The sequence below is a fragment of the Lynx canadensis genome, chromosome X (genome assembly GCF_007474595.2).
Source record: "Lynx canadensis isolate LIC74 chromosome X, mLynCan4.pri.v2, whole genome shotgun sequence".
Lineage (NCBI taxonomy): Eukaryota > Metazoa > Chordata > Mammalia > Carnivora > Felidae > Lynx > Lynx canadensis.
The window spans coordinates 36,670,602-36,958,959 of NC_044321.2; the positions used below are offsets into that span (position 1 = coordinate 36,670,602).

A 288,358-nucleotide genomic window follows, 5' to 3' on the forward strand; every position below is an offset into this window, starting at 1 on the left:
TCACAATGGACACCATCATCATTGAAAACCACACCATCACAGCATTTACTCTTTGAACTCTATCCGCTCTCTCCCTGCCTTTCCAGCTTACTGCTCAAACATACTCACTATAACAGTTTCATAAGTCCCTCACTCCATTGACTTTACCACTTTTCCCCATATGGCACCCTCCTCCCAATCAGTCTCACTTCCTTCTTTATCTGACATAGATTAAGTCATTCTCATCATTTAAATCATTCCCTCATAGGGGCACCTGGTTGGCTCAGTCGGTTAAGCATCCAACTCCTGGTTTTGGCTCAGGTCATGATCTCAGTTCTTGAGATCGAGCCCTGTGTTGGGCTCTGCACTGACAGTGTGGAGCCTGCTTGGGATTCTGTCCTTCTCTCTGTGCCCCTCTTCTACTCACTCTCTCTCTGTCTCTGTCTCTCTTTCTCAAAATAAATAAACTTAAAATAAAATCATTGCCTCGTAAACATTCTTAGCCACCATCTCCCCCTTTCCTTCAGCCCGTATCACTTGGCAAAACTATTTCTTGGGTGAACCTGATCATTTGTCACCTCCATAAGGGTCAGTTGTGAAGTCCACCATTGCAGGAGGAATTTCACAGCTGACTGAATTATTACCATAAACTTATGACCATCATTGCCAACCAGCCTTGAAGCACTGCCCAGCAAGGCTCATCTACCACCTCTGAAATCACTATTTCACACCTGTTCTGACTATCTCTTCCACCCCCACACTCCTCTTGTTCTTACGGGATACCTATTTCACACTTCACAGAGAACATATGAATACCATTGGAAGAGACCTCCTTTAATCTCTGGCCATCGAATTTCAAACTCTACTTGCATCTTAACTCATTGCCCATTTTTCTTCCTTTTACAATGGCCCAAGTGCTCCTCCTTGTACCCAAGGCCAAACCCTCCACTGTCCTCTGGATTCCTGCCTTCCGGGGGAACCTCATTTCATTATTTTTCTTTTCTCTCTCGTGTCTTTAGTCTATCACTTTTGCTGCTGGATTCTTCTTAAACATTGAACTTGATTTAGGCAATGCTATCCAAGCATATACAGACACATAAGGACATCCCCACCCCCACCCCCAACTCCCAGGGCATCCTATCCCTGTCTAGCTCTCATTCTATATTTTTCTTTCCTTTCCTTTCCTTTCCTTTCCTTTCCTTTCCTTTCCTTTCCTTTCCTTTCCTTTCCTTTTTTCTCTTCTCTTCTTTTCCTTTCTTAACTAAGCTTCCTAAAATGGTGGCCTACACTCATTGTCTCTGTTTCATTATTTCTTATTTGTTATTGTTGTTATTGCGATATTACTAGGGCTCACCAGTGTCTGGTTCTCTTTTTCCTTGGCACATGGAAAGCTTTATTTTCTGGCTTCTTTGCAGTATGGGACCATGTGAGTGGTGTAGCCAATGGACCTAAAAATTTAAGAGTGAGTACATACATGAGTCTCCATGCTTTCTTCCCCTACAACAACTACTGAGGCAGATGCGTATTATAGATAGTCCAATTTTAGTATGATGGAACTTCTGTCACCCTTGGTAATCAAGTGACTATTGCAGAAATCCCTGCTGATCTTCACAGTACACATTACATAAGAAATAAAGTCTTATATGCTAAACCAGTGCAATTTTGGAGTGTATTTTTTATAACAGCACTATCTACCTTAGTGACTAATTCACTCTTCAATCCACTCCCCTCTGGCATTTTGCCTGATTACCATCTACCAAAACTGCCTTTGATCAGATCGCCAATGTCTTCCATATTGCTAAACCCAATGAATACTTTTCAACTCTATCTTAATTGACATTTCAGTAGCATGCAATATAATCTATCTTTCTTCCTTCTTGAAATAGTCTACTCTCTTGGCTTCAATGGCACCAGATTCTCTTTGGCCGCTCCTTCATAGTCACTTTTCCTGACTCCTTTTTTTCTTTCTTATCTTTATATTTTGGAGGTCCTCAAAGCTCAACCTTAAAAGTTTCAGCCATACTTTCCTTCTCTTAGTTCTTTGAGAGAACTGTCTCATGACCTTTACACTTTATAGGCCTTAGCCAGGAGCAAAGAAGGGAATGGAAGAGTTAAGGCAGATGGAAGCAAGGGGAGGAGAGTATGTCAGACAAATCTCTACTTATGCTTTAGATTTCAACTTAACTGCCAGCTCCTCAGAGAGTATGTCCATCACCTTTCCAGACTAGGTTGGGTCCCCCTAATTAGTCTCTCCACAGCACTCTTTAAAAAAAATTTTTTTAATGTTTATTTATTTTTGAGACAGAGAGAGAGAGCAGGGGAGGGGCAGAGAGAGAGGGAGACACAGAATCTGAAGTAGGTTCCAGACTCTGAGTGGTCAGCACAGAGCCTGATGCGGGACTCGAACTCATGAACTGAGATCATGACCTGAGCCGAGGTTGGACACTTAGCCACTCAGGTGCCCCTCCACAGTACTCTTTATGTTTCCTTCATAGAATTTACCATATATGATTGTAACCATAATTATTTATGCAATTATCTGCCTCCTTCATTAATACGTAAGCTTCCTAAGACAAAGGTTGTTTCTCTTTTGTCTACCATTGAATTTTTAGTGCCATATTATAGTGATTAGTTCATAGTAGGTGATCAGTAAATTTTTGTTGAATGAACTCATGACTAGTGATTCTCATCTTTGCTATTATGCTTTTATGAAATATAATCCATTTTCAAAAATCATGGGGAGCAAGAGTATGGTCACATCGTCTGAAATTTCAATTTAATCCTGGAAATCATATTCACCTTCAAATTCTAGGGACTGCATATCTTCTTAGGGGGCATAGTTCATGTGCAGCCTAAATAGTTCTTCTTGAAATTGAGGTACTTGTATAGAACAGATGCTTAATAATTCAGATACATTGTGAGGTTGCCTTTCAAAGAAAGCTGTAGACATTTAAAGTATAATTCAATGCATAAAAGTGTATGAATCTCTTCTGAAATTGCATTTTTATTTCTACCTAATAGGTCTATAATTTTTTAAGTCTGCTAAACTACACTGAACTCAATGGAATCCATACAAAATAAATGCAGTCTTAATGTCAACTTGCTCAATCAGTTTGAATGCAAAAACTTGTACTTCCTTGATTAAACAGCCAAATCAGCCTCCCTCCCACCCCCGTAGAACATTCTGAGAAGAAAAAAACTTAATATGTGAAATTAGTTTGGATGCCTGATTATATGTATTTGTTGAAGAGATTTGCTGAGTAGCATATTTTCACTTATCTGTCAAATAGCTTTTCAATAAGGAGGCCGACATGAATAAAATAACAATTTTTTGATGAGTTCCTCTATATTTTATGCAGTGAAACTTATTTGCAAATTTCATGGCATAAATTCCCCTTACAAATATTGTAGTGGAAGTTGTGCATAACTACCTTCTAATTCCACTCAAAAGGAAAAAGACATAAATTTCTAACCACATGATCATCTCAATAGATGCAGAAAAAGTATTTGACAAAATCCAATATCCATTGATGATAAACATTTTCAACAAATTTGAAGTAAAAAGAAACTTCCTCAGCCAGATGAAGAGGATGTATGGGCACCCTACAGCTACCATCATACTTAATGGTGCAAGACTGAATGCTTTCCCCTAAAGATTGGAAACAAGGCAAGTATTTCTTCTCTTATTACTCCTATTCAACATGGACTTGAAGTCTTAGTGCAATAAGGCAAGAAAAAGAAATAAAAGGCATCAAGGTTGAAAAGGGAGAAGTAAAATTGTCCTAATTAGCAGGTGGCTAATGTAGAAAATGTTAAGATATCTACAAAAGTTACTGCTCCCTAACAAACAGCTTCAGCAATGTCACAGGACACACTCTCAATACACAAAAATTAACTGTATTTACCAGCAAGGAACATTACAAAAAATTAAATTAAGGAAACAATCCCATTTTATAATAGCCCGAAAAAGGAAGGAAACACTTTGAAATGAATTCGATTAAAGAGCAAGAATTCTACACAAATAACTATAAAACATTGCTGATAGAAATGAAAGAGGATCTTAATCAATGCAGTGACATTGCATGTTTATGGATTGGAAGACTCAATACTATTAAGATGGCAATTCTCCCCCAAACTGACTTATAAATTCCATGCAATCCCTACCAAAATTCCAGCTTGCTATTTTCTTACAGAAATTGACAAGCTGCTCCTAAAATTCATATGGAAATGCAAGAGACTCAGAATAGCCAAAATAGTCTTGAGAAAGAACATAATTGGAGAATTTATACTTCATGATGTCAAAACTCAGTGCAAAGCTAATCAAGACTGGGTGGTACTGGCATAAGGGCAGACCTATAGATCAAAGGAAGGGTATGGGGACAACGCGAGAACCACATGTGAAAGAATGGATTTAGACCTTTACCTCATCTCATACGCAAAAGTGAACTCAAGATGGATCGTGAACCTAAATGTCAGAGGAAAAACTATAAAACTCTTAAAAGAAAACATAGGAGTAAATCTTTATGATCTGAGGATCAGACTTCTTCAAAGTAAAAACTTTTATGCTCCAAAAGACACCATTAAGAAAATGAAAGACAAGGGATAGGCTGGGAGAATCATATATCTAATACAGGAATTTCATCTAGACTCTATAACGTACTCTTGCAACTCAATAATAACAATAATTTAAAAAAACAATCTAAGCATGAACAATGGATATGAGTAGACATTTTTCCAAAGAAGTTATACAAATAATCAATGAGCATACGAAAAACTGCTCAACATGATTAATCATCAGGGTAACAACCCAAATGTCCATCACCTGGTGAATGGATAAACAAAATGTGGTATATCCATACAATAGAATACTGTGGGGCAATAAAAAGGGATGAAGTTCCAATACATGCTCCATCATGACAAAACATTATACTAAATGAAAGAGGCCAGATGTAAAATATCACATATTGTATGATTCCCTTTATGTGAAATGTCTAGAATAGGCAAATCCGTAGAGACCAAAAGCAGAAGAGTGGTTGCCAGGGGTTGGGAGTGGGGTGGGGTCAGGAATTGGGAATGACTGCTTTTTGGTCCGGGGCTTCTTTTGGGATAACGAAATGTTCTGGAATGAGATAGTGGTGATGGGTGCACAACTCTGTGAATTTACCAAAAACTGTTGAATTGTACACAAAAAATGATTGTATTTTATGTCATGTAAATTCTACTTCAATAAAAGCATTAAAAAAAAATAAAGATAGCATCGTAACAACCCCTTCATTACCAGTGCCATTTCTGTGGCAAGCGAATTCAATTTTCCATATGAGATCAAACTTAAAATTCTTTACTTGTGGAACATTAGTCCGTTGTTTATGTGAGCAAACTAATTAGGCAATAGATTTTTCTTTCTTTCTTTCTTATTTTTTTTCCACTGAAAACTCAGGAGGAATCTTTTCCAGGGTTAACTGGATTGCATTTGTTGTATGATGGTTAAACCCTCAGGCTCTGGGATTTGAGGATCCTGCCTCTATCATTTAGCGGTGTTAATTTGTGACACAATCACTTAAACTCCTCAAATTCTCCTTCATCTTTAAAGTGGAGCTAACAATAGAAAGGACTTCATGTTTACTGAGAAGGATTAAAAGGCTTCTTACAATGTCTGGTACAGAGTAAATGCTCAACCAAAATAAATGCAATCTACTCTATGAGCTGAGTGCTAGACACCCTGATATAAACCAATAAGCCACTTACTAATTACAAGGTTTGCTCAAGTTTCCCTAAGGCTGAGCTAGAACCAAGATCTTTTGTCTCTTTGTTCTATTTCAGATTTCAACATTTAGAGTGGCTTCCCTGTCTGTTCTTTTCCCTTTGCCTGACCTGGTCTTGACTTTGAGTTTCCTGGACTGTTTGTATAACAGTCTCAGTAACAGCGTCTGTAGGCTGGGCACCCCTCAAAGTGACTGTCCTGCATGTGGGAATTGTTCCAAACCCTTGGAAACTCTGGATAAAGCCAGAGTCGCTTTGAGGATGGTCTCAGACCTATGGTGTATATGTAACAGGAAGAGCTTTTGCTCTCTTTTGGAAGTGTCTGTCAAATTTTACTTTCTAGTTCGCCATGATAGGATTTTTCAAAGCTTCAAAATCAGACAGAAACTGTGCCTAAGGAGAAATTTATAGCCTGGATGTAAAATGAAGTGGATATCAAAGGGGGGCCAAGTATCCTCAAAAAAATAACAAAATCAGAGGACAGGGAGTAATGGTCTTAGAAGCGCTACCTCTGAGAGACATTCACAACAGAATCCAGCTCATAGTTAAATTAGCGGCTTGTAGAGTACAAGATCCTGTTCCAGCTACCCAGACTCTCAGCGCTTTATAAGCTAATGTGAACCAGACTCCAAGTCAAATGTTCACACACTGACAATGTGAAGGAGAATTTCTGCTATTTGTACCTCTTTGAGGAAGAGTTGTTTCAAAGGAGCCCTCCACAAAAATGTTATGTTGCCTACTACAATAAAACCTTGGTTTGCGAGCATAATTCGTTCTGGAAACATGCTTGTAATCCAAAGCACTTGTATATCAAAGCGAATTTCCCCATAAGAAATAATGGAAACTCAGATAATTTGTTCTATAATCCAAAAATATTCATATAAAAATGATTATAATACTGTAATATGATACGAAATCATAAAGAAAATACAAAATATAAAGAAAAATAAACAAATTAACCTGTACTTACCTTTGAAAACCTTTGTGGCTGGTGTGAGGGTGACAAGAGAAGAGGGTTATTGTGTAGGACGAGTTTCACTATCACTAACAGAATCACTGCTATCTATTGGCTCAATGGAATCTTTTTCTGCGCGGGACCATTGTATACACTCGCACGGATGTTGACTACAGTACAGTATTAATAAACTCTTGTCATAGACTGGATTTAATGGAACTGGCAATAAGGCAGCAGAGGAAAGGGTCTATATCTACAGGCATCCTAAGCTAGAATGAAGCAAAGCATTCCTAAGCTTACTCTTGTATGGAAAAGCAAGGGACTGTTGTCCATAGTGCTTTGAAGTGACAAAAAATACACTAGTGCTTGTTGTGGGCATCTACCAACGTTTTGAAAATTTACTGATTTCTGCCAAATACCATGGCCTGAGACCAAGCATCCCAGCATGAGAGACAATCACCCAGAATCCTGCAGAGAAAGAGAGAGAGAGAGAGAGAGAGAGAGAGAATCATTGGCTCAGTTGTGATCATGTGATGTTTGGTGTCACGTACTACTCGTATTTGCAAGACATCGCTCATTTATCAAGTTAAAATTTATTAGAAATGCTTGCTTGTTTTGTGGAACACTCATAAAACAAGTTACTTGCAATGCAAGGTTTTACTGTACATTCTTGCTATGTCTTCATTGTCTTTCTTGAGTTTCTCCCCACCTCCCCATCTTTTGCTTTGGTGATTTCTACCTGGCTCCACTGTGTGACAAAATAAGGAGAAGGGGGGATGCAAGTGAATATGGTGTAGCCTGCGTACTGATTTTTCTCCCTCCCAATCTTTCCTTGCTAATTTTAAGAAAAACATCTCCTCCTCAATCCCCCTCCCACACTTTGGATTCTACTTTGAAATAGCAGCTGATGTTGCTAGAAGAGAGTTTGTCTTTTATAACCCCAAATGTAGTGAGTTGAATCTAGCCAGCTCAGGGCATATGTTCTGGTTATTCCTCATTTGCTTCCCTGAACTTTTCTCCCAGCCCCCGCCCCCACTAATAGAGAATATCCTACACTTCTCTGTCTGTCTTGGGATGCCAACCACTGCAGACTCCATTTCCCAAGCTCCTTTGCTGCATGGTTTCTGGTTAGTTTTTCCCGATGAAAGACACTGGCAGGAGAATGGGGGTGGGATGAGAAAGGTTGGGGTATTTTTCCCCCACACACTTGCTCCTGAGAGCAGTATCTGGCAATGGTTGCCTCCCTCCTAACTACAACACCTTTTAGACACTTCCTGGGTTCCAGCTCCCCTGGTGTTCCCTTAAGACTATTTTCTTCCCTTGCCCCTTCTGCCCTAGGGATGCTAATGGATTCCTGCTAGTGCTTTCTGGGATAGGCAGAATAATAGTCTCCCAAATATGCCCACATCCCAGTCCCTGGAACCTGTGAGTTATCTTACACGGTAAACGGAGCTTTACAGATGTGATTGAGGTTATGAACGTTGAGATGGGAGATTATCCTAGATCATCTGGATGGACCCAATCTAATAACATGAGTCCTTAAAAGCAGCCGTGGTCAGAAAATGATGTGACAATGGAAGCCGGGTCAGAGTGAGGTTAGATGTTGCTGGCTTTAAAGAAGGAGAAAGGGGGCTATGAGCCAGGGAATGTGGACAGCTTCCAGAAGCTGGAAGGGGCAAGGAAACAAATTCTTCTTTGATGCTACCAGGAGGAATGCTGCCCCACATTTTAGCCCATTGAGATTCTATGCGAGTCTTCTGACCTACAGAATTGTAAGGTAACAAATTTATGTTGTTTTAAGCCACTAAATTTGTGGTAATTCGTTATAGCAGCAATAGAAAACCAATACATCTTTCCCATCTTTTTTTTATTGAAGAATAATTGACATGCAATATTATATTAGGCTCAGATGTACAACATAGTGATTCAACAATCATATACATTATGAAATGCTCACCACAATAAGTCTAGTTACCATCTGTCACCATACAATGTTATTACAATATTACTGACTACCTCCCCTATGCTGTACTTTTCATCCCTGTGACTTATTTATCTTATAACTGAAAGTTTGTACCACCTAATCCCCTTCATTTATGTGGCCCATACCCCTAACCTCCTCCTCTCTGGCAACCACCAGTTTGTTTTCTGTGTTTATGAGCCTGTTTGTATCTTTTTATTATCCATTTTTCTATCTATTAATTCATTTGCCTGGTTGTTTAGATTCCACATATAAATGAAATCCTACAGTGTTTGTCTTTCTCTCTCTGACTTATTTCACTTAGCATAGTGCCCTCTAGGTCCATCCATGTGGTCACAAATGGCAACATTCCATCCTTTGTTTTTTACCTTTACCTTCCCCACACCACTGTAAGTGGTCCCTTTATTAACACCCCTTCAGTGAAAACACTTGGAGTGAAATCTGTGTTTTGCTCTTACAAATGTGAGCTCTTGTTTTTCTCTTCCTTCCTTCCTTCTACCATTCATCCACCATGAGGACCCTCATTCCCTCTCCCATTAGGCACCGTCTCAAATGTTTAATACGTCTTTATTTTTTTTAAGTTTATTTATTTTGAGAGAGAGAGCACAAGCAGGAGAGGGGCAGAGAGAGAGGGAGAGAGAGAGAAAGAGACAGACAGAGACAGAGAGAATCCCAAGCTGACTCTGCGCTGTCAGCACAGAGCCTGACAAGAGGCTTGGGGCTCAAACTCACCAACTGTGAGACCATGGCCTGAGCCGAAACCAAGAGTCGGACGCTTAACAGGCTGTGCCACCCAGGCGCCCCTAATACATGTCTTTATATATGTGGCTAACCTAAGAAATACATGTGAATGTACACATTTTACATTTCTATAAGCTATCTTCTATTATACATCAAATTTTTTCTTAGTTTTTATTTTTCCTCCAGTGCTTTATTTTTCAGAATGATCCATGTAGTTCTCTGCCATCTAGTTTCTTGCTTTTGATTGCTGCGTCCTTGAAACATAAGATGCAGTCATCAAAGAAGCCAAGTGAAATCAGGAGGGGCCTGAAGGACCTTAAGAAGAGGGCAAGCTCCCCCATCTTAGAGGGTGGGGTGAGAGCAGAAAGCAGGGAAATTGGAAGTGGGAGGAGGTAGAAAGAAGGAGAAGGTGAGGAGATGTGCCTGGAGAGATGTCCTCAAGAATCTTTTACTATAAATTTGTAAAATGAATGTGAGAGAGAGAATTCATCAGTAATAAGCTAGCTTACTGGAATTTCCATTTGATCCAGTCCCCCTAAATTTCTGTGTGTTTTATCGGCTTACCTCAGACATTTTTCTCTGATCCCAGGAAGTAAAGCAAAGCAAGGCACAGTGTGTCTCAGCCAGGTCTTAAATTTTGGTGCTAACCACGACCTTATTTACTGTACTGACACCTGAATATTCATCTCCTTTGTGTAAATTTACAGCCTCCTCAATTTGGAGCTATATGTAGATTTCACTCATGCAAATGACTTCTCATTTGACCCATGGTAGTATTTCTTTCTAAGTAATTGTATTTTCTTCTTGGTGGGAATAGCCTTTTTTTTTTTTGCTTTTATTCCTTATTATAAAAACAATTCATGATTATTACAATTTATAATTATTACAATATAAAAATATTATTAAAATATAGAAAAGAATGAAGATACAAATGTTACCTATTATTCTATGATTTTAACATTTTTTGGTACGTATTATTTCAGCCTTTCTTTCTCATTAATAATATTCAGTAAATATTTATTATGCAATCTGCTGTGCTAGGTTCTGGGATACAGTGGAGAGCAAAAACAGACACAATTGCTGCCCTCTGGACCCTGTAATCTAGCGAGAGAGAATTATATTTAATTATATGATTATTCAACTAATGTCTGCAACAGTTGGGAAGCTTTTGCAGATGCATCAGCTGGCTATTGCCACAGTAATCCTCCATAATAGATCACCCCAAAACTCAATGGCACATGCCAATAAACATTTATTCTTATGATCATAGTTCTGCAGGTCAACTCGGGCAGTGGTGCTTTAGATTGTGGGTCCATAAACTGGCAGAAGGGACTCTGCTTTAGGGTGTGGATTAAGCCTCAATCTATTTTATATACATTGATTCTAGTCCCAGGCTGAAAGGGAAAGCGGCTCCCTGGGGGATGATTTTCTCATGGTGGATCACTGGAGAGAACCAGAAAGCCAACCAAACCGTGAAAGCATATGTTGCTAACATCCCATTGGCCAAAAAAAGTCCTGAACAAGCCCAAAGGCAAGGGGCAGGGAAGATCACCCTTCCTACCATGAGGACATGGCAAGGATGTGGATGTCTGTGACAAAGGAATGAAGAATTGGGATCAGTAATTCAACCTACAATGTAACATACAACCAGAGGTGGTGTTATTTAGATTTTCTTTTCAGGATCTCAAGATGGCTGAAACATTCTTTTTTTTTAATTTTTTTTTTTTTCAACGTTTATTTATTTTTGGGACAGAGAGAGACAGAGCATGAACGGGGGAGGGCCACAGAGAGAGGGAGACACAGAATCGGAAACAGGCTCCAGGCTCCGAGCCATCAGCCCAGAGCCTGACGCGGGGCTCGAACTCACGGACCGCGAGATCGTGACCTGGCTGAAGTCGGACGCTTAACCGACTGCGCCACCCAGGCGCCCCTGGCTGAAACATTCTTAAGCATCTTATCCTCTTATGATGTTATCCAAAGGTAGGAAGGTATGAGTCCTATCTTGTTCTTTCTCTGAAGGCCCATTTCCTTCCCATCTCCATGTTCTTTTACTTCTCATTAGCAAGGGTTGCTTCCCATGCCCATTCCTGATCCAATCATTAGTGGGAGGAATAGAATTGACATGATTGACCCGTATGAGACAACATTCACACCTTGGGGTTGAGGAATGGTTTCTGAAACACAGATGTCCAATATCTGAACAAAAGAGGGATTATGCTGACATGAATGATTAGAAAAAATGACAGTTAGGAAGACAGCCAACAGTATCTGCCTCAGTATCTTACTGAAGATTGTCATAAAGTTTCCAAACTATGAGAGATTACAACAGGAGAGCTTTGGTTCGGAGAGGAAAGCCACAGGAATGAGCATTAACCTGAAATTTGAAGGATGAATAAGAGTTAACTGTGCAAAGAGGACAGACAAAAACATTTCAGGTGGAAAAACATACATGAAAGTTCTGTAGCAGAGTGAGCTTGGGGGGTATGTCTGTCTTAAGAAATGTAGAGTGTGGGAGGGGATAAGAACCATACCATTCAGAGCCCTGCAGATCAAGTTAAAGCTTTTATTCTTTATGCTAAGAGCAATGGAAAGCAACTAAAGAGTTTTAAGCAAGGGAGCGATATAATCAGAATTGAGTTTAAAAGAAAGTCATACTAGCTGCAGTGTGGAGACAAACAGACGAGGTGCAAGAATGGATGTAGGGAGATCAGTTGGGAATTTATTACATGGTTCAGCTGAGAGCAGATAACAGCTTGGCTAGAATGATAATAATAGAGATAAAAAGATGTGACTCAATTTGAGAATATTTAGGAGGCACAGCTCATAAAACTTAAATGATGAATTCAATCTGGGGGTGGTAACAAATGAAGGTATCAAAAACTATTCTTAGACTTCAGAATTTTATAGTTGGATCAATGTTGGTAGCATTCACTGAGGCAGGGACTACAAGAAGAGGCCCATATTTGAGTAGGAAGACCACAAGTACAGATGGTGAGCTTGAGATGCCTTTGAGATACTGAAAAAGAAATGTTGGATTTATGGGTCTGAGATATTATGAGTTATCTGCACATAAATGGTAATCGAAGCAAAAGGCATTACTAAGGGAGAATATAACATGGGAGTATAACATAGGAAGAAGCCTTGAGGAACCTCAGCACTTAGTGGGCTATGAGATGGCAAAGGAAGCTGAGAAGGACCAATCAGAGAGGTAAAAGAAAAACCCAAATGTAGAAAGAAGACCAAAAGCCAAGAGAACAGAGAATTTCAATAAGGAGGTTAGTGGTAAAGAGAACTGAAGAAGTTGAGCTGGATTTGGTAGCACTGAAGTCATAACGCATGAGTAAATTAGCAAATACTGTTTTGGTGAAGTGACGAATGTGGATGGATTGAAGAGTAGGAGTTGAGAAAATGGAGATGTTGGGTAGAAGAGACCTTTCTCAAGAGTTTGGATTTGAAGGGGACAGAATATAGAAGTGGGAAATGCAACTAAGGGAAGGTTGGGACAGAAGTGATTAAGAGAACTCAAAGCTGATGGGAAGTATCCAATTGAGAAGAAGAGGGTTTTATATCCAAGAGAGAGATGGCATAAGAAAGATTAAGAGTCTTCAGAAAACAGGAAGTAGTAGGGTCTACGTATGTATCCTTATGTACTTATGTAGTTAAAAGCTATGTTTGTATATCTTTTTTACACGAACTATTGAAACAACACATATTTGGCTGCAAGGAATAAAATGCCCCATTACCAGAGTATTAAACAATAAAGACATTTAATTAATAATATACATAATACAAAGCATGGAAGTTGGCGGTTCTGGAGTTGTTTCAATGGCTCACGTATATCACCAAACACGTGGACTAGGTTCTTTCTATCTTTTCCATTCCGCCTCTTCAGTGTCAGTGATATGTCTTTTCATGGTCTCCAGATGGCTGCCACAGCTCTAAATACCTAATCCTCATACAACAGCATCCCAAGCAGAAAAGCAAGTGGGGAAGGTGTGAGTAACTAAAGTGCTTTCTGTATCCACCACTCTTTTTATTAGGAAGAAATCTTAACCTGAAGCTGTTGGCAGACTTCTATATTTCATTGGCTAGAACTGGGTCACATGACTACCTCAAGGCCAACTGCTAGCAAAGGGAAATGAGATTTCCATGATTGGCTTAGATACATCATTTTTCATCCCGGTGATTGGACACATTGCTACCCAAAAACATCAGGGCAAGAAAGAATGTGGAATAATTCTGAACTGACCCAAGAGTGGCTACCATCAAGAATTTTGCCTCAGTAGCTATATTAATTGGTTCATATTTGTGTGTGTATGTGTAATTATAAAACTAGTTCTGTGTAATTATAAAATTAGTTCATAACATTAAAAATTTGCAGGGGTGCCTGGGTGACTCTGTCGGTTAAGCCTCCAACTCTTGATTTTGGCTCAGGTCATGATCTCACAGTTTATGAGATCAAGCCCGAGTCAGGCTGTGTGCTGACAGTATGGAGCCTGCTTGGGATTCTCTCTGCCCCTCCCCTGATCTCTAAATAAATAAATAAGTAAGTAAGTAAGTAAATAACCATTTTTTAAAATTGCATAAAATTGAAAGGTGTAATAAAGTTAATGTGTAATCCCAGTAACCCCAAAATAAGCAACTGTAATTAACATTTTAGCATAGAGCTTTCAAGAATTTTTCTATGCTTAAAAAAAGTATTTCTCTCTCTCAAAATTGGGATCATAGTCTGTGTATGATATAATCTGCTTTTTTTTTCATATGAAACAGATTTTTTAAAGTAAGATGTTAAAACTGTAAACTAGATCTTCCTAAATTGTGTGTTTCTTTTATGTTTATGGTTGTTCCATATTCTAGCAGTGTATGAACATGTTCATTTCTTCATATCCTTAAAACGGTATATCAATCAATCCTTGGAATCTTTGATAGCATTATGAGGTAAAAGTGATAGATCAATATAATTTTTACTTTTTGTTTTAGGTGAAAAAAACATTCCATGAATACATTTCCATTTGACTTTTTTGTTCTTTTCTTTTGCTTATTTTTTATTAATTTGTGTGAATCCCTGTATATATTAAGGACACTGATTCTTTGACATACAGGTTTTAAGTTTTTTTTCCAGTTTTTTGATGACTTGGGGCATATGCAGAAATATTTAATTTTTTAGATAAATTCATCACATCTTTCTCTGATGCCTTCTGAGGCAGTAGAGCATAGTATTCAATATCTGGGTCTTAGAGTCAGACATACTTGAACTTGAATCTTGGTTCTTTCCATGATCTGACTACAAAGACTCTTGAGAAAATGACTCAACTTTTCAGGCACTTTGTTTCTCTATCTATAAAATGGAGATAATGCCTTCTTTGAAAGACTGTTATGCAAAGTATATGCAAATAATGTGCAAAAAAGAGTTTAGTCCAGTGACTGGCACATTAATGCTCAATAAATTTTAGTTACTGTTATAATAATTAATATTATGATCATGATTATAAAGGGTCCTCACAGGAAAATTTTATTTAAAAAATATGCATGTATTTTCTTGTCTTTAAATGTAAAAGACAATGTTAAATGTAAAACATAATGTGAACACTGAAAGAGTTTCACATAAATTAAAATTTGAATTTGAGTAATACAAATTCAAAGACTGTTTTGGGGGGATTTTCAAGTCTTATAGAAAGATAATCTAGTGGCTGTTTATTTCTTTGAAGTATAGGCTCTATTTAATGGTTGAAAGTTATTTTGTGAAGTTATTTATCCTTTATACTACCGTTCTACCTCTCTATTTTCAGTGAATCAAATGAGTTATTGATTATGGAAGAAATCAAATAGAGATTTTTCATATTCATGTTTGGTCTGAAAGTGTTAATTAAAAGAAAGGTCATTTAAAAGGGCACCTGGCTGGCTCAGTTGGTAGAGCATGCAACTCTTGATCTCGGGGTTGTGAGTTCGAGCCCCACCTTGGGTGTGGAGATTACTTAAAAATAAAATCTTTAAAAAGAAGAGGTAATTTTATTTTATTTTTATTTTTATTTTTATTTTATTTTTATTATGAAATTTATTGTCAAACTGCTTTCCATACAACAGCCAGTGCACATCCCAACAGGTGCCCTCCTCAATGCCCATCACCCACTTTCCCCTCCCTCCCACCCCCCATCAACCCTCAGTTTATTCTCAGTTTTTAAGAGTCTCTTATGGTATGGCTCCCTCCCTCTCTAACTTTTTTTTTCCTTCTCCTCCCCCATGGTCTTCTGTTAAGTTTGTCAGGATCCACATAAGAGTGAAAACATATGGTATCTGTCTTTCTCTGAATAACTTATTTCACTTAGCATAACACTCTCCAGTTCCATCCACGTTGCTACAAAAGGCCATAGTTCATTCTTTCTTATTGCCAAGTAGTATTCCATTGTGTATATAAACCACAATTTCTTTATCCATTCATCAGTTGATGGACATTTAGGCTTTTTCCATAATTTGGCTATTGTTGAAAGTGTTGCTGTAAACATTGGGGTACAAGTGCCCCTATGCATCAGCACTCCTGTATCCCGTGGGTAAATTCCTAGCAGTGCTATTGCTGGGTCATAAGGTAGATCCATTTTTAATTTTTTGAGGAACCTCCACACTGTTTGGCAGAGCGGCTGCACCAGTTTGCATTCCCACCAACAGTGCAAGAGGGTTCCCGTTTCTCTACATCCTCTCCAGCATCTATAGTCTCCTGATTTGTTCATTTTAGCCACTCTGACTGGCGTGAGGTGATAGCTGAGTGTGGTTTTGATTTGTATTTCCCTGATGAGGAGCAACATTGAGCATCTTTTCATGTGCCTGTTTGCCATCTGGATGTCTTCTTTAGAGAAGTGTCTATTCATGTTTTCTGCCCATTTCTTCACTGGATTATTTGTTTTTCAGGTGTGGAGTTTGGTGAGTTCTTTGTAGATTTTGGATACTAGCCCTTTGTCTGATAGTCATTTGCAAATATCTTTTCCCATTCCGTTGGTTGCCTTTTAATTTTGTTGATTGTTTCCTTTGCAGTGCAGAAGCTTTTTATCTTGATGAGGTTCCAATAGTTCATTTTTGCTTTGAATTCCCTTGCCTTTGGGGATGTGTCAAGTGAGGAATTGCTGCGGCTGAGGTCAGAGAGGCTTTTTCCTGCTTTCTCCTCTAGGGTTTTGATGGTTTCCTGTCTCACATTTAGGTCCTTTATCCATTTTGAGTTTATTTTTGTGAATGATGTAAGAAAGTGGTCTAGTTTCATCCTTCTGCATGTTGCTGTCCAGTTCTCCCAGTACCATTTGTTAAAGAGACTTTTTTCCATTGGATATTCTTTCTTGCCTTGTCAAAGATTTAGTTGACCATACTTTTGTGGGTCCAATTCTGGAGTCTCTATTCTATTCCATTGGCCTATGTGTCTGTTTTTTGTGCCAATACCATGCTGTCTTGATGATTACAGCTTTGTAGTAGAGGCTAAAGTCTGGGACTGTGATGCCTCCCGCTTTAGTCTACTTCTTCAGTAAGAAGAGGTAATTTTAAAGATTGCATGAAAACATTAAGAAACCATAGTGCCCTTTTCAGTGTTTTCCTCCCATTTCAGTTAATATTCAGAAGGGATGGCTGTGTTCTTAAGGTGGATGGCCACAAACAGAGAAGAAGAGATATACATACGTATTTAATTCTAAAGTGCTGACTTGTGCTATGATAGTAACAGGAATCATGGCTTTGAGAGTACTGACTGGGTAATGACTCCTTCTGCTGGATGAAGCTGTGCTTTTGGCTACACAGACAGGGTGGGAAGGTCCCAGAATTCTGTGCTCCTTAGACAGGAAATGTGGCATGGAGGTTAGAGCAGGGCTCCAGACTGCCTGGGTTTGCATTGAGCTGTGCTGCTTAGTGGCTCTGTGACCTTAGGCAAGTTACCTAACTTCTCTGTACCTTGGTTCCTTTGTTCGTACCATTGGGATAAGAGTAGTACTTACCCACCTAAGGGTATTATAAAGATGCAGCGATTTAATAGCTTTAAAGCACTTAGAACAATACCTAACATAGTAAGCAGCCATAAATATTATTCTTATTTTTTTATTTTTTTAATGTTTATTTATCTTTGAAAGAAAGAGAGAGGCAGAGCATGAGTGGGAGAGGGGCAGACAGAGAGGGAGACACAATCCAAGGGAGGCTCTAGGCACTGAGCAGTCAGCACAGAGCCAGAAGCGGGGCTCGAACCCATGAATCTTGAGATCATGACCTGAGCTGAAATCAGACGCTTAACTGACTGAGCCACCCAGGCGCCCCTTCCATAAATATTATTCTTATGATCCTGTCCTCCTCTACACAACTTCTATATTGCCCTGTGGCATTTGCCTTGAAACCATAATGTTGAATACAGCTATAGAAATACCTGGAATTTGTTGATTGTCGTTATGGAGAGGAAATCCCAGGATCTCTTAAGTTTTCATGCTCCAATCTGAGTAGAGAAGCAGGATGCAGATAGAAGGTAAGGAAAGTGGAGAGCATTTGCTGTGCATCAAGATGTCAGGGCTAGTGACTATCTCTCTAATGAAGAAAGGCACTCTTTTATTTAGTATACTAAATACAATCTATTATAGGCATTCATAAGATAGCATTAAAATCCATTTATGATACCCACAGGCTACTGCGTTATGCAGGTATCTGTTCGCATATTGCTTTGTGTAACTGAATAATGAAGCACTCATTCGATTTGCAGACTTGCAGTGCAGTGTATTTAGGGATTAGCTTAATGTTTCATCACTGCTTGTTATGAAAAGGACAGATAATGGAAAGATCGCCCCGCTGTCTCATAGCAGAAACCTCTCCAGTGATAGCTGAATGAGGTACAAGCTCATTTGGAAATCCAGGTAATTTTCTTCTCCTTTCTTACTTCCCCTTTTCCATGAGAATTTCATCCATTTCCTTTGTGCTAGCTGTGGCAGAGAGGTGTGGGAAATTATCATTAAGTGTGAAGTTAAGATTTCTGGCCTCAATTATTGTCTCAGAATTAAACAGCAGCCCTTTAACTAGAGAAGTATCTGCAGAACCAGCCCATGAACATCAAGCACTGACATTGTCCCTGTTTTGAAGGTGCTTTTTGGTAACACAGCAAAGTTGAGACCTAAAAGGTAATACAGAATACTCGCTAATAACCTCAGTATTGAGGTAAGAGGGAAAAATTCAACAGCGGTCTTTCTTTCTTAAGGAAAATGCCAATTTCTTGGTGACTTGAAAAATAATCCTTAGATTTAATAAAGTACAACTTTTTTTTTGCTCAACTCATACTTCAAGCAAATATTTAAAAAAATATGTATTTATTTATTTTTGAGAGAGACAGAGTGCAAGAGGGGAGGGGCAGAGAGAGAGGGAGACACAGAATCCGAAGCAGGCTCCAGGCTCCGATCTGTCAGCACAGAGCCTGTTGCGGGGCTCAAACCCATGAACCGTGAGAGTTGAAGTTGGACGCTTAACTGACTGAGTGACCCAGGTGCCCCAGGGGAAATTATTTTTAAGACTCTAGTTACATAGTGTGTTTAGAACAAGATTTGAAATAATAACATCTTAGATTCGTGTAGATCACCCTGGTGTCTATTAGCTACACCACTGGAGAGAATGTAGCCTTATTGGCAAAGGCAGCACCGAATATTTAAGACATGTAGTTAGGGGTTGAGTGGTACTAAAGTACACCTTCATTCAAAGCCATTGCCAATATGACCTTTTTACTCAGATGCAAGGGGAAAGACGTGGGCTTCTCTCTGTGTTCTGGCTATTCCTTCAAGTGGCCCCTTCAGCAGGTGACCTTTTCCTGAATGGAGAATGAATCAGACCCCAGGATGGTTGTGAGGATAAAAGGGACGGATCCATGTGTGGGCCTATTGTTTGCTGCCACATGTGCTAACTCATCTTATTCAAATTCTTCTTTTATTCTGGTAAAATATACATAACATAAAATTGTACCATTTTAACCATTTTTATGTGTGCAATCCAGTGGTATTAACTACATTCACATTGTTGTGCAACCATCACCTCGACCCATCGTGAGAACTTTCTCATCTTCTTAAACAGAAACTCTGTATCCATTGAACAATAACCCCCCATTCTTCCCTCTCCCCAGCCCCTGGCAGCCACTATTGGATTTTTAGTCCCTGTAAAATTGCCTATTTTAGAAACTTCATATAAATAGATTCATACCATATTTGTCCTTTTATGTCTAACTTCTTTCTTTCTTTCTTTCTTTCTTTCTTTCTTTCTTTCTGACTTTCTTTCTTTCTTATTAAATGTTTTAAATGTTTATTTATTTTTGAGAGAGAGGGGGAAGAAGGGCAGAGAGAGAGGGAGACACAGAATCTGAAGCAGGCTCTAGGCTATAAGCTGTCAGCCCAGAGCCTGACACAGGGCTTAAACCCATGAACTGTGAGATCATGACCTGAACCAAAGCTGGATGCCCAACCGACTGAGCCACCCAGGTGCCCCTAGCTTCTTTAACTTAATATAATATTTTCAAGGATTATCCATGTTGTAACATGTATTAAAATGTCTTTCCTTTTTTAAGGCTGAATAATATTCCATTGCATGTATATACTGTATTTTGTTTACCCATTCATATGTTCATGGATATTTGAGTTATATTCTTAAAAGATTGCATACAGATGACCGGAAAATTTACTTGGGGTCCTCTGGAGTAAAGCCCTCAATCTTGGTAGATTGCATTTGCTTGTAATTCTTCCTTCCCTCCCCACCATTACCATGGTCCACTATGAGTGGAATGTATGTCACCACCCCATTGATGGTGGGCTTTACCGTGACTTGTTTTGGCTAAGGAAAATGTGCAGAAGTTTCAGTGTGCCTTTCTGAACCAAGGTCATAAGAGGTATTGCATGTTTCTGTTGGCCATGTTGGGTTTCTGCCATTGCCATTAAAAAAAAAAAAAACCAAAAACAAAAACAAACATGGCCTGTAAAGCCAGTGGTCCCATAGGTAGGAGACACGTGTAACAGACCTGAACCAACTCACAGCCTGGAGCCAAGGCCAGCCAATCCCAGCAAAGTCTAGCATAGATAATTATCCACAGACTTGTGAGTCAGAAATATATTATTATTATTTGAATCCACTGAGTTTGGATTCTTACATAGATTTATTTCAGCAATAGGTGACTAATTCAGGCCTTGGTGAGAGAAGGGGGAAGCTTTTCCCCCATAATTCCAGGGCTCACTGCAGGTTGTGGGTGGGTAGAATTCTCTCCAAGAAAATGTCTTCCTGATCTTGACTCAGCTTAGGGCAACCTGGCTCTTCTCAGCCCTCAGAAACAAATTGACAGTCTAGGATGAGATGGGTACTGGATCCTCAGGTTGTTTCCTTGCTCTTTTAATAAACGGAGTCCTATCTGGGTTTTTCTCAATTGCAGAGGCTCTGGTGAAGATGGTAACCAGCCTATTTAAGGTGATTAGATTTCAGGGCAGAATTTTTCATTGGCTTGCACTCCTCCAAGCACTCTACTCTTTCACTTATTCTGAGCTGAATATTCATCATATGTGAGGCTCCTTTCAGCTTTCTTCTTCATTCTCCATCCTTTAGCTCATGGTCTTCAAGCTTGTATTTTCTTTAAGGTAGCATTGCCTTTAAGGCCACTTCCCAGTTATATGTTGGTGGACCTAAGCCATCCAAAGTATAAACCAGGGGGCATGCTGGGGTGATGTCTGGCAGAGGATAAGACTGCCTTCTATTGCCCTATGACTACTGCTTACATGTGGCTGTGTCATGATTCCTGATTATGAATTGAACATGGGTGGACCAAACTCATTGCTTAGAAAATATTTCAGATGAAATAAACATAGGTAATTTAAAATATGAGCTTTTATTTTTATTTTTTAAGTTTATTTATTTATTTTGAGAGAGAGAGAATGGGTGGAGGAGGGGTAGAGAGGGAAGGGGACAGAGGAGCTGAAGCAGGCTCTGTGCTAATAGCAGAGAGCTCGATGTGGGGCTCAAACTCAGAAACCATGTGACCATGACCTGAGCCAAAATCAGACGCTCAATTGACTGAGCCACCCAAATATGAACTTTTTAGGCTATAGTTTATTTATTATTATTACTTTGGGGAAAATGAGTTGTTAATACTATTACTTTAAAAATTGCCACACACTTTCCTCATTCTTGCCCCAAGGCCTTTTCCTTCCTCCTCTTGCCATCGCTGCTCACTTTTCTAGTCGCACGGGCATGCAGTTGTATTGTTCCTGAAACATTGGCCACCGGAGATATGAATTATGATTGATTTGAGCAGTTGGTAGTATGTAATTGAAAAACACAGTCCTATATGTTGATAAAATAGACACTGTTTATAACTAAAGAGTTTAGGGGTAAGGTTTGAGTTTTATCATAAACAAAACTTCCTTTGAATTCTTGCCTAAAAATTTTGACTGACTCCCTTTAAATAAAGTAAAGGACTACAGTTTAGTATTTATGTTAAAGATAATCACTATAATATTGTCTAAAAGAGAGTTGAAAATATGCATAATTTTTTGTAGGAGTTAGGAAGCCTGTCCCTGAAAGTTTTGCGTTATCCCAGCTTCTGACTTTATCTCATAACTTGAGGTTGGCCGACATTATGCTTTTAGAGATTTCCTGTCTGTGTGTTAAGGGTGAAATAAGTTCAACATTAGTACCCATTTTTCTTGAGACAAGGGAGAGAAAAGAAAGTGACATCACCTTTGGTGACATCATGCAAAAATCAACCTTCATTTTGCATTGGTTCTTGAAAAAGCCTGTCTTCAGTGAGAAGAATCTTAGAAAAAACTATGAGTAACATCATATAAAAAGCAAGTTGAGAAACTCAGGACCAGAATATGGTGTTACTTAATGTGCAAACATGGTTTGTTTAGAGGACTCTGCTGTTTAGGACACACACACACACACACACACACACACACACACACCACTGAGCTGCAAAGTGTATGTTGCCTTTTGTATTTTGCAGCTTCTGACAGTTGATGCCTCAATTTTGCTAGAACTTCCAAGGGCTTAGTTTGGGGTAAATAATAATCATTTAGTGCATTAATCTTACATTCTCAAAAATGCCATTTTGTTTCCTCAGGACAAGACTGTCAAATCAAATTTACTCATAGACCAATTTCCCCTCATGAAAATCCTGGTGGGCTGAACTAATATTTCATCAAAAAAAAATATGCCAACTGAAGTAAAGCTGTTTACAATGAGGTTGTGTCATTGAATGATGACCTTCTGCAGGCTAAAGCTGGCCCACAGGCTCAATGTTTGACATTTATACTCCAGAATATTTCAGTTTTACTTCTCCTAATAACCAAGGTAACACTGTTTCTAGGCTTTTAGGCATGGAAGGGATTTTGAGAGCCCTTTTATTGATGATGTAGGAGGACTGAATCCTTTTCTCTTCAGTGGGACATTTTGTACATATGTGATATGGATGACAATATGGATCCTGTTTGACAACACTTTTGGAGAAATAGCAAAAGGAAATAAGTTTAAAGCGGAGGATAAGAAATTTAAGTTGAATACAAAGAAGGTGCTGAAAGAACAAGCAAAGGACGTGAGAAATAGCCCTGGCTTGTGAATCTCTCTCTCTCATTTTGTGGTTGCATATGTGTGGATGCAGTTTGTTAGAGCACATGACATAATCATAATGGCTGCATTTTCTTTTTCTTCTTATTCAGATTAACTCAATTCATAGTGATATAGACTAAAGAGGTCATAATAGTGAGTAAAAACTTAAACCTGAGTGAAAGTAACTTGATCCAGTGATTGGGTTTGGCCCTTAGCCTTGACAGACATGGTTCTAATCCAAGGGAGTTGATTAAAAATAAATCACAAGAGACCAAGGTGTAACTGAAATGCCAATGTATTACATTCCAGTGGGAAATAGTCTTCTCTGGTGAGCAGAATGATCCTATCCTCCACCCAAGGTACCCACCTCCTAGAATCTGAACCAAATGTAATGGGAAATGTTGGCTGTCATCTTGGCATCCACCATCTCCTTATCCATTTCTAAACAAATCTCTTTTATCCAAGGGTCATTCACTCCCACACATAGCCCCTGTGCCTCAGGGGAAGCTGGCTGAGACCATATCTTGGGGTTCTGATTAGTCTAATCTAGTCCTTTCTGCCTTAGTTTGCAGACAGTCTGGCCCAAATCAGTTTGGTTCAATGGGAAACAAGAAGAACTTTTCTCAGAGTTTTTGGAAATGCAGCTGTCTTGTTATGAAGCATAGCTACAGGAAGCCAGCCTCTTACTGTATATAAATGAGTAGCCATTTAGCCCGAGTTGCTATAAGGGGCATCCTACAGCCCTGAAGGGAATCGGCCTTTAGGATGAAACTGCCAGTGTTGGTGTCAAAATGGAACGATGGAAACAATCTGTGTCCTTGATGAGATCCTTGGTCAGTTAACCCTAAAGCCTTTTCTACGGCTGGAATTTAGTTTTGGTTGCCAGTATACTTTATTATTGTCACAGATATTTTGGGACAGCTTAAAAACCCTTTCAATTTTATGCAGCTTAAAAACCCTAACAGTTATAGGGTTTGTTACCAGAAGTGGGCTCCATCAAGTAACAAATCTTAAGCTATGGAATTGGCTGAGTGTAGGAGGTAAGACAGAAGGAAGCTTGGGTTTTCTATCATTGACATGCCAGAGTGAAACATTTGTCATTTCCCCATTAAATAACATACCTTCCAGAGCTTTGGGATGAAAGGATTTGGTAGAAAAAAAAATCAAGCTATTGATTACTTCTTGCATCTTCCAATAAGATATTACAAGAACAAAATAAGACCCAGTACTCATCTTGGATGTTGCCATTGGAGGAAAATGGGGTTTCTTTTAGAGAGAAGCATTATGGGGTGCTAGATTGGTTCACTCAGGAAGTCCCTTCACTACCAGAATGAGAACCCAACCCATAGTTAGAGCAACTACCAGCAAATGCCAGCTTATCCCAGCAGAGCCACAGTCAACCCACAGACTGTGAGCAAGAAATAAATCCATGCAGTTTTATTGCAGTTGGGGCTTGTGTGTTACACACAATTATTGTAGCAATAGCTGACTAGTATAGTGAGAATGAGAGATGAAGGAGAGGAAGCAGTTTCTTAGAATCTTAAAAAGTTACAAATTACCCCCACATTAGTTTTAGGAGTAGATGCAGCCTAAATCTATTAGGAATGTGGTGCGGGGGGGGGGAGTAAGGTTTAGTTTGAGGGACCATTTTCCCTTTTCATGAGAAGGAGGAACTATAACTATGTTGGATTCACCTATCAAGTTTTCTACCTATCCATGTGGATGACCAAGCCATGAAATGGAATGCAGTGGAAGGAGGAGAGGAGAAAAACGGGAGGCCCCTCAGCTGTCTCTGTCTTTGCTAACACAGCTAACAACCCGAGCAAGAAAGGGTTGTCTTTAGAAATGACATATGGCTAGGTAGGTTTTGAAAAATTAAAAATGGAAAAGGATTTCTAGTGTTTCCAGCTTATTAAGGCATAAAAACAAGAACCAATTTGCAAAGATGTGGGCAGTAGCAGAATGGATAGTGGAGGCTGATTAGGTATGTCTGCTCAGGGCGACTCATTAAAAGCACCCGACTAGAGTCCTGAAGCCGCTATAATTCCCACTGCCTCCCACCATTACCACTTTATCAGCTTCAGAGGGAAGGTCCATTTATTCTTCAAAAAGGCCCACTCCTGATGTGTGTTGTTCCCTTTTCTTGACTTGTAGAACCACACCAGGATCATTCAGTTGATTTTGGATGGAGGTGCATGGCAATACATCTCCTGAGGCAGGAGATTGAAGCTTGACCTTGCACTTCTGTGCCTGACACTTCTAGGCCTTCATCTTTCTTCGAGGCAACAACATACTGTCTATTACAGATGAGGTAAGACACCACATGCTCAGTCTCCATGTGTATTTAAAATGTGGATTCAGCAAGTTTGTCTCTTCTCTTTGCTTTGACTATGGGGATGGGAAGGCTGCTTTGATCTTCAAAAATTATGACTATAAGTGATGCCTATTCAAATATTGGCTCAAGATTAAAACAGCGATTGCTTTTGAGTTGTTTTTAGAATCTTTCCTTTCCAAAGCCCCCTTTCTGTCTTTGGACGTGTTAGGTGCTGACCAAGTTCAAATTTCCACATGATATCTATGTATCTGAAATGTATGTGACACACAAATGCTGGGTAAATATTTTATGTTTTAGGTTTTTTTTTTTTCTTGCCATGAAAGTAATGCATGCTTATTACAAAAGTGCACTGTATACTGAAAAACTGTAAATAAGGAAAAATTTAAAACCTGTGGGGGCACCTGGGTGACTCAGTCCGTTAAGTGTCCAACTTCGGCTCAGGTCATGATCTCAGGGTTCGTGAGTTTGAGCCCCATGTGGGGCTCAGAGCCCGAATCCTGCTTCGGATTCTGTGTCTCCCTCTTCTCTGCCCCCCGCCCCCACTCATGCTCTGTCTCTCTCTCTCTCTCTCTCTCTCTCTCAAAAATAAATAAACATTAAAATTTTTTTAAAAAAAAACCTGTAAACACACTACTCAGGAATACTGCTTGCATTTATATCTATATATTTTTATAAATATGTGTATATGTAAATCTTATATATGTATATAAATCTTTGATATAAATTATTATATTGGTTATACAGCTTTGAATTTTCCTTTTTAAAATAAGCTGTCACCCTGTGAACTTGATGGTGCTTAATTGAGTGTGCCTGTTGTATTCACGGTGAGATTTATTATTTTTCCTATTGGTGCTTTGTTTAAAGAGCTTTTTGTAGCCTCGTATTTTCAGTCTGGCTTCACAGTGTGTGGAGACATGCTCTCCCATGTGTGTGAATGAGTATCTTTCATTTGCTACTCTTGCCAGAGAGAATGACAAATCCAATTCTGCAGTTTAAGATTTATCTCCAAGATTGATATGTCTTTGGCCATAAACTTAAGTGCTAGGTAGTCAGGCTTCCAACACGTATTAATCCCATGCCACGTGCAGAACTGGATGCTAATTGGTTTAGAGCTTTTGGTGGATATAGAAGGACATGGGTCCTCAAGTGACCAGCAGTTCATGAAACAGCTGCTGAGGGCAGAATGGGTTACCCTGGCTTCTGGCACTGGCTGGTTTTGTGGGGAGATGAACGGAGTAGGGTGGCCGAGCTCTGGGGTTCATCCTTAGAGCAGGGAATGCTATACTCACATGCACAGAGGCAGAAAAATTCTTTACAAGTGTAAGGAATGGCGAGCAGCTCCACTTGGCAACAGCAGAGGAGCCACGCGGGGGAGAACAGACTGGAAGCTGATTTGTTTGGAGGGCCTGGACACAGGGCTGACAAGCCTGCATTCCACAACACAGATGGGAAGGATCCCCAGCAGGTTTCCCAGCTGGGGAGTGACATAAAGACGAGGACATTCAAAGCTGATTATTTTATTGTTTGGGTGTATCTGCAGCTCCCGTTATTTGGTATGATCATTCTAAGAGCATGCTTGCTAGGCTTCTGCCCTGTCAGAGTCTGGCCATTGAAGTTGTGTGCAGCTTGTGCAGCTAGCATCATATCCTGTCCCACCAGGAAGGTCCAAGGTAGGCCAATTCCAGCCCCTTGAAATAATTAGTTCCCACTGCTCTTTGTGTACAGAACCAAAAAGATCAATTTATTGGCATTGTGGGTAATTTTCAGAGACTGCCAATAGAATGTATTAAACTAACTGGATTGTAGGAGGACAAGGGGGATTATTTTCCAACCACAAACCCAACTCAGGAGGGAGTTCTTGTCTTCCTTTGTGCTCGGAAACTAGTACAAATTTTACCATACAACGTGCATGTGCCTGCTCTCATACATTGCTGGTGGGATGCAAAATGGTACCTGTGTAGGAGAATTGGGTCATTTCTAACAAAATTACATATGCATTTACTCTTTGAATTATTAATCCCACTTCTACGAATCTGTCCCAAAGATATAATGGCAAAAACTACAGGAAGACATATGCCAGGTTGGTCGGTACAGTACATTGCAGCAAAAGATTGGAAGCAACCTGAATTCCACCAATGGGAGACTGACAAGTGTTCGCACATCTACACACAGGAGTACTATGTAGCTATAAAGAGGAGTGAATTATAATTCTATATATTGCTAGGAGTGGTTTTCAGCATATATTATGTAAAAAAAGCAAAGTGGAGAAAAGTGTGTATGTTTTTTATTTAAGAAAGGGGGTTATGAATAAATATATGTATTCATATATAATATGTGTATTTACTTTCATTAAAAAGGAAGAATAAGGGGCACCTGGTTGGCTTAGTCGGTTAGGAGTCCGACTTCGGCTCAGATCATGATCTCACAGTTCATGAGTTCAAGGCCTGCATTGGGCTCTATGCTAATATCTCAGAGCCTGAAGCCTGCTTTGGGTTCTGTGTCTCCTTCTCTCTCTGCCCCTCCTCCACTCACTCTGTCTCTCTCTCTCAAAAATAAATAAACATTTAAAAAAAAGGAAAGAATAAGCCTAAAGCTAAAAAATTTTAAAAAAGAGATTACCAGTGGGGAAGGAGTCAGAAACAAGAAAATAAGATGAAAGGGAAGGGATAGAAGTGGGACTTCTCTGAATATACCTTGTTTTGTAGATTTGAATTTGGGAATGTGTAATTATTTTATGTAATTATAATACAAAATTAAGTTTGAAAAGCAATCTCTAACAATAAAAAAAATGATGTGAAACATCTAAAACAAACTATGTGACAAGTTTTTAGATAAACATACAGAGAGGAACTGTTCCATGTGATTTCAATTCAACATAGTAATTTGACTTTACATTCCTAGAAGAATACATGGGAAGGACAGAAAGAACTGTAAGAATATTTTGGTCATGTTGGTGTTGTAATGTTGACATTGTTGTGTGTGAGGGTGGGACAAAGCAAATGTGTACTTATATTGGCAATGTTTGGGATCAGTATTTTCAGCATGGAAAAAAGGAAATACAGACATAATATAGATAAGATTAAGTAAAAATCTTATATTTTTGAATTTGAAATGGAAATATTAGTATACACTTGTATTGTTTTTCATGTTTAAAAAACCCATTTTCTAGTTTTGAACATGAAAAGTTCTAAAAACAATGATCAACCCAGTAGCAATGAACATCCTTGGTGTCCAGGTTTTATGGTCAAGTACCATTTTCCATTAAAAGGAACCTGGGCTCCCTGGGAAAATAGCTGCTGCCAGAACTGGGGCAGAAAATGTACCAGATAAGCCCAAAACATCCTGTTATACTAGGAATCAAGGAAACTTTCAATGACCATTGTGGGCTTCTTAAAAGGACACAAAATCCACTTGAGGAGGGACGATTTGATCATCAATAAGAATTGCAATTGCAATAGATCAAAACATTTATATATGTGTAATCCATGTGCTCATTCTGATTAAAAACCCCACAAAAGTCATTGGTCACCTTTGGATTTCTTTTGGATGTATTAGAGAAGCAACAAGATATTTTGAAAACCAGAATATAATGGGAAAAAATCCTGCTTTTGTCTTGTCTTCTTTACATGAAAGGCACATGGTGATAATCAAATAATTGATAAGAGCAAATTCCTCTTTAGAGAAACATATTAGCTAGTAATTGAAGGAGGAATGATAGAATTATAACACTACTCTTGCAACCTCTAACGAAATACTGACATTGATCATTAATGACTACTAACAATGCGAAAAGAGAGAACACCAGCCTTTTTTGGCCTTCTAATGGGTGATTACAACACCACCTATTAAGGATTATGGCCAAAGAATTGTAACTGAATATCATCAAGACTTTAGCTTTAATTACCAATTTATAAGAAATACAGAGGACAGAGGAACATTTTCAGGAAATATAGGAGACAGGTAAATAACATCATGAGACACAATGAGCAAAATCTAGACTGGAAAATAATATGGGGCACATTACTTAGTAATTCAACAAAAACATTGCAAGAAAAAAAGTTTGGAGAACTAAAAGAAGTAAACCAACTTCTCCATATAGATCTTATTTGGATTCTGATTCCATCAACACACTGCAAATATACAAATATGAGACAGAGAAATTTGAATATTGGCTGATGATATTAAGAAATTGTTGTTAATTTTTACACATGATATTGGTATTATCTTTTTTCTGGTAAACACTGAGATATTTTGCAGGTGGTATGATAGAAAAAAAATCTCAGATTCACTTCAAAATAAGACAGTATCATGCAATGGAGAGGACAATGAGTGAGGCAGGGTATGAAACAAGATAGACTATGCATTATTAGTTGAAGGTTGGTGATATGATGACTACAGGCATCACAAAATCATGATAAGCAGGCTTAATTCTTCCAAATAAATATAAAGAATAGAACACAGAGGAAAAAAAGCAGTGTCTTCATTTCTTCAAAGTTTACCAATCTGCATCAAAGTTCATGAGTAGTCTTTTAGGATTCTAAGACTCTATTATCATGTCGAAAATACAGTTGATTTCACTTTTTGGCTCTATTAAGACAATCAATTAGAACTGAGAACTTCCATAAAATATTTGAATTTTACCTCAGTATTCAGTGATGAATTAGACAATCCCAAATGTATGGGCTTACTAGACAAGGTGACATTTCTGACCGTGATGTTTATACAGAAGTCATCTCTAACATTAGAGTGCACTGTTGATAGTAGTCTAGGCTTTCGGTAAGTGTATTTGCTGCGGACTGTGGGCTTTATTTCTTGCTAAGCCTTGCTGGGTGTCAGCACAAACACTGCTCATTTGTCATCTTTTACTAAGCAAAACTTTTCCGTACAGATGGCACACACATCTACTCTTTTATCCCCGACCTTCCTGGGACCTTTGTTCCCATCAGCAGTCTTTTCCTTGACTGCCTTACTGTCATCTCAGAGAATCTACCAATCCCCTTATTTCTTCTGAAGTGCTTCCCTCTTGACAAAGCCTAGCACTTGATGACCTCAGTCCCAGGAAACATTCTTTGTGTTTGTCTTTCTTTGCCCATGACTGCAGGGCAGTCATCTGGGGAACTGTTTACGGTTTCAGATATCACCAACCACTACTGAAAAGGAAGAAAAATAAAACTCTCTTTCCTTTGAACTCCGCAGAGGTATAGATATTTTAAACTCGGGAAGACAGGAAAGGAGGGCCTCACTGACACCTTTTTACCCTCATTGTCACAGTGGTCTGTCTACTTTTCATTTTTATTTCAAGGTGGCTTCTGAATTGATTTCAATAGTGTCCAATTCAAGTATAATTTTATGGTAAGTAGGGTCTGAGTTCTTTTTAGAATTTTGTTAAATGGATAAGTGAAAATCACCAAAGCTTACTTGGGAGTTAGATAGTTTTGAATTCACTGTGATAATTTATGCAATTAATAGATAAATCTGTGCCGCCCTCCAAACAGAGATTAATTGAATTCATTTTGATAACCTTATTCTTCAGACTTCTTTGTTATGTGCAAGCACATTAATAATAGACATTAATAATACCTTGGATTTGTAAAGCATTGCTATATTCAAACCATCTACATCGATGTTATCTCATTTTAAAAGGTGGGCCCAGCAAATATTTGAGAAATTAAGAAATTTGGATCCAAAGATATTGGAAAACTTACCAAAGCTAGTAACAGAACACAGAGTCAAGGAATGCTCTTTATACATCTCCTTTCCTACTTCTACCCGTCCCCTCAAAAAACCCAGTATGTAGGCTTGATCCCTACTTCTTAAAGAATCAGCTTTTGGTTTTATCGATATTTTTGTAATTCAGAAAACATCCCTTTATTATCTCTCAGTTTTTGTGGAGTTTGGACAAAGCTTAGTTGAATACTTTGTTTAGGCATAGTAGGTGTCAGCTGGGCTTGTGGTCTCATCTGATGCTTGAAAACCTGTTACAAGTTCATTCAGCTTACAGACAGTTCCTCACAGCTGTAGAATTCATGGAAGCTTTCATCTTCTTTGAAGCCAGTAAGAAACTCTCTCTCTGGTGCTTCTTTTTTTTCTTTTTTAGAACTCCCTTAATTAAGTCAGGCCCACCCAAAATAATTTCCCTTTTTATTAACTCAAAATCAACCAATCAGTAATCTAATTACAGGAGTGAAATCCCACTCCCAAAAGGAGGAAGTTATATAGGGCATGTAGACCAGGAGGTGCTAAACTTGAGGCCATCTTAGAACTCTGCCAACTACAGCCTGTGTACTGAAAACTTCAAAAACATTGCTATGAGAAATTTAAAAGGAACTAAATAAATGGAGAGGCATACTATGTTCATAGGTTAAGACTCCATATTGGTAAGATATCAATTCTTTCCAAATTGATTCATAGATTCAACGCGATCCAAATTAAAATCCTAGTGGGATTTTTGTAGATGTTGATAAACTGGTTCCATAATCCAAATAGAAATGTGGACCCAGAATAACCAAAACAGGTTTGAAAAAGATCAAACTTGGAGTACTAATACTACCAAATTTCAAGACTTATCAAAAGGCTACAGTAATCCAGTCAATGTGGTATTGACACCAACATCAACAAATGGAATAGAAGAATGATTCAGGAAATGGACCCGCACATGTATAGACAACTACTTTTTATCTTTACCTTCATTAATCCATTTTCTTTTCTTTTCTTTTTTGCATTAATCCCTTTTCTAATGCTCTTTTTTTCTTCATGCAATGTTTCTGACCTATATAATTTTCCTTCTTTCCAAAGAATTCTTCAACATTTCTTGCAATGGTTTCATTGATTTTTTCTTTTGTTCTTCTGTTTTCAGTTTCATTGATTTATGATATTAAATTTATTGTTTCCTTTCTTCTGTTGCTTTGGATTTAATTTTTTTTTCTTGTTTCTTAAGCTTGAAGCTGGGATCATTAATTTGAGACCCATCTTCTTATAAGCATTTTAATGTAAATTTCCTTCTAAACATTGCTTCAACTACATGCCACACATTTTGATATGTCATATTTTATTTTCTTTCAATTCAAAATGTTTTCTACCCATGAATTATTTTGAAGAATGTCACTTATGAGGTTATTCACTTCTCGTTCAATTCTATTTTGGTCAGATAACGTACTTTGTACAATTTCACTCGATCATATTTTGTTAGGCTTTGTTTTTTGATCCAAGATGTGATCTGTGTTGATGAATACTCCACGTGCACTTGAAAAGAATGTGCCAGGGCACCTGGGTGGCTCAGGCGGTTGAGCATCCCACTTCGGCTCAGGTCATTATCCCACAGTTTGTGAGTTCCAGCCCCACATCAGGCTCGCTGCTATTAGCCTGTCAGTGCACAGCCTGCTTTGGATCCTCTGTCCTGGTCTCTCTGCCCTTTCCCCACTTGAGCTTTCCCCCAAATAAATAAATATTTGAAAAGAAAAGAAAAAAAAGGAAAGGAAAGAAAAGAAAAGAATGTGTATTTTACTGTTGTTGGGTGAAGTGTGCTATAAATGTCAACTATGTCATATTGAATGACAGCACAGTTCAGGTCTTCTGTATCTGTATTAAACAGCTTGGGCTGCTATAACAAAATATCATGGACCAGGTGGCTTAAACAACAGAAATTTATTTCTCCCAGTTCTGCAGGCTGGAAAGTCCAAGAACAAGGTGCCAGCCGGGTGAAGAAGGGCTCTATTCCTGGCTTGTAGGTGTCCCCCCTTCTCACTGTGTGGCCACATGGCCTTTCCTTAGTGTATTTGGAGAGAACTTTCTCTCTTCCTCTTTTATAGGACCTTTCCTCTTTTATAGGACCTATAGTCCTTGTTAGGAGTCCATCCTTATGAACTCATCTAACCTTAATTACCACCTGAAAGCTCTATGTCCAAATATGGTCACAATGGGAATCAGGGCTTCAACATATAGATTTTGGAGGTATACAATTCAGTCCCTAGCAATATCCTTGCTAATTTTCTAATGATTCTATCCATTACCGAGAGAAGTGTTGAAATCTCTGAGTATAACTGTGAATTTGTTTATTTCCCCTTTCAGATCTATTTTTGTTTCAGATATTTGAAACTGTATTAACAGTGCATTCATTTTGGGGCAGCTGGGTGGCTCAGTCGGTTGAGCATCTGACTCTTCATCTCAGCTCAGGTCATGATCTCAAAGTTTCATGAGTTCGAGCCCCATATCAGGCTCTGTGCTGACAGGGCAGAGCCTGCTTGGGATTCTCTCTTTCCCTCTTTCTGCCCCTCCCTCACTCACGCTGTCTCTCTCTCTCTCTCTCTCTCTCTCTCTCAAAATAAATAAATAAACACTTAGAAAAACAGTGCATTAATTTTTAGGATTGTTATGTCCTGTCGGTGAACTGACTCTCGTGTAATAAACTAATGTCCCTCTTTACCCTGGGTAATTAACCTTGTTCTGGGGTCTTTTTCTAAATATGAATGCAATTACTTCAACTTTCCTTTGATTAGTTTGCATCATCTATCTGGTACTCTGTTCCTTCTGTTTTTCCGTTCCTCTGTGTCCCCTTTCCTGCCTGCCTTCTTTTGAATTTTTTGAATTCCTTTAATATTCTATTTTAAATTATGTCTTTTATGGCATAATGTTTGCATTAATTTTTATGGTTGTTCTAGGGTATAGAACCTTTCAATTTAGAGCTTATATATCACTACTTCAAGTAAAATGTAGAAGCCTTACAGCCATATATCTCATTAGCCTCCCTTCTTTAAGTTGCCCTTGTCATATGTATTACATCTATACACATTGAAAACTCTACCAGACGTTATTGTAATCTTTGCTCTTCCTTATTTTTGATGTCCTAAGTTTTACCCATGTATCATTTTGCTTCTATAAAACTTCCTTTAACATTTCTTTTAGAGCAGGTCTGCTGGCAATGAATTCTCTTAGTTTTCCTTCATCTGAAAATGTTTTTATTTTGCCTTCATTTTGAAAGATATATTTGCTTCGTATAGAATTCTAGGTTGACATGCTTTTCTTTCAGCACTTTAAAATGTTCCCCTGTGTCTCTGATGAGAAATCTGTGGTAATTCAAATCATCACTGTCCTATATGCAATGCATCATTTTTTTTTTTCGGGCTGCTTTCAAGATTTTTTCCTTTGTTTTGTTTTCCGAAGTGTGATTATTGTGTCTCTGGTGTGATATTCTTTGTATTTTTTTAATCCTGTTTAGGGTTTGATGAACTTCTCAATTCTGTAAATTTATTTATTTATTTATTTAAAAAAATTTTTTTTTTCAACGTTTATTTATTTTTGGGACAGAGAGAGACAGAGCATGAACGGGGGAGGGGCAGAGAGAGAGGGAGACACAGAATCTGAAACAGGCTCCAGGCTCTGAGCCATCAGCCCAGAGCCCGACGCGGGGCTCGAACTCACGGACCGCGAGATCGTGACCTGGCTGAAGTCGGACGCTTAACCGACTGCGCCACCCAGGCACCCCATCAATTCTGTAAATTTATATATTTTATCTAACTTTTAACATTTTAGGAAATTACTTCACCAATTTCCTTCTTATCTTCTGAGACTCATTGACATAGATGTTAGATATTTTGATATTGTCTTATAGGTTCCTAAGTCTGTTCACTTTTTAAAATCTTCTTCTTTAGGGGCGCCTGGGTGGCTCAGTCGGTTGAGCGTCCGACTTCGGCTCAGGTCATGATCTCACGGTCCGTGGGTTTAAGCCCCACATCGGGCTCTGTGCTGACAGCTCAGAGCCTGGAGCCTGTTTCAGATTCTGTGTCTCCTTCTCTCTGTGACCCTCCCCCATTCATGCTCTGTCTCTCTCTGTCTCAAAAATAAATAAACGTTAAAAAAAAATTAAAAAAAATCTTTTTCTTTAGACTGTTCTTTTGATTGGACAGTTTCTATTGACTCTTCAAGTTCTCTTGCCTTTTTCTTCATTTGTCTCTATTCTGTTATTGCACTCCATCAGTGAATTTTTTAAGACATTGTATTCTTTGTTCTAAAGTTTCCATATCTCTGTTGTCAACTTCTGTTTTTCCATTCACATTAAATATGGTTTACCTTTTCATCAGGGAGCATAGTTACAAATAGCTCTTTTAACATCTTTGATGATTTCAACATCTGAATAATCTTGGGGTTGGTTTTCATTGGTTACTGTTTTTCTCGGAAATGGGCCACGTCTTCCTTCTTTTTTATATATTGAGTAATATTGGGATATTGAGTAATTTTCCTGGAAATTTTGATATTATGCTGTGAGGCTCTGAATCTTTTTAAACTCATCTGGAAAATGTTGGTGTGAGTGTGTGTGTGTGTGTGTGTGTATCTTGTGTGAGTTAATACACAGAATTCAGAAATCATCTTCTCCAGATTCCTTTTCTCTGGGATTCTTCTGCCTTGCCCCCCTATCCTTCCCCCCATCAATTTGCATAGATTGCTTTTCTTGGTCTTACAGCTAGGAAGATAGTGTTTTCCTTTGAGATTTTATTGCCTATGAAGCCATTGCCATAGCCCCTAACCAGTGCCAGTATTTGGGTCAAAGCCATGAGAGAAAAGAGGGAAAAAAACTTTAGGAAACTCACCCTCCCCCCCCATATGGGTCACTTCTTTGATTCCTCTCCCCAGTCTGCCTGCTTTTGTTTACTTTTCAGAATCCTCAGATAGTTGCTTTTGTAATATATCCAGAGTTTTTAGTTACAATCAATAGGCTTACTCCATCTTGACGAGGACTAGAAGTCTCTTCCACTTCACTTTTAGGAAGAAATGCAAGCTTCCTATTTGCTCTATAGTCTCTTGCCAGATTCTAGGCCAAATACAAGCCCTTTAAACAAGTCATAATAGCCCTTTGTCCACTAGGAGGCAGCACTAACAAGCCCCACTTGCCCCAGGCCTCTGCAGCCTCAAGATCATGGATGTAATCTTGGTAGCCTGTGGCTTCAAATTTTTGCTCGACACATCTCCAAAGGTAAGGGAATTAAACGCAAAAATGAACTATTGGGACCTCATCAAGATAAAAAGCTTCTGCACTGCAAAGGAAACAATCAACAAAACTAAAAGGCAACCGACGGAATGGGAAAAGATACTTGCAAATGACATATCGGATAAAGGGTTAGTATCCAAAATCTATAAAGAACTTACCAAACTCCGCACCCGAAAAACAAATAATCTAGTGAAGGAATGGGCAGAAGACGTGAATAGACACTTTTCCAAAGAAGGCATCCAGATGGCCAACAGGCATATGAAAAGATGCTCAACATCACTTCTCATCAGGGAAATACAGATCAAAAACACAGTGAGATACCACCTCACATTGGTCAGAGTGGCTAAAATTAACAACTCAGGAAACAACAGATGCTGGGAAGGATGTGGAGAAATGGGAACCCTCTTGCACTGTTGGTGGGAATGCAAACTGGTGCAGCCGCTCTGGAAAACAGTGTAGAGGTTCCTCAAAAAATTAAAAATAGAACTACCCTATGACCCAGCAATAGCACTGCTAGGAATTTATCCAAAGGATACAGGAGTGCTGATTCATAGTGGCACATGTACCCCAATGTTTATAGCAGCACTTTCAACAATAGCCAAATTATGGAAAGAGCCCAAATATCCATCAACTGATAAATGGATAAAGAAGATGTGTTTTGTATATACAATGGAATACTACTTGGCAATGAGAAAGAATGAAATCCTGCCTTTTGCAGCAACGTGGTTGGAACTGGAGGGTATTATGCTAAGTGAAATAAGTCAGGCAGAGAAAGATAGATATCATATGTTTTCACTCATATGTGGAATTTGAGAAACTTAACAGAAGCTCATGGGGGGAGGAAAGGGGGAAAATAGTTATAGAGAGGGAGGGAGGCAAACCATAAGAGACTCTTAAATACAGAGAACAAACTGAGGGTTGATGGGGGGGGTGGGGGAGAGGGGAAAATGGGTGATGGGCATTGAGGAGGGCACTTGTTGGCATGAGCACTGAGTGTTGTATGTAAACGATGAGCCATGGGAATCTACCCCCCCTCCCAAACCAAGAGCATGCTGTACACACTGTATTTTAGCTAGTTTGACAATAAATTATATTTTTAAAAAATTTCCACAAAGGGAAACACTGAGGCCTCAAGCTCCCCTTCTGCACTCTACCCGCTTCCTACTTTTTCCTTGTGGGTTCTGGGTGGCTAGGGTGTTTGCTGATTGCAAGTGAGTTCATTCTAGGTCTGTTGCCAGTGCTCCTGCCTTGTCCACTTGTGGTTGCATCCATAGCAGTTATGACTTCCATTGCTTGCTCAACTCGCCATGGTTGCTTGGGTGGAAGAAGCCTTCTCTCCCTGGTCATGTTTACAATTTGTTCAGTAGACTCCCAAAGCTGACCTTCAATATTTTCAAAGCCTTTCCTCTTCTTTTTTTCTACATATTAGGTTGGAAACTGTGGGAGTTGTTAGTTTCTGCTCATCAAATTATTTCTGGCTCTTCAATTTCTCAGTACTTAGTAGGATTGTTTTCTTGGCCCTCTTGTAGTTGGGTCAGGTCACATGATTAATTATGGCTTATAAACTGAGTTGGAAGCGATAAGTGATACTTACAAGTGATAAGTGGAAGTTCCAGCCTGGAAGTGATTAAAACATTAATTGTGAGACATCCTAGAGTTCTGCTTTCCTCTTTCAAAGTGATTGGTAATGGTCCAGGTTGTATCTCCTTTAACAGTCTAGGTCTCAGAGTGAGAGCTACATGGGATAGAGCCACCTGAACACTGACAATGGCCATGTAACAGGAATGAGCATGAGTGAGGGATAGACTTTTGCTGTTTTAAGCCACTGAGACTTGGGGGTTATTTGTTAATGAAGCATTACCTAACCTAGCTTAACCGATACAGAAACTGCATGAGAAGGACTACCTAACATCATACTAAAAAGCATTCCTTCTTACCCATTTCAAATAAGGGTCTCAGGGCAGAGGCTCTTCATCTTGCCTTGGTCCTGGCTAATTGTAAGTTCTCTGTCTATCCAGACATTCCTCTTGGAACCTGAAGCTGTCTCTGTCTTGCTGGAGTTTAAATCTTGGTTTCCGGAACCTGACTGCCAGTCTTGACATTTGTAATCAACTTTCATTCCATGAGATCAAGGGGATGTTCATGCAACCAGAACAAGTGGCAGCCTGCCATTGAAATCTGGAATTCAAGATATGGGCTGTAATTTAGACTTTCCTCTCTTCCATTCTACACTAAAGTTGTTTACTTTTTTCACCTACCTTTGTTTCAGCTATTTTTCACATTTTTTCTGATTTTTGCACTTTTCTCCTTTATCTCTCTTTTATAACTTCCCACATGGAAGACATCTGGTTACTTATTGTTATATTCCTATATCCTTCTTTCTCTTAGTGGATTACCCTTTTCCTTATTTAGATGACACTTGATGTTATCATTTCAAGACCCTTTAACAATTTTATTAAAGTTAATTCTGTGATCTGTGTGGCCCTTGTCTAATTCCTGCATCCCAGGCCTGAAGAAGCAATATATTAAATCTCATGGAATAAGAGTATATATAGAGAAAGTATACTACATAGTCACAACAGATAACCCTTATATATCACTTATTATGCACCACTTGTTATGTATGTACTTTTATAACCTCATTAGTATCTATGAACTCATTCACAGCTCCATATACATACATGGGTATTATAATCTCTATTTTACAGATGAGGTAACAGGCACAGAGTGTTATATGACTTGCTCAAGCCACACAGCTTATAAGTGACAGAGCCAGAATTAGAAACCAGGTGATCTCACTCCAGAGTCATGTAAGTCTCTTGTTTCCATATATACACAGAAGATTTTAAACCGTGAGTCAGTAAATCATGATCCTCAGGCTATTTATGATTTACTGAATGTTTATGTAAATAAAGTTTTATTGGAACACAGCCATGTCCATTTGTTTAATATCATCCATGACAGCTTTCAAGTGATAAGGGCAGAGTTGAGTATTTGTGACAGAGATTGCATGACCCACAAAGCCTGAAATATTTACTATCTGATCTCTGTTTTAAAGGATGAATAGGGATGTTCTAGACAAAGTGTTCCTGGCAAATGGAATGACATGCAAGAACGCATGGGGCATCAATCGCAGAGTTTTTCTGCACCTGCACCATAAATTTTTAAGAGAAGAGATTCTATCTTCTCATCATGGTAAGAATACCACAAGTGCTCAATATTCTTGTTGAAAATATTTATCCAGTTTACTCACATTGTTACACCACTCATAAATGTATTAATGACTGCTGTACTTATTTTTTATGTTTCCTGGCATTATCGAGTATGGCCTTATGGGGCAGGAACCTGAGAGGGTAATGAGTAGCCCAGTGAACTGAGCATATTATGAATTCACGTTACGGTAATTTAAATTACATTTATTCATCCAAGTATTTGTTGATAGGTTGTATAATTTGAGCTCAAATGCGGCTTATAACAGAAAATAATCCTAGTGAATCTGATGAAATACCAAAATGCCGTATTTGTCTGTGCATTTCTGTTGCTGGTGGTAAGGGAGTTAGAACATGTACACGTGTGTGCAACCATGTGCACACACGCTCACTCACAAAACCTTCCCCTCCCCAACAAACACACCCACAAACACATTTTAATAATTGGTGTTTTGTTTAAGCCCATTTCCAAAATGAGCATTTTACTAAAAATCATTTAAAAGAGAAACAAGATCAAACAGCTCTGTCATAATATCTTTCTTGCCTTGGAACTGAGGTGGATCATTAGAGGGACTCACATTGCTTGTTCACTTCTCACAGTTGTTTATTGTTTGCAACGGTAGAAAGGAAGAGTTTTGTGTCATAATGACTTCACAAGGCTTTGATACTTCATACAAGGGGAAACTTGCTTGGAAGAATGTTTCAGGACAGAAAGAAACGATTGCATGTAATAAAAATTGTTGGAAATTCATGTATATGCTAGATTGAAGTTTATAGGTAGAAACGTGTTTGATCTTTCTGTTTGATAGATCGGGCTTTTGTTTTGCTATATCTGATGAATAAGATAGTATTTTCCTTTGTACCTATTTCTGCTGAACACCTGAGATAGATGAGTCATTACATAAAATCTTATGGCAATAAAACTTAAATAGATAATTCCATAGTTCTTTAATTATTATCTATTTAGAACACTCTTAGACACTAGAATATCTTATTTATATAATGTGTAAAAAGTATTCCATGATATGTATGAGTATACCAATAAATGACTATTTATGAATAGGAAAACAACATACTAATTGAAAAACACTGTTTTTAATAGCCCAAGGATGTGGTAACTTCTCTTTTTGTGTTTCAACACTATTGGATCATTCCTCTCAACAGTGTCATCTAATAATCTGAGATCTTTTGCACAAGCACCTTCATCATTTTCTGAAATATATGCTACCTGAAATTACATTTTGCTTGTCCATACAGGTAATACTTGATGAAAATTTAAATGGGGCTCTATAAGAAACACTATGATCTGTCCCCCAGGTATTGAATTCTTGCTTACTAACTGTAGCTGAATTAATTTAATATGCTACTTTTGTTAATTTTTAAGATAGACTTTTTTTTAGGTTACTATAAAGCAATTTAATGAGATGAATGGTTTTCTTTTTGGCAGAAATTAGAAGCTGGAGAACCTAAAATTGGGTGGAAATTCCTTAGGGAACAATTTACCCAATCACTCACTATTTTATTTTATCAGTCAACATGAATGTATTAAGCACTTACTATTTGCACTGGCATTGTGACAGGCCTAGGATTAGAGCGATAGAAGACAAAGGCCCTATCCTCAAGGAGCTTACCTTCTACTTAGGAGACAGGTAGATACCTGCACAGTGGTAACACAACATGATAAACGCTATCAAAGAGGTGATGTGCTTGTTGTGGGGCTGTGGGGCTTCAGACTAGGAGGTCTACTGTATAATTAAGGTACACTATATAAGATAGAATGAAACAACTAATAAAATTGGAAATTTGAAAACATCTTCCTAAATAATTGATGAGTCAAAGAAAGAAATAAAAAATTTAATTAAAATTTAAACTATTAAAATTTAAATAAAATTAAAAATTAAAATCAGATATTAGAAAAAATTGCTCAAGTTAGAAAAGAAAGACTGAGGATTAATGAGTCATGTATCCAACTCAAGAAGTTTTTCATAAGACAAGCTACTTAAGCCCAGAGAAAATACAAGTAAGGGAATAAAAAGGATGAGAATAAAACTTTTTAAAATAGAAAACAGTGATGTAAGAGTAAATATTATCCACCAATAGCTGGTTTTTTGAAAAGAGAAGAGATGTCTCTGGCAATATGGTCAAGAAAAAAGAGGACACAAGGGAATAACTTGTGTTATTAAAATACATAAAAAATTACAAAAAACTTTATGCCGATGATTTTGAAAACTTAGATGGAGAAATTTCTTTTTTTAATTTCATTGTCTTTTTCTTTTTTCTTTTAGAGAGAGAGAGAGAGAGAGAACACGGGTGAGTGGGTTGAGGGGCAGAGGGAGAGAGAGAATCTTAAGCAGGCTCCATGCTCTGTGCGGAGCCTGATGTGGGGCTCAGTCCCACAATGCTGGGACCATGACCTGAGCTGAAATCAAGATTCATACGCTCAACCAACTGAGTCCCCGACCAGGCGCCCTGAGAAATTTCTAAGTAAATATAACTTACCAAGACTAATTCATTACAAAATTCAACAACCTGATTAAGATTATAAAATTAAAGGAATTGAATAGGTAAAAATCTACCTTTGATCCATACACAAAAATAGTCAACCAAGATTATTTTACAAAGTAATTTCTACAAAATACTCAAAGACCATATAAACCCCATCTTATACAAATGGAACTAGGATATAGAAAAAAAAAGGAACATATTCCACAATTTTTTTTTCATGAGATTAATTTAACCAAACTAAACAAACCCAACTTGACCAAGTTAGCCTCACAAAAGAATGGAATGAAAGGAGAGCTTAACATGAGCATCTCTATTAATGTATTATGTTGAGCCATATGAAATTGCCCTTTTCATCATTACAAAACAGTCATATATGAGCAATTTCTTTTGGCTCAACCTAATAATTCCCCACCTTAGTGGGCTGAAGAAGAAAACAATTTGATCATCTCAGCAGATAAAGAATAAAGGCTTATTCTGAACATCAAACTTAGTGGTGGGGGTGCCTGGGGGGCTCAGTTCACTAAGCATCTGACTTCAGCTCAGGTCATGATCTCGCAGTTTGTGGGTTCAAGCCCCGCGTTGGGCTCTGTGCTGACAGCTCAGAGCCCAGAGCCTGCTTCCAATTCTGTGCCTCATTCTCTCTAGGTGCCTCCCCTACTCACGCTCTGTCTCTCTCTCACAAATAAATAAACATTAAAAAAAACCCCACAATTTCATCTAAAAAACTTAGTGGTAAAGCATCAATAAGCATTTCCTATAAAATCAAGAAAGACACAAACAGCCATCACTACTTTTGTTGGGCACTGTACTAATATACATGGATTGGAAAAAATAAAAGAAACAAATTGTACAATATATATATTTTCTATATAAAAAACCCAAGAGAATCTATGAAGTATGCAAAAATCAATTCAACCGTGTGGCTTGATATCAGATCATCAGGCAAAAACTGAGTTTTTACAAAGCAAAAATAAACAACCTACAAAACAGCAATGACAAACGTAAAAGATCTAGGAAGAAAAAAACTAACAAAAACATGTATTTTTTTTGGAGAAAATTACAAAACCTTTAAGAAAAGCAATTAAGATGGCCAAAATAAATGGAAAGCTATAGATAATACTACTTGGTATTTTAAAGATATTTATTATTTCCAAGATATTTGATAAATTCAATGCCATTCATTTTTTCAGTAATCTCTACACTCCACATGGGAATCAAAGTCACGAGTCTGAGATCAAGAGTCAGATGCTCTACTGAGCCAGCCACGCGCCCCAAATCCAATGCCACTCAAGTAGAATGGAGAATTTTCATGGAAATTTACAGCTTAGTCATCAAATTTATATAGAATTTTAAGAAAGAGGCCAAGAATAGTCAAAACAATGTTAGGAAGAAATAGTTGGAGGACATACTTTATCAGATAACATGGTTTATTAAACGTGAAAGTAATTAAGATAACATGGTATTATCTTGGAAACATACACATAGACCAGTGAAACAAACTCAACAAGTGCAGAAATAGCTCCCCTGTATCTAGGGACTCAATACGTGACAGAAGTGGCAATACAGGTCAGTGGCATTGTATTAGTTTCCTAGGGCTCCTGTAAAAAATTGCCACAAATTTGGTGACTTAAGACAACAGAAGATTCATCTCACAGTTCTGGAGACCAACAGTTTGAAATTGAGGTGTCAGTAGGGAGGGCTGTGCTCCCTCTGGAGGCTCTAAGGGAGAATCCTTCCTTGCCTCTTCCAGCTTCTGGTGGCCCCAGGTCTTTGGCTTGTGGTAGCGTAACTTCAACCTTTGCCTTCATCTTCATATTGCCTTCCCTGATGTGTCTGTGTCTTCTCTTTGTGCAGGAACACTTTGTTGGGGCACCTGGGTGGCTCAGTCAGTTAAGCACCTGCTTCGGTTTCTGTTTCTCTCTCTCTCCCTGCCCCTCCCCTACTTATGCTCTGTTTCTCTCTCTCTCTCAAAAATATATAAACATTAAAAAAATATCCACTTTGTCATTGGATTTAGAGTCTATCAGCTTAATCCAGAATGATCTCATCTCCAGATCCTTCACTTAATTACTTAAGTGCAAAATAAGGTCACATTCACAGGTACTAGAGGTATGGACTTGGACATTTTGGGGGGTGGTGCACAATTTAACCCACTACAGGGAGTAAAGGAGAGATAGTTGAATAAATGTTGCTAAGGCAATTGGTTTTCATGTAGAAAAAAATTTACATTCCTAAATCACACCATATTCACACCAAACCTCCATGTGGATAAAATACCCAAATGTGAAAAGGCAAATTTTAAATTTGGAAGAAAATATGTGGAGTTTCCTTATGATTCATGTAGGAAATGATTTTTCAAACAAGGTCCCAAAAGCACAGGCATAATGGGAAAAAATGGTAAATTAGAATTTGAATTTAGAACTCCTATCTATGTATCAAAGCTACCATAAATAATAAAAACAAGTCATATTAGGAGAATACATATTCAATGCACATAACTGATAGTATGTAAAAACAAAATAAAAAAACAATAAAAAATGGGCAAAGGTATGAACAGGCAGTTCAGAAAACAGGAAACCTGAATGGCCAATAAACCTAAGATGCTCCAATTCATTACCAACTTGAGAAATGAAATTCCAAAGAGAAATGAGATTCCATTTTACAAACATTGGAGTTGTAAAAGTTGAAAAGCCTGAGCTTACCAATACTTGGTAATATAAATTGGTATAACCACTTTGGAGAGCAAATTTGCACTGTCTAGCCCAGCAATTCCACTGGAGACATGTACATTGAAGCTTTGAGCCCTTAGCAAGAGAATGAATAATTTGTAGTATATTCATGCAATGTCATACTCTCTAACAGTTGAAATAAATGACTTAGTGGTATCTCTGTCAGCCTGGATGAGTCTTTTAAATATGTTAAGAAAAAAAGCAAATTTCAGAAATGTAGACACAGTGTGATGCCATTTATACAAAGTTTTAAAACATGAAAATTAATGGTATATATTGTGTAGTGATACCAACATTTGTAGCAGCAGCATGAAGATCTCATGAGAATGCTACTCATACTCTGGAGAGTATTTCCTCTGCTGGAGGTGGCAGAGGGAAGGAAACTTACTAAGGAAAGGTGACATACAGGGTATAAATTTCATTTGCCATGTTTTAATTAGGCTAGCTCATGAGTACGTGAGTATTCATTATATTATATATATTTGCTAGACTTTTTGTATTTGTGAAATCTTTTAAAATCTTTTATAACTTCAACAGAGCAAGGTAAGGGATGATGGAGTTGTTATAAAGAGGGTATTGTGGGGAGCCTGGGTGGCACAGTCGGTTAAGCGTCCGACTTCAGCCAGGTCACGATCTCGCGGTCGGGGAGTTCGAGCCCCGCGTCAGGCTCTGGGCTGATGGCTCCGAGCCTGGAGCCTGTTTCCGATTCTGTGTCTCCCTCTCTCTCTTCCCCTCCCCCGTTCATGCTCTGTCTCTCTCTGTCCCAAAAATAAATAAACGTTGAAAAAAAAAATAAAGAGGGTATTGTTCTAATGATCTGAGTCTTCTCAGATTTAAAATATGAAGAAGATGTAACTAAAATTATAGCAAGGTGGGATTTAGATATAAGGAAGAATGAGTGAAGGAAGAACATGGGGAGTCTGTAGGCCTGGGGCTCAGTTTTGATTCTGTCATCAATTAGCTCTGGTACCATGGACACATCTTTTAAATCATCCAGACCTTTTGAAAGTTGGATAGGATAATGGTCTTGATCGAATATAGGTAAAATGTCTTACGTTTGCAAAATTTACAAAAACGTGGCCATGTGAACTTACAAATTAGAAGGCTGCACTGGAGTAAGTAGGCAAAAACCAGACCTTTGTTGATTAGAGTTCCAGAATACAGTGATTCTTTGGGGCTGAGGCTGTGGAGTGAGGAGGTCGAAAAGGTGGATAACTTTGGGGCTATCTAGTGAAAATGTACATACCCCAGGATCCGGCAATTCCTCTGGAGAGTTGAACAAAAATGTTTACTGCAGCTTTGAAAGAAACTAAAGGAGAAATAGAAATATGGCAGAGATACTCTTCTAGTACAGACATTAAACGATCAAAGACTGGACAAGAGAAATTGGGAAGGATTTTGTGTGTGATATTTCTCATCTTGCCAATCATGTTACATCTCAAATAACACTTGTACTGACACTTTGCAAACTGTAAAACAAGATGCGGTAGAATAAGCATTAACTGCAAACTCCTTTGAAGGATAGAGCTAGGAGGTTGGTCGGGTGGCAGGCTGATTCCTAAGGATCCTCAAAGGGTGACATTTGTCATAGCAGACCAGAGACTGCTTCTCAGTCAGTGAAAACTTCTTCTAATCATTGCATGTGTCAAATTGAAGCTGAGGATTCTTATCAATGCCTAATCATAAATGGAAGTTCTCTCCTTGAAAAAGATTTTCTGTGAACCTAACAGATAATCTTAAAAGTAAATGAAACAAGGGGCACCTGAGTGGCTCAGTTGGTTAAGTGCCTGACTTTGACTCAGGTCCTGATCTCACAGTTCACGAGTTCGAGCCCCACGTCGGGCTCTGTGCTGACAGCTCAGAGCCTGCAGCCTGCTTCAGATTCTGTGTCTCTCTCTCTCTCTGCCCCTCCCCTGCTCATACTCTCTCTCTCTCTCTCTCTCTCTCTCTCAAAAATAAATAAGCATTAAATTTTTTAAAAGGTAAATAAAACAATAAATGACATTATTAAATTATAAGCTAAAGCTTTTCTAAATTATTAATAAAAAAGTTTTGAACAGCCATCTGAAGGAACTGAGTTATCTTTCTATTGTCTGTATTGAAATGATACTACAAAACAATTATCACATGAAAAGGCAATCAAGGCATATGTATGTATCAAAAATGTAAGAAAAAGTATTACAGAGGTGGGTCAGGCTTTCAATTAGTAAAACCATTATTGTTTTACATATTGTTTTACTTATTGTATTTTTCGGCTCTTTAAAATGTGTACTTTATTGTGATTTTTCTCCTTCTAAAGAAACATTTACCTTTATGTGTACCTTTTTATTCTTAATTTTGTATTCTCTTCCTGAAAGGTAGTTCCCCAAATTGCATAAGCCTCAGATGCCACAAAACCTAAGTTCAAGAAATTGTAGGGGCGCCTGGGTGGCGCAGTCGGTTAAGCGTCCGACTTCAGCCAGGTCACGATCTCGCGGTCCGTGAGTTCGAGCCCCGCGTCGGGCTCTGGGCTGATGGCTCGGAGCCTGGAGCCTGTTTCCGATTCTGTGTCTCCCTCTCTCTCTGCCCCTCCCCCATTCATGCTCTGTCTCTCTCTGTCCCAAAAATAAAATAAAAAACGTTGAAAAAAAATTAAAAAAAAAAAGAAATTGTAAAATCCCAAATGCCAATTTACCATGTACATTACAGATCCTAACTGTGTCAGGAATTATGATACTTGGCATCCTTATGCCTAACCTGTTAGATGCCTCATTGTCACACTTACTAGAATTATCATTATTATTTGAAAATGAGCATAATCTGTTTGTAACAAAATCAGAGTAGTTGAAATCCATACAACTTGGTTATGAATCTATGTTGGTAGAGCTGAATAGAAATAATAATTACAAAAATGACAATATATCTAACTTTTGTGGAGCCCATACTATCTGCCAAGCCCATAGTGTGTCCTTCACATCTAGTCTCTGTTCATCCTCGCGTTAACTTTGTTAAAATCGTCACGTAAATAAGGGCAAATGCCCAGGCAACACATGTGCTAAATCCTGCCGGATCAAGGATCATTGGGAAAATCTTGTGGAGCCAGGATCGGTAGCAGATGTGCTGGTCTTCTCTTGTTTATCCATTCTAGGGAAGTCCATGGTGATCTAACAGAGCCAAACATTCACTTCCAGGGAAGGTGTCCTGATTCTTGGCTGTGGGGCTTTTAGGCTTCGTGATTAAATGTGAAGGCTTTATAATGTGTCAACTTGGCTAGGCTAAACTACATTTCCCAGAATTCCTTTCTTGTATATTTCCAGTTAGAGTGAGCACAAGGAAGATTCTGGAGAGACTTGAAGGGTTGAAAGGGAGGCAGCCACCATTTTGTAGCATATACACATTGTTGCTGATCTGCTTACTTACCTCATAGGTGGAAAACATTAGTGGTCTAGGTGTGTTTTTAGCTCTTTGATGAAGGGCCGTTGTCTTCTCCAGGATAACCTGGTGAAGGAGACGAGAAGAACAGATATGAATTTTAGTCCATCCTTGACAGTTTCTAGCTTGTGCTCGTGGGGTTCCGGCCTAATTAATGTTCTTTCCTTCCTGACTGCCTGTGCTGTGGACTTCAAGATCCAGCATCAGATATGAAGACGGTCTTACAGAGGTTGTTTAATGAGTTCCTACAATTGTGTAAGCAAATCGATAACAAATCCATATCTCTATTTCTTCTATCTATCTATCTATCATCTATCCATCCATTATCTATCTATCTATCTATCTATCTATCTATCTATCTATATCATCTGTCTATCTATCTATATCATCTATCTATCTATCTATCTATCTATCATCTATCTATCTGTCATCTGTCTATCTGTCTGTCTATCTATCTAACTATCATCTATCTATCTCCTACTTTTATGCTTTTCTGGTTGAATTCTAACTGATACAATTGAACCACCCCTCTCTCTGACACAGCAAAATAGTGCTAAGATTCACTACTTCACTATTGATGGTTAGGGAAGAATTTATCCTTTACCTGCCATAATTACAGAACTAGAGCCCAGCCTTCAATTGAGCAGAGTTGATTGCGCTCATTACTGGGTCATAGCTGGTTTTCATGGAGCTTTGCTAAAGGCTAGCTTCTTTTCTGAGAAACCAATTTTCAGGGAATTAGTCTTAGACAAATGCGGCAAATTGTATTTTCCAAAGATGGTTGTACTAATATGAATCACATCCCACATACTCTTCTAACCATGTGACACTGCTACTCCTCCATTTAAAGATGAGGCTTAATGTTCCATCCCCTTGAACCTGGGAAAAAGTTTATAATTTCCTTCACTAACAGAATGTAGCAGAAGTGATACTGTGTGACTTCTGAGGCTAGATTATAAAAGGTGGTATGGCTTCCATCTGGTTCTCTCTCTGTCTCTCTCTCAGGACACTTGCTCATGGAACCCAGCCACCATTCTATAAGGAAGCCTAGACTAGCCCATGCAGGGAGACCATATGGAGCAACCCATGTGAAGAGGAGCTTAAGTCCTCAACTGATACCCAGCATTAGCCACCAGACACATACTGAGTGAGGCTTTAGAAATTTCTGGCCTACAGCTTTTGAGTCTTCCAGCTGAGGCCTCAGACGTAATAGTGTAGAATGGAACAGAGATGACCTTTCTGTGAAAACCCCTTGGCAAATTAAATATTTGTGAGCACAATAAATATTGTTTTCTTTGCCACTAAATTTTGGAGTAACTTGTTATTTGGTGCTAACACGTGGAAAAGACAAGTTAGCGTCGTGTAATAGTTATCTGTTGCTGCATAACAAATTACTCTAAAATTTAGTGATTTGAAAGCATAAATATCTAGGATTTCATGCAGTTTCTGAGGGTCAAGAACCCACGAGTGGCATAGATTGGTGGCTCTGGCTCAAGGTTTCCCACGAGGCTGCAGTCAAGATGTTGGTCAGGGCTGTAGTCGTCTGAAGGTCTGACTAGGCTAAAAGATCATCTTCCAAGATGTCGCTCTCACGTGGTTATTGGCAGGAAGCCTGGATGTTGGCAATAGGCCTCAGTTCCTTGCCATGTGGGCCTCTCACAGAGTTGCGTGAATGTCCTCATGATGTGTCAGTTGCTTTCTCCTGGAGCAGAGAGAAAGAGAGCAAAAATGAAATGAAAATGCCTTTTAAGGTCTCATCAGAGAAGTTGCACACAGTCATTTCCACCACATGCTATTTGTTAGAGTCACTAAGTACAGCCCACGTTCAGGAGGAAGACATTTAGGCTCCACTCTTTGAAGGAGGACTGTCAAAAAATTTGTGGATATATTTTAAAACCACTACTCCCTGACCTCAAAGGTAGCCTCAATGCCTCCCTCTCCCACTCTGTGCTCATCCCGTCCTCTTTCAACAAACAGAGGCTGTGGGGCCAGTTATGCCATCTTCCTGGGAAACACTGGAAAACAGTTTGGAAGGGTGCAGATTACATTCACCCGATTCAGTTAGAGAAAGGCCGTTGGTAAGAAGGATCCGGGGTGGGGGTGGGGGGTGGCTGTGTTGTCTAATTTGGAAAGTGTGATAATTCTGGCACCTTTGGCTGCTGTGCAGAGGGGGTTGAGAAAATCTTAACCAGAATTTTCAGTATGGCTGCTGAGTCTCTTCCAATGACTGGGGAACATGTGTCATTCTGGATGAAGAAACTGGCTCCCTGAATTGTTGCACAGCCTTGGATCCGTTGTCCTCATGTTGATCATGTCATTGGTAGGGATTGCGTGTTTTAACTCAGTGGAGTTTGCAAGAGGCCACAAGATACGAGTAGCGAAGTAGTGTTGTTAGAAGAAACTAGAATGGCCTACATTCTCAACTTCCCCATGTCTCCACCACATCTGGGACTGAATAGAAGGGCCATTGACAGATGAAATGAAAAGAACACTTCTTTGAGAGCAGGGTTATGTGGATGGCAGTTCTCCTGGAGAGCAAGATGCTTAATGGGCACTGTCCTCCAGCCCCCCAAGTCTCCTGTAATTTCTGATGTTGTGACAGAGATTCCTTTGAATATCTGGAGTTTAAAAAAAGAGAGAGAGAGGGAGAATATAAGCATCTCACTATCCAGCTTTCCTTTCCAGGTTTTCAGTATGTCTAATGTTTGCTTCAGCTGCAATCTTTTGCCCCAGGCAGCAGTGGGTTGTTATTTGCCTTTTGATGTTTTTAAGTAATACCTTCTGCGTAGCCTCTTTGTAGCCTAAGAAAGCACTGAGTTAGGCTAAACAAAGACAAGCATCTTGTGTCCGTCCTTCAGGTAGTCCACCCAACAGGTCAAAACAGTTCTTGGAAAACAAAGTCTGCTGTCTTCCCCTATAATAAGGGTTCAGAGTTCTTTTTTAAAAAATGTTTAATGTTCATTTATTTTTGAGAGACAGAGCATGAGTGGGGGAAGGGCAGAGAGAGAGGGAGACACAGAATCCAAAGCAGGCTCCAGGCTCTGAGCTGTCAGCGCAGAGCCCGACACAGGGCTCAAACTCATGAACTGTGAGATCATGATCTGAGCAGAAGTCAGACGCTTAACCGACTGAGCCACCCAGGCGCCCCAAGGGTCCAGGGTTCTATACTGGGAATGTGGGCTGATGTCTTCAAGGCTTACCAAGCCAGGTAGCATATGGGGCAAGGGCAAGTAAAAACACTGCAAAGCTCTCCTACCATTTTTAAATTGCTTCTTTCTGGGTTCAGCATTTGCTTGGTTGTTGTAGACCTTTGACTATTTTCCAGAGTTTCCTGACAGTTTTTGCTCATCTTTTAGGTGTTTTTGTGGAGGGGCAGGCCCTTGGAACTACTTGCTTTTCCATTTTTGCTAACCTCACCCCTTCACAATTTGGTTTTGATTCAGCTATTTTTTTTAATTAAACGTTTGCTATTGACCAGACGATGTGTTACATTTTTACTTTTTATTTAGCCCTCACAGTAATTGTAGGAGGACAGCACTATTATCTCCATTTCACAAAAGAAGAAATACAGACTCAGAGAATTGTTCAAGGTGATACAGACAGGAGCAGATACAAATGAGCTTGAACTCAGATCTGTTTGATTTCTAACCCTCGGCTTTCAGCCACTAAGTTAAAACAGTATGTTAACATAGCCAGGCACACATAATCAAAGGTGTTGCCTGACCTGATTCTAAAGACAGTTTTATGCTCAGGGATTAATTGTAATTTGTTTTTATGAAAGGTAGTGTCCATTTTCTATTCTTCACGCTTTGCATCTGAATGGCTTTAACTGTGTGTGAAGAGTCTCAATAGAAGTAAGAGAAAGAAAAATATATCCTAGATGATGCACCAATCGTCATGCAAAGTGGATGAAGAAGCTTTGAGGATGGCCAAAGTCAATGGAAAAGGGGCCAAGAGATGATGCTTGGATACTTGACACATGATTGATTATCCTCTTCTTGCTTCTAATTCTTTAGATGGAGCATTATTATTAGGGAAGTGCAAGGGCTCTGAATCCAGATTCCCTGGCTTCAAATTCTGTCTGTGTTATTGACCATCTCTGTGACCTGTGGCAAATTAATTAATCTGTCTGTGCTTTGGTTTCCTTACTATGAGGTATGGAGATAACAATGGTATACACATCATTGTGTGCCTGAAGATTAGAGAGCTGGCAAGGTAAAAAGCATTAGGAACATTGTCTGACACAGAGTAACCATTTAAAAAGGCTTCCTATTATTAGTAGTATAAATCTAAGTAGAAAAAAAACAAAAAAAACTCCTTTTTCCCCATCAAGATTTTATTTTATTTTATTTTTTATTTGAGAGAGAGAGAGAGCAAGGAAGAGGGGCAGAAGGAGAGAGAGAGAGAGAGAGAGAGAGAGAACCCTAAGCAGGCTACATGCTTAACATGACCCTGGGATTTATGACCTGAGCCAAAACCAGGAGTTGGATGCTTAACCAGCTGAGCCATCCAGGCGCCCCCCACCCCCATCAAGATTTTAATGGTCATACTTCATTATCACCTCCCTTTACCCAGGCTTCTCTTGTTTTGCATTCGACCTTGTTAGGGTGACCATAAATCAAAGGGGGAAAAAGAAAATTGAATGTGTTTCCTATCAGGCCTCTTCCTGACAAATTCTTCAATTCTCCTTCATCTCAAAGAGGATGAAAATGTACAGACAGGCAAATTTTTTTCGTAACTGAAATTGTACAGACAGCCTTTGCACTTCTATCGAAAGTTCCATTTTCATTTAGCATTTATTTCCCTCTTTCTAATTTTAAGTTACAAAAAATCCTAGATAACGTTAATCTCAACAAACTTTTATTAATGGTGTTACCTCTGGCATACCAGGATGATGAAGCAAAAATATAAATAGAAGGAAGAATCTTTTTTTTGAAGATTCCTCTTTGAAAATGATTTTGGGATCCCATGGACATGAAGATTTATATTATTTTTCCACCATGATACATATTAAGAGTTATCTTGATGAGAGTAACACAGTCTCTTGGAGTCACCTTAAAACACAGCACTGAGACTTGCACTGTAGTAAAAATTTTGAAGCAAATCGAAACAAAGGAAGACAATATGCAGATAGATGCAATAACTCTTTGCATTGCTGTGTTTACTATTTTCAATTTTTGAAACCTTAGAATTCCATTAGTTATTAAGAACCAACTAGGTGGGAAGTTGTCAATTTTTAAACTAATTTTGGACTTCTAAGAGGAAAAATAAACCTAATAATTTACAGGAGCTGCAAGCCTCTCTCACACTCTTAAATATAATTATGCCACAACAAACATGGATAACACTGCCCAAAGTGCAACTTTCAGACTAAACAAGAACATTTAAGCCCTAAGGAAAATATTTACGAACAGTGTAAAAGGGGAATAATGGTAATTTATAAGGTAGATTGGGAAATGAGATTCAAAGGAATATTATATTCAAATGCTGCTATATTATAGTTAGAGAGTTAGAGTGTCCCTGAAGCTTGAAAGCAAAAGAAAGAAAGAAAGAAAGAAAGAAAGAAAGAAAGAAAGAAAGAAAGAAGAAATTAGAAAGCTAGTTCTTAGTAGTTGAAAGATATGGCAATTATCCTGGTTGTAGTTAAGGGTACAGGTAATTCATTTTAAGTAACAAACCACTGTATTTCCCTTCCTGAGATCTCAGTGAAAAGCAATTTCAATAAGATAGAAAACACCAAATTGAAAAAGTGGTTGATTTGGCTTTTTTCATCACCTCATGGACCAAATCAAAAAGATTGTAAAACTGATTGCCCCGATTGTAAAGAAATGCACTGGCCGAGAAGAAGGAGTCATCCTGAAGTTAATTCAGAAGCAAATGCTAAAATTGATGAGTGTTTTTCTTAATTCTTTTTTGTTTGAGAATGGAGAGCTGATATTGCTCAGATTTAAAAACAAAAACCAAAAAGAGGGAACTCAGGAGTCACAACTGGATTGCCATGAAACATTACTAGGAGGTCTGATAGACTCAGTGTGGGTCACTGAAGACAGAAGACCTGGTAAAAGATACTAGGGAGGTCTGTGTTCTATGTGTCCCTTTGTTTTGGAGAGTGAGAGATGCCATGTACTCCATAGTGGAAAGGTCTATAGCTTTCCTAACTCTGGCTTGCTGCCTTGTGTTAGCAAAAAGTTACTTTGGGAGTCATGGCTCCAAGATTTGACACTCCTATTAAGAATTTTAGTTTTTTAAGTTTATTTATTTTGAGAGAGTGAGAGAGAGAGAGAGAGAGAGAGAGAGAAGAGGGGAGGCACAGAGAAAGAGGGAGAGAGAGAATTTCAAGCAGGCTTTCCACCATCAGCACAGAACCCAACACGGGGCTCAAACTCACGAGATCACGACCTGAGCTGAGATCAAGAGTCGGATGCTCAACCAACTGAGCCACTCACGTGCCCCGGCACTCCTATTAAGAATTTTAGAAGTTAGAAGTTTCCCATAATGTTAGACTCAAAGGGAGAAAAAAATTACCAATGGGTGGTGAAAGATCTGGCCCTTTTTTGAAGACCTTAACATGTTGTAGGGCTGACTTCTGCAGTTCCCCCTGCCTGCCCTTGCCACCTCTCTGACAGACCCCCTGTGGCTTCCTCCTTCTGTGTTTTCCAAGGGCAGACACTGAGACAAAGTTTGGGGTACACAGCATTTACAGATATACACTATTATCTGGGAAAGGAAAGGAGGAGGAAGTAGGACAGGGAAGAAGAAGAACTCAGAGGTTGATGTAGCCCAAACAAAGCCTCAGCCAAGTCAGGGGGAGGTCCAGAGTGAGTTTTGCTCATCCGTGTTGTCAAGCCTCTGGCCTTTCTATCCCACCTAGCATGATCTTGGGCATGACCCCAGGTGTGAACTCTGGCCAAGTGGGTCTCTGCAGTCCTGGTGGATCATGGAGGAGCTGACAGCCGGGGCAAGTCCTTCCCTGGAGGGGGTTCCAGGTGTCCCCTCTCCATGTCTACCACACCTATACTCCAGCCATATTTGAATTTGCCAATTCCTCAAAACTCACAGAGCACTTTCCTGCCTCTTACCTTTGTGTCTGCTGTTCCTGTTCTCGAAACACTCTCCCTCCCCCCATTATATGCCTAGTTACTTCTCGTAGCATGTCTCATAGTTTGTAACATGTACTATTTTGGGGACTAGATTATTTGACTAATTAGTCTGCATAATTATTTATCTATTGCTTATCTTCCCTATTATGTTATATATACTATAAGCTCCATGACAGCAGGATCGTGTGTAGTTTCTCTTCAGAGACTAGTGGAGTGCCTAGCGTATAGTAAATACTCCGTAACCACTGAATAAATAAATGTACAATGGGAAACGCACCCTGGAGGCCCTGAGGTCCTACTGAGAGAAGTATCAGAGGTGGGAGAAGGGTATTGGTGAAAGGTGGAACCACACTCAGCTAGTACATAGAGCTGGCTCTTCAACAATGAAGCATATGTTTTCCATTCAGAAGTTAAAAATCCAAATCATTCTACTCTTTAAAAAAGTCACCATTCTCCCAATATCATTGAACTGAACACATATTTGGGAGCTGGTAAGCCATTCTTGTGGCAAAAATCCAGGTCGGAATTCTTCCTTCCTAGCACTACACCTCATGGGACGTTTTGTCCCAATGTATGACATGATGACTCTCAGAATACTCGATAATTCTCCTTTCAGGAGCTTCTATAGATAAAAAGGTCTAATTCCCATTGTCTGGCTAGCTCTGAAATAAACCAGATTCAGGTGCTTACATAGCTGGTCCACCCCACTGGGACAGAAGGATCTTACACCTGTTACCCAGATCCTACACCCATGAGGTCCCAGCATGGCAGTTCATTAAGACCTGTCTCATAGGTAGACAGGGTAGGAATAAGTACAGTTACAATGTATGTATAGTTACTATCAGCTATACCTAGGCTGTGCTAGTAGTTTCCATGTGGGATTTCTTTCTCGACATTACCCAAGAAACATGTGTTTCCCAAATCTGGAATCCTCAGAAAAATCAGCTGAGAAATTCAGAAAGTGAGAAAATGTATTGTAATTCCCCTGAAAGAATCAAAATTTAAGAGTCAACAGAGAGACATCACTGTTCCGAAGGAATTCACCAACATCAAATGGAAGGCAAGAGTAAGAAACGCAGACACACTGGGTAGAAGGTATAGGTCAACATTTTCAGGGCAGGACCATGGAGAAAAGTGATCATGATCTTTTCAGTCTTGTTTTCAGCCATTGTCACTTAAAAAGTGTGTTTATGGCCGTATCTGCTGCCAGTGGTGAGTCATGCTTCTTGGGAATAAAATAAGTATTAGTCCGTTCATACGCACAGTATACTTTAGAATGTTTAAAAAAAATTTTTTTAATGTCTACTTATTTCTGAGAGAGAGAGAGAGACAGAGTACAAGGGAGGTAGGGGCAGAGACAGATGGAGGCACAGAATCCAAAGCAGGCTCCAGGCTCCAAGCTGTCAGTACAGAGCCCGACGCGGGGCTCGAACTCTGGACGGGTGAGATCATAACCCGAGCTAAAGTCGGACGCTCAACTGACTGAGCCACTCAGGCACTGCTACACAGTATACTTTAAACAAATCCTATGAGTTGAGGCTCAAGAAATAAGTTTTGGGAGCAAAATAGGTCCTCAATGTGGCAATTTTCACATGTGATTTTATGTAGTACTGTTAAACTTAACCTTGCTAAGAGATACAAATATTATTTGAATACTGCCCAATCATGACAGCTGGCATTTCTAACTTCGAATATCTGTTGTTGGCTACAGTTCTCTGTAAATATTACAAAACTTAATATTTCTTATTTGTTAAATATTTTTTTTTAAGATATCAGTAGTAATGAGTAAAGAGTATGAGCAATGTCAGAAATTTGGGTTAGATTTTTGGCCAGTGGGCCAGATCCCATTCACTGCCTGTTGTAGGTAAAGTTGTATTAAAACACGGCCTTGATCACTCATTTACGTATTGCCTATGGCTATTTTTATGCTGTAGCTGCACAGCTAAATAGTTGCAACACAGACCGTATGGCTTACAAAGCCTAAATTATTTACTACCTGGCCCTCTGCAGAAAATGTTTCCTAACCTCTCTGTTAGGTCAACGGAGGCTCTGGCATCCTACCAGAGCTCAGCTCTGGCACCAGCGGCATCTCTCCTGGCCTTTCGCTCCCACCAGGAGGCTCCTCCAAGCTTCCAGCTCTCCTGAGCTGGAGGTCTAAGGCTGATAATGGCTTCTTGCTAGTGTTAGTGGCAGGGTGACTCGATGTCCCTCGTTTGTTTTCTTAATTCTCACAATTTTGTAAGTAGACCTCAGTTAAAAGTCTTTTCATCTGGGGTGAATTTTTCCTCCCTGGACCTGACCAATGCAACATGACTGCATGCCTCACCTTGGCCACATATGTGAACAGACCCCACTGGCAAGGGACGCCAGTTTACGCTGAGCCAGAGTGCTGCACTGCCATGGCTAAGATGACTCATCTGTTGGCTGAGGAAGCCAACTAGTCTTCACTGTTGAGTTAGTGTCCCCAGTCTAGGCTTTGCCTTTAAGCATAGCTGATCCCTTTCAAACACTGTTGAACCATCCTCAAGGTCCCAGCATGCTTGGCAACTGAGTTTTGTACAAATTATACAAAAGCCAGTAAATTTCCATATCCCCTTTTCTAGTAAAATACGATGAGTTTAGGAATCTCCATGAGTTAAGCTGGTTTTAGTTTCTCTGCTGGTGTCTAGATCAATTTCTTCTAAAAGGGAGCTGACGTAGTTTTTTCTTTCAAGTTTATACTATCAGAAGAACAAGTGAGTCTCTGTCTATATTTATAGGATTTTGGCTGGGATGGGAATGCCATGACATCAACTCCAAGTCTGGCTTTTTGCAGTTTTTATTTGATGAGGTGACTTACAAATTTCCTGTCTCACTACACAAGAAATCTGTCCTTGCTGGCATTTCTTTTTCAGGAAAGTTTTGAAGAAACGATTTTTTGGCAATGTTGATTATAACCCAGGTTGCTCCAAAGTTTTCCCAAGAATAAAAATATTATTTTCACATTTTCAATTAGATTTGCCATCCGAAGTATTAACTTCAGAACATACATTTGACCAAGAGAGGTTATGGAAGAGATAAATTCTCATTTCTCATTGTGATGAGAAATCCCAAAATATGAAAATCCTAGATGGTACTCTTGACTTCAATAATTTTGTGTCCCATCTTTCTTTTGCCTCTTTTTTTGGATTATTTAAAATATTTTATACAATAATTAGTTAAATTAAATCCTACACTCCCATTCAAGGAGTGTTAATAAAAATTTTAGGAATGTCAGCACTCTACAATATTGATGGTTGTTAAGTTGTTACTTATGAGGAAAACACCATGAGAACAGTAAGTACTAAGCAAACTTAGTAACTAACACTTCCTTAGCTCCTTATAGTTTACAAAGCATTTTCTCACACATTGTCTCATTGATCCTCACAATAATCTTGTAAGGTAAATATTCTTGACTCCCACTTTACAAATGAGGAGAGTGAAGCGAATTTATTTGCTCAATGTAATCTGCCTGGCAAGTTTTCATATTGCTAGTGGGCTCAAGACTGGCATGGAATTGTGGGGTTGACTGCTGGGTCCTCCATCGGGAGGAATGGGAGTTTGGCGAACTGAACCAGCTACAGAGAGTAGCCCCAGCAAGAACACCTGAGCAGGCTGATCCCAGAAGCTGACAGGAAGAGAAAGTTTGGACATGCTTTAGGCAACCATTGGTATCAAGGCAGAGGCTATTCTAGCAGGTAAATCACAGCAGTGGAAATAGACACTGAGTTATTCTGGAGTGTTCAGGGAGAATTCCAGGTAGAAGCTTGGTGCCATGAACTGGGCCAACAAGGAGGGCAGGGAAATGCCTATTGGTGCTATTAATTCTGGGTTTCACCCATGGGGATACAGAGACTCCTGTTATATATCCTGCCACCATTCCATTGACTGACTTTCTTGGTGGGCACTTTTGGTGGCAGGGACAGGGACAGGGACAATGAGGGTAAGAGACATTAGGCAGAGGCTAAGCCTCGAGGGGCAGTTCTTAGTTCTCTTCTTCCATAGCCTGTGTACTTTCCACTGTACCTCACTACCTGTCATGGATGAGGCAGGGCAGAAAATGAAGAGGGTAAAGAGACAAAAGTCAAGTGACCAGTTGGTGAAGACAAAGATGGGTCTCATCAGGAAAGGCTCAAGGTGCAAGCGAGTTTTTAGCTTATTCTCAAAGGAAACAGAACATATGGCCTGTTATTTGTTGTGACCCTTAAGAAAGTTAACCAATAGGGGTGCCTGGGTGGTTCAATCAGTTAAGCGTCCGACTTTGGCTTAGGCCTTGATCTCATGGTCCATGAGTTTGAGCCCCGTGTCAGGCTCTGTGCTGACAGCTCAGAGCCTGGAGCCTGCTTGGGATTCTGTGTCTCCCTCTCTCTTTGCCCCTCCCCTGCTCATGCTCTGTCTCTCAAAAATAAATAAACGTTAAAAAAAATTAAAACAAAAAAGAAGGTTAACAAATAATGTTAATTGTACTAAGGCCCAATCATATTTTATCATCTTTTCCAGGGAAGTCAGTTTGGTCAACTTTCTTCCAGTCTGTCTTCTTTTCTAAATATCTATTCTTAGTTCCAAAGACCGATTGAAGCAAAGGATTCTGTCTTGCATTTTCCATGCATATAAAAAGTCTTTAGAGCTGCACTCTTCAATTGGGTAGTGATTAGCTATATGCGGCTATTGAGAACTTGAAATGTGGCTACTCTTAACGAAGATGTACCATGAGTATAAAATATATACTGGGTTTTGGAGACTTAGTATGAAAGAAATGTAAAATCTCATTAATAATTTTCGTATTTATCACATTTTGAAATAATATTATTTTATATATAATGGATTAAATGCAAATATTATTAAAATGAATACCACCTGTTTCCTTTTCTTTCTCTTTTTTTTTCCTCCAAGATTTTATTTCAATTCAAGTTAGTTAACATATAGTGTAGCATTGGTTTCAAGGATCCTTTCATTTTTCTCGTGTGATTACGGTAACTTTTAAAATTGCATGTGTGGCGAACGTCGTGTTTCTATTGGACAGTGCTTCTATAGGGAGAAACACCAGCCTCCTGAAGGGTTGCTCTCTTTCGACCTTTGCCAGATGATTCTCTTTCCCCTAGGCCAGTTCTAGCAAGTCAAATCATGCAGATTTCATAATTGGAAGGAAGGCTGCAAGTCATTTGGAAATTAGGTGATGAAAATGCAATAGGACCATAACTCCTGCATGACAATTTGCTTTTCTGAGCCTTTCTTATTCCAAATGGAATAGTCCCTGCTCTGTTCTCTCCTCTGGCTAATTTACATCTTATTTTCTTTCTGTCAGAAGTGTCATTTCCTGTGATTGATGAAACCGGCTTGGCTAAGTGCAAAAACAAGGCCACCATGGTATTCAAACTGGATTCACTACAAATATTTTCCTCCTCTGGATTGGGAAGAATTCATATAGTGGCTTGGAAACCCTTTGTAAAAATTGCAGTGTTTGGTTACTTTCGGAAATTGTAATCAAGATTACAGGAACAAAAAAAAATATCATTATCCTTTACAAATATGAAAAAAAATCGAGATGCTATGTGGCAGAACAATTTTTCTTCAACCCTAGGTCGTGTCTATACATGGCCTCTGAATTTATCATTTTTTGACTCAAGGGTTTAGGGTCATCTTAGTGATGGGTTTCTACACAATTAATTAGATTGACCATGCAGTAGATTTAATTCACTTGAGTTGATTCAGTTTTTAGAAATTATTTTAACAAGCCCACAGCCTTTATTTTATGAGCATTTCTAAGTCAGTAACAACAAAGTTAGAACTCTATAATTATTATTACTTGAAAATAAGTAGGGTACCTAGATGGCTCAGTCGGTTAAGTGTCAGACTTTGGGTCAGGTCACAATCTCATAAGTTCGAGCGCTGCATCAGGCTCTGTGCTGACAGCTCAGAGCCTGGAGCCTGCTTCAGATTCTGTGTCTTCCTCTCTCACTGTCCCTCCCCCACTCTCATTCTGTCTCTGTCTCTCTCTCTCTCTCAAAAATAAACATTAAAAAAATTTTAGAAAAAGAAAATAAGAAAGATATGTTAATCAAAAGGAAGCAGACCCTTTCTCTTTAAGAGGCAGCTGGGACCAGCTAAATGGTAATACATACTCCCATGATGCCTTTTACCTGCTTTGCTTGAGTTTCTTTTTAAATTATCTTTATTGAATTTATTAAAATATCAGTAGCTCAGACTTGTTTATTGTTTTGTATTACTATGTTAAGTTACATATAGTAAAATTCACTATTGAGTTTTAACACATGCATAGATTTTTGCCACCACCACTAACAGGATATAGAACGATTCCAACACTCCCCCAAATTCTCTCCTACCATCTCTGTAGGCAGACGTTTGTCCCACCTATGATCCCTGGTAACCACACTGATGCGTTCTTTGTCCCTATAATTTTTGCCTTTTAAAGAATACCATATTAATGGAATCATGAAGTGTATAATCTTTTGAGACTGGTGTGCTTTAATTAGCATAATGTATTTGAGATTCATTCATGTTGTTGCAGCTATCAATAGTTCCTTTTTATTGCTGAATACACTATGTTTATCTATTCACGTAATCAGGGATGTTTGGGTTGATTCCAGATTTTCACAACTACAAATTATACTGCTATAAATGTTCACATACAGGTTTTTGTGTGAACGTAAGTTTCATTTCTGTAGGACTTCTGGGTCATACATAAGTGTGTGTTTAAATTTATAAGAAATTGCCAAGCTGTTTTCCAGAGTGGCTGTGCCATTTTGCATTCCAGCCAGCAACATCTGAGAATTTCGGTTGCTTTTCAGACTCTCTGGCAGTAGGCAATAGCGGTATTTTTTTTATTTTAGCCATTCTAGTAGGAGTGTAATGATATCTCACTGTAGTTTTAATTTGCATATCCTTAATGATTAATCATGTTGAGCGTCTTTTCATGTGTTCATTTGCTATCTATATATCTTCTTTGGTAAAATACCTATTTGAATCTTTTGCCCAGTTTTTAAAATTGGTTTATTTTTTCACAGAGTTTTGAGATAGGACTTTTGTCAGATATGTGACTTTCAAATATTTCTCTCAGTCTATGGCTTGTCTTTTCATTTACTGTGTCCTTCACAGAGCAAAAATGTTAAATTTGGGAGCTGTCTATTTTTCCAATTTTTTCTGTCCTGTGACTTTGTTATGCTTGCTTATTACTTCCAGAAAAAAATTTTAAATGCTTATTTATTTTTAGAGGGGGGGAGGAGAGAGAGAGAGAGAGAGAGAGAGAGAGAGAGAGAGAGAGAGGGCATGAGCAGGGGAGGGATAGAGAGAGAGAGAGAAAGAGAGAATCTCAAGCAGGATCTGCACTGTCAGTGCAGAGCCCAATGCGGGGCTCCAACTCACAAACCATGAGATCGTGACCTGAGCCAAAACCAAGAGTTGGACGCTCAACTGACTGAGCCACCCAGGTGCCCCATTCAAGGGAATTTTTTGTAGATTTAAAAAAATTTTATACATAGATAATCATGTCCTATGCAAAAATTGTCCTTTCTAATCTATGGACCCTTATTTCTAATTCTTGTCTTTTTTCACTACCTAGTACTTCTAGTAAGATGCTGAATAGGAGTGGTGAGAGAGAACATTCTTGCTTTGTTTCTGATCTTGGGGGAAAGTGTCCATACCGAAGTACAGTCTCAAGTATGATTGTAGCTGTAGATATTTTGTAGATATTCTTTATCAAAGTGACAAAGTTACTCTCCATTTCCTAGTTTGCTGAGAGTTTTTATCAGAAACGGATGCTGGATTTGTCAAATACTTTCTTGCATATATTGATATACTCATGATTTTTAGCTTACTGATATGATAGATTATATTGATTTATTTTTGAATGTTGAACCAGCCTTGCATACCTGGAATAAATCCCATTTGGTCATGGTATATAATTTTTTAATATATTGTTGGATTTAATGCTAATACTTTGTTGAGAATTGTCGCATCTATGATCATGAGAGATACTGGTCTATCGATTTCCTTTCTTGTAATGTCTTTATCTGATTGTGGTATTAAGGTAAATCTGGCCTCATAGAGTGAATTAGAAGGAGTCTCTCTGCTTCTATTTTCTGAAAGATATTGTGGAGAATTGGTATCATTTCTTCTTTAAAGATTTGATAGAATTCACCAGTGAAATTATCTGGCCTGATGCTTTCTTTTAGAAGGTTACTAATTGGTGATAAATTTTTTAAAATGTATTTATTTTGAGAGAGAGAGAGTATGAGCAGTGGAGGGGCAGAGAAAGAGTGAGAGAGAAAATCCCAAGCAGGCTCCATGCTGCCAGCACAGAGCCCAACTCCGGGCTCAAACTCATGAACCCGTGAGATCATGACCTGAGTGGAAACCCAGAGTCAGATACTTAACTGACTGAGCCACCCAGGTGCCCCAATTTAGTTTTTTATTCAGCATACCTACTTTTCCTTTTGTGAGTTTTGGTAGTTTGCATCTTTCAAGGACTTGGTCTATTTCATCTCAGTTATCAAATATGTGGGCATAGAGTTGTTCATAGTATTCCTTTATTGTCCTCTTAATGCCCATGGGATTGGTAATGATGGCCCATCTTTCATTTCTGATATTAGCAATTTACGCCTTTCTTTTTTCCTTGGTTACCCTGGCTAGAGGTTTATCAATGTTATTGATCTTTCCAAAGAAACAGCTTTCGATTTTGTTGAATTTCCCTATTAAGTTTCTGTTTTCAATTTCACTGATTTCTGCTCTAATTTTTATTACTTCTTTCCTTCTCCTTGATTCTAGATCTTATTTTCTTTTTTTAAGAATTTTTTAATGTTTATTTTTGAGAGAGAGAGAGAGACAGAACATGAGCAGAGGAGGAGCAGAGAAAGCTCTGAGCTGTCAGCACAGAGCCCAACATGGGGCTTGAACTCACGGACTGTTGAGATCATGACCTGAGCCGAAATCGGACGCTTAACTGACTGAGCTACCCAGGTGCCCCTATTTTCTTAACATATATTTAATGCAACAAATTTCCTTTTACACACTACTTTTGCTGCATGGCACAAATTTTGGTAAGTTTTATTTTTATGTTTATTTAGTTCCACACGCAGATCCTGAACATGTTTTGTTAGATTTACACCTATATATTTCATAGGGAGGGGCATTATAATTGGTATGGTTTTAAAATTTCAGTTTCTAATTGTTCATTGTTAACATATAGAAATGTAGGTGTTTGTTGATCTGGTGTCTGTGAGCTTGCCAAATGCACTTAGTAACTTTAAGTGCTTTGTTGAAGATTACTTGAGATTTTCTATGTAGGCAATAGTGTCATCTGGGAATATGGATAGTTTTATTTATTCCTTTCCAACATGTATAACCTTTATTTCTTTTTCTTGATTCATTGCACTTGCTAGCATTTCCAGTATGATACTGAGTAAGAGTGATGAGAGTGGGCATCCTTGCCTTGAACCTGTCATTGGGAGAAATCATTCTTTCACCATTAAGTATGATGTTAGCTATAGGGTTTTTATGGCTACCTTTTATCAGATTGAGAAGTTCTCTTATATTTCTTGCCTGCTGAAAGTCTTTAATCGTGAATGGATGTTGAATTTTGCCACGTGATTTTTCTGTATTATTATTATTTTTTTTGGTATCATCATTTTTTTCTTTTGTCTGTTAACATTGGTTTTCTAACGTTGAACCATCCTTGCGTTCCCGGAGATAAACACCACTTGGTACGATATGTCGTTCTTTTACTTACCATATTGCTACGTTAAAAAGCTAAGATTCTATTGAAGATTTTTGTGTCTATTTTAAGAAGGATGTTGGTCTGCAATTCTCTCTTCTGGTATTCTCTTTGTTTGGTTCTTGTATCAGAGTAATGGTGGCTCATGAAATGAATTGAGAAGTGTCCCCGTATCTTCTTAAATGCTTAGCAAAATTCTACAGTGAAATTAGCTGGGTCTGGAGTTTTCTTTTTTGGAAGAATTTTAACTATGAAGATCAATTTCTTTAATAGATACAAGGCTATTCAAGTTATTTATTTTTTCTTGTGGTGAGTTTTGGTAGGTTTTGTCTTTCGGGGAATTGGTCTAGTTTATTCAAACTGCCACATTTATGTGCATAGAATTGTTTTTAGTATTCTTTCATTGTCCTTTAATGTCTGTGAGTCAGTAATGATATCTCCTTTTTAATTCCTGATATTTATCATATGTATCTTCTCTCTTTTGCTTGATCATCAAGCTAGAGGTTTACCAGTTTTCTTGATATTTTCATAATATCAGCTTTTTGCTTAATTGATATCATCTATTTTAGTTTTCTGTTTTACTGATACCATTGTTTTCTCTGTTCTCAATTTTATTAAGTTTTTTCTCTTCTCTTTATTATATCCTTCCATTTGCTGGCTTTAGGTTATTGTCTTTTTTTGATTTCTTCGTTTAGAAGCTTAAGTTATTTATTTGAGACCTTTCTTTTCCTTCTGTTTTTAAACATTTTTTATTTGAGTATAGTTGACACACAATGTTACATTAGTTTCAGGTGTACAACATAATGATTCAAGTTCCCTATACATGATGTATATAGATACATGACCTTTCTTTTCTAATTTAAGCATTTAATGCTATAAAATTTTCTCTAAGCACTACTTTGGGTACGTCTCACATATTGTAACATACTTTATTTCTATTTCTATTCAGTTCAAAATATTTTCTAATTTTCTTGAGACTTCCTCTTTGAACCATAGATTATGTATGTGTTTGTTTAATTTCCAAATGTTTAGATATTGCCCAGATATCCTTCTGTTTATCAGTTTGTAGTTTAATCATGTTATATAGTCAGAGAACATCCTCTGAGTAAACTTAATTCTTCTAAGTTTAACAAAGTTTGTTCTGTGGCCTAGCATACGGTGTAATTTGGTAAGTATCCCCATAAACATTTGAAAAGAATGCGTATGCTCCAGTTGTTGGGTGGAGGGAAGGTTGTATAAATGTCAATTAGATCCAATTAGTTGGTGACGTTTATCCTTTAGTATCTTTGCTGATTTTATGGCTATTTGTTCTATGAGTTGCTTAGAGAGGAATGTTGAAATGCACAGATATAATTGTGAACTTGTTTCTCCTTTCAGTACTGTCAGTTTTTGCTTCACTTATTTTGCAGTTTGGGTGGCAGTTGCATACACATTTAGAATTTTTATGTCTTCTTGATGAATCATTATGTAGTGTTCCTCTTTGTCCCTGGTTATTTCCCTTATTCTGAAGTCGACTTTGTCTAATATTAACATGCCCACTCCGGCTTTTTTCCTTTTGATTAGTATTTGCATGTTATATCCTTTTCTATCCTTTCATTTTTAATGTACTTGTATCATTGTGTTTCAAGTAGGTTTCTTAGAGACAGGATACAGTTCTTCCTCTGTGTGTGTGTGTGTGTTGTTTTTAAATCCAACTAAATATCCCTGTCTTCTAATTGGTTTGTTTAAACCCCTTACATTTAATCTAATTACTGATATAGTCATATTTTGGTGGAGCATTTTATTATTTGTTTCTGCTTTTTCTCATGTGTTTCTTTTTTTCTCTCCCTCTTATTTGTTTCATTCCTCTGTTTTCCCTTACTTCTCTGAGTTATTCAAATACTTTCTAGAATTCCATTTAAATCTCTCTATTGAGCTTTTGATTATATCTCTTTGAATTGTTTTTTCAGTGATTGCTGTAGGGAATATAATATATACATCAAACTTTACACAATCTCATTAGCGTTAATATCTTACCATGTCGCACAAAATAAGGAAAACTTGTAGTTATATAGTAATTTTAGTCTTCCCCCTTTAGAAAGTTTTCATATGTATTCTGTCTACCTATATTGAAAATTTCATCAGACAACATTATGATTTTTGCTTCTGACAAATATTATATTGTTATACTAAGTTAAAGGACAAAAAAGGATCCATTTTATTTAGGTAGATATTTACTATTTCTGTTGCTATTTAGTCATTACTGATACTCAAGGTTTCCTTTAGTCATTATTTCCTTTCTAGTTGAAGAATTTCTTTAAAGCAAATTTATTAGTAAGAAAGCCTGTTAGATTTTTTTTCATCTGAAAACATCTTTATTTTCCCTTTATTCCTGAAGGATATTTTTACCGGTTATAGTATTCTGGGTTGACAGGAAGGTCTTTTCTTTTAGCACTTTAAAAATATTGTTCCATTCTTGGTCTCCATGGTTTCTGATGAGAAAACTCTGTGCTCATTTGGATCTTTGTTTTCTGTATGTAATATGTTGTTTTTCTGTGGATGCTTTTTAGATTTTATCTTAATCTTTGATTTCCAACAGTTTGTTTATGATGTGCATAGACATGGTTTTTGTTCGGTTTATTCTCTTTGGGGTTCACTGAGCTTCTTAGATTTATAAATTTTGGTTTTCCACAAAACTTTGAGAGCTTTGTGGAAATAGCTCTCAGCCACTATTTATTCAATTTTTTTTCTCCTCTCCTTTTGAAAATTTCATGATACGAATGTTAGACCTTTTGATACTGTTCCATAGGCCTGGAGGCTCTGGGATTTTTTTTTTATCTCAGTTTTTCAGATTGAATAATTTCTAGTGATGTATCATCAAATTTGCTAATTCTTTCCTCTGTCATCACCATTGTATTAAGCGCTTTTGATTTTCCAATTTCTGTTATTGTAGCTTTCAAGTTTAGGATTGTCATTTGGTTCATTTTTATAGCTTCTATTTCTCAATAAGAACTTACATCTTTGCATTTCTTTCTAGATTGTTCACCCTTAATCCTTATAGCATGATCATAGCTGATCTAAACTCTCGTCTGGTAATTACAACATGTGCTTGTCTCCAGGTTGGCATCTGTTGATTGTCCTTTCCCTTGATAATTATTCAAATTTATCTGAATCTTTGTGTGTTGAGTAATTTTGGATTGAATTTGGACAGTTTGAATACTATATTGTAAGACTGAGTCATATAAAAAATCTCCCAGAGAATGTTATTTTTAAATCTTGTTTCAACAGGCATTCAGTGCTGTTCCATACAGACTACAAGTCTTGAACCAGCTTCCGTGGACTGGGGTTCTGAGGTCAGCTCAGTTTTCAAAGCCATTGCCATACTCTTCCAGTTTGTACTTTTTTGCACATCTTTGCCATGTTCATTACAGCTGGCTTCACACATGAGCAATTTGGGACTGAGGTAGTGCTTCATAGAGAGAGTTAAAAATCCCTATTTATAACTTCATCATTTCACTAATTCTCTCTGATTCTTGAGATTCTTTTACTAGTAGTTTGGCTACAAAGTCAGTGCTTTAATGTCCCTGCATTTTCATGCATTACTTGTGACCAGGCCTCACTTAGGGCAAAAGAGTGCCTTTTCTTTGCTGGCACTCAAAATAGCTTGGGACCATCTGCATCTTGCTGGGGGCAGGAGACTCCTATTTTGTTGCTCATGCTGTTGAGTCCAAAAGGGTTTGTCCCTCACTTCTGCTTCTCTGGCTACAGAGAGTGACTGGATCTGACTTTATTTGTGCCTCTTAGTTATTTTGGTTTGGGGTTGCCACAGAGCTTATGCCAGGATGTAGAAGACAGGGGAAAAGACCCCAGGCAACTCATTGCTGGGTTGTCCTTTGAGTATTGAATTCTATATCTATCCACCTGCTCTTATTCTTTTATAGTCTTCTAATGGCATCTTTATGTATTTTGTGCAATGTTCTCTGTTATAATCACTTGGGGAGATAGGATAGACTGTATTTACTCTATTTTTACTAGACCCAAACTCACCTGCTTTGCTTTTCAATCACATGATATTCATGCTATGAAAAGAAAATATCTGGTTGGGTCGGGGCAGGAGGAGTGGGTTTTTTTTGTTTTTTTTTTTTTTTTTTTAAATTTTTTTTTTCAACGTTTATTTATTTTTGGGACAGAGAGAGACAGAGCATGAACGGGAGAGGGGCAGAGAGAGAGGGAGACACAGAATCGGAAACAGGCTCCAGGCTCTGAGCCATCAGCCCAGAGCCTGACGCGGGGCTCGAACTCCCGGACCGCGAGATCGTGACCTGGTTAAAGTCGGGCGCTTAACCGACTGCGCCACCCAGGCGCCCCAGGAGGAATGTTTTTTAAACATGAAGATTCTCAGGGCCTATCCCACAAAATAAAGCAGAATGTCCTGGGGTGGACTGAAAAATCTAGATTTATGGAATATCCTCAGGAGATTCTGATGAAACTGTCAAGTTATGAACCTACTTTCTGGAATCTGATTTGTAGGTATGACAATTGAGACCTAGATGGTACTCTGTCCACAACCCAGCACATCCTTTATTACCCATGTTTTTTCACCCTGTATGGCATATTTTGTGCTAATAGGAAATATTTTACTACTGCATTAGGGGCCAAGCTCATTAGTGCAACCACTGCGTGTTTAAACCACAAGGTAATAGAATAGGACAAATGAGTAAAAATGGCTACTTGTGACAGTTGGAACTGGTTTCTTATAAACATTTTCCACTAGGAAAAGCTTCATAGACAATGAGCAGAGAAAAATAAGCAGAAAAAAAAAGCTTACAGAAATTCAGAAAATTGAAAATTTGGGAAGATTGCCCAGCTGAGCTATTTGGCTAAAAGAAGCCAAATTGAAGGAATGGATCTGAGTCCTCGGCAGAAAAGGAGCCAGAGGAGAAATTTTCAGGTTTGGGCTGAGACTGTAAGGGAAAGATGAAGAAGACAGACTGGCAAACCAAGGCCCAAATGTAACCTAAGAATTGAGGTGAGAACAGGATTGGCTGAACTACTTGTGAAATCACTTCCAAAATAAAGGAAGACCACGATGGGTAAGTTAAGCTGAATCAATCTAGTTTAATTTAACGGGACTCTGTGCTTGTTTGTTCCCACATATATATCACCTTGTCCACCGTAGATGGCCATGCAGATTGTATGGCACACAATTCCACAAGGCATCTACTCACTTATGCATCCTCCCTAGATTTGTGTACAGCTATATGTGGTAGCCTTTCTTATATCCCTAAGATTTTTTTGCTAAGCAGGAAAATGGTAACCTCTTCTAGATGACAAAGTGTTTACTATGCTTGAAAGTCACTTGGTGTTGGGGGGGGGGCGGTGGCTAGTAGTGGAAAGTAACTGGAAAGGCCTTAGTGTAAATTGATTTTAAGATGTATTGGAATCCAGGGGCCCCTGGGTGGCTCAGTCGGTTAAGCCTCCAGCTCTTGATTTCAGCTCAGGTCATGATCTCACGGTTCGTGAGCCCCTCATTGGGCTCTGTGTTGGCAGGATGTAGCCTGCTTGAGATTCTCTCTCTCCCTCTCTCTCTGCCCCTTCCCCACTCACACACACAGTCTCTCTCTCTCAAAATAAATAAATAAATTTAATAAAAACTATGTATTGGGATCAAGAAATGGTGAGGACTCATAAGCTGCAATCATTAAATTTTCTATTACTATAACCCACTTCCCTCCTTCAAAATCTCCCTCATCACCTCCCAGAATGCGTTCCCAAGGGAGACATTTGGCTACAGGACAAGGCCCAACAAACATACACTTTTTGTTACTATCATTCCAACATAACTCCCTGAGCCAACATGGGAGATCTTTTTTTCCCTAGGTCTAAACCCCTAAAACTATTTTTTTCTTATCCTTCTGTGCTAACCCCCAAATCTTTCAAATCCTACCACATTTGTTGCCCAATCTTATGAAAAATAGACTCAAAGCAAGAAGGATGGAGGGTGTATTGGAAACTGGGGGATGCTGTGGAGTGGTATGAAAAATCTTATATAAGGATTGTTTTTCAAAATGCAATTCTTTCTAAGTATTAGGGTCACCCTGGTATTTTGTCAAAAAAGGTATATTCTTAGCACATAGTATCTTTATATGTTGGTACCTAATACTGCAAAGGTGTATTCCTGAAGGCCTGTCTCTGTCCCAGAAAAGAATTTTAAAGGATGTTTTGATTTTGTCAAAGAAACATTTGCAAGTCACTTGGGGACTTAATTTATAAATTATCAAATAGTCAGCTACTTACCCTTTGGCCTAGAAATTCCACTGCTAGGTAATTTACCCAAGAGAAATGAAAACACATGTTCATACACACACAAAATTGTAAAAATAAAAATAGTCATAGCAGTCTATAATACTTGTTGGACTTGAAGCAAATCAAATGTCCAGCTTTAGCAAAGTAGATAAATAAATTGTGGTATATTCATACAATGAAATACTAGTCAGCCAAAAAAAAAAAAAAAAGGAATATACTACTGTTGTATACATCCTAATGGACATTGTGCTGAGCAGAATGTTTGTGAGTGAAAGATCCCAGACACAAAGAAGTAATAACAGCACATACTGCATAATTCTCTTCATGAAGTTCTAGAATAGGCAAAACTAATCTGTGGTGTGAAAAAAAGCAGAAGAGTCGTTGTCTTTGGGTTGGGGTGTAAACTGACTCGGAACAGATATAAGGGAACTTTCTGAGATGATGAAAATATTCTATATCTGAATAGGGCATGTGGGTTACCTACGCATGTATATTTGTGCAAATTACAGTTAAGATTTTTGCTTTCCAATGCATACAAATTTTACCTCTATGAAGAACTGTATATAAATAATAATTGAGTGGGGAATACAGAGAAGTATATGATGAAATAAGAATGGCTACATGAGATTTATTATATTAGTCTGTTTACTGGACTTTTTCCATAATACAAAGTTAAAAAACCAGTCTGGAAGTCTTGGAATCTGATCTGATTTCTTTTGCCTGTGTGACTTTTTTGTTGGTTTACTTAAAATTTTGATTTTTTTCAATATGAATTCAAGAAAACAAGAATATCATTAATTCATAAATCCTGAAGTCATTGGTGCTCTCAAGGTTACAAGCTCCATCCATGCTAGGTTTGTAGTTACACTAGCCTTCAGTTTTTATCAGTTACATGCTTTTATAAAATTGATTTTAAAAACCAAATAAATGAATGCTTGAAAGACTCAGAGGACATTATCACATGTTAGGAGTTGGAGGTGGCAATTCATACTTTTTATTTATTTTTTTTAAGTAGACTCCACACCAAGCATGGAGCCCAACCTGGGGCTTGAACTCATGACTGTGAGATCAAGACCTGAGCTAAGATCAAGAGTCTGATGCTTAACTGACTGAGCCACCCAGGTGCCCCCAGTTCTTGCTCTTAATAATAGCCAGACTTTTTAATATCTATGCTTTGTAACTAGTCATGACGGGTATGGTGATCACTCAGAGAGTTAGATAATTAGGGTCATCAGCTTGTATCAGGGTACAGTGTCTTCCGGTGCACTTCATGGCGTCTGCCAGTAGTAGACAACCAAACACTTGCTGACTGAATAGCTACTTGACAAGAGGAAGGCTCAGACGTTGTGGCTACCATAAGTTTCCATATAGTCAATAAACTCAATTTTCCGTTTACCTTGTAAGATATTCTTGGGTCACCTCGGTGGCTCAGTTGGTTAAGCGTCTGACTCTTCATTTCAGCTCAGGTCAGGATCTTGTGGTTCGTGGGATCCAGACCCCGCATCAGGCTCTGCACCGGTAGTGTGCGCTGCTTGGGATTCTCTCTCTCTCCCTTTCTCTCTGTGCCTCCCCTGCACGCCTGCACTCGCTCCCTCTGTCTCTGTCTCTGTCTTTCAAAATAAATAAACTTTTAAAAAAAGGCTTTTTTTGGCCTAACATGGTGATTTAACTAGTGTATGCAATGTTATTTGTCAATAAATGCACTAAGGTTCAAATAATTGGCTTATGTGTATGTAACACATACAAACATAACATATTCGTTTCCAGGGGCTGCTGTAACAAATTACCACAGGCTTGGTGGTTTAAAACAACAGCAATGTATTCTGACACATTTTTGAAGCCAGAGTTCAAAATCAGCTTTCCTGGTCTGAAATCAAGGTGCTGGCAGGGCCATGCTTTCTGGAGGCTGCCAGCCTTCTTTGGCTTGTGACCTCGTCACTCTGCTCTCTGCCTTTGCAGTTACATTGCTTCTCCTTTTCCATGTATGTTAAATTTCCCCCCGGCTCCCTTTTATAAGGATGCTTGAGGATAATCCAGAATAATCTCCCCATCTCAGGATCTATAACTTAATCACTGCAAAGTCTGCCATATAGAGTAACATTCACAGGTTCCAGGGATTTAGATGTGAACCTATCTTTTGGGGCCATTACTTAGCTTACCACACAGAGCTAATCTAAATTGAAGATTGACTGTAATATATACATCCCAGTTGCCTTTTCCTCATTCACAGAAGCTCATGACACTAAGGATATTTACCATGTAAATATCAACCGACTGGACATTGTCAGTGAAGAATGAAATGTCATGATTCAATAAACTGTTGTTAATAATTCCACAATATGCTTCCGAAACAGATAAACTCGATCAGTTATAACCATTTGTAAACATTGAAAAGAATTCATGAGCATCTGGGTACCTCTGGGAATAATTTGGCCATTAAAAAAGACAGCAAAATAATAAACCAATAGAGCAACTTACAAAGTGTTTAGAAAAAGAAACACTGTTTATACCAGCTACCCACTTCCTCTCTGGTTTAAATTCAAGCACTGCAGAAATATGTTAAATAAGCACATTTAGCATCCTCGGTTTATAAAAATGTCTTTTGTCAATTTGATGCAAACTTCATTGGGAGAAATAAACAATAAAGTCCAGAATTACTGTTCCAAATTGCAATTGCTGAAAGCAGGGAAGGACAGTGAAAAACCTCGAACAGAAATGACACTTAAAAATAAATCCTTGAGTGACTTCCAGGCTGTCTAATAATCTATTTCCCATAGCACAGAGCATTTGTTGTCTCTCATCTGAAATGGATGGTTTTGTCTGGCTGGAGCTTACACATATGTACATTTGTTTATTCTCTGAAGGTGATTCTTCATCGTAAGGTATTGGAAACAGATTCTCCAGGGAAAACATCTGTTCAGCTATAATGCTAGCATCTGCCAAGTTAGGTGTCCTAAGAAAAAAGAACTTTATCTTGGTGGTTCAGGGACCTCAAATCCACAAGCTAACTCAATATCAGAAATCCACAAGCTACCATAGTATCAGACAGACAAGCTGCATTTCTCCTCCATTGCTGCTGCACATAGTCTGGCTCTGGCTATGCCAGGCGCAGAACACATCGTGAGATGGCATTCATTGGTCCTGGGGTCAATTCTGGAGGCAGAGGCCATTTGGTCCACTTAGAAAAAGGTCCTCAGACCAAACTAGACACTGGCTCTGCAGTAACATTTCCTTAGAACTTTCCCTGTTGCTTCAGGTGGGCTTGATATTTATGGATCCGACGTCTTGGGTTTGGCACAACATGAGAGAGATACAGTGTGGTGAACAGGAACATGAGCCCTGGAGCCAGACTGCCATGGTTCAGGTGCTCAGCTTGGCCACAACTGTGTTACTTGGACAAGTTACTTAACCTCTCTGAGCCTCTATTTCCTCATTTGTGAAATAGAGATAATTATTTTGGAGTTGGATGTAAATACACAAGAGGTTTAAAAGCACTATATGCAATCTGGAAGTATGTGCTCTTAGAACTGTTTAGAATGAATAACAAAATCACTGCTGCTGACCTAGTTAAACCTAGGTAATAACTAACCCTTTGATGAAAGCTCCCTGGGGAGCAGCTCTGAGACTCCAAAGGATTTTAATCTACATATATCCTTACTTGACTTCAACTCTCTTTAGTCCAACACAATCTATGGGCCTCCCTCACCTTTAGCCTGTGCTCCCTGCCGTGGGGATGGTGAGAAACGGGAGGACTTTCTGGAATTCACAGAGGATTTGTAAGACCTGAGCTGATGGGTCTTCAGCTCCCACTCAATTCCCATTCCACAAATGTTTTCCAAGTGTTTCTGGAAGGTAAGGCATTTTGGTGCCGAGGAGGATTTTGGTACGGGCAAAAACAATTTTTGGTTCTAAAATATGTCTACTGTCCCCATTTTTCTTGATCAGCCCTTATCTGATTCTGCCTCTTGTGTTTAACTCTGTGCTAACAGCTTCCTTTGCTCCTTCTTCTGTATTGTTCCTTTATCCACTGTAATGCAGACCCACATTGCTGTCATTCCTGGAGTCCATCATGAGGTGCCAATGAGAAACTTAAAAAGTTGAAATGAGATTTCTTCTTGACAGTTAAAGTTGAAAAGCCATATGCAATCGATTAGAAGGGAGAATTCATTGCTTAAAGAGGCAGCATGGCTCAGGGCGCCTGGTTGGCTCAGTTGGTTGGGCGTCCAACTTTGGCTCAGGTCATGATCTTGCGGTTCGCTGAGTTCAGGCCCCGTGTCGGGCTCTGTGCTGACAGCTCAGATCCTGGAGCCTCCTTTGAATTCTGTGTCTCCCTCCCTCTCTCTCTGCCCCCTCCCACTCATGCTCTGTCTCTCTCTCAAAAATAAACAAACATTAAAAATTTTAAAAAAAGAAAAAAAATAGGCAGCATGGCTCTTGGACTAGCAAGCCTGGACAGCAAGCTCTGTTGACATTCCTGAAGAACAAAACAGTCTTGATAGTGGTGGAAAAGGATTGCCACACCTCAGGACTCTGGGTTGAGTAGAGTGGTCGGATCCTTGGCAAGACTCTCCCTATGCTGGGTGAGAAGGCTCAGGCTGCTTCAGCTGAAGAATATTTCTCAGGCTCACCTAAATTCTCTTGCTCTGAATCCATAATCATCAAGACCTCTGGCCTCCCACACAGAGTGAATGTGCTGATCTGCCCCCAGGAGTCTTCTGTTACTCTTGACATTTTTATTTGTCATGGTACATGGATGAACCATCATTTTGTCAGGTCTACCATTTTGGTTCCATGAACTTGCTGAGTGTGCGGATACATCTCAGACCGGGGGCCAAGAGCAATGTCCAGGCCAATCAGGTTCTTGGGTCTGCCACCTGAGGCCTAGGCTTTGTTCCATGCTAGTGTTGCCCAGTGATTACTACCTTTGACAAACAAATAACTTCTTGGGGCACCTGGGTGGCTCAGTCCATTAAACTTCTGATTCTTGGTTTCGGTTCAGGTCATGATCTCATGGTTCATGAGGTTGAGCCCTGCGTCGGGCTCTGCACTGGCATTGTAGAGCCTACTAGGGATTCTGCCCCTACCCTGCTTGTGCTCTCTCTCTCACACACACACAAATAAATAAATAACATTAAAAAAAATACTTCTTGCTTGGATTGACACATCACTTTCCTAACTAATTTCTCATTTTTTCTATCTCTTGGTTCTTTCCCGTCTAGTCCTAACTGCAAAGGCTTCTCTATACCAGTTTGCATTTTATCACGTCACTTACTCAGGACACTACAATAGCTAGCTATTGCTTTCCAAAAGGATTTAGAGTCATGGGGTCACATAACAGATTCCCACCAAAGAATGTTTTGTCCCATTCCGGCTGCCAGACTACCAGAAATGTGATGATCAGAGCTCCATTTCTTTGTATATAAATGTGTTTTTCTCTTCTGGCTGCTTTAAAATTTTTCTCTTTATTTTTGTTTTTCAGCATTCAGACTATGATGTACCTATATCCTTGCTTCTTTTGTATTTACACCACATGGGGGAGGGGTCACAGCTTCCTGAATATGTGGGTTGTTGATTTTAGTAAATATGGAAAAATTTGGTCAATGTTTCTTCAAAGAATTTTTAGGTACCATTTGTTTCTCTTTCCTCCATCTGAGAATCCAGTTACAGTAATGTTAGATTGCTTGATCCCATCCTGCAGGTCACTGTGATTCATTTCACTCTTTTTTCAAATTTTGTTCAGTCTGCGCTTCAATTTGGGTAATTTTTTCTGCCTTGTTCTCAGTTTTTTGATTCTTTCTTCTGTCAGATCCAATCTACTATCAAAATCATTAAGTAAATTTTTTTTTTTGATATCGTATTTGTTTTACTTCTAAAATTGTTGTTTGGATTTTTTTTTACAGTTTAAGAATCTCTCCTGAAACCTCCTATTCCTCTACTATTACCCTTTTTTTTTTTTGCTGTGAATTATTTAACAAATTTATCATAGTAATTTACAAATCCTTGTCTGCTAATTACAACATCTGAATCATCTAGGGGTCTGTTTATATAGACTGCTTTTTCCCACATATTTCTGTTTGGTTTTTTAATTTTTTTAAGCTTATTTATTTATTCTGAGAGAGAGAGAGAGAGAGAGAGAGAGTGTGTGTGTGTGTGTGTGCGTGTGTGCATGCAGGGGAGGGGCAGAGAGAGAGGGAAAGAGAATCCCAAGCAGGCTCTGCACTGTCAGCACAGAGCCCAACACTCGGGGCTCAATCTCACCAACCATGGGATCATGACCCGAGCTGAAATCAAGAGTCAGATGCTTAACTGACAGAGCCACCCAGGTGTCTCTTAGTAATTTTTGATTGTATACTGCACAATACATTATAGAGATTCTGGATTCTCTTATCTTCCTCTAAAGGGTGTTGAGTTTTGTTTTGGTAAGCCATTAAATTACTTGACTTTTTTGGAGATTTGGTTTGATGCTTCTGTAAGCAGCTCTATCTTAGTTTTGTCTTTTGTCCTTAAATAAATCCCTTAATCTTGCCATATGGTACATATTACAATGATGCGACATGGACAGAATTACAGTGGAAAGTCTGAGGTGTTTACTAAGCCCCTCTAACCCAAGACTACCCAACTGCAAATTCTTTCTCCTTTCTAGTGGGCAGCTGTTAAAACTGCTATTTAGTTTTCAGCTTTCCAGCTACTGTTTTTCTCCTAGGCTCCATGGACTCTTATCCCCTGTGTTACAGTTCAGATATCAGTCACAGATTTGAGGAAGGTTTGCATGCACACTTTGTGATTTCCCTCTCTGTGCTCCGTCTTCTCTGGGATTTTCCCCTCCTGAATTCCCAGTTGCTCTGTCAGGTCTAAATTCTGTCTTAATAATCTTCAGGTCAAGAAAACTCAAGATTTCTGCTTTGGCCATATCTGGCAGATTGCAAGACTTGAAGAATACCCTTTCAAAAGACAGATAAAAAGACATATACAAATGTGAATCTCAGCCAGTGTGATTCCTGTTGCATAGGCCAAATTTCCTCCAGTTTCTTCCTGCTTTGGGTTACTGTCCAGTGCCTCCAAATAGCCATTTTATACGTTGTTCAGAGTTTATAGTTGTTATCAGTAGAAGGGTTAGTCTAATATCAGCTGCACCACCATGATTAGAAGTCCTAGGTTCCTTCTCTGACATTGTAAACCATCCCTACAGTGGTTAATGCATGAAACTCTTATTGCCTATAAGTACATTTTCTAGGACAGCAGCTGGGGTTCTCTTTGATTGCTTGACCATGGCCACGGGTCCCTAGTGACCAGCTATTTCCTGCCCATCTCATCTGCCCACCTACGGCAGCTATTTTGGCACAACGGGAGCTTGTGGGAGTGATGTTTTTAAAGTGATGTGAATTGTTATAGTAACTGACCAACTACTATGAGGTCAACTGGGTGAGTATCAGAAATATACAATACACTCATGGAGCTCTTTGGGAAGCCAGTATAACAATTTGGGACAAATACTTTGGTGTCAGATAGCCTATGGTTGATTTTGAGTGATTCACTTAACTTTGGTGAGTGTCCATTTTCTCATGGTAAAAGAGGGATATTATCTCACAGGGTCATTGTGAGAATTAGATAAGTGGATACATCTAAATATAGGTGTAGATCTAAATACAGATGTAGATAGAGATACAAACTGATACGTATGCACACACATACACAAAGCCTCTGGCATTAAGTGTTCATTAAATTGTTGCTAAAAATTTGACAAGTCAAGAAATCATCTTTGCTATGACCACACTGTTAGAGAGGGTGAAAGGAACAAATTCAGGATGAATTTTCCCTGGATCACCGTTTCTCAAAATGTGATCAATAGACTCCCTGAAACAGAATTATCTGAGGTTGATTGTTAATAAATAGATTTCCTGGATCCCATCTTAAAACTACTAAAACCAAAACCAAACTGGCAGGGGTGGGTCTAAGAAAACAAATTTCTAATCAACTCCCCAAGTAATTCCTATTCTCATTAAGTTATAAAAACTGGATAATTCAGAGACAAAGAGATGTTTCTTGTGTGGGAATGGAGGGTCTGGAAGACTTTGAACTCCTGCCTCACCTTCCAGAAGTCTAGATTTTATTGCCGTTTTGGCATTGATGTCTATAAGCTTATTATTTTAGATGGAGACTGAAAAGTTTTAGTCATCCTTAAGTGTCTGGCTGGAGGGCGATTGCAGAATGATTAAGCCAAAAGAGGTTATAATTCATCCTTCAAATTCACGGTTAAAGGCATTTTGCTGTATAGCTCCTCACCTGTAAAGTATTCCACAGCTCTTAAATCATCCTTTACTAAGTGGAAATCCCAGCTTCCTAAAAGAATAGATATTGATTTAAATCTTTCATTTCTCTTGCTTTCAACAAACATGTTAAAAACAATTAAATTTTGGATTCCACTTTGCATTCCCTTTTTTAATGTATATTTTTGAGAGACAGAGTGTGAGCGGGGGAGGGGCAGAGAAAGAGGGAGACATAGAATCCGAAGCAGGCTCCGGGCTCCAAGGTGTCAGCACAGAGCCCAACGCAGGGGCTCGAACTCACGAACTGTGAGATCATGACCTGAGCCTAAGTCAAACGCTTCACCGACTGAGCCAGCCAGGCACCCTGGCATTTTCGTTTTTAGTGTGAAATCATGGCAGGGTTTTGTGATATACTTCATACTGATCTGGACTTAACACAGCATAGGGTAATTATAAGGATCTTGGACACAGTGAGATCACGGTTTTTAAAATCTGAGGGTTTTGGGGGGAAGGAAACAGAAGTTCCTATTTTCAGTGAACAAATAAGACTGAGTGTCACCAAAGTCAGAGGGAAGAGAGGCAAGGATAAGGGCTCACAAGGATGAGTCATAGGTATGTAGTATATTGCCTGTCCCTCAATAGGTACTTCCCAGGGACTTGGTGCATGGGCAAATGAATGAATACATGTTAAGTGCTTGTATTTGCAACTGATGTTATTCCACTTGTGAGTGAGTGAATCGCTACATCCTGTCTTAGGAGCCTCCTTCTCTCACTTTCTCCGCTGCTGGAATAGAAAGATTTTAGAAAGTGTCAATTGCTGGGGGCTCCTGGGTGGCTCAGTTGGTTAAGCGTCCGACTTCAGCTCAGGTCACGATCTCACAGTTCGTGGGTTCAAGCCCCATGTTGGGCTCCGCACTGATGGCTCAGAGCCTGGAGGCTGCTTCAGATTCTCTGCTTCAGATTCTGTGTCTCCCTCTCCACTGCCCTGCTTGTGCTCTCTCTCTCTCTCTCTCTCAAAATTAAATAAGCATTTAAAAAAACAGTGTCAATGGAGCGCCTGAGTGGCTCAGTTGTTTGAACGTCTGACTGAGCGTCCGACTTCAGCTCAGGTCATGATCTCACAGTTTGTGGGGTTGAGCCTCTGATCGGGCTCTGTGCTGACTGCTCAGATCCTGGAGCCTGCTTCGGATTCTGTGTCTCCCTCTCTCTCTACCCCTCCCCCACTCATGCTCTGTCTCTGTCTCTAAAAAATGAATAAACCTTAAAAAAAAGTTTTTTAAAAAGTGTCAACTGCTAAAGTTGCTGAATGGCCACCAGGCTGGAACAGAGCTGGAAATGATCTATCAATGCCCCCCCTGCCCGTGGCTCCCTCTATGGGCATGCTTCTCTCTATCACCCCACAACCCACTTCTCAGAATTCTCCACTATTGTTTCCAGCTTACTCATCTATATTGCCTCCCTGAGCACTACTCAACTCAGGGGTCTTTCCCTACTGCCCTTCAAAGGAACCTTCCTGAAAATCTTACCAGACAAGTGATGAGCAGAATCTATAACCATGAAACAAACCCCTTTGATCTGGAAAAAATAAATCCAACACCGGGCGAGAACTGACAGATACCTGCTCATGAGCAGCGGTGGTGGTGTTGTGGATTTGCTTACTAGCTGTTTCACTTGCTGAGGGAATTGTTTTAATTTTGCAGGCTGTGGCAGACCTGGAGAAACATACTCTAATATGCAAGGCACAGGCCCCAATTAATGTTTCACCCATTGCGTGCAGCTTGACAGTTCTCCTGACTCGTTGCAATCATAAGTGTGAAACTCTGGGGGTTTCCGTTAAATTATGTTGTGACACGCAGACTAATTTTTTTCATTCCCAAACCTTACCTTCTATTGCAAGAATTTTAGGGCACTGCCTTTATGCAGTGACTGTCTACCTGTACACACATAAATAGTAAACCGTGTTTTGTTCGCAAAAAGACTTGTTGGAAGTGTAAGGCACGTCCCATCCCTGTTTATTGTGGCTACTGTTTCGAGGCAAGTGGTCACACTATGAAAAGTTGGCAGCTAACACAGGATACTACAGACTGGTAGCTGATGTTTGGTGAATGATTTGTATTGGTGGACCAGGTACCGAACAAATTGAAGGCGATTGTTAAACATTCCTAGGTTATAGCAGACACTGTTGAGGTCCTGCTCGTATCCCCTCATTCACAGCACCGGGAGTGGGTTGAATAGCGGCCTCCCAAAAGATATGTCCGTGTCCTAACCTCCAGAATGTGCAAGCCGTGACCTTGTTTGGAAAAAAAGAGTCTCTGTAGATGTAAGGAAGTTAAGGATCTTAAGATGAGATCATCTGAGATTTAGGGTGGGCCTGAAATCCAAAGACAAGGATCCTTGGAAGAGAAGAGGAAAACACAGAGAGACATGGGAGAGATGGGGCCGTGAGGACAGAAGAAGAAACTGAGGTGATGTAGCCACAAGCCAAGGAAAGCCTGGAGCCGCCAGAAGCTGGAGGAGGCAAGGAAGGATCCTCCCTGAGGCCTTCAGCAGGAGTGTGGCCCCATTGACACCTTGATTTCAGACTTCTAGTCTCCAGAACTGTTACTGTGAAAGAATCCATTTCTGTTGCGTTCAGGCCCTTGGTTTGAGGTCATTTGTTATGGCGGCTCTAGGAGCCGGACTTCAACCTGCCAGAACCTGCATTTCTTTACCCAAAGCCTTCCTCTGGATGCCAAGACCGACCCCGCCCACTTGTTGAGCAGGCTAGGCCAGCTGCGTGTTGTGGGGGGGCAGGGGTAGGGAGGGAATGAATGCCCCTGATTCAGCAACTCTCATCTAAGGACTGATGGGAGTCCGTGCATGAAGTCACCTTGGCAAGGGTGACTCTGAGGCATGTAACCTCTATCCTGGCTTCTAGAATTCAGCTCCAGCTCTGGACAGTGATGAATTCTGTACCGACTTCGCTCCCTTCCCCACTTTCAAGTGTCTACTCCCATACCAGTTTTTGCTGGTATAATCTCCCAAATAAACTCCTTCTACTTAAAGGCTTGTCTCAACTCAAAGTCGGCTTCAGTGGGCGGAGGGGGGAGGGGAGAAGGGGTGGGACCCAAAATAAAACATGGATATAAAAGAAAGAACACATTGTTCTGGTAGCCTAGAGAAGGTACAATCTTAGCGATGTGGTGCCTTGGACAGTCTCCTGGTCTGTTTTATGAAAGTTGTCTGATTCTATCCTTATTTGTACCAACATAAACCTACTGTCATTAAAAATGATGTCTCAAGATATATATCTATCCACAACCTCCTTTTGAAAAGGATGTGAGGTAGCATTTGAATTGTGATATTTAGGGGCACCTGGGTGGCTCATTCGGTTAAACATCTGATTCTTGATTTCGGCTCAGGTCATGATCCCAGGGTCATGAGACAGAGCCCCGCATCAGGCTCCATGCTGAGCACCGGAGCCTGCTTAACATTCTCTCTCTCCCCCTCCCCTGCTTACACTCACTCTTTCTCAAAATAAAATAAACTTTGGATTGTGATATTTTATATATCATGTTGAATTCTTTTATTCTCTCCACTACAGAAGAATATTATGGTTTCCTGGCACATAATTGGTGCTCAATAAATATTTGTTAAATGAATGATTTACTTAAGATATACATATTTGGATATAATATCTCAGAAAGCCTACCATATGTATCATAAAATTATTGTAGAGAATATTATGGAAATGAGTAGAACATTTGTCTTTCCTTTCAAGTGAAAATGTTTGATTGATACTGTTTTCTAGACCACTGTTCAATGTAAAATTCACTTTAATTTAGTTAATAGCCGTAAGTAGTTTATCATATTTCAACTTTCAACTGTTCATCAGTCTCTGCTTTATGTGAATAAATGATTAATAATATCCCTGCCCTCAAGTTTGGGGTCAGTGTTAGTGAATGGCAACTTGCCATTTTTACCTTACACCAACATGCTTTTCTCTCTCTTAACAATCAGCTGCTCTTTTGCAGACTTTGAAAATTCTTTATCTTCAATTGTTCAAGTCTAAGTTAGTTACTTCTTCCATACACTGTGAAAATGAAAAAAAAAGTTATGATTTAATAATAACTAAAATGCCATAATTAGTTTTCCAGATATCATATTGCAACTTTCACATTATTTGTTTTTATTCAGTATATTCTCCCCTTCTTGGTTCCCAAAGACTCTTCCTTTGCTTCCATTTATTTATTTATATATTTATTTTTTCAAAGTTTATTTATTTATTTTGCGAGAGAGACAGTGAGTGGGACAGAGGCAGAGAGAGACAGAGAGAGGGAGAGAGAGAATCTGCTTGGCATCCTCACAAACCATGAGAACCTGAGCCGAAGTCAGACGCTTAACCGACTGAGCCACCCAGGTGCCCCTTCCTTTGCTTCCATTGTTTATTTTATTTTATTTTATTTTATTTTATTTAAAAAATTTTTTTGAATGTTTACTTATTTTTGAGAGACAGATAGACAGAGAGTGAGCAGGGAAGGGGCAGAGAGAGAGGGAGACACACAATCCCAAGCAGGCTCCAGGCTCTGAGCTGTCAGCACAGAGCCCGACATGGGGATCGAACCCACAAACCGTGAGGTCATGACCAGAGCCGAAGTTGGATGTTTAACTGACTGAGCCACCCAGGCACCCACCTTCGCTTCCATTTAAACAAGTGAAGTGGAGGGGTGCCTAGGTGGCTCAGTCGGTTAAGCATCCAACTTCAGCTCAGGTCATGATCTCATGGCTTGTGGGTTCGAGCCCTGAGTCAGGCTCTGTGCTGACAGCTCAGAGCCTGGAGCCTACTTCAGATTCTGTGTCTCCCTCTCCCTCTCTCTCTCTCCCCCTCCCCTGCTCGTGCTCTCTCTCAAAAATAAATAAACATTAAAAAAATCTAAGTAAGTGAAGTGGAGCGCCTAGATGTCAGTCAGTTAAGCGACCCACTCTTGATGTTGACCTCTGTCAAGATCTTGCAGGTTCGTGGGTTGGACCCCCACGTAGGGCTCTGCTCTAACAGTGCAGAGCCTGCTTGGAATTCTCTCTCCCTCTTTCTCTGCCCCTTCCCTGCTCTCTCTCCCTCTCAAAATAAATAAATAACAAGTTTTTTAAAATAAAAAATAACTGAACAAGAGAACCAAAAATTCCCAAGTGGAGAAAAAGGTGACTATTTTCTCAGAACACTTTTCGCTAAATGCTAAGTCTGTCTTCGTATTTAACAATGCTTGCTTGTTTAATGTTTGCCTGAAATGGTTAAGTGAATCTTCTCCAAATATTGGTAAAATGTTTGTGAAACCACTGATTTCATTGCTCTTTTTTTTCCTCTTCTCAAAATACTGAGGAGACAGCCTGAAGTTCAAGGAAACAAGTTCATAAACAAAAGGTCATAAGCTCTACAGGATTTTAAAAATAGAAACTTTTAGTGCAGTTAGACCCTGCTGTTGCCAAAGTGTTTTAGTTTCAAAACTACCTGGAAATAACCGCACAGTCCACTCACTTTTTAAAAAAATATTATTTGTAGCCTTTTAAAAAGGTACTGCCCACTCAGTGACATTTTTTTTCCCTAAGAAAATACAGACAATGATGAGGTTCAAGTTTGTTGAAGAAAAAGGACAACCGACAGTGGAAAAGTCTGCTGACATCATACAACAAATAAATGACTATTTCCCTCATTCCAAAAGCAGCAGCCTCTTTGTAAATTCTTATTACTCATTTCTTAACAAAACACTTTTGGGTTCATGCATTCAATCAAGAAATCTTTATTGGAGGTTTCATAGATCTTTAGAATGAAGTAGATAATCCTTCCTGCTTCCATTTATTAATTTATTATCAAAATGCCATTCGCTGGAAAAATATGAGCACATTTTATATTAATGTAACCAGACAGTGTATTAACTTTAATCTTTAATAAAAATTTACAGAGTGGGACCGAAATGTGATAATGTTTCAATAACCCATTCTTATTGTCTATGTTCACAGTGAACCAAATGCTTATCCCTGTTTTCCCAGAGCAGGAAACAAAGTAGTTTTTATCAAAAGGAAGCCATTTGCTGACATGTGGATTTGCGTGAGATTTTAAACGTGGTGTGGAAAGTGCAAAGTCTGGGGACAAATGTATAAGAAAGAAATTAAACTGAGCTATTTGTATTGAAGTACAAAATTCCAGGCATTAAAAAACTGATTGATCCAAGGATGAAACCAAAGTTAAGATCCCATTATTGTGTCAGTCTTTGAGGGAGAAAAAAAAAAAATCTCATCGTCTAGATTTTATCATAAATGCCAGTGCAAATAAGTTTTCAGTTGGGGGTTATGAATTGAATTTAAAGCAGCACAAAGTACTGTATTAACAACTTTTAAGTATGTTATTACCTTACGCAGCAATCTGTCCAGACATCACACAAATAAAAAGGGAAGCCTCAGAGTTTCTGCAGAAGCAAGAATTTCACATGATTTCCGTTGTTCATTTCTGGGCTAATCTGCTATCAGTGCACTTCTCCCAAGGACCTGGCTGTGATTTTTACTGGGTTTTGGATGGCTTCATTTTTACACTTGTGATGCCATTTCAGGTGTAGAGATAGAACATTTCTTCCCAATTATCCTTTGCGAAGGTGAGGACTTACTATCAGTGATAATCTAGTAATTTGTAGACCATCCTGCAATGCATGAGATGGTATTCATACCCAGATCTGCCTAATATCCTGCTGCTTATGCTCACTGAGTAGGATCCTGACAGCTTGTTTGCATTTCCTGAGTGGGCACTGGGCGCTGGTGGCGTGTGTGTGGAGGGCAATGTCCTGCGTGGTCGGGTGGTAAGAAAAACCCAGTTCAGAAAGCTCAGGGATTCTCAGACCTTGACTGTAGGTCTTAGGTTATAAAGTCTTACCTGGCCATCTAGTGCAGCAGTTGAGATATCAGGAATATTTCCTATTCTTTGCTCTGGGTCAGCTCACCAGGAACTGTGTGCTAATCTGGCCTCTCCCCTGGCCAAAATGTAAAGTCAGGGCTCCTGGGTACCGTTCCATCGTCACCTAACACAAGGGGGATCTGTGACAAATATCTGCTAACAGTGTATCCTTGCACAGGTAGTTTGGTTTCAAAGACTTTGCAAAGAAATTTACAAGAGAAACTCCAAGCTTCTCGCACAGGAGACTGGACCCAACCGAACCGTCAAGTTTTTCCCCAGGACTGGGTGGTTGCTGAGGGCCTATGTGAAGTAAGCTTCCTGTCAACACTCAACACAAAATACCGTGCTTTGAATTAAGTAGGATATCAAGAGCATGTGAGCTGGGGCTCACGTCACCCAGGTCTGAATGGGATGTTTTCAGGGATCCTGTCACTGTTTGTCACTCCTCAGGATGTTCGTGAAGAAGGGAAACACTGAACAGGAGAGTTAGACACTCTTGTGCATGGAGTAGGCTTCAGCAGATTACAGAGAAAGCCATCCATCCTTGTCAACAGCTTGTAGAAAGAACAGCGAAATGGAGACCACGCCGTCTGATTGTCACCATTGCATCGTGGCTGTCTGCCATCTCTGAGCCTCACAAACATTACAGCAGAGTTACAGACGTAGTCCGTCCACTTAGAACGGCTGCCTGCTGGGCAAGTGTTGGTTAAAATAGAAAAAAAAAAAAAAAGCAAAGCACAATAAAGGTGTTCTCAGGGCTTGTGCAGTCAAGCAAATCTGTTTATAAAGAGTGATTTGTTTTAGAGGTTAGGGGAGACACTGTCATTCAAGACATTTCCAGACACGAAGTAAATGATAGCTTAACAATTCAAATACACATGAATCTTTCCCCCCTCCAGATTTCAGCTTTATGATACTCAAGGCATCGATACTTGTGTTTGGTGAGAGATATTCTGTCCATAGTACTAATGATTTATGGCAACTCTATAATCCCACCAACCCTGGCCACCGTCTTCTGTATTCCTTGGGGAGCTGGGCCCCCAAAGTAGGGTTATAAAGAGCAGAAATTGTATCAATTTTCCGGACTATGCCATTGTAGCTTTCCATGACAAGGCTCCAAATTACACTTATCCCTCAGATCAACTGAGATGAACTCCTTTTTACCTTATCAAAGCCTACTTACGGTGTCCAAGTATAATTTTCAAAAAATTAAAAACACGACTCATATGTACAGAGCATGAACACATGTCAAAGATTTATTAACCTATCAGAGAATTGGTGACATGATAAAAACTGGTTGAAAGAGCAGTTTTGAGCATTTATAGGCATTTAAAAGGGACGTTAAAATACATTGCTGTCAGATGCAGAACTGATATCCCCCAGGACAATGAAAAGCCATAACCTTTGGGATTGGCTTTTCAACCAGATAGAAATTATTTGCATTGTTATTGGAAAAGATCAATAAGTTAACATGTAACTTCATAGAATGCGAGCCAGTAATTAATACTAAATAGCAAAGTCCAGCAAAAGTGCATTCCTATAGATAAGCTTGTTCCAATATGACACTGAAAGAACTTTATGACCAAGCTTCAGATATTTTTTTTCTTCACGCCTTGTGTTCCATTGACAAGATGAATCTAGATTTCATTTTCTCCTGCCTCCCTTCCCACCGCTGCCCCAGTTTGATTTAAGGCCTTCTGGTCCTGCAAAAATATCCACTTCCCTCTGCCAATAGGAATCTCCGGGGCTAATGAGAAGAGATCATCTTTTTGACCAACTATAGATCTACTCTGCTGGGTGCCTCAGCTGCTACTTCTGCCTCCCTGGCCATCACAGGATCGTTCGTTGCTGCTCAGCTATTGATTGGTGGGGCATTTGAAGCCTCTACAGGTACAAGCCTCTACAGACCCTTTGGCCCTGGTGTTGAGCGCATAGTGGTCTCTTCTCAGGAGAATCTGCACTGTGCTGATAAATGTTTAACAACTGGCTTGGAAAAAAAAAAAAAAACCCGAAAGCCCTGAGTTGTCATGTTGGGCAATTTTTATGGTATAAACACTTCCACCACGGCTGATTTCAAGCTGCCAATGTGATGTCAACCAGCTAAGCCTGTGCAAGCCAGCTCTAGAGGTAGAAGAGATGCCGCTCACCATTGGGATAAACACTGCTCAAGAATCCTACAGCAGGATTCCTGTGGCGGTTCCCAGGGTTTTAGTAGAGCAACTCTCATCACCTTTTCTTACCAGCTTCCATGTTCCTCTCGATGACCCAGTAGGAAAGCCTCAGTCATTGTAGGGAAGAGGCAGTTCCAGTGAGACCCAGAGCGATCTGATGGCCGGCTTTGCTAAACCTGGCCAGGACTAGGTTCACCGCTGGTCTTAAGAATGGAAAGCTACAAGAAAAAAAAATGTTTAAAGTTGTTTTACTAAAATCCTGGGAAGCATTCAGCCTCAGGAGCACCACCATGAGATCCCTCAGTAGTCGGAACTTGTTTGAAACTGCTATCAACTATAGGTGTTTAAATGTGTACAAGCCAAATATAAATGTACTCAGTGTTCTGTCTTAAATCTAAGTAACCTGCTCCAACATTTATGCCCTGCTATTATATCTAATCTCTGAGCTCTTGCCAGTTCAGAAAGGCAGAATAACCAATAGAGTTTTGCTCTGTTGTTATGGCTAAAATTGACCAGCCTAAGGATTGCCTGTCAACCTCAACTCCCTTGAAGAATTGTTCCTGTTTCACCACATCACCTGGAGCATTTTGTTTTCTTGGACCTCCTCCTGGACTTTTATGTACTTCTTGAGCACTGTATCAGCGCTGTGCACGATGTCCCAGCTGCAGACACATTGCATTTGGTACAGAAATAGGAATAATTTCTCATTTATTTTCTATACTCCTTCAGAGGTGTGAGAGAATTTTGCTACTTTCTCTTATTTGCAGAAGCATGCCAAATCAGTTGTCTTCAGGAATTCAACCAGGTATCTTCATGTTTTAAGAAATTTCTGTTTATTACACCCCTCACATGGACAGGGACTTAAGTTACCCAAGGCTCCCGCTAGCATATTCAGGGCCTTTGTCCAGAATAAAGATGCTCCTTCCTCTAATTGAAAGTAGCTCTGTGCCAAGGCCCAAGACCTGTTGAGCAGAACATGAGCTGACTTTCAGCGTTCATTCCTAGCGTGTCTGATGGCATTCACCTTCCTGCCTGGAGTGATGCTGAACATCCATCCTTGTCTCCTGCCTCTACATCAGACCTTCAATCTCTACAAGAGTCCCCTCAAAAACAGAACCTTTTTTAGATCCCCTTCTGAAGGAGAAATGCTATAAAGGCAGTTCATTTTTTAGAAGTTGAGACATGAAGCAGGCTGAGACTTGTGTCGCCGATATATCCACTCCCTGCCCCAGCCCAGACCTCTGGACCAGGCAAGAGGTCTTCAAACTTTTAAAATTTTTGCATACCTCCTAAAATAAAAATACTTGCAACAAAAGCTATGAAGCCCCTAGGACATTTTAAGTTGACATGTAAAATTTTATATCTTAAGCCTAAACAGCTGCAAAAGATGTCGTTTGTGGTATATTATAAATAATTGACATTTAAAAAGAAAAAGAAAACTCTTACATTACCCTTTTGCATGTGTCTTAGCCCGTTTGGGCTGCTCTAATGAAACACCAGAGACTGAGTGGCTTATAAAGAACAGAAACTTAGTTCTCGTGGTTTTGGAGGCTGACAAGTCCAGGTTCAAGGCGCTGGCAGATTTGATATCTGGGAAGAGCCCACTTCCTGGTTGACAGATGACCACAATTTTGCTGTGTCGTCATGTGGCAGAAAAGAGGAGGGAGCTCTCTGGGGTCTTTTTTATTAGGCTACTAATCGCATTCATGAGAATTCTGCCCTCATGAGCTGATCACCTCCTAAAGGCTCCACCTCCAAACACCATCACATTGGGGATTGGGTTTCAACATATGGTGTGTGGGGGGGGGGGGTGTGGGGCAGGGGGAAACATTCAGTCTACAGCAGAAGTTTATCCAAAAGAATCTAAACATCATAGTTATTCGATACCAGCCATCACCCTTTTAAAAAAAGAAGCTCTTCTTTAACAGAAATCTTATATCTTTCCTTCATCTTGTTTGAGCTCCTGGTTCCATTGTGCTTCCCCTGTAGGATTTTATTCTAATGTAATACATTTCGCGTTTGAAAAAAATTTAGTAACCACCCTATTATACTCTCTACAACATAATGTATATGAATTGACATTATTATTATTATTATTACTTCCTGTGACCACAAGGCTGTATTCAAAAATGTCCTCTGGATTGAGCCTTTGTTACAAAAATTAGTTGTTCCCAACTGATTAAAATAACATAAACATACTACATATTTTGATAATCATTAAACAGAAAATGTAAACTTTTATTGAAAATACATTTCCTAATACAGTAAATGGGGATCTTCAAGACAGTATTTCGTGTGTTTATGGATGAATATTTTTTATCGCCAGGAGGAAATAGGGCTTAGCATGAGTTTATTCTTATTTTTTAAAATAATATCAGCCATAAATAAGATGAAAGGAAAGGGTTTGTTACAGTAATTTTACTCAGTTGTTTGAATTCCTTCCAAATATATACCAAAAGAGCAAATGGAAATCTATTTTCAAAAATAATCTTAAATAATCAGCTGACAACTCAATAATCTGATAAAAGGTGGAACCACTTGACTTGCAAAAGTTTTATGTCCTAGTCTTAAGAGTTCTTCATTTTTTAATTTTTAAATTATTTTTTGTTTATTTTTAAGAGAGAGAGAGAGAGAGAGCATGTGTGTGATTGGGGGAGGGGCAGGAGAGAGGGAGACAGAGAATCCAAAGCAGGCTCCATGCTGTCAGCGCAAAACCTGATGTGGGGCTCAAACCCACAAACTGTGAGATCGTGACCTGAGCCAAAGTCGGATGCTCAACCGACAGAGCCACCCAGGCGTCCCAAGAACCCTTCATTTTTTTTTTTTAAGTGCCAATCCCAGTTATATTAAATTGCACCTTTGGCATTTTGAAGATTTTCATACCCAAGCACAATGCACCAGAGTAATATTCAGAAAGGGAGAGGTACCCCTTTCTTCTACAAAGCAGGAGAAAGGCCGCTGTGAAAAAGGAGGTCGAAAGGGACAGAACTTCAATCACGAGCCTGTTCTCAGGCAGATCACACTTGGAAAAATTGAGATCTGACACTGTTCCCATTAAAATCCCACCATGTCCACATCATGGAAAGTTTCCATGTGCTTCCCAGGGAGGTACCAGTTTGAAGACCAGTGTACCTGCTACCTACAGTTGCCAGATTTCGCAAATGAAGGTGCAAGACACCCAGTTCTATTTGATTCCATGTAAAGAACAAATAAGTAGTAGAAGGATGTCTCACCCACTGACTGTGCCATGCAATATTTGGGGCATACATACGCTAAAAAGTATTCATTGTTTATCTCAATTCAAATTTAACCAGAAGTTCTGTATTTTCTTTAGTAACCCTAGTTACCATTCTAGTGCAAATTACTATTTCAGATCTTGGGGAAGTGATCTCTGCTTGCTGACAACAAAACTTCTCAAAGGGCAAGTTTATGTCCTACTCATCTTTGTAGTTTTTGTTTCTCAGCGTCCAGAGAACTAGTAAACATCCAGGAGTTCTTGTTGAATGTCTGAACAAAAGAATGGTTGCTTCTTACTTTACTGAATGGTAAAGAACTAAGCTGGTGCCCTACACGTGAATAGCCAACTGCTCCTGGTCTTGCAAATTACTCAGCCTCCTGCTGCTACATCTTTGCTTGCATAAATTCTCATGCCTGGATATTTATTTCTTTAATCCTACATCCCTAGGCATAGCAGTCATTTTACTCAGTTTCCATGCCCCTACACATCGAAGAACCTTCCAGTGGCTTCCCAACCCACTCTGAATCAAATCTGAATGCCTTATCATGGCTGACAAGGCTGCATAGGATTTAGCTCCCTTCTGTCTCTCTGATCCTACTATTCTTCCCATTCTTAGTTCTGCCCTGGCCACGCTGATTCTTACCCCAGGGCTTTGCATTTGCTGTTCTTTCTGCCTGAAATGTTTTCCTCAAGATCTTCGCGTGTCTTATTTACGCATCTCATTCAGGTCTTTGCTCAAATGCTGCTTCCTCAGGAAGACCTTTGTTGACCACCCTGATTGGAATAGCTCTCCTCCTCCCTGCACCTTAAAGGCTGCCTGGCTCTTCCAGTTGTGACCAGACACTGGGCTTTCTGCTAAAGATGCTGGAGAAAAAAAACCCTGAAGTGCCTCCAGGCCTGAGCTTCCCGGCCCCAACAGCAGGGGGCTCAGAGGAACGTGTTTCTCTCACTTCCACCTTTCAAACCTCAGTGGGTGCATCTGATTAGTGGAGCCTTAATCAGAGCCAAAAATCCTAGTTGCAAAGCAGTCTGGGAAATGTACTGTTTAGCTTTTTCAGTTGCTTATTTCAGCAAGATAAAAAAGGAGAGTGGAATGAATGTCATATCCACCATATCCACCACAACTATGTGGCCATTACCTATAGTGTTGGAAAGAATATTTATACGTGAAAAAATTTGGGAAACAGGAATAAAATAGACAATTTTGTTTCAAAAATTAATATGGTACCTATTTATAGTAAACTGGAAGAATATATACAAAGCTAATGGTATTTCTGAGTGGTGGAATAGTGAAGAAATAGTGAAGGAATAGTTTCTTGAATAGGATGGAGGTGGAGAAGGGGTTCAAACATGACATCAAGTTTGGGACAGAAGGGCCATCTCCTAAGAGGCTGGAGAGAAGATAAAGCCAAGTGTACAAAGACGAGTTGCAGTTGAGGAAGGAAACAGTGAGGTGCCTCTTAATTGTTGACTCTATTTTGCTGTGAAGTGGAGGCAAGGCCATCACTAAGAGTGAAGGGAGAAGCTGTAAGGTTGGAGACACTAAATTAATGGGGAGAGTTCCAGACTACAGATTCGGAGAATGGCAGAGACAGCTGCTTAGGCTCCAACACAGTTGTTTCTGGTGGGCATTGACAGCCTAGCTTATGTAAAGAACCAGCCCGTCTTGCTGAGGCCATTTCTCTAGCAGTGACTCAACAGCCACTGAGGCTCGTTCGGCCTAGGGTGTCACATTCTTCAGCCTACCTGACATTTCTTGAGTGAAGTAAAGCTTCCTATCAATAATCATTGACTTTGACCACATCAGACATGACTAGGCATCAATAAACAGTTTTTTTTTTAAATTATGGACGTAGATACATTGTAAGCAATAAGAATTTGGGTTCTCAAGTACAACTGCCTGGATTACAAATCCAGCCTGTGTCACTTATTAGAGTTGTGTGCTTTCTTTATGCCTTAACTTTCTCATCTGTATGGTGGAGGTGATAATTGTATGTATTTCATAGAGTTGCTGTGAAATTTTTTTAATTATTTTTTTTAAGTTTATTTATTTTGAGAGAGAGAGAGAGCATGCACACAAGCAGGGGAGGGACAGAGAGGAGAGACAGAATCCCAAGCAGGCTCCGTATCATCCACACAGAGCCTGATGAGGGGCTTGAACTCATGAACTGTGAGATCATGACCTGAGCCGAGATCAAGAATCAGATGCTTAACTGACTGAGCCATCCAGGCACCCCAGAGTTGCTGTGAAATTTAAGTGAAATAACACAATGTGTTAAGAACAATGTCTGCCACATCGTATGCCCATAATACAACCTGTTTGCCATTGCTATTACTGTTATCTGTTAATGTGTGGGGGGGGGGGAGTGTGAAAAAAACTGTGATTTAATTTATTACCTTTTTCCATTTGCCTACTAGCTCTGACCTCAGGCTTCTTGTTATACTGACACAGTTGAGAATTAAGGGCCTTTAATTAATCAAATATTCTGATTAAGAGATCGTGGACATATATATTGATTAGCAATTTTCAAAGCAGTGCTGCACAATAAAATACACACAACATGAATTTTTCATTGTAGATAATCTACGCTTTGATGGATTAGGAGGGTCTAAGTACCCGTTACAGACTGGCTTCTCCAGGAAGCAGATTATGAGATGGATATTAACACACAGGAAGTTTATAAAGGAGAGCCCCTGAGATTAACACCGGTGGCAAGAAGGGGAAGGAAGCAGGAATGAGCAGGGAAGGGAGTCAAGCTGTAATGCAGCCTCTAGTGAAACAGCTCATCTCATGGGGGAGCTCTGACCCTCTGATGGCCCCTCAGCATTGTCTTGAATTGAAGTGAGGGAGGACAGCCTTCGTGTCTGTCTACTTACCAAATACTTGATGCAGGTGACCCCTGAAAGAAAGCGTGACCATGGGCACGGTAGTTTACTTTCGCAGAAGCAATCCTCAGAGAGGGCTGAAAGCAGAGGGCCACCTTCCAACAGCCCTACCAATGGCTGGGGGGATAGTCTTTCCTTCTTTCCAAAGGGGGGAAACTGGGTGCTACATTAGAGAGTCCACCACTTGAGCCTTTAAGCACTGTCATTTGAATGGCACTTACCTGCATATGATAGATATACAGTTCTAGTTTTTTAATTTTTTTATAATTTTATATTTTTTAAATTTACATCCAAATTAGTTAGCATATAGTGCAACAATGATTTCAGGAGTAGATTCCTTAGCACCCCTTACCCATTTAGCCCATCCCCCCTCCCACAACCCTTCCAGTAACCCTCAGTTTGTTCTCCATGTTTATGAGTCTCCTCTGTTTTGTCCCCCTCCCTGTTTTTATATTATTTTTGTTTCCCTTCCCTTATGTTCATCTGTTTTGTCTTTTAAACTCGTCATATGAGTGAAGTCATATGCTTTTTGTCTTTCTCTGACTGACAAATTTCACTTAGCATAATACCCTCCAGTTCCAACCACGTAGTTGCAAATGGCAAGATTTCATTCTTTTTGATTGCCGAGTAATACTCCATTGTGTGTGTGTGTGTGTGTGTGTGTGTGTGTGTGTGTGTGTGTATACCACTTCCTCTTTATCCATTCATCCATCGATGGACATTGGGCTCTTTCCATACTTTGGCTATTGTTGATAGTGCTGCTATAAACATTTGGGTGCATGTGTCTCTTTGAAACAGCACACCTATATCCCCTGGATAAATACCTAGTAGTGCAATTGCTGGGTCGTAGGGTAGTTCTATTTTTAGTTATTTGAGGAACCTCCATACTGTTTTCCAGAGTGGCTGCACCAGCTTGCATTCCCACCAACAATGCAAAAGAGATCCTCTTTCTCCGCATCCTCGCCAACAGCCGTTGTTGCCTGAGTTGTTAATGTTAGCCATTCTGACAGGTGTGAGGTGGTATCTCATTGTGGTTTTGATTTGTATTTCCCTGATGATGAGTGATGTTGAGAATTTTGTCATGTGTTGGTTGGCCATCTGGATGTCTTCTTTGGACAAGTGTCTATTCATGTCTTTTGCCCATTTCTTCACTGGATTATTTGTTTTTTGGGTGTTGAGTTTGATAAGTTCTTTATAGATTTTGGATACTAACCCTTTATCTGATATGTCGTTTGCAAATATCTTCTCCCATTCCACCAGTTGCCTTTTAGTTTTGCTGATTGTTTCCTTCGCTATGCAGAAGCTTTTTATTTTGATGAGGTCCCAGTAGTTCATTTTTGCTTTTGTTTCCCTTGCCTCTGGAGACGTGTTGAGTAAGAAGTTGCTGCGGCCAAGGTCAAAGAGGTTTTTGCCTGCTTTCTCCTGGAGGATTTTGATGGCCTCCTGTCTTTCATCCATTTTGAGTTTATTTTTGTGTATGGTATAAGAAAGTGGTCCAGGTTCATTCTTCTGCATGTCACTGTCCAGTTTTCCCAGCATTATGTGCTGAAGAGACTGTCTTGATTCCATTGGATATTCTTTCCTGCTTTGTCAAAGATTAGCTGGCCATACGTTTGTGGGTCCATTTCTGGGTTCTCTATTCTGTTCCATTGATCTGAGTGTCTGTTCTTGTGCCAGTACCATACTACCTTGATGATTAAAGCTTTGCAATACAACTTGAAGTCCGGGATTGTGATGCCTCCTGCTTTGGTTTTCTTTTTCAAGATTGCTTTGGCTATTCAGGGCCTTTTCTTGTTTCATACAAATTTTAGGATTATTTGTTCTAGCTCTGTGAAGAATGCTGGTGTTATTTTGATAGGGATTGCATTGAATATGTAGATTGCTTTGGGAGTATTGATATTTTAACAATATTGGTTCTTCCTATCCAGGAGTATGGAATATTTTTCCATTTTTTTGTGTCGTCTTCAATTTCTTTCATAAGCTTTCTATAGTTTTCAGTGTATAGATTTTCACCTCTTTGGCTAGATTTATTCCTAGTTATTTTACGGGTTTTGGTGCAATTGTAATGGGATCAATTCCTTGATTTCTCTTTCTGTTGCTTCATTGTTGGTGAATAGGAATGCAACCGATTTCTGTGCTTTGACTTTATATCCTGCAACTTTGCTGAATTCATGCATCAGTTCTAGCAGTTTTTTGGTGGAATCTTTTGGGTTTTCCATATAGAGTATCATGTCATCTGTGAAGAGTGAAAGTTTGACCTCTTCCTGGCTGATTTGGATGCCTTTTATTTCTTTGTGTTGTCTGATTGCAGAGGCTAAGACTTTTAATACTATGTTGAATAACAGTGGCGAGAGTGGACATCCCTGTCTTGTTCCTCATCTTAGGGGGAAAGCTCTCAGTTTTTCCCCATTGAGGATGATATTAGCATTGGATCTTTTGTATATGACTTTTATGATCTCAAGGTGTGAGGTGTGATCCTTCTATCCCTACTTTCTTGAGGGTTTTTATCAAGAAAGGATGCTGTATTTTGTCAAATGCTTTCTCTGCATCTATTGAGAGGATCATATGGTTCTTGTCCTTTCTTTTATTGATGTGATGAATCATGTTAATTGTTTTGCAGATATTGAACCAGCCCTGCATCCCAGGTATAAATCTCATTTGGTCGTGGTGAATAATTTTTTTAATGTATTGTTGGAGCCGGTTGGCTAATATCTTATTGAGGATTTTTTCCATCCATGCTCATCAGGGAAATTGGTCTATAGTTCTCCTTTTTAGTGGGGTCTCTTTCTGGTTTTGGAATCAAGGTTATGCTGGCCTCATAGAAAGAGTTTGGAAGTTTTCCTTCCATTTCTAGTTTTTTGAACAGCTTCAAGAGAATAGGTGTTAACTCTTTCTTAAGTGTTTGGTAGAATTCCCCTGGAAAGCTATCTGGCCCTGGACTCTTGTTTTTTGGGAGGTTTTTGATTACTAATTTGATTTCTTTATGGTCAGAAGTCTGTTCAAATTTTCTATTTCTTTCGGGTTCAGTTTTGGTAACATATATGTTTCTAGGAGTTTGTCCATTTCTTCCAGATTGCCCATTTTATTGGCATATAATTGCTCATAATATTCTCTTATTATTGTTTTTATTTCTGCTGTGTTGGTCGTGATCTCTCCTCTTTCATTCTTGATTTTATTTATTTGGGTCCTTTCCTTTTTCTTTTTGATCCAACTGGCTAGGGCTTTGTCAAGTTTGTTAATTCTTTCAAAGAACCAGCTTCTGGTTTCATGATCTTTTCTACTGTTTTTTTGGTTTTGAAAGCATTAATTTCTGCTCTAATCTTTATTATTTCTTGTCTTCTGCTGGTTTGGGGTTGTATTTGCTGTTCTTTTTCCAGCTCTTTAAGGCATAAGGTTAGGTTATGTATCTGAGATCTTTCTTCCTTCATTATGAAGGCCTGGATTGCTATATACTTTCCTCTTACTACCGCCTTTGCTGCGTCCCAGAGGTTTTGGGTTGTGGTGTTAGCATTTTCATTGGCTTCCATATACTTTTTAATTTGCTCTTTAACTTCTTGGTTAGCTCATTCATTCTTTAGTAGGATGTTCTTCAGTCTCCAAGTATTTGTTACCTTTCCAAATTTTTTCTTGTGGTTGATTTTGAGTGGTCTGAAAATATGCACGGTATGATCTCGATCTTTTTGTACTTGCTGTGGGCTGATTTGTGTCCCAGTATGTGGTCTATTCTGGAGAATGTTCCATGTGCACTGGAGAAGAATGTATATTCTGCTGCTTTAGGATGAAATGTTCTGAATATATCTGTTAAGTCCATCTGGTTCAGTGTGTCATTCAAAGCCATTGTTTCCTTGTTTATATTTTGATTAGATGATCTGTGCATTGCTGTGAGTGGGGCGTTGAAGTCTTCTCCTATTATGGTATAACTATCGATGAGTTTCTTTATGTTTGTGATTAATTGATTTATATATTTGGGTGTTGCCTCATTTGTCGCATAAATGTTTACAATTGTTAGGTCTTCTTGGTGGATAGACCCCTTGATTATGATATAATGCCCTTCGTTATCTGTTGATACAGTCTTTATTTTAAAGTCTAGATTGTCTGATAGAAGTATGGCTACTCCAGCTTTCTTTTGTTGACCATTAGCATAATAATTTGTTCTCCATCCCCTTACTTTCAATCTGAAGGTGTCTTTAGGTCTAAAGTGGGTCTCTTGTAAACAGCATATAGATGGATCTTGTTTTCTTATCCGTTCTGTTACTGTATGTCTTTTGATTGGAGCATTGAGTCCATTAATGTTTAGAGTGAGTACTGAAAGATATGAACTTATTGCCATTATGTTGCTTGTAGAGTTGGAGTTTCTGGTGGTGTTCTCTGGTCCTTTCTAGTCTTTATTGCTTTTGCTATTTATTTATTTATTTATTTATTTATTTAATCTTTTCTACCCTCAGAGAGTCCCCCTTAAAATTTCTTGCAGGGCTGGTTTAGTGGTCACAAACTCCTTTAATTTTTGTTTGGCTGGGTAACTTTTTATATCTCCTTCTATTCTGAATGGCAGCCTTTCTGGATAAAGAATTCTTGACTGCATATTTTTCCGATTTAGCACATTGAATATATCCTTTCTGGCCTGCCAAGTTTCTGTGGATAGGTCTGCTGCAAACCTGATCTGTCTTCCCTTGTAGGTTAAGGACTTTTTTTCCCTTGCTAGTTTCATGATTCTCTCCTTGCCTGAGTATTTTGTGAATTGGACTATGATATGCTTTGTTGATGGTCAGTTTTTGTTGAATCTAATGGGGGTCCTCTGTACTTCCTGGATTTTGATGTCTGTGTCTTTCCCTAGGTTAGGAAAGTTTTCTGCTATGATTTGCTTACATAACATTTCTACCCCTATTTCTCTCTCTTCCTCTTCTGGGACCCCTATAATTCTGATGTTGTTCCTTTTTAATGAGTCACTGATTTCTCTAATTTTTAAATCATGCCTTTTTGCCTTAATCTCCCTCTTTTTTTCTGCTTCATTATTCTCCATAAGTTTGTCCTCTATATCACTGATTCTCTGTTCTGCGTCATCCATCCTTGCCGCCACAGCATCCATTCGAGATTGCAGCTCAGTTATACTATTTTTTTTTCAGCCTGATCAGTTTTTACTTCTTTTGTCTCTGTAGAAAAGAATTCTAATCTATTTTTGACTCCAGCTAGTATTCTTATAATGATTCTAAATTCTGGCTCAGACATCTTCCTTGTGTCTGTATTGGTTAAGTCCCTCACTGTCGTTTCTTCCTGCTCTTTCTTTTGTGGTGAATTCCTTCGTTTCGTCATTTTGGAAGGAGAAAAGGAATTAATAAGGTAGAAAAAATTAAAATTAAAAAACATTAAAATTAAAAAATTAAAAACACACACACACAAAATTGAATAAATGATTCTAGATCCTAGGTGTGTTTTGGTCTGGGTGTTGAAAGTGGCTTAATAGATTAGAGAAAAAAGGGGGGGGAAAGAAAAAAAAGGAAATCTTGAAAATTTGAAAAAATGAATACACTGAAATAGACTAAAATGAAATGATGGAAGTAAAATAGAATTTGAAAAAATTGACACAAAAGTAAAAAATATAGTAGAAAAAAATAAAGAAAAATATTGTAAAAATTGAAAATAAAAATGAATTTTTTCTCTTTCTGTATTCAAGAAAAAGAAAAGAAACGAAAAAGAGAAAAGAAAAAGAAAAAAAGAAAATTGAATAGTTGGACTGGCTAACAGACTGAAATACGACTGAAATTACTGCATTTTCCCCTAGAAGTCAAGCCTTGAAGCACTTTATAGTCCATAAACTAAGCAGGCAGTGACTCTTGTGTTCTTGAAGAGCGAGGTTGGCCCAGTTGGGCGGGGCTTAGTGTAATGACTCCCTTCTCCTCTAGATGGCGCTGCTTAGCTTACTGGGGTGGATTGTTGTGGCACTTGTAGGTGCATATGCGCATGCGCGGGAGGGGTGAAAATGGCGTCACCCAGCTACCCAGTCCCTAGTGTCGGAACTCTGTTCTCCCCGATCAGCAGTTACACCCGTCCTTCATCTTTGGCTTTCGTCCACTCCCCACTTCCACTCTGTTACCCAGCCCCAGGCAGCACCTCCCTCCCGAGTTTTGTCTCAGATGCGGCTGCCTTCCCTGACCCCCCTCACTTCTGAGGGATTGCTGCTTTGACCCGCTCTGCAGAGGGTCTCACCGAGCAATGGCTGGGTGCCGGCCGCACCCTGGAACGCTTGTGGTACCGTGCTGCTGCCAATTCCCAGAGACTGCGGCTGGGTGTCAGCCACTCCAGAAAAAGTTTGCGAGATAGTGTAGCAGCAGTGCCTCAGGGATTATGGAAAATCACAACACACATCTAGCCCCAGGCTTCACCCCCAATGACCTTGTTCCAGCACCAGCAAATGTGGCCGTGTCTGGGGTCTGCTGGGCCAAGGTGGCCTCACAGCCTCTACCAAATATCCTTTCAGCAGTGGAACCGCTTCTCCCTGTGTGGCCCAAGAACCCCCCGGACCCCACTCTGCTCCTGGGGATTCACCGTTCCCACCAGAGCACTGCCAGGTATCGAGCTGCGGAGTTGCAGACTCTACGCTCCCCTTGTTTACAGTCTTAATGGAATGTAAACCCTCTCCTTTCTCTTTTCTCCCTTTTTAGTTCAGTCCCTGTGGCTGTTTCCAATTTTCCACTTTCTCTCCAGCTGCTTTTGGGGAGGGGTGCTTTCCCCATTTTCTCCTCCCCACCCCCCGTCTCTCTCCACATGCAAAAACAGCTCCCTGTTTTCTGAGGCTTCTCTTTCCCCCAGTTCACCTCTCTGTGCCATGTACCTGCTGAGTTCTGTGGTTCAGGTTGTACAGATTGTTTTGTTAATCCTCAGATCAGTTTTCTGGGGGTGCAGGATGGTTTAGTGTTGGTTTGGCTGTTACTTCATGGACGTGAGACACACAAAAAAACTTCCATGCTGTTCTGCCATCTTGGCTCCTCCCCCTTTTAAAAAATTTTTCAAATGTTTATTTTTTTTTCAAGAGAGATAGAGAAAGACAGTGTGAGCAGGGGAGGGGCAGAGAGAGAAAGAGAGACAGAATCTGAAGTAGGCCCCAGGCTCTGAGCTGTCAGCACAGCTGACATTGCAGCTCAGCTGTTGTGAGCTGAACTCACGAACTGTGAGATCATGACCAGAGCTAAAGACGGATGCTTAACTGACTCAGTCACTCAGGTGCCCTGATGTACAGTTCTATTAAAAGAGAACTTTGAGGGGCGTCTGGGTGGCTTAGTCGGTTGTGTGTCCAACCGTTGATTTTGGCTCAGGTCACGATCTCACCATTTATGGGATCAAGCCCTGCATTGGGCTCTGTGCTGACAGCTAGGAGCCTCCTTGGGATTCTCCCTCTCTCCATCTCTCTCTGCCCCTCCCCTGCTCATGCTCTCTTTCTGTCTCTCAAAACTAAATAAACATTTAAAAAAATGAAAACAGAGAACTTTGATCTGTCAAGTATCAGAGATTCCGCAGTGCTTTGGCTTTACAGGGAAACAGAATTTAAGAGGTTTATTTTTTGCCTGTGAAGCAATGTCACCCTTCTACCGTGGAGTCCTGAGAACATAAGCATCTGTACATGTGTGCGTGTGTGTCCTCCAAAAAAACCTGGAGGCCCTGTTCTCTTCTTCTCTCTTCCTGTAAACCATCTCTCCCAGTCTTGCTTTATCTGTCTCTTCTATTCAGTGTTCTTTAATCCTATACTTCCTTGTAGCAGAAGGGAATGTAAACCAGAGTCACTGGGGAACTGACCTTCTTGGGTCGTTTTCTACAGATGCAGAGGATTAGCTGAAACAGGCAGTCTTGGGGGGAAGGATTACCTGAAGGACACGGTATGTCCCAGGGGAGGGAGGTCAGTGTTCTGGCAGAGATGACAGTCACAGTAGCTGTTGTCCTACAGTGATGGTGGCCTGGGGACAGTGTGGTGAACACTGGCCATTGGGCTTCTGTTTGGGAATAAGAAAGGAGTGGCTGTCTTGGCAGTGAAACTATAGTATTTCACCATACCCACTGTGTCTGCTAGGGCTCTGGATTAAATATGGGGCTGGCACTAACTTACACCTTCCTTCACCTTCATATTACCTTGTTCTATCTGGGACTTCACTTTTTTCAAGGGATTGAAAAGCATTTCTCTTGCCCCGGCTGCCTGTTAGTAAGGGCCTGAGGAGGAAGGCAAGACACAGTTATTGCTTCTACCACTATTTCAGTCCTGATGGTGGCGCAGGTAATTATGCTTGGAAAACATTTACAGTAAAGTAGAACAGAGAAAATCTCCGTGGCCGACTCTGCAACGAACAGGAAATGGCGGCCATAAATAGTGGTGTCTAAATGAAGGGCTCCAGCATCATTCCTCCCTGCTCCCGGTTCCCACCTCCATTCCAACCCCACCCGGGATTTCTTAATTTCTTCTTCCATACACAGGTGTTGAGGATTGAGAACTGGCTGGTAAAACGCGTTCCCTTTTCACAGAGGGAAAAAGTATGAGTTATGGTGGAGGGTAGGATGTGGTAACGTAGGATGCCATGTCAGCTAGATGACAAACGTTTGTTGCGTGGCTACGGCAGCACACGGCGCACGGAGGATGCACATGAAAAGCAAGGGGTCTTGCTATTTACGTGCTGCCCCTGTACCTTGTCTTTACCTCTCCAGTGCATTCAGGTGTCACTTAGAATTGTTGGCATGAGTATTTTGTTGTCCGACATCTTTCTCTGGCTGTTAGAGCCTACTAACCTGTGTATAGGGCATCCCAGAAGTACTGGGAATTAATGCTCCCTATGATTGACAGGAGCAGGTGCATAAACAGCCCACCTCCATCCCCCTCTACACAAGCTCCTATAGGTCTCCACTGGATTCAGCTTAGGGTAGCTTGCTTGATAATGGACCTTTTATTGGCTGCCTTGTTTTTCTCAGTCTCACTTCCCCACTCCTCTGTGGGTGTTTCCAGAAATCATCTCCCAAAGCAACCACTGGTACTTGGACCCTTACCTCAGGGTCTTCTGAGGGAACCCAAACTAAGGCCTAGCCTGTTGGAAAAGGTAGACATACTGTCGAGCGTGAAGAAGTACCACTGGCTTCAAGTTACAATCCTTCTGCTTAATTTTCTGTGTGACATGCAGAGTCCTCTGTCGTGAAGAAGAGAAATAGGTAAAGAAGCACTTATTTTGCTCTTGACAATACAGGGAAGAGGTTTCACTGTTTTATTGAAAAAGGAGGAATACAATTACGAATCCAGCCATGGGCATGATGCCTTTGTCCTCCGTGGGGAGAAGGTTGAGAAGGCTTCTGGTGTGCGTGGCAGAGTCTGGCTGGGGGTGGGGCTACAGGGCTCTGCTGGGCAGCAAGGAGAGGGGAAATGCAGGTCACATTTTCAAGACCTTGGTGGTAGATTAAGTAACCTTCAGCACACGTTTGATAACTTGATATGTAATGCTCTTTGTTAGCCTTTTTTTTAACTTTATTTTTGAGAGAGAGAGAGAGAGAGAGAAGGAAAGCATGAGTGGGGGAGGAGCAGAGAGAGAGGGGGACAGAAGACCCAAGGCGGGTTCTGCGCTAACGGCAGAGAGCCCCTTGTGGGGCTGGAACCCACGAGCTGTGAGATCACGACCTGAGCCAAAGTCGGACGCTTAACCAACTGAACCACCCAGGCGCCCCTTTTTGGTAGCCTTTAAAACTAAAAGCAAAAGGCTCAAAAGTAATAGGATTGGGACTAAGAAAAAACCCTCATTTTCCAGGCAGTTACTGACCCTTGCAAAGTGGCTTCCTTGTGTTAATAGTGACAAGCCACCAGCCTCCAAGTTATTTATTACAGTGGAACAGCTGCAAGTCTATGAGTATGGATGTGTTCTGTAAAACCCTTTAAGCTTTCTTTCAAATACTGATTTTATTAGCATCAGTGATTGTCTCTGTTGAGTAGTTCAGCATGTAGTGAGCTGCACTGTTTATCTTTAGCCAGCGCTCGGAAACTGTTACTTAAGTAATGCAAAGGAAAGCCATTTTTGTTTGGGGCGTGCTGGCTCAAATCCCTGCCTGCTCTGTTCACCTGCTATTTACCTAGTGTGCAAGCAGGGCACTGCAGAGCAGACCTGAGAAGTGGGATGCGAACCCTCCTTGGCATCCGCATTCCCCCTCTCCACAGAGGAGCTCCTTCCTTCCCTCGGGAAACAGGAAAGAGGTGCTAATAGCATCTGGGGTAAACTGCGTTCAAAATCTTGCTCTCAGGGGCATGGCTACCGGCCAGTCCGGCCACCGTGGACTGGTGTTTCATTTCCCTTCTCTTCCAGCTGGAGAGAAGCGGAATCTCAGGGTTCTACCAGGCAGGGAGGGGCCTGGAGGAAAAAGACTGGGTCTGAGCGTCTAATTGAATGCTTGCCCAGGTGCAAGAAATCAATTCTGTCCTCCCCACTGGAGGGATCTCCTCTGCGGTCACGTCCCCTTTTATCCAAATATATGGCACATTCGAAGGCACGCATTCAGGAGCCGACACCCGCAGCACCTTAGTGTCACTTAGTTCATCACGCCCCCTTCGACAAGAACCTTTCTTCTGAGTAACAGTAGAAAGTTGTTATTGTTTCCCTGGAGGGAGAATAATAGATATCTTGATGTGACACGTTCTGTGCAACGGGGACCCTGGCAAACAGAGTCTGTCGATTTCACAGAAAATAATTTGATTTCTGAAATCGTTATTTCAAGAGCATGCTTTTTTTTTTTTTAAATTTTAAATGAGGATTCCACCTGCTGTACAGGGAGGAGTGAGGGAAAGGTGCCAGGAAGTGAAAGCCTGGTGAGGGAAATTAGAGACGGCTAAGTATTCTTAAGGAGCTGCAGCAAACACTGGGCACAGAGGCTGGCATTGGAAGGGGGCCAGCCTGAGCAAAAGGGGCTGACTGTCCTCCTCGCCAGCTCCAGTGGGCAGAGCTAGCAGAGGGGAAGCTGAAAAAAAAGGGAAGTTGAGGAGGATAAAAGTGAATAGAAAGGAGACTATTAATTCAGAGTCTTTAGGAAGAATTTGTGCTTTTACGAGGCAGCTGTTAAGTTAAGGGGACCAAGGGGGAAAGATAGGATAGAACCACAAGCCTTCTTCTAGAAGAGTTACCAGTTGAGAACACAGGCCTCTCTCTGTGGCTTCATCGTTATGCTTTATTTGTTTGCTGCATAATTCTCCCTGGGTCTTGCTCCTCTGTGGAGATTTCTGATGAATTAAGCTACGCTGGTGTGTTATTTGGGGCTGGACACTCACTGTGTTTCTCTGCACAGGTCGTATATTTGCATTTGAAAGACGGTCTAAACTTGAAGAAATAATGTATCATGAGGGAATGGCAAACTCAATGAAGCCAACGTCAAGTGTTGTCCACCGCATCCCCCCCTTTCTTGTCACAGATCCACTTGTTGTGAGCTCAAAAAACATGATCTCGGGGTGCCTGGGTGGCTCAGTCGGTTAAGCATCTGACTCTTGATTTTAGCTCAGGTCATGATGGCACGGTTCATGAATTTGAGCTCTGCATCGGGCTCCGTGCTGACAGTCACTGGGGAGCCTGCTTGAGATTCTCTCTCTCCCTCTCTCTACTACTCCTCTGCTTGCACTCTCTGTCTCAACAACAAATAAACATTACAAAAAAAAAACCATGATCTCTCCAAATTTCTGTTGAACTGTTGTTCATCACATTTCTTAAATGTGTGGAATGCAAAATGTAAAATATCATTCCAGAAAAAGCACAAAGAAATCACAGGCAGGTTACAAGACCTGATGTCAGAGACATGTGAGCTGAACCAATGCCCTCACCCCAACTAGCCCAATGCTTGGTTGAAGGCATCTTCAGAAACTGCAAGTTTTACTATCATGTGAGGTCTGAATCGAGCATCGAGCAGAAGGCTCAACCTCGGAAGGTATCCAGTCACAGTTGGCCTCTTGTCAGAGTTTTCCAGGATACAAAGGCTTGTCCTAGAGCCTCTCTATACCTGTGGCACCTTGACAGGTAACCACCTAATTCATAATTTACACTCTGGGGTACTAGGCAAGGTACAATACCCCCCACCCCCCCAGATTCCAGTCTTCCATGAACAGATTTATTTCTAATGTGCTTTAAGGTAGGCCAGCACTGTTCAATCGAACTTTCTGGGATGGTGGAAATGTTCTATGTCTGCACTGTCCATACATAGCCTCTGGCCACATGTTATTTAGCACTTGAAATGTGGCTAGTTTGACTGGGAAGTACATTTTAAATTTTATCTAAACTTAATTAATTTGCATTTCAATAGCAACATGTGGCTAGTGGCTACCGTGTTAGACACAGGGCAGAAGCACACCCCAAAATATGATAAAATGGAATAATTAGCAATATTTATCTTTAATGTCAAAGAGAAGCCTGGTACTGTGGAGTCCCCCATTTAAATGGCCATTTTTCTGGGTGGCCATGTCTGTCCATGACTTTCACTGACTGCTACCCAATGTGTCTTCAGGGAAACATGTAAATTTGGTGTTAAGTGTAGAGTTCCCTTGTCCTCTTTTTCAGCCTCCAGGTCAGACTAACATGTAGGGCTGTTTTCTCCTCCAGACAATAGGCATTGCCTCCCAAAGCTGGATCCTTTCGTTCCGTAAAAGCGAGAAGCTGGAGCCTTTCCAAAGAATAAAAGCTTTCCTTGAAGACTCTGCCTAGGAATGACAGCATTAGTGGTTTGAATACATTAAAGGCCGGATCACTCTATGCCCACTCCAGGCGGATCACATATATACATATTTTTAATTCCTTGCCCTTGGTCAACCAACATAAGGGAATTGGGACTGAAATCCCATGTGAGCCTCCTTGGAATTTAAAGCCCACTTTGCTAAGACAGGATTAGGCAAGATAAAGGAAAAAGCAAGAAAATGAACACAAACACAATTAGACTAGACCAGCCCTCGAGTCAAGTCATGTGTAATTTCCAATACAAGAAGATTTAATTATGCCATCATGACCAAAATCACTTATTAAGTGCCCATTTATATGTGATGCTGGACCGGGAAGATATACAGAGAAAGTCCGCCTCAGTCTCAGCCCACTAGACAGACAATAATGAAACAGAGAGATATTCAGGATGGGAATTAAATGCATTAATGAATATTTACATTCAGTGCAAATGTAGCCCCCACAGAGCAGGCTTGAAACTCAAAAGACTAAAGAACAAAGCTCTGAACTGTTCTGTTGGATGCAGAAGGTGGGGGAGGAGGCTGTTTGGATCTCTTGTTCTCTTTGCCATGTGCATGAACGTGCTGTTTGTCCTTTGGGAAAGGTGTGTGTGTGTGTGTGTGTGTGTGTGTGTGTGTGCGTGCGTGTGGCGCAGGGGGCAGGTTCAGGATTTCTGCAGCCTGGAAGCTGTTCTCTTCCTGCTCCAAACCAGAGAGACACAGCGAACCACCACCTCTCCCTGCAGCATGCACTAATATAGGTCACAGAAGGTGAGTGGCTGAGAGAGAGAGAGAGAGAGAGAGAGAGAGAGAGAGAGAGAACAAATGAGAACTCCAGCAAGCCACACAGCAGTAGAACTCCACTCAACACACAACACCGGGAATCCCTCTAGACTAGGGGTGAAACAGGGATCTTCTTCCCCAAGGCGATGGAGGTGAGAGGGACAAACTAGGCTTGGGGAAAACCCAGGGAAGAGGCACCAGAGCTGGTAATCCAGAAACTGAGAAGACGGGGGGGGGGGGGGGAGAAAATAAGGAAGAAAAGGAGACATTTGGGGGCAATTTCTTAAAAGTCACAGTTTTTCAAAGTGTGTTTTTAGGATGGCACATGCTGAGGTGGCTTGGCTAACTTGGAAAAGTTCGATGGTTTCAGTGAGCTAATGACAACCAGCGGCTTGGTCAGTTAGGAACGGGCAGTTCCAGCATGGCGCAGAGAGCTGTGCAACAGTCAGTTAGGAGCCTAAGAGTTTTGAGATCATCCATATCCAAACTGAGGTGGCATCCTTGAAAGATTAGGAAAAGTGTGAGGATTCTCTAAGTGTGATGGCTCTGATGTGAAGAAATGGCAGGAAAGAGATGTGATGAATTGACCTTTTCAAGTACCGTGCCTGGGTGGCTCAGTCGATTGGGTGTCTGACTCTTGGTTTTGACTCAGGTCATGATCTCGCGGTTCATGAGTTCGAGCCCCACATCGAGCTCCGCACTGGAGCCCCTTGTGTAGAAGAGCTATTGTATTAACTGTAAGAATTCAGCTGGTCTGTTTGTGGTTCAGTCTCCACACGTGGTATACACTGGACCAGTGCCTTGCTCATGTTGCTCTGTTATTCATGTTGCTAAATAGTTTATTGTATCCCTCGCCTCATGTAATGCAGAAACTCTTCTTTCTAGAGCACGCTGAAGTAAATCCCAGAGCACGCTCCAGCTACCTGTCATCCCAAATTCCTCTATCTGTCTGCCTTGGGCTTCTGCTCTGAGTGGACGTGGAGCCCATTCTGCCTCATGGTAGGAAGATAGCTCCTGCTAGTTATTATAGTTACAGCTGTTATTTATTGCTAACGTTTATTGACTTCTTACTGTGTACTGCGGCTATACATGTATTCTTTCCTTTAATTTCCAGTAACTTCATAGGGGAAGTACTATTATCCACATCTTATAGGTGTGGAAACAGATTGGGAGATGGATGGAATAGTGGCCCTCCACCCCAAAATGCGTGTCCACCCAGAACTTCAGAATGTGACTTTGTTCGGAAATAGGGTCTTTGTAGACGTAATGAGTTAAGATGTGGTCGTGTAAGAGTAGGGTGGGCCCCTAGCACAATGATGGGTGTCATTGTAAGAAGAGGAGAAGGCACACGGTGATACAGAGAGAAGAACCCATGTGAAGGCGGTGAAAAGATGGGGATAATACAGCAACCATCACCGTAAGCCAGGAAAGAGACATGGGACCCATTTCTTCCTGAGAGCTTCCAGAAGGAAGCAACCCTGTGGACCCATTGCTCTAGGACTTCTGGCCCCCTGAACTATGAGAGAAGACATTTCTGTCATTTTAAGTCACCCAGTGTGCGGTAATTTCTTACGGCAGCCCTAGGAAATGAATACAGAGGTGTTAAGTACCTTGTCCCAGATCACACTGTTAGTAAAGATCCCACTGTAGAAGCCAGGGTTTGAAACAAGATCTGTCTGATTCCAGAGCCACCATACTGAACACATATACTCTCCTTTTTCTCCATAGTACAACATCAAAATACTTCCACACTCCCCAGAAATTATCCCCTCTGTGTCATACTGAGGATGCATTAAACATTCTCCTTGGCCCTGGAAACCTGGGTTCTGTTACTTGACCATTTCATACCTACTTTCTGTGAGCTACACCAGTTTCTCTGGTTAAAAACAGGTATAGGCAAAAAAAAAAAAAAAAAACCCACACACACACAAAACAACAAAAACAAAACAAAAGCAGGTATAGGTACAGGTGTACATGTAAATACAGATATAAATAGATATAAATAAAATTCAGCGTAAGGAAGGTTTTCACTCCTATTTGCCTTGGTTTCCCAGATACATGGCGTGGTGTTCTCCATATCTAACAAAAGTTCAACAATGTCTGTTAATTAATTAGGAAAGAAAGAATGGACATCTTCTCTTGAGGGCCTCGTAATCTCATTTCAACGATTAAATAAATCTCTAATCCCAAGTCTGTGCACCTAGTTAAATAAAGTGAGGAAAACTTGGAAATTAATTTCTTTAATATGTAGCGATTAAGAGCACGGGCTTTTGAATCACTGGTCATGGGCTCACTCACCTCTCCACCACTGCCTAGCTGTGTGTCATCGGGCAAGTTGATTTATCTCTCCAAGCTTCCTTGTCGTTGTTTTCAAAATGATGGGAACACTAGCCACTGTATAGGGTTTCATTACTATTAAATGTGCTAATGAGTGGAACACACTTTACATGGTACCTGGCTCATACAAAGTGATCAGGCATGGTGGTTCTTGGAGCTGTAGATGTACATAAATATACAGCATGTGCATCGCTAGGATTTTAATGCTATTATCACATGAAGATATAGAGAGCAACATATATCTTAATTGCTACTAAAGTTGGATTCAGTCAGTTGCAATGGACCGTTTGGTTTTCTGCCTCTAAAGTCCTCTGTTAACAAATCCCTGTAGGTCACACTAAATGTAGCTAATTCAGACAGGAAGCCCCAGAATGGCAATGGCTGCTAAGATATTGGTGCACTGAGTGAGCAGGGGAGGTAAGCAGCCCCCTGCCCCCAGGAACCTGGTTGCCTTCATTCACTACCTGGACACCTATGGCTGTCCCATGCCTTGTGCTATCAAGGTACCTGTGGATAGTAGATGCTATTTCAATGTGTCTGTGCCTTTAACTGAATTCTTATTAATACCAGCCTCTCAGAAAGCTGTTGGTTGGAAATTGCTGGCAATTACATATCTAAAAATTTCTCGGTAGCAAAGAGCTGGGTAATATCACTTAATTGGAAGATACCAGTGATCTGGCTGCAACTGTGTTTGCAGAACGTCTGGCATCTCTACCATTTCTGAGCCTTCTAGATTAAGCAAATGGCTGAAATTCTGATCCTCTGCATGCAAACTCCCTGGTCAGCCGGTTACTCTGATGCAGGCCCAGATAAATCTCCAGAGCTCTGTTTCCCTTCCTGCAAAATAACATTCTTCTTCCTCACCTCTCATTTTTCTTGCTGAGTGGAGAAAGTGATATCTTTATGACCCTTAGAGGCAATGCATGATTTAGAATGGCTAAGTAAAGAGAGCCGTAAACAATGGTTGGATGCAGAACGCTCACCACCTTCTAATTTATTTCCTCTCCATCTGACTTCAGACGGGAAAGGAAAAGTTGCTGTTTATTTGCAAGAACAATGTTTTTATGGCTCAGCTTTATCAGGCTAGGTTCTGAGTCTGTTTAACATAAATTTCTCAGAGTTAAATGCCAATTGCATCGAAATGCTCTAAGGCCAAGGTATAAATGAGGTAAAAGTGGGGCAGGGCAAGAATTTCAGCAAAATCATCCGTACAGTACCGTCTGTGGAGGTTTTGGGTCCAGCTGGGCCAAACATATGCCGAGGAAGGTGAATAGGCCCTCTCCCCCTGTTCCTCAGACTCTGGCAAGAGGGGCTATGTTGACCCTGCAGTGTCTTTATATTATGAAATGTTTCCTACTTCTTCTCCTCCTTCTTGCCAGTTATCATTCATGTCTAGCCTGCTGTGTTGATCTGGATCATCCTCTACCATTCCCCAAAGCGGATCCTGAGATGGGGATGATTTGGGGGCAGCTTATTTGGGAGGGGACCCCAGGAAATGCCGTGAGGGAGAAAGAGGAAGTGAGACATCGAGCAGAGGATACCAATAAACGGGGTGCAAATGAACAGGTTAGTTCTGTGGGCAGCGGGGGCAAATTCCCACTGAGGAGCTTCTAAGAGACTGTGTGGAAGGTGTCTGAGAATCGAGAGGCAAGGAATGGGGGGCATTTATCCGCTAACTCCCATCTCTCTTTGGTTGACGGCTGCTCCCAGGGGATGTTAATTCCTGGCCACTTCCGGCCTGTCCTGCAGTTGGGGCTGTGCTGCAGGACAGGCCCGAAGTGGCCAGGAATTAACACCCCCTTGGGAGCAGCCGTCAACCAAAGAGAGATGGGAGCTGGCAGATAGGCAGAGTCGCAGATGCTGGCTGTAGAAAGTCCCTGGAGGTGTGCGGTGACAATAAGGAAACCGTGCACTGAAGCTGCAGGTGACTTCCTGGGTGGGTCAAGGCAATATGGACGGGGAACCAACAGCGGATGGAACACCTAATATCTGCCTCCTTCATCTCTGCTCAATCCTATCTCCAACCCTAACCCCAAGCCCACTGCCCTTGCCTCTCAAATCTCATCCCAATTAGTTCGGCTCCACCCGGCAAGAAACACTTGCTATGGTCCCACACCAGCCCCAACTCACATATTTAAGCTCACATGTTCTGTTTTGTTTTTAATTGTTTAAGCTTAGTTATTTTGAGAGAGAGAAAGAGAGGGTGAATGAGTAGGGGAGGGGCAGAGAGAGGGAGAGAAAGAATCCCAAGCAGGGATTGGTGCAGACAGTTGCAGAGCCCAACATGGGGCTCAAATCCACGAACCCGCGAGATCATGACCTGAGCCGAAATCAAGAACCGGATGGCTTAACCAACTGAGCCATCCAGGCGCCCCTACGGTCACATGTTTAAATTCTCTGCCTGGTCTCTGGAGGCATTTTTTGGGGGGATCCCCGGAATAATTAAAGTGGGGATAAGAATGATAGTGGATAAGGTTTGGGGGAAGTGAGAAGTAATTGCTGACTGTGGGTAAGAAACTGAAACTAGGAGTGGAGATCGGGGACAAATCATGAGGCTTCGGAAACCTTGCTAAGGAGGAGGTGGCCGCATCACCTTACAGTTGTCAACTGGGTATCAGGGGTGGGCTGATTAAACATTTTGGACAGAGACAGAGAAACTGCTGTGAGCTCTCCATGGGGAACCTTTCCGTTTGGAAGTTTCTCGCTCTCAGGACTCATCTGCTGTCTAGCAAATAACGCTGACAGCATTTAGATACTGTGCATTCAACGGGACATTTTATTTTCTGCCTTTTCGTATTTGTTTTCATTGTTGAAATAACAAGCTTTGAAAATATCATCGATGTCAGAGACATATGCCTTGACCTTCACCACTGGTTCCTGGCAACCTACAGGGAAAGCAGACGGTACAGTGAGCAAGGGCTCCATCCAAAGCAGGATTTTAATTTATCCTTTCTGGAACTGGATGCCATGAAAGGTAGGAGGAGGTGTGATTACTGCTTAGTGAGTTTTACCACATACATCTTCTTGGCGGTCAAGCAAAAATAATCACCACCGAGAACATGTGAGATAATAAACCATGAAAAACAATAATGTAATGAAATACACTTTTCCCACTAATTCTCCAGCACTAGTTTCTTCTTCACTGTGGTTGAGTAGGAGAGTGGTTTTTAGGAGGCTGCTTTGTTCACTCTTTAAATAAATGTTGGGCCGCCTGGGTGGCTCAGTCTGTTAAGCCTCCCACTCTTGGTTTCAGCTCAGGTCATGGTCTCATGGTTCATGGGTTCGAGCCCTGCATCGGGCTCTGCACTGACAGTGCAGAACCTGCTTGGGATTCTCTCTCCCTCTCTCTGCCCTTTCCCTGCTTATGTGTGCGTGCTCTCTCTCTCTTTCTCTGTCAAAAGAAATAAACAAACAAAAAAATGTTTATTGAGCACCTACTGTGCATAAAAGATTATTCTAGGCCGTATCCTAGACAGCATTACAAGGCCAAGAATAAAAAGAGACAAATGACATTACAAGGAAAAGGGTGAGAACAGACTCGTGTTTCTCTCTTCCTTTGTCTTGTGCTGATTCTTTTTTTTCATTGATCTCAAAGGATATACTGGTAACTTGACAGCTTGTGATGTTCCTCCTAATCCCCTTGTTATTTCTGTGGCAAAGAAGGTCTTAGAACTTGTACTGAGTGGAGAGTCGGGGGGAGCCTCCTCCCCAGTAACATTCCCCTAAGGCCTGGGGGTGAGGGCAGCTGAATGAGAAAATACCACTTTCGTCCAGGAAGCATTTGAATTGATTTTGGTGCGCCCACACCTACTTCAGTAATACACCATTCTCTAGAGCGCAGACTTTCGGGAAAGTCAACTGCAATGAATACCAGGACGTGCTGATCCCCCTTCAGGAACAAGCACTTAACTCCCCCACCTGCTAAAGTGCTGCCTGCAGGCGGCCTTCAGGTGTTAGCCCTTTGGAGACTGCCTCAGCTGAAGAGAACTGACCGGCCCAAGATCTTGCCGGGGTAAGTCTGCATCCTATGACCAGCTGACCAGTGCAGATACGAGGGCTCAACCCCCTTGTCGTAACTTGACACAATGCTGAGGGCCATCTCGGCCCGCAGCACAGCCGAACTCCTGCCTGCTCTAGCTTCTCTCTCCTGCCCTTCACAGGGACAAACCCCCAAGACACTCCTAATAAATGTCTCGGCATGCTAATCTCCATCTCAAAATTTGCTTTCCAGAAACCCAAACTATGACATGAACCCTCCAGAACAGAACGTAGGCTAAACTCAGAAGTAGCTAGGAGTGGGACATGAGAAATGACCATAATTATCATGAGCCTCTTACATAAAAGGCCGGGGGGGTGGGGCATGGAAAGCAACAATAGGCATAGAGGTCGGTGAGCGAAGTAGTCTTTGTTCCTGTGTGCACTTGGGGAACACCTGTGTTACGCACATGAGTGGGTGTGAGGCTGTGTGTATGCTGTTAATGATTTCCTCTCTGCACTGGAATGACAGTTGGCTGGTAGAGATGGAGGTAGGGATGGGTACGACTATCGCACTTGGCTGGAGGATTGTCTGTAGCTGTTTGCAAGCAGAGAGGCTCCAAAAACCCGATGGCTCTGTGGATGCTGCATGTGCCTTTCTGGCTGGTGTATTTGTCAGTTTTGAGCATTGCACATGCATTCCGCTGTCTTTGGCAGATGGCATTGGGAAATGCCTATCAAACCTCTGGCTTATTTGAGAACATGGAGGGTTCCTAAATGGAACGGAGGAAAGAACAGAAGGGAAAGAATTGCTTCTAAGAATATTAAAGGGCAGGGGGACCTAGAAGTCCAACTCAATAATGTGGGCAGGCGCCTACTATGTCGGTAACTGCTTCAAAGCCAGTATCAGAGAGTACGTGATGGAATCTGGGCAGGAAGGTTCAGCACATGTGACAGGGAATGAGAACATGCTGTTGAAAAAATAGAGGCCACCTCCGATTTATTCATCTCTGCATCACTAATGCTTAGCTCCATGTCTGGTATGTAGCTGGCGCTAATCACGTGTTTACAGCAGGAATGAACACATTGAGGTGATGCGTGAGTGAAAGCATATAAGGGCTGCAGGGGAGGAAAAGAACAGATAGTTGGGGTTGACTTAGGAAGGCTTCGTGGGGTTTGAGATGGGCATAGGTGGGAGTGATATTTGGCATGGTACAAAACTGTATCCTAGATGGAAAGAGCAGTAGAGGTACAGGTAGAGAGGCTGGACTTTCAGAGTAGAAAATGAGAAAGGTCTATCGGAGGACAAGTTCTGAGCTGGCGACCAAGGAAAGAGAAGGGTCTAAAGGTTGGGTGAGGCCAGTTGGGGCACCTGGGTGGCTCAGTCAGTTGGGTATCTGACTCTTGGTTTTGGCTCACGTCATGATCTCATAGTTTGTTGGTTTGAGCCCCACATGTGGCTTCAGATTCTGTATCTCCCTCTTTCTCTCACTCTCTTTCTCTGCTCCTCCTCTGCTCATGCTCTCTCTCCGTCTCTCTCAAAATAAATAAGTAAAACTTAAAAAAATATTAAGGTTAGGTGGGACCAGTTAATGGGGGTCGTTGAGGGCTCCATCTGGCTTTGATCTGATGATCAGGGAAGACCCATCCAGAGCTCTTAAAGAGAGGACACAAGGTGGTGTTTTACAAAGGTAGGTATCTTTATTTTGCTTTGCAGGACTGGTGTTCTCTAGTTATCATTCTTGTCACCATCACTATCACCACCAAAGAGATGTCTTCAGCTACTATTCGATACTCAAACCATAAAAAACAAGAGTCAAATTCCCCATGACATTTGGTGAATTGACCACATGCATGTACTTCCTCCTTCTCCCAACACCAAAGTTATAGAAATGGAATAAAAACTCACTGCAATAAAGAGAATGATAGAGAGGGCTGGGAGCAGGTGAGATAGTTCAAAAAACTTCTGGAAGGTAGAAAATATAGGCAAGAGTTCACACTAATGAAGCAGGTAAAGGATGCCATAGAGCCCAAGCATGCATGGAGGGGCTACAATTAAGGGGGGAGGGCACAGCCTGTTTTGGAGAATTGCAGATGTAATGAAGGGGGACAAGGGGGAGACAGTGAGGATTCATTGGCAGTCTGAATATGAAACAGAAAACTCACCCACTCATGTCTACAACTCCAAGCAAAAAATAAGAGATGTCTTCTCAAAATAAATCGAATGTTGCCAGGTAAAAATTTTCTACATCCTGGCATTTAATAGCTACACAGTATAATGGCAGAGGTGACAGGACAGCAAAAATATCCAAATATGCAGGACTCCCATCCTTCATCCCCTCCCCTCCACCTCCAGCAAGCATTTAAGGAAAACCTCTTGCAGAGGCAAGAGATAATTGGGGGAGGAAAGAAGAGAGTTTGAAATCCAGGAGGAGTAAAGTAAATATTGTATTAATGAAACAAGGGCAGGACACCACGAAAAGGTGAAAACTTGAGAACAAGGAAGTATACTTAGAAATTTAAAATATTATGGCTGAAATAAAACATGTGGAAAAGAATTAGAAGATGATGTAAAGAAAATCATTCAAAAAGTAGAATTAAAAGAAAAGACAAATATATAGGCTGGAACTCTTAGATAGGAGCTGCCCATCCACAGGTAGAATATCTTCTTCCTCAGGGAAACTCCAGTTCTGCTCTTTAGGCCTTTCAGCTGATTACATCAGGCCCACCCACACTGTGGAGATGAACTCCTTTACTTGAACTCAACTGATTGTAAATGTTAACCATGTCAATAAAATACCTTCATGGCAACACCCAGATCAGCATTTGATCGAATAAGTGAGCACTGTAACTTAGCCAAGTTGATTCAAAAAAATTGACCATCACAGATGAAAACTATCACCACCACAACAAAAGAAGATCCATTCAGGAGGTCCAACATCTGCCTGATTAGGAGTTTCAGAAGGAGAAGATAGAGAAAAAGAGAGGGGAAGTTACCAAACCAACAAGGTGGAAAGTAAAACTGATTCCCAAACTGCAGATCGGGAACATGATATCCACATTCAAAATGCCTGTTGTGTGTCCGGCATAAGGGATATACAAACAAAGAGAACGGTGATCTAAAGAAATCACCAAGGATAAAGTTAGAGTCTTAAACATTTTCAGAGAGTAAAAAAAAAATCACTGCCTACAGGAAACGAGAATCACACTGGTATCAAACTTTTCATTGTCAATACTGGACACCAAAGGATAGGGAGCATTGCCTTAGAAGGGATGACAGAACGTAATTTTCAACTTGTAGCTTTCTACACAGTCAGATGCAATCTCCCCTCAAACATGATGGTAAAATACACTTTCAGAAATGTCCAAGAACTTGGTCTTCCACACATCTTATCTTAGGATATTACTTGAGGATGTGTTGTGGCAAATCAAGGGTGTAACCAAGGAAAGACGTGGGATCTGGGAAATGGTGACACCCTGGGGCAGCAGGGAAGGGACATCCCAGGATGACAGCCATACATCGCCCCCTGAGGAGGATGGAGGACTGAGGGAGGGAGGTTTCCTTAAAACATACACACACACACACAGCAACACACCACGATAGGTTGGGGAGTTTAATCATTTGGGAGAGAGATATCTCAAAGGGGACGGGGAGAGACTGTTATCAGTATAATTTGGTTTGGCCACGTACTGTATGATTTCATTTATATGAAGTGTCCTGCATAGGCAAATCCATAGAGACAGAAAGTAGAGTAGTGGTTGCCAGGGGTGGAGTGGGGTGGAGTAGGGTGTGTGGGGAGGGGGATGGGGGTGATGGCTAAGGGGTACATGGTTTGTTTTGGGGGTGGAAAAATGTTCTGAAACTGGTGGTGGAGTCACACCTATGCGAATTCACTAAAAGCCATCAGATTGTATGCTTAGATGAGTGATTTGTGTGTACATTATATCTCAGTGAAGCCGTTGAGTAAAAAAAGAGAGGCACCTGGATGGCTCAGTCTGTTAAGTGACCAGCTCTTGATTTTGGCTCAGGTCGTGATCTCACGGTTCATGGGTTTGAGCCCCGCATCTAGCTCTGCACTGGCAGCAGGGAGCCTGCTCGGGATTCTCTCTCTTTCATTCTGTCTCTCTTTCTGCCCCTCCCTCCCTCCCTCTCTCTCTCTCTCTCAAAAACAAACAAATAAACTTTAAAAAAAAATTCATGAAGGGGCGCCTAGGTGGTTCAGTCAGTTCAGCATCTGACTTTGGCTCAGGTCATGGTCTCACAGCTCATGAGTTCGAGCCCCATATCCGGCTCTGTGCTGACAGCTTGGAGCCTGAAGCCTCCTTCAGAGTCTGTGTCTCCCTCTCTCTGCCCCTCCCCCACTCATGCTCTGTCTCTCTCTTTCTCTCAATAATGAATAAACATTTAAAAAATTAAAAAAAAAACTCATGAAGATTAACTGGAAGCTCCTCAAGGGAAATTCATGCCGTTATCTTGCCAGCCTGGCGCAGTATTTACAAAGGGCACTCTACCATACGCTGGCCATCTTCCGTTCTTCTCTGAGCTTCTATCAGCCACTTTCCTAGGCTGCTCCCAGCAGCTCTGCTCCTCGGTTGAACTCTCCCATCTCACACCCAGCCTTTTCCCCATGGTTGGACTTTGGTGCCTTGTCCCTTCCCCCGCTACCGATCAGACTGGCACCACTATTTCCCTTATTTCCACCAGTCTCAATACCGCTCACCCACCTCCTGCCTCAGTCTGCCGGGCAATTTCTAGCACATCATGAAATTAGCCTCCCTCAAACCCATGCTGGTAAATCTCTTCTACAAAATAACGTCCTCCATGCTCAACTCGGGAGATGCTAGGACTATCACTGCCAGAGATGCTTGGAGAGAGGGGTTCCCCCACTGGGACAGAGATTGGATTCAGAATGACCAGTGCTTCTCAAAATTTAAAGTGCGCACAAATCAACGGAATCAGCTGGGGATCTCGTTAAAAGGCAGATACTGATTCAGCAGCTCTGGGGCCTGAGGTTGTACATGCCCAACAAGATCCCCAGTGGTGTTCCAGCTGCTGGTCCTGGGACCCCACTTTGAGGATCAAGGAGATAGACCGTCTCTGAGGTCCATTTCATCTCTGACTTCTCATCTTATACCTGACGAAACTGATAGGGATCCCAGCTACATTTCATCTGACTCTGCTAATGCAGCTCATGAACACGAGCTCTCTCTGGAGGTCCTGCCAGCATAAGTTACAACTTAACAGAAAGGAAAATGGCTTTTCTTTTAGGCAAGATAACCTTGCTAGCATTGAGAAGCTATGGACCAAATACGGAGCATAAACTATGATTATAATACTATAGAATCTTCTTTATCCCATGGAAGTTGATTAATTTCAGGGGAATGTTTCTATTTGACTGATATTTAAGCATCATTTGTGAATGAATGGCATATAAATCATTTTTAGGATCTGGCAGACTGGGCCGGGACGAAGAGAATACACCATGATCATTTTTAACTCAACCACAGATTCACAACCCTAGAAATTCAAGAGGGTAAAACCTATAGATTTCCAGGTTACACTTCACACTAATTATTATCATCACTGTTGTTATTACTTTTATTATTTTAAATCAGAGTAATTCGTGAAAATAATTGAAAAACTCAATTTGTACAGAAAAGTGTGTGTCATAAAAGGCTATCATTACTGATATCACCCCTTCCCAATTGCATCTACTTTTAAATGACTTTGCCCCTTCCTTTTTTGTAGTTACTTCCACATCGCTAAAGACAATAGATATTCTACAATTTCTTGATTTATCAATTGCGCACATTGTATATTGGCTCCTTGCTATGGGAAACGAGAATTTCACTCCGGTGTTTCTTCTCTCCTCAGCTAACCAATAAATTCATCTCTCTTGTTTGGTTCCATTATTAGTTGCCTCTGTGGCTTTAAGTAATGTATTTTAATCTCTCTTTTATCAGCTAGAGAAAAAGTATCCTTAGTTCTTCGCTTTTTAAGGTGAGGATCGTAGGGATGCTACCCTTTCTCAACTCCTTCTCCAATGCCTACCTCCTGAGTTTTGCCACCATATACTTATTTACATTTAGTCTTGCATTTGAAGGTTGATGACAACGATAAATACACAATTCAAATAAACAAATCTTTGTTTTTTTCTGTGGGGTTGTTCCACAAGTGGAAAATCAACAATGTTTACATTACCGTGGCTACGTAAACATTGTTCATCGGCAGCAAAAATGTATATGGTATCTCCTTTCTCCAAAACGATTTCTTGAAACTTCGAATTGTTTTCATATTGCACTAACAAATTAGGCCCTCAACTTACAGAGATATTCTTAGTTGAAGAGTGCTTATTTTATGAGTTAAAAGTGTCAGAAAATTCTCAGGTCTTTTTTCTGACCTTAACATGTTTGTGGGGCCTGTTTTAATTTTGTTCAGGCCCTGACTCATCCTTGTCTCTGGTTCTTAGTGAAGGCCGAGCTCAGGTTGTTCCAAGACACAGGATAAGAAGGAACATCTGGTTCTTCAAAACTCGCTCTGCAGTAAAAGACCAACAAACCTTTGATTATTATTCAGAAGCTGAAAGGTCAAGATTCCCTTCCCTTACTTGCATTAGTATTTTTTTAATTGAAGTATATTTGGTATAGAATATCCTATAAGTTTCAGATGTGCGTCATAGTGATTTGATATTTTTGTTCATTATAAAGTGATCCTCATGATAAGCCTAGTTACCATCTGTCACCATACAAAGTCATTACAATATTATTGACTATATTCCCGATGCTGTACCTTTCTTAAACTGCACGTTATTACCCAATAGTGGGTCATGAAATCAATTTACTGGGTCACAACTAACAGTTCTAAAAAGTGAAGTAGAATAGAATAGGCAGACTTCATTACCTATAGTAACGTTTAGGCATTGTTTAAATAATATGTGTGTGTTCTGGTTGCATGTGAAATACAGATTTTACTTCTTTTAGTGTTGGTTGCTATTGAAAAAGCTTCAAAGATTCTGTCTTGTGTGCTGAATTGATCTCCTTTTGGACTAATTTCCAGTCTGGGAGTTGCCCTCCTTAATTCTGTGGTTTAAGGAGCTGGGACCATACCTTCAGTGTGTCTAATGGAGCTCCGGGCTCTGCTGCCCCTCTTCTCTGAGATGTATTTTCCCAAGAGGGTTACTGGCTCAAGTTCCTCTTGGATTTTTAGACCCCCAATTCCAATGGGACTCCTGGTGGGAAACTGGTCGTCTCCGTCAGGCACTGTGCCTTGGCATGTTGAAAACCAGAACAGATGATTCCTTTTTTTTTCTTTTATTTAAAAGTTTATTTATTTATTTTTGAGAGACACAGAAATAGAAAGAGCAAGCCGGGGGGGGGGGCAGAGAGAGAGGGAGAGAGAGAATTCCAAGCAGGCTCCATAGTGTCAACATAGAGCCCAACCTGGAGCTCAAAACCACAAATAAACGCTGAGGTCATGATCAGGACCGAAATCAAGATTTGGGTGCTTCACCTACTGAGCCACCCAGGTGTCTCTGAGCAGACCATTTCTTGAGAAATTATCTTTGGGAATAACCATGAAATAAAATGAATAATAATACTAGGTAGAAAAGAAATGTAGACAGGGAATATTTTCTTTGATTTAACATTTGATATCTCATGCCAATAAAAAAATTAATAAAATAAATTTACAGTACAAAACAAAGCCAAAGGTATCAGATTAACACTTTTAGATGACATTGCTGTCATTTTTGAAAACAAACAAACAAAAAAAACAACAAAAAAGGGAAAACGCCATGGAGAAATACTTCCAAAGGGTGACCACAACTGGGTTCAGAGATTTCATCCATGGAATGACATAATTAAGTAACTCGATTTTTATTCTTTGTCTCTACAGTGCTTTGGTTCTCACTGTTTATTTTGAAATTTTCTTTTTTTTTAAGCTTATTTATTTATTCGAGAGAGGGAGAGAGAGAGAGCAAGTGCATGCCACGTTTACTCCTGCAAGTGGGGGAGAAGCAGAGAGAGACAGGGAGAGAGAGAATCCCAAACAGGCTCTGTGCGGCCAGCACGGAGCCCAACGTGAGGCTTGAGCCCACGAAACTCATGACCTGAGTCGAAACCAAGAGTCAGACATTTAACCGACTGAGCCATCCAGGTGCCCCTTAAATCTGTTGTTTAATTGTGAGGATGTGCAACACCACGGGGGTTGGAGACAGGAACGGCATTCAGTGTGAACCCGGGCGATTCAGAACTGAATTTTCTCCAGAAATGAACCCATGTAGCTTGGTCAGCATGTGTCAGGGCTAACTCCAGAACTGTGAATTCCCTCAATTCACTTCCTTGTGGAATACTGTGTTGATTGAAGAATAACCACTAAAAAGTGCCACGGTGAAGCTTCCATGTATATTACAGTATGAAACCGTAAAAGTAACAGCACCAAAAGATTGTTTGGAGGAGGAGTATTTTATCACTGACTTGTATAGACATGCCACCGCATGGTGAAAACAAAGCCGACCCCAGTAGCTAGTGTTATTATTGTTTTAAAATTATCCGTACACAGCGCACCGCTTATAGCCTGCACCTGGGACTGACCATTCCTGCTCCCCCACTTGTGGTACACCCAATTTCAGAAACAAAAGTTGTGCCCACTCTTTCACAAGGTTTTTTTGCTGATTTGTTTAGGGCCCTTCAGTAACATTAGGGAAATAAATGTGTAAGGCACAACCCAGTGATTCTTGCTCACAACTAGCCCCTCATTTTCCTTTGCTGGGCTCTAAGCCAGGGAACAGGTTTCTGGACTTTTCTTGGCTCTGAGGGAGCACTCCCAGTGTGTGTGTGTGTGTGTGTGTGTGTGTGTGTGTGTGTGTGTTTAGCAAGTTGCTGGGGAAAGAGGGTAAGTGTTGGGTGGAATGAAGAAATCACAAGACAACAGATTTCACTACACAGTGTACCTAGGGTATACGTATATGCTAAGTGGAAGGAAAGCCTTGAGCATTCCCTAATACTCCTAAGATAAATTAAAGTACAATCAAAATTTTGTGGGGTTTTTTTTTGGCTAATATACAGTAGTCCCCTCTTATCTGCATGGAGGTATGTTCCAAGACCCCTGGTGGATGCCTGAAACTGTAGATAGAACCAAACCCTATATATATTGTGTTTTTTTCCTATACACACATACCTGTGATAAAGTTTAATTGATAAATTAGGCACAGTAAGAGATTAACAATAATAATAAACATAGAACAATTATAAAACAATATACAGTAAAACCTGGGATTGTGAGTAGCTTGTTCCATGAGTGTTCTGCAAGACGGGCAAACATTTCTAATAAATTTTAACTTGATAAATGAGCGATGTCTTGCAATACAAGTAGTTCTTGACGCCGAATGTCACATGATCACAACTGAGCCGATGGTTCTTGAAATTCACTTTGACATACCAAGTGCTTTGGATTTGCAAGCATGTTTCCAGAATGAACTATGCTTGCAAACCAAGGTTTTACTGTACTGTAACAAACTTTATGTGAATGTGGTCTCTCTCTCTCTCCAGATATTTTGTTGTGCTGAACGCACCCTTCTTCTTGTGATGATGTGAGATGATAAAATGCCTATGTGATGTCATGAAGCAAGGTGCATGTCACAGGCATTGTGACGTAACGCTAGGCTACTATGGATTTATTGATGATTCCTCAGAAAGAGGATCATCCACTTCCCAACCTCAGCTGACCCCGGGTAGCTGAAATCATGGATAAGGGAGGGCTGCCATACATGCAAGTTCCCATGGCCATCCTCAGGGACTGTCTCTCTGTTTCCCACACCCATCCCCAGTTGTTTTTTTCTCTCAGTTACAGAAAGCAATTCAAAATAAACTTTCCTTCGGATCCTCTAATGAGAGCCACACTTCCATCTGGCCTGCCCTTGTTTTCTTTTTCTTCACCTTTCAAGTACGAGAACATTTGAGACTGACTCAATCTGCCTTCAGCATTATAAATGTGCCTTCCCAGTTTACGTGCTTACCTCTCTCAACAACAAAGGTTTCCTAGCCTTGTATGCATGCGGCTTACCACGGCTTACCATGGCTTACCACGCTAATACCACCCCCCAGCCTAGCCTGGCATTCAGAGCCCAATGGATGGATTTCTTCCAGAGGGAACACAATGCTGAAAATGGAGGAATATCTTGGTGCCAATAAAATGTTCTGAAACCCTAACTCCCTGACTTCAAGCAGCTTTCCCATCTTCTTTTGAACTCAGCATTCTCCAGATAAGAATGAGCCCGGGCTTCTTGATTTCTCCTCTTGTTTTATGCGCACTGTGGCCTGAAATGTGACCCTGGGACTCCCTCTGTCCTTAGGACCAGCTCAGCCTGTGCTTCTCCTTCAGCTTCAAATAGTGAAGAAAGTCCTAAACCCCTTACTTTCTTATTGTCCATGTAATTGGCATAGCTTGCTGCTCGGCAATGGAGATATCCACTTGGGGGTCCTAGGCAGCCAAAGGGAGTATAAGCCTCTTGAGGGCAGAGTCTGTTCATCTCGTGCAGCATATATCCTTGGGCATAATGTATACAGAATAAATTTGCCTCATGAATAAAAAGCTTAAAAATAGAAGGTACGAGAGAGCCGTAAAATGTACTCCCGTGTTAATTTGAGTGTGTGTATGTATGTGAAGTTATCATTTAAAATTCTTCGGGGAGCACCTGGGTGGCTCAGTCGGTTAAGTGTCTGACTTCAGCTCAGGTCATGATCTCGTGATTCGTGAGTTTGAGTCCCGAGTCGGGTTCTGTGCTGACAGCTCAGAGCCTGGAGCCTGCTTTAGATTCTGTGTCTCCCTCTCTCTCTCTCTGCCCCTCCCCTGCTTTCTTTCTCTCTCTCTCTCAAAAATTAATAAATATTAAACATTTTTAAAAATCTGTGTATTTGTCATTATAAAGCAAAAGGTTTCAAAACAACAAGAAAAAGATAAACACACCAATAGATAATTTGGGAATGATGTGAACATTTTTTTTTCGTATGTTTCCTGGTTATTTATGTTTCTTCTTGTGTAGAATGTCTGCTGACTATCAATAGCAATAAAGGAAGTACAAGTTTAAACAATAGCAAGAAACCACTTTTTGACCTACCTAAGTGGCAAAGATTTTTTAAAAATGTGTAATACTACCTACTGTTGGGAAAGGTTCCACGTGGAGTCTAATATACTAAGACACTGTAAGGGCAGAGAATCTTTATGAATGGCAGTTTTCATCAAGAGACTTAAAATGTACATATTCTACAACTTATTTGGAAAGACTGTTTGACAGTATCTTCTGAAGCTGAACATATGCCATCTTTTATGATCTAGCAACTCCATTCCTAGGTACACATCCAAAAGAAATGTGTACATATGTTCACGAAGAGACATGTACTGGAATGTTCATAGAAGCACTATTCATAACAGCCCTAAATCGAAAAGTACTCCAGTGCCCATCAACAGTAGAGTGGGTAATGAGCAGTGACATATTCACACAATGGAATACCATCCAATAATAAGAATGAATAAATGATTACTAAACCCAACGACAGAGATGCGGTGCACCAACGACATCCTGTTGAGTGATAGGGGCCAGATAAAAAAGAATACATACCGTATGAGTGATTCTGTTTATATGAAGTTAAAAAAACAGCAACACTCATTTATTGTGTTAAAAGTCAGTATAATAGTCACCTTTGGGGTGTTTAGAAACTGGGACAGTGGCTTTGGGGATGCTGGTGCTATTTTTTTGATCTGAGTATTGGTTCTATCAGTGTGTTCATCAAGATACAAATTCATCAAGCAACACACACGTGATTTGTGTGCTTTTCTGGATGGATGTTAAACTTTAATAAAACTAAAGTCTGCATACTCTTTTACCTAGTAATTTCACAACTAGCGTTTTATCCTGCTGAAATAATTGTAGATGTTCACTGAGGATTTATATGCAAGGCTTTTCCTTCAAAGTGTTACTTTTAGTAGTGAGAAATTAAAAACTACAGAAATGTCAAATGATAGTGAAATAGTCAAATATATTATGGAACAATATGTACCGCCCTGAAAGGTCATGTTTAGGATGAATACATAATGACATGGGAAAATATGATTTCATGTAAAGTGATAAAAAGCAGGATGCTAAACTGTGTACAGGGAATGATCACAATTTCATTAAGAAATGTATCCACATTTGGGGCACCTGGGTGGCCTAACATTGGTTAAGCATTGACTCTTTTGGCTCAGGTCATGATCACATGGTTTGTGGGATTGAGCCCCTGCATTAGCACAGAGCCTGCTTGGGGTTTTTTCTCTCTCTCCCTCTCACTCTCGCTCTCCCTCTCTCTGCTCCTCCCTCACTTGCACATGCACACACACAAGGGCACTCTCTCTCTCTCTCTCTTTCAAAGTAAATAAGTAAACATTAAAAAAAAATGTAGGGGTGCCTGGGTGGCTCAGTTGGTTGAGCATCCAACTTCAGCTCGGGTCATGATCTCACGGTTCGTGAGTTCAAGCCCCGAGTCAGGCTCTGCACTGACAGCTCGGAGCCTTGAGCCCGCTTTGGATTCTGTGTCTCCCTCTCTCTCTGCCTCTCCCCCACCCCTGCTCACACTCAGTCAGTCTCTCTCTCTCTCTCTCTCTCAAAAATAAACCTTAAAAATATTAATGACCTGGTGTCATATGAGAAAATATATTTTTTTAAAAATTAAAAAATAAATAAAAGAAATTTATCCAGTTCAATGCCAACACCAATCATTTTGGAGTGGTTGATTTTTCAGGTGGTCTTATTTTCTTCATTATACTTTCTTTAACTTATATTCTAAGTTGTATGCAATAACAATATTATTGCTTTGTAATCAGAAAATGTATTTAAAATTTTTATAAATTCATGATCCAAAGAGGATTCTGCCATCCTCAGTCCATGCTTTCTCACAGCTTATGAAAACAGAAAAGTCAAACAGCCAAACTCCATTCTTGCTGCCTTGGTCCTCAAGCCAATTTTCTCTCTCCAGGCCTCCTGACTCCAACAGAAGTATTCGAAGCCCATGGAAAACCTCACAAATCCTAGAGAGAGTTAAAGAGGTAAGTGAATTCACCTCGTTTCTGAGTAGCAGGTGTGGACTCGTGGTGAAAGATAGGAACTGCTGGAGGAAGGAAGCCAGGTGAGAGGAGTATGATATCTGCTCCTTTCCTAGGCTCGCAGCAAAGTGAGCCCTCTATAGGCTTGGAGGAACCGTCATTGCAATAGCTGCTTATTTCCTTCGGTCCCTGAAGTTCCAAAGCTGGAGAGTGACAGTGGAGGGCAAACACTGGGTGATATTTTCTGTTTGTGAAGCTCAGTGACAAATTACCTTGTGCACGCATTGGCGGAGATGGTCTGATCTGAACTGCATTGTTGAAGCCAATCGGAGGCAAAGCAGGGTGGCATTTCTTAGACCCGGGCATTGAGACTTTATCAATGGGTCTATATCACAAGCCAAACATTCTACTTGTTAACTGTAATGTAGTCAGTTCATCTTAGATATGATAACTCACGAGGCACCTTGAACATCTGAGTACAGAAGTTTACGGTAATTCACAATACCTAACAGTTCATTGTATGGTCAGAGGGACGCTGTGGGCAATTATTTGCACAGTGTCCAGAATATTTGTCCACGTCACAATCCCTTTGCCAAATGGAAGGTCTCAACCCAAAGTGTTACAACTGTCAAAACTATTCCTGTTCAAGTGCTCAACATCTGTGATTTTGTTCCTTGCAAACCTTATCATCTTAAATATTATGTGAAAGATATAGCTACATGAGGCAGTAGTCAAGAAGTTGGTAAGAAGGTATAAAACGGGGTGCTCTGTGAGAGCTAAACAAGGAAAATATATACAAGCCTAATATACTTATTTTATAATATTTTCTAAATGTTAGAAATTCTACAAATATAATGTATATTACATTTTATTAAAATATAATAAAAATAAAGCAGTTGGTGAGGACAAAAGAGGAAGGGAAAAAAATACCCTTCCAGCTGACAGCAACATCAGTCTGTCTGCAGGTTGTATCATTCCACTATGTCAGGAATACAGACGGTTGCTGTTTTTTAAGTTTATTTATTTATTTTGAGAGAGAGAGAGAAAGTGCCAGTGGAGGAGGGGCAGAGAGAGAGAATCTCAAAAGCTCCACACTGTCAGTGCAGAGCCCGACGCAGGGCTCCAACCCACAAACCATGAGATTATGACCTGAGCCGAAATCAAGAGTCAGACACCTAACCGACTGAGCCACCCAGGCACCCCAGCAATACAGAAGGTTTTGAGGCCTGATGCCAACAAATCATATACCTTGCCACCAGCTGCTTTGATGTTTCATGAAGATGGAAACCATGTGGTTTCGGTTGCCACTATATTCCTCACGTATGCGCTTTGTGGCCTGTATTAGTTTCCTATAACTGCTATAACAAATTGTTACAAACTTGGTGTCTTAAAACAGAGGAAATTGATTTACTCACAGTTCTGGAGGTCAAAAGACTGAAATTGGTATCGCTGGGCCTAAGTCAAGGTGTGCATGAAATCAGGACTGCATTCCTTCCAGAGAGAATCCACCATCTTGAAATCCCCCTGTGCTCCATCCTTACATGGCCTTCTCCTCTGTGTATGTAGTCAGATTTCCCTCTGGCTCTCTCTCTCTGTCTTTTTTTAATGTTTATTCATTTTTGAGAGAAAGAGAGAGACAGAGCACGAGCAGGGGAGGGGCAGAGAGAGAGGGAGAGACAGAATCCAAAGCAGGCTCCAGGCTCTGAGCTTTCAGCACAGAGCCCAACATGAGGCTCAAACCCACAAATTGTGAGATCATGACCTGAGCCAAAGTCAGACGCTTAACCGACTGAGCCACCCAGGTGCCCCTCTGGCTCTTTCTTATATGGAGACTTGTGATTGCATTTACAGCCCGCCTGGAAGGTCTCCCTATCTCACATTCCCTACCTTAACTCTATCTGCAAACACCCTTGTCCCAAATAAAGTAGCAGTTATAGGATCCAGGAATTATAGCCTGTTATCTTTGGGTGTCCTTATTCAGCCTACTACAGTGCTTAATAAATATTTGTTGAACGACTCTTCAATCCATCTAGAAATTTCATTTCTAATGGCAAATTAAATTTGCACTCTGAATTTACAAATCAATCCCTAATGAGTTTTGTCAGCTGAAGGCAGCATCCAGCGTAGAAGCAGCTCAAAGACTTTGAGAAATCTGGGTTTGCTGAGGAACACCCTGGGCTGTGGAGAGATCACTAAAGTGCCTTGTGAGCACCAACCAGGTTCTGAATTTTACCGAAGATAGCTTTCCTCAAGGAAAGATCTCCTAAACTGAAAACTCTACTTCTACAGCTATATATTGAAAATAAGCAATTTGATAAAATGCTTTAAAGAAACTTTGCTGCTGGCTCAGCATTGCTCAAAAATTAATTTTAAGTGAATTTAAAAAGTCATAGCAACATAAAAATGAAAATGCATGCATGGGGGGCCTGGGTGATTCAGCCGGTTGAGTGTCTGGCTCTTGATTTTGGCTCAGGTCATGAGCTGTGGGATCAAGCCCCATATGGGGCTCTGTGCTGCGTGTGGAGCCTACTTAAGATTCTCTCTCTCTCTCTCTCTCTCTCTCTGTGTGTGTGTGTGTGTGTGTGTGTGTGTCTTTCCCACCCCTTCCCCTGCTCACACATGCTCTGTCTCTAAAATAAATTAAAAAAAAAAGAAAATACATATATGTACTTTTTGTTTCTTTTAGGGGTTAGCATGAAGTACATTTTTATGTCTACTGGTAGGATCAAACTCCCCGGGCCAAACCCTGCCCTTTGTATATGAGAGTGAACTTCAGAGTGCGATATTGCTGAGCTCTATGTCCTTCTGCTTTCAAACTAGGTAACTGGGCTGTTTTGGTCCCATAAGTCTCCCCTTCCTTCTCTGGTCTGCCTCTGCACTTTTCCTTTTCCCTGATGCTGGGTGGGGACCATGCCACTCACCAATCTGGAGTCTTCTTCCTCAGTGGGTGGCAAGAGTAAGCCGACTGGTTGAATGGCATTCCTTATTACCATACCTTGGATTTCACTGAAGGCCTTCCCTGAGGACTCTGCAGCACTTACACATATATGCTTGTCATGCTGTTTACAATCTTTTGAAGTGACAGAGACAGTGAACATTTATAAGAGACAGAGATGTTGCCGGCCCTCCTCTTAAGTTGACTTAAGTATACTATGTCTGTATCTGGCATTCCATCAACCAGGACTCTCCATTTATGAGCAGATCTGAACATCAAAGTAGGTGGAGATAAAAACCCATGTTATTCATGTAACCCTAAGTTACTTAAGAACCCTGAAGGGGTTTTAGAATTAGCTAGGAAAAACTTTGTTGTATTCATTGTGGTTTTAATAGTCAGTATGGATTTTATCATAGTCAAATCTTTGAGAATTTTTAACCCCCAAATGCCATATCCTATTGCTTGATCAGTGAGAGTGCCAAAGAACTTTGGACCTTTAATAAAATTTGGATGCCCAAGTTCTGCCCCAGATTCACCAAGTCAGGATGTCTTGTAAGGCCTATCATCTATCTGTCTATCTATCATCTATCTATCTATCTATCTATCTATCTATCTATCATCTGTCTCTATTTCTATATCTCTCTCTGTATGTCATATTTATGTATATATGTATATGGTATTCATTTTAACTTGTTATTAAGGAATTTTTCAAATATACACAAAAGTAGAAAACACAGTATCCCCCATCCACCTTCAACATTTATCAACACTCTGCTGTATTAGTTTCAACTCTTCTCTACTCCCCACACTTTTTGTTTCCTGGAATATTTTTGATGCAAAAATCAGACTTCGGATAATGTATTTTAAAAAATATATGTCAGTATCTATCTCTTATTTTAAGAAAACATGACCAAAATATTATCATCAACACCCATAAAGTTAATAATAATTCTTAATTATCTGACATGTAATTTCCCCTAGTTGTCTCAAATAAATGTCTTATATGGTACAGAAAATCAGACAAGGTTCACACATTGTATCTGGATGATGTGTTTCTGAAATCTCTTTTGTGATAGTTCCTCCTCTATTCCTTAGCAAACTCTACACATGTTACTCCACCTAGCGGTATATAGAAATATTCCTATTCCTTTTTAGAGCTGCATAGCACTCCATGGGGTAGATGTACCATATTTTATTCAGTCCTTCTCCTGGAGATGAATATTTGTGTCATTTCTAGTCATTGGCTATTACAAATAATATCTTTTTGCCAGTGTATTTTAAGTATAGATTCCTAGAGGTGGGATTGCTGGGGCAATTATTGCATATTTGATTTTGCTTTCTCATCTGGAGATTCTAGTACTTTGAAAATATATTTTGCCTTTATCTCAACTTCCATGCAGTTTTATGGAGAATGATGTCAATTGTTAACCTTCTGGTTTGCTTGCCAGCACCTTTCCTTCTGCCCCCTGTGACTTTTTTGCACTGGGATCGATGACTAGTTTCAAAGTCTTGAGGTCTTTGTTCTTCATGGTTACCAGGTTCTGAAGACTATACATAGCCAAAAAGCCAACTCACTTATGATGCAGTTTATTGGCATTGTTAAATTACACATGTTATCCATTTGGTTAGAAATTTCCTAAATATTCTATGCCTAAAAACTGGTATTTAGTATTTCGAAATCCACAAATGGCAGCCATATGAGATTTCTATCCACCACCACCCTCACTCCAGTGTCATCACCATTAAGATAATTACTCTCAGGAAATTTGCAAGAACAGCAGTTATTCTGCCTCAAAGTTCCTGACTGAGGTTGAATGATTCAGCAAATATAGGGGGGAAAGAAGGTATTCTCTATATTTTACTTTATTTTTTAGTTTATTCATCTATTTTAAGAAAGAGTGCTAGTAGGGCAGGGACAGAGAGAGAATGGGAGAGAGAATCTCAAGCAGGCTCCATGCTGTTAGTGCGGGGCCCAATGTGGGACTCCATCCCATGAACCATGAGATCATGATCTGAACCAAAATCAAGAGTTGGATGCTTAACTGACTGAGCCACCCAGGTGCCCCTCTACTGTATATTTTAGAAATCAGATTCATTATTGATAGCCAAACACATTCAAGCTTAAAACAGAGGCTGGAAGAACTTGAGATGTAAGAAAATAAAAATATAAGAACAACAGCTATTAAAATATTCAAAGCAAAAAGGAACACGTTGTTATGTATAAGTGACAGTCCAAACATTCAAGAACGCTAATATGCATATTAAGATCTTCCCGTTAATTTATCTAAGATGTTTCTGTACTTTTTCTAAGACTGAGCTAGAATGAGCCAAATCACAGCTAAATGGGCTATATAGGCAACCAGGTAGGTGCCTTGGCATGAGCCAACAGTGGCTATCTCCACCCCCAAATGCAAAGCATTTGTGGTGATTCCTTCCAAGCAAATGCTGGTGACTCAGGCAGGTGGGGAAGAAATATTCTGCCGTACATTGACTTAAGCCGGAAAATGGTACATTCTTTACTTTCCACTCTCATCCTTCCCTGAAGTCACACTGAAATGTTGATTAGAAACTGAAAATGTTCTATTACACATTTGTAAGTAAAATACAACTTTGAGGTCAGAGAGACCAGAGTTTAACCTCAACCTCTCAGTGACTGTGGGACTTTGTCCATGCTATAGGCATCCTGAACCCCATTTCCTCATTTATAAAATGGAGATAGTGATGCATATTTGTTGTGTAAGGCCTACGATTAATGCTCAACATTATGTGCTGCCTTGATATCTGGTAAAATTGAGGAGATTTGGATGACCTATCTATAAATTCCCTCCCTACTCTGCTCTGGTGCATAAGGTCCCCTAGGCAAACAACCTCCCTTATCAGAGGGACCAGAAACAGTTCCTGCTTATCCCTGAGGGGGAGATTGCAGTTCCTTGCCAGCCCATGGAATTATGCAGAGCCAATCACATTCTCCTGTGGGAACCAGGGGGTATCCCACCCTCTTGATACTACAAACCCTACTTCTTAAAGCACCTGATGGCTCAGTGTGTTCTCAAGTGTAACCCCCATGGGGCCCTGCATGGCATGGTATCCTTTTCCTCTGGGCTATGAGTATATGTGACAAGTAGAATGCTGTCAATCTCATCTGTGCAGTGTCGGATGTCATGCACTCGGCCATCTCCATTACCTTAGGGTGGGAATCCTTCCCTCACCAACGGGGTGAATAGGAGGCTATTAAAACAATATCTCAGGGCACCTGGGTGACTCAGTCAGTTAAGCGTCTGAATCTTGATTTCAGCACAGGTCATGATCTCACAGTTTGTGAGATTGAGCCCTGAGATGGGTTCAGCGCTGACAGCACAGAGCTTGCTTGCGATTGACATCTCTCTCTTTCTCTGTCCCTCCCCTGCTCGCGCTCTAAATGTCTCTCTCTCAAAATAAATAAATAAATAAACATTTTAAAGAAAAAAACCAATATCTTATAGGGCCATTATAAGTAATAAGCAAAATTAAGTTAAATACTTGGGGGAAAGATCTGTGTTACCTCTCAGGGTATGTTGAAGTACTGAAGACAGAAAGAAGGATTTCTGCCCTCAAGGCATTCAAAGCATAGTGGAAGAAAGGCATCACATAACACTGTAGTCCTTGATTTACTTGTGGAACCCCGGGTTCCCTGTGAGCCAAAAGAAGACATACAACTTAGTTAACCTTCATCATCTCTCCTATAAAACGGAGATAATCATACCTGCCTCATAAAGCTGCTTTGAAGATTTAAACAAGCAATGCATAAATCCCTTATCCCAGTTTCTGGCATGCAGTAAGGGCTTAATAAGCAGCAGATTGAGTTGAATTTGAAGGACTAATAGGCATTACTAGATGAAAAAAAAAAGTACAGTAAAACCTTGATTTGTGAGCATAATTCGTTCCGGAAGCATGCTTATAATCCAAAGCACTTGTATATCAAAGCGAATTTCAAGAATCATTGGCTCAGTTGTGATCATGTGATTCGGTGTCAAGTACTACTCGTATTGCAAGTTAAAATTTATTAGAAATATTTGCTCATCGTGTGGAATACTCGCAGAACAAGTTACTCATAATCCAAAGTTTTACTGTTTTTTACAAATGCAAAAGCCCCCAGTTTGTTTCCAAGGATTGCCTTCCCCCCCCACACACACACCAAGAATATCTTTCTTTTAGGGGAGAATAGGCAATTAAGATGGACAGAATAATGCTGCATCTTACACTAGGCAATGCCACACTGTACGTACTAATACCACTGCCACAGAAGTTCCCAAGGAATCCTACAAAAACACATGGAAGGTGATCATTTTGCCCGCCCTGGTATGTTTCTTAGGCAGGTAGGACTGGTTGAGTCTGTGGATTTTGTTTGTTTCTTTTTTTTCCCCTTTGGTTTTTAAAAAAGGCTTTTTGTAGCCTTTGCATCATTTTGTTAATGATGAAAAACACAGGCAGTGTTCATGGTGCAGCGTGATAAATATCACCCCTGTCTTGTGATGCCTCCTCAAAGACGACCCATATGCACTGAATCTCGTAATAGCGCTATCTTATTGTGAACTGAAGTTTAATTGACAATTACTTGCAACCCTTGGCCATTTATTCCCACTTATTAAATGAAAGGGCAGCATGACAGAGCAGAGAGTGGCCCATTCAGGTGTCACTGAACTGTGTCTTTTGTCTCAATTCTGCCCCTAGAAAAATGGTAGCACCTAGAGAATGTCTCTTAACCTCTTTGGTTTCTTCTTCCGTGGAAAGAAGTGAAGATCCCTTGTAACTAACAGGTTGGGAATGGGAGAGTCAGTGTTAGGAGTTCAGAGTCTGGCAGATTTGGCTTTAAATTTTGATTTGTCACTCATTAGCTCAGGGACCTAGATATGATCTCCTTGAGGGTCAGTTTCCTACTCTCTCCTAAATTGTATTACCCTTATTTTACTGAGGGTTGTTATAAAGGTTAAATAATGTAACCAATCCATTTGTAATTCTATTGGGTCTACCTTCAAAATAATTCCAGAATCTGATGGCATCTCTTTACCTCAAAGCCACCATCGCTTCTTGCTTGGATTATACCAATGACATCCTAAATTCTCTCTATAGCTTCCGTCTTTTTCTGCCCAACAGTCTGTTTTCAGGGCAGCAGCCAGAGCAATCCTTTTAAAATTTGTGAATTCATGTCATTCTTCTTTTTTGTAAGTTTATTTTTATTTATTTTGAGAGAGCCCATGCACGTGAGCAGGGGAGGGGTAGAGAGAGAGGAGAGAGAGAATCCCAAGAAGGCTCCATGCTCGGCACAGAGCCCAATGTGGGGCTTGATCCCACCACCATGTGAGATTATGAACTGAGCCAATGTCAAGAGTTGGGTGCTTAACTGACCGAGCCACCCAGACACCCCATATCATTCTTCTAATTGAAAAATTTCCAGTGGTTTCCAACCTTACTCGGAATGCAAGCTCACATCCTTACCATGACTGATGAGGCTTCCCACTGCTGCCTCTCTTGTGACTGTCTCTCATCACTTCACTGCAGCCACACTGGCCTTCTTTATGTTCCCTAAAATACATCCACAGGTATCCTATGGGGGCACTACCTCACTGCCTTTGGGTATCTTTTCAAATGGGGCATTGTGTTTATAAAGGTGTAATGGATATGCCAGGGATCAAGCCCAGGACCTCAGACATGCAAATCTGCCCATCTTCTTTTAAATGGCATACCTCAGCCTCCATCCCATTGCTCTCTATCACCCACTTTTATTTTTACTTTATAAAGCTTGCCTTCTTTTTCTGTGTCTCACTGACAAGAATGGAAATTTCATGAAAGCAGGGATGTTGTTTTGGTCACTGAGGTGGCCTCATCTCCTAGAATAATACCGGGTACATAGTAGGGGCTCAACCATTATTTGTTGATCTAATTAATAAGTTATATAACTTTTTAGGCACTTCCCAACTCCTCTCTTAGAAACATAATACTTGGCGTCTTTTCGCCATATTATTTAATTAACATGCAGTGCTGGACAGACCCTGGTTTCAGCTCTACATGTAAAGAGCTTGGAAGTCCTCACTCCTGTCCTTATGAAGAGAAAAATCTAGACACACTGTAAATCACCAACTTTTCTTGGACCCACTAGAGAACTGAGTTTCCTGGGCAAAGCATCACTCAGAAATCTATACAGGCAGGAGCATGCAGATAGTCACAACAGGGTCTTCTCCATTACAAAGACCCACCCTCTGGGGGGAAGAGATGTTTCTCCTGGAGCCTCATCTGTCCTGGGGAAGAACATTCTTCCCACAGGAGCCAGGCCCCTCTAGTTCTTCTGAGTCACCTAGCAGGGGAAAAAGCACAGTAAACAAGGGTCAGGGCTTCAAGGAAATAGATTGTGAGTGCTGCAGTCAGTAAAGGAGTAGGGAGCTGTGACGAACAGCTATGCCACTGGAGAAATACTTATAAAGGTTAACGATCTGAGACACAAAACCGCTAAAACACTGAGATTTAAGCAGAAGATTAGACAACCTAACCTCTCACATACTTATCACCACACCCACAGGGCTCCAGTATAATAAAGGTGGATTACAGTTGAAAGAGGGGCAAGACAGACTTTTTCCGAGAAAGAATATTTTGGGAAGTGTCCTTGTTTTTGTCTTGGGGAAGGACACTAGAGGATTTTGAAGTCTCTGGCACCTAGAGTCCAACTTCTAGCCAGATTAACATTAGTCCTTACACTAAAGACCTCTTTACCTCAATTACTATTACCCAATACAACGTCTGGTGTTCAACAACATATTATAAGCCATGCATAAAGGCCAGATAAAACACAGTGTGAAGAAATAAAGCAATCTTCAGAGACAGACTCAGATATGACACAGTTGTCAGGATTATTAGACAGGGAATTTAAAGTAACAATGATTAATATGTAAGGACTTTAATGGAAAAAGTAGGTAACATGCCAGAATAGAGGGGTTATGTTACATATAGATATGGAAATTGTGGAAAGAATCAAATGGAAATGCTAACAATAACAAGCATTGTAACAGAAATAAAGAATACCTTTGATGGACTCATCAGTAGATCTGACATGGCAGAGGAAAGATTCAATGAGGTTGAAAATACGTTAACAGAACCTTTTCAAACTGAAAGGCAAAGAGACTAAAGAATGGGAAAAAAAACCAGAAAAGAAGTATAGGACAATTTTAAGAAGTGTAACATACATGTAATTGGAATACCAGGAGAAGAGACTGGACTGGAAGAACAATTTGAGGTAATAATGGCTGAAACTTTCCAAAACTAATGGTAGACAGGAAACCACAGATCAAAGAGGCTCAGAAAACATCAGGAGGAAAAAATACCAATTTCTCAAGCAAAACAAAAACACAAATCCATACTTAGGTACATCATATTCAAACTGCAAAAAAAGAAAGAGAGAATCTTCAAAAAAGCCAGAAAAGTTGGGGCAGGAAGAGTGGAAACCCTTCACCTAACCAGAAACAAGGATAAGAATTACAGTGGCTTTCTCATCAGAAACCATGCAAGCAAGAAGAGAGTACAGTGAAATATTTAAAGTGTTGGAGGTAAAAAAAAAAATCACCTACCTAAACTCTATATCTAAAGAACGTGGAGAAGAAATAAAAACTTTCTCAGACAAACAAAACCTGACAGAATTCATTGCCAGCTAACTTGCCCCGCAAGAAATGTGAAAAGAAGTTCTTCAGGCAGAAGGAAAATGATATAGGTCAGAAGCTTGGATCTACATAAAGAAAGGAAGAGCAAAGGAGAATAAGTAACTGAAAATACAATAAAATCTTTAATTTTTATTCTTAAATAATTGAAGTAGGACTGAGTGATCATAACACATGAATAAATGAATGACATCTGAAGTGAAATGAATGTATGACAGAAAAGTTACAAAAATGCGAGGAAAGGATTGGAAATACTCTAGAGGCTTAAGGTACTTGTACTATACGTAAAGCTTGTTCTTTAAAAGATCAATGAAATTGATAAAACTGTAGCCAGGCTCTAACCAAGAAAAAAAATAGAGAAGACACAAATCACCAATATCAGAAATGAAAGAAGGACCGTCACCACTAATCTGATCTCATGGACATCAGAAGGATAATAAAGAGATACTATGAATAGCTCTATGCCCGCACATTTCTTAACTTGGATGAAATGGATCATTTCCTTGAAAGACACAAACTACCAAAACTCACAGAAGGAGAAGTAAGTAATCTGAATATCCCTATACCTTTTAAAGATATTGAATCAACAAATAATAACCTTTTACGAGAAAGCACCAGGCCCAGATTATTTTACTGGTGAATTGTACCGAGTATGTAGGGAAAAAATGATACCAATCTCTGTGATCTCTCCAGAAGAAAGAAAAGCAAGGAATACTTCCTAATTCATTCTATCAGGCCAGTATTGCCCTAATACTAAAACCAGATAAAGACATTATGAGAAATAAAAACTACAGACTGATCATCTTTCATGAGCAGACATGCAAAAATCCTCAACAAAATATCAGCAACTTTAATCCATCAATGTGTAAAAAGAATCATATACCATAGCCAAGTGGGATTTATTCCTGTTATTCAAAGCTCATTCAACATTTGAAAATCAGTTAATATATCCATCATATTAACAGACTGAAGAGTAAAAATCATACAATTTTACAAACTGATGCAAGAAAAACATCTGACATTAAACAATACCAATTCTCTGCAATCTCTTCCAGAAAATAGAAGTGGAGGGAGCATTTCCTAATGCATTCTGAGGCTACCCTTGCCCTAATACCAAAACCAGATAGAGACACTACAAGAAAGAAAAACAACAGATTGATATCTCTCATGAACAGAAATGCAAAAATGCTCAACAAAATACTAGCAATGTGAATCAATCAATGTATAAAAAGAATTATGCACCATAGCCAAGTGGGATTTATTCCAGTTATGCAAGGCTGATTCAACATTTGAAAATCAGTTAATGCAATCTATCATATCAACAGACTAAAGAAGAAAAATCACATAATTTTATCAATTGATGCAGGACAAGAATATAACATGATAAACACTGTCAGCAAACTAGAAATAGAGGGGACCTTTCTCAACTTGATAATGAACATTTACAAAAAAATATCTACAGGTAAAATAATATCTGATGGTAAGGAGACTTCTTCCCTAAGATCAGGAACAATGCAAGGATGTCCTCTCTCACCACTCTAATATCATACTGGAAGATCTAGCTAGTGAAATAAGACAAGAGAAAGAAACAAAAAGGTATACAGATTGGAAAAGAATACATAAAACTGTCTTTATTTGCAGATAACATGATTATCTATGTATAACCAAAGAATCTACAAATAACCTCTTAGAAATAATGTAGAGGTTGTAGGACACAAGGCTAATATATAAAAGCTAATTGCTTTCCTGTATACCAGCATTGTACAAGTGAATTACTAGTTACATCAGCACCCCCCCAAAATGAAATACTAAGGTATTTCAAACAAAATATGCATAAGATCTATATGAGAAAAAAAACTACAAAATTCTGATGAAAGAAACCAAAAATCTAAATAATTGGAGCCATATTCTGTGTTCATGGATTGGAAGACTCAATATTGTTAAAAATGTCAGATCTTCCTAATTCAATCTATATATTTTTTTTTAAATTTTTTTTTCAACGTTTTTATTTATTTTTGGGACAGAGAGAGACAGAGCATGAACGGGGGAGGGGCAGAGAGAGAGGGAGACACAGAATCGGAAACAGGCTCCAGGCTCCGAGCCATCAGCCCAGAGCCTGACGCGGGGCTCGAACTCACGGACCGCGAGATCGTGACCTGGCTGAAGTCGGACGCTTAACCGACTGCGCCACCCAGGCGCCCCCCTAATTCAATCTATAGATTGAATGAAATCCCAAGCACATCCCAGTAAGTTATTTTATGGATATCAAAAACTGGTTCTAAAGTTTATGTATGGAAAGGCGAAAGATCTAGAACAATCAAAATAGTACTGAAGAAGAACAAAGTTGGAAGACTCACACTACTTGATTTCAAGACCTATTATAAAACTATAGTTTTCAAGATAGGGTGGTATTGGCCAAAAGATAGACACATACATGAATGGAACAGAATAGAGAGCACAGAACTGGTTCTACGCAAAAATGGTCAACTGATCTTTGACAAAGGAATGAAGGCAATTCAATACAGAGAATAATCTTTTCAACAAATAGTGCTAGAACAATTGGACATCCACAGGCAAAAAATGAACTTCCACTCAAACCTTACACTTTTCACAAAAATTTACTCAAAACGAATTGGACTATAGACTTAAATTTATAATGAAAATCTATAAAACATCTAGAAGAAAATATAGGAGAGAACCCAGGTGACTGTGGTTTTGGTAATGCCAAAACATGAAATTGGTCAATTTGACTTCATTAAAATAAAAAATCTTCCTCACTCCAAAAGATACTGTTAAGAGGATAAAAAGAGAAGCCACAGATTGGGAGAAAATATTTGCAAAATTCATATCTGATAAAGGACTTCTATCCAAAATATACAGAGAACTCTTTAAAAAAATTTTTTTAATGTTTATTTATTTTTGAAGGAGAGAGAGACAGAGTGTGAGTGGGGAGGGGGCAGAAAGAGAGGGAGACACAGAATCTGAAGCAGGCTCCAGGCTCTGAGCTGTCAGCAAAGAGCCTGACGCGGGGTGTGGGGCTTGAACCCACAAACCGTGAGGTCATGACCTGAGCTGAAGTTGGACGCTCAACCGACTGAGCCACCCAGGTGCCCCTATAGAGAACTCTTAAAACTTAATAAGAAAGCAAACAACCTAATTTTTAAAAAATGAGTGAAAGATTTAAACAGAGATCTTACCAAAGAAGATATACAGCTGAAAAAAGGAGATGAAAAGAGACCTGCTATCATTTGTCATTAGGGCAATACAAATGAAAACAATATGATACTACTACAGAACTATTAGAAAGGTTCAATCCAAACTCTGACAAAACTGGTGGCTAGGATATAGAACAACAGGAACTCTCATTCATTGCTTGTGGGAATACAAAAAGGTCCAGCCATTTTTTTTTTTTTAAAGTAAGCTCTAGGCCCAACATGGGGCTTGAACTCATAATCCTGAGAGCAATAGTCACGTGCTGTACTGACTGAGCCAGTCAGGTGTCCCGGTACAGCCATTTTTGAGGACAGTTTGACAGTGTCTCACAAAGCTAAACAAGAGTCTTAACATATAATCCAGCAATCATGCTCTTCGGTATTTACCCAAATGATTTGAAAATTATGCCCACATAAAAGCCTGTATGTGAATGTTTATAGCTGCTTTATTTATGCATAATTATCAAAAACTAGAAGAAAACAAGATGACCTTTAATAGGTAAAGGAATAAACTGGGGTACATCACATAATGTAATATTTGGCAATAAAAAGGAATGAGCTGTCAAACCATGCAAAGACATAGATGGACCTTAAATGCACTTCGCTTAGTTAAAGAAGCCATTTTACAAGGTTACATTCTGTATGATTCCATTTATATGACATTCTGGAAAAGGCAAAACTCTAGAGACAGTAAATAGGTTAGCAGTTGCCAAAGGTTTGGTGTGAGTACAATGGTGGGGTTGGGGGAAGCTTGAATAGGAGAAGCACAGGGGAATTTTTAGAGCAGTGAAACTATTCTGTATGAGACTATAATGGCAGATAAATGAGATTATGCATTTATCAAAACCCATAGAACCACAACCCAAAGAGTGAACCTTGATATATGCAAATATTAAAAAGTCATTTAGCAGGTCAGCGAATCCCAGGATGGAATGCAGAATATGACAAAAGAATCTAACTGTATTACAAATGTATTAAACAGCATAACCAAAGAGGGTGGGGAGAAGTGTACTAAGCTAATGAATAGAGTCTATAAGACTAAAAGATAAAAGGAACTGTATATAAGCACTATAGTTGATAAAATTGTTTCCCATTAGGATATTGGTTAACAATTCTGAAACTACTATACATTTATACTTGGATTAAGCAATTAAGCAAATGGACGGTAGATGGCTGAAGCCAGGTTTCTCGCTGTTGAAGTGAAAAAGTTATAAGGAAGCAAGGAAAAGTAACTTGAATAATCCACGTGGTAATGGATTGGATTTGGAAACATCAGTATGAACTCATGTTTAGCTTAATATAGATACAGATGGTGACACATAAAAATATTTATAGATACGTGCACACACAAGTTAGTATACACACATATATTTCCTTGCACTGTCTGTTGATAAGGCCTAGAAGCAACAATTCCCCAGTGGCAGTCATCACACCCAGAACCCAGGTCTTGGTTTGTAGCACCATTCTCCAATAAAAGGAACCAGAGCTCCTTGAGAAATGGCTGGTTCTAGGACTGGAGTAGGAAATATGCAGATGATCCTAGAGCATCTTTTACTGCGAGAAAATAAGGAAGTGTTCAAGAAGATCCACAATGATGGTGATATGTCAAAGAGACACAGGAACCAAGTGAAAGAGCTCTGTGATGGCTAAAACTGTGATGATTTGAGGAACAAAATAAAATAGTATTGGATTATAAGCTAGAGTATAAAATAAATATCCATGAGTCCATACTGACATGAGTCAACAATTCAGTACATAAAGGGGGGAAATAGACAAATATCCCATGCAGAATCTATTTCAAATAATTCATGTAGATATTCTGCCCTCTTATAGGCATAATCCTCCAGTCTCTAAGTGTGGGCTGCGCGTAGTGACTGCCTTCCAAAGAGTTCACTGATAGAAGGGGGGAGAGAGGAAATAGGGTAAAGAAACCTGATAAACACTAGCTCAGCGAGGTGGTCAAGGTCAACATCAACAGTGGTAAGTCATGTTGATAGTTGCTATGACACCCCGAATATGATATGATGACATTGGTGCTTTATCTCTGTGGTCTTCTTCCCCCAAATTTATAATCCCTGTCTACTAATGAGAAAAACATCAGAGAAATCCCAATTGAGGAACTTTCTACAAAATATCTGAGCAGTACTCTTCAAAACTGTCAAGGTCCTCAAAACTAAAGTCTGAGAAATTGTTGCAGCCAAGAGGAACCTAAGGAGACATGATGATTAAATAGAATGTGGTGTCCCAAATGGGATCTCAGAACAGAAAAGGGACATTAGGTAGAAACTAAGGAAATCTGCCGAAAGCATGGACTTTTATAAATAATAATCTATCAATATTGGTTCATTAAATATGTAACACATTAATAATAGGGAAAACTGGGTGTGGGGTATATGGGAACCTTCTGTATTATTTCGGCAATTTTTCTCTAAGTTCAATACTATTCTAAAATGTTTAAAAGTTTACTTAAAATTACAATGTTGATATAGAACTTTCAATTTTTTTAGGTGAGACCTTTATTTTTGAGCACAAAGCAGTGTGCTCAAGAATCTATTGCTGAGGCAGAGAATTGGAAATTCAATACACTGGTATTATTCACTAAAGCCCAGATTTTATCAGCAAAGTCTTCTCATTTTATTCCTCTGCCTTTATTAGCATTTGCAACACTCTCAATTTAGCATCGTTTGCAATGTCATTACCATACTGGTTATTTCCTCTTCCAGATCATTAAGTTAAAATAGACCAACTCTGATACCACACCCTGTGGCAGTTCTGAGACCTTGTCCTCAAATGGCTGCAAAGCTATGAAGTTAGAAACCAGCTAAATAATAATTATCTGCAAATGGCAATTTCCTAACTTAATTGGTTGAATTTCATTCTGCAGGTGGTGATATTAAAGCAAACACTTTCCTGCTGTCCAAACAGACACGCCGTGGTTCTGAATTCTGATGGAAAGGTAACCAAGTGAGCTTGTTGTGGCGTTATTATTTGTCACTCTCCAGGGCTAATTGTTTATATCTCAGAAAGCTGGCTGTTACCAGATCATATTTCATTGACCCTCCTTCATCAGTTTGTACTATTTTCCTGTGTGTGGACTGTCTTTGTTTAAGGTTTCCCCATAGTAGAAACTAAACCATGTGTCTATTACCCACTACTTTCTTCCTGTGGAGTCACTAGCCGTATGGGCAGATGTACCTCTCAATTCATTTTGCACAAGTGAACATATTCTTGTCACCAGGACCCAGATCAGGAAATGGAAATTATCAGCACCCCAGAAACCCTCTTGTGCCACCATCCAGGCTTCACCCTCCACCACCACTTCCCAACCTCAAAGAGTAATCGCTACCCCAATTTTAAAACCATAGATTCATTTTGACTGTTTTTTTGCATGTTTTAAATGTGTAAATTGAGTCATAAGTTATGCGCTCTTTTGGGCCTGACTTCTTTTGCTCAGCATTTTGTCTGTAATAGTCATCCATTTGTTACGGGTAATTGTAGATAATTCCTTCTCATTGCTCTATCACATTCCATTGAGTAAATATACTTCGGTTTGTTCAACTGCCGATGTGCATTTGGGTAGTTTCTAGTTTTTGGCTTTTAAGAGCAGTACTGCTATTTAACTTTCTAGTTAGTATGCATCTTTGGGTGACTATGTGAATGCATTTTTCCTGGGTGATGCTTAGCTTTAGTAGATACATGAGACGATGAAGTGTAAAGTACTTGGAGCTTAAATTCAGATCAACCTGGTTTTACATTTCAGCTTTATGACTTCCTAAGAACTTGGACAATTTACTTAACCTCTCTTGCTCCCTTTTTTAAAGTCTTTCAGGGGGTGGGGATTCAAATGGTCCCTGCCTCCTAGGGCTGCTGTTCAGATTAAAAGAAATAATATCTGAACAAAATGTAATGCAGTGTCTGGCATAGAAAAAGTACTCAATAAATGTCAGCCATTGTTATTTATAAATATCATTTATTGAAAAGTCGCTCAACATTACTTAAGCTTCACACAGAGGTGAAATAAACAGCTTATTTATAGATTTTTTTTTAATTTTTTTTTTTCAACGTTTATTTATTTTGGGGACAGAGAGAGACAGAGCATGAACGGGGGAGGGGCAGAGAGAGAGGGAGACACAGAATCGGAAACAGGCTCCAGGCTCCGAGCCATCAGCCCAGAGCCCGACGCGGGGCTCGAACTCACGGACCGCGAGATCGTGACCTGGCTGAAGACGGACGCTTAACCGACTGCGCCACCCAGGCGCCCCTATAGATTTTTTTTAATTGTAGGATCCTGAAAAAGTGTGTGCAGACTGCATAAATACTATTTAGACTTCTCCACTCAGCTACACCCCAACTATTGTTCCTCATTCTCTCAAATTCTGAGCACACAGGGACATGCCTGCAGCTAAGCCTTCTCCATCCCACAGGCTCCCATGAAAGCTGAACATAAAATAAGGGAAATAAGTCTTCATTTCTGTCACAGTTTCCTTGCGGAAAGAATCGAAAGGATATTTGATACCTGGGACTCACTGCCAAATTTGTATCCATTTGGAACTTTTCATCTCTTCTAGATTATTCAGACCAGATCTTTAGTATTAAAAATATATTTCACAGTACAAATACTACGTTGAAATAGAATGCCACACACAAGAGATAGTCTTGTCTTCTTTGTGGAAAAAGGAACTTTTTCCCTTTCAATAAAAATAATTCATGCTGTCTATAAAAATATAGAAAGCCTACAGAGGAGCATTGAGACAAAAGTGAATAATATTTGTAATCTTATTGCCCAGAGATTTCTGGGTATTCTTTGAGAATTCCCCATTACAAAAATGTGGGAAAAAAATTTAAAACACAGAAAAGCAAAATGAAACAGCAAATAAGAAATCACTTGTTCTCTCCCTCTCTAACTTTTTTTTTCCTTCCCCTCCCCCACGGTCTTCTGTTAAGTTTCTCAGGATCCATAAGAGACTCTTAAAAACTGAGAATAAACTGAGGGTTGATAGGGGATGGGAGGGAGGGGGAAGTGGCTGATGGGCATTGAGGAGGGTACCTGTTGGGATGAGCACTTGGTGTTGTATGGAAACCAATTTGACAATAAATTTCATATTAAAAAAATAAATAAACATTAAAAAAAAAAGAAATCACTTGTGATGTCACCGTTCTGAGATATCTCTGTGGCTATCAGAGGTTGCTGTTTTTATTTTGTTGCTTTCTTTCCCTTCTCCCCCCCTCAAAATAATAATATCATACTATAATACTCTTTTGTAGCTTTTTTTTTTTTTTTTACCTCTTTTGGACGTATCAAGTATTGCTTGATGTGTACAAAGTATGAAAAGACTTGGAGTGCCTGGGTGGCTCAGTCCGTTCAGTGTCCTACTTCGGCTCAGGTCATGATCTCATGGTTTCTGAGTTCAAGCCCTACATCAGGCTGTGTGCTGACAGCTCAGAGCCTGGAACCTGCTTCAGATTCTCTATCTCTTTCTCTCTCTGCCTCTCCCCCACTCATGCTCTGTCTCTCAAAAATAAACAAACATTAAAAATTTTTTTTTAATATCAAAAGCCTGATTTTTATTTTTGCTTTCATCTAAAGCCTGAGTTTTATTTTTATTCTTTTTTAAAGCCTGATTTTTAATGACTGCATAACATTCCATCTTATGACTTATTTGCTTAACAATCTCCTGGCTTTGAGTATTTAGTTCACATTTTTTTCATTATTATCAAGAAGCTTAAGAAGAGGTTCATTGTATATATATATATGTATATACATATATGATATATATACATATATATATATCTTTTTGCATCTCTGATTGTTTCCTTACAATGATTTTCTAGAAACAGAGTTACTGATTCAAAACCTATGCACTTTAGACAGTGTTGGATAACGTTTGTCAAATTGCCTTTCCAGAAGTTTTACCATTTTAATAGCTACCATCAGTTTACAGGAGGACTATTTCATCATGCTTTTGGCAGTATTGAGCATTATGATTTTAACTCTTACAAATGTACTAGGAAAAAAAATGAAATATTTCAGTGTTTTTATTTTTCTTTGATTAACAGTGAGGTTGGGTATTTTTTCAGCTATTTTCCATTTTAATTTCTTCTGTGATTTAGTTTTTTAATATTCTTTGACCATTTTTCATAGTGTATTTATGTTTTTCTCATTGAGATGCTAGCTTTTTATATGTTAAGTGATTTTTATGTACTTTTTATATTTTTTAATATGTTAAGTGGTTAATCTTTGTTTTTTTTTAGTTTATTATTAATACATTTCCTAGTTCATCATATGACATTCATAGTGTCCTTGTACATAGAGAAATACAAAAATTTTAAGCCAAGAACCAAGTCTTTTTTTAATGTAATCATGTGATTAGTTGTTCACAGTATGATGTCTTACATTTTATTTAGATGTAGAAATCCCTTGTCAGTCAAAAATTAATAAAATTATAATTTATAGTTAGTTTCTGCCTTTAAAAAATAATTTTGTTCTTAACATTTGACTCCTTGGTTCATCTGGAATTTTCTTGACATATTGAGATTATATCATGAAATAGGGTTCTAACTTGATTTTCTCCAACTAGTTCATTTTCTAAACCCCTTCTGTTAAATAACATCTAATTCTTTTTCTTTGTGATTCCTTCTCTACCACGTTTGAAATTAAAATATATACTAAGGTATGTTTCATGGTTATCTATTTGTTCCCACTGATCTTTTATTTATGTGATAAATCTCTATTATGCATCTATACCTACTGTGTCCTAGACCCTGCTGCAGGCACTGGGACATATAAACTCTATAAGTTCAAGTCTTCTTATCACTTCCTATTTTTTTTTCCCACTTGCTTCTTAACATCCAGTTAATTTGAAAGCCTTTGAACCGTAGGAAACAAATCTTCTTTTTCCACTCATTCTTCCATGACACTTTTGCCAGGGCCAGATGGATTATAGGGTCTTGATTGATTGGGAAAATCAATCAAAAAATGTTTTACTCCTTCCCTTTCACCTCGATTTAGCTAAAGCAGAAAGTTTCTTTTTCAAGATGCAGCTATGGTTAGTGAGAACATTAAACCTATAGTCAGAAACCCTGGGCTGGTGATGTGATTATATACCAACTTCATGGCTTTAGAAAAATGTCTTTGCTTCTTGGGCCTCCAGCCTTCTCATCTTTAAAATGGAATTAATTGGGGCGTCTGGGTGGCTCAGTTGGTTAAGCGTCCGACTTCGGCTCAGGTCATGATCTCAGGGTTTGTGGGTTTGAGACCAGGTAGGGCTCTGTGCGGACTGCTCAGAGCCTGGGAGCCTGCTTCACATTCTGTGGCTCCCTCGCTCTCTGCCCCTCCCCCACTTGTGCACGTGCCTTCTCTCTCGCGCGCGCGCACGCTCACTCTCTCTCAAAATAAATACGCATTAAAAAAAATAAAATGGAATTAATTGTACTTGTCTTACAGGAATCTTTGAGGATGAAATGAGAATAGGTATTAAAACTCTTTGAAAATTGTAAAATGTCTTGAAAATATGTATTATTATTGTTATTTTTAGTCAAACTAACGTAAAATCGCCTGAAAGCAGGGCTCACATCGTGCCGCCTCTCTGATCCCTTGTCTATTAACACTGTTTATTTAGTACCTATACTCATAGGGAACCTTCTGTAAACACATCAATACATTTCCCTGCTCAGGTAGATGCTGTTCTGATATGACCTCATGGAAACATCCTTTGCTTAGAAGATCTAAGTAAATAACTCATTATTTGCTATGGATTTCAGTTGCTTTTAGTAGCTTAGACAAGCATCCTGCTATCCCCAAGTTTGGGGACCATCTTAAATATTGTTTAAAAGAATAGACAGGATCTATAAGATAATACATTAAGCCATTGACATTTGACAAGGATACCTCCCTAAACCCTCACAAATCTCCAAATTTGCACATACTCTGATAGCGTATGCTTTCCATCACTGAATGCACTAAATGTGACTAAAATACTTATGGTCGTATTTTTGGTGATTGTATATGTCTATTGGCCCCTTGGTCTTGAGTCAAAGTGGTTGGACTTTGTTTTCCCTTAGAAGGTGGTCTTTCCTGTTAGCTCCTTGACCTGCCCTTAAACAGATCCCTGATTTGCTCGAATGCTGAATCCAGGATGACCAGAGCTTATGCCCAAATTGACATCCCTGCTCAAACTTGAATCATTTCTACCAGGAGGACAATTCAAAGACTTTGCAAAGTGGGTGAGGCCAAACGAATAGTGAGGAGGTTGAGGGGACTTGAAAACTCCAGCTGAAAAAAATGGGGAGATGGAGTTCATCGGGCCTGTCAGGGTTTCAATCTCATTTTACAGACGTGAAAAAATAAGACTCGGGGATTTTGAATACCTTGCCCAAGGTCAAAGAGCTTAAAGGGTCAGAATTCCAAGCCCTGTTAGAATCTGTATGTCACATTCCCAACTACTTTGTTCTATGGTAATGTCAAAGACTCTTCTGGGTCTCAGATTTCTCCTGCTTAGGTGCTCAATAAATGTCCAGATAAATCAGGAATTGTGGGGAAAAATTTGTGCTTGTTATGTAATTGGAAGGTAAATTTTATTCTGCTTCAAATATCTCTGTGAACAATGGGGAGGCTTAAGCAGCTGGTAAGCAATTAGGGTTCTGGACAGCTGAGTTCCACGCTGAGCAAGACAGGCTGGCAAGTGGCTGTGAGGGCGGGGCCTGGCCGCTCGGTGCCAGCGCTATCTGGCAACTTGGTGACCCCAGGATTCTGATCCCTGCAGCCCCACCGCACCTTCACTACTATGTTTGATTAATTCCTGCATCTGTCAGCGGACATGCAGGCAATTGCAATCCTCATGCTGATAGCATTTTCTCTTTAGAGAATTCTGGAATGAGGAGGGCCGGCTTGGAGCCCCGTCTAAGATTTAATTTTGTTAAGAACCAGTGAGTTCTTTTCTGTGCCTCTTCTTATTACCTGCTTGGTCTGTTAAAGATACAAAACATGCCTCCCGATCAAAAAGCCACTTCCCTACACCTGCCTCATTGTCAGGGAGGCCTCATCTCACTCATCTTATTCCTTTAATTAGAGTAAAGGATGTAGGTCCATCTTCCTGTCCATCCAGCCCTCCTCTGGGAGAAACAAACAAACAAACAAACAAAAAACAAAACCCTCTCAAGACTTCCCTTCATTCAAATTTGGAGCCACAGACCTCTTCCAAACATGGAAGGGATTATCTATCTCCCATTGGGATTCATAGTTTTTATTACTGTACATTAAATACACATTGTGGCCAAATGCTAAAAGGCCAGTGTTAAAAATCATATTTGGTCAAAGCTAAAGCCAAACGTGAAAGCCACTATCATAAAATGAACCTCCAAGTCATAAGGAGAAATCTGAAAATGTGCCGAAATATTTATTATTAAAAATCTAATATTCAACTTTTACAAGACTGACATTATAGATTAGAGATGGCATTTTCTCAGGTGCTCTGAGCTGCTTGATTGATTGTGTGATCACTATAATGTATATTTGTGATACCGAAAGGATGCTCACTGTCAAATGAGGCTGGGGGATTAGCAAGATATTTTGAGGCTTGTTCTATTAATATGGGATTCTGCTGGGGTAAGGCTGCCATCAGATTATTAAGCCTTCTTTCCTTTCCACTAGCAACCAACTAAGGCTAAGGAGGTTTCTTTCTCATCTGTTGGACTTGAACTTTGGTCATGGTGAGGCATTAATTGAAGCAATCCCCCTAAACGAAGCTCTGTGAGTTTCTTGAGAAAGATGCTTTCTTAAATGTTCAGACACACGGGGCACCTGGGTGGTTAAGTCGGTTGAGCTTCCAACTTCAGCTCAGGTCATGATCTCATCATGATTCGTGGGCTTGAGCCCTGCGTTGGGCTCTCTGCTGTCAGCGCAGGGCCCACTTTGGATCCTCTGTCCCCTTCTCTCTTTGCCCCTCCCACACTCAGTGCTCGCTCACTCACACGCTCTCTCTCTCAAAAATGAATAAATATTTATTTAAAAAAATGTTCACAAACAGTCTTCTATGTTATTTGGTTTAATGGTATAAATTGTAGCACTGAAAACAATCTCTTAAAAAACAGGCTTCTGATATAGTTTAATCTCTGTCTTTTGGACTTGTATTATTTCTGAATTTAAGTGTTTATAAAACATTTGTCGGTTCAGAAAGGAATTAATGTTCTTCTTAAACTTACCAACGAATACTCTGTGAATGTGGTGTAAACTGTCAATCTAAATCTCTACTTAACTATTTGAAAGTTCATAATAATTGTTTTGGAATATAAAATTAATAGCTTTCACATCATCATTAACTGCAGTAGTGTTTAACTTTTGCGAGGATCAATATGTGTTTATACTTCAACAGATTGAAAAAATTTCAATATATGAAGCACACATGATTTTTTTACTCCACATTATATGTAGAATGTCTACCTCCAAATTGCATCTAGAATTTGAATGCTAACATTCTGATAATACAGTAAATAAGAATTCTGTATCTTATTCATTTCATAAGTATTATCTTTTTTTTTTTTTTTTTTAATTTTTTTTTTCAACGTTTTTATTTTTGGGACAGAGAGAGACAGAGCATGAACGGGGGAGGGGCAGAGAGAGAGGGAGACACAGAATCGGAAACAGGCTCCAGGCTCCGAGCCATCAGCCCAGAGCCTGATGCGGGGCTCGAACTCACGGACCGCGAGATCGTGACCTGGCTGAAGTCGGACGCTTAACCGACTGCGCCACCCAGGCGCCCCTCATAAGTATTATCTTGACTAAATAAGAGGATGATCTACATTAGCACATGATCTTTGTGCACAAATATAAAGATAGCAGAAATGATATAGGTGAGGCATGTGGGTGGCTCAGTTGGTTAAGTGTCCAACTCTTGGTTTTGGCTCAGGTCATGATCCCATGGTTCATGAGATCAAGCCCTGCATAGGGCTCTGCACTGACAGCACAGAGCCTGCTTAGGATTCTCTCTCTCCCCCCTCTTTGCCCCTCCCCTGCTCATGCTCTCTCTCTCTCTCTCAAAATAAATAAATAAATAAATTTTAAAAAGAAATTAAAAAAAAAGAAATTATATAGGTGTTTAGGCTTTTTGGCCTTCCAAGGGCCAAGACAGACACAGATTTTGTCATTATACTGGGTCCAAAGCCTACTGTTGGGTCCATCCTTAGCTTCCAGCTTAGATGGTTCTAGGACCAAGTTCAAACCAGCCTTCCTTTGAAAGGTCATCCCTTCACCTGACTCTAGTGCTCTCCCTCACTATGGTTCTACTGCTTCCCTTCTTCCATGGCCACACTTCTCAACAAAGGTCTTTCCCTCTTCCTTCTATTTCCGTGTTCCTCCCTCTCCCGTTCATTCATCAAAGATTCTCCAAGCTTCTACAGTATGCAGGAAGCATGCTAGGTCCTGGAGACACAGCTGAGAACCAAGCATTCCCTTCTCTAGAGCAGCTGCTACTCTAGAGGTGGAAAGATGGGCAAATATGGGATTCCTGTCTACAGTGTGTGATTAAATATTGTGTGGCAGGAGAGCACAGGGCGCTGAGGGAATGCATAGGAATGTGGCACCTAGCCCAGCCTAGAAGGGCAGAGGAGACTTCCTGGGGATGCCCAATGAACTCATCCCTAGAAATCTACTGAAAAAGACCTGGGGGGAAACCAAATCAAACCAAGCCAAAGCAAAAGCAAGCATCAGTTTGGTTCTTGTCTCCCGTACTCACCCCAGTTGGTATTTTGAAAGACCATTACTTGACCTTCTTGTAAAATCCAATGGTCCTTTTTTGTTTTTTTTTTTTTCTTCTCATGGCATCTGAAACTTTTGACCATGCCTATTTTCCCTTCACTTTCCTGACATGCTAATTGTCCTGGCTATTGTGGTCTCAATCTGCCACCGCTTTTCCCTATCCTTGCTGATATCTCTTTTTGTGCTTTCTTTTTCATCCCCTCTTTCTCTTCCCTCCATCTATTTATGCAACTCACCCAAGGCTGAGCCCAGGATCCTTGGAATGTTCTTCTCCCTCTGGGAGAGTTCATTAATCCTCAGGGTCTCTACACCTCTAGTCTAACTATTCTTTCATTAGAATCTCCTGCACCATACTTCAGACTACATGCAAACTCATCCCATTCTATGTCTTCATATCTACTTACCTACCATAGTCCTCCTCCTACAGAAAAACCCACCATCAGGGAGAGAATAGACACCAGCCACAAACACCTCAGTTAGAATTTCTTTTCTCCTTCGAGCGATGGCACCAATGGTCACATTTTAAGCCTCATCTCAAACTGTAGAATACAGATTTTGGCCCCTGGGAATTTTATACCCCACTCCCCACTACCCTGAAGGAGATCAGAATATGCCACTTCAAAATATGCCACTTTGGCATAAGGATTATTTTGAGCTGAAGGCAAATGAGAAACCGCGGATGTGGGAAAAGTTCTCTACCCTCCCCTTTCTGCCTAAAGACAAGGTATAAATTTCCCTTTGCGAAGATGTTCCCCCACCCTGCTCCCATACCAGCAAGAGGAAAATCACCAGAGGCACTCTTATCACCCCAGAGATGGCATGAGATTGAATCTGAGTAACAAATGTCACTGAAATAACCTTTATCTTCTATTAGTTTTCCCTTTATATTTATCACCCACAATTTACCACCTCTAGAGGCCCAAACTGTTTTTCTTTGCCTTGTCATTTCTCAAAAATTTCTCAACTGTTTGTTAAAGCGGTATATAATCTCTCAGGCCTCCTCATTTCCTTCAATTTCACTTCCTTTTCTGTGAGACCCCCATGTGTGTGTAAATATTTTAATATTAATATCAAATAAATTTGTATGCCCTTTTTCTTGTTAATAGGTTTGTTGTAAGTTTAATTTGCCCCAGAAACGAATCTAAGAGGGTAGAGGGAAATGTTTCTTTTTCCCCCTCCAAGATATATAGAGTAATTAAAAAAAATTGTTCTTGGCGGTGGCTGCATGTAATTCCTGACCCTTAAAATCATCACTGAGGATACATATGAAAAGGACTTCATGATACATTATTATTAATAAAAAATGAAAGCGTGCCTGGGTGGCTTAGTCAGTTAAGCATTCGACTTCGGCTCAGGTCATGATCTCCTGGTTCGTGGGTTTGAGCCCCGCATTGAGCTTTGTGCTGTCAGCACAGAGCCTGCTTTGGATCCTCTGTCTCCCTTTCTCTCTGCCCCCTCCCCTGCTTGCATGTGCATATGCACGCTTTCCCTCTCTCTCAAAAATAAATGAACGTTAAAAATTTTTTTTAAGTGAAGAGGGTTACAAAAGAATATATGAAGTGTTTTCCCATTTCTTGGGAAATATATATAGTGTATATTGTGTGGGTGTTATATGTATGTGTATTAATTATTTATTGCTGCTTTAAAAATTACTTCAAAACTTAGTGGCTTAAAACAACAAACGTTTATTATCTCATAGTGTCTGTGTGTCTAGAAGTTGGGAATGGCTTGTCTGGGTGGTTTCAGTTCAGGGTAGCTCGTGTCTTTGGGCTCAGAATGTTGGCTGGAGCTACAGTCTCTGAAGACTTGACAGGGGCTGGAGGATCCCTTCCAAGATGGCTCACTCATGTGGCTGTTGGCAGGAGGCATCAGTTCTTCACCATATGTGCCACTCCATTGTGCTGCTTGAATGTCCCCATATGGCAACTGGCTCCCCCAGAGAGAGTGTTGAGACAAAGAGAAAGGCAGGGAGAGAAGGAGGAAGGGAGAGAGGGGGCTAAAGAGTGAGAGAGAGGGAGAGAGATGGAGAGACACCGAGATAGTTTTAGAAATCACATACCACCATGTCTTCCACATTTTAATAGCTACAAGTGAGTCTTTAAGTCTGACCCATTTGCAATGGGAATAGAATTAGGCTCCACCTTTTGAGGGAAAGAGTGTCAAAGACTTTCTTGGAAAAAATTTAAAACTATCACAATTTGTGGGAAAATGTCTGTAAGAATAAATGCAACATTTTTAACAATGATTATCTCTGGGTGTTATTTTTAAGTTTCCTATATGAACATGAATGTATTAAAATAATACACATTTTTAGGTAGACTACAAAAAATGTGATAAATGCTGATGTTGTAGAATGCTGAACACATTTCTTGAGACATTCTCAATAAATCCACTTGAAATTATTTGGCCAGAAGTGGTGCCATGACTCACAACTTCCAAAGTACATATCATATTATCCTCAGTTTATAAAACTGAGGCATAGAGAGGTGAATTGAGGTTGACTAACCGCTCAAGGTCATAGAGTAAATAAGTGGTATATATGGGATTGGAATCTGGGCAGCCTGGTTCTACAGCCCCAGCCCTTAAACTAAATGAGACTTCCACAGTACATACTGGACTGAATGTAACCACGCTGGAGATCATACAAACAGTAGCTCAGAGAAATGAAGGAGTCAGAGTTCATCTAGTCAGGGAAAGCTTCATAGAAGAAGCAAACAGTGAGCTGTGTCTCGAACAAAAAGTGGGATTTTAGGGAATCTAGGGATGACATTCCAAATGAGGGGAGCAGATGGGCCAAGGTCCAGAAAAATTTGGAGCGTGGCCTTTCCAAGGATGTCCCACCGAGAAGAGTGCTTCTGGTAAAGTGGAGGGGTTTCTGGTGAGTTGTGTGAGTTAACACAAAATGGAGTTAGGTAGGGGTAGAGGTGGGAGGCTAGATTCAGAGGAACCTTGGCTGCAGGTATGAGGGCCTACCCTTTAAAAAAAAATAATAGGGGCGCCTGGGTGGCGCAGTCGGTTAAGCGTCCGACTTCAGCCAGGTCACGATCTCGCGGTCCGTGAGTTCGAGCCCCGCGTCAGGCTCTGGGCTGATGGCTCGGAGCCTGGAGCCTGTTTCCGATTCTGTGTCTCCCTCTCTCTCTGCCCCTCCCCCGTTCATGCTCTGTCTCTCTCTGTCCCAAAATAAATAATAAAAAACGTTGAAAAAAAAAATTTAAAAAAAAATAATAATGTTTATTCTTGAGAGAGAGAGCATGAGCAGGGGAGGAGCAGAGAGAGAGAGAGAGAGAGGGAGACACAGAATCTGAAGCTGACTCCAGACTCCAAGCTGTCAGCACAGAGCCCAACATGGGGCGCGAACTCACAAACCATGAGATCATGACCTGAGCCAAAGTCAGACGCTTAACCGACTGAGCCACCCAGGCGCCCCTGAAGGCCTACCCTTAATTTATGTTGACACACAGACTTGGAGATTTTGGCCCTTGGCCACCAGGAAGGAACTTAGAAATTTTCTGGTCCATGCCTTTTACTTTAAATATAGGAACCTAAGGTGTGTAGAAGAAAATGATTCAGTCCCTTCCCAAATTTATTTTACTTACTTATTTTGTTAGGAGTTGTTGGACTGCTAAGACAGCCATGTTTTCCTTTAAAATTCTTAATTACCATGTTTTTATCATTAACTTTTTTCTCTAATAAAAATTATAAAGAATCCCTTTTGTTTTTTCTTCATGTTTGTTTACTTTGGGGGGAGGGGCAGAGAGAGAGAGGAGGACTGAGGATCTAAAGTGGGCTCTGCGCTGACAGCAGTGAGTCCAATGCGGGGCTTGAACTCGTGAACCATTGGATCATGACCTGAGTAGAAGTTGGACGCTCAACCGACTGAGCCACTTGGGTGCCCCTAAAGAGTCCCTTCTCTAAAATGGGCCACTGCAAGCTATAGCTTATTCTGTACTAATTGAATTTATATGAAGTCTGTGTTCTGGACTAGGACACTGCCATCAAAGAAGACCCATTGCCAAAATCGCCCAGGGCATTGCCTGTTGATATGGGAGATTTACTTATTTGTTTATTTATTTGTTTGTTTAATGCATGTTCTGGATGCAGAGCCTTTTTCAAACCTGATATACAAAGCTCTCCCCAAAGGATTTAGCAATTTATGGCCCATGGAAACTGGGAAATCACTGATGTTAGATCTACTCAGCAGACATTTGTAATTTATTAACTCTCAGAAATAATTTCCAGGGTGGAAAATGTTAGAATATTCAAATAACGAAAATACCCTATTCGCTTTCTGTTCTGTTTATCAAAGTTTATGTTGAAATGAAGCACCAAAAGAGCTGACATCAATTCTCTGTGATACTTAGTACCCATTTCACACCACAGGCTCTTAGATGATGTCATGTTAATTACCTAGAAAGGCTGGATGAAAAAAAAATTTTTTTCCTTTGATGACTAATGATAACTGGTGGGTTCTGCCCTGCTCCCCATGTTTTTCCAGCAAGGAGTTTTTGCTATAAATTAGGTATGGGTTCCAACTCCTGGATTATTTCGAGTCCCCTCATTCAGACTGAAGATCAAAGTAATTCACAGTATGCACACACGGCCCCGGGAACTAAATAGGACATCTTTACCTAGCTGGGTAATTCCCAGGGTACCAACACTGCCTTGCACATAGCTACCAGAAGTGAATTATAGCTTACTCTTTGCCCTTCTTGTCTCCTTCCTCCCACCCTTGCTCCTTTCCTTCCTTCCTAGCAACAAGGTGAGAGAAACAATATGGAATTATTATGGGGGGGCAGGGGCACTCCAAAACCAATCCGGGAAAAGAACTGTATATGTGACATTATCAAAGAGGTCAGGCCATTAGCAAGGGCGATTAATGTACCCAATGGTGCCTCTCATTGAGGGTCAAGTGTCCTCAGTAGCTAATGTGGACAAAATGATCTTCAAGCATCCATTAAGGCTCTCAGATAAATGCCCAAAGGAATTAATTCAATAGCTACCTCTACTTGGGCACACTGTTCTCCCATGACCTGGGCCTTCTTACTCGGCCACAGCACCAATCTCCCCTCGGTGACTCATCTGGCTCAGCTCCACATCTAGGGTACTGCTCAGATTTTCACTCTTCGCACTCTTCCTGCCCCTTTGAGGACCTCTTATTTATACACCTCACATGGTTATCTGTTTGTCTTGTTGACAACGCTTCCTTTCTTACACCCCAAATCATTCAATCAACCTAAATTGTCTCCATTTTGTGTTACTTCCTCTCAGGCTTTTCATTGAATGCCATTTCCTCTGCATTTTTCTGCTTCTTTGATTTTTCTGCAGTCATAATTGTTATTCTTTGAAACTTTACCATGTTATTTTATAAATGAAAATTGCCCCCCACTAATGGGAGTGAGGTTGTGGGTATATAAGACACACGTTTAGCAAATGTTTCCCAAAGACAGAATAGGTGATTTCCCTCTTCATGTGTATTTATGTGTGAGTTTTTAAATCCATGACTTTATTTTGGAGTGAAATTGTGCTATAGATGTTATATTAGGGGGAAAAAAACACTTCGGCTCAATACCTGGTTACTCAATTACAATCTCTGTCACATATTATTCAGATTTCTGCTGAGATAATGTTGCATAAAAAACAACTCTCCAAATCTCAATAGTTTGCAATATCAAACATTTTTTTCTTACTCTTGGGTCTGTAGGTTGCCTAGGGGAGCAGCAAGTAGATGCACATGATTGAAACACAGACATGGGGAGGGGACCAACAGGAAACAGTTGGAGGAAGGTGAGATTCCATGGGTAGGCAGGTGGCAGGTTTAGAAGGTCCTCGTGCAACTAACAAGCAATGGGGAGTCCCAAAGCTTTTAAAGTAAAGAAGTGGCATGATTTTATCCTAGAGCATAGGTAACATAGATGCTGCGTGGAGGATGGACTGGAGCTGGAATTGCATAGAGTCAGGTGCCCACCTGGAAGGCTGTGATAAGGAGTTGAACCAGGAGCTAGTGAGCCTGTGAAATAAGACCTTGGCCATAAGAGTGGAGCCTAGGGGTTCCTGGGTGTCTCCGTCAGTTGGGCATCTGCCTCTTGATTTTGGCTCAGGTCATGATCCCAGGGTTGTGGGACTGAGCCCCACTTGAGACTCTCTCTCTCTGCCCCATTGCCCCTCTCTCCCACTCCTGTGTGCACTCTCTCTCTCTCTCTGAAAAAAAAAAAAAAAGAGTGGAACCTAAAGCGCAGATACTAGAGATTAGTTTCAGGAAGCAAAATTAGAAGTCTATTTGATGTAGGAAGTAAGGGAGAGGAGAGGCTAGGATGAACCCAAGGTTCAGAGGTAATCTGGGAAGAAAGTAGTACAGACTTGGGGAGTGGATGAACACAGGAAAAACATGGAGGAAAGTGAGACCCTTGGTATCCTGTGCTGACCTCTTCAGGATATAACAGGACAGGCACAGAAACTTGTTTCCTTAGCCACAGAATTAGTTCAGAATGTGGGAGAGGTAGCTAGATGGTGACGATGAAGTTGACAATTACCATTGATATTGACAGTGAGCCCAGTACCGTCTCTTTCCATGCATTATCTCATTTGATCCTCACAACAATCCTATGGGACAGGTATGTTTACTCTCCTCATTTTTTTACAGATGAGGAACCTGACAAGCAGAGTTTGTGAGGCTCCAAAGGCACACAGCTGATAAATGGTAGAGTGGAAATTTGATTCTGGGTATGTATGTTTCTTCTTCACCTCCATTATGGTGAAGTGGTTGTTACCCCAAGGCTAAGCTGATATTTAGGTAGGCCTGGCTGGCCTATGCCCAGGAGGATGATTCCACACTTCCCTGAAGTCCTCCTGAAGCAGTCTGAATCATATAATTCGACGCTTTTTTTTTTTTTTGCACAATCATTGAGTGATTGCAGTGGCTTCATGATAATCATCTTCCTAACTAATAAGGTTAACCCCTTTTATGAGTAGCATTTTTCACTTCACAAAGATCTTTCATGCATCTTTGCCTTTGTTCCTTACAAAAATGCTGCAGGGAATGTAGACCAGATATGATGATCAGGAAGGGTCAGCAAACTTTTTCCCTAAAGAGTCAGATTGTATATATTTTAAGCCATGAGAGCCATATAGTGTCTGTTGCAACTACTCAGCTCTACCCTTATAGCATGGAAACAGCCACAGAGAATTATGAATGAATGAGCATGGCTGTGTTCCAATAAAACTTTATTTACAAAATTAGGCAACCAGCTATATTTGGTCTGTGAGCCATAGTGTGCCAACTCTTAATTCTACATGAATATGCTTCCATTCAAAGTGCTTAAATGGGAGCGCCTGGTTGGCTCAGTTGGTAGGGCATGCAACTCTTGACCTCAGGGTTGTGAGTTCAAGCCTCACATTGGGTGTAGAGATTACTTAAGAAATAAAAAAAAAAATTAAAACAAAGAAACAAAACCCACAAAGTGGTTAAATGATCCTCCCAATTTCATACCGCTTGGAGAAGTAGGGATGGAACCTAGTTCTCCTGCTTGCTTTATTCATTCAATAATTATCTGAGTCCCTGTTATGTGTCAAGCACTGCTCTAAATAGTGAGGACAAAGAAGCTCCCTATTTCCATGCAGTTTCCATGCTTTGGGGAGACAGATGATGGATAACTTGAGAAAGCGAAGAGTACCGTGAAGAAATTAAAGCAGCGCTAACTTGAGGATGACTGTAGCTATGGGAATCAGAGAAAACCTCTCCGAAACAGAAAAATTTGAGCTGAAACCTGGAGGAAGGGACTAAGCCAATTACACAGAGATTTGGGAAAGATGATTCCAGGCAAGTGGAATAGCTTTTGAAAACAGAACAAAACAAAACAAAACAGTGTGGCTGGAGCATAAGGGCGGGGGGAGGATAAGACCTGACAAATAGACAGGGGGTAAGGTATATAATATAATATAAAGGTAAGGATTATAAGCCATAGCAAAGAATTTGAATTTTATTCTAAGTGAAATGGGAAGCCAGTGCTTCTATGACTATGACATGCCACTCTTAAATCTCTGTGCCTCCTCTGCTGCCCAAGCACGTGACAGATGTTCTCAGAATATATTCATTGATTGATGGGTTCTGTCACTTAGGTTCCCACAAGGCGGGAAGACCCATCAACATGCCGGGATCACTGAAGACCCTTGTGAGGGGACATATTTAATAGATCCTGTTTTTAAATAGATCCCTTTGTCCCCTCCTGGGGTAGTGCTGGGCACCATCCAGACCATCTGCTCTGGCCCAGGCTCCCTGGCCATAGGCTCTGCCACCATTTGCCAAAACACTCCCAAAGCCAGAAGTGAGATGTCTGTGACATCACAGCCACTTTGTCAGAAGGAGCCATCATGGCGGACCAAGAGTTCTGTGGCGATCTCATTCTAAGCATACAATGGGTCAGCTGTGGATAAGTTTTCTGTCTACATTTTCTCAGCTGTAACCTCAAGCTGTTGAAATGAAATTATGGACGTAAAAGGTCTGAGCCAGAGACTGCTCAGTGTGGCAGTTCTCTTTCCTTCCCAAATGTTCTTAGATTTAGCGATTACTAGCCAAGTCCCATCGAAAGTAGCAATTCACTCTGCATCTTCATTTTGTTGGAATTTTAAAACTACTAGAAAGTGACATCAAGCCTGAAAGTAACTGAGAATGCACTGAAGCTGTGCGCCCATCTTTGGTACGATTGACTTCAGAGAGGATTGTGAGAGACCCCTGTGATACTCCCCACCTAGATGTCCCTTTAGTGAAGAATGGTTTGCTCTCGATGTCAGCCCTTCAGAGCATGCCTCAGGCTGTAGCGCCATCCCTCCAAGGCCACCCCCTGCCCAGGTGGCCCATTTCCAGTTGCTGGTTGATGAAGAAGTACTACAATTCAACTATCTTGGCCCAACTTGGGAGAACTCTGGAGGCTCGGACCTCCTCCAGGAGTTAGCTGAGGTTGTTGCTGGTCGTGCGTTTGCAACTCCATTTCTCCGTATTCAATCCTGCTGCTTTTTCCTTCTTCCCACTGTTGTTGATCCCAAGATCACTCCCTAAAAACCATCATGCACTTTAAACTCCATCTCAGCCTGCTTTCCAGAAAATCTTACAACCATTGTGTGTCGGTGTTTTGCTTCCTTAGCATTGCTGTGGCCATCTAAGACCTTTCTTCTACAACGTTTAAAAAATGACACAGAGAAGGAAGACATTCACTCAAGTACCTGGAACATATAATTTCTCCAATTAAAAGAGTTTTAAAGGATCCTTGATTACAAAATGCTCATTAATGAGGCATGAATGCCATGAGATGTATATCAAGCGAGAGATTAATCACAGAGTTAGCTAATGAGCTTATGTATCATAACAATATGCAAAGGAAGAAGGAAACACTGGCGTTTAAGGGGTTAATTCAGGATCAGAAAAATTAAGGAATTTAGAAAAGTATAAGAAAGATGGCACACTATATTTGCTTGAATCCCAAGCAGCCTGAGAGGTTGCAAAGGATTTTAAATACAAGTGCATGGCAGTGTGTGCCCTTAGCAGAGAATGTCCTTGGGCAAATTAGTCTTAGAGAGGTTAAATGAGGGTTGTTGTGGTGATTAAATGAGAGAATGGATGGATGGTACATGGTAAGTGCTCAATAAATGTTAGCTGCTGCTGCTGTTGTTATTCAAAGTGGCATCTGGCTAACAGTCCCCAGGGAAACCTCTCTCAACATCTAAGAAAAAAAAAAAAAACCACTAATGAAGGCCTGGGGTGGGGGGTGTGGGGGGCGGTGGATAAAGCTCCCAACATGGAAAATAACACTGATAAGTAATAGAACACCAGAACCTCAAAGAAACTGGAACTAATTTCAAGACAACAGGAGCTGGGGTGGGACACAAAGGCAGCTTCATAAAATGTAGGAAAATAGTTTGTGCTTCAGTCACTAGAGATTCACCCAGAGATTCAGGATTTGAACCAGCCCAAAGCTGAGGCATCTTTCTTTCTTTTCTCCTGGGTTTGGGAAGGAACAGTACATACACAGAACATAGGGTTACAGGGCATTATTTACAGGGGGCCATTGTAGGAAGAACGCTGCTAGCAGTGCATGCTGGGAATTGTAGTTTTTCATGTAACACATCAATTCAGAGCACCAAGTAACCAGATGGTGGGGTAGGAAGAAGACTCCCCCTCACGTGGTGCAAAGGTACATAAAGTTAAATTTTGTTTATGCTCGTACATTGGCCTGTCATTTTCTGGTAGGTAGGAGGAGGATATTCTACCCCTAACAGGGGACAGGGGACAAGATGAAGGGCTAAGATGAATAAGCAGTAAGGAACAACAAGGCCTGTGAAAAATACTTCAGAAGAAGGAGAAAGAGATTTATCTAGAGGACTCAGAAGAATAACAAATTTCTGATAATCATCTACCAGTGAATCCAGAGGAAAACTTCAAGAAACTACCTGGCATTGACATTAGAGCACAGGAAGACATAGGCCTTGTGAAATAGCTGTAGAATGGAAGAATCGTATATTATAAAAATATCTGATTATCAAATCAAATCAAAATGTCAAAAATCATTCCAAAATGAGGAGATACATGATTATTTTAAAAGATGGTGGATCTAAAATTCTTTATTATGTTATTAATAAAAACTCAGGTTGCTGGGGCCAGGTGGTGAGAGTCAGCAATGTAAGATTGTGTTATACCTCTCAAACAAGGGAGACTCAAATGGTATCATTTCACTCCTCATTCATACAGAGTAGTAGAGTGTAAACTTGTTTATAAAAGTAACTTCTAAATAACCTCTATCAGAATTAAAGCTGGTTATTGTCAAGGAATGAGAAACAAAGGAAATCAGAAGGAAGAAGTAAAAATATTAAGGTAGAGGGCTCCTGGGTGGCTCAGTTGGTTGAGCCTCTGGCTCTTGATTTTAGCTCAGGTCATGGTCTCAGGGTCATGGGACTGAGCCCCACATCAGGCTCTGAGCTGAGTGTGGAACCTGCTTGAGATTTTTCTCTCTCCTTCGCCCTCTGCTTCTCTACCCTACTCGTGTGCTCTCTCTTTAAAATTAAAAAAATATATATATACTAAATATATATATTAAATAAATAAATTATATATGTGTATAAACTATATGTTAATATATAATTATAATTATATTATATAATTAATTATAATTTATATTATATAATTAACATATAATATATATGTGTATATATTAAGGTATAAAGTAAGATGACAGAAGCAAAATTAGTAATAATGATGTCAGTAGGGTAAACCGGTATGTTTCAAAATTTTAAGCACAAATCTTATTTTCTAATGAAATACTGCATTTAATCCCAAATTACAAAGATGTACTTTTCTTTAGTTGCATCTGTTGAGTATAAAGTCAATTAATGTGACCAAAGATAATGAGAAAGTAGCCTCCACTGTGTGTAAACCACGATCTTGGACTATCAGTTTATCTGGCAATTAATCTATGGATTAATGCAATTGCGATCAAAACACAATGCAATTTTTATCAGAACTTGCAAAATTGAGTCTAAAGAACATTCTGGAAAAGAAGAAAAAAATCAACAACAAAGATTTAGAGAGTATGAGTAGTGTGAAGTTGCTCTATAAGATATCAAAATGTACTAAGAAACTCTAATGTTTAAAGGCTTGCTGCTAGCCCCAGAATAGTAATAACATTTTAAAGACCCAAGTATGTGTGCAGGTGTCCATATTTTTTAATTTAGAAAAGTTTGCAAGTCAATTCAGTTGGGAAAGTATGGATTATTCAATAAATGATCTTAGGCCAGATGGTAACCCATTCGAGAAAAAATTAAACCAACAAAATTAATTATAAATGTATTAAAACCAGAAATTTAACAAGTGAAGCCATAAATGTAAGAATAGAATACAGACCAGAATGGAATATCGAATAATATATCCTTGTGGTGGAGAACCACTTTCAAAGCATGGCACTGAGAGCTTAAAGTCAAAGTAGGCAAACTACTGCCCACTCACGGCCAAAGTTAGAATGAAGACATATGCAGTCATTGATGGGTGTCTGTGACCACTTCTGCTCTGCAAAGACAGAGTTGGAACAGAGTCTGTTTGGCTGCCAAAGCCTAAAATATTTATTCTCTGGCCCTTTGCAGCAAAAGGTTGTTCACCCCTGGCATAGATCATAAAATAATTTTATGTGATCAAATCTAAAAAAATTTAAACTCTGGTATGGAAAAGAACATCATAAACAATCAAGAACTGGGAAGCATATTTGTGATATATATGATAGATATATAAATAGCTTTTATAAACAATAGTAAAGGTTGTACAGTAGTAGAAAAATGGGCAAAAGACAGAAACAGGTGGTGCACAGCCCAGATAAACAAATAGCCAATAAACTAGTGAAAACTGTCAGCTCTCATTAGCATTTGTTTAATTACATCTTTAAAAAATATCACAAATAGGGGCGCCTGGGTGGCTCAGTTGGTTAAGTGTCTGACTCTTGATTTCGGCTCAGGTCATGATCTTAAGGTTTGTGGGTTTGAGCCCTGCATGGGGCTCTGTGCTGACAGTGTGGAGCCTGCTTGGGATTCTCTCTCTTTCAAAAAAATAAATAAACTTAAATTTTAAAAAGTTAAAAAATATATCACAAATAGATTTTGGGCAACCCAGAACAAGGAATATACTCAGTGTGGGCCCAAATGCAGAAAAACAGACTCTCTCGGGCTATTGTTGGGTGTGTAGACTGAAGGGGAATTAGAAGCCTATAGGAAAAGCTTTGAATCTATATACCTTTTGATAAAGTGACTCCATTACTAGGATTTACTGAAAGGAAATAATTAGAGGCACAAAAATTCAGTTCTAGGAATGTCCAGTGCAGGATTTTATATAACGGTAAAGCATTGGAAACAACTCTAAACATACAAGGTTATGGCATTGCTTAAGCAAATTATCATCAACCCATAGTATAAAATATTCTAAGCTATTACAAATTATGTTATATGCTTTTTTTAAGCACAAATGTTCAGAAAATATTCTGGAGAATAAAAGATAGGTTAAAAAACAGTGAATACATTATAATTGCATTTTTGAAAAGAAATCCCCATAAAAATCTCCAGCAAACATCGGTTAATATTAGTTATAGCTGCCTTGTGGGATAACAGATGATTTTTATTTTCTCCTCTTTGCTTATTCATAGTAAGTGTTTTATTGAACTGTCTCATCTCTGTGGGATACAAAGAGGAAATGGTTTTATTTTTCTCCATTCCCAGCCGTCACTCCCACAACTGTGCCATATGAAAAGTCCCTCCCCTGCTGGGTCACAGACCCCTTAAGGACATTTGGGGATGATTCCTTGACTTCGTTTTTAGATGCTATTGAAAACCTGTCCGTTTCATTTACCCTTTCAAACCCCATCTCCTCCCCAGCCCAGCAAAACCACCAGCCTGCCGCTGTGGATACAGCACCCCGCGTGGGGGCACCTGCAAACTTGCTCAAATTTGGTTTCCTCTGAAGTCCGATCATGTGATCAGCGTGACACTCAGGCATTAATACCCAACCTGGGGGGCGCCTGGGGGGCTCAGTCGGTTACACATCGGACTTCAGCTCAGGTCATTATCTCACAGTCAGTGAGTTTGAGCCCCAGGTTAGGATTCTGTGTCTCCCTCTCTCTCTGCCTCTCTCTCTCTCTCTCTCTGTCTCTCAAAAATAAATAAACATTAAAAATAATAATAATACCAACCAGGAATGTGCAAACTGCTGGAAGACTGACCCTGCAGTCTCCATCTCTAACGGGGCCCCTCAAAGTCTCTACTGGCCTTACCCTTGGAGCCTCTTCCCTGACTTCACTGTCATCGTGTTTTGTTCAGCTTTGGTTGTGGGCAAGACTTTGGGTTATTTCATAGAGGGGAGGGGATTGAATGGAAGGGAATTCCACAGCCCTCCTCACTTCTCCAAAGGCCTAGCACTCCAGCAATGCCTTCCTTTGCCCTTTCCCTGCCCCCTCTTATCAACTGGGGATAAGGAATTTTTTAAGTCCCAGTGGAATTGTTTTCTGGAATGTTATAGGAAGTTCTGTGTGAAGAAAGCACTGATGAATAATGTTATGAAATGTGAAAATGTGGGCAGTTGGAACGACTTGCTTTACCAAATATCAAACATATTATACAACTACAGCATCATTATGACCAGAAGTACTGAATGATCAACACAGGGGAACAGATAGCCCTCAAGCAGATCCTAGCATATGGAAGAATTTAGTGTATGCTAAAGTAAATATCACAGACTAATGCCAATGGATGACACACTCAACAAAAGTGCTGAGAAAAATACTTGGAAAAAAAATATCAGGTTACATTCTCATCTTATATCATACATGGAAATAAGTTTCAGATGGATTTAAAGTTAAAAAATATAACCACAAAATCTCTAGAAGAGCATTTATCATGGTGAGTACTGAGCAATGTATAGAATCATAGAATCACTATGTTGTGCACCTGAAACCAATATAACATTTATGTCAACCATTCTTCAAAAAAATAAAACACCCTGGAAGATAAAATAGGTAGTATTACAACTGATCCTGAGTTGAGAAAAATATTTCTCAGCTTAAAAGCACTGGAAGAAAACACAAAGGAAAAACGATTAATCACTTTGTGTTAAATAAACAAATAAACATGCAAATATTTTCTAGGTACACTGAAAACTCCATTAAAATAGAAGCAAGTGAGATGTGTTGAGTACATTCTGGCATAATAGGACAGGTGAAAGGTTAGTATATTTAATACATAAGTCGAGTGCCAATCAGCAACCAAAGCGCTAACGTCTCCATGGAAAAATGGGCCAACACACAAACGGAAAAGAAAAATGTACTCGTGCTCCCAAATTATATCAGAAACATATCTGATTTCCTTAGTAATAAAGAATGCAAACCCAAACAACAAGATATCTTTTCACCTAAAAAATAGCAAGAGGTTTTAAAAATGTACAAAGATGTTGACAGTGCAGTGAGATGATCATTTTTATCCACAGCCAATGGGAGAGTGAATTGGCCTAACCTTTCAGGAAAACAATTGAGAGTGATGTAAAAAGAACCTTAAGATTGGTGGTTCTCTTCTGCTCAGTTGTTTCACTCCCAGGAATCTCAAGGGACCATCTGGATGCACAAAACAATTTATGCACAAGAATATTAATCATTTATTTTTATGATCATCAAAAGTTGGAAAGAAGCCATTATCCTATTATTGGGTACTCAGGTAAATAAATTACAATCTCTTCATTGGGTGTTTGAGCATCTGTGAGATATTCCAAATATTCCATGTGTTGGGGAATTTTAATTAATATGGCAGAGTGCTTATGTGGGAAAAACTGACTACAAAGCTATTTATAGCACGACTGATTTTTTTTTTTTTAATCTCACAAACATGGCTCTGATTGCTTTGGTTATCATGTCTGTTAGATTATGCTTTTTCTAGCCAAACAGAAAGAGACAACCTTCCCAAGGTAGGAGAATTTCAGCCCCAAACCGAAACAAGGAATCCAGTTCTGCATTTCAGTTACAATGATCATTCATACCCTCTTCATTCTCCTTTGTCAATGCATTCATTGCCGAAGATTTTAAAAAAATTATAGTAGATTCAAATACTCAATTTCAATTACCTTAATTATATTTCTGAATAATATGTATTTCTCCTTATATTGTTTACATTTTAAGAACAGCTTAATTGAGGTGTAATTGACATACAATAAACTACATGTATTAAAGTTTGCAATTTGATACATTTTGACATATGTATATGCCTATAAAATCATCACCACAATCAAGATAATGAACATAGCACGATTGGAATTTGATTATGAAAACATATGGCCTAGCGAGAGCTACTCCACAATGCTCAGATTATTTATATTTAGAAAATTTTATTTTACTCTCTTTGAATGTATTCTCAAAAATTTCTGCAATATGCGTGTGTTAATTTTGATGAACAGAAAAATCCTGAGGGAAAGTTAGTGACAGTGACTGAGAGTAGGTGGCAGAGTGGTAGGTCAGGAGATGGTGCCTTCTGGAAATCAAAGAAAGAGAAATTTGAAGCTAAGGAAGGCTCAAGAATTTTCAATGCCATATATTAGGTCACACATATATGTAATAATATATCAAGGCTCTACTGAAAAAGGCCCAGAGTGGTTTTGTAAAAACTGACAGCAGAGATAGAAAATAGTGGGTCAGGGAATAAACGGGCTTGACAGAGTGAAAGAGGAGGGGCCAGGGGCCAGGTGACAAGATAAGCCTTCACCATGAGAAGAGATACCTCTTTCCCCAAGATCGGCAGTAATGAAGGTAGGGCGAGGGGAGGAGTGTTAGACAAAATTCCACATTGGAGGGTGGAGAGTTCACAGCTCCTCTTTTGCCCATGGTGCAAGAGGCAAGGTTGTGTCCGACCAATGATGTGATTTAGGTGGCATGATGTAGAACACTGGTGAATTTTGCCAATGGCAACTAAAAACACGTAGTATAAGCAATGCATACCTGTATGGAAGAACTACCTGGGGACTGAAGACCACTGGTTGAAATGGTTCCTATTTCCTTGTTTTGATTAATTTCACTGGTAGACTAGAGAGCAGAAGAGAAAAAGTGAGTTGTGGAATTAATTCAACGTAGGGGGTTGACAAAGAAGGGAGAGGTGGGTAGACAAAGACACAAAGAATTAGGGGTACGAGTTAGGTAAGGGATGCTTTATTATTGGAAAAGCAATCATTAGCTTCTCCTAATATAAATTAGGAATGCCTGGTGTTTGAAAAAAGCAGAAGTTTTATATATATATATATATATATATACACACACACACACACACACACACACACACACATATATATATAGTCTTTTTTAATGTTTATTCTTGAGAGAGAGACAGAGCGTGAGCAGGGGAGGGGCAGAGAGAGAGGGAAACACAGAATCCGAAGCAGGCTCCAGGATCTGAGCTGTCAGCACAGAGCCTGACTAGGGGCTTGAACCCACAAACCGTGAGATCATGACCCGAGCCGAAGTCGCTCGCCCAACCGACTGAGCCACCCAGGCGCCCTGAGAAGTTATATATTTTTTAAATTAAAGTTATTATTTTTGGTACATGGTTGATCTTGGTCATATCCCAAGTTGGATTAGCACATTCTTCTCTCAACTAATTCTTTACCCAATATCACATTTTTTTAACACTCATGCTAACTTATTCCATTGTTACAATGTAGCAGTTAAAATAGCTCTTGTCTCTCCAATCAAATGCTAGAAGTAGTGTTTGCATCTGGGTAAGCCTTCAACAAATGTATCGAACAGATGACCAGACATTCTCGTGTATCTAGAGCCATACATAAAGCAGTGCATCATTGAATAAGGGCTTTGAGATTCTTTCCAACAGACCTAATACATGAGGATTGTTTACATTAGCTGCAATGGATACTTGAGAAGGAAACTAATTTGTAAGTATTCCAAGCAGGGTCTCCAAAGTGGAAAAACAGCCCAACCAACCGAATCAATGGTGAATCTGGTATTGTCCTCAGTTCTATGCAGATCAGATGACAACAACAAATGGGTGTTATCTAGTGAAAGTTTTCCACCATATTATACTGGCTTGCTTCAGGCATCTCCATGTTTTATTAACATACTAAATAAATTGCCATTTCCTTAACTTGCTCTTGGAATGTTCTAAAGTTTCTGAGAGTCATTACTTTTTAGAGAGCACATGAAATTATAGAACTTGTTTATCAGCACTAGGTATTTCCTTTGAGGGTTGAGCTTTAGGGGTAGCATATATTTATTTCCAGCAATCATGAAAGCTAAAGGAAATTGTCAAGGATTGATATTAAACAGCCTGAATATATTTGTGCAACCCAAGATCTAGCATTCACTGAAGATCATTTTGGGCAGTTTTTGTGTGCTGCCTATCTCTGCAGTCCTTATGTAAGCTCTCTTCATCCTCAAAGAGTCACTGTCTTGAGATTATATTCTGAAAGTTGCCAGCCTGTTGTTGATTTATAGAGTATTCTCCGCCTGAGTTTCGGTTCTAGGTTTCCTTTTTTTTTTTTTTTTTTTTTCCCCAGGAGGAACTTCAGACAGCGGCTGGGTGAGGTGACTTTCATGCTCTGTTGCTGTCCCGCCAAAGGCACTTGAACCTTTCCAGGCCTCAGTCTTCCTCTGTAAGATGGTAATAATATCTTTAGTTTTATCCTACAGAACTTTTCAGAGACTCATAAGATTTTTATGGAAAAGGACCTTGAGAAGAATTCAGGACAAAGTAAATATATTTCCTCTTCGAAGGAGAAGTCAGCCCAATGTCAACAAAGGTCTTTCTATTAGAATGTTGGTGTTGGCATTCGGGTCTCATTTCTTTCTCTCAGTGTTTTCTCTCATTTGTTTCTTTCATTGTTTAGAATGCACTGTGCACTATCTATTTTTAGTCTCTTCTAGGTGGTAATTTCTATTCTCCTGTCCCGGGCTATAAACACTTGGGGCAAAACAGCACCCGAGACTCCAAGAGATAACATTTAAGAAGACTCTTTTGAAAATTTGATAGTTGGAACTCATTAGTCTCCTACTGAAGGGGCAAAGCCATCTTGAGTTGCTGGAGAATAGTTTTTATATTCAGTTTGATTTCATTCCTGATAACTTAATTGTTATAGTGATTTGTTTATAATATTGAAATTACCTCTCAACTCAGTCAGTAATGATTTATTTTGATATTATAAAAAGTCATTAAAGGTAAGATAATACTCTTTCTTCTGTTACTTTGCTATTTTCCTAAAGATAATTGCCTTAGGATTTATAGTTCTCCTATTCCTAAAATAAGAATATTTGCCCACACAAAACTATTTGCCTAGCTCTAAGAAAATATTATCTATATAGACTTTTTTTTTTCCTGTAGCAAGAAATATACTTGAATGCTGAACACTTTCACTCCGGATTTAATCTCTACTGAGAACAACACAGGTTGTCCATGTGAAGATAGGGAGCTGGCATAGTAGAATGAGTAGTAGCATTTAATGGTGGGATGTGGCATGATGGGTGTAGTTGGAATTGTTAGTACTTTGCGTGAGGATTTGTATCTGTTTCTTTTCTTTTGTAAAGGCTGCTAAAAGGGCTTTTCCACAGATAGGCAGAGTTACCAGATTACCCCTGATTGGTTGAAGTAGCAGATGCTGTCAAGGCCCTTCCCACATCTCCTCAGCCTTAACTGTTTCATTGCCTGCCAGTCCAACTTTAAATGCCAGAAATTGCATCTGAGGGCTTTCTCTGGCTACCTGAGTCAATTCTGAAGTGTGTTCGGCAGTATTTCCCCCAGTTTCCAGTGGAATTGAGCTCACATTGCCTCCAATGGTAACTTCATGGTAATGCCCCTTCTGTTGGCTTCCTTTCCTTTCCTGTCTCACTTCCCCCACTCTCTTTCTGGTGTTTTCTGGGATCACTTCCCAAAAAACTACTTGCACTGAGATTCTTGACTCAGAGTTTGCGTCTGGAGGAATTCAAAGTAGGACAGTTGGGAGTCTAGATTCTTTGTCCATACAAGTATGTTTAGGGAGGGAGGATGACAGCTGAATCAATAAAGGGATCATAGGAGGATGGTGAGTGACTTTGTCGATTCTGATCAGACAACTGTTCTTGAGGGCTGTGATTGCATCTGGGAGAAAGCTTTCTGCTTTTAAGTAAAGAGGCAGGTGGACGGACAGACAACTGAGTTCATGCAGCTGAAAGCATCTGCAGGGCAGGAGCAGAGCTTGAAGTTGGTGGGGGGGGGGCGGGGAATGAAACCATGGGATCAAGAGCTCTTCCCTCTCATACCCTACAGTACCCCACCCCATGGGAGGCGGGGCTGGGACTTGGTTTCAGATTTCCATGACCTGTCCCCAACCGTGTGATTTACAAAACAAATATGGAGAGGTATCTGAGTGGCTCAATCAGTTATAAGCATGGGACTGTTGGTTTTCGCTCAGGTCATAATCTCATGGTTCATGAGTTCGAGCACCACAGGGGGCTTCTCACTGACAACGCTGAGCCTGCTTGGGATTCTCTCTCCCTCCCTCTTTGTGTCTCTCTCTCTTTGTTTCTTTTTTCTTCCCCTCCTCTACTTTCTCTCTAAATAAACAAACAAACAAACATAAAAACAAATTAAAAAAAATAAAAAGCAAATATGGAGAGATCATAATGGTGGGAATGAGAAACCTGTAGGTAGTTAGTATTCCCAGTTTAGGGGCAGTGAGCGGCACTTTAAGAGGAGCAAGATGTTGTTTGACATTTAAAAATAGACCTAACTCTACCAATTAGTCTGTTCTGCCCATGGTAACCTTATTCAATGTTATGGTGGTAATCGCTTCTGGAAAGCTTTGACATATTTTATAATTGAACTGCCAGGTTCACACTTAGCTATAATTCATTCACAGATAAGTGTGTCTTGTTAACCAAATTATGTTGACTCCCCTGGAAAGCCAGTGTGAGGACTTTTCCTGTTTCCCATCTTCATGTGGTTTTACAGTCTCATGACAGACCATTAACATGATGATCATTTTTCTTTTTCATCAGCTGCAGAATCATATGCATTTATCAAAATGGGTGTCATCTGTTGTGAAATTCATGAAGTTAGATTGCACACTTGTCAAACTTTTTTTTTTCCTGGCATTGACAAAAATATCAACATCAAGCTTTACTTAAGCTATTTTGAAATAGAGATGTCCAGGTGAAAGAATGGTAGAATCAAAATAAAAGACTAGGGGCTCGAATGGCTCACTCATTCCACCAACATTTTCTGAATGCACCCAGTGTCCACAGCAACGTGCCAGACATGGGCTGAAGTTCTGAGGGGTTGGAGGAGTGTGAGCTCCCTCATTCATTCCAAAATATTTAGAGCCTACAGTACCTGACACTGTACTTGGCACTTGGAAAACAGCAGTAACAAAATAGGCAAAGCCCCTTCCCTCATAAAACTTATATTCTAAAGAGTTTATGGGAGATAAGAGAAAGGGACTGTTTAGCCCTTATTCTCAAAGATCTTACGGTCTACTTGGTCTACTTGGAAAGACGAAGGAAATGCACTTAGTTAAAATCCCAAAACAATGCAAAAATGAGGCAACTGAGTAAAGAATGCATTTCAGAGGTAGGGGATTAACACAAGCACCCTAAAAGAATGGCCCAACGCTGCCGATGCCAGAGACTGGCCAGGACACCTCAAGGAAATCACTTAACTGTCTATCTGTTTCCCAGAGCAGCGCTCCAGGGGCAGTGTTACTGCTGATTAGTGCCTCTGACTATCCATCTCGAAGGCCATTCGCAATGACTAATCTGGAAGATTTAAAAAATCTACAGCAAATGCCACACTGAAGAGTGATGCCTGTGTTCCTTTAAAATTTACTAACACGATAAGAAGGCCTGTTTTCACTGGATTTAGCATGGCATCAGAGGTTGTAAGCAAGGCAACAAACAAGGAAGAGGAATAATGGCTTTAAGAATCCAGAGGAAGAAGTTAAATTGTCATTGTTTTCAGAAACCCAATTGCTTCCATTGAAAATCCAAGAGACTCAACAAGCTATCAGAACTAATAAGAAATTTCAACAAGGTGAGTGGATAAAAATAAGATTTGAAAAGTCAACAATGTCCCAATCCATAAGCAACCACCAATTAGAAAATGTAATTTTAGGAATCCTGTTCATAAGAGCAACAAATCTTACTGACGAGGAAATCTAATCAGAAATATATACAACTTCAGTGGAGCAAACCAGGCAGAGAGCACTACGTGTGTGGATGTTGTGTCAATAAAAATCCCAACAATTTTGTACGTGCATGCATGTGCACATGTGTGTGAGTGTGGTTGTTGATAAGATGATCTTAAAATTTAAACAGGACGGGGCTCCTGGGTGGCTCAGTCGGTTAAGCGTCCAACTTCCACTCAGGTCATGATCTCACCGTCCATGGGTTCGAGCCCTGCGTTGGGCTCTGTGCTGACAGCTCGGAGCCTGGAGCCTGCTTTGGATTCTGTGGCTCCCTCTCTCTCTGCCCCTCCCCCACTCATGTGCACGCTCGCTCTCTCTCTCACTCTCTCCCTTAAAAATAAATAAGCATTAAAAAAATTTAAACAGGATATAAGAAGCCAAAAGCATCAAGACAATTTTGCAAAAAAAAATTAAGGCAAAATGGAAGAACCTGCCCTACCAGATACATATATTGCGAGACCACATTCATTATGAAAGTGTAGTGTTGGTGCAGGGAGGGAAACACACGTTTATCATAGGAAACTACACATATTTCCGTGAGAATGTGTTTGTGTATGTGTGTTTAAGTGTGGGAGAGTGTGTCCTACTTTAAAATGGGACTCTTCTTGGGGCGCCTGAGTGGATCAGTCGGTTGAGCTTCCATCTTGGGCTCAGGTCGTGATCTTGCAGTTTGTGAGTTCAAGCCCCGCATCAGGCTCGCTGATATCAGCGCAGAGCCCCTTTTGGATCCTCTGTCCCCCTCTTTCTGTCCTTCCCCTGTTTGCGCTCTCTCAAAAATAAATAAACATGTAAAAAAAAGTTTGAAGAAGCTGAGAGAGTTGGAGAATAAAGAGACTAATTTAGAGAATGTTCTTGTGCCCTGTGAGTGCCTCATCACCATGGAAAAGGGATAGAGACCCTTTCCCATCACCTCAAGTCTCTTTTGAGAAGGCTATCTATGAAACCACTTCAAGATTCTACTAAAATGTCCTGTCAAGTTTGGGAGGCACTATAGATTGGTATATTGCTACATTTTTGAGGAATTGAAAGTTCGAGGACTTGGCTGAAGCAACCCATGGCTGTGACTGAGAGTAAGTGATATCTATTGATGACTGATCAAAGATTTGAGTTTCTGATGGACTAAATATAGGTCAGTGAGTAGGTGAGCCTGAAATTACTTAAAAGGGCTTTGCCCAAGAGGGCATCTAAAGGAGTAATGGGAGAAGGTGTATGTCGAGGAAGAATCCCAAGAAACAGTGAATCAATGGTAGATTTCACAAAAGGTCAGGCAGAGAATGCATCCCCCACGTCAAGATCCAGCAGGTGGAACATCCTCAGTGATGGGTGTGGAGGAGTTCTCCAAAGAACCCACGGGGAATCCCACAATAGACATAAAAGTAAAAATTCACCACAGCCAGAGGAAGCCAATACTTGCTCATATTGCTACCAGGAAGCAGCATTTTGGTTTTCCTTATTTCTCCTGGCCATTCCCCAGAATTTGACTCTAGAATGGTCAGAAACTGTGGCTAGCAAGCTTGGGGCAGAGGGGTATATGTTCGAGGTGGTAAACTAGAGAAAAAGCAAACCTTGTGCCTTTCTCAATGCAGGTTTTCCACACAGATCATGTCTCAGCTGGGAGAGGGGAGAAGCTCTGAATTTGATGAGTTTTAAGTTTTGCATATTATTCCAGAGTGGGATTGCTGAAGTGAAGTTGTTTTGGGAAAAGAAGAGGGCTTTTCAATCTATCTGCGAGCGAAAAGAAAAGCTATGGGTCTTGCCATAGTTTTCCTGGAAGAGGCAAGGGAAGTGTCACAGAAAAGCCTATTGGATGAGGAAGCTACTGGTAACTGGGTGTCCAGTGTGGTATTTTTCATGGTGTGTGTATGTGTGTGTGTGTGTGTGTGTGAAGCAGCTCAAAATTAAAAATCTAGCAAAAAAAATCTACCAAAAATCTAGCATCTGGGTGGCTCAGTCAGTTAAGCGTCCAACTCTTGGTTTTGGCTCAAGTCATAATCTCACAGTTTGTGAGTTTGAGCCCCACATCGGGCTCCAAGCACAGAGCTTGGTTGGGATTCTCTTTCTCCCTCTCTCTGCCCTTCCTCCCCTCTCAAAATAAAATAAACTTTAAAAAAAAATCTAGCAAAGGAAAATAAAAAGATCAAATGGCCTCTAATTGATCAGCTTTATGTAATGTCTTGCCCAAGGCAAAAAATCTCAGTATCAAATTTTGGAAAATGCTAAGAAGTGATTTAATTGAAATTCTTGAAAGAAAAATTTCAGTAAAAGCATGAAGGATGCTCACCGGCACATCGATCCATCTAGCCTCTTATTTCTACATCATCACTTGTCCAGCTTGGCTGATGCGTTATCTCACCAGCCATCCTTTGCCCTTTGCTTGGCCCTCCATCTGCTACTCAGCTGTCAGGCCCAAGGCTCCGTGGTCTGTGTCTAATTTGTGCACTGTTTCTCATATGTCTTCTTTTCTTCTCTTTGTTTCTGTAGGTTTTTGTGTGGTGCCAATATATATGTGTAGAAACATAAAAACCACTAACTGGACTATAAAATCAATAAATACATCCAAATATCTGCTAAAACCTCTAACATTGTGGTTGGGATACCTAGATCTAAGAAATGATATTATGTAAAATTTTAAAAATTCAGTTCGACAGCAAAAATGTACTAGATGCTTGGAAAAAAGAAATATAGATTTCTCTAACACTGAACACTAACTATAGGTAGACACATCTATAGCAGGAAAGAGTCAAGAGGAGGAGGTGACCAAAAGGAAAAAGGGGTTGATAATAAGACAAAGAAGGTAGAAGTTAACCAAGCTGATTTATAGAGTCTTTGTTGAAGCCTGTCCTTTCCTTCTGCCCCCATCTCAGCCTCCAACAGGGCACCTCTTTCCCTGGTGACCAAGTCTCCTGGGTCCATTGCATACTTGTTTAATACGTATCTTGACTGTACTAGGTTCTATTGATTGTGAATATCTGGCTTTTCATAGCAAAATTTCCAACCTGTAAAAGCTGGGTGATTGTGAGAATTGCAGCCTCATGTTTCTGAGAGGGCTGCAGAGGTAAAGTCAAGTCTCGGGGAACACTGTGTTTCTATTGAATATGTAATCTTTCATGGTCCTATGGAATCCAAAGGAAATCTAACCTTGTGACTTCATCAGTGATCACAAATTCATTTCTTTTTAAAGTTTATTTATTTATTTTGAGAGAGAGAGAGGAAAGAGAGAGAAAGAGAGAGAGAGAGAGAGAGAGAGAATGGAAGACAGGCAGAGAGAGAGGGAGAGAGAATCCCAAGCAAGCTCTGCACTATGGGTGCAGAGCCCCATGTGGTGCTCAAACTCATGAACAGTGAGATCATGACCTGAGCTGAAATCAAGAGTCAGACACTTAACCAACTGAGCCACCCAGACACCCCAGTGATCACAAATTAAAAAAACAAAAACAAAAACCTAGGATCCAAGATAAGTAACTGCTGGTACTCAGGTTTGATAAGACACAATGGATTTAAATAATTGCTGAGGTTAATCTCTTTTCCTTGATTTAAATGAAATTATTTATTATTGGTCAAGGATCCATGTTTCCAACACATATCAAATAATGAAACAGGTATCACGGTTCTCACCCACTTGTTTCCAAAGCCCAGGCTTAAGTAACATGATCATCAAGTTTAGAATAAGGGGCACGGTTTGCTAGGGAAGTTAAGAGTGTGATATCCTTGCGATTTGATAGGTAGTGTAACACTACAAAAGGAGCAAACCCCCTATTACACAACATGAGATCAGAATCCTAGCAATGATTCTTACCTGTTATGACCTTGGGCAAGCTTCTTAACTTCTCTGAGTTTCTACATCTGCATAGAGGAAGTGATGATTTATACATTGTGAGGTTGTTGGAATCAAATGAAATCACGCATGTAAAACACCTCTTACAATGCCTAGAACATTAGCAAACACTCAAATAACACCTTGCTACCTCAACTTTTTGAGTCTCATATTACTTTTCTGCATTGAGCTGATTGGGACAAGTATTAGATGGGACAAATATTAGGTAGCAAAGCAGCTTCTATCTGGAATATCACCTGTAGTTGTGACAGACGGAAATGAGAATATACTGAGGAAATTGTTGGTCTTTAAAGTCTCTACCCAGAACTGATAATTCTGCTCATTCATTGGCCCATGCAAGTGACTTGGCCATACATGTATTCAACAGGATGGAGAAGTCTACTCCTGCCATATGGAGAAGCAGCAAATATTGGTTAAGAATAGCAATTTACCACAGGGTTGATCTAGCTGAGTGCTTACTTCCCCAAACTGTCCAGAACAACTTGGAGAGATAATGAGCATCTAATTCTATGACTATCCAGTCACTTGAAAACTTTTTTTTTTTTTAATTTTTTTTTCAACGTTTGTTTATTTTTGGGACAGAGAGAGACAGAGCATGAACGGGGGAGGGGCAGAGAGAGAGGGAGACACAGAATCGGAAACAGGCTCCAGGCTCCGAGCCATCAGCCCAGAGCCCGACGTGGGGCTCGAACTCACAGACCGCGAGATCGTGACCTGGCTGAAGTCGGACGCTTAACTGACTGCGCCACCCAGGCGCCCCGAAAACTTTTTTATATAATTCCATTTGCTTATCTTTTAAGTTTCAATTCAGAAAATTCTTTCACCTTAGTCTTCCTGGACTTTTCTTGATGAAAAAAAAAAACTCTTTCCACTGTGGTGTACCATTTTTTTCTCTTCCAAGAGCATGCGTCACACTTTGCCACATGTTATAATGTATTATTTCATACATATTTTCTTAATGGTACGTATCTTCAAGGAGTCTACAACCTGTGTCTCATTCATCCTTTGGACTCTCAAGTTACCTCATTCAGTGTCTTGCACAATATTGGTTTAAACATTTGTAGAGATTCAATGAAGGGCTGAGATGAGAGGCAAACTGGTATGTGTGGGCAGGGTGGAGGAAGTGAGGGCTACACAATGGAGAAATGTCTCCCCTTTTTTTTTTTTATAAGTTGATGGTTATTTTTTTTTTAAGTTTATTTATTTATTTTGAGAGAGAGCATGAGCAGAGGAGGGACAGAAAGCTGTGAGAGGGAGAGAGGAAGGGAGGGAGGGAGGGAGGGAGAGAGAGAGAGAGAGAGAGAGAGAGAATCCCAAGCAGGCTCCACACTGTCAGCACAGAGCCTGATGTGGGGCTTGATCTCACGAACTGTGAGATGATGACCTGAGCCGAAATCAAGTCAGGCACTTAACAGACTGAACCACCCAGGTACCACAAAATGTCTCCTCTTGAAGTCAAATATGTTTTCTGGAAGTCCTTGGTGGTGATCATAGAAAAGCCCTAAGGGAACTGGAATGTCTGCTGAGACTCTTGCAGGGTTCAGAAAAGACAAAGGCTGTTAGAGAAAATTAAAGCCATCAGAGAACTGTATCAGCTAGTTTACAATTAGCAGTTACTGCAGCAAGGAGATGCATTCGTTCCATTCTGACAACAAAGGCTACATAACTGCACCAAGACTGTTTGTCCACACCCTTTCTAGGATGCGTTAAGCATTTACAAACGGAAACAAATAGCCTTAGCACTGGTGGAAGCAGCCAGAAAAGTGGCTTTCTTTGGCTGTCCCTGATCCATGAGCATCGGGCACCAGCATGTGATATAGTACGGTTGCCATGTGGGTGCATTAGCCATATCTTCCTGTTCCTTTTTTTACCGACAGTCTTTAGTGCTAAGTCAGGTCTGAGAAAGAGCTAAGGAAGATCAATCCTTCCTTATTGACTAGAGATACTCAGGGAATGACCTGTATTTTTTTTTTAATTCGACGACATCGTTTTTAAGTTCATTAATATATTTTGAGAAAGAGGGGAGGAAGCGGAGGGGCAGAGAGACAGAGGGAGAGAGAGAATCCCAAGCAGGCTCCACACTGTCAGCACAGAGCCCGACATGGGGCTCAAACACACGAACCGTGAGACCATGACCTGAGCCGAAATGAAGAGTGGGATGCTTAACCCACTGAGCCACCCAGGTGCAGCTAAATTCAACTACTTTTTATTGAGAATCTACTATATGCCAGACACTGTGACAATTTGAGTCTATTCAGTCCCTTAAGCAATCCTAGAGTCTTATTCTCAATGTGTCTTTACACATGCTGTTTTCTCTGCCTGAAATACTCTAATCTCTGCCCTGAATAACCACTACTTCTCCTTTCTGTTTTGGTTTAGACATCCCATCATTTGGGAAGAATTTCTAGGCCTCCAAGCCAACTTTTAGGTTCCTCTTCTCTGTGCTTTCATAACTATATAGACTTCCCTCATCACAGCACAAACATTGTTGTACCCTCTGGTTGAATTGTCTGTAGCTTCTGTTGGCCTATTTGCTCTGGGAGGACAAGGCCTCTTTCTAGCTCATTGCCATATCCCCTGCATCAATGTAATGGCTGATGAAAGTTGATTAATGTATCATCATATTTTTATGGCCATCCTATGATTATATTGTTACAATATATTACCATGTCAGTGCCCTGTAATAGTGCTGAATGTCTGTGTACCTTTGAGGGATTTAGCCATTTGTAGCTAGCTGTAATTTTTAAAGAGTTGTCTCTAGAACTTCTCTGGACTGCTTTGTCAGAGAAATTTGGGTAAAATGCTCTTTTTTTTTCCCAGTGAGATGAACAAAGCCAAAAATCAAGACCTGTGTTCTGTGTTTGGCTCTGTAACTATCTTGCTGTGTGCTCTTGGGAAATAAGTTCACCTCTCTGAAGGGTTTTCAGCATATGTCAAAAAAGAGAACAAGAAGGTGGAATAAAATATGTCATAGACATTCTATGACTACCATTCTGTGGTGATTTTACAACATAACCCAAACATTTTTTTACTTTCCTCCAACGGAGTGGTGGGCTCTATGTTCCCTCCTCCTCTTCAATATGGGCTCTGTGACTGATTATTCAATAAAATATGGTAACAGTGATACTGTGCCAGTTTCCAGGCCCAGAGTAAGAAATTGACAGCTTCTACTTCCTGCCTTTTGGGATGTTCACACCTGAAACCCAGCTACCATTCCATAAAAAGGCCTAAGCATCCCACGGAGAGGCTCACCATGGAAATAAACTGAGTTCCCTGGTCCCCAGCCCCAGCTAAGCTCTCAGCTGACTGCCAGCACTAAGTTACCAGCCATGTGAGTGACCCATTTTGAAAGTGAATCCTCCAGGCTCCACTTGAGCTGGCCCAGCCAACGCTGCATAAAGCAAGGAGGAGCTGGCCCTGCCCAGACCTCCTGAAATTGCAGATTCACGAGCAAAACCAATGATTGTTGTTGTTTTGAGCCACTAGGCTCCGGAGAGCTTTGTTACACAGCAATAGATGGCTGATACAACTTTTGTTACTTCACAGTGTCTCAGACCTTTCATCCACTAGAATATTCTGCTGCATGTTAAATTAGCTCCAGACCTTTGACAAATCAATGCTCACTCCAAATTTATAACAGGAACAAGAACAGTAAGGGGGATATGCCATCAAGTGATCAAATGTTGGGCCTTCTGTGCTTCTCAGCAGAGGTTAATGGAGAAAGCTTTGGTTAAATCAACTGACGTAAGTGACAAATGGGCCAACCACTCTCTATTGGAATGTTAGTTCTTTTTTTTTTTTTTTTTTTTAAATTTTTTTTTTCAATGTTTATTTATTTTTGGGACAGAGAGAGACAGAGCATGAACGGGGGAGGGGCAGAGTGAGAGGGAGACACAGAATCGGAAACAGGCTCCAGGCTCCGAGCCATCAGCCCGGAGCCTGACGCGGGGCTCGAACTCACGGACTGCGAGATCGTGACCTGGCTGAAGTCGGACGCTTAACCGACTGCGCCACCCAGGCGCCCCTGGAATGTTAGTTCTATGATCGATGACAGTTCTTTGCAGGACTTTCTGGAGATGACTGCCAATTATAGGTAAATCCCCAAACCATAATGAAAACTTTCTTTTTATTTATTTTGTGTAAAGTGATGTTCTCCACAGTGGCACTGAGGTGTCCACTTACATCTGTGTCCCCTCAGTGACCTGGGGCTTGGAACACTGACCGTTTCTTTAAAAATGGCATTATGCTGTATGTAAAACAAGATTTTTACACCCCAAATAAATAAATCTCTAGCTAAAATAGTTCAGGGTTTATAAAGAAGAGAGGGTCTTCTTCCTTAGTAGCTAAGTAGTTCACTGTCAATGGGCTTGGGAAATAAAGATTGATGGCTACCAGTGGTTCCTGGGAATGTGGCTTCTGGACTAAATACCAGGACTTAACTTTTGGGATGATCCCCCTTCTAAATGAGGGCAATGGCCTTTTTCCCTTGGGACATACTGATTACGAGCAACAACCATGAAGCCAGATAATCTGGGTAAAAGCCCAGCTCACTAGCTGCATGACCTTAGACAAATTACTAAGCCTTTTTATGCCTCTGTTTGCTCATCAAAGTGATAATAGTTGTGACTACTTCATAGGATTTTTTTTTAAGGTTAAATGAGTTAATGCGTATAAAGAACTTGGAACAATGCCTGCAACCACAGAAAGCACTATATAAATGTTAGCTATTGTTGTTACTGTTAATATTGCCTTTGGTTACTACTACTTTTATTTCCTCATTACCTTATAGCTAAGAACCCTACTTAGAATTAAATCCTTTATATGTGGACACCAGACAGAGCCTGCCATAACCAGGAGGCCATTTATTAATTTTAAAAGTCCTGAACATACCACTGAAACAGGCATGTTTGGGCCTCCCTTTTCTTCTCTTACTCCTGGGGCTTTGACACCCCCCCCCCCCACACACACACCATTTCTCTTCCCAGGATCTGTCCACTCCCATCCCCCTTCCTCTAGTCAATCTTTACACCACCATTTAATCAACACAGTAGATTTGGGTTTTGAGGCCTGGTGGGTACTTGTTGGTTTTCCCTAACACTCAAGTTTAAGTCCATGCCTCAAACTGAGTTCCCTGGAAATTGTGAGACAGAGTTGCGTGTGAAGGTTTATTGGGGAGTGCCCCAAGGGGATACACCCCTGAGGAAGTGAGGGGGGCAGGACTGGACATAAGCCTCAGCTGATCCTACAGGGAACACTGGAGCTGGTAAGGGTCTCCAGAGTTGTCCCAGATTGAGAGGTTGAGGAGGCCAGACCGTTGAATCTCCAAGTCAGACACTGAGGCCGAACTCGCTGGAGGGGTGTGAACATGGGCAAGGCTGCTTCGTGTAGCCAAGGGCACCTCCCAGCAAGGTACACAGCTGTGTCTGCAGCTGAGAGTCCCAGAAGCTGGGGATGGGAGCACCAGCTCTGACAAGAGGATCTGGATGGAGCACCACAGCATCCACTGAGTGGAGACAACTTATTTCAAGAATGATACATTTTCTGGGCACCTGGGTGGCTCAGTTGGTTAAATGTCTAACTTTGGCTCAGCTTATGATCTTGCGATTTGTGGGTTCGGGCCCCGCATTGGGCTCTGTGCTGGCAGCTTGGGATTCTGTGTCTCCCTCACTCTCTGCCCCTCCCCCACTCTCACTCTGTCTCTGTCTCTCTTAAAGATAAATAAACACTAAAAAAAATTTTAAAAAAGAGAATGATACATTTTCATATAAATCAAAACGACAATGAGATATCACCTCACACCTGTCAGAATGGCTAAAATTAACAACTCAAGCAACAACAGATGTTGGTGAAGATGCGGAGAAAGGGGCCCCTTATGCACTGTTGGTGGGAATGCAAACTGGTGCAGCTGTTCTGGAAAACAGTATGGAGGTTCCTCAAAAAATTAAAAGTAAAACTACCTTACGACCCAGCAATGGCACTACTAGGTATTTATCCAAAGGATACAGGAGTGCTGATTCGAAGGGGCAATGCACCCCAAATGTTTATAACAACACTACGGATAATAGCCAAAGTGTGAGAAGAGCCCAAATGTCCATCAACTGATGAACGGATAAAGAAGATGTGGTGTGTGTATATATATATATATATATATATATATATATACACACACACACACAATGGAATGCTACTCAGTGATCAAAAAGAATGAAATCTTGCCATTTGCAATAATGTGGATGCAACTAGAGTGTATTATGCTAAGCAAAATAAGTCAGTCACAGAAAGACAAATATTATATAATTTCATTCATATATGGAATTTAAGATACAAAACAGATGAACATAGGGGAAAGGAAGTAAATATAAGGTAAAAACAGAGAGGGAGACAAACCATAAGTGACTCCTAAATACAGAGAACAAACTGAGGGTTGCTGGAGGGGAGATGGGGGGAGATGAGCTAAATGGGTGATGGGCATTAAGGAGAGCACTTGTTGAGATGAGAACTGGGTGTTATATGGAAGTGATGAATCACTGGGATCTACTCCTGAAACTGATACTATACTATATGTTAACTAACTTGAATTTAAATAAATAAATTTTGAAAGAAAGAATGGTATCTTGGGGTGCCTGGGTGGCTCGGTTGAGCATTTGACTTCAGCTCAGGTCATGATCTCACGGCTCATGGGTTCGAGCCCCATGTCGGGCTCTGTGCTGACGGCTTGGAGCCTGGAGCCTGCTTCGGATTCTGTGTCTCCCTCTCTCTCTGCCCCTCTCCCACTCACACTCTGTCTCTCTCTCAAAAAGGAATAAATGTTAACAAAAAAAAATTAAAAAAAAAGAATGGTATCTTTTTAGAAAAAAGTGCTTCAGTGTCTACAAACAAGAAGCAAACAACTCAGGCCAATTACTCTCTGAGTCTCATTTTCTCCTATACATTGGAGATGAGATGGTTTGTAAGGACAAACAGAGCTCTACCACTGCATCTGTGCCATAGGAAACGATCAATTCTAGTTCTTGTCCTACCTTGCTCAGTTCCACGAGTCCAAGAGTCACAGGTCCAGAATTCTAGCTCCTACTTTTTCAAATGACACTGGGGGCCTGTACTTTGGCTCTTGCTTAGGGCTGGCTCTGAGGGCAGGAAATGAATGTCACGTAAACACCTGCAATGAGCCAGGTTGTCTGCCAATTCATTTAACCCTCACCACGACACTGATGGGCAGGCATTATTAGCACCCTCATTTCATACAAGAGGAAAGTGAAGCTCAGAGAGGTGAAGTGGCTTGCTCAAGGTTCCATGGCTAATGAGGGGCAGAGACAGGGTTCCGATCTAGGTTCACATACCGCTTCAAGTACTGCTGCCCTAGCCCAGGCATGGATGCCCTTCACTTTAAAGCTCAGGCTTCCAGAATGTAGCTGGGAACAAGAAATTAAAATTTTAAGGGGGATTAATATTTTAAAAATATTGATGTAATATTCTATTCTGCCTTCCTGAGCACGTGATCTTACCCTAGTTGACCCAGGATACTGAACTTTCTAGATATTTTTCTTGAGGTTTTGTGCTTGTGTGTGTATGTGTGTGCATGTGTGTGGTAGAAATGTTAAAGAAGGCGTAAACCATGATCATGTTCCCAAAATACGGTGCAGCAGGACAAACAGCCTTGTAAGTTCAGCTATGGTCTTCGGGAAGGATTTGCTCAATTTTTAGGACAGATTCTTCTGTCTCGTTCCTCTTTTGCACTGTAGTATCACCAGCCTCAAGGACTCAGAGCAGAACAGAAATCGAGGGAGTCCACCCAGCAAAGCCATGAGTCTTGCAGCTCAGTGCTAGAAGCAGAATGTGTCCCGGGGAAGTAAGAGACAGCCAAGCCCCTTTCCTTCCCAGAGGAAACTGGCAAGGAGAAAGAGCAAGAAAGAAATGGAAGAAAAAAACCCAGTAGTTCTGAATCCCTGATTCTTTTCTCTCTGTGCTCCAGTGAGGAGACAGGGAGGTGATTTAGAGAAATTAGCGTTACACCAAGAATAAGTGAGGAGGCCCAGCATGGCAGGATGAGGGATCCTTCAGCTGAGTCTTGGGGTGGACAGTTGGGCCAGAAGATGAGATGGAAAACTTGGCAGAAATCCAGGGGCCAGTCAGCAACTAGTGAGGGTGAGGGCAAGTCACCACTGAGCTTCAAATAAGCTGAGGGGGTTAGCAGCCTGGGGTTATACCACCCACAGCCATCAACGGATGGTGTAGGCAGGGCAGGTAGAACATTCCAAAAGGGAACTGAGGTGTTCCCCTTGTTGCCTTGAAGGCAGGGGCCACCTTGCCTGAGGACCTCAAGCCTTTCAAGTATCATGATGACCCGTCTGTCCATTTCCCCCATTGGACCATAATGTATTAGCGATTCTCCACCTCCTGCCCCAACACAAAAACCATCTCCACCCTTTTCCGCCTTGCTCTGCACAACAGAAGCCTGACTTTCATAGATTGTGTCAACTGGACTCCCTTACCCTCCCACTTCTGGATGCCTTTTGCCAATGGAAGACACTCTCCAGAGTCCAGAGTGTGGGTAGAAAGAGAGATAGGGGTTCTTTGCTTCCCGCTCCCTCCTTATCTCACAGTGGGTTACAAGTGACTGCCATCCCCTGCCGACGGTCCAATGGATAACCTTCTCCCTTGACTACAAGTCTCACTAGGCTCTACAATCTCTTCCTCTTTTTACCCTTTTCGACTTAGGGGCAGTAGCACTCTCCTGCTGTGAGCCTTGGATGCTTCTCCATCCTTCCTTGGCTTCTCACCTTTGGAAAGAGCCCCCTAATTCAACAAATCCCTTTTGTGTGTGGTTTCCTGCTGCATAGAAAGACTTTCTGTCCTAGTTTGCCCTCAGACAGTCCCAGTCTATCCCAGATGTTCCAGTGTAAGGGGATCGCAGCACCCTCCTTTTACTCTCAGAAGATCCTTGCTGGCTAGTATCCCAAGGCTGGCACCCCACTGCTGTGCCGTCTTGGGGAGGGTGGCAAGAGGAAGCACTGGTGAACAGGGTTACATTGGAACCAGACTGGGCCGTCAACGAATGGGCTCTTCTGCTCACTCACAGGAGGGTGTCAGATTATAGACACAATCAAAGAAGCTAAATTTCCTCTACACTTGCGGGTTGTGGCGTGAATGATTTTTCAAGCCCTATTGCTCCGTTGTCACTCCTGGGGGACAGGACTCTACCTTAGGCATCTTTGCCAACTCCGCCGCATCTAGTGCCCTGCCTGGCCTGTGGTTCATAAACACAGTATGGATGAACAATAAGGGAATGGAGTCCCCATGTTCGATCAGTGTGACAACTCATTCACACAGGACCTGCATAGACTTCACAGAGGGAGCAGCTGATAAAGGGAAAGGAATTGGCAGAGCAAGTGTGTGTGTGTGTGTGTGTGTGTGTGTATGTGTGTGTGTGTGTGTGTGTGTGTGTGTGTGGTGTATATGGTTGTATGTGCATGTGCTTGTGCATGTGTGTAGTTGTGTATGTGTTTGTGGGTGGTTGTATGTGTGCAGTTGTGAGTGTAGGTTTGGGCATGGGATTATAATCTAAATAGGAATTCACAGTGAAGAGTCGTTTCTGTTATTAGGACGAGCATGAAGTTTAGAAAAGCAGGATGCATCTTATATTTTAAAATCCTCCCGCTTGGGGTGCCTCGGTGGCTCCGTCGGGTAAGCGTCTGACTCTTGATTTCAGCTCAGGTCATGATCTCACGGTTTCATTAGTTCGAGACCCTTGTGGGTCTCTGCGCTGATAGTGCGAGGCCTGCTTAGGATTCTGTCCCCCTCTCTCTCTGCCCCCCTGGCTCTCTTCCTCTCTCTCAAAAATTAATAAACTTTAAAAAAATAAAATAAAATCCTCCTGCTTTGCCCTTCTTCCTGCACACACCCCTTGGGGCCAGTCAGGCTCCTTGCATCTCAGTTAGGACTCACCGCCTCCACCTCCTGCCAACCTCATTTTCTCTTTGGATGATTAAGTAGAAAGATCACCATGAAACTCATCGGTTCTGTGGAAGGGGCTGTACTCAGTCACCCCACCACTGCCTATGGCGACTTCTCACAAACTCAGCCCTGCTAAGAGCCACCTTATTTCCTCCTGGGTGGTTTTGCACTTTCAGGCAGTGGTGTTCATCAGTGAGACGTGATCAGAGGCAGACACTGTGGCAGGAAGCCTCCTGTGTACTCAGTACAGGTCTGCTCCCAGGAAAAGCCCTGCTGCCTTTCTGGGCTCCTTCTCCCTGCCATGTATGGGTCACTGTTCACATTAAACAGCCTCTACCCTCGGGTCGGAGTTTCCTTTAGTGCGGGTCACCGTTCTATTGCAGCGACTTGTGCTTACCTTCCCGTCTCTTCTACCGGCTCCTTTTCATCTTTTCTCTGGTCGTGGCCACAAGTGACCCTAAAATCCCTGACAGTCCCCCTGAGTTCTGACTCTAGCCCCTTGTGTCTGGTCCCACCTGCTTCCTACATCCTGAAAGGACAAGAGATTTCCCAACTAGAGAGATAGGGTCACGGTCTTAACATGTTTTGTTCATCGTCCCTTCAAAGGGTGGAGTCTAATTTCCCCTCCCCTTGAACGTGGGCTGGCCAGAGTGATTTGCTTGTAACAAACAAAATGTAATGAAAGCGCTGTTTTCTTTTTTTAAATGTTTATTTATTTTTGAGACTGAGAGACTGGGAGCAGGGGAGGGGCAGACAGAGAGGGAGAGGGAGACAGAGAGAATCCCAAGTTGGCTCTGCACTGTCAGCACAGAGCCTGATGTGGGGCTCAAACTCACAAACCATGAGATCATGACCTGAGCAAAAGTCGGGTGCTTAACCTGCTGAGCCACCCAGGCGCCCTGAGCCAAAACTAAAAAAAAAAAAAAAAAAAAAAAAAAAGATTTTATTAAAATTGTTTTTAATGTTTATTATTTATTTTTGAGAGAAGCAGAGAGAGACAGAGCGCACACAGGGGAGGAGCAGAGAGAAACAGACAGAATCGGAAGCAAGCTCCAGGCTACGAGTTGTCAGCATAGAGCCCGATGTGGGGGTCAAACTCACAAACCGTGAGATCATGACCTGAGCCAGTGTCGGACGCTTAACCGACTGAGCCACCCAGGAGCCCCAAAAGTGCTGTTTTATGATCACCAAGGCTCCACCATAAAATACAGACAGCTTGGTCTGACTCTGTCTCTCTTGGGACTCTCACTCCTAGAACCCATCCCAGACCCCAGGGATAGGCCACATGCAGATGTTCTGGCTGAAAGCGGGCATCACTCCACAGACACGTGAGAAAAGAAGCCTTAGTGATGACTCGTGCCTGCCCCAGCCACTGTCTGACTGCAACCACATAGGAGAACCTCAAGGGATAAACCAGCTAGCTGAGCCCAGTCAACCCCCCAGGCCCACGAGGAATATTAAGAAATGATTGCTGCTGTTTTCATGCCATTGTGTTTGGGGTGGTTTGTTAGATAGCTATAGACAACCATAATGAGAAGCAAGAAGAACTTGGAGAAAGTTCACAGAGAGCCAGAGGGTGATTTAAAGGTTATACATAAAACACAATAACATGCTGGGGAGTCTGAGCTTTTTCGTCAACCAAAGGAAAGATCAAGGGGAAATTTTAAAATGTCTTTTAAAAAAAAAACACACACAGCAAAGGAGCTTAAACCTTCTGATTTCCAGTGAGGACAGCATAAGAGGAAATCAGATTAAATTGCAGCATGACGAATTTGGGATTGATGTAATTTTGGGATTGGCGGTGCTTTTTTGAGTGAGGGTGAAAAGCCATGGGCACGCATATTTTAACAATCATGTATTGTCTTTATTGCCTACCCATCCGGTTAGGTGCCTGCCCTCGCTTCATGTGCACTGTAGCCTCTAAAAAATGATAAATACAAAACGTAATTAATACATATTGAAGATGACATGTGTGAATGTCTTCAGATACACATTATTTTGAGATTTAAACATCATAAAAGAAAGAAATCATGCCCAAACCAAACTTCCTTAAAATGGTATCATCTTTCTAAACAGAATAATAAAAAAACAATTGAACAACTCCAGGTTAATTGGTTTGAGCCCATGTAATATAATTTGCCAAAAAAAACCCACTGAGAAGTGGGCGGACATGAGGGATATCACTTCTTAGCAGTCTCATTAGACACAGGACTATTTTGCAATTCTACAGTTTTCAACTTTTCTCAACTTGGAAGGTTGCCCCTGTCCCCCCATCTCATCTCATCTGTCTGTCAGTTAACTATTGCTAAGTAACAAGCACTCCTTACCCAAAATAAAATATCATGAAGCTTAATACCCGTTTATATAGCTCATGAGTCTGTGGGTTGGCTACATCAGATCACCTCCTATGATTTTTTTTTAAGTTTATTTATTTATTTTGAGAGAGAGAGAGAGAGAGAGAGAGGAGCAGAGAGAGAGGGAGAGACAGAATTGTGAGCAGACTCTGTGCTGTCAGCGCAGAGCCTGGCTCAGGGCTCGATCTCATGAACCATGAGATCATCACCTGGGCCGAAATCAAGAGTGGGACGGTTAACTGACTGAGCCACCCAGGTGCGATGGTTTTGAAACTCTAGCCTGAAACTGGTATAGACAATTTTGAGATGTGTTGAGCCATGCAAAAAGTGAGATGCTCTGTAGCTACCAGGAATATGGTAGCTCATGCATGAACAGAGACTCAAGAACCCTTGACTACACCCCCAGCCCCACTCAGCCTGTAAATATACTTGTGTTCCTATTTCCCATCCCTTCTGCTACTTATCCACCCACTGCCACTCTTTGGGCAGGGCAGAGAGCTAGGTTTACAGAAAGCATCCAGAAGCCTCTTGGAGGAACAAGAGCAGCCCCCACTCCACACCTTAAATGTAATCACAAAAGCCGAACTCAGAGAATTTTTTTTCTCTATAGCTTCTGCTGCAATTTTTGATGCTGGAGGGCATTTATTCAGCTTTTATTATTTTCTTGTTAAAGAATATTTAATCTTACTGGTGGGTGGGTGTGGGTGGTGATCACATCAGAGAGAAGAGAAAGAAATCCAAGCGTGTTTCTGAGGGAAAAAAAAATATGTATTAACCGTTATATGGTGGTGCATTCTTTATAGTTAATATGCAGCTCAGGCAAGAACATAATAGAATAGCTTCCAAACTATGCAAAAAGCAAAATCAACTCTGTGTAGACCCTATCCTGTGTTAACAAACTCGGAGCTGTATTCTCTAGGAAATCAGATTCCTTTGCTGGGGATGGTTTTCAGAGTTTATGTATTGTTTATGAAATGCCCTGGAGCTAGAAAGTTACACTAGCAAAGCAATGGATGGGAGGTCCTCTTGACTACAGTGTTTGAAGGCTCAACACAGAAAGCCCAAGAGAGCTAAGAGAGGGCATTGGAATGCTTAAAACATAAGTAATGAAGCCAGAATCTGGGGGAAAAGCATCTAAATGACATTGCCATTAACCAAATCACAGTTCAGTAAAATCCTATCGATTTATACCTACCATATCATTTATTATAGTGGAACTACCCTTTTCATTTGTCCCAGGAAACACTACTCTGCGATATGCTATTTATTTGTTATCTTCCGTTTTCTGATCCGTACAACAGGAAATAATAATAATCCCTACTTTGTGACACCATTATGAGGATTGCATGGGGGAAGATATGTCAAGTTCTTAGCCTAGTGCCTGGTACATAATACCAGCTAACATTTACAGTAATTCTTATCATTCCTGCTGCAAGGCAGTATAGTGGAGGAAAGAACATGCATTTTGAAATTTGATAGGATTGGATTTTAATCTCGGGTTGTCGTTGTTGGTAGGCTTTTTCTTTTAATTTTTTAATGTTTATTTATCGTTGACAGAGAGAGAGACAGAGCACGAGTGGGGGGGGCGCAGAGAGAGAGGGAGACACAGAATCGAAGCAGGCTCCAGGTTCTCAGCTGTCAGCACAGAGCCCGATGCAGGGCTCAAATTCACGAACCGTGAGATCATGACCTGAGCCAAAGTCGGATGCTTAACCAATTGAGCCACCCAGGTGCCCGGGTTTTTGTTGTTGTTGTTGTTTGTTTTTGTTTTTTCTTTTGTAATGTGTCCTTGGGCATATCATTATAAAATTGGGGTAATCTGGCTTCTATGGTTGCTGTGAGGTTTAAGTAAAATTACTTTCAAAGAGAATTGAATGCAGTGTTGGGCACATGGAAATTGATGAATGAATGATAGCTGTTATCACCTCACGGAACTGTCATAGTCCCTAGAAGGATACGTTTGGCCAATGCTGTACCTGATGTTGTGCAAGAATGAACCACTGTACTTCAGGATTTGCAGTAATTATGGGCTGAGTCCATTCAGGTCCTCCTAGAGGATGGGAGGATGCAAAGGACACTTAACTGGGAGAGAAGCTATGAAGGATAAAAGGGGGAGGGGCAGGAGTAGCAGGGGAGATACTTCAGACCTCAATGCAAGTCTGACCCTTGAGAAGGGAGAGAGAAGGAAGATGGTTGGGTGAGAAGGGCCGCAGGTATAGCGCAGCTCTGGAAAAGTCTCTGGCAGGCCGAGGTGGAGCCCCAGAGCAAAGACTGCCCATTGGAGGAGTCCTGCGTCAGGCAGAATGGCCAGCTCTGGGCGCCCCCCCCCCCCGCCCCTCCCCACCCCTGTCGTGCTGTCATTGGGTGGGAACAGCCTGGCCAAAGTGTGGCCTCAGCAGGACTGCTGCAGCAGATCCCAAAGGGAAGATGCAGCAGCTGGGGGCCGTCAGTGATCTCTGCTCCTCTGAGGGGAGGAGGGACCTCTGAATGGTGTACCTCCATGGCCACCACTAGGGGCCATGTTCAGTTCCATCTCAGTCACAGTTATCTTTGTTCATCTTAGTTAGTTCCTGGTCTGGGTCAAGCCCTCACAATAGACCCTCTGTAAAATGTGGAGTGGAATAGAATTTTCTAAGGAAAGAAGTACTGCCAAGAGTAGTTCTGGAGAATAATTGAGGCATTTCATCCAACAAATAACGATATTCGCTGAAAAATAGATTTGTTGAAAAATCAACTTAATGGTTTCTATTTGGAAAAGAACAATGCAAGTGTCAATCTGTCCTGCTTGGTTCCTTCGAGGAAGGTAGGCCATAAGTCTCCTTTACAGGCATTTAGCTGGAAAAAAAGTATATTTTTAAGTGACATCTTTTATCCATGAATCTTCAATAATTCATTCTGGTTTCTCTTCCTGTCTCATTGCATGACTCAGATTTATTTAAATTTTTTGTTTTAGGGGGACCTCAGGAAGATAATAGTAGAAGTAGATTGGAGGGATATAGCAAATTTACTTCAAGCTTTAATTTCCTCTGCTATGAAACCATTGCTTTTTCCATTTTTCACCTTTATCTACCCCTTCATTTGTGATATTGGAGAGGAAAAAAAATTTCCTCTATCCTCTTAGGTTCAGTGTTTGGGGGTCGTGAATTAAGCTGACAAAAGACAGATTAACACAAGAAAAGGCAGATTTTAATCACGTACACAGGGGAGTTCACCAAGAAATGTGAGTCAAGGGGCAATTAGAATTGAGTCTTACCTGTCATCTTAATAGAGGAAGGGGAGAAGATGAACACTTATGGGAAAGCGAATTATTTTTTAGAAAGATAAATGAGCCCTCAGGAGAGAGAGATATGATAGTGTTTTGACAATGTCTGTTCAGGTGTGTTGTGGAGGCTTCTTATGTCCAGTGATGAGTCAGTCTTCCCCAGTTGCTCCCAGGGAGGGGATATACGACAATTGAATTCTTTTGAGTTCTTTTGGGAAGCTCTGCTTTTAGGTGGATAAGAAATCTCAGGAACTCAAATGCCTTCCACTCAAAATAATTTTTATGCTACAGTGGTGCACTTTGGACTCTCAGTGGTGTGAATGCTGAACTATAGGTGTGTCACATAATTTGAGGGCCCAGATCAAAGGTGGTATGGAAGAGCCAGTAATGGTGCTCATATTGTCTCAGTAGCTCAGTATTTCTTCACTATTTAATGGTGGTGGAAAACAAACGAAATGTCATTCACTGATGGCATAGGTCATGGAACCGGCTCTTTGGAAAGAGAAAAAAATTACAACCTTTCCAATTAGAACTTTATCGTGATAAGGGAGAGGCATTGGAATTGAGGGCAGGGAAGGGAAGAAAAAGGATGGAAGACACCAGACTGGAGATTCAGGGCCAAGCAAGAGCTGCTTTGTGGCTGAATCCACTCACTGCTCAAGAAGAGCCAACAGGTGTCAGATATATGAAACCAGCGGAAGCATCACCTCCCCAGGGAATTGACAGTGCTAATAAATCAGCAGCGGGCCTGGATAAATTAAATCTTGGCAGTGTAGGCAGAGGCCATGACCGAAGTTGCTTTGACCCCTTCTCAATTTTCTACCCCAATGAAAATGAGATGAGGGTGTAAACAAACATTGGTGTTTATGCAGCTGGTATCCTGTTGGCATCATTTTAAACTTTTTGATTAAAAACAACGTGGGGGTTTGTTGTTGTTTTCGATGCTGTTTGAAAGTCGGGCATCTCTGAGAGGCAAGGGCAACAGGGTTATATACTGTATAAGTTTGCTGACATGACTTTGTCTTTGACCAGAGTGGCGCAGGACTAACTAATTGACTCAAACTTGTGTTAAGAGTGTATTTGATGGGGCGCCTGGGTGGCTCAGTCAGTTAAGCGTCTGACTTCGGCTCAGGTCATGATCTCATGGTTCGTGAGTTCAACCCCCACATCAGGCTCTGTGCTGACAGCTCAGAGCCAGGATCCTGCTTCAGATTCTGTGTCTCCTTCTCTCTCTGCCCCTCCCCCACTCACACTCTGTCTCTCTCTCTCAAAAATAAATAAACATTGAAAAAAAATTTTTTTAAATAGTGTATTTGAGGGGTGCCTGGGTGGCTCAGTTGGTTAAGCATCCGACTCTTGATTTTGGCTTAGGACATGATCTCATGGTTTGTGATATCGAGCCCCAAGTTGGGCTCTGCTATGACAGCACAGGGTCTGCTTGGGATTCTCTCTCTCCTTCTCTCTCTGCCCCTCCCCTGTTCGTGTGTGCTCTCTCTCTCTCTCAAAATAAATAAATAACCTTTAAAAAAAAAGTGTATTTGAAATTCACCAGAGGTGAATTTGTAGTGACCAAAAACCTGTAAACAATCTGAATATACATCATTGGGGAAAGTGTTGAATAGATTAAAATATGCCCAGATTACACAGCTATTAAAAAAATGTATTTGATCAATACCTATTGACCTGGAAAGATATTCATGAAGGAAACAATAACAACAACAGCCTGCTGTTAAAAATCATAGTTCTTTGACTTTAGTTGGTAGAGAGATGAATTTCTTACCTGGAGTTTGGTTCACTTTTCTATGCTTTGACATAACTAAAATAATCCTGAGAAGATGAGGGTTATAATATTAGAAAGATGGGGGCGCCTGGGTGGCTCAGTTGGTTAACTGTCTCACTCTTGGTTTCAGCTCAGTCATGATCTCACGGTTTCTGAGATTGAGCCCTGAATCCGGCTCTGCACCTTGACAACGCGGAGGCTGCTTAGGATTCTCTCTCCCTCTCTCCCTCTCTGCCCCTCTTCCGCTTGTGCTCTCTCTTTCAAAAAGAGTATTAGAAGTACCACTTTTCAAAAGTTAAAAGAGTAAGAGAATTTAGGGAGGTAAAGAGGAGAGAGACAAATGTTGTAAACTATCTGGTTAGGGTGAGGTCCTTTAAAAGAATTTTCTATGGAGAGAAGGAAAGACTAGAGGCTGCACACTACTGTTTGAGTCTGCATAGAAATGGAGGGGGAAAAAAGCAGTCAATGTGAAAGGCCTAGAATCACACACACAACCTCATTTCTGTTTAGAGCATTGCAGTTTTAAAGACATTTTTACATCCAGTTCCTCACTTGTCAGAGAGCTGGATATATGCCTGCCATTTCACAGGGAAAAAAAAAATAAAAATAGAACTTAGATTAGTTCTGCCTAAATTCTGTCTCTGAGTGCCAGCTAAATTGGATAATTGATAAAATCTGTATGTGGAGTCAGTCAAGAGAAAATTAAGGTTTTCTTCATTGGAGTTTAGAATTGAGATAGTCCTCAGTGTAAATAAACGCATGAACTGTGCTGTGGATGAGGCTCTCAGCACTCCTGTATCTTACACGGGCTCTGGCAGATTGGGGGCAGAATGAGAATGGAATAGAAGGGACACCATATGGGTAGTGATGCAGGGCAAGTGGGGACAGCAGAGAACCTGGAGTAAGGAGGTCAGTAAGAATTGAGGTCATGATTGGGGTGATCCGGGGTATAGAAGTTCCTCTTCAGGTAATGGTGGACCAGTTTATTAAGACCAACCTTTCTGCTGAAGACACCTAAAAGAAGAAGCTAGGATCGATCAATCTGTCTATGTATCTATCTAATCTATACCTATATCTACAAAACACATACACCCCAGTATATTAAAAATATATTCTAGAAAATACCAGGTCATATACCTAAAACCAGGGTGCGGAATTACCGGGCCATGAACAAAATGAAAGAAGATAGACACCCAAGGAGAAAATCAGAGTTTGGGGCCATTTTCCTCCTAGGGCATTTGCCAATTCCTTACCAGGTGACTGAGAACCTAAAATGCTTGCATTTTAGCAGCCTTAAATGATGCTTTTGAGAGGCTTACAAGGATACAGATACAGGGTTTGGCATTCAGGATTCCGTGGTCTTGGAACTGACCATAGGAGGGCTGTCTACAAGGAGAGAGGGTACACCCTCAGACACTGCTGCTCAACTTGCTCCAATCCTGGAGTGGATTAAAGGGATCTTGGGTTGCCTACATCCCCAGACCCTGGCAGAAGCAAATGGAAACCCACTCCGGAGAAGGCTAACATTATCCTATGCCTCATATTCTTTCTATAAATACTTGTAAATACAAAACCTGGCAAGCAAAAATTAACCAGATGCATAAAGAGACAAGCCCAAATGCCTTGGAATGGCATCTTTAAAAGGTTGAAAGAAACCCACCACCATCTTGGAATTCTGTACTCAGTGATCATTTCCTTCAGCGATAAAGGTGACAAACACATTGTTTTAGCTATCTATTGATGCATAACAATAGCACCACAAACTTAGTAGCTTAAAAATAACATATATTTATCATCTGATAGTTTATTGGGTCAGGAGATCGAACGTGGGTTAGCGGGGTCCTCTGCAAGGCTGCAGTCAGGTGTTGGCCAGAACTGGGTTCTCATTTGAGGCACTACTGGGGAAGAATCTGTTTCCAAGCTCGCCATGCATTTTCATTCAGGCTTGAAGACTGAGAGTGTCAATTTTTTGCTAGCCTTCAGCTGGAGGCTAGAGGGTTTAAACCCATGTATCAAGAGGAAGGCTGAAAATCAATGAGATAAGCATTCATCTCAAGAGATTAGGAAAATAAAGGCAAATTAATCTCAGAGAAAGTAGAAAAAGAAAATAATAAAAAGCGGAAGTGAATGAAATAGGAAAAATACAATAGAAAGTATCAACAAGGATAAAAGTTGGTACTTTGAATCAAATAAAATTGATCAAAATCATAAAAATCACTGTACCCCCTACAGATATAAAATAATTTATAATTTCAAAATTTTAGATAAACTGGAAAAATTTATAGAAAGATACAACATTATAAGCCTGACACAGAATAAACAGAGAACCCGATGAATACAACATTTTTAAAAATGGAATTTATAAATTTTTCTACAAAGAAAATTCCCAAATGACTTCATTAGTAAATTCTACTCAATTAAGGGAAAAAGAATGCCAACCTGTCAAAAATTCATCTGAAGTATAGAAAAAAAATGGAACATTATCTAACTCGTTTTGTGAGAGCAGGAGAACTGCAGATACTGAAATCTAACAATGACATGACAAGACATAATACTTCAGGTCAATATCATTGGAGAACATACACGTAATATCATATCCAAACAATCTGATAGCCATTCAAATTTACCAATATATAAAAATATAATATATCCGAATCAAGTTGGGTTTATTCTAGAGAGGCAAGGTTGACTTAGAAATAGATCACGAAGCAGTGCATTTCACCACAGTAACAAGATTAAGGACAAAAATCATATGATTGTCTCCATAGACGCTGAAACAAATTTGATAACATTTTGTATCCATCTGTGGAGGTAAAAGCTCCACTGAGTGACCTAGTAATAAAAGGAAACTTTCTTAAACTGATGAAGTTATCTACAACAAAAATAGCACTTACAACAAAACTCTACTTCATCATAAATTGCTGAAAGCTTTTACTTTGTGATGAGAACAAGACAAGATTGCCTGCCCTCACTACTTCTACTGGTCATCGTACCTTAATGCTCCATCAAAGACTTGGAACTGACATAGAGAACAGAAATAACCGAACTTTACAAGTGTGCTTGGCTCTACTCTTTGGGGGAAAGGGCATGACCAGGACTATCTTGTTCTCATTTTGGTGTATCTTTCTATTACATTTTGTGTCTCCTGAAGTTAGTTCTATGCAAATACAATAGAGTATCTGGTGGAATATCTAAAAATACGGTTAATGGCAATTTGAGTTGACTTCTAAGGGGAGGAGACATTTCGAATGGGCCTCTCTTTAATCTAACGGGGCTTTCTGAGGCCTAGAGAAAACCCCTATTTGTGCCTTATCCGGGCCAATGTTGCTAAAGTATCTTCTTTTGCTTTCGCTATGGTTGAGAACAAGGTGGAGTACTGAGAGAATACTATTTTAGAAGACATTTTCTCTGGGGCTATTTTTTTGTTTAGGATGAAATCACCAGGACACCAGCATATGTTTGGGTACCTAGGACTGACTGATGAGTATTGTGACTCACGTACTCTTAAAGAAAATAACATGCATCCAGCTCTTACACGCATAGGAAAGTGCCTAAGCCTGGTAAGCTTAGCTTCAACAATTGGGATGATGACAAAAGAATTTATTTTAATAGTTGCAGTTAGAGATGCTTGCGTGGCTCAGTCGGTTAAGCGTCTGACTCTTAGCTTTGGCTCAGGTCATGATCTCTCAGTTTGTGAGTTTGAGCCCCACATCGGGCTCTGCGCTAACGGCATGGAGCCTGCTTGGGATCCTCAGTCTCTCCTCTCTCTCTCTCTCTGCCCCTCCCCTGCTCGCTCTCTCTCTCTCTCTTTCTCAAAATAAACTTAAAAAATTTACGATTACTAGACAACTTAAAGTAGCAGGGCCGTGAGTGTTAGAATTAATGAAGGTCTTTGCGTGTTAGACTGACAGGCCATGCAGATACAAAGGAAGCAATAGATGTAATCTACACAGACATCAGTGCAACTCTGATTACATTAAAATGATATTCTCTGCCAAAAAACAGGAAGATTCATCTGCTGTTCTTAGATATCTACTGGGAGGGTAATAGTCAGTAAAGGGTCATCGAGGTGGCCAGTGTGTACATGAAAATGATAAAACAAATAATGATTTGTCAAAGTCAGCATGACTATCCTCGGGAATGTGTTTATAGATCCTTCAATGAATTTAGGATGTTTTCCTAGATGGCATTAGCATTGTCTCCTGTTTAGTCTGACGTAAGTGGTCACAACTAACCATGACAATTCTTTCCACTGATTTGGCTGTTGTCAAGCTGTATGTACGCAATGTCAAAAGAGCAAAGCATTTTTTAAGCTTAGCCAAAGTGGGTGATTGACTCACACCACCAGTTAGAAATAGATATCTAAGTGTCTTCCACATACTGAAGTGCCGATCTTTTTTTTTTAATTTTTTTTTAACGTTTATTTATTTTTGAGACAGAGAGAGACAGAGCATGAACGGGGGAGGGGCAGAGAGAGAGAGGGAGACACAGAATCGGAAGCAGGCTCCAGGCTCTGAGCCATCAGCCCAGAGCCTGACACGGGGCTCGAACTCACAGAATGTGAGATTGTGACCTGAGCTGAAGTCGGGCACTTAACCGACTGAGCCACCCAGGCACCCCAAAGTGCCGATCTTTTAATTCATCTTACTTTTGCCAACACATACAGTGTCAGCCACACACCACTGAGAAGATGTGGGCATGGCCATGTGGTGAGCATTACTAGTAGTTATGGAATGCTTTTTAGATGTCTGTCTCCTTTGGGGCAGGCAACTAAGCCAAAGCTTCCCGAGATTTGATTTTGCGATATGATTTTAGGATTCCAGAATGGTCACTACTCCTCATTACACCTTGCCCCCAGTCTCTGTGTGAAGTTCGATTGTGCACCACACAAGGTTACCAGGGGGCATCATTCACATTGTGGACCTATACAGAATTAATTTGTATGAGAGCACTGCGGATGAGTGTAGACATTCCAGGACTCTTGGCTGAGCCCTGGGACAGCCAGAGAGCCCTCTATCCCATTATTCTTTACTTCCCCACTTGTGCCCACACACCCCCACAAAGCCTCCACTCTCATGTTTACTTGGACACACCTGTGTCCACATAGTTGTGCCTTCTCTTGACTGTGCGTTGAGTGTCTGGATTCCCTCAGCAAGCAGTCCCCCTTATTCTTGGTCTTGTCACAGTCACCTCATTGTGGGATGGAATGTGTGCATCCCTTCCAGCTTATATGCTGGGCAGGGTGTAAGTGCACAGTAACGCAGGGTGGGTGTGTACCTATGCACAAGCAACTGCTTCCCTCGGCTCTGGAAAGAGCACAAATGGAGCACATTTGAGCGGGCTTTGTTCAAATTTTAGTGAGATGCGTGTGTCTAGCTGATGACTTACAAAGCGGTTTAACTTATAACGTCACTGGATGCTACTGCTTCAGCCCTAGAGATCGTGTTCCACTCCTTCCTTGTCTCCTTCTCCTGGCCCTCATCTCCTTTATGCAGAGGCATATCTAGCATCACTGAGGTAGCCTGGAACAATGACATCCCCCAAGGTATATACACTTCCTAATCTCAAGAACCTGTGAATATTACCTTATATGGCAAAAGATGTGATTAAGAATCTTGAGATGTGGAGTTTATCTTTGCTTATCCTAGTGAGCCTTAAATGCAAGCACAAGTATTCTTCTTTTTTAATGCTTATTTATTTTGAGAAAGAGAGAGAGCACGCAAATTGGGGGAAGTGACAGAGAGAGAGAGGAGAGAGAGAATCCCAAGTAGGCTCCACACTGTCAGCACAGAGCCCGGTGCAGGGCTCTATCCCAGGAACCATGAGATCATGACCTGAGCCGAATTCAAGAGTCGGATGCTTAACCGATTGAACCACCCAGGCCCCCCTGCAATCACAAGTATTCTTATAAAAGAGAAGCAGAGGGAGTTTTGAGACAGATGTGGCTGGAGGGATCAACAGCTGGCTGTGGATGATTGATGAGACTGTGCATTAATACATGAGTTTGTTTCCTATTGTTGGATAACAAACTACCAGAAACTTATGGCTTCTAATAACACACATTTATTATCTCAGTTCCTGTGGGTCAGGAGTCTGGGCATGGCTTAGCTGGGCCCTCTACCAGGCTGCAAACCAGGTATTGGCTAGAGTTGGGTTCTTATCTGGAAGCTCTACTGGCAATCGAGCTGCTACCAAGCTCTTGTGGTCATTGGCAGGATTCATTTCCTAATGGCTCGAAGACTGAGGTCTCTAGCTTCACGCTGGACATTGACTAGAGGCCACTGTCAGCTCCTAGAAGCTCCCCACAGTTCCTTGCTGTGTGTCTTTCTCCAAATTCTCTCTCACCACATGGCAGCTTACTTCTCCAAAGCCAACAAGGGGGAAAGATAGCAAGTTTTCTAGCATGACAGAGTCTTACATAATGTAATGCAATTACAGGAGTGACTCCCCATTACCTTTGGCATATTTTATTGGTTAGAAGCAAGTTACAGGCCCTGCCCACACTCAAGAAAAGGGAACCATACAAAGGTATGAACTCCAGCAGGCTGGGGATCATGGAGCCACCTTAATGTCTGCCTGCTACAATATACTCATTTATTAAGAAATTATCGAGGAAGAAGAACCTTTTTTCTAATCCACACAAAGGTCTCTCACAGGTTAGTGGAGGCATTTTTTTTCCATCCCAACCCTCTTTTTTGTTCTGGCCAAAGTGGTGTTAAAATAATAAGCCAAGGGACTGAAGTGTATTTTATCAGATGACAAAAAGTGACTAAAATCTGGGAGAATGTAATCATGGTATAGTTTTACAGGAGTTCCTTCCATTTTGATAACATTTACTAGAATGTGCCTGCTTTTGGAAAAGAGAAATCTCAATAACTAAACCACGACAACTGAAAATATCCCCTCTGGGCTCAAATTCTTTTTTCTTGTTTTCATCTGAAAAAATATCTCCCACACAGATTCTATAAAGTTGTGTATTCACCTTAGTGAATTTAGAATACAATCACTTTCTGATGAGGTTACTCATTAGTGTTGATCCAGTTTCTCTAGATTCCTCTAATTAGCAAGTATTATGAGCTATCTTGTGTTGGATAGGTAATTCTTGAAAATAACTTTATCCTTCTTCAAAACCTTCTTTATGGGGCGCCTGGGTGGCTCAGTCGGTTAAACGTCCAACTTCAGCTCAGGTCATGATCTCACAGTTGGTGGGGTTGAGCCGTGCGTCCGGCTCTGTGCTGACAGCTCAGAGCCTGAAGCCTGCTTTGGATTCTGTATCTCCCTCTCTCTCTCTCTGCCCCTCCCCCACTTATGTGCATGCGCACATGTGCGCAAGCGTGCATGCTCTCTCTCTTTCTCTCTCTCTCTCTCTCGAAAATAAATAAACTTAAAAAATAAAAATAAAAAAAAATAAAACCTTCTTCATTCCCATTGGCCCAAGCAGGGATTAGGTCTGAGTTACTGCTTACCTTGACTGTTGCCACAGATTCCTGACTTCTCATTTTTGTCTACACCTCTCTGATTTGTTTCTCCTCTTGGCTTAAAGTCTTTTTGCAGTGCTTTGTTCCCTTCATCTTAAATTCTGTGCCCTTTTGCCTGTCCTCAAGGCCCTGTATGGTTCCCCTGCCAGCTAATCTAGCCTCATGGTCCATTTCTCCAGACTCTGCCCCAATAATCAGGGCAGCCATATTGAATGAGGATAGCATGTTGTTTTATGCCATAGGCCCTTGTAGGTTCTGTTTCCTCAGCCTGAAATACAACTTCAATTCATTTCTTTAGTGCTTTGTCTTGTTTTGGTTATGAGTTTATTAACTTATATTATGAAACATTTCAACCATAGAGAGAAATATAAAGAGTAACATAATAAACAAGCATATCCCCACCATCTGTTTTAAAGATAGTGCTATCTTGCCATATTTACCTCAGATGTATATTTTTTTTTTAATTTTTAAGATGAACGTTTTCAAACATACAGGAAGTTGAAACACTAGTTCAACTACCCATATATTTGTTACTGAGATCCAACAATTGTTAATATTTTGCCATATTATTCCCTCTCTCTCCCATTTCTTCTATTACTACCTCTTTCCCTTCACACACATACATGAAACATTTAAACCTTCATTAAGTTGCAGGCATCATTCATGACACTTCACCCCTAAATACTCCCACATACCTCTCCTAAAAATAAGTTGTTCTCCTACATAACTTTCATATCATTATTGCATCTAAGAAAATAAATAGTTCCCTTACCTCGGTGTAATATTCTGTCCATACAAAAATGGCAGTTTTCCCCAAAAGGTCTTTTTATCACTATTTTTTCTCCTACACAGGATCCAATCAAGTTTCACTCTTTACATTTTGGTTTGGCTTCCTAAAACTCTTTAATTCTAGAACAGCCATGCTTATAATTTGTTCTTAGGATATTGAGGTTTTTAAAGTTATCAGGACAGTTACTGGTGACATAGCTCACCATCTGGATTTCTGAATCATTTTCCTCATGTTTTTATTTAACATCTACCTTTATAACATGTGTCTCCTGAAAACTGAAAGTGTTCTTCTAACCCATTACCCTTTTGCCTAACGGCTTGGTTGTACACTGATGCCCGCATCAATGATATCATTTGTGGTTATAGAATGGTTATTTTCTAATTCTGCCAATTATTCTACATTTATTAGTCGCCATTCTGCTGCAAAAAAGAACATTCACTGATCAACGGGGAATGAATTTCAGCTCCTCATCTAGGGTGATTACTTCATTCTTCCCTTTTTAATTAGCAATTTTCAGAGTAAATCATCTCCATTGATGGCAAATGAGTTAATTTTTTTCTCCTTTTTCTTATTTTGAGCATTATTATAGGCTCTCTTAATATGGATTTTCCCATTAGCAGACCCTGAGACAGGATGCAAGTACAGGTAGTTATGTGAGAGGTGATTTCAGAAACACTGGGAGGAGGGGCAGGGAAATGAGACCAGGAAGAGAGGGAAGATACTCAGGGAGAGCTGCCTACCCATTTCTCCCTGCAATGAGCTGGAGTCTGATCCTGCTGCAGAACCCAGAGACCAGTGTAGTACCATGTGCCATAGAGTCATCTCATTTGAGAGGCATTTATCCACAACTTTTGTCAGTCATTCTTTGAAAGACTGCTCATCAGGAGCATAGATTCCCTGGCATTATCAGCCCAAAGGGCTTCGAGAGAAGCCCTCAGGCAAAGACAGATGGGTGCTGGCAGCTGAAGTTTACTGACTGGGGGCATGTATGAGTAGGTCACCATCACTTAAAGTCATTTGTTTTGAGGCTCAAAGTCCCGAAATTGACCAATGGGAACTCTTTGAATCCTGCTTGCCCTGTATCCTTTTGGCACACTTCCATTAGTTTTGAGCACATCCCTTCTGGCACACAATGAATCAGACTAACATTACAATCTCCCTGGCCCAGGGACACCTGGGTGGCTCAGTCGGTTAAGCATCTGACTTCGGCTCAGGTCATAATCTCACAGTTCGTGGGTTCGAGCCCCCCTGTCAGCGTGGGGCCTGCTTGGGATTCTCTCTCTCTGCCCCGCCCCCACTCACTCTTTCTCTCCCTCAAAATAAATAAATAAACTTAAAACTTTCCTGGCCCAGTCCTGACATTAACCATTTCTCCAAGGAGCTCTGATTCGTCTTAGGGGGGAAACCAAGATCTGAGAGCTCAACATGCCCATTGCTGCTGGATGTATGATCGCTTCTTGGCCCTTTTAGTGACCTACCTCACAAGTTACACTGCAGTTTTCTTTTTTTATTTTCTTTTAAGATTTTACTTTTAAATAATCTCTACACTCAATGTGGGGCTTGATTCACCACCCCGAGACCAAGAGTCACGTGCTCCACCCACAGAGCCAGCCAGGCACTGCCACATTGAAACTTTCAATTCAGATTTAACAATACAGATTTTTTTATTTAGTATCTTTGAACTTACCTTTGCTTTGGAAAATATGGTTTCTAATAACATTAACTTAAGATGTCAAAAGTACTATACCAATATTACTGCTCACTGAAGAAAGATTTTCATCATTTCTTTGCATTTCTCTTCGCTCTTACTATATCCCAATAAGGGTATACACGCAGAGCACCACGTTCTACAACCACTTGCAATAATTTTCTCTCTCTTTCTTTTTTCTTGTTTAACCATTTTGACATACGTTTTGGATCATTTTCTTCTACTTGGTTTTCATTTTAGGGTTTTCCTGAATTCTGTTTTTGAATACAGCAGGACATTTACACAATTCATGCATCAAAATACACACAAAGAAGTACTCAGAGAAATCTGCCTTTTTTAGTTTCCTGGTTCACTTTTCCAGCAGTCATTTTTGCATATGTATTTTCATTTCCCCTTCTTTCATATCCATATGACAGCCTACTATATATAGTGTCACATACCTTGCATTTTTCTCTTAATACTATATCCTGGAGGTTATTCTACTTCGACTCGGAGAACTTCGTCATTATCCTCCAAGTTGTAGCACACTCCATTTTGTGGCTGCAGCATGGTTTTATTATACAGCCACTACTGAAGAACATTTGGGTTGATTCCAACCTGTATGTATGTGTATGTGTGCACGCATGCATGTGCACGCTCATGCACATAAGCGTGTACATGTGTGTTTATGGAGGTGGAAGGTGTGACTTCAGGGTAGATTCTCTGATGTGGGATTGCTTGTTCAAAAAGTAATTCTGTGGGGCGCCTGGGTGGCTCAGTCCATTAAGCGTCTGACTTCGGCTCAGGTCATGATCTCGCGGTCTGTGAGTTCCAGCCCCACGTCAGGCTCTGTGCTGTCATAACAGAGCCTGCTTCCGATTCTGTCTCCCGCTCTCTCTGCCCCTCCCCCCACCTCTCCCTCTCTCTCTGTCTCTCTCAAAAAAAAAAATAAACATTAAAAAAATTTTAAATAATTGTGTAAAAAAAGTAATTCTATAATTTGGTAATTTTAGGTGACAGTTCCATATTCCTTTTCATAGTAGTTGTGCATTTTATTCTCTCACTTTATTGGCCATAGCCTCATTGGTAGAGTGTGTTGTTTTTGATCCACTTGTTTATTCCGGTTATACTCTCATACTGTTTACAGAGGTAATGTCGCATTTTTCTTGCCAACATTCTTTTGCCTTCCAAAGTTTCCTTTTATCTAATTGCTTTGGCTAATACTTCCAATGCAATGTTAAGAGTAGTGGAAATAGTGGTGCCTGGATGGCTCAGTTGGTTGAGCATCGAACTCTTGTTGATTTCAGCTCAGGTCAGCATCTCACAGTTTGTAAATTCAAGCCCCACATTGGGCTCTGCACTGACAGTGCAGAGCCTGCTTGTGATTCTCTCCCTGCCTCTCTCTCTCTCTCTGTCAAAATAAGTAAATAAACTTTAAAGAAAAGAGTAGTGGAAATAGAGGAATCCTTGTACTGTTTCTAAGCTTAGTGGGAAGGCCTTCAATGATTCCCTATTAAGTAAGATGCTGGCTTTATTTAATTTTATTTTATCATAAGGGAGGGGCAGTTCCTATTGTATTAAATGCTTTTTATAAGAATGGGTTTTGACTGTTGTCAATATTGTTAACATCTAAGCAGATAATGTAATTATAGAGATATATTAACACAGAGCATTACATCAATGGATTTTTTTTTTAAATGCTGAAACTTTCTTGCATTCCTGGAAAAAGTACTTGTTCAAAAATATATACATTTAATTTATTATATGTAATATGTGTAATATGCATTTAATATTCTATATTAATCAATTAATATGTTAATAATATGAAAATATGTTTAATATTGCATAGTTTCCTATGTCCTAATGTTCTATCTAGGATTTTTGCATCAGAGAGATTGGTATCAGCACCAGGTGTCAATGTTATATTCATCTCAAAATCAGACCTTAAACATTTTTCTAAGTTCTGGAACTTTTCTAAGTTCTAAAACTATTTTAGTAGCATTGGGATTATCTGACTTTTGAAGATTTGTAGAAATTCCCTGTGGAAACTGTTTGGTCTGCTGGTCTTTAGAGAAAAGTTCTGTAGTAACCTTCTCTATATGAAAAGTGATCTTTTAAAACTTTGTGTCTCTACTGGCATCAGTTTGAAGGAATTATGCTTTTTAAGAAAATCACCTATTTTATGTAGGTTTTCAAATGTATTAATTTTCATAGAAATATACAAAGTAATCTCTTAAGATATTTTATAATTCCATTGGTTTCAATGATTATTGTCATCACATTTGATGTACTTTCAGCCCTTTTTCTCTTGATTACGTTAACCAGTTGTGGTTTTATTTTATATTGTAGTGTATTCGTGCTGTTCATTTTCTCAGTCCTAACTTATAATTATCTGGTTTTATATTTATAATTTCCTTCCTTCTGATTTCTTTGGCTTTATTCTCTTATTCATTGTCTAATTTCTGTTTTCCTTCCTTTTGCATTTATTGTTAAATTAACTTGTTTTCGGTTTCCTTTTTACTGCTATAAATATTCAAGGCCATGAGTTTTCCTCTTAATGTTGTAGTTGAATCTCCTAGACTCTAATACATAATTTGTATTTTTCTGTCCCTCCCTTGAATGGTGGATCTATTTAGCATGCAAGACTTCCAATTAATACAAATAAAGGCAATAGTTGAGACATATGTTTCCAGGAATTAAGGCTCATCATCAACCTAGGCAAATTGGAAAGAAACAGAAGATCTTAAAAGTAAAAAATGTTCTGGGGTGCCTGGGTGGCTCAGTCAGTTAAGCATCGGACTCTGGATTTCGGCTAAGGTCATGATCTCATGGTTTGTGAGATCGAACCCTGCATCAGGCTCCGTGCTGACAGCACAGAGCTTGCTTGGAATTCTCTCTGCCTCTCTCTCTCTCTCTCACTCTCAAAATAAATAAAATAAAACTTAAAAAAAAAGGAAAAATGTTCTTTCATCTCTTACCTTTAAGATATCCTTTCTCTCCCCACTTTGCTTAGGTGAATGAGGACTGCTAATTCCCAGGAACATATGTCTCAATTATTCCCCTTGTTCAGAGTCAATGGAAGTCTCATGTACTGACAAAGTTGTGATACAGTTTTGAGCGAAGAGATACAAGGAGCCATGGAGTCTCCTTTTAATATGGGGCTCGGTATCCCTGGATTACCAGGCATTTTAGGAATATGTATTGTAATGTATATTTCTTATATTTTTGAGGGCACAGATTTGATTGACTGATTGATTAATTGATAATTATTTATTTAGCTTTCTTTTTGTAATCTCAGCTCCTAGCAAAAATGTCTCGGGAGTGTTTTTCAAATTGTGGTATGAGGACCATGGAGATCAAAATCACCTACAGAGAGGAGAAGAGAGGCTGTTCAAATTCGGAGTGCTGGGCCCCATACCAGATACACTGAATTAGACTCTCTAGAGGGTAAGGCCTGGAATTCTGCATTTGAAATAAAATAACCAGGGAATTCTCTCTTTATTAAATGTTTATTTATTTATTTTGAGAGAGAGAGAGTACGAGTGTGCCCTTGAGAGAGGTGCAGAGAGTGAGAGGGAGAGAGAGAATCTCAAGCAGGCTCCACACCATCAGCGCAGAGCCCGATGTGGGGTTCAATCCCACCGACCATGAGATCATGATCTGAACCAAAATCAAGAGTCTGGTGCTTAACTGACTGAGCCACTCAGGCGCCCCACCAGGGAATTCCTATACAATTTGCAAAATTCCTGGCCTATAATTTAGATCACTCAATAATCATTTGGTGAATTAAATCTGCTTACCTAAATGACAAATGCGGGAAATGAAGCATGTTGGAAATGTTAGATTCCTGCACATTTGCTAAGACTTTTAAAATGGTTAAAGAATCCTGGCAACATCCTATCCCCCTGCCTGGTGGAAATTCAAAGAGTTAACTTCTATAACACAAATCAACTTAAAATTATGGAAGGAGGCACTGGGAAATCACCTATAGATAGATGCTACCGCTAAATGTTTGGATCATCAGTCATTAGCTAATACTCGGGACGTCAGAGTCCTTAGTTTTTCATTTTTTCCTTTGCTGTGAGAAAAAAATCCTTAATTCCAGAAATTAGCTGGGATCTCTTATCTGTTGGTGTGAAAGAAATTCAGTCCTAGCAAGTCTCACCAAAATTGATAAGCCATCGCTGATGTTTTTATTGCGGGGTGCAGCAACAGCCTGTTTCCGTGGAAACAGACGCCAGCTTGCTGAAAACAGAGGTAAGAACTTTAGCATTAATTACTATTTCAATTTGAATTCAATTGATTTCAGAATAAATCTGGAGACAACTTGGCAGTATTATTGTGAGTGGTGTAGATATGCCCCACACCATATAAAACAGCTTAACAAATATAACAAGGCGCTGTGGGTTATAAAAGAGAACCAGAACTCAGTCATGAAGTAAGCATAAGAAAAGCATAGACTGAAGTCTTAAAAGTCAATTTTCAAACTGTATAGATGAATAAGTGACTTGCTTTTAATGAATCTAAATTTCCCTTGACAAAGCAAAATCATTATGGAATCAATCTTAATGTCCCTCCCACAAGCACTAAGGAAGAAAATACAAAAAGAGACAAAGGAAACAGAAGCCTGATTTTGGAGAGCTCTACGTTTGGCGCTATGGAGTTTGAGGCCGACAGCGTTGAGGGTCCTTAAATTATATCGCCTACCTTCAGCATCACTTTATTGCACTCCTTGGCTTCCTCAGCGTGTGTGTGTGTGTGTGTGTGTGTGTGTGTACACCGAAATGTCAGAGATCGCTTATCAGTTTTGGTGCACTCAGGCTGGGACTTGCTGGCACCGAATTTCTCTAATACCAACAGATGTGAGATTCTAGCTTCTAGAGTAATTGTGGCATCTACCTATATATATTTAAGAGTTCTTACTTTGAAAGTAAATGTCCTTGGAAAGGGTTTATGTGTTAGGACATTATCCGGCTTGGCCAGGGAAGTGATAGTTGGGCTTAGTTGTAAGTTGACTCAGAGCTAGAAGTGGGTACAGAGTAAATAATTGGTGAGAGGTCAGGATGAGGGGCCCAAAGAGGAGAAAAAAGGAAGAGCAGAGTGTGCCAAAAGCAAGTTGAGACCATTAAACTATTTAACTGAAGCTCAACTCAGACTATAAAAGAATGTATATATATTTTTAAAACTAAAAAGCCAAGACAGAGACAATGTTGGCTAGCAGAATTCTATCAACTGGGACTTTTTAAAAGTCAGATTTCTCTCTAGAGAGGTATGTGAAAGGTGTGCATTTTTTGGTCACAGTTGTGAAACAGAGGATCTGGACCAAGCCAAAAGCCAAAGATTGCAAGATGGGAAACATTCAGGAGTGAGAATTCTAGAGTAGGCATACCGAAAATAGAAGAACATTGTTAGGACCACACCTAGATCCCCTCTGTTCCATGTACCGATTCTCTGAGCCTGTTCTCTAGCTTCTGAGTGCTTTAAACAGCTAACCTCAGAGACCCTCTTCCCATTACTGTGTTTTGGGTTAATGGAGCCGTTTCCTTTACATAGGGAGCCAGAAATGCCTACGAGTTTACATACCATGCCAGTACCTTCCCGTTGTGGGACTATGAAAGCCTAGATCCCTTTTCATGGGGTGAGACGGACTTTGGGGTGTAATTAACAATCCAGAGTTCACTGCAGAATCAGGCTGAGGCTGGGACTTTGGCTGAAGTCTTATCTTTGCTTGGCTTTTACCTCTTCTTGCCCTGTGTTGTAGTCAGCCTCCAAAATGGTGCCCAACAACCCTCATCTCCTGATATTCATGCCTTTGTGTAGTCCTGTCCCACACTGAATAGGGCCAACCTGTGTAACCATTAGGATGTTGTGAAAATGAAGGTGTGTGACTTCCAAGGCTAGGCCATAAAAGTTATCGTGTCTTCTACCTTGCTCTCTCTTGGGTTGTCCTTTTTAAGGGAAGTCATTTTTCATTCGAGGCAGACAGTCAGATAACTCTATAAAGAAGTCCATGTGACAAGGAGCTGAGCTCTCTCTTCAGTAGCCAGCACAAACTTGCCATTCATGTGGGTGAGTCATTTTGGAAGTGGATCATCCAGCCCTAGTCAAGGCTTCATATGACTACAGCCCCAGATGACATCTTGACTGCATTTTATGAAAGATCCTGAGCCAGAACCACCCAGAAAAGCTGCTCCTAAATTCCTGCCCCTTGGAAAACGTGTGAGACAATAAATGTTAGTTGTTATTTTAAGCCACTATATTTTGAGGTACTTTTTAAATGTGGCAATAGAAAACTCATACATCCTGTTTCCCCCCCCACACACACTCTGTTAGTAATTTCTCTGGGTACTATTTGCTTAATAAATAAATCTCATCTCGGCAACTGCTTCTGGTGAACCTTATCGAAGACATTTGGATTCAACCAACTCTGCCATCTATTAACTGTATGACCTTGGGCAAGTCACAAATCTCTTTTGTGCCTCGGTAAAATTTTGTGCCTTGGATAACATGAGCGCTGACCTCTTAGAGTTGCATGAAGATTGAAGGGCTCAGGGTTTGTAAAGTCCATAGCAGAATGCCTGGCACATTGTTAAAGCTCATTAGTGTTCATCCTTATTATGACAGTAGTATGGGGTGGCACTCGTCAGCCACGAGGTCTGACCAAATGGAATTTTTTTCTCATGGCCTCTGTGACCCCAGTCATCCATCTTGCTGGTTTGTGACCACAAGGAACTATGAAGAGGAGACCGTGGATGCTTCAGCCCAATTTGAGAAAAAACAATTCATGGCAGCAGGTCAATAGTGGTAGGTCAATAGTGTCATCTTTATAAATGAAATTCAGACCATTGCATTATTGTGATAAGATCTGCCATTTTACCTTAGGTAAACAAACCGTGTGTGCTGCCTGATCTGTCGCTGTTCCTGCCACAAAGAAGGCATAGAACTGAAGCAGCTATTTCAACAGCTAAGTGACACTGTTTTTCTGTTGGAAACTGAAGACTAGACACTGCGCCTCCTCCCATAGCTTTTTAAATACAGGAAAAAGTGTAGAAAGCAATATCCCAATTAAGAATCTTTATAAAAGGAGATTCTTTTCTTCCAGTATGCCTGATTCAAAAAATTCTCCGTGTAATATTAACACATACATATGAATAGATAGTAGGCAATTGTAATAGACTGGAGAAAAAGATTATCATGTTCCGACAGAGAAGATATAATGAAGAGAAATCAGAATTCTGTGAGCAGACAAGGAGTGTGAGATGAAGAGATTCTGGACTTCAGACTCCAGTTAAGTAACGAATGAGAAAGAATTCTGCATTAATGAGGGGTCTAAGGGAAGAGCCAGACGAACTGGCTGCACACACAGGGCCTCCAAGAGAGCTCCCAGTTCCATTCATTTTTCTACCACGGCTGAGAAAAACACCTCCAGCAGCCCCAGTGAGATTTTAGAGAACGTTTCCTTCTGAATTTTGTTTTAACCTCCGCAGTCTATGTAGTAATTACCAGCTGTGAAGACTTGTTGATTATTTATTGTGAGACAAAGCACTTGGAGAATTTAAAGATGAGAGGTAGAAGTAGGAAGCGTGGTTGGAGAGAAGGCCAAGTACCACAAAGCGTTTTGAGACTCGACAGTATGTGGGTCCATAACAGTTTGCTCTATTTCCAGGATTCTCTGAGGAATACTCCCTTAAAACAGGCCCTGCTGGTTATGTTGGTTATTCAGAGCCTTTCTTGAGATTCCTGTGGAATTTGTGATGAAGCCAACACATGAAACTGTCAACTGATGCCAAGAGAGATGTTCCTTTTGGCTCAGTAATAGCTCTGTTTAACACATGTTGGCAAAGCCTGCCAATAATCATAGAAATGATGCACTGGAATTTGAAGAAGGAACCTTCGATTGAGAGCAAAAGTCACATAAGAGAGCTTTCCTGAAGGTTCTTGGTCAGCTCAACAATTGTTCTTTAATGGTACAGGGAGAGGGAAATCGTGAGCAGCTCTGACCTTTTATCCATCACGATGAATTGACCATCACTGTGTGCATCATTGACTTTCAAACTACTTGTTAAGCTCTTGTTTATACAGTACTCCCTCTAGCAGTTTGCACAGACTGGCTTAACTGGGCACTCTCACGCACTGTTGGTAGGAGGAAAAATGACTATAGGCTCTTGATAGACAATTTAGGAATATGTATCAGAACTTAAAATGCATGGCATCAGTTAGGGTCTTGGCACGAAACAAATGGCACTTCCAATCTGGGTGTCGAGAGCACACGGTACAGGCTTAGGGAAATCGACAAGGGATGATACAGTCCCTGTGGCTGGCCAGAGCAGGAAACTGTTGCCACCCTAGGACTGACGGGCAAGAGGAGGGAGTGGTTGACAGAACTTGGAGCTGCATGAAAGGTTATGCCTCCAGGAGCTATGGCCTTGAGTAGAAGAATGCAGCCATATTTCCATAGTTTTGCTGGCAGGGAGAGTTCTGAGACAAACAAATATGTCAAATTCACTCTCCTCCCTTCTAGCAATGTCTCGTCAACACCTTCCAGTAGCAAAACTCAACCAGAAGCCAGAGGCAAGGAATGCCATGGTTACAGTCCATATGGGTTCATCTCCTTGGGCAAAGAACAGGGTGCAGAAGGATGCAGAATGGGTCTTTGGGAACAAACAAAAGATCTAGCACATGCACATACCTTTTGACTCTTATTTTTACAATACTTTCTTTTTTTAACGTTTATTCATTTTTGAGAGAGAAACAGAGTGTGAGCAGGGCAGGGGCAGAGGGAGAGGGAGACCCAGAACTCAAAGCAGGCTCCAGACTCTGTGCTGACAGCACGAAACCCAACCTGAGGCTCAAACTCATGAACTGTGAGATCATGACCTGAGCCAAAGTTGGATGCTTAGCTGACTGAGCCACCCAGGTAGACCTACAATACTTTCTAAAGAAATATTCCAACAGGCTTTCAAAAATAACCAGCATAGGGGTGGCTGGGTGGCTCAATCATTTAAGCCTCCGACTCTTGATTTCAGCCCAGGTCATGATCTCACAGTTGATGAGATCGAGCTCCATGTCAGGCTCTGAGTGCTTACAGCATGGAGCCTGCTTGGAATTCTCTCTCTGCCTCTCTCTCTGCCCCTTCCCCACTCTTGCTGTTCTCTCTGTCTCAAAATAAATAAATAAACTTAAAAAAATCAGCATAGCATTTCTTCATGAAAAAAACTGGAAAGGACCTAACTTTCCATTAAGAGGATAAAGGTTAAAAAAGGCATATTCATATTATGGAATACTATGTAGCTGTTAGGAAAACTAAGACAGAATCTATATGAGCTGATATGGAAACATGTCCAAGATGTAGTCATGTTTTTAAAAAAAGGCAAAACCAGCAAACAAATGAAAACCCAAGTTGCAAATCAACGTATAGAGCATGATCCTATTTTTTTTTTTTTTGCTAAAGAAAAAAGAAAAAAAACCCTAAGCACTGACATGTGCGTCTAAGTGTTTACACACATACCTGATTGTGATGAGTAGGTAAAAAGGAAATTTTAGTATTTTTCTGAGATACATCTTTATTGTTTGAGTTGTGTGTGAGAACATATTTATGAATCACTGCTGTCGTTAGGTAAAGCGATAAGACAGAGCAAGTGAAAAACTTGGGTGAGGCATAACCTGTAACCCCATGGGAGGCAGAAATGAATCGCCTTGTTAATGCCTTTCCTTCCTTTTCTTCCTGCATCCACTCTGCTTTGTGGGCATTGAGAGTCTTTGATGTTCAGTCTTAGTCGTGCCCTTTGCCAACCCAATGCTTGGCAAACCTGGACAACTAGGCTGCATTTTTAATTCTCCTTCAGCCTATGGGGCATAGAATATGCTCAGTGATCCGTCTCCTTTCTCTTTGACCCTTACTACATCAGCTAGTTCCTAAACCCAAGCATAGTATGTGGAGACTTAGGCCCATATTGTAGCTGGAATCTTTGACCTTCCAATCTGAGCCTCACGTCTTCTCTGTGGCACATTATTCCTGATTGCTGAAGTGTTACCATTTGGCATCCACACCGTTTGGGTGCTCCAGTTTACCACTGTTGCTTGCTGTCATTGTTTCCTTCTGCCATTTGGTTATCGAGCTTCTGATCACTTTCCCCTTTGGCCAGATGGAGATGCCACTGCCTTTGTTGACAGCCCTGCCGGGTATGGCCCCCTTTCTACCCCACTCTATGACTTTGACCTCAGAAGGCCAGGTCCAGAGCTCTTGCCTTGGTTTTCGAAAAAAATTAAGTTTATTTATTAAGTTTTGAGAGAAAGAGAGAGCGAGTTGGGGAGGGGCAGGGAGAAAGGGAGAAAGAGAGAATCCCAAGCAGGCTCCATACTGTCAGCACAGAGCCTGATGCAGGGCTCAAACTCACAAGACATGAGATCATGACCTGAGCCAAAACCAAGAGTCAGATGCTTCACTGACTGAGCCACCCAGGTGCTCCTCTTGCCTTGGTTTTCTGATGCAGTCAGGTTCCTTTGGGTCTGTGGTTGTATCCTGGTCCCAGTTTGCTTGGTTGGGACCTGCCTATCTTGCCTGGATCCTACTGATGTTTTCTCACCAAAGGACTTTGCCTTGCCTCCTATACATCCAACTTCTTCTGTCTTGCTCTGAATCAAACAGACCGGGGCTCCTGGGCCTCTCAGTCAGTTAAGTGTCCAACTTTGGTTCAGGTCATGATCTCACACTTGATGGGTTTGAGCCCTGCATCGGGCTCTGTACTGACAGCTCAGAGCCTGGAGCCTGCTTTGGGTTCTGTGTCTCCCTCTCTCTCTGCCCCCCTCCCACTCATACTCTCTCTCTCTCTCTCTCTCAAAAATAAATAAACATTTAAAAAAACATAAAAATAAAAAAAGTAAATCAAACAGACCTCCTGGAGATACTCTCGGCAAATTATTAAGTCTTATTATTTTTTTTAAGTTTATTTATTTTTTTGAAGGGGGGAGGGACAGAGAGACAGGGAGAGAGAGAGAATCCTTAGCAGGCTCCACACCATCAGCATGGAGCCCGATGTGGGGCTCAATCTCACAAAACTGCGAGATCAAGAGTCTGATGCTTAACTGATTGAGTCACCCAGGCACCCCTTAACTCTCATTATTAAGTGATTCTCAAAGTGTCCGCCCCAGACCAACAGTGTCAGTATCGCCTGAAAACTTGTGAAAGAATGCAAATTCATGGCCTCACTCAGGCCTATCCAATCAGAACTTCCGGGGTTGGGGCCTAGCAATCTGTGTTTTAATAACATGATCACTCTGCATGCCAAGAAAGAAATAATTTCTCAGAGGATTGAGTGATCACAGTGGACTAGAAAATGATCTGGGAAAGGTGGGCTGAAGAAGGCTGGTGGGATTTAGATTACAGGCTGAAGGATATTCTAGCCAGAAGACACGTAGATAAAATATGCATTTGTGGAATGATAGATAAACTAGACTTTTCAAAGCAAGGAAACCAGCAACATTGGGCTCCTAAATCTCATTCTATGAGGTCATGGGCGCTCCTAGTGCTACTTTCATTTGCTCAACCATAATCTGGTTCCTGTAGCACTCAAACCCGTTGGACACGAGGCATCCACCTACTGACTTGAGCCAATCAGTTACTTCTCCCTTGGGTCATCTCTGCTGGTAAGATGTGTACCTTCCAAATAGTTTTTTTCCTTCTCTCACACAGTTGCACTTTGGGGTTTGGTTATTCATATCCTTAGAGATTGCACGAGGTAAGAAAACTCAGGCTTAGGGCTCTCCTAGGATCAGTGTATGCTTGGGGTGGGGTGTAAACCATAAGCTCCAAAATTCCACACGCATTCCCTCCTTTGGGGCCCAGACATCCCCCTATTCATGGAGCCCCAGGGCCTGCCTGAGGACCCCAGGGCTTCCTGAGGTATGCATGCAAAATAGACCCAAACAGTGACACCAAGTGACACTTAATTTTTATTTGAGTTTGAGTACCTCTTTAAAATAAATGCACATAACATTTAGAAGCACCCCCAAGGGATTCATTTTAACTATCTTTTCATGGAAATAGCTAACAGATATTAGAGCTGAATATTTTAAGAAACAATTTCAAGGCAGGTTTCTTGGGTTTGTTTTTCCTTTCTCAAGGACATTGTTGTGCTCTGTGTAATTGGTAAATTAGATATTATGAAAGGGAAGAAGAAAAAAAGATCAACGAGGCCTGTGAAATGCCAAGAGGGCAGAAGTACTAGCAACTGATGGTGAGGGTTATTTCACAGGCTTGCATTGTGTGGGCACACTTCCTTTTCTAAGAAGAGCCCATAAATTATGCTGCAGAAAGACAAAACAGGCAAGTGAGAGCATTTGGGTGTTGGTGGATGCTTTGCAAATACATATTTAAAATTTTTTTTAATGTTTATTATTTATTTTTGAGAGAGAGAGAGATCAGGGGAAGGGCAGAGAGAAGGGAGACACAGAATCTGAAGCAGGCTCCAGGCTCTGAGCTGTCAGCACAGAGCCCAATGTGGGATTCAAACTCACAAATCATGAGATGTGGGCTTCAAACTCACAAATCATGAGATCATGACCTGAGAGCCGAAGTTGGACGCTTAACCGACTGAGCCACCCAGGCGCCCCTGCAAATATTTTAAGTGCTGCATTTTTTACTCCTTTTCTTTTCCAGGGCTATCACCTTGGTACTATCATTTATGTGATATTGCCAGGCAGCTCTCTGAGGAATGACACCTTGTTAGACGGGACTCCGCTGTCAGAAATGTGCCAGTGACAGACATTCAGACTTCCGTGAGAACTCTCAACCACAGAGAACCAATATGATCCCCAGGGCTGGAATCAGAACGAGACCCACTGTGTGCTCATCCAGTACTGCCCTGTTTCCTGTAGTAGTCACAACAGGGCTTGTGTTTCTAATGACTCAGCTTTAATGCAACCAATGTAGCTCCTTTCAAGAACATTGCAACCACTTTTTGCAAGGAAAAAGAAGCTGCTAGAGAGGGAACCTCAGATACATGTGGGGAAGCATCAGCACATCGGGCAATCAGAGTCATGGCTGCAAAAGGAGATAAGGAGTCAAAGTCAGTTTAAGTTTAAGAGGACTCATGATGTCATATATTCGGAGCCAGTTCCCAAGGCCATTAATCCTTGCACAGAAGTTGTGATTTGTAAAGGATAAATCCCATTTGCCCCAACTGTGCTCACAATCAGTGGATGAGGATCCAAGTGCCCTGACAAATGAAACAAACCCAGGCTGTAGTCAAGTTTACTTTGGGTTCATTGTGATGATAGGTTTTGACTCCATTCAGTTTCAAACTTGAAGAATCAGCAATTTTTTTTTTTTTTATTTTTGGAACAGAGAGAGACAGAGCATGAATTGGGGAGGGGCAGAGAGAGAGGGAGATACAGAATCGGAAACAGGCTCCAGGCTCCGAGCCATCTGCCCTGAGCCTGACGCGGGGCTCGAACTCACAGACCGCGAGATCGTGACCTGGCTGAAGTCGGACGCTTAACCGACTGCGCCACCCAGGCGCCCCGAAGAATCAGCAATTTTAATAATTTTTAAGTTTATTTATTTTGAGAGAGACAGAGAACGCATGAGCAGGGGAGAGAGAGAGAGAGAGAGAGAATCCCAATCAGGCTCTGCAGGGTCAGCGCAGAGCCCAACGTGGGGCTCGAACTCAGGAAACTGTGAGACCATGACCTGAGCCGAAATCAAGAGCCGGAGCCACCCAGATGCCCCAAGGAATCAATAATTTTAAATGCAAGGATAAGTAATCAGATATGAAGTATAGACCCCTCTAAAGGTAACTTGATTTTTATGTGTCTACCTGTTCAATCAGACTGTGAACTTCTCTGGATAGGGGTGTGTTTCATTCACCTCTATAATGCCAGGCAATGGCCCAGAGTCTGCCACATAAAAGATGCTCAATAAGAACATTTGTATCAATTAAACAAGTATATAAATAAATGAAGTAAAGAATATTGGGAAGAAAATATGCAGAGACCTTGCAAATGTTTTGGGCTGTCAGGAACTATACAAGAAATCCCTGAGATCTACCTGATGGTAGATTGAACAATTGGGTTAAATATTTGTTCTTATGACCCTTGAACTTTTGGGGAGCTGGGAAAAGTTTCTGAAGTGGAAGAATTCTAGCCAGGATAAATGTAATTTCCCCACTTTAATTCTAAGTAATGTTTTGCAAATTTGTCAGTTTCAGATTTACTGTGGACTCCTTAGGATATTGACCAGGCTTGTCAATATCTGGTAGGAAGAAAGCTCTTACACTTAGGATTTGTTTACTCCCTGCCTTATTCCAAGGTACGCGAAAGGGTGTACTTAAGGAAAAATGTAAGCAATAATAGGAATAATCTGCTGAACAGGGAAATGGATTAATTTATATGTTGAGATAATAATCTTTAAAATTCTTTGAAGGGAACGGTTCCTTTTTTTTCTGGTGCCAGTCTGGAGGTGGGGCGGGGGAGGAGTTCCCCACAGGAGACATTGTGTAGGGGTATTAACTGATAAGCAGCTTGTGCAGAAGCAACAGTCAAAAGGTTAGATATTTTTTATAGTCACCCATGCTAAAAGTTGAGAGCGTAACTTTAAAAATAAAAATTCAGTGAGAGCTATTCACCAAGAAGCTAGACACTAGGCTCTAGAACGAGGTGCAGTACTGCCTAGTGGCTAAGGTCCGAAGACCCGGAGTTGAACTTGTTTTGGAGAAGAAGTCCAGCTCTGCCTTTTACCCGCAAAGAGAACTTATGAAAATTCACCTCCAAAAGACTTAGTTTCCTCAACCAAAACAAGTATAATCATGTATTTCCTAAAGAAGCCATGATGTTTAAGGGAGGCAATATGTGAAAAGCTCTTAGCCTACTGACTGGCAATATAATTGCTCAAAAATGTCAGCTCTTAATATCCTCCTTCTGGTCTCAGTGATCTTGGTTAACATGTAGAATATCCAACATAGAAAAGAAGTAAATAGTGTATCCCGGGAATGTTATCTTTGCCCAGTTCTGCTATAAAAGGAGCATATTATAATTTATAATTTAAATTTACCTAGGCTGCATCACCTATTGTGTTGAACCATGTTCTCCAAGCATAAAATCTTCCCTCCTGGGCATAGATACTGAAAACAATTTATGGAAAATACTTTCAAGGCTAATTCCGGTGAATCAACACAGTACTTTAGGAGATGGAAATGCAATTTATTTTTTCTCAACAAGTAGCCTTAGAGTAACAAGTGTCCTTGGGTAACACTGAGCAAAAATCTCTCCAAGGCTCTATTGTGACTGGGAAGGTAAGAGCAATGGAAAAAAAAACCAACAACAGTAGTGCAATATTCTATGAATATCACTCATGCTAAACCTTATTGACTCCAATTTTCTTGGAAAGTTTTATTTCATTTTAAAAGAACCAACCTCGGATTAATGGCAAACATGCCTGTTCTGAATTGCATCTTGTTTTTGTTAAATTGGGCTTATCTTCAGGTTTTCTGGTTGCACTGTAAAAAACCCTAATGTCTATTTGTTATGATGGTCACTGGTTTGGTGTTTTGTGTAGGTTATCATAGTGTATTTCACTGAATCTACAATGCCGTTGGTTGTAAGACATGCCATTCTTTTATGTAATGGTAAAATGCTGCCATTTTAAGTGAGGGCATAAATCTGTCTTATCACCTGGAATTTCTATTGGTACCATCTGAAAGAAGTCTCCTAGACTTATGTGAATATAGATTTTATCATATATCACACTTGCGCATGCATAAAAGGGGGAACATGAGTGAAATAAACTGATTAATATATTCCTAAAACATCTTCACATTTCGAGAAAGTCTTTTGAGTCACTTCTTGGCTCAAAGTTACTGGTGTCCGCACTTACCTTTCCAGTCATAATAGAGCCTTGGAGAGAATTTTGCCCAGTGTCACCCAAGGACACTTGTTACTCTAAGGCTACTGTTGACCGGAAAAAATAAATTGCATTTCCATCTCCTAAAGTACTGTGTTGATTCACAGGAATTAGCCTTGAAAGTATTTTCCATAAATTGTTTTCAGTATCCATGCCCAGGAGGAAAGATTATGTGCTTGGAAAACATGGTTCAACACAATAGGTGATGTAGCCTAGGTAGATTTAAATTATAAATTTTCCTTCACATAGTAATGTCCTCTGTGCCAGCTGGCACAGTGATGGTGCAAAAGTTTTGTACAGGTGCACTGCTCTATCGTCTTCAGAATTTTCTTCCAAAGCATTACACACATTCTGTAGGTGATGATTTGACCATACAATGTCCATGGAGGATTTTTAGACAGCAGCCAGGACTCATATTCCTTACTCAGATGGTCTTTAAACAGCCTGTTGTTTGACCTGCCAGAGTTGTCCAGTCACGTCACTAGTAAAACAATCAGGTTTTCCCATGTACGGATAATGACAACTGCATTGCGAATGCGGCCTGACAGCAATGGTAAGATGCCATTTATTATGGGCTATATCCAAATTTCAGAGATTGTAAAATATGAAACATTGCATCTTAATATCAATAAAGCATAGTAATGACAATAATGTTTTTAAGCAGCCTATTGCTAATATTAGACTTTAAATATTTCCGTGGCACCGCACGTGTCTCCTTCCATGTGGCTCTGTAGCCTAGCACACAATTCTATGCACAAAAGGACTCAATAAATGCTGAATGCCGGTGCCTAGATGTCTTCCAGATTTTTCACCTTTGTATTTCCACTGAGGAGCAATTTGCTGTGATGAACGATTGGAGTTGAGGACTGCAGAGGTCTGAATGTTTATTCCCCAACCCCCCAACAAATTCATATATTGAAATCTGAACCCCCAAAGGTGGTGAGTTGGGAGGTGGGGCCTTTGGGAGGTGACTGAGTCATGAGGGCAGAACCCTCATGGATGGGATTAGGAGTTCTGAGAACTCCCTTGCCCCTGCCACTAAGGGAGGATATAAGAAGAAGGCAGCAGTCTGTGATCCAGAATATGACTCTCACCAGAACCTGACCGCACTGACATTCTGATCTGGGATTTCCAGCCTCCGGAGCTATGAGCAACAGATGTCTGCTGTTTATAAGCCACCCTGTCTATCTATGGTATGCTGTTTTAGTAGCTTAAGCTGACAAAACTAAGGAAGGTGGCAAGCTTTTAGTTTAAGTCCTTCAAACAAGAGGAACCACATAAAACACACACAAACACACAAACACACACACACACACACACACACACACGCATACACGGTTGAGTGCACTCATCTGATCTCAGAGTCAGGCGTAAGGAATTTATGCCAAAGACAGCCAAGTGGAAGCAAAACTTCTTGGCTTGTTTTTCAGAGGTGTCTGCTCTGTACAACCCTTGTATCGTTCATTATCTCCTCCCTGACCCCATCACTTCCTCCTCCTGTCCTTACTCTTCCCCTATTTTGTTGTTTTTCTTCCTATGTCTTTCAATCACTGTCTAATATTATTACATAGTGAAATATACGTGATTGGAAATACACTCTATCAAAGGAGAAACCCATCTTTGCCAAGGTTAAGTCACATTCATGCTCCATCACGTTTATTTTTTGTATTAACCTAAATTAATTATGTTGATATTTTGCTCACCATTTTTGCACAGAGAGGCAAAATGTCCTGTAATATTTCTGGAAGAACCCAAAGGAGAGCAATTTCATAAGCTTACATTAGAAAATTTCAAAGAATTCTGGGTTCATCTGCTGAGTATTCATCACTCAACAAATACTTAGTTGACCACCTAGTATGTGCCAGATACACTGTTATAAAATTCCAATTATGAGCAAAAAGAGATGTAGTGTCCTCTGTCATGGAGTTTATAGTCTGGTGATTTCAAGTTCCATCCCTAATCTGATGAAACTCAATATTTCCACCTGAATACCACCTGAAGGTCAACTTGTCCAAGACTGAACTTATGAACCTGAATTTATGGTCACTCTCCACGATCTTTCAATCAAGAGAAGTAAATGTATCTATCTGTCTTCCAGACTTTTCTGTCTTAGTGAATGTTACCTGTATCAATACAGGGTCTCGAGGAAGAAACACAGAGATAGAGATTATGCTTCCCTTTCCTCACTCCAGTTTTGGATCTACCACCAAGTCCTGCTGATTTTTACCTCTTAATATCTCAAAGCTCTGTCCACTGCTCTCCATTTCACCAACCTCACCATCACCCTAAATTAACCCACTACCGTGTTGTATGTGAACTGCTACCAAAACTTACAGACTAATTTCTAGACATCAGTGCTGACCGCTAGCCAATCCACTGGAGCCAAGATGGACACAAATGTGATCATATATTTTTTTCATTCATTGCTTTATCCTCCAAATCTAGAAGAGTATCTGGCAATGGTAAGCACTCTCAATATTTGCTGAATACATAAACAAACATCTCCTTTCCCCTTAAGATGTTAAAGACCAATACCTTTGACATGGTCTATGTGATGCTACATCACTTGTCCCTGTCTAGTGCTCCAGAAATATCTCTCATCAGTGTTCCTCCTCGAGGCTTCTTATTCTTTGTAACACACACAGTAACTCTGTGCTTCAACCAAATAGGGCTTTGAGCTTCTCAAAGAAGCCCTGCTCTCTGCATTCATAGGATCTTGGCACATACAGTCTCTTCAGTATGGATTTGTAGTCCTCCTTAACTTAAGAGTTCTTACCCTTCCTTCAGCTCTTAGGTCACATGCTGCCTCCTCAAAAAAGCCCACCTTTCTGCACCCCCAGGTTGCAACAGGTTTCTTTGTAATTTACCAAAAAGACCCAACTCCTTTCTTTCACAACGTTTTTCTCTATTTAGAGTTATATATTCATCAGCATAATCAATTGATTCATGCTTATCTCCTCATTGAAATGGTAAGTTCCAGGGGCGCCCGGGTAACTCATTTGGCTGAGCGCCCACTCTTGGTTTCAGCTCAGGTCATGATCTCACAGTTCATGGGTTTGAGCTCGGCATTAGGCTCCATGCTGACAGTGAGGAGCCTGCATGGGATTCCATCTCTCCCTCTCTCTCTGTCCCTCCCCTGCTCTCTCTCTCTCTCTCTCTCTCAAAATAAACAAATAAGCTTTCAAAAAAAGAAATGGAACCTCCACAAGCACAGGGAACTCCTTCTTTTGCTCGTGAGCACTTAGCACCATGCCTGGCCTGTAACTGGAACACTATAGAAGTTTACTAAATGAGGCAAATTACTTTCTTGAGAAACTCATCATTAATTGTAACTAAATGTATGATATTTTATAAAACTTCTAAATGTTATTGCAAATAAAATCACAGTTTAGGCACAGTTATGGTGTTCCCTACCTTTGCCATCACTTCTTTCCTCCTGTAGAGTGCAATCTGCTATGGAAGGTGTTGTGTGTGTGTGTGTGTGTGTGTGTGTGTGTGTGTGTTTAATTGAGTTGTTTATCACCTTCGGGAAGACAGTAATGAAAGTATTCATTTAGAATACAAGCTGTAAACAGACAGAATCCTGACTCCTTCTATGTTTATGGAGTTCAAACTTAAGAACTTTCTCATCTATAACTGTCACCAGGTAGCAAAACACTTTTAGTTCACATTTCAGGACCTAAGAGAAAATGTACTGAGTAAAAGCAAACAGAATCAGCCATGAAGTCGAAGGGCTTGATTTTGCACTCTGCCAAGTGTCTGAGGGGGGAATTATTTAATTCACCCAGTGAGTCAACAAGTCAGTCTAATTCTCTAAATCTGGTTATTTTTCTTTGCAAAATGTACTTGTTCTCTCTACCACAAAAGCATATTTGCAGAAGGCGTTGACTATGAAATTCTCTTTGCCACAGTTATTGAAAAAGAATATACAAAGCCCATAATAATTAGACAATTGATGTTTTCAAAATAAGATTAAGGCTCTCATTCCCATTCAAAGTCATTCTTTGTCAACTAAGCTATAAAAATTCTCTCTACCCAGAAGAGAACCAAATTTAAGAACTTGTAAAGTTTCTCTAAAGTAAATCCTGAAAACTTATGACAATTTTGTCATTTGGTGATGTGTTCTTGCTGAAAATATTTGGAATTATTAAATATTATTTTACTGTATTTCAGAGTTGAAAGCCCCAACTGTTTCCCCAACCCTCCATATGTATCAAATTAAGAAGATTTTTTTGGGGCGCCTGGGTGGCGCAGTCGGTTAAGCGTCCGACTTCAGCCAGGTCACAATCTCGCGGTCCGTGAGTTCGAGCCCCGCGTCAGGCTCTGGGCTGATGGCTCAGAGCCTGGAGCCTGTTTCCGATTCTGTGTCTCCCTCTCTCTCTCTGCCCCTCCCCCGTTCATGCTCTGTCTCTCTCTGTCCCAAAAATAAATAAACGTTGAAAAAAAAAATTTAAAAAAAAAAAAAAAAGAAGATTTTTTTATGTGAAGGTAAAGAACTATGTATTTTTCTTTGTGGGCATCCCAGGTAATCAATATGCTATGTAATAAGAATTTCCATATCACTTGACAATTTACAACATACATTGCCTAATTCGATCCTCAGAATAATCCTATGAAGACAGCATTCTTATTCTCTCCTGCTATTCCCACATGGCAAAGCTGAAGGTGTCCCATCATTATCAGATAGTAAATGATAGAGCTGGGATTTCATTCATGTCTTCAGATTTCAAGTCCCATGCTCTTTTGCTCTATACCATCCTGAAGAGAAAAGCTATCAATATGTTTAAGCTGTTGAGAGAATAAGCCAGAATAAATTGCTAAAACTTCCAGTATCTTTAAGCTTCAATAAGGGAAGTCTGTGAAGGGTGATCGTAATTTTCAGAATAAGAAGAAATTTCCAGAATGAGAAGAAATAAATTTATCTAAAGATTAAGTCAAGACCAGTTCATTTACTGAGCTCCCAGTATATGCCAGGCACTGTTCAAGGTGCTGGGAATGCAAAGGTGGGAAAGACATGGCCCTTGGACCCTGCAATCTCACAGTCCTTAGGAGGAGATGAACGCATAAGTAAATAGTGCTAAATCGATGTGGTTAATGAAGTGAAAGGAATATGTAGAAGGACTTTGAGAACACAGAGAAAACCATCTACCTTGCCCTGCAGTATGTCAGAGAGATGTCCTGACTGAAGATAGCCCCAAAGGCCACCTAGACATATTCTCACGATGCTTTTGGACTGTCAGGTCTGCTTTCACTTGTTTTTGTATCCCCAGCATCTAATATATGACTGGGGCTCAGTGCATTCGTGTGTTTAACGACACTGAACTGCTAGGGTCAGATATTCTGAGGACACTCATGAAATGCTGGTCCCCTCCCTTGGAATATGACTCTCAGGCCACATGATAAATGTCTTTTCAGTTTCTTAGTTTGTCCGATCTTTCTTACCATGAAAGATTTTCCAACAGTGATACCTTAAAAATTTTTTTAACATTTATTTATTTTTGAGAGACAGGGAGAGACAGAATATGAGCGAAGGAGGAGCAGAGAGAAGGGGAGACACAGAATCTGAAGCAGGCTGCAGACTCTGAGCTGTCAGCACAGAGCCCAACGCAGGGATTGAACTCACGAAGATGTGAGATCATGACCAGAACTGAAGTCGGCCGCTTAACCGACTGAGCCACCCAGGCACCCAACAGTGATATCTTAAGGAAACTTGTGACATTCCTTTCTTTTACAACTTTGGGCCACAGATTTTCTCCTTTTCAAAAGGTAGCCCTACGTGAGAGGCAAGCTCTCAAGGTTTCCTGCAGCCCAATGGTCTGTTGACTCTTGGTCTGGATTTCTCTTACTCAATAGAAAAAAAAATGTTTTTGTGTGCTTCTTGCATTGAATGGCCTCACATGTTGTCAGTGCAGTTGATAACACCATAAATTAAACGACCTCCAATTTGATCAGTTGCTAATTCCTGTCCATTCTACCACAAAATTGACTTCTGAATCTCTCCTTTCTCTCTCTCTCTCTCTCTCTTTTTTTAAATTGATAGTACCTAGTCATCCTCCTTTGCCTAGAGTTTTGCATTAACATTCTAATCCCATGGCCACAGAGCTTCCAACGTGATCTCTGGACTTTCTTTTTCAAAAAACTTTGATAGCTCTTCACCGCTAAGGGGATAAATTCAATGCCCTTTTAGCATAGTTTTCCAGGCCTTTATGCCCTGAAAAGTGATTGGGTTGGAATGAATTACAGTGTATTGTTTGTAACCAGGGCAGTCACAGCCCATGATCAGTTAGTTCTTTCTCTAAGTTGAAGTCAGTTGATAAAAACAGTCTTGCATATCTGAATTCCTTACCCCACCAAATACAGAGTTGCAAAACAGTTACAAGACTTCTCTGCCTGGATGCTGAGAAGATTTTCTCCAAAAACAAACAAACAAAAATTTTTAAAAATCCAAAAAACAAAAACAAAAAAACAAAAAAACCAACCAACCAACCAACCAAACAAAAAACCCCCACACCATTACTCTCTTGGAGAAGTGGAAGCTATGAAAATAACAGCTTTTTCAACTGATGGAAGGCCCTATGCATCCTATGATGGTGATTTAGAAACAGTTATTTTACTAGAATTGAGATTATAACCATTTTCATGCATCAACAGAGGCTCAGGTATCAGCCTCTTAAATTCTATTGTCAACTCTACTGTCAGTTGAACCTTGCCTTTAGGTTCTCCAGGGTCTGCTGGAACTTTAACTGCTGAAAACTTTAGAGATATTGGCTCATTCAAAAATCCTATATATTCATCAGGGTAGGGCTCAGTGGTAGAGCTTTCGACTACAAAAATACTATACAGGACTTGCTGTGCTGGTTTAAACACCTGTGTGTGTGTGTGTGTGTGCGCGCGCGCGCTCACGCATGTGTGTGTAAATCCTGTTCTTCACACTCCACTAATGCGACCACTGCCTCCAACAATAAGGGAAACGTGTCTGAACTGTGGTCTAAGCAGTTGTGGTACATCGTACTGAATTCTCCACCTTCTCCCCTCTCCATCAGTCTGGTTTACCTGTAGATGACAAAGAGATTCTTTCAATAAGGAGGAAAATTGTCTACTGAGTCAGACAAAATACATTGATTAAACTCAAGCCTCTTATTTTTGAAGCTGGAGTTTTTCTGGCACAACAGCTGGGGCTTAATTCAGAGGTGATGACACAGTGGTTTGGGTCTTGAAAAGTGAGTTATTAAAGTTCCCTTCTGAAAAATATCTGTTATTTCCGTTCTTTTCTATGCCTTGGCTCTTGTTTTTTCACTGTTCCAAGGTAATAGAAAAAAACCAGTAAAGGGTAAGATCAGTTCATATAGCTCTGGGAAATGTAGAAATGAGTGAGGTCTCTTCTTGTCTGTTATGCTCCTATGCTCTGCCAGCAGGATAACTGTGATGGTCTAGATTTGATGCCTGATTCCTCCATAAATGTCTACGAAGTTGATTCACCCATGGCAAGAAGGGGTTGTTGGTTGATATTGGTGAGAGAGTCTTTGTCTCTGATAGTCGCTATCCTGTGATCCATTCCTATAACCCTAATAAGGATCTCTCTTTGGATAATGAAGGAGTCTCCCGGCCCCCTGGCCTCCTTCACAAATGAGTAGAAAAGATAAAAGAAGGGGAAGAGAAGGAGATAGAAAAATGCAACTTGGGCCCTAAGAGCCTACCTCCGATTCTCTCTCATTGGTGCCTCTATGGGCTTCTCTTATCAAGCTTCCTGCGGGACTCAGTGGAGTTTCAGGACTAGGGCTGATGCTGCACTTCCCAGGGAAACAGCCTGCAGCTTTAGTTTAGGGGCAGGGGGAAGAGTGGGCATAATGGCGGAAAGAGGAAGCAGATGTTTGTGTCAGATGGTAGGTCTGCTGAAAGGTGGAGCTCATGATTGGCACCAGAGGTAGAGCAGGACTTGAGGTGGTCAAGAATGAAAAACACCCTTGTGTTGACCACAATAATTATCAGGTACTGAATAACTTACTGTGTGCTGGGAACTTCTCTAGATGCTTTAAATGTGTTAACTGATGGAGTCCCTCAACAACCCTGTGAGTCGGTATGATTAATCACACAGTACATACGAAGAAATGGAGGTTAACTAAGTGACTAAATAGCTTGCCTAAGGTCTTATGACTAATAAGTGGCAGAAACAGGATTCAAACTCTCATATGACTATATTCTTCACCACTGTACCTTACACTGATCTTACATGGCCATGATCTGATTATCCCCTTTATCAGAAAATAAGGATGATAACAGACATTGCTTAAAACAAATGGGGTTTAGAAATCACTCATCAGAAACTCTCTGGCCACCTGGATATAGATATGCAAATATTGGAAATAACTAAGAAAGAATCTGCAAAGTGTGTGTATAACCATGAATATGAGCAGACTGTGGACGTCCCTGGGAATGAGTTGTCAGGGTCCACCAGCCTTTTGCCGCTAAATTCTGATCACTCTGATCCATCCAGAGGCTCCTAGTTAACTCCATTAACTCCTTTATTCACTTATCTATAAATCCATTTCCTCAACAAATATTTATTAAGTGCCTGCTAGATGCCATACCTTATTTCAGGTATGAGGATACATCAGTAAACAAAAACAGTCAAATATGCCTTCATTTATGGAGCTCAAATTCTAGTACAGAAAGACAGGAACAAACAAAATAAGTAAAATAAGAGGGATATATATATATATATATATATATATATACATACATATGGGTATATATATATGTATATTGTGTGTGTGTGTGTGTGTGTGTGTATATATATATATATATGAAAACAACAGGTGCTATTGAGAAAAAATAAAATCGGAAAGCACTGAAAGGGTATTGTACTTTTAAATAAGATAGTCACGGAAAGCCTAACTGAGAAAGTAACAGTTGAGCAAAACCTAAGGAATGTGAGAGCCAAGTGTATATCTGAGGGAAGACTATTACAGGCAGACAGACTCGATGGTCTTAGATGGCAGTGTGTGTCTGTATATATAGGGAACATTAAGGGAGACACGGTAGCACTGGAAAAGAGTAAGCAAGGTTAAGAGTAGTAAGAGTATGGGCCAGAGTAATAATAAGGGATCAGACCGTGACCTTAAAGGCCATTGTAATGACTTTGGCTTTTATTCTGAATAACCTGAAAAACCACTGGGACATAAGCAGACAGGTGATGTAGTCTTACATGTTTTTTTTTTTTTAATTTTATGTATTTATTTTGAGAGAGAAAAAAAACACACACACAAGTGGGAGAGGGGGAGAGAGAGAGAGAGGGAGAGAGAGAGAGAGAGAGAGAGAGAGAGAGAGAATCCCAAGAAGGCTCCGTGCCGACAGTTAGATGTGAGGCTTCAAACTCATGAATCTCGAGATCATTACCTGAGCCGAAGTCGGACACTCAACTGATTGAGCCACTCAGGCACCCAGTCTGACATGTTTTAAAAAGACCACTCTGACCTCTGTGTTGAGAATACACTACAGGGGGATAAGGATGGAAACAGATAGATCAGTTAACTTGAAAAGGCTTTTGCAATAATCTAAACAAGAGATTATGGCTGTATTAGTTTCTTTTTGTTACTATAACAAATTATCACAGATTTAGTGTCTTAAAGCTATCCAGATTTATTATCTTACAGGTTCTAGGTCAGTAGTCAGGTACAGGTATCACAGGACAAAAATCAAGATGTTGGCTGGCTCTGTTCCTTTCTGGAAGTTCTAGTGGGTGAATTTATTTCCTGCTCATTTTGGGTTGTTGATGGAATTCAGCTCCTGTGGTTGTAGGATTGAGGTCCCTGTTTTCTTGCTGACTGTAAGTTCAGGGCTATCCCAGCTTGTAAAGGCCTCTCTCCAGTCTTTTCACATAGCCCCTTACATCTCAGAACCAGCCACAGCGTGTTGGATGTTTCTCATGCTGCCATCTCTCTAACTCCTCTTCCACTGTCACATCTTTCTCTGACCCACCTAGGAAAGATGCATGTGGTTAGATTGAACCAACTCAGACAATCCAAGTAATCTCCCTATCTCAAGGTTCACACTCTTAATCACATCTGTAAAATCCTTTTGCCATGCAAGGTAACATATTCATAGGTTCCAGGGCTTAGGGTGTGGATATCATTGGAGAGGGGGTAATTATTCTGCCTATTACAGTGTCAATTTGGATCACAGTGTAGTGGTAGTGATGGTGAGAGGGAGTAGATTCTGGAGATATATATATATATATATCTGTATATATCTGTATATATATATATATATACACATACATACATATGTATATATATGGGTAAATTGCAGATATCTATATCTATATCTATATCTATCTATCTATCTATATATATATATATAAATTTACATGTGATCCAAATCTGGACCATTCATTCTCAATATCTGAGTGTTTGTTCAATAAAGGACAAATAATGTCCAACAAAGAGAGATGGAAGATGTTTGGGAAAAGAGGAACTGATGAAGGACCTCTCCTGCAAGTTGGGAGAGGTGGGCGCTGAGATGTCAAAGCATCCAGAAGGAAGAAAGATATGTGCTCTTCCTAAACAAGACAGAATGAAGTTGATGACTTTAAACACAAACATCCTCTGAGATGGTAGAAAGTGATAGGTGAGGGAATGCAGGCTGGATTGAAATTCCAAGAGTGTGGACTCACCTTTGTTCATGCACTGCGTTCCCTAATTATGTTATTTACTTCAGTTCTGTAACTCAAGTCCTTCATATTTTAAGAGAGAATTTCAGGCTATAATTCCATATTTCCCTTGGTGGTGGGAAGGGTGAGGAATAGGTTTGGGGGACTCTGGCTAAGTCTTGGATGGATGGAGTCTTTTAGTTTTTTCCACCTGCCTCAGAGTTTCTCAGGTATTTTCTTCCAAAGCGATGCCTTTTCTAACAATACCCTTGTTCCTATACATGGATAGAATCAGCTATGAGTCTTCCATAACCCTGAGAAGAGGCATTATCGCTAACAAAACCACTTGATTGCTTCTCATTGTAAGCCCACATTTTGTCTCTCCTGATGGGAAGATGCTCCCCTGGAAACCGGATTTCTTAGTAAGTATGAAATCCACCGAAGCATGGTACAGCAGGCTGGGAATATGGGAGCCGAACACCTTCCCATTGTGCTGTCAGGCTTGTCTTGACCAGTGTCTAGGAGAAATGATGTGAGTCACCTTTGGCAGAAGCTTTAGGAACCCATGCGAGGCTCTTTTTTTTCCCTTCTGCCCTGGTGACTGGCAATATTCTACATTAGTGGCAGCTCCATCAGCCTGAGACTCAAAGTGAGGCTGATGATAACAGCATAGCCCCAAGCCATCCTTCTAGAATTGTCACAAAAATGAGAAATCGACCTTTAGGCTACTGGGGCTGGAATGTTGTTTATTACTGTGGTGTACCCTGGTTTATCTTGATTGGCACAAAACTCTGCTATTGAGTGCAGGATTGTGTAGCCCACCAACTCAGCAACCAACTAAAGAAATGCTATAGATGATGCCCCCCGCCTTTGCTGCTTTAATTTCAACATAAGGTGATATATTTGCAAAGACTATGGTGACTTTCGCTTCATTTCCCCCTTCCCTTCCATTGTTCTTTCTCTGTCTTCTACCATACCTCTTCATCTATCATGTTAGAGATGTTAAGACTCTTTCTTTTATTCTGTAGGAAAGCGTCACCCATGCTTGGCCCAAGGATCTGCAAAATTACATATCATCTCTTTCATTACAGGCATTGAGACATTTTTAAACGCATATTATTCAACAAATGATGGTTTCAGTTCCAGTGCATAATAAGAAAATGGAAAACCCAATGCATTTTCTGCCTATGCCTGTAGAAACAGACAACCAGTGATTTATTTTATCATAATAAAAAAGTATTTATGCTGTGATTCATGTCTCTAATGCGGTGTCATTATTCTGTGGCTGTGCTAACTATAGAGGAAGAGTTGTTTATAGTCACAGACAGAGCGTCAGACTGAGACCCAAGAGTTATTCCAAGAACGGTGACAAGAACAGCGTGTGTTAGAAGAAACTGCCCAGCTGGAAGTAGGATTGTGCGAAATAGAAGTAACCTAAATATTCTTTCTATTATCCTCTGTGCTTTTCTTCTCTCAAGGGAGAATTTCTTTTGTGTGGTCTTTATCGGAACAGCTAGCTCTTTCATATTCTACTCCTTAATGGTGACTTTTAAAAATATCTAAGTTTGTGATGAAATCACTCTCTAAAGATCCCTTTGGGATTTCCACAGAAAAAGGAAGTACACATAGCTAGCTTGAGAGTATACATAACAGCCTGGACAGGTCTGAACCAGCCACAGAACATGAACATTCAGTGTGTATTCTTCCTACTTGACCACTTCTAACAAAGCCTTAGTATTCTCTTCCCTTGAGACAGATAGAATAACTATGTTTCCAGAGTAATGCTAGGCGACTTGAGTTTTCTTTAGAAAGTCATACATTTGGGGCACCTGGGTGGTTCAGTCGGTTAAGCGTCTGACTTCAGCTCAGGTCATGATCTCATGGGTCCCCGTCGGGCTCTATGCTAATGGCTCAGAGCCTGGAGCCTGCTTCAGATTCTGTGTCTCCCTCTCTCTCTGCCTTTCCCCTGTAGGCAGAGGCCATGACCGAAGTTGCTTTGATCCCTTCTCAATTTTCTACCCCAATGAAAATGAGATGAGGGTGTAAACAAACATTGGTGTTTATGCAGCTGGTATCCTGTTGGCATCATTTTAAACTTTTTGATTAAAAACAACATAGGGGTTTGTTGTTGTTTTCGATGCTGTTTGAAAGTCGGGCATCTCTGAGAGGCAAGGGCAACAGGGTTATATACTGTATATGTTTGCTGACATGATTTGCCTTTGACCAGAGTGGCGCAGGACTAACTAATTGACTCAAACTTGTGTTAAGAGTGTATTTGATGGGGCGCCTGGGTGGCTCAGTCGGTTAAGCGTCCAACTTCGGCTCAGGTCAGGATCTCATGGTTTGTGGGTTCAAGCCCCGTGTCGGGCTCTGTGCTAACAGCCTGGAGCCTGCTTTGGATTCTGTGTCTCCCTCTCTCTCTGCCCTTCCCCCTCTCACGCTCTGTCTCTCTCTCTCTCAAAAAAAAAAAAAAAGAAGAAGAAATAAAATGAAAACATTAAAAAAAAGAAAGTCATACTTTTCAAAAGAATGATATATAACAAACACCCATATTATCATGTCCCCAATTTTAAAACTGTTCATAATTTCTATATTTCTTTCTGGCCTTTGTATGTGTGTGTATTTTTTTAAACACATTTTATGTGCATCTTTTATTTTTAGAAAAAAAATAGTAAGATGTAAAATTCCCCTTTGATCTTATCTCCAAACCTGTTGTTTTCTCCATTTCCTAGAGACAGCCACTATGATAAGTTGATATTCATCCATTTGAGTACCTTAACATACATCAATAGAAATCCAGAAACAAGATGTAATATTTCTAGGGATTTTGAAAAAAATATATAAAGAGTCATTCTATACATTTCATTCTGCAGCTGGTTTTTTTAAATTTATATTTAATAAATATAATAACATTATAAACATAATAGTAAATATATAATAAATATCATATTGGGGCACCTGGGTGGCTCAGTCAGTTGAGCAACCTACTCTTGAATTCAGTTCACATCATGATACCAGGGTCGTGGGCTCGAGCCCTGCATCAGGCTCCGTGCTGCATGTGACATCTGCTTAAGATTCTCTCCCTTCCTCTGTCCCTCTCCCCTGCTTGCTCTCTCTCTCTCTCTCTGTCTCTCAAATAGATAATAAATTTAATATTAAGTGTTTTAGACCTCTTCTTATTGATTCACATACCAGGGTCCCTTTCTTTTATATAGATAGCAATGCATTGCATGAAGATTTCTTTATTAATTGGCATTTGGGCCATTCCTAAACTTTTTGCTGCTTCCAACAAGGGTGTGATACACATCTATTTGTGTGTCCTCCTGTGTGCATGTACAGATGTTTCTGTAGGGTGTGTACCCAGAATGGGAAATGCTGGGTTACAGGGTTAACACCTTTCTCATTTTACCGTCATACTGGTGTCCCAAGTGGCTGTGTTCCAGGTTACATTCCCACAAGCCCAGTATAGGATTATCTGTTTACCCATCCTCCTCCTGTATACTGGTGATTGAATGTTATACTTTTTAATTATGGTTAGTCTGGTGGGTAAAAGATGCTCTCTCATTGTTGTTTTAATCCATGTTTCCATGATTACTGGTCAGACTGAGCATCTTTTCATATATTTATTGGCCATTCGTGTTTCCTCTAAATTCATTGCATGTCTACATTATCTCTGCCGATTTTTTCTGGCACACAAAATAAGTACACTCAAAAAGCATTTATACATAAGAAGAAACCGAAGAAGAGGGAAAATAATCTTCAGTCTTGTTTATTAGTGCAATTCTCCTGCATTTATCTGTAAAGAGTGACTGCATTGTACAATTTCGTCCTAGGAAGAGAACACTACGTCATCACACTCATTGACTGCCTAGCTATGCTATTTAGTCACAAAGCACCTTCAAAATGGAACAAAAAAAAAACTGTGTAACCTCCTTCAGAATTAAAACATTAACATGCTTTAAGTACACATCACTGTGTAATGACGAAAACATGGGCTTTGAAGTCGGAAGGAGGTGACTTCCTTGTTCAGCTACCTCGTCAATTTCTTTCTAGGGAAAACTTGGGAAGAGCACTTAGCATCTCTGAACCTCCGGGATATTTTCTTACTTTACTTGGTCTTTCCAGCACCTGGCTCAGCGTTCCCTCTCCATCCCCTTCTTTGTAATTATTCCTGGTGACTTTACCATCCATTTTCATGATAATTCTACAGCCTGGCTTCACAGGTTTTTTTTAAGTTTATTTATTTATTTTGAGATAGAGAAAGCACAAGCAGGTGAGGGCAGAGAGAAGGAGAGACAGAATCCCAAGCAGCTCCCAGCCATCAGCACAGAGCCTGATGCGGGGCTTGAACCCACGAACCATGAGATCACGACCTGAGCCGAAGTCAAGAGTCAGAGGCTTCACAGACTGAGCCGCCCAGGTGCCCCCTGGCTTAAGTCTTAAGCTTTTCCATTTTGACACCCCTTGTCTCTCTGATAGTTTTGCCAAATACAGAATTTTGGGTTGACCCATCTTCCCCCCCAACCCAGCAACTTAATATGTTCTCTCTCTGTTTTCAGGCCTCCTTGTTTTTATCATAGAAAGCAGTTGTTAATCTTATTGAGGCTCTTTGTGTGTGATGATTGACTTTTCTCTTGCTGCTTTCAAGATTCTCTCTTTGCCTTTGACCTTTGACAGTTTGCTTATGGTGTGTGGAGGTGTGGATACCTTTGAATTTATGCTACTTGGATTTCATTGAGCACGTTGGATGTGTATTTTAACCTTTTGCATGAAATTCATGAAGTTTTCAGCCATTATTTCTTCAAATAGTCTTTCATTCTGTTTTCTGTCTCCTCTTATTTTGAGACTTCCAGTATGTGTATGTTGATGTGTATGATGGTGTCCCACACCTCTCTAAGGCTCTGTTCAGTGTTTTTGTTTGTTTGTTTTCATGTTTATTTATTTTTGAGAAGGAGAACAAGAGGGGAAGGGGCAGGGAGAGAGGAAGACAGAGAGTCTGAAGCAGGTCAGTGCCAAGTGCGATGTGGGGCTCAAACCCACAAACTGTGAGATCATGACATGAGCTGAAGTCAGACACTCAACTGACTGAGCCACCCAGGTGCCCCTGTTCAGTGTTCTTAAATTATATTTTTCTTTCTGTTCCTCAGACTTGAGAAACTCAAATGGCCTTTATGCAAGTGTGCTGTTTTTCTCTGATACCAGCTCAGACCTGAGGTTGAGCTCCTCTATGACATTTTTCATTTTCAGTATTGTACTTTTCAACTCTAAGTTTTCTATTTGGTTCTTTTTATTAAAATTTTTTTAACATTTATTTTTATTTTTGAGAGACAGGGAGAGACAGAGCAGAAGCATGGGAGGGGCAGAGAGAGAGGGAGACACAGAACCCGAAGCAGGCTCCAGGCTCTGAGCTGTCAGCACAGAGCCCCACGCGGGGCTCGAACCCATGGACCATGAGATCATGACCTGAGCCGAAGTCAGATGCTTAACCAGCTGAGCCACCCAGGCGCCCCTATTTGGTTCTTTTTTTAAAATCATCTCGATCTCTTCGTTAATATTCTCTTTTTGGTGGGACATCATTCCCATACTTTCCTTTAGTTCATTTCTCATGGTCTTCTTTGGTCCTTTCAATATGTTCAATGTAGCTGATTGAAAATTAGGGGAGTAGGTCCAATGTCTGAGCTTCCTCAAGGACAGTTTCCATTGACTGTTTCTTTTCCGTGTATGGGCCATATTTCCTTGTTTCTTCTCACGTCACATAATTATTTGTTGAAAACTGGAAGTAATAGACTGTGGTAACTGGAAATCAGATTCTTCCTTCTCCCCAGGGTTTGTTATTGTTGTCGCTACGTGTTGTAGTTGTTATTGTTTGCTTAGTCCTTTTTATAAACCAATTCTGTAAAGTCTGTCTTCTTTGTCATGTGTGGCCATAGAAGTTTCTGTTCTGTGGGCTTAATATTCAGCTAATGATTAGACTGAAATTTCCTTAAATGCCTGGAGCCAATAATTCTCCTGGTCTTTGCAGACGAACTCTGTATGTGTTTTGAGCTGTGCCTTCAACACTTAGCCAGGTGTCTTATGATGTTATCACAGCTTTCACTTTCTGCTTGTACAGAACTTCAATGCCTGCTAAAGGTGAGCGTTTGTAGCCTTCGCAGATCTTTCCTGGACGTGAGCACACCCTTGGGATTATACACTGCTCCGTGCATGTGCATGGCCTTATAGATTCTCAGGGAAAGTGCTGGAGCTTTTCGAAGTTCCCTATGACCATCTTATTCCCTAACTTTTCTTTTTTTTGTTTTTTTGGCTAGCTTCTTGTTTGCTCCAATTGTCATCACTACCTCGGCAGCCTCATTGTTCAACAATTGCTGCTGATTATTTTCACAAAGGCCTCCAGGGAAAAGGCTGTTTGCACTTAGTGAAGTCTGAGTCAAACCAAATAAAGACAAGCTCTGAGAATGGGGATTTCTATGTATCTGCCAGACAGATCAACTAATGACAATTCTCTGAAAATGGTGTTTTGAAGGGGTTCCTAACACAATCTACCCTGTCCAGTGTATGCGAGGCTGTTGGTTTTCCTTATGATTGTGTGGCTGCTGGAATGTGAACAGTGAAAATAAATGTTCTTCAGATAGTTGCAAGCCTTTGGCTAATTTCCAGAGTTCTGAAAACATTGATTTTGACTTTTTAATTTTACTTATTTATTGAGAGAGAGAGAGAGAGAGAGAGAGAGAGCAGGGGAGGGGCAGAGAGAGAGAATCCCAAGCAGCTCCACGCTGTCAGTGCAGATCATGATCTGATCTGAAATCAAGAATCAGATGCTTAACCGACTGAGCCGTGCAGGCGCCCCTTGACATTTTTGCCAGAAATCCCACTACTTTTATTGGGGGAGGGGGATTGGCTTTGTGGAGGTCCTTACATTCTGCCTTTCTTACTGGTATCATGACCGTTCGTCTAATATTGATTGATTGCTACATCTGTGTTCCCATTTCACTTGACCTTCACCCGATTTTCCCTCGATGCTTACCTCAAACTCAATATATTTTAAATAGAATAGTTTCTTTCCACAAATTTGCTCCTTCTTCCCATGTCCCTGTTAAAAGCTTCACTTCAAGGCCAGAGAAAATTAAGTTGGTAAAGCAGATGGAGGAGTCATTAGAATGATAGTAGAATCTAATTATAATTATCTGTTTTAATCTGGCACTGCTGGGTGTGAAAAGAATAAAAAGATTAGAAGTTGAAAGTTTAGGAATGTGACTCACAAGATTAACACCAAACTCTCCCCTGCCCTCATACTCTCTGACTCAATTTAATAATTCTCTCTCCTGTCCGATTTTTTGCTCCATAGACCAGGTGACTTGTGACCCATCTCATTAAATCCCAGGAACATAGCAGGTGTTCAATAAAGGACTTTTTAATAATACTATAAAATTTAAGTAAATAGCATAAATTATTTATTATTTATTATTTGACTGTGGTTATTTATATTTATAGCCATATATTTTATTTTAATTGTTTTTTATTTATTATTTGCATTTTATTCTGTCTCTCTCAAACCAGAGATCTAGCCTCCTTCCCAGCTAGAAACTTCCCCCAACAGTCATGAATATAATTACCTCTTTCAATATTTCATTGACATGTCAACCTGAATTATATACCAAAAAGAGCCAAAATTAGAATTTGGTATAAGACATAAGTTCTAATACAATTTCATGCCTCCTTATGGGCATTCAGTAAATATTAAATGTGCTGGGAGTCCAACTAGCAAATGATGGCAAGTTTGACTCCCAACATCTTTGCTATTATCCAGCTTTGACACTTCATAGAAATTGACACAGACCACTGGAAATCAAGGACAGGCATCTGCCCAGTGAGATAAACGACAAAATTATTAAGCAGGGAACTTGGTCCATGGTGCTTACGTAAAAAAGCAAAATCTGTCACTTAGGTCTTTAAGAAAAATTTGCATTGAGAGTCTGAAGACAAACTCATATGACATAAATATATCTAAACTGTTTTTATGGTGGAATTTTTTCACATTTCTTTATTATTTCCATGTATGTGTTTGCTTCTATGCATGAGAGAGAGAGAGATTTGAATATGTTTATCTTCTGTATTTTCTGTTCAAGCTAAAAGCTATAAAGGCTGACAATAGAACATAAGAAAAGAATGGAAATTCATTAACAGACACCTAGTATAAAATACTTAAAAGATTTAAACACTACTTGGATTTATTTTGTTTCCTTATAGCTAAGTAAAAAAGAAAAATACGTTTTCTGAGGAAATAAATTCTTGGAAAATAATAAGTTAGTATTTATTGCATGAATGAATGAATGAATGCATACTAAGCAAAACTTTTTGCCTTAAAAAGTAAGTGAAAGGATGATACTGCATGTTGGTAATTAAGTAAATAACATTTTGGTCTTTTGCAAAAACATAATCAAATACACTGTTTAGTATGTTACTTAATGTCCTTTATTAAATGATATATTTCTTCTTTTTAGCCCCTTATAAAAATTAGGGCTATAGTATTATATATTAACTGGCTGAAGACATGTCTTGCCAAGGTCCAAGCACACTGTTTTTTAAATTAATTTTTTAAAACTAGGTATAATTTACAAATTGTAAAGTGCACAGATCTTAAGTGTATACAACTTGATGAATTTTTTACCCACGCTAAGATATAACACATTTACAACGTTTCATTAGACTCCCTCCTGTTCTCTCTCAGTCAAAAACCTTGCCCAAAGGCAACTGCTTTCCTGACTTCTTGTGATGTAGATTAATCTTGCCTCTTTTGGAATTTTATATAAATGGAATCATACCTTATTTACTCTTTTGTGTGTGGATACTTTTACTCCACAATATTTATATTGTTGTGTGTAGCTGTAATTTATTTTTTTTTGTTGTTGCTGTGTTATGCTGGATGAACATAGCCCAAATTACTTATCCAATCTACTGCCGATGGATAGTCAGCTTGGTTTTAAGTTTTTTACTGTTTCGAATACTGCTCTATACATATTCTTGTACATATCTTTTGTAGATATAAGCACACATTTGGGGGGGGGTTGGACCAGAACTGCTGTGTCAGAGGGTATGTGTATATTTTGCTTTAGTAGATACTACTAAACAGTTCTCCAAAGTGACTGTACCAAATGTTCGTTTCCATCAGCAATATATGAGAATTCTATTGCTCTACATCATCCGCATTGTTTTTTAATGATGTAACTCAGGAACATAGGTCCTCTTTATTTGTTTGAGTTTTATTAGAAGCAAGTTTTTTTTAAAGTCACATTTCAACTCATTCTAAACCTATTTCAGTTGATGGTGGTAAAGGCATTCTCCCAAGCATAGTAAAACCTTGGATTGCGAGTAATTTGTTCTGCAAGTGTTCTGCAAGATGAGCAAACATTTCTAATAAATTTTAACTTGATAAACCAGCGATGTCTTGCAATCCGAGTAATAGATGATGCCAAACATCACATGATCACAACTGAGCCAATGATTCTTGAAATTTGCTTTGGATTACAAGCATGTTTCTGGAACGAATTATGCTCACAAACCAACGTTTTACTGTATGTGACCCTTTTAGAACTGAGAAACCCAGATCCCTTTTTCAATGGAAGTGATGATACAGACTTCTACAACAGATTGCTTTGTCCCCCAGGTCTGTGAATGAGAACGAAATCCCAACTGAAATTTCTGTTTAAATACCCAGTCCATTCAAGGAAAATAGATACATTGCTTCATATGCATGAAATAAAACAGCAGACCAATCACCTCTTTGTGATACCCAAGTAAACAGTTTGGAGAGCAAAACCTCAAGCATGACGTTCTCTGGATTGGGCCAGGATCTCCTTGATGCAGGTCTCGGCTCTTCTGTTTGCTTTTTGTTCATCTCTCAGGCAAATCCTTTTCAGGGTCAGTAAAGAATATGCAGACTTCACACTTTGCAGCTTCTTGAGTTCTTATCAGGTCTCATGGGAGTGGTTGAAGAAAACCAAGCACAGGCTCCATCATGCTGGGATCTTCACTTAGAGTCATAGCAATTTTCAGTATATTTCATAATGAAAGCATTATTTTTAATCTGGAAGTTTTAGGTCATTACCACCAATCAGGCTCCTTATAGTCTAGCTCCAACTGTTAATAAGTACTAGTGTTAGCATAATCATTATTTTTGCTCGCTTTAAACAGTATACACTATAAACAAGAGTGTATCTAGTTAATGCTTTGAAATGTATCAGCAAAATTAGACAGCATTAAAAGATAGTTCCTTCTGAAGAGAACGTGTGGCTTCACACAAGAGTGGAAAGGTAAAACTGATTAACAGATTAAACATGATTTCATGGTTCATGGAAAACAGAAAAGCAATGCTAAATTTGGACATAATTCATAAACTTTTATATTGCTCCTGTAATCTGTATTTTCTCTTAATGATTGATGATTATAAATTGGATGCTTATGTTTTACTTTATAAATTACATCGTAATGTGTAGGATGATCAGGCCATGCACATGTAGACAGTTACAATGGCATGAAATTGTATTTTGGGGCTTGTTTCATTCAATCAGTTAACACTTGTTCATCTATCAAATGCCACTCGGTCATGTCCTGTGTGTGTATAACATTGGCCTTGTCAGTATAATGTGGAAAGTCTGTGAAGAATCCCTTCGTTTCCTCATGAGCTTGGCTTTTAAATAGAAGTTATGTCTTCCAAGGCTCACCAGAGTCACATAGTATCCAGTAGTACTGAAGGAAGAATGGTTTAAGGAGTATATCATCTTTAATACTTCTACGTGCTAAATTCTGCCTTTGAAAATCAAAACAGCTTCAAAAGATACACACAATTTGGGCTTCAAAATGCCCAGCTTGCGTATGTCCCATAAAGATCCCAGTTAACAGTTTATCTCATTAACAGCCCTTTGTACTCATCAGTTCAGGCTGTGTTTTCCCACTGGGACATCATTTACAGTGCCCTAAACATATTTTCACAACATTCACCTGACAACATCAGCTGAGAGAAAAATCTTCAGACTGCAGGGAAACATCAGGAGGCCATGAATTCTTAAACAACACACCAAATTACAAAAATGGTTTTGTGGATCTCTTTGAAAATATCCTTAACAATAATTAACCAGGAGAAGAAACAGTAGATAGTTCAAGGACTTTGACTCAGTCCCCCTCCCCAATTGAGAGGATATTGGTGGTGTTTGTGTGGTGGTCGAGCTTCATGCTTCCTGTCTACCTTGGGGTGAATGGTCCTTTCAAGTTCACACAGAAGCAAAAATAGACTAATCAAGTATCATCTGGTGTAAGGTCTCCTTTAATGAGCAAATCCAAATGATTTATAATTCGTGTATGTACATGCTTTTTTAATGAGTCCCCACCAAAAAGCAATCCATTCCCTTAATAAGTAAATGAATAATTTCTCGTCTAATCTTCTTTAACACATTCATTTGTTCAATAAGTTCCTTTCCCATTGCTTTATACAGTGACCCTTCAGCTTTCGTCAGAGTTTCTGTATTGTATGTTACTCAAATTGCATTTTATTAAACTGAAAACATGGAGATGTATGATGTGGTAACTTGAAGTGTGCATTTAATCTATGGGAGTATCCTCTGGAGATGTGATTGACACCCAGTTATTGGATGGCATTTCATGGTGATCTAAGTCCTTGCTACCAAGACTGACTCAAATGAACGGTATTCAGACCATCAACATTAGTATCACTCGGGAACTTGTTCCAGTCTCTAGGGCCCTTAATCACATCTTCTAGATGGCAATCTTGGGGGGAGAGAGAGGACCAGTTATCTTTATTTTAGCAAATATTCTAGGAGAACCACCTGCATGCTAAAATGTAGGAAGCACTTGTTTAGGACATAGTTTTCATTGTTTTAGAATATTTATTCTGCCATAGTGCCTCACATCTCTTTACCTTTGGATGGGCTGTTGTATCTGAAACTCCTCTTCCTTTTTCTTCTATAGAAAAAAGCCCACGAGCCCCTTTGGTAGCTAGTGCTTACCCACTGTTAGTAAGTTTCTTCAGGGAATCGTCTCCACACCCTGAGATGCACCTTTCCTTCCCTTGAAGTTAAAGTAGATGCCTTTATGCTCACTCCCGTGGCATTCTGTGCACATGACAGTAACCACATAAGCCCATTGACAATTGTAACACAATGTAAGTTCCTCCCTCCTTCCTTCTATGGTCAACTTCTGGAAGGCAAGCATTAAATCTTATTTTGTTTGGTATCCCTGATGCTGAAATTAAAGCTTGACTTTAAAAAAAATTTTTTTTAACGTTTATTTATTACTGAGAGACAGAGAGACACAGAGCATGAGCAGGGGAGGGGCTGAGAGATGGAGAGACACAGGATCCGAAGCAGGCTCCAGGCTCTGAGCTGTCAGCACAGAGCCCGACATGGCGCTCGAACCCACAAACTTCGAGATCATCACCTGAGCCGAAGTTGGACGCTTAACCGAGCCACCTAGGCACCCCTAGAGCTTGAGTTTTAACAGGAAGGAGAAAGAATCAGTAAACTGGAAGACAGAACAATAGAAATTCCCTAAAGAGAACCAAAAGAAAAACAGACTAAAAAAAGTCATAGAGTTCCGGGGACATGTGGGAATATAACAGAAACTGTAACAGTTACTTCACGAGAATCCTAGGAGAGGACGAAGAGGGTGGGGCTGAAAAGAACCAGAAGAAACAGTGGCTGGAAATGTCCTATGTTTGGCAAGAAACACAAACCTACAGAGTCAAGAAACTGAGCAAACCCCAAACAGGAGAAGCCCAAAGAAATCCATGCCAAGACATGGCATAATTAAACTTCTGAAAACTAAAACAAAGAAACAACAATCTTGAGAGTAGACAGAGAAAGTATACCTTGCTTATAGGGGAGAAACCATTTGTATGCCTGCAAATTTGTCTAAGCCATAGAAACAAGAAGGAAATTGAACAGTCTTTTTCAGGTGCTGAAAGAAAAGAACTGGGAACCTGTGTATGTTCAGAGCAACTTTATCTGTAGTAGCCAAAAATCAAACACAAGCCAAATGTCCCACAATGGGTGAATCACACACAATAAGTGGTACAATCCATACTATGGAATACTACTCACCAATAAAAAGAAATGAACTATTGAGACTTGCAACAACTTAGATGGATATCAAGAGCATTACGCCTAGTGAAAAAAAAAGAAACTTCAAAAGGTCAGATGCTGTATGATCTCATTTGTATAATATTCTTTACGTGACAGCATTATAGCGAAAAGATTCATGGTTGTCAGAAGCTAGGGATCGGGGAGGAAGGGGAGCAGGTGTACCTACAAAGGCATAGAGTGAAGGAGGGTCTTTGTGGCAATGGAAGAGTTCTGTATCTTGATTGCAGCGGTGGCTACATGAATGCACACGCATGCTAAAATGACAGAGACCATGCACACACATTGTATCAGCATCAATTTCCTGGTTTTGCTATTGTACTAGAATTACATTAGCTGTAACCACTGTGGGAAACAGAGTGAGTGTATGTGGAACTTCTCTGTACTGTCTTTGCAACTTCCTGTGAATCTATAATTGTTTTACAACAAAAAGGTTTTTCAAAAAACCATTAGGCTTAATAGTTGGCAAGAGACAACGAGAGAGGGAATGGAATTGAGGATGATGGCAGGACTTCTAGAACCCAAGTGTCCAGAGCCAGAGACAACTCAAGAATGTGTGAAAACTGACTTGAAACTCAGAGAAGGAATCCTAGAGAAAGTTAGGGGAGAAATTTTCTTTCTGTAAGTCATAGGATGCAGAGAAGCCCCCGACTGGACTGTGAAATCCTCCAGGGCCATGATCATGATGTATTTGACAGTTGTTCAAAACAAAGAAAAATTATTTGTGGACTGAAGAAATGAATAAATGAGAGTACCAAGTCACAGGGAATGGCTTGTTGGCTGCAGTCGCTTTGGGGAGGATGGAGAATTCCAGCAGGTTTCATAGAGGTGCCTGTCGGAAGCTACCCTTTAACCTTAACCTTAACCTTCTAGATTGCTGAATGTATGGTTTCTAGCATTCCAAACCTGGAGAGTGGGAAGGAAGAAGTTCAGGTCCTGAGTTAATATGGTCAAAGAAGTTGATCTCTGGCTAGACTTGTAGTATCAGGATCAGGAGTCTGTACATTGAGATGCTTGTTATCCTTCTGTAAGTTCTCCATTCCCCTTAGATTCATGGAAGAGTTATTTAGAAAGTTTGAATTTGTCACGAATATTATGAGGTGGAATGAACTGCTTATGTCCTGCAGAGCTCAGGAGACAAGTATAAAGACTGCATCGTAGAGGTGTGGGAGATTTTCAAGCTGCACATCAGGAAGAAATCTAGGGGAGACGGTGCAGTTAATGAGGTGGGCCCTCTGAGGCAGAGATAGATAGATAGAGAGAGAGAGAGAGAGAGAGAGAGAGAGAGAAAGAGTTGTCAGAGAAAGCTGTGATCTCTGTTTTCATCCCAAGAAACCTGGTCATTTCCACTGGCCCCAGGAATTGTTCAGTGTATAGATGTATTAACATCATCTGATTTTCTTAGGCCTGTCTACAATAAAAGTACACAACAAGAGGATAAAATATACTTACAGCACTGTTACCCTTCTCCAGCAGGGATCAGCATGCAATTCAGAGAATAACAGATAGCAAGAATGTCCCATAAAATAGTCAACAACCTATAAAATCACTTCATGAGGAGTAACAAATAAGGCTTGATTTAAAAGCCACAAAGCTACAGTGGCCACTTGGATTTCAAAGCTAATACAAAGTGTATTAAAAATCCATCTTAACACATTTTTGAAATAAGGGGTGCCTGGGTGGCTCACTCAGTTAAAAATCCGACTTCAGCTCGGGTCATGTTCTCATGGTTCATGAGTTCGAGCCTTGCATTGGGCTTCATGCTCACAGCTCAGAGCCTGGATCCTGCTTCGGATTCTGTGTCTCCCTCTCTCTCTGCTCCTCCCCTGCTTGCACTCTGTGTCTCTCTTTCTCAGAAATAAATAAACATTTAAAAAAACTTAAAAAAACATTTTTGAAATGAATACTCAATCTACGTAAATTCAGTCAGTCAATGCTTTTGTAACAGTCATGTGAACTCTAGGGCATCAAACAGTCAGATATTTGTTGAATGCCTACTGAGGCAAAGGATTTTATGTCTCAAGGATCATAGGAAGATGTAATGTTACTTGAGTTTTTCAAAAGTGTGTGTGTGTGTGTGTGTGTGTATGTGATGAGACCTTCCAAACTTACTCCAACCAAAACGTTCTTTCCTTTACCTCTGCAAACCTCTGCCCACACAGTCTTAAAACTCATTTATATGCGACCTTAGTCCATTTAGATACTCATTCATTCTCTGAGATTGTATACAGCACTAACTATATGTCAGGGATTGTGAAGTGACAAAGGGTTCCTAAATGACGGAGAAGAAATATTAAGGAAGAAAAGTACATGTGAGCAGGTGAAGGGAAATGCAGGCCAGGGGACAGGACACTGGAGGATGGAAGCATGAAAGGGGAAGAGACAAAAAAAAGGGTGATATGTTTGGAATATCCAACAGAAGAGGGTTCTGAAGTCTGGAAAGAGATATACAGGTAACAGCAAACGTGAGTAATCCAGTGCCCATCTGAAAGGACTGTGAGTTTCCTGAGGTTGGGAATTATGTCCTCTTTGTCCCCTCCTGATTAGCCTATGCCTAGAATAAAAGTTTATGCATAGTAAACATTCAATAAGTATTGATTCAACAACAACAAAAATGAGTGAAGAAGCAGCACCTTTTTTTCTGGGGAATACAGAAATGTTTACATACCATCTGACATGGCATATTGTATGACACTGCCTTCCTACAGAACTTGTCAAGACTTTTCAAAATCCTTGGCTGGTACCCAAACAAGAAAGTAAAAAGGGATAGAAACACCGCTGAGCCCCAGAGTCCTGTACTTCCCCTGCTCCTTCACAGTATTGCTTTCAAAGTCTTTAGAGAAATTCTTCAATTTCTTCCAAGGTAAGTGGGTAAAGATGGAAAACTATGACTTTCAAAAAGAAAATGATCATAGCCTAGTATCTTCTGTCTTCGAGTTTTTGTTCTTTTTTAACTTTTATTTATGTATTTTGAGAGAAGGACAGAGAGTGGGAGGGGCAGAGAGAAGGATAAAGAGGGAATCCCAAGCAGGCTCCACACTGTCAGCGCAGAGCCCGATGTGGGGCTCAAAGTCATGAACCATCAGATCATGACCTGAGCCAAAACCAAGAGTTGCATGCTTAACTGACTGAGCCACCCAGGCACCCCAACTTTGAGTATTTGGAAGACTACTATGGAAAATTAGAACGTACAGTAGGTATTAATATACATATTAATATATAGTAGGTTTTGGAGAAACCTCAGGGCTGAATATTGGCATTTAGCAGTTCCCACCTAGAACTAGAAGCTGGAAAAGAAGCTGCTTGGGATATTTGAGATACAGGTCACTCTTCCTGCCAATCAAAAGACAGTTACTTCCCTTTGCTCTGTGTCTGTGTAAAAGTCACTAGAACAAAAGAAAAGAAACTCTCTTAGTAGAGAATTTTGAACTGGACCATATGACCAAATGGATGTAAGCCATACATGCTAGACCCTTCTTGCCTTTTCCATCCCACCCCATCCTCTTTGTGATACGTTTTCTGGAAGATTTTCTTTTTAGAGAGGGGCAGGGGCAGAAGGACAGCAAGAGAGAATGTTAAGCAGGCTTCACACTCAGTGTAGAACCCAAAGTCTTGGCAGCTCATGACTATGAGATCATGACCATGATCAAGAGTCAGATGCTTAACCAACTAAGCCACCCAGGTGCCCCTCGGAAAGATTTTCTTGACTTATTCCATTGTCCACATGCGAGAAAAAAATTCAGCAGTCATTGTCTTCATTTATTTCGTAAAGCTGGTGCTTGCTCTTTCTTCTTTTTTTGCTGTCTTCTTTTCCTGTTTCACCAATAAAATAGCATTGTTAATCTTTTAAAAATACTAAGTGCTTTTGCTTTTCAACTTGTCTCTTTTCTCTGAGGTTTATTTTTGTTGTTGCGCATGTATCCTGATCTCTTTGCTTTACTCAAATACCCAGTGATGTGTGGTAAAAGGAGTCAAAAGAAAAACGAATAAAAAGCAGATTTGGAGATTTCAGTGTATTCGATTCGAGAGTAGAGAGCTATTTATTTATTGATTTATAAACATAATTCCAGCCACAGTCCTTGCTGGTCACTGGCTTGTGACAGGCTGGCCACAGAAGGATTTTATCTGGAGCAAAGAACTTGCAAATCAGTGTCAGATCTCTACTTCTTTCTACAAGTTCTATTAATGTCTCATTTACTAATGATTGTTAGACGATTGCACTAGTTTAAAAACGTCTTGCTTGCTAAAGATGGACTAAAAGTGTTTTGACAGGAACATTAATTTTGCTGAGATAATCCAACTTTTAGTGGTATGGCAAATAAATATAATGTGTTAATGATGCCAGTTACCTTTTTCCTATATTGCAAAACTAAATCATCAGTCTTGAATAATAAAACGAAATAATCAGCTACATAAGAAATAGCAAGCTTGTTGGTTCATGTTCAAAATTTAAAACCAAATACCTTAGTGTTTCCTGTTCACATTTGCTCCCTAGTTATACCACTGTGCTCTCCAGCTGTACATCATAACCCTTGTTTTCTCTAACGTGGAGTTCTGACATTCTCTAAAACCCTCCCCGGAAAGGGTGCTTCTGTGGGAGTACGGGCTTATTGTGACCCTGGAGTACTCTGAGAGGAGATGGGGTTTGGGGATCCTGAGATGCTGACTCTGCTCTCTCTCATGAAGATGAGGATGTGGCCTTGCTGTTGTGGAGTGGGTTTTTTTGTTTGTTTGTTTTCTGTTTTTGGTCAGAATTTCAGCAGAATAAAGGGCATAATTCAAACTGGGCAATTTGGGGAGAGTTTAATAAAAGGGATATTTACAAGTACATGGGCACAAGGGATAAGAAAATCAACAAAGGGTAGTGTAGTTCACTACATCTGGCAATAGTGAGACCTATAACCACCCTTTGGCCTAAAAAGTCAAGAGGAGGGCACAGTTGTGGGAACTCAGAGAGGAGAGCTATAGGAAGAGGGCTTCCTGACAGAAGCTGCGAGCTTCAGGAGAGAGGAGCAGTTGACCCATGGTGATCCTGTAGAAAGGAAGACCAAGAAATAAAATATCCCATCCTCATTCTCCCATTTTCCCATTTCAGCCAGCGTCCATTTGGCTGAGCCCAACGTGAAGCCAGAGGGTAATGAAGCCCATTGATACAGTTCGTACAAGCCAGTTTCCTGGGGAGCAGACCAGGGCGGGGTCAGAATGGATGTGGGTCAAGCAATGGAAAATACCCGGCACATCATAAAAATCTCATGTTTGTAAAATAAATTTCTTAAATAGAGTAATTGGTGTAAGTTCTTCTGGAATGTAACATATGGACATAAAATTCAGAAGGTAGTAGTATAGCAAGATCTGGCTTATTTCTCAATTCTGGAAGGATTCTACCTGCATGGAGAGTGACATAGGCAGTTCTGTATCCCATAGTAAAGCCAGAATGAAAGGAAATCCATGTAAACATAAACTGCATCTCTGCTCGTGCTCTGTGCAGTCACCTTTTTCTATAGCCTCGGTAGAATAATTAGGAACATCTATCCTAACTGTATGTTTGTCTGTGCACTTTTTCCACCCATCAATTCACAACCTACCTGAAACACTACACCTGCATATTTCTCAAACACATGTTTCATAGTACGTATATAGTTGTCCTTTAATCATGGAAATAGATATTATTTAGTTTTGCTACGGGTTATTCTTTACAAAATACAGGTGGAGTATAATCCCTCTGATGACTGCTGACTCTAGCATTTAATTTTCATAATTAATATCCATAATCATTGAATCATTGAATGTTAATAAAATGATTTGAAATATCTTTAGATGCAGAGGGAATCCTGGAACATGACCAGATGAAGACAGGAGAGATAGCTGGGAAAGAAGGAAACTGATAAGGAAAGCGGAAGTATTTAAAGGGGAAGTGTTACATTTGTATTCCTGTCGAGCCACTCCCAACATGGGGACATGGGCGCATTACCTTGGAGTGAGAGTTATTGGCCGGAGCCAGATCTAAGATCCGTGGGGCCTGAAGACTATTGTGTCATTATTACATTACAATCTCTGGCCTTGCACTGGCATAGCAGTGCCAGGAGTATTTCTGGAAGCCATTCTTACTCTTGACTGGCTAACAATACCTTAACTCTACATGGCACTGACTGTCCCATACATATTCCCACATAAATATACTTCACTAACTCTATATTAAAATTAAGCCCAACTCAAGTTCCCTCTAACAGAATTCCCCGAAATGTCTGTGGCCACTCCATTGCTACCTGGCATGAGTGCAAATGTGACAGAAGGAAAGTTGTCCAAGAGGAGTCAATGGCTTAACCGACTATGGTTAAAATAGCTTATTTTGCAATTTTTACTAAAATACGGGATGTGAATATCTTGCTCAGGCCTCTTCTATGGACTTGGAACTGTGCAAGCTTTATTAGCTTCATGATAAATCCACATTTAGGTAATTGAAATAAACTGGACAGGACCTCACCCTCCACCCACCGAGGTAATAGGAAGAGGATCCAAGGCCAAGTTAGTTCTGCTGCTTTTTCCATAGAATGAAGGTAGAATCTGGAAATTCAAGTTCTCAGTCCTTCCTTTTCACCACTCATGGTAGCTTAGACCAGTGGGTGTGCGGAGCGCCTGTGGCTAATGGCTATGATAACTTTCTCTTGTATTCATTTATTGAACAAGTATTTGCTAATTGTCTATTATGTGCTAGCTACTATTTGATGTGATGGGAATAAAATGGTAAGTAAAACAGACACAGTCTCTTGTCGTCAGTGATCTTAAAGTCTAATGGAGGATATAGACTACTTACTTACCATTGCATCTTTATGCAAAACAGGTATGTGAAAAGTCATGGAATAATTCATCTACCATCCTGTACATACCTTGGCACCAGAGCACTGGTGATCCCTGAAAAGTACTTCTCTAAAGCTCCATCCATGGCCTTGGTATCTCTGATCTCTTCTTATTCCTGAAAAATGAGAGAAAAAGAAGGCAAGAATTTCAAGAAGTGGATAATGTAGAAATGGAGAAATCAACTTCTCTCCAAATCTTTGTTCTTTCTTTTAGAATATCTAGTCTTGTGCTCCTTTGCACTATGGACAACATAGAGGAGGTATAGTCTTCTACACTCAACCAATCATCAGTGGTGGATAATAAGAGAATAGGTACCATGTGAGATGTCTTCTTTTAGGCTCTCATATCATTCCTATCGGAGTGGCTGCAAAGCATTTGTAGGAAATGTAATGGCTCTCATTATTGAATGGCATGAAAGACAAAGACTTCACTCACTGTTCACCCGTGCCTCAGACTTTTAGAAAGCCATCTAATTTCTTAGTACCTTGTGTGCATAGCAGTGAAACAAGGTCAACTATACAAATTTCTTACTTACAGCTGTGCATTAGCACGATTTCCAGAAGGTTTGTCTATGGTTGGGATGAGTTAAGCACCATTCCATGGGCCCTAAAGAAAGAATAACCATACAAAGGTGTACGTAACAACAACAACAACAAAAAGCAATGAATTAAAGAAGGAAATCCTAGGGCAGGAAGAGATTTAATTAATATTGAATATTGAATCAATATTAACATCAACACTTCCACTGATCAAGTCATGCATTATCTATTCTCATGGGTCTTTGACTGCTTGACTATTGTCTGTCTTCAGATATACCTTCCCAAGAATGTTGGTATTCTGGAAATGGTGATGGGAATTCCACCGTCAGGTAAAAATTGTACTGATGTCATAAATATGCAAATGATTGTTTCTGCCAAGCATCCTAAGTTTCGGAAAGTCTGTTAAGCTCTCTCTAGGCCAAACCTATATGATCTTAAGAAGCACTAAAGCATGGGAAAAGAACACTGAGTCTGAATCCTGGCTCTGCAAATTTCTGGGTGTATGTGACCTTGGACGAGTTACTGGACATCTTTGAAGTACAATTTTCCTAACCTATGAAGTAAGGTTAACAATAGCTCTTGCAATAGAATTGTTTTGATGATTTAAAAAAAATTTTATATTCACTTAAAGCATGTGCCATAAGGTAGGTGAAAAGGGAATGGTAGGTATTACCAATTATAAATTTTAGCACAATAATAAGCTATTTTTATCACTTGTTATTTTGAGTGCTTAAACGTTGGGCTAAGAAAGACTTTCTCATAAGATTATTATGATCTGTAAACGTGAGCCAGCTTCTCTATAGCAATTATTTTGCTGGGAAGTAAGCAAGGTCATAAATCAATAATGACTCTTGCAACCTCAGGACTTATTGATCTTGCTGTTTATCTTCTGTAATGTTCCTGGAAAACCCAATTATTTTGGGAAGTTACCCAAACTAGTTTACCCATTATTCTGTATTAGTGTTATTAGTAACAAGTTATGAAAGCATTTGATTGATTTTCTTGAAAAAACAACCCCTTTATAGTACAACAGTGATATTATTTTATCCAATAGATTGCTTAACATATTATATATTTTTTAAAAGAACAAATTGGGCTGAACATCTAGAGATTCTTTTCAGTGCATGTATTTATGATAAATTCTGCTTTTCTGGGCACTGCAGTTGAGCGTTAAAGAGTGTGTTAGCTAAGAAAATCTCTAGGAATACATGGGCCCAGTTCATCTTATGGGGCTGGCCACTGGCAATGATTTCAAGTAGAAGTATCTTAAGAGTCCTGGTTTTGTGGGTGCCTGGGTGGCTCAGTCGGTTGAGTGTCCGACTTCGGCTCAGGTCATGATCTCATGGGTTGTGAGTTCGAGCTCCGTGTCGGGCTCTGTGCTGACATCTCAGGGCCTAGAGCCTGCTTCGGATTCTGTGTCTCCCTCTCTCTCTCTCTCTCTCTCTCTCTCTCTGCTCCTCCCCTGCTCACACTCTGTCTCTCTCTCAAAAATCAATAAAGATTAAAAAAAAATTGAAAAAAAGAGAGTCCTGGGTTTGTTCCCCAATACTCAGTGTAATGCTTGGTGTGGAGTAAATGCCCAGTAAATGTTTGTTGAATGAATGAGTAAATGAACAAATGAACAAATAAAATCACGAAAGCATAAAGAGTTACCAACTATAAATTCTTGTGAGGGTGGCGTTACTTCCCTTCCCAGTGCAAATGTTGTCTTGGATTTATAGACATGTTTAAAGGTGTATGTCTTTCACACTGGACTCTATTGACAAATTCAACTGCCTCTCTCTGTTCCTTCTTTCAGTTTAGTTCATTGGTTGACAAGCGGTTGTCTCTGACACGTACAAAGCTTTCTTTTGTGATTGTGAGGTACCTTGAATTTGAGCCTAGTATTTGTAAGGCCAAGGGGAGCTATTTATTAAAACAAAATGCGGTATGAAGGAGGGTAGTAGTTTCCCAAACTGGGCTAAGAATCATGTGACATATATGTTAAAAATGCAAATTCCTAACCATCATCTGAGAGTCTCTGAAGGCAATATAACCAAGTGCTTCTTATGACCAGGCAGGTTGGGCAAAGGCTAGGATAGCAGACAAAATCATCTACCTTATCAGAAGACTGATGGGGCTTACTTGGGATAATGATCTCCCTTACCTTCTGTTTTCTGCTATTTAATATAGAGATACCAATATCTCTCCAGACCACATCAAGGAATTTCTGTGAGAATCACAAGAGGTTGAATTTTCAAACCTATATATTTCATGCAAAGTTTTGAAAACTATCCTACAGACACTAACAAATCTATTAAGATTGCAATGCTTCTACTGATGAAGCACTAATTCACAGTTTGACAAGTACTTTGTAGCAACTTTCTTATGCGACCTTTCCAAAAATCACTGTGACAGCCCACACTAACCAGTAGATCCCAAAGTGTGTGTTACTGTTTCCCTGAAAACAGGCTAATATATATTTTTCCACTTAAAAAATATTGAGTCTAGAAATGAAAAATAGAACTACTATATGATATAGCAATCCTGCTTCTGGGTATGTATCCAAAAGGAACAAAACCATCATCTTGAAGAAATCATTGTACCCCCATGTTCACTGCAGCATTATTCACAATAGGCAGGGTCTGGAAACAACGTAAGTGTCTGTCACTGGATGAACAGATCAAGAAAATGTGGTGTATACAAACAGTGGAGTATCATTCTGCCCTTAAAAAGGAAGGAAATCCTGTCATTTGTACAACATGGGTAAACTCAGAGGGCATCATGCTAAGTGAAATAAGCCAGAGAGAGAAAGTCAAATACTGTGCGGCATCACTTACATGTGGAATCTAAAAAAACATTGGTTTTGTTTTAATTTTTAAAAAGTCAAGCTCATAGAAACAGATGGTTACAATGGTGGTTGCCAGGAGGTGGGGAAACTATGGAGAGATTGGTAAAAGGGTGCAAACTTTCAGTTATGAGATGAATAGCTTCTAAAGATCTAATGTATAAAATGGTGACTATAGTTGATGACACTGTATTATATAATTGAAATTTACCAAGATAGTAGAACTTAAATGTTCTCACCAAAATAAAATAAGTGAAGTGATGAGTGTGTTAATTAACTTGATGGGAGGGGCACCCGGGTGGCTCAGTCGGTTAAGCATCCGACTTTGGCTCAGGTCATGATCTCACAGTTTGTGAGTTCGAGCCCCACGTCAGGCTCTGAGCTGTCCTGCTTCTGATTCTGTGTATCCCTCTCTCTCTCTCTCTCTCTCTGCCCCTTTCCCATTCGTACTCTGTCGCCCTCTCTCAAAAATAAATAAACATTAAAAACATTTTTTAAATAAATAAACATTAAAAAAAATTGGTGGGAGACTCTTTCCACTATATATATATATATATATATATATATATATATATCTCAAGTAAAAAAATATATCAAAATGTGGAAAAAATGTATATCATTGCTTTAAAGGAGAAGAATTGAGTCTACTCCCAAGTTGCCATTAGGCATTAACTGTTTGAATTGGGCTTATTTCCTTGGCTAAACTAATATTCTGTCTTTAACAAGTATTCTACAGTTATATTGAGAAGAAAATAAAAATAACTGTTGTCATTATATTAATGACCATTTTGGTATTAATAACTTTTTCAGCTCAATATGTATCTGGGCATTTTGGCTAGAGGCAGGAATTTACATTAATAGAATAAGACTTCTGTAAAGTAAAGGGGATAAATACAATATTAATCTAGCCAAGAAAATATACTTGGCCCCCTCATGGTTATTGCCTGTTAGGAACCAGGCACTAAGAAAGATTCTCACTTTCTTTAAACAATAAAAAATATTATTAATACCAATATTATGGAAAAGCCCTGAGCTAAGTGCTGTACATGCTTTATTTTTCTTAAATGTCATGGCAACCTTCTGGAGTAAGTATGATTATTATCAACGTTCTGCAAATTAGCACACTGAGACTAAAAAAGTTATAACTTTGGCACAAGTCTTGCAGTAGTAAGTGACAAAGTCGTGCTATGTACTAATCTCCATCTAACTCCAGAAGCCAAATATGTAATCACTATTATGTACTGATTCTTAACCAAAACGAAATAGAAATTTGATAGTCAATATTTCTGCTTTGCAAGGTAATGTATCTTCATTTATTTACACTTTCCACTTGATTTAAAAAAAAAAAGAACAACTCAAGAAATCAGAAAAGTACCACTATCAGTGGCTTTTAGGCTAAAATTTTTCTTTATTTAAACATCTCTTGCTAACTTCTTTTTTTAATGTTTATTTATTTTGAGACAGAGCAAGCAGGGGAGAGGCAGAAAGAGAGGGAGAGAGAGAATCCCAAGCAGGCTCCACACTGTCAGTGCAGAGCCCAACATGGGGCTCGAACTAACAAACTGTGAGATCATGACCTGAGCTAAAATCCAGAGTTGAATGCTTAGCCAAGTGAGTCACCCAGGCACCCCTTTCTCACTAATTTCTACTACAAATGGATGTGCATGCATGTGTGTGAAAATGTATTCATATGGATGCAAAAGTCATAAAATCTAATTATGAAATCTGTTATCTTTGTTCTGAAGCCTTTCTTCTGGGTCTTTCCAGCTTCAATATTTGTCTCAAGAGCTGCTAGACACTAGTAGGTGGTGAATGATGCTGGGTTTGTGCCCACGTTTGAGCAACCTTCCCAAGAGATGACAAGATGCCTTTACCTGGGTTTAAATATCAGTGTTGATGCACTTTGGATTCTCTGTAAGCGGGCGTTGACATAGAATTTGGCACAAGAGGTACTTGTTAGGAAGGGGAAGGAAGTGCGAGTCAGCAGAGGGAGAGTTGAACAGCAAAGCACACCTGACAAAGTCTAGGGGGACCCACCAGGGGCTCTGGACACCATAGGGCCTATCAGAATTGCCCCTCATTTAAGACTGCCAGATATAGCAAATGACAATATGGAACACCTATTATTACCTTTGAATTTCAGATGAACTACAAATAACATTTTAGCATAAGTATATCCCATGCGATATTTATCCCATGCAGTATTTTGTCTTGGCAACCTTTCCCCAGTTGGACCAAAATGTCTGGGCCTTTATACCCCACTTTCGATCAGTCTCTATCTGTGGGCCAGCCCAGGAGAGAAATGAACTTGGGAAGCGTGGCTCTCTGCAGCAGACCCTGCTCGGACAGCCCTCTCTCACATAGATCCCAAAGGAGTGGGGAGCCAGGGCACAAAATCTTCCTGGAAGGGAGATCTTGGAGGCATACATCCATGTTCCCCACCAATTCACAACAGTTAAGGAAGGGAAGCCTTCGCGGAACTTAAAGCTTCAAACAAGGGTTTTAGCAAAGGGACTCTAGCAGCTTGAAACTTGGCTGCTTGGTACCTCGCATTGGAACTGCCAATGAATAAATGAACGAGAAGAGCTCTTTTCAGCCAACTGTGCAAGCATATATCCACGGAAAAAATTAGATAACCTGAGAGGTTCAGAGCAGGGCCAGCTTATGCGTGTGCTACTCTTGCAGTCACTCAGGGCTCGTGCTCAGCAGGGCCTTGCACTTGGCTTCGTGCTCTGCAGTGGTTGTCTTGAAATTCGGAATAATTTTATCTTCGATCTTTTATTTTGTTAGTGAAGTCTGACGGGACAGTGGAGCGTGCCTGGGAACAGAAGAGGTGCACACATCATATGTGCGTCCGCAGATTCTTGTGTCCCCATTCATGAATGGTGTGAGATGACCCGAGAGCGTGGAATTTCAGTGGGCCCACTCTGCTTGGGGGTTCAGTGAGACTCAAAGTGAATACGACGTTAAGTAGGCTACATCTATGACTGAGAAGCCGGGGCACTGACAGCCTCAAGGGGCCATGTTTTCTATTTGAGTTAGAACGTTCTTTGAATGCAAAAAAGCAGTAGCATTCTCGGAAACACAAATGGCCAAAGAACTTTACTATATTCTTCCTTACATTATTTCCCTGTGGTAGCCAAACACTTATGCTGAAAATGATGATGTAGAAGGAATGGGACATATGGGGCACTCCATAGTTATTTTTCCCTTCCTCTCCTCTTAGACCTTCCTAACTCATCAGTAAGCAGAAGGTAGAGTGTTGTTAGAATATATGTATATCAAGAAGTGAAGGGAAAACAGTGGAGTGGCTTTGTACAGTGTTCCCACTATTCTGGAAGGAGTGAAATTTATATGTTATGTATGAACTACAAAACATGAATTGTGTCATTTCGGTGATTCTGCATAAGAGTTAAACGCTCTTGTGCATTTAAAACCAGCACTGCACAATGTAAACCTGAAGAGTAAAATTCATAGCAACAGTTTGAATTTTTTATTTTTCTTTGTTTAAAATGACATTAAACGGCTGATAAAAAGAAGTCATGGCAAGTCCAGAGAGAAACTGCAGAAGAAAGGAAAAAGCTTTATCTTTTAGCACAGGCATTTTTTCTTGTGTTTTGAACAGGGGGCCCTGTATTTTCATTTTGCACTGGGGCCCACAAATTATGCAGCCAGCTTTAGGTCAGAGGAATTAGCAAGTACAAATGGAGTAGTAGGTATGAATGAAGTGGAACAGAACCCCGAAAATCAGTTTCAGGAGAAAACACTGGCCTTCCAGGACCATGAGTGTGATTTTCTCTCCTTATTTTCTTATCCATTTATTGAATATTCATGGAGAGTCTATTATGGATACAGCAATGTGCTAGGAAATATGAAAGAAAACCAAGTGACCTTGGACTGCTGAAACAGTAAACATCAGCTACCTTCAAGGAGCTTGCTTTTGAGTAATGATACTTTTCAGAACGATGTTTATTACCAGCATCACTATCACCACCCTGAAATGACTGGGGATCTGGGAAGAAGAAGGATCTTCTTCTGATATATACCTATATACATACACGTATACATATACATACACAAACACACACTCATACCTGCCATTTTCATTTTCTCTTCTTTTCTTTTTTTAAAATTTTTTTAAAGTTTATTTATTTATTTTGAGAGAGACAGGGACAGGGCAAGTCATGGGGGAGCAGAAAGAGAGAGAGAGAGAGAGAGAGAGAGAGAGAATCCTAAGCAGGCTTCACGCTGTCAGCACAGAGCCCGACACGGGGCTCGAACTCATGACACAGTGAGATCATGACCTGAGACAAAACCAAGAGTCGGATGCTTAACGGACTGAGCCACCCAGGCTCCCCACCTTCCTTTTCTTTCAATCATATTTTTGTTCCCCTTCTTCTTCCCAGATCCCCAGTCATTTCAGGATGGTTATAGTGATGGTGGTAATAAACATCGTTCTGAGCACTTTGCACTTACTAATTCAATTAACCTTCACAGTAGCCCCTGTGACATATGTGCTATTTTTGTCTTCATTTCACAAATGAAGAAGCTGAAGCACAGATAGGGAAAGTAATTTGCCCCAAATCGAACAGCTAGAAACTAGATGAAGCAGGATTTGAACCTAGGTAGTCCCTATTATGCTGCACTCCAGACTTGCCCCAAAGTTTTGGGCAACAGTGATTTTGAGCAGTAGGCTTCAAATTTACTTATATGGACTGTGGCAGAAGGGAGGTACTGAAAATTCCAACAGAGTTAAGGGATGAATTTCCAGATCCTCAGCCTCACTGAGCTCTCTTTCCTAAAAATGGTCTGCCTAGCACAAACTTGTAGTTGAGGCTGGTTCCCTGTCCCACCTCCCCTTTCGCAATAGCCATTTTCCCTTTTTCCAGAAGAAAGGCCCTCATACTGAAATCTTATTATGGTTCACTGCCCTGGGGTCTAAAACAGTCCAACGTGCCAACCACAGGGTAATTTAAAGTATCCGTAATAGTGTGGAGAAAGCAAATGATTTCTAAGACTGGGGTCTTAAATTTATAATGTATAGGTTATAATTTAGGGGTTTCTAATCCTTCGTTATCAATCAAAATAAAGGAGACCTAAACATATTATTGGCTGATAGATTATTAAAAAATAACTTTTGATGACAGATCACTAATGTGAATTTTGTCATACAACTTGGAAGGAATTATAAGCATTGCATGGCAATTTTATAACAAAGCTCATTCTATTCCCATTCTCTTATTGAATTGAAGAGACAAATTTTCTTAGCATATAAATAGAACAGAGCAAGTGAATTTATGCCATCTCCTATTTTATCCTAAGGATAAGTATCTTTCATTCTCGGATATATAAACTATGTAAAAATATTATTTACTTTATTAAGAAGTGCCACTTTCATTAAGATTTTAATTTATGTTTAATAATTATGTATCAAAACCTATAATATATTTGCTGTTTCTGATCATTTTTCTAATAGTAACTGTAATGACAATTCAAACCTAAAAACACTTTTAATATGTAATGTTACCTGATCAAAGGAAATTTTTAATATTGAAATTAGATTTCCACTTAAATACATGCATTTATTGCATAGAAGAGAAGTAGGTTGGTAAGTAAAAGACTTTCAAGGATGAAATATATTATAGTAGGTAAAAATTCTGAGGGAAACGTAACTGGAAAAATAAAGTGAAGAAGAAGAAATACTATAAAGTTTTTGACAGTTAAAAAAGAGCTTGTTCACATAATTTTTTAAAATAGATGATGGGGAATGGCACTGTTGTAACAAATTCCATTGGGTACCTTCAGGAGTGATGTAATAGCTTGTTTTAAAATGTCAGAACTTGGGGCACCTGGGTGGCTCAGTCAGCTGGGTGACTGACTTCGGCTCAGGTCATGAGCTCGTGCCTCGTGACTTCGAGCCCCACATTGGGCTCTGTGCTGACAGCTCAGAGCCTGGAGCCTGCTTCGGATTCTGTGTCTCCCTCTCTGTCTGTGCCCTTCCCTCACTCGTGCTCTCTCTCTCTCTCTCTCTCAAAAATAAATAAACATTAAAAAATATTAAAATTTTTTAAAATGTCAGAACTTAATGGAGCGCCTGAGTGGCTCATTTGGTTGAGTGACCAACTCTTGATTTCGGCTTAGGTCATGATCCCAGGGTCATGGGATCGAGCCTCACATCTGGCTCCATGCTGAGTGTGGAGCCTGCTTAAGATTCTCTCTCTCTCACTCTATCCCCCTCCACCGTTTCTTTGTACATATTTTACATTATAATGAAAAAAGTTAAAGGTCAACTTAAAAACATCTGAAAAAGTATTTAATTTAATAAAGCTTTATGAAGATACACTAGCATAAACATTGGAAGACCTCATGACCTGAAGAATTGTCTTGTAACCTAAGTATATTATGTTCTATTCATCTCCATTACACACTCCTTCAGCTCTTTTTAATGCCCAGAGCATTCTTTGAAGTTGATGAAAGCCTTGTGCCAAGAAAGAAGGAAGAATTAGAGAAAGGAGTGATAGAAATTCATCAATTGTAGTGTCTCCAGAGGGGATGTTTAAATGAGTAATCAATTTTATTCTTCTCTTCATCATGTTCAGGGAACTTTTGGCCTGCTTACTTATTCAATTTCAAAATTGCATCTCTCATAATTGCTTTTGGGCCTCCATACAGCATTGATGAGTAAGAAAAGTATTTACCTCACAACTTCCCACTGGAATGGTTCTAGAAAAAGAGAGACGAGGGTAAGATTTTATAAGTGAGAAAATGAAACAGGACAATTGCTTTCACCTTGGAAATGGAAAGTGAGATGACCAAAAGAGGTGTAATCATGATATAAAGAATGAGGAACCAAATCATTTGTGACCAGCTGTGTGTGCTTAAAGTTAGTTATTTAACCCCTCTGAGACTTAGTTTCCTCATAAGAAAAAAGTAATAATGCATGTCCTAGAGATTTTTGTCAGGTATGAGTGAGAATAAGTGTGCAGAGTTTGGCAAAATGCTCAATCTAAAAAATGCAACAGAGTGATGTCACCAAGATGGCGACTAAGTGGTTCTTGACTTTGCTTCTCTTCACAAGAACAACTAACACCTATTCAAGAACATGATGACACTGAGAGAATCCTAGAACACAAGGGTGAGTCTAAAGCCTTCCCTGCACCACAGAGACCAAGACAGACTGCATTAGAAGGGTAAGAGAAGTAGCTACATGTAGACCACATTGGCCCTCCCCCAGGCCACCACAGCATCACTCAGAGAACCCTCCCCTGCACTTCCAGTTTCTGTGGGAAAAGAGAATGGGGGACAGGGGGACACAACTAGCTCCCCCAGCATTGTGGCTTACTTTGCAGGAACCTCTACTCTGTTCTCATACCATGGGATTGCCGAGGAAACTATGGAGTCCAACTACTGGGAGTCTAACTGATGAAGCTTGCAACAACCAGCACAGGGATCTTGACAGACCAAGTTCATACCTGTAGTGTCCAAGTGGTAATCCCAACCAGTATCATTGCCCCTCTACAGGATCAAGTCGGGGGTGCACTCTGACCACAGAACTTGGCTGTGTACAGATCTACCTGATTTGGATCCCCAACGAGAAGTTTGCCAACCCTAGAGCCTTGTCTGCCCACATCCAGGCAAGGGGCCAAGTCACAGTCTCACTGTGGAGAGTGCTTTCTAGCCCTATCTGACCAGAAGGACTGGTGACAGCTCCTGGAAGCTGTGTGGCCCAGTAGCAGTTGAGCCTGGGAGGCAGGCAGATGGAACTGATTGCCCCTGGAGCAAAGCCAGTACCAGGCACGGGGGCTTTTCATGCCATTCCCAGGCAGGAGGATTAATTCATAGCCAGGCCTAGGGTAAGTCCTGATCCTTCCAATCAGAGAGCCTGTTTGGGAAATTGAGAATAGCCAGAGCAGCTCCCATCCCTCCACCCTCACAGCCCCCTCCATAAAACTCCGAGAAAAAAACCCCATAGGAACAAAGCTGCTTGACATGAGTCTTGGTAATGACGTCTTTAGATGTGAAACTTAAAGTGCAAGCAACAAAATAAAAAATAAATGAGGGAGACTCTATCAAAAATCTTCTACACAGCAAAGGACACCACCAACAAAATGAAAAGACAACCTATGAGATGGGGAAAAATATTTGCAAGCCACACACCTGATAAGGGCTTCATATCCAAAACATATTAAAAAAAGCTCACAACAGCCAACAAGGAAACAAACAAATAAAAAACTCAATTAAAGAATGGGCAAACCTGTGGGAATGCAAGCTGGTGCAGCCACTCTGGAAAACAGTATGGAGGTTCCTCAAAAAACTAAAAATAGAACTACCCTACCCAGCAATTGTACTACTAAGTATTTACGGGATACAGGTGTGCTGTTTCATGCACCCCCCCCCATGTGTATAGCAGCACTATCAACAATAGCCAAAGTATGAAAAGAGCCCAAATGTCCATCGACGGATGAATAGATAAAGAAGATGTGGTATATATATATATATATATATATATATATATATACAATGGAGTATTACTCGGCAATCAAAAAGAATGAAATCTTGACATTTGCAACTACGTGGATCGAATTGGAGGGTATTATGCTAAGTGAAATTAGTCAGTCAGAGAAAGACAAATATCATAGGACTTCATTCATATGAGGACTTTAAGAGACAAAACAGATGAACATAAGGAAAGGGAAACAAAAATAATATAAAAACAAGGAGGGGGACAAAACATCAGAGACTCATTAATATGGAGAACAAACTGAGGGTTACTGGAGGGGTTGTGGGAGGGGGGATGGGCTAAGTGGGTAAGGGGCACTAAGGAATCTACTCCTGAAATCATTATTGCACTATATGCTAACTAATTTCGATGTAAATTATAAAAAAAAAAAAAAAGAAAGAAAGAAAGAATGGACAAACCTGAATAGACATTTCTCCAAAGAAGATACATGAAAGGCCAGCAGGTACATGAAAAGATGCTCCACATCACTCACCATCAGGGAAATACAAATCAAAACCACAATGAGATACCACCTCACACCTGTCAGGATGGTTAAAATCAAAAAGGTAAGAAATAACAAGTGTTGGCAAGGATATAGAAATAAAGGGAACTCTCATATCTCATGCATGGTTGGCAGAAATGTAAATTGGTGCAGCCACTATGGAAAACAGTATGGAGGTTCCTCAAAAAACAAAAACAAAAATGAAACAAAACAAAAACTAAAAATACAACTCCCCTGCGGTTCAGGAATTCCACTTCTAGGAATATATCCAAAGATAGCAAAAACACTAACTCAAAAAGATATCTGCACCCCCATGTTTATAGCAGTGTTATTCACAATAGCCAAGACGTGGAAACTTCACAAGTGTCCACTGATGGATGAGTGAATAAAGATAATATATATAATATAATATATATTATATTATATTATATTATATTATATTATATTATATTACAACTGATATCTATATTGGAATATTATTCAGCCATTAAAAAGGAAATACGGGGTGCCTGGGTGGCTCAGTCAGTTAAGTGTCTGACTTTGGCTCAGGTCATGATCTCACAGTTCACAAGTTCTAGCTCTGAGTCAGGCTCTGTGCTGACAGCTCAGAGCCCGGAGCCTGCTTTGGATTCTGTGTCTCCCTCTCTCTCTGCCCCTCCCCACCTCTATCTCAAAAAACAATAAATAAACATTAAAAAAAATTTTTTTAAAGGAAATACTGCCATTTGTGACAAAATGGATGGACCTTGAAGGGCATCATCTTACGTGAGATAAGTCAGACAAGAAGAAAGACAAATGCTTTGTGACCTGACTTATATGTGGAATCTCAAAAAAGAAACTGAACTCAAGGAAAAGAGATCAGGCTTGTGGTTACCAGAAGTGGGAGGTGGGGGGGATTGGAGAAAGGTGGTCAAAAAGTAGAAACTTCCGGTTATTAGATAAATAAATACTAGAGATTGAATGTACAACACGATGTCTATAGCTAACACTGCTGGATGATATATAGGACAGTTGTTAAGAGAGTAAAAATCCTATGAGTTCTCATCACAAGGAGAAAACTTTTGTCGTTTCTTTTTTTTTCTTTCTTTTCTTTCTATTGTATCTATTTGAGAAGATGGATGCTAGCTGGGTGTATTGTGGTAATCATTTCATAATATATGTAAATCAAATCATCATGCTGTATACCTTAAACCTCTACAGTGATATGTGTCAATTGTTTCTCTATAAAACTGGGGGAAAATATAAGAAATCTGTGAAGTTGCCCATGTACGGAAAGAGTCTTCTTGAAAATATAAGGCCAGGGGATTCACTTTAATATATTAGAGTTCCTTTTCTAAGTAGTGTCCTTTAAAATCTATATTATTATTTCAGAGATACTGTCATTGCTAAGACTTTTCAGTAATTTCTCTTTGGGGATTATCTTCAAAACACAGTAATTTAGAATATCCTGTGGTTTAAAGATTTTTAAGAAAGTTTTTATTTTGGGATAATTGTTGATCCACATGCAGTTGCAGAAAATAATACAAAGAGATCTTGTATATCCTTTCCCCTGATTGTATAACATCTTGCAAAAGTACAGTGCAATATCATAACCAGGGATATCAATACTGATACAATCCGCAGATCTAATTTACATTTTTCCAGTATTATTTGTGCTTGTGTGTGTGTGTAAGAAGATATTTAATTTTGCAAAAAAAAAAGCATAGATGAAACCTTTAATAATCTCCAATTATGAGGCCCAGCCTACTTAATCAGAATCTGGATCAGAATCTGAGGACTCTTGAAAAAGAAAAACAGATGGAAATTCACAGAAGCTTCACTGCTTGGTAAAATGTCATTATGACCCTGGGAATGAAAAAGGCTTCTTAATAAAATACAAAATGTACAAAACTTAAAGGAGATTTGTGGTGAGCATAGCAAAATGAATAGACTTGTCAAATCACTAAGTTGTACATCTGAAACTAAAGTAACATCATGTGTCAACTATCCTTCAATGAAAAAAAAAACCGAAAGGAAAACTTTGATATATTGGAATACATCAAAATCAAAACCTTTTGCATAAGAAAATATACACTAACAAAGTTTAAAGGCAAGATAAAGTCTGGGCAAAAATATTGGCTACAGATTTAAGAGAAAACGCCCTAGTATCAAGAATATACAAAAAGAGGGGCGCCTGGGTGGCTCAGTCCATTAAGTGTCCGACTTTTGATTTCAGCTCAGGTCACGACTTCACGGTTCATGAGTTTGAGCCCCTCATCTGGCCCCAGGCTGACAGCTCAGAGCATGTTTGGGATTCTCGCTCTCCCTCTCTCTCTGCCCTACCCCCCAAAATAAATAAATAAACTTAAAAAAAAGAATATACAAAAAGATTCTGTAAATGAATATGAAAACAAAACCACTATAGAAAAATGAAGACCCTAGGCTAGTACCTGATTCATAGAAACAGGAATATAAACGGAAGTATAAGTGAGAAAATGCTCAATCAGGGAAACGCAAGTTAAAATAACAAAAATATTACTTTTTATTCTTTTTAGAAATTGGAAAGTTGACAACATAAAGTGGAAACGGGTAGTAGTGATAATAATGCTAATAATAATAATAACATCTATTAATTGAATGCTATGTGTGAATGATCACATTTAATCCTCAAAACAGAGCTATGCGGTACGTGATGGCAGTGCAAATCGGATCCGCTGCACTGGAGGGCAGGTTGGTAGTATTTATTAAAACCAGAAGTATGCATGCCCCAGGACTCAGCAATTTCACTTCTTAGCATCTACCCCGGAGCCATACTCGCACATGCGCGCAAAGAAGCGTGTTTGAGGATGGTTGCTACAGCAGTTATCTGTTAACAGTGAGAGATTGGAAATGAACTAAATGTCCAATAACAAGAGAATGGCTAATTGTCTATTCATACAGAAACTCAAATGAGTGCATAGAGTTACAGATGCTGACGTGGATAAATCTCAAAATATAATATGGAGTCGAAAAAGCAGCTTATAGAATCGTACCATTTATGTCAAACACATACATGAGCACTATATATTTTACCACACTATACGTATATAAATATATATACAAATACATACAAATCACTTGTATTAATCTTAATAAAACTTAATCTTCATTAAGAAGAAACTAAAGCTCAGGGAGTCTAAGGAACTTTTTATTTGATATTTATTTGATATTTATACTTCTTGAGACGTCTCAAAGGATTGTGATTACTAAATGCGGCAGCGGGATGCACACGAATAAACCAGGCTTCTAATCCCGGTTCTACTACTGACTGTATTATTATTGATAAGTCAGTTACCCTCTCTGACTCTTATTATTCCCGTTGAAAAAATGCCAATAATAATATCCACCTCTCGTATAGGATTGTTTGCAGGATAAAATAAGGTACCATATATAGAGACCTTAGTACTGTACCCCGCACAAAGTAAATCCTCAAAACATGGTAGCTATTCTTAATAACGTTGTGGAAGAGAAAGAAAAACAGCACCAGTGATTAACTCTGGGCATGTTCAGCATTTGTTAGGAAATAAAATCTTAGTTGAGATTTTTTTCATAAGGATAGAAAGCATACCTGCATACTGGGGTGCATGCAGTCAGAGGTGTCAGGGAAACGGAGTTTGGGTAACGCTGTGAAAGAAATTGCTAGCCTTGCTATGCTAGTTGGGGTTAATTAATGCTATTGATTAAGAGGAGGTATTGAAGGATTTGAAATAGAGTCATGGTTTGCCCAAGACAGGAGAATTGAGTGTGTACTGTAGGGAGAACTAGGAGGCTGTAACTGAGGAAGTAGCAGCAGGGGGGGAACCTAGCTAGAGTCTGAGTAACAGGTCCACACCAGTCATTAAAGGCAAGGTATTTGGGGAGCCTGGGTGGCTCAGTCGGTTAAGCCATCCAACTCTTGATTTCAGCTCCCATCATGATCTCACAGTTCCTGAGTTCGAGCCCCGCGTTGGGCTCTGCGCCGTTGGCTGTGGAGCCTGCTTGGGATTTCTCTCTCCCCTCTGTCTCTGTCCCTCCCCTGCTTGCTCTCTCTCTCTCTCAAAATAAATAAATGAGCTTTAAAAATTTTGTTTAAATCTGAAGTCATTTAAATTTCTGCTATAATGTCATTCTTCTCTAGCTGCTTTCCAGAATTTTTCTTTATCTTTCATTTTCAGCCATTCGATTATGATGGGTCTAAGCATATTCCTATTTGAATTTCCCTGCTTGGGGTTTGATGAGCTTCTTAAATCTATAAATGTATGCCTTTTGCTAAATTTGGGGAAATTTCTCTCATTATTTCTTCAAATACATTTGTATATCAACCATTTCCTGCTTACATTCTGGGACTCCCGATGACACCTATGTGACCCCATTGGTATTGCCCCACAAATCCCTGAAACTCTGTGCAAATTTCATTATTTTTTCTCTCAGTTCCTTAGATTGTATATTTACCATTGGTCTAGCTTCAAGTTCATTGACTCTTCCTTCTGTCATCTCCATCGTGCTATAGAATCCATCTGGTGATTTTAAAATTTCAGATATTATAGTTTCAGTCCTAAGAGGTCTATTTGGTTATATTTTACAGCTTATATTTCTCTGCTGAGAACATGTCCTTTCCATTCACCTCACGTGTGTTCACCTATACCTCATGGAGCATAGTTAAAACATCTGCTCTAAAGCCTTTTTGATGTTTTTGTTGATACTTCTAACATTTAGGTCATCTAGGGATTGATATCTGAATATTGTCATTTCTCTTAAGAATTAATTCAAATTTTTCTGGGTTTTTTTCCCATATTGAATAATTTTGGATTGTATTGTGGACATTGTAAATGTTCTGGGCCATATTATAATCCTCTAATATTTTTATTTTTGATTTATTTGATTTGGTTTATTTGATTTTATTTTTGTCTTAGTAAGGTATTAACTCACTTGTTTCAAGACACAATCTGTGTCTTACCTGCTATAGATTGTGAGTTCAATATTGGTTCAGTCTCCTAGGACTTTGCTGTGCTGGTTTGGACCTATTCTACACATGCAGAGCCCAGGAGTGAGCCTGAGACTGTGTGGGTTCATACACAGAATTAGGGGATCTCTTTCTTTGTTCTCTTCTCTCCAGGGTTCTCCCTACACACCATGGTCCACAAACGTTCCTTCTCCTGATTTCTCTGGCCAGTAAGACTTGGTTACTGTTTAGTTAAAAGAAATAGGTCTACTTTGGGGCAGGGAGGCAAATTCATATGAGAAAAGAGATTTTAAATATTTAGCAACTGGAAGCACCTGGGTGGCTAGGTTCATTAAGTGTCTGACCCTTGATCTTGGCTCAGGTCATGATCTTGCAGTTCATGGGATTGAACACTCTGTGGGGCTCTGAACTGACAGTGCAGAGCCTGGTTGGGATTCTCTCTCTCCCTCTCTCTCTCTGCCCTTCCCCACTCATGTGTGCGTGAGCCTGTGCGCTCTCTCTCTCAAAACAAATAAATAAACTTAAATAAATAAATAAGTAAATATTGAGAAACTCATTCTCCTCCTGGTCATTTCTCTAAATTTTTACTTCACTTCGTAATCTGCCTGCTACTATTTATTCTTTAGAGTCTCCAAGTTGTTGTTGTTGTTGTTGTTGTTTTGTGTGTGTGTGTGTGTGTGTGTGTGTTACCAATGTTTAGTTGTAATCGGCAGGAGAGATGGTCTGTCACTGGGATGTTTATCTTATTTATCACGTTTTTATGATAGTTTTTTAAATATTTATTTATTTTTGAGAGAGAGAGAGAGAGAGAACATGTGCAAGTGGGGGGAGGGAAAGAGAGAGAGGGGGATAGAAGACCAGAAATGAGCTCTGTGCCGACAGGAGAGAGCCCGATGTGGGATTTGAATTCACACAAACAGTGAGATCATGACCTGAGCTGAAGTTGGACGCTTAACCGACTGAGCCACGCAGGCGCCCTATCATGCTCATGTTAAAGTGTTTGTCAAACTGTCCCAGAATGTGATATTCATTTGCTAATTGTTGGTTTTGTTGGTTTTCTTTACTGCCAAAAGTTTCCATTTGCTTTGAAATTTTGTTTTCTAAATTCGTTTTGAGAGGGTATCTTTGTTATATCTTTTCCTCTCTTGTCTCATTTCATTAATGCAATCTGTAACTTATACATGAACTATCCTAGCAACCTTCATGTAAGTACAGTATAGGAATAATAACTAACATTTATATCTTATACTACCTGCCAGGTTTTACTTCAAGAGTTTTACATTCAATTTTTGTACTTTAAAATAACCTTCTACATATGTGCAAAGTACCTTGCTGGCATTTTGATAGAAATGGTATTAAACCTATAGTTCATTTGGGTTAGAACTGACATTTTGCTACGTCCAGTGCTCCAATCCATGAACACAGTATGTCTCACCATTTATTTAGATCTTCCATCATTATTTTGTAGCTTTCAGCACACCAGTCCTGTACATTTTTTGTTAGATTTATACCTATGTGTTTCATTTCTTAAGTGATTATAAATTATGATTCTTTTTCGATTTTAATTCCAGTGTTGTTGACATACAGTGTTACATTAGTTTCAGGTACAATATAGTGATTCCACTCTTGTGTACATCACCTGGTGCTCATCACAAGTGCCCTCCTTAATCCTCATCACCTATTTCACCCATCCCCCCACCTACCTCCCCTCTGGCAACCACTAGTTTGTTCTCTATAGTTCATGATGCCATGTTTTAAATTTTGGTTTCCATGTATTCAGTGCTAGTGTGTAGAAATACAGTTGAATTTTGTATGTTGATTTTGTACCCTGTGATCTTGCTGAGCTCACTTAATAGTTGTTAAGAGTTTTTGGGGGGAGGAGGAAGCGGGGTGTTGGTATATTCCTTGAGATTTATGATATAGATCATCATGTCATCTGTCCAGTTTCTTTAATCATTAAGTATGACATTAGCTGTAGGGTTTTTGTAGAAGCTCTTTAAGTTTAGGAAGTTTCCCTTCATTCCTAGTTTGCTGAGTGTTTTTGTCATGAATGGCTGTTGAATTTTGTCAAATCCTTTCTCTGTCTCAATTGATAGGATCATGTGATTTTTCTACCCAGTCTTTAAAAAAATTTTTTTTTTAATTTTATTTCTTTATTTTGAGAGAGAGAGAGAGAGAGAGAGACAGCATGAGCAGGGGAGGGGCAGAGAGAGGGAGAGATAGAATCCCAAGCAGGCTCCGTGCATTCAGTACAGAGCCTGATGCCAGACTTGAACTCACAAACTGTGAGATCATGACTGGAACCAAAATGAAGAGAGAGACGCTTAACCAACTGAGCCACCCAGGAGGCCCAGTTTTAGACACACAGATACATGAACATTAAGATTTGGTGAGGATAAATTAGAGGAAGTTATTCATTTTACAAAATGATTGAGTTGCTTTAGTAAATAAATTTTCTGGGACATTTAAAATTCAATGTTTTTACCTTATTATATTAGAAGGGATAAATCAACTTTCACAGTCTTTTCAGCATTATATCTAATGTATAGAGCCAAGTGCACCTAATCATCATTACTGATTACATTTTCTAGAATTTTCTAGAGCATATGATTTAACAAAGGAATTTGGAATATTTCTGGATGTGAAAAGCCATCATAGATATATAACTTGGAGTTCAAAATTTTGAATGTCTGGCACATTTAGATGGCTTATGGATTTGCTAGAATAGAATATTTGAAATTAAGCCACTGCAGAAAAATCCATGGCCTATGGGCACATCATTGTTACGATCCACAAGAACCAAATGACAGTAAAGAGTAGCTCTTATCCTCACTGTCTCTTATCAAGCTTCTTCTGCCTGTTCTTGTGGTATATTAGGTCATCCACTGGAAATGGTTACTAAAATGCCCTGAAGTCTCTATTCAAACCACATTTTTCGTTTTAACACCCAGCTTAGAATTAGTTCTGCCGATACAATGCTAGACTGCCTGAGGGGGGTGTGCGTGCAGGCGCGTGCGTTTCTGTATCTTTTTGAGTTTCCAAGGTTGCACTTGCTGATGAATATGTTTTTATCTGGTGAATATTTCCACAGCCCTTCACTTTCCAAGATTTAGTAATGCCTACTTATGATTAATTTTATCGGGCACTTAGTGTAGTTTGAAATTAGATTTAGTATGAAATTAGTCCCTCAGTTTTGTAATCTGGCAATAAATATTTTGGCTTTTTTGGCTTCTCTCTCTCTCTCTCTCTCTCTTTTTAGGTTGAATGACTTTCTGCTTCTCAGCTTAGGGTGACACATGACCCTTGTTCACAAAGTAGGGTGTGAAAAGTAATGTCATAACAGTTTTGTGTCTTATAATCACCTGAAATTTACAACATCTGAATGCTTTGTCTTTCTAGTGTAAATAGAGACCATATCTCTAGACCAGCGGTTCTCAGATTAAGCATGTATTAGAATACCCTGGAGGACTTGTAACACACAGAGTACTGGACCCTATCCCCAGAGTTTCTGATTTGTAGGTCTAGGGTAGACTAGAGAATTTTCATTTCTTACAAGTTCTGGGTGAAGCTGAGGCTGCTTCTTTGGGGGGGGGCCGTGCTTTGAAACTCCTGCTCTAGGAAGATGGGAAAATTGGTTTTAATCTTGGTTTAAGTACAAATTATTTGAGTGTGCTTAAACAAGTCACATATGTTCTATGCCTCGGGTTCTTCATCTGATAATCAAGATCAGTATTACCAGTTCAACATATTTTCTTGGGAGTTGAGAGTTATTGGGAGCAGCCAGTGGAATAATGCATACGAAAGTGTTTTTGAAAATTAAAAGAAATAAACACTTGTGTGAAATTGTGACATGTATTCAGACATTCTGAGAAGAGCAAATGATAATGTCAGAAGTAGTCACTTAAGAATACTGTGGCTCACATGATATTTGTGATTTTATTTCCCTCATATTTCTTCCTTCTCCTTCCACTTTTATAGCACATCGGTGATTGCCTTTTGGTTATTATCAAGCAGCAGATAAGAGGTTGGTGAATCAATAAACTTTTTGGTCTTGAGTTTCTGATTTTTTTTCCCCCACCCATGGTCCCCGGGTAGCCCTGTCTTCTCTCCCAATGCTTATTGCAGAAATATTTCACAGGGAATGGGGTGACACTAAGCTTCAGGATATTGCTTCTTTTTCCTAAACAAACACTCTTATCACTAGGGGACAATCCTGCCCGTAGTTGATGTCATATTAGTTGATATAAATAAAGGTGCTCCTGTTAGGCTCTTTTAGCTATTCAGGTTTCCTACCTATAAATCAGTGAAAGATGTAATTTGAACTTGATTGCTTAGAAAGACACAAAGGCAGAGAGGATAGGTTGCACTCAACACTAAATATTAAAGGACAAGCTTGCTGTGAAAGCTAGACCACTTGGTCCATTGGATCTATTGGCTTTAAGCTGAAGGGAGTCTAGAAAAAGGGATGGTCACATTGTGCCCACTACTAATAAGGAAAAATTTTCAGCATTTTGCATTTGTATCAAATATGATAAGGAGATGGGGGTTGGGGTTTCATACAAAGCTGTACAGCAGTCATTTCTTTCATTTGAATGCTAATTACATTCTCAATGTGTGAATTAATTATAACCTCTATTGACTATGCTGATATTGTTTAGAAAAATTATCTCTGAGATCAGATGAAAAGTTTTTTCCCGTGTATGAAAGGCTCAAGTGACTTGTTCTGGCATATGGCATTAATATTCCTTGGTGTAAGCTTCATAAAACATTAAAACCAAATTAAACTCAGAAGGGGGACCAGCCCTGCTGATTTATTTATTTAAAGCCAAAAGAGCGGAGACCCCCTTTTCTTTCAGTATGGGTAGATAAAGGCATATGTCTGTCTTACTGCTGCCATCCATTTGTGTTATTTTTAAAGATTTCATCAAATTCACCAAAAATGATTATCTTCAAAGCTAGAGTGGGATTTATTAAACCCTGAAGTGCTTGGGCAAAGGCAATAATTTTGTGTGAGCATGCTTTGTCTAAAGCTGTTTTGAACATTCGCTGTGCCAGAGAGAGAGAGAGAGAGGAGAGATTCCCCCAAATAGGAAGAAAGGCTAAAGTAAATGAGAATTGACACTTTCTGCACAAATTTTGCTCAAAAAGCTAGAAGATTTTAAAGGGCTTCATTGCTCCTTCCTGCATACTCTCCTTTGGGACTGAAGTGTAGTGTAGAGCAGACAGCGGTGTGGGGCATGAAAATGTAAAGAAATCCATGATGATAATTGACCCTGAGCCATGCTTCTGGAAGAGGGACAATAAAATTTAACTTTCATTTGTTGTCATTCCCTTTGGGGTCAAAAAGACTCCTAGCCTGGGAAGAACCATTGGGAACAGTTTATATACTGATAACTCCCAAATATATATCTTATTCATTGGCTCATTAATCTATCTGACAAATATTAATTAAAGGCCTACCATGTCCCAAGCAGTGTTTTAGGTGCCAAGGCTACAATAAGTAGGGGGTAAAGTAAAATCTCTAATCTTCTGAAGCTTATGTGAGTGAAAGGAGGCAAATAATAAGTAAACATGTATGTAAAGTTTGAGCATGTCAAGTGTCAAGGAGAAAAATGAAGCTGGGTGCTATGGTCTGAATGTGTCCTCCCCAAATTCTTATCTTACAGCCTCAGCCCCAGTGTGATGGTACTAGGATATGGGGCCTTTGAGAGCTGATTAAGTCATGAGGGTAGAGCCTTCATGAATGAGATTAGTGCCCTTATAAAAGAGACCCTGGAGAAGCCCCCTTGCCCTTTCTGCCATGTGAGGTCACAGTGAGAAGATGGCCGTCTATGAGTCAAGAAGCGGACCCTCAGCTGATCTGGGACTGTCAGCCTCCAGAACCGTGAGAAATAAATATCTGTTGTTTATAAGCCACCCAGTCTATGACAGTTTGTTATGGCAGCCCACACCAACTACGACAGGGGAAATACTGGAGAAAGACAACGTATCAGGAATATGAGTGTACGGGGGGTAGGGAAGTAATGGGTGAGCGGTATACTAAGAAAATCCTCATTACGTCTGAATTTTGAAATAGGCATAAAAAAAAGAGGGAACAGTTTGAGAATTACTTAGAGGTAATATTTCAGATAGAGGGAACACAGGAATAAATATGTAGGGAGGTTGGAAAGTATGACTTGAATAGGAAGTCGACATCTAGAAACCTAGTTTGTTTACTTTTTTGATGAAAAAATTTTTAATGTTTATTTATTTTTGAGAGAGAGACAGAATGTGAGCATGGGAGGGGCAGAGAGAGGGAGACACGGAATCTGAAGCAGCCTCCAGACTCCGGGCTATCAGCACAGAGCCCAACGAAGGGCTCGAACTCATGAACAGCAAGATCATGACCTGAGCCAAAGTTGTACGCTTAACCGACTGAACCACACAGGCTCCCCTAAAAGTCTAGTTAGCTGGGATTTAAAGACTGCATGCTGGAAAGTCGGGAGAAACACGGCTGAAAGGCAAATTGGGGTTCGATTGTGAGGGGCCTCAATTGTTAGCAATAAGTCAATAAGGCAATAAACCATTCAAAGTTTGGGTGACCAAGATAATATTATCTGAGCTGAACTCTAGTGAATTACTTTAGGTCTAGGTGTAGAGTGAATGGTTTAGTGGTTTTAAAACATTGTCCCCAAATCTTTGACATTTCTCCTACCAAGAAGTGGAGTCTATGTCTTCTCCCCTTGAATTATCCAAAAAAGTACAGCAACATTGATAAGACTAGGTCACAAAAGGCCATATAGCCCCCTCCATGTTTTCTGTTGGATCTTTGCGATACCACTTGAGAAATCCAACCCTCAGGCTACTTACTGTTTTCTGAGGAAACCCAAGCCACAAAAATGGGCTACGTGTGGGCTCCCTGGCCAACAGTTCCAATTAAACCCAGGATTTGAGTGATCCTAGCCTAGGCGCTGGGCTTGTAAGTGAACACATCTTCAGATGATTCCAGCCTCCAGCTGTTAAATCAACCCCAAGACTTCACATCTTCATCTTCCCTGCTGAGGCCACAGGTGTCATAGAACAGATACAATCCATCCTCATTGTGTTCTCTTCAAATCCTGGGACCTGCAGAACCCATGAGCATAATAAATGGTTTACACCCCTAAGTTTGGGGTAATTTGTTACAAGCATAGATAGTTGGAAGAGATGAAATGGAGACAGAATGGAAAGCAGAGATCATCCTGGAAGATCTGGTGGTGGTATCCATCAGAGAGATCTCTACTCCTATGGGATCCAGTTCAGAGATTGGGAAACAGGCAGAAAAGGTGATCCATGAGCTATGGGACCATATTTTAATTGGGCCTCATTGAATTTACTGGGATTTGGAGTTTTATTAGTTCCTTGAGTTATATGGGCTAGACAAGGGTAATGAAAAAAATGGCCAGTAACGTCTCTGTGATTTAGGGACAGGGATGGAGTTCTTAAAAAAGCACAATGACATGGCAGACGACATCCAAATTGGAGGCGCTATGGAAAAAAAGTTAATAGCAGCTTAAAAAAATGAGAGAAGGTATTTGCTTAAAACTGACATGGAATTAATATCTAGAATATACAAGCAATTCCAGCAAATAAATAAGGAAAGATGATAATCTTCATGGAAAATTGGGCAAAACATATGAATAAGACATTTACAGAATAAGAAACTCTAAAAAGCCAACAAGCATATGTAAAGTTGCTCAAAATCAAGAGTAATCAGAGAAATGCATATTAAAACAATAATGAGAATCCACTTTACACCTGGCTGGGAAAAAAAAATGCGGAAACTTGGTAGTGTTAAGTGTTGTTGGTGACTTGGGGATGTGTTGCTAATGAGAGTGAGGACCAGAGCAGCCACTCTGTTGGAGGGCAGTCTGGTGCTCCTTAGGCCAAGTACCGATATGCATACAATGTGACCTGGCAATTCTTCACCTGGGGTTAATCAGAAAGAAGTTCTCACACAACTCCATAAGGGAAACAATATTGTTAATTATAGTACTGCAGTTATAATGAGCTGATGGCCACCTGAGTGTCCATTCACTGGGAGACTGGAGAAAAGAAATGTAGTGAATATTCATCTCAGAGTACTGAGCAGCGAGTAGAAATACGAATTGACAACATGTACGGATCCTACATGCAGTGCAAAGTTTTTATAAAAGTTGGAGAAAATGTGAGATATACAACAAAGTATTGGTGTCATAAATTAAAATTTCATCCATACGAAATAATGATCCACATTTTACAAGAGCATAAGTGAATCATCAAGAGAATAGTTGCTGAAGGGTGGGGTACCGGAAAGCAATAAAAGATGAAAAGGGAACAAACATGTAAATAAAATAAGACAGAAGCCTCACACCAGCCAATGATGATGATGTGTCATGAACTGAACAGTATGATGAATGTAACCTTCTGCATGTGAGATCCAAAGTTCATAAATACAAACCAATAAACTCAGCTAAAAGCTTGTGAATTCTCTGATTATTCTGATTATTTTTAATTCTTCCTGGATTAGGCTCTTTTGTTCTCTCTACATTTCTATCTGGACGTACACCATTAAGTCAGACAACCAGATGTGCGTTACTCATGTGCTATACATTTCTATCAGGAAATTTCGCTAGAGCTCATTCGGTAATCTTTGATTTTGTACCTTGATTCAAGTGACTTAAATTTTTTCCTTGATTATGAAAATAATCCATATTCATTGTGGAACACTTACAAAATACAGGAAAAAGGTCAAGAACAAAATAATTTAGAAAAGAATCAAGAAAAAAATAATCTTTGCTATAATCTCACCACCCAGAAATAATTATAATTAATATTTGGATGTATTTACTTCCAGTCTTTTTTCCAAATATGTCTATGTGAGTATTAATATTAAACATGCATATAGATATACATATATATGCATATGCATAATATTTTTGCAATCATACTATATGCAAATTTCACTGTTTCGAGAATTAAGTAGCATGCCTTTTAAAATCTTTGCTTAGTTTGTAGGTATTAATGGCATCTCATTATTTCGGTTCGCATTTATTTGATTACCAGTAAAGTTTTCGTTCTTATGTTTTTTAGCTATTTTTATTTTCTCTTTTGTGAATCATTTGCTCATGAACTTTGTTCATCATTCTATAGGAATTTCGTAAAAAGACTATTGTATATTTTCTTTATATGTGAATATCGTTAAATCTTTGTCATGCTTCTTGTTGTCATTTAATTTAATTTGTGCCAAAGTATTATAAAGTTATTGTTTTATAGGTGGTCAAAACTATCATTCTTTCCTTTCTGTTTGTCCATGTTATTTTTAAACTTAGAATGTCTTTACTCCCCTATAAGTTCTTCTCTCTTTAGTGTGTATATGTGTGTGTTTATTTATAATTTTAAAAAATGTTATTCTTTGGCCAAATCAGGAACTTCTTTTATTATACAGTATGAGAGGGGTGTCTAAATTGATTTTGTCAGCTACTGTCATTGAATAATTTTTAATTTTTCTGTTACTGCTCAGTGTTTCTTTTATGATGAATTAATTCACATGCACACATTTGTTTTTGTGTCTATTATGACATTAATTGATTTGTCTATTCTTGCACCAGATTTATAATGTTTTAATTATTATAGGTTTCATAATAAATTTTGATAACTGGTATGGCAATTCCTGCAATACTCTTTTTCAAAACCAATATTCTCCTCTCTTCACTTTCTTCCTAATGAATTTTAGAATTATCTTGAGTTTCAAAAACAAATTCATTTGGAATTTTATTGGGAATTACAGTGAAACGACACAATCATCTGGGAATAATCAAAATCTTCAAGCTATAGGATTTTTATGCAAAATGATGTAGCCCTTCATTTATTTGAATCATTCTCTACATATGCATTGTTCACCTGGTCTTGATTAACGTAATTTTTTACTTCTGCTACTGTATCAACAATCACACAATCTGGCATTGACCCACAACAGAGCATCGGTGGAGACTGAGAGCTGGAAAGTCTCCCATCTGCTTTAGAAGGAAGTTTCACTACAGTATTGCGATGGCTATGTGTTTCCCACAGGGCTTGCAACTCCGGAGGAAGATGGTGACGGTGGGTCAAGGGCCCAACTAACATTCTGTCCTTCGAACCCTGCTGTTATTTCAGAGGAGAGGTCCACAACACTTTTACTAAATTTAGTCCCATCTTCACTGCATTTAGTGGAAATTTCTTGTAGGATTCAGCAAATAATTGAGCATCACTCACATTTTCCTTGTTGTTATTTATGGCTTTGTATCTCATTTTGGCCTTTTAGGGGCATTCTAATGGAGACATGGGTCAGAATAAACTAAGTGCTGCTGCAGTAACAATCAATACCCACATTTTATGAGTTTTAGACAAGTCTGTTTTTCATTTCTACTATCTGTCCAATACTGGTTGTTGGAGGAATCTCATTGTTGTAGGCTTATGGAGATTCCATGTCTTCACATGCCGGTACTATCTCTTCAGCAGGGGAAGAAATGTGGTGAATCACATACTGGCTCTTAAAGCTTCCACACCAGAGTATCACTTTACCACTCTTTCATTAGCCAAAGCAAGTCACATGGTGCTACCTGATTTCAAAGTGGGGAGGGAAGTGTAATCCTACCCTGTGAAGAGAAGGACAGCAGGCTATCTGTGAACAGTCCTAATGACTAGCACACATTCGCATTTTGGAAATCTTGTTTGAGTGGCTTTAAAAATGGGGTCATCTGGCTTCTTCATCATTTACAATAAATACACGGAGTCATTTATCAAGCGAGCAGTGCATCTGAAGTGAAAAGGTGGTAATCCTTGTAGAAAAACAATCTATTTGTGAAGGCAAAGACCAAATAAGATAGAAGTTATATCTTTGATACTGGAAGGTTTATAGCTCAGCATCCGGCATTCCAATGGGGATTCAAGGGGATAAACATCTCCGCTGTTCTAACCATGGAACAAAGGTAAAGCCCATGCATTCACCACTGTCTTTCATTGCCTGAATACTTTATTATGTATGTTGACTTCTTCCTCCTGCCTCCGAAGGCAGATCTTGGAGCACGAGGGTAATCACTTGAATGCTGAGTGTCCTTTTCTCCTGGCTTCTAGGCATTCTGTTTCCTATTAACGACAGAGGGGAGGAAAATCCTGTGGCTCCAATATGCCATTTGAAACAATCCTGGACTGTGAGGCTGCCAATCCTGGCATCAGTTAAGCCAGGATCAGGGTGCAATGGGTAGTGAGTGGGGGGAGAATCCACCGAATACATGCCTCATAGTGATTAAAATAAATAAATGCTCTGTATCTCTAAATGGTGTCAAAAGACATTTACAGTTTTCCTAGCCTGTTTTCCCACGTCTGCTTGGCACTGAGACTGCCAGGATCAATGGTCCAATTTTAGTTCCACTTTCTTCTTCCATCATGCCCCGCATTCAGCTCTTCGGAAGTGAGTTAATAATGTAAAATCTGGCTGAATTAAATTCATTTAACTGTGCTGCCAATTCTCTTCCCTTCATGCATTTTTAAAGAGATCTCAAACCGGTGATGGATTTCTAATGCTCTAGGAAAAGAAAGCAAGGATGGGACCGTAAACCTGAATAGGATAAATTGTTTATTATAATTACTCTGTTGAATTATCTCACTTTGCACCCAGAAGGAAGAGGAAATATCAACCTCTATAGGCTTTGCAAACGGTAATATGAGCGGTGGGGGAAAAAATGGTAGAAACTGCTTCCTCAGTCAGTCAAAGAAGCGACATAGTGCGGCTTCACATGGAAAGCTGTGAACAGTAAAATATGAGGTGGGAGAGGGGTCTGTTTCTATAGCAACCCAGCATATTCCAACTCGGAAGATGAATTTTTTTTTAAACTTACAGTTAGAAACAAATTAGCAACCAGGCCTCAGACTGTGCCTCTGTTTGACACTGTAAGTATGTGAGCTACCTGTAAATATGGTGTAAGTTGAACCCTAGTTTTTGTTCTCCTGTTGTCTCCGGTTCTCCCCCAAAGCCTATTGGCTTGTTACACTGACTGACGGAATTCGAGCAGGGAAGAGAACGCTCAGAAGAAGAGCGAAAGGCAAAGTTTCTGTGAATTGTTGAATAACAAAAAGTTAAGATTTCAGTGAGCAGAGACCTCTTCATGGGGAATATTCCTTTAAATGAAATGCCCATGCATTTATTAGCTTGATTAACTTGAGTGACTCTACTGGCATTCCACTGTTAAAGTCGCCTGCTTTCAAAGCCAGGCATCAGCAGAAGCGACTGTCAGCAGAAGAGACTGGAACGTCTCCTATTCACAAGGTTTTCCTCCCCTGGGAAGCAAGCATCGTCTGGAATTTGGACTGTGGTTGATTTCCATTCTACGCTCCCATTATTTCGTCCCTTGGATGGAACCAGGGACTCTCTTGCAGCTCGATGAGTTCTTCATCACCACACGGTTCCTGAGACTTCATTCGTGCAATACGGAGGAAAGTTACAGTGGCTCTGGAAACCAGACTCCTGTTCACTTCATGTTTAGCAAGACTACTCTGGAAATCCGGCTCATGGCAATAGTGAACAACTGGGTGGCTCATTCGGTCTTTCCTCTGGCAAAACTCAGCACTCAGTGGCACTTTAAGAGTGCAGGTGTTCCTAATAAAATGGAAAATGCGTTTTCTATTAATAATGCAGCACACTCTGTCCTCTTTTCTCTGGATCCTTTTGCTGACTCAAAAAAAAAAAAAAAACCAGACAAAAAAAGAAAGCTGTGTTGTGCTTTCACACAAATCCCAAACACCTCTGGAGAGAGCACTATATTTCAGCCAGTGACAGAGGGAAGATTTGAAATTTGAGATGCAGGATTTAAGAGGGGTTTTCTATGACTCACAGTTTTTCTCCTTTTCTGTTCTCCACTGACCATCTGCTACCTCACCCCTGAGAGTTAAGATCCTGAAAGTGTCTCACATAGACCCTGAATACATTCTTGGCGATTAGACCTGTCAGTTTCCCTTACTACTCTCAGAGCCACACTCCACTGGAGCCAAATGGGGTTTTTATGCTACATCAATGCAAAGACTGAGAAAATAAAGCCTGCCACTACAACAGCTCCTCCTGACAAGTGATTGGAAACTTTGACAGGGCCACATGTCAATGTTTTCCCCGATGACTGGGCTCTTGAGGTCCATGAAAGTGTCCAAGTCCTCCACTTTGCCAACCCAAGCCATCATTCAAAAAGTAATCCCTTCCAGTAACCTGTCGGCCAACGTGCTCCTCTCCCATGATCCTTTGCTTTGCTGCTGCCGTCCTCAGAGCCAACCTTCTCCTCTGAGCACAGAGCTCCTGTCTCTTTGTAAAGCTCTAGTCTACTCTCAGCCTTGATGTGGAATTTCTTACTCCCTCCTGACTCTAACTGAAAAATGCTTCTCTCTAAGGTCTCTCCTGTGGCCTTCCGGAGTGGCGATGGCCACTCACAGTTACCTCTTGCAGCATAACAAATTATGTCAAGACTTAAGACCTTAAGACGCCCATTTATTTTGCTCCAGATATTGTGGCTCTGGAGTTCAGGAAGGGCTCAGCTGGCATTTGTTTTTCTCTGATCCATGTGACATCAGCTGGGGGGGGGGGGGGGGGCCTGGAGAATCCACTTCCAAGATAGCGTCTTCATTCACTTGGCTGGTGCCTCAGTGCCGGTAGCCTCAGAGGAGACAGGTTTGTTACAGAGTGGATGGCTTTCCCTAGAGTGGGTGTTCTAAGAAACTCAGGTAGAAGCTACAAGGCTTCTTACAGTTCAGCCCAGAACATCACTTCAGCCATATCCTATTGGCCAAGAAAGGTGACTAAAGCCCCCTCAGATTTAGGGGAAGGAGAATTAGACTCCATCTCTTCATGGGAAGAAGAGCAAGCAAACGGTGGTCTTTCCTAATCTACCACATGGCTCATATTTCAGAGGTCCGAGATTTTCCTACCTTCCGCCTCACTCCTCTATCCTCTCCAGCTTGAGTTCTGGCTTCCTCCCTTCCCTGAAACGGCCCTCCCAGCCATGAGAAAGCTCTTTCCTGAATCACTGCATCCAGTAGATGTTTTCAGCTTACTGATCACAGCAGCATTTGACATGTTAACCAATTTCTTTTTCTTTCCCTTCCATGATACAACAGTCCTGCTTTTCTTCTTCCTACCTCTCTGGCCATATTTTGTTTCTTTTGCAAGATCATCCGTCTCTGCTTGGCCACCACAAATTGAGTTCTGGGGCGCCTGGGTGACTCAGTCGGTCAGGCGTCAGACTTCAGCTCAGGTCACGATTTCACGGTTCGTGGATTCAAGCCCCGCATCGGGCTTTATGCTGTCAGCACAGAGCCTGCTTTGGATCCTCTGTCCCCCTCTCCCTCTGCCCCTCCCTCCCCTCAAAAATAAAAAATAAACATTAAAAAAATTTTGAGTTCTAAGAAGTAGGGCCCCGGAGTCCCTCCTTGTATTGTAGAACAGGAAGTAAACAGCGGGTGGCAAATTATAGCCTGTAGGTCTGGCCACCAGTTTTTGTAAAGAAAGTTCTATTGGAACCATACACATTTATTTTGCATTGTCTATGGCTGTTTTTAATCTATGGTGGCAGAGTGACAGAAACTGTAAAGCCTGTCAGCCTGTAGTGTTTACTATTTGGCACTGCTGAAAAAAAAAAAAATCAAAACCTAAACATTTACCAACTCTCCTCTAGAACCAGTGGTTGTCAAAGCCTGCTACCTAGATGAGATGAGCAGCATTAGCATGCCCCTCGGGGACATGTTAGAAAAGCTAATTCTCAGGCCCCACCCCAGACCCTCTGAACCGGAAACTCTGAGGGGGCGGCCCAGGCACCTATGTTTTTGCAAGCCCTCAAGGTGATGTAAATGCAGGCTCCAGTTTCAGAATCACTGCTCCAGATAGTAATAAAATCAAGAAGAGAGCCAGACATAACGAAGATCGGACGCATCCGTACGGTCTGCCCTGTTTGAGCAGGGCTGGCGCCGGTCGTGGATCCGTCCGTCCACACACAGGAACTGCAGCGTGGGAAATCTGCTTCTGCTCAGGGCTAGAGGCAGCAGCCAGGGCCATCCTGCAGGATGGGGGAGGATGGGGGGGGGATGGGGGGAGGGATGGGAGGGTGGGGGGGGTGGGGGGATGGGGTGGGGGTGGGGGCGGGGTCTATAGCTTAGGGGATTGTGTATTGTTATTTGGGGTCGCTTTGTGACTTTACATGTGACCTGAAGAGTAAGCATTATGATTCGTTATGTTCCCGTGTGAGGCACTTTATGCATTTTATATACCCATATTGTGGTTAACCGCTGAAACACCGTGAGTCTCATAGCCAAGCCCCTGACTTCAAATTCTGGCTCTGTTACTTTGTAGTTGTCTTCTCTTCCTGGAGTTACTTATGCAAGTTACTGGTCTCCAGCACCATTAGCTACAAAATAAGGACAATGGCTGTCTTTACCTCATAGGGTCATTAGGAGAATTAATGTATCTAATGTGCTTAAGTCACTGCCTGGCAAATAGTAAATGTTCAATAAATTAGCTATTTAGTCCTCCATCAGTTCTCCAAGAGTAGGTGTTATTACTCGCACTTACAGGTAATCTCTCTGGGCCTTATTACATAAGTAAATTTTTTTTGAGGTCGCACATCTAGTGAGTGTCAGAACCAGGGTTCAAAAGACAGATTTTTTGCAATCCAACGATCAAGCTCCCCACCACACACACACACACACACACACGCAAAACAATTTGGGGCTCTCCAGAAATGAGTTTTTCTTGAGAGTCAAATTTCTCATAGCTGTGTTAATATTTAAAATATTGATCAAACCTTTAAAAATATAAATCATTTTGAAATGTCCCATATAATTTAATTTCTTTTATTTCATCTCACATAGCATGGCTGAACTTAATTGAACCTGTTTTGATCATTTGGCATTAGTTATTCTTATACTGGGGAGTATACATTAGCTAACATAGGACTGGGTAAGACATATGACACGGGAGTCCATTTTCATTCAACCCTTAATACCTCTCTTCTTGACAAATTCCCTGTAGCAGTTTTGCAAATTATTATTTGCTGTTTTGAAGTAAAATGTATACTGGCACACGGCCCCTTCACTACCTTTCTGCAAAATCAGTTAGTGAAACAAAGACCAGAAAATATTTCTCCAAAATGTTTTTCTCACCTTCAAGAGTATCCTTTCAATTCCTTACTTCTGGTAACAGTATTCGAGTACATTTTAGTACAGTTTAAAACACAATTTCATTACTTTGAAAAGTGGAACATGCTCAATTGATAACAATACTACCTCCCTTGCATGTTGAGGGTATGAGGATGGGGTGGGGCATCTCTGACCATTTAGTCATTTTAGAAATTTGTGCTGAAAAGTTGTATGGAGGACTTACTCAGAACTTCATTTGTTCTTCTTTTTAATGTTTATTTATTTATTTTTTTTGAGAGAGAGAGAGAGAGAGAGAGCGAGCAAGTTGGGGAGGGGCAGGGAGAGGGAGACACGGAATCCGAAGCAGGCTCCAGGCTCTGAGCTGTCAGCACAGAGCCCGATGCGAGGCTCAAACTCACGAACTGTGACATGACCTGAGCATAACTCGGACACTTAACCAACTGAGCCACCCAGGCGTCCCAGGCGTCCCAACTCCATTTTGTTCTTTTTTTTTTTTTTAATTTTTTTTTTCAACGTTTATTTATTTTTGGGACAGAGAGAGACAGAGCATGAACGGGGGAGGGGCAGAGAGAGAGGGAGACACAGAATCGGAAACAGGCTCCAGGCTCTGAGCCATCAGCCCAGAGCCTGACGCAGGGCTCGAACTCACGGACCGCGAGATCGTGACCTGGCTGAAGTCGGACGCTTAACCGACTGCGCCACCCAGGCGCCCCTCCATTTTGTTCTTTATGAGGACAAAAGACATGTAAACAGAACTGTATGTTGGCTGGCCCAGCATTTATGAAGTATCAGGCAGTGGGTAAGACACAGTCTTCACCCTCAAAAAATTAGTCTTGAGAAAATAGAATCTTACATTTATACGGGGAGGTATGTATGGCAGGAAACAGGACAAAAGTGGTTGTGTGCAGTAGAGAGTAGACAATGCCCAATGCTCGGTGGCCTCTATACTCAAAATCCCATTGTTAGATCTCCATTGCCAGTCTGGGAATTGCCTTGTCAATTCTGAGTACGTGCACGCGCACGCGTGTGTGTGTGTGTGTGTGTGTGTGTGTGTGTATGTGTGTTGGACCCTGGGTTTTATTCCTTGATGTCTGTACTTATATCTTCCATCCATATTTATTTATCTCTGAATCTTTTTCCCTTTGCATTCTGGCAGAATTTCTAAAGTTATCTATTTACATTGTCGATTTAATTTTCTATGGAGTCAATTGTGCTAGTTATTGTCTCCAATGCAGATTTCAATTCTATTACTGCCTTTTTTTTTAATCTTGTCATCTTTTCACATGCAACATTTGTTTTCTTTTTGTTTGATCCTACTTGTTTTTTCTTGTCACAGGTCATTCTAGATGAACACTAATAAGAATTGTATTGAGATAAGAGCAGAAAATTTTTTTTTAATTTTTATTTCAATTTCTGTGACCACCTCATTTGACCTTTTTTTCCCTTTTTTTTCTGAGTTTTCTTGGAATTGCCTTCTCTTATAAGTACAACAGAATGGTTCCCAGGCCCTGCATTATCAATTGCTTTCTTTCCATTCATACCAAATGAGGAGAAATCTATACTGGTCCCATGTTTGCAATAGGTAGTGGCTTGATCATCCTCATTCACTCTGACCATCCACTTGGAAACTGAGAGAATTCTCTTCACAGCTGTAAAGCCAGATGCTAGTTTGATTTGCATAACCCTGAGCCCCACATTCATTGGTCTTTAAGCATTAATTTCTTACAGATCTGCTGAACCAAAGTAGAAACCCGTTTTCTTCAAGTGTCTTCTTCTTTGACTCTGCACAATGCATGTGTGATAATGGTGTTGGAGGAAGAGGAGGAGGAAGAGGAGGAGGAGGAGGGGGAGGAGGAAGGGGAGGAGGAGAGAGAAAATAGTCTTGGCTACTCTACCAGGCACTTCCCTAAGATCTTTACATTACTTGTCTCGTTTAATCCTCTTAAGAACTTTTAAGAGAGAACTACTATTCTTATCCCGTATTACTTATAAGAAAACAAAGGTTTGGCTAAATTAAATAACTCAAAACCTTGTGACAAGTAGTATGAAGAGATAGGACTCCACTCCAAATCTGTCTGATTCCACAGTCTATGCCCTTGAACATCATGCAACACTTTATTCTGTAGAAGCTCTTTCCTGATCATGTTGCTTCCTGCCAGTCTACCCCTGTCCTCTGCATATAGCCTGCCTTGCCCTAGAGGGCGTTCCACGATGCCCTGGTTTATCT

The 288,358-nt window shown here is 40.2% G+C and overlaps 1 long non-coding RNA gene across 1 annotated transcript; it reads left to right on the top strand.

Moving 5' to 3' along the window:
* Positions 1 to 25,169: 25,169 nt before the first annotated feature.
* Positions 25,170 to 144,643, top strand: LOC115507806. Its single transcript, XR_003966802.1, has 3 exons — positions 25,170 to 25,299; positions 127,576 to 127,645; positions 144,356 to 144,643. It is a non-coding gene; the product is annotated as an uncharacterized LOC115507806 (long non-coding RNA).
* Positions 144,644 to 288,358: the final 143,715 nt, after the last annotated feature.